This window comes from Synchiropus splendidus, chromosome 7, assembly GCF_027744825.2.
Source record: "Synchiropus splendidus isolate RoL2022-P1 chromosome 7, RoL_Sspl_1.0, whole genome shotgun sequence".
NCBI classification, from domain to species: domain Eukaryota; kingdom Metazoa; phylum Chordata; class Actinopteri; order Syngnathiformes; family Callionymidae; genus Synchiropus; species Synchiropus splendidus.
In genome coordinates, this window is record NC_071340.1 from 24250842 (window position 1) to 24499020 (window position 248179).

Below are 248179 nucleotides of genomic sequence, written 5' to 3' on the forward strand. Positions count from 1 at the left end.
GAAACCTCCTGATGCTACAGCAGCTAGTCCACAGGAGTACAGTATGGTGGCTGGGGAAGCTCACGAAAAATGCGAAACGCTGCAACAAATCCAGGCACCGAAACACACATCTGCAAAAGCTGCGACAAATTCAGACGCTACAACACAACCACATTAAGCTACAACACAATGGAGTCACGACAAGTGCGATGGTCGGCTATTGTAACTGGGTTGAACACTATATCAGCAAAAGATTTGAGCCCTTTATAAATAGTTTTTTGAGGAAGACAAGTGGCAAAGAACTGCAGCTAAGTACTTGAACCACATTGTGGTTGTCGGTTTTAATAAGCCTTGAGTGAACCTCAGCTCCCCCCTTTTCCCTCTGCAGTAAAATTTGGCTGGAACTGCTGGCCGGTCAAAGCACATGCACTTTCATGAATCACGCATTCTCAGAATTAGGTCGTATTAATGGTCTTACATTTGTAGTACAGTGGTCCATTTTCGGCGTTTACTTTGAGCCATGATTTTTCATGACATTTATGTTCAGAAATAACAAACAAAAAAAACAGTGACATTGGTAAATATGTTTTTATTCTTTAGAAAACACAAAAACAAGGTCACGCTGGGCCCATTCTTTTGTAGTCGGATTGTTTCCGATCTAATTTTTTAAGATTCATTTGCTGACTTCTTTGGAAATCCATGTTTTCTATGAGGAGTATTTCGTATCGTACACTTACTATTTTGTTAAACCTCAAATACTGAATACAGTTCCAGAACTGTCACAGACCGCATTTACAGTTACAGTGCTATTCAGACATCAACAATCGGGGCTGAAGCACAAGTTCAGCAGGAACTTCTCTGAAGGACATAATTGGAAATTACAGACACTCGAGGGGAGGAAAACTAAAGATGTGAGAAGAAGAAAAAAGCAGCTTTAATATAAAGTTCATTTCTCTCCGTCTGTAAGTGCTGGCCAGCGTAACAGTAGCGTTGTTAGCCTCTTAGCATGTATTTCCCTCCTATTTGTTTTTATATTTACTTTCAAAAGTCTGTATTTTTAGAGGGTGATTTATTTAGAGTTTCTAAGTTGCATTCTATTTGTATAAAATACACGTAAAACAGTAAGGCGTGTTTCTTCAGTTCTAAATCAAGCAATGAACTACGGAAAAAAGATGTTTTTTCTCACCCACGTTTCGTTTCTATTGTTCATTTTCTGATCAATGCTGTGCATGTGTTGTTTACTTACCACTAGGATGGAATTTGTCGATCCACTGAAGCTTGAAGAGACGTCGCTGGAGGGATCCACCCCCATGGGCTTCCTTATTAATAGCAGCTACGAAGGAGAAGCCAATATTACCAACATGACCTTCTCCCCCTATTACCAGCACACTGCGTTCGTGGCCGCCGGCTACATTCTGGCCTATACATTCATTTTCCTGCTGTGCATGGTGGGAAACATGCTGGTGTGTCTGATAATGCTGGAAAACCGTCGGATGCGCACAGTCACCAACCTCTTCATCCTGAATCTGGCTGTGAGCGACCTGTTGGTGGGAATCTTCTGCATCCCCACCACCCTTGTCGACGGCCTTATCACAGGTGAGAGCAGCTTTCGTGTGTGATGTTTATTTATATGCAGAAATATAGCTGTTCCTGTGATGTTGACCTGTGTCGGATTCATCAGCGATGAGGAAAATATCTTGTTCACAAGGCCTTTTTCCACGACGACAACCAACTGCGAGTTTCTGAGATGAGACGACACAGAAAAGTATGTAGATGGTCAGCCAGAAGTGCAAAAGACATTACCTTATTTTAACTTTTGAAACAATTTTACAAACTTTTGGAACAAACGTACAAACATTTCAAACAAACATCTTTACCAAATTGTTTTTTTCCTTAGTTTGTAAGTGTATTTCCAAGTTTGTAAATGAGACTTTTACAAACTGGGGGAAAAAAAAAGTTTGCTAAAGAAGTTCGTAAAAACTTTCTAGTTTTCTGAAATACATGAAAACTAGAAACGTGGACGGTTGTTTAATGTATTCACCTTCGTCTCCCTCACACACGTGGTCCGCATCACAAGTTCACAGGAACAGAAGGTGGCTATGATGATGCATATATGAGTGAAAAGGAAGCAGCAGTGGTGAACTTTGGATTCATTTTTCAAGCAAGAAACTGCAGGTGATGGGTCCAATGCTGCCCCAGCGGCGGAGGCAGGAGGATTCAGGCTGTTCACTAAACTGGTATTGAGAAAAATTCATGCCTGTAATTGTGATCTTTTGGGATCATTGACTGGTTTTTAAAAACACTGCAATTCAGCTTGATATTTTGAACAGGATGGTGGTAAAAAGCATTGATTTTAAGAACAACCACGCAAGAGTCGTACGACGCAAGCGAACCGACAATCTTGAGACTCGCAGGGCTGCGTTTTAACCACTACACGACAGCAAAGTCACGTCACTTGATACTCAGTAGAGCCTTGACTGCAACACCGCAGCGTTGAATAGACTCGGATCGGATCCTTCATGTAGAGCGAAATGACGTGACACTGAAACAGTCACTCAAATAAGGCACGTCTAATCTATCCAACTGGGTGGGGGGGAAGAGTAATTCAGCCGAGGTCCGCCGCTGCGTGTGTGTGTGTTTTTACAGCGCATCTCCATCAGTGCCCACTGTTCGAACAAAGGAGAAAAAATGGAATCCCCTCACTACCTGGATGAAAACTGAGGCTCACATTCCAGCACAAGAAAGGACTTGGACAGGCACTTCCACAGTCTCCAGTGCCGGTGTCACTTGTGGCTCGGGACAGAGGCCTGCATACTCACAAAGGCAGGTGTGAGTTGGACCCACTTAGAATGGCTCGCGTAGGTATTGTAACCAACGGCACAAAGAGAAGGGTAATTGTGCCCGTAAGAGACTGGTGGCAGGGACGAGGAGGAAAACACTTCTCCATAGCACTGAATCAGTCACTGGCTCCAGCTGCGGGCGACTCTTTCCAGTCCTGATGAGAGAAGACGACCACCAACATCAGCAGCAGCAGCAGCGGGAAGATCGGAATAGTGTGTAAAAGCCGCAGTAATGTCAGCCCCACTGAAGGCTCGTGCATTTCTATAGAAACCACGTCGCACAATGTAAAGTGCCAGGCCATCTTCTGTCTTACTGGCATCATCATCGTAATAAGTTCCAGCTGCATGTGTGAAGCAACTAAACGACAAGTGTTCCTGTGAAGTGCTCAGGCGGCTCGGAAGACTAATGGAAAGCACGACGTGCAGGGGACGGTCATTGCAATTGGAAGAAGTAGTGACCTGACTTCAAGGACCAGTCAGACAATCTCGCCTTTTGTACAAGAATATGCGAGACACAAGTCTGAAGAAAGGCATTTTCAATTTCAACCACAAGGAAAAGGAACAACAAGGCATTCAGGGAATGGAGCTAAATGTTTTTCAACTGGAACAACGTTGGCGTCACGACTTTTATCGGGCTTTCAATGGCAGAGCTTTCTCCTCCGCTGCAGCCTTGTTTGAGGCCTAACTATCGGGTGCTCAGTACCACTTTGTGTGAGAGTATTCAGGTTAGAACTGAATAAACCAGGACGGCACAGACAGGTCACATGCCTCCAGCACGGAGCTCGACTTCATGCCATGAAGTCGGCATCACAAACTCCATGGTTAGGAATCATGTTGGGCTCAGCGCAAAAACAAAGACGACGAATCAACTCGACACCAGTCATTCCTCTCCCACCTCTCATGACACCTGACGTCGCCTCAAATTTTTCACGCCAATCGTGAAAATGTCATGAAAAATTCACAGATTCACAGCTTTCAAATAAACACGCCACTGAAAATGTAAGAAACATACTGGAAATGCCAAATGACAGGAAAACCTTTGCTGCATGCAGAAGTCACACCAGGACCAGCGCTTTGATTCTCATCAATCCAATAAATGTCATGACTCGCCCCTTTGCCTCCTCGTTTCCTAGTCGAGTCATATCTTCGCTTCATTCCGTTCCGTTTTTTCCGGGTCGCCACTGTTCCAAAAAAACTGCGAACACGGGAACCATCCATGTTCATTCTCTTCCATGTGTTGGACACTACAGCCTCTCTTGAAACTGTTTTATGATGAAACTTATGAGTGGAGTTTGTCTCCAACATCATGATTTGTTGATGTCTCAATAGAACAGTGAACTAAGTGTGGAGATGAGAAACTCAATGTTTCACGTCTCAGGTAGAAGCCGCTGGTGTCTGACAGGCTGCTCTGCCAGCTTTACACCGCGTTCCAAATTATTATGCAAATGTTGTTTTTGTTTGATTTTCCAAAATACTTGATGCAAATAACGATCAACATAATTTTCAAGTCATTAACTGTCGAAATTTATTTCAAATGTTATTGAACAAAACTCCTAATGAAAACAGTATTTAAAAAAACATAAAAAAAACTCCAAATTATTATGCACTACATAGTTTCAAGACATTTTCTAGTTTGTAATGAACTGACAATAGTAATTTATTGAATTTACAGCAATATAAAGTCATGTTTACTAAAATAAAAAGCGATTACAATCCAAAACATCTTAACAGCTCAAGTTACATGTTAACATAGGACCCCTTGTTTGATAGCAGCTACGCAATTCTTGCATCCATAATGTAAAGGCAAAATAAGGAAGGTTTCTGCTAGACAAACACGCCGGATTAAGAGAGCAGCTGCTAAAATGCCATGACAAAGCAGCAAACCGGTATTTGAAGCTGCTGGTGTCCCTGGAGTCCCACAAACATCAAGGTGTAGGATCCTCCAGAGGGTGGCAGTTATGCATAAACCTTCTATTCGACCACCCCTAAACAACACTCACAAGCAGAAACGGCTGCAGTGGGCCCAGAGATACATGAAGACCAATTTTCAAACAGTCTTGTTCACTGATGAGTGCTGTGCAACCCTGGATGGTCCAGATGGATGGAGTAGTGGATGGTTGGTGTATGGCCACCATGTCCCAACAAGGCTGCGACGCCAGCAAGGAGGTGGCGGAGTCATGTTTTGGGCTGGAATCCTAGGGAAAGATCTGGTCGGGCCCTTTAGGGTCCCTGAAGGTGTGAAAATGACTTCTGCAAAGTATGTTGAGTTTCTGACTGACCACTTTCTTCCATGGTACAAAAGGAAAAATCGTGCTTTCCGAAACAAAATCATCTTCATGCACGACAATGCACCATCTCATGCTGCAAGGAACACCTCTGCTTCATTGGCAGCTATGGGCATAAAAGGGGAGAACCTCATGGTGTGGCCCCCATCCTCCCCTGACCTCAATCCTATTGAGAATCTCTGGAGGATCCTCAAGCAAAAGAGCTATGAGGGTGGGAGGCAGGTCACATCCAAACAGCAACTCTGGGAGGCTGTTCTGACATCCTGCAAAGACATTCAAGCAGGTTCAAGTTCTATGGATGCAAGAATTGTGAAGCTGCTATCAAACAACGGGTCCTATGTTAACATGTAACTTGACCTGTTAAGATGTTTTGGATTGTAATAGCTTTTTATTTGACATGACTTTATATTGCTGTAAATTCAACAAATTACTATTTTCAGTTGTTTACAAACTAGAAAATGTCTTGAAACTATGTTGTGCATAATCATTTGGAACAGTGTGTTTTAAGTTTTTTATTTATTTTTTAAATACTGTTTTCATTTGGAGTTTTGTTGAATAACATATGAAATAAATTTCGACAGTTAATGACTAGAAAATTATGTTGATCGTTATTTGCATCAAGTCTTTTGGAAAATCAAACAAAAACATCATTTGCATAATCATTTGGAACGCGGTGTATTTAGGGGTTAAACTGAGCCGTCTGTCTGCTGCATCTCATGTCTCTGAACAGTTGACTTGAACTATGGACCATTTCCTCGATGCTATTGAAGAAATATTAGAAATCATGTGGATAAATGATCATTTAGTCATATTCTATTCTCCAGATCATTATACAAACTGTCAGTCCTTTGTCTTGTGTGATGAAAAACCTTTTCACATTTCTCTCTACTAAAATGGTTGTTTTTCATTGCCTTATTGAAGATTTCACTCATACTTTGAGCATTTTACAATTTGTTGACGGTCCCTAATTGATGCCGGCTCGTAGCATTAGCGCTGCCTGTGAGAGTGTGTCTGTGATCAGTGAACCGCAATAGGGACGTGGAAGAGGACGCCGCCACCAATACCAGAGCGGAGCTCCGCTCAATATCCAACTGTTTTCACCTTGGCAGCAGGAGACCTGCATGTGTTGATGTGAACCAAGGCAGACGAGCGCATCAGAGAACCTATGAGGACCACTCCATCTCATAAAATAAACAGGGATGATCAAATGATCAAAGGTTCCCTGGATTAAAAATAAGTTTAAAACTACGAGTGTGAACCAAAGTCCACCACACTCTCCACAACTGTCACACAGCGGTGTCGGCTGTCAAATGCCGCGGAGCTGGAGCACGCGGCGCCGTCACGGTCTTGTCATGTTCACGTGTGCATATCTAATGCAACGCGTGTTTATTATCATGAGATGCAGAATTGTCATCGCGGAGATTGTGTTTGGCAGTATCTCGTGTACGGTATGTTATCGCGCATCCCTACTGCACTGTTATTGGTCATTTTTGAGAGAAGAAAAAGTTCCACATGTTCCATGATAACAAGTCCTCAACACAAATACGTCTGACTGAAGGAGCTAGTCGTGAATAGCAATATGTTGAAAATGGCACCCGATACACACACACATACACATGGCAGCGTTGAACATCTGCATCCACTCTTCCACAAGTTTGACGGAAGAGGAGACAGTAAGCAGACGAAGGCGAAGCTGATAAAAATGATTTATGCAAATGAGTTCTTCAGTCATCATATTGTGTTTGTTGTGGAAGAAAGGAGATTAATGGAGCGATGTTCAGGGTGTAAGCGTGTCGCTGTGATATGTAAATCACTCCGGTTCGTCAGGGTTTCAGAATACACGTTTTGTTGTGTGCTACCTTTCCTGCGTCAGTCTGTGTGACCTCGCACGCCTACATGCATATATCGTGTCACACAATTGTGCTGTTTGATGTTGCCCCGGTCATGTACATGCTAGTGTCCAAGTGCAGAAAAACGATTTTCTTCAGCTTCTGAAATTTTCTATTATTAAAAATTATCAACTTAAAAAGCCCTCAAAAATAGCATTATAGGGTCCCTTTCAAGTCACAGGGGTCTAAGGCAGAGGTGTCAAACTCCTTCAGCAGGACTTTTATGTGTTCTAGACGTGAGATTTTATCAATGAAAGAGTTCAGTTTGTGATGAATCACGAGTTGGCTGTGTTCTACAGTAGTATGGTTAATAAGGGTGTGATGAAATAGCAACCTCACAAAACGATACGGAAGACTATGGAAGAGGATTTGAGCCATTGAAGAAAAAAAAAATTGGCAGAATTCTGACTTTAAAGTGAGAATTCTGACTTTAATCTCAGAATTGTCACTTTAAAGTTCTGACTTCTGTGATTAAAGTGAGAATTCTGAGATAAAATTCTGAATTCTCACTTTAAAGTCAGAATTCTGAGAAAAAAGTCTGAATTTTCACTTTCAAGTCAGAATTTTATTATTTTTTTCTTCACTGGCCCAATCCTCTTCCGTAGAAGACAAACAGAGATTTAAAAGAAAATATCACCACATGATGATAAAGAAATGATAAAGAATTCAGAGGCGTGTGAGTCAGAGTGATGATGACAAAAAAGCTCATTGCAACAATAAAGGAAGGTATGTTTTAATGCGTGTGTCTTTGTGTTTTGGGTCATCTTTTGTTTTTTCGCGAAATATTGTGGCACAAAATTTGGTTAAACAAGATGGAAAAAAAAGTCCATCTCCTGACAGCCCTACTTAAAACACCATCCAAGACTCAAGAAACATTCATAACGGGACATTTTTATCCATACTGCCTCCACTTTAGTTATTGCAAATGAGTTTTAGCCCCAAAAAACCCTAAAGGAGATTCAACGAATGATCAAGCTTCACGTTGTTATCTTCATAGATGTGACATTGACATCTATGCGTAGAAAGCGAGTGTGTGGGTCACATGACATGATTTGACAGGCCGTATCAGGCCCCTGGGCCACGGGTTTGACATAATATAGAGCAGGTGGGGAAGGCAAACTCTGTAACATTAAATGTAACGTACAGCATAATGCAGACCAACGAAAAGCTTCATGGAAGCATTTCATTTTAGGCTGAACAAAAGGTGACTCTTCGACAGCCAGGCCAGTTGGTCTCAACTCTACACACGACCTCTTTGGATTGTCAACAATAACTCAGTGTTCTGCTATTGTTCTGAACATGTTTGCGTCCTTTCTAACGTGATGACCACCGGAGCGGTCCTTGGCTGTTCTGCGTAGTCACGTACAGTTTGAGCAAACCAATTTCCTCTGCGCTCACAGCCTCTGAGAATAGACGGCGGCTGAGTGACAGCAGAACTAATCACAGATAAATGGAATACATATTTCACTTAGGCGTTTCACTGTGGAATCACGGATGTGGACAAACATCTCATTGCTTTATTAGCTGCAAAAGAAACGACTGACAATAAGCCATTCGAGCTGTATTATTGTCGCAAGAGTGTGGCCTTGCCTTGTGGAGCATTGTTTGCTAGGGTCAGCACTCGGTTTCCTCTTCCTTCCTTCCTTGGGCTTCTCAAGTGTAGCCGTCGGCAATGTGGGAAATATCTCTCTGCAGCTCCCTGGAACGCTCACTGAAATCCTCCATCACGGGAGCCACCATCTTTCAATGAGAGTGCAGACCAAAGCTATTTCTGCTCAGAAATTCCCAGTGGATTTCCCACAGGATTTCCCAGTGGAAAAGTCAGAATCCTCACCCCCGGTGTATGCAATCCAAGACAGCCTCCACAATTATAAACGGGAAGTTTAGTAGAAAACAGGTTTTCCAGTTGCAAACGGCGCTCGCTTCATGGAAGACATCTGGTTTTCCAACGGCAGTAACTGGCATGGCTTGACTTGTTTCACATTCACATTAGCTTAACCACATTAACTTTGATGCATGTGTGACTTGTCTATTTTACTTTGTCACCATCTCCAGTCCTTAACAATGACCATCTAGTACAATGAAAAGAGTGGAATGGTGGTGAACAAATAATAATAAAACTGTACAGCACTAGACAGCAGCACATGCTTCTCACCGCACACCTTCTTCAGAAGGCTTTTCTTTATAGATACTTTTCAAGTTTTTTATTCTTACACTATTTCCCTGTGAAGCGCTTCATTTTTAATACATGAAAAGCCGTATAAAGACTACAAGTCGCTCATGTTTACGAGCACCTCGAGGCATGTGTCACTGTTGTCACTGTCACTCTTGCCACTGACATGTTGGACGGCGGATGTTGGCAGAGAAGCGGACGTGTATTTCATCCATGGGATGCAACAGCACGTCACACAGTGTCAATTGAACAACAGTGGCCTGGAATTGAAAAGGGAATTTCCAGCGTGAGTCCAGCCTGATGCAGGTCATCATTTCCTATTGGTGCCACAGTGATTCAGAGTCTAATCACAGTATCACTCACTCAAGTGTTCGCAGTGCAATTTTCAATCCTCTTCATCACTTGTATTCAAGAACGGATCAGGCTTTCGTTGATGATCTAACGTCCAAGCATTAGCATTGATCACGCTTCCATTGTGTTATGCATGTCTTTCTCCTATCAACCTTGTCATCTGACGAATGAAGGGACAAATACCAGCTTCTACTTTGGCTTCCTTCCTCTCCCAATAAGGGTTGCCACACCGAGTCAGCCTCTTCGACCTTGACTTGACTTGATCTTGTGCATCCTTCCGAGTGGTATGCCTCCGTGAAAACCAATGGTTGCCTTCATCTTTCTTTTTTAACCACCATTTCAGACATTCTGTGTCCAGCATTTTTCTCTGAAACATGTGCCTGTTGCCATTGTGTTCGACCACGTTGAAGAGCAGCTGCATACCACCACGAGCGCCTCCACTTTCCACATCCTTCAGCCACCTTCAGACGTAAGGCCACGTGGACTGGGTCAGGTCTTAGTGGCACATACCTTCCTTTTGATGTAGACCCACAGAGAAAAGTCAGTGTTCAGGGAAGTGCAAAGCCCATCCCAGGGCAGCCCTTCAGCCAACACACTCTCAACATCGAAATCCAATTTTGATCGGAAGTATAGGTTGACACCCTTTTAATTGGCTGCTTTTTTTACGAACAATGCACCTAGTCGCAACACCGGATGCTTGCACTGCAACGTGCTGTGAGTGCACACCGTGGTGAAAGAAAGGAAAAAATATCAAGGGACAGAAGTGGAGGATGAAGTACTATCATTTCCAGCTGATGGAGTGCACCAGAATATACAAGTTTATAAAAAGAAAGAAAATGAAAAACGGAGTGGAGCTTTAATGTCAGTAAAACACCAGCGATTTCATTGGACTGACGTGAGAGAACATGATGTGGCCACTAAAAATCCATGTATTAGCCGTGACGCTGTTCCAGCCGCAGGATTCAGAGCGCGAGAAAAAAAAAATAGTTGACTATAGGGTGCGACACAGACAGCAGACTTCTGCCTCAACACTGCACACAAGGGAATTGAGGTGAGAAGGTGTCGCTTTGGCCGCTACATCAAGTCTCTATTGGCAACATCATAGACACAATGTACAGAACATAACACTTACCTCGCTCCAATGGCTGTGCCAGTTTTCATCAGGGGTGGGTTTAGCAGGAATTCTGTTGAGGACTGAAAAGCCACACCGACATTTTTCAATGGTCTCCAAAGACAATCATCGGAAACGGAAAGGGAATTCTGATGATCGACCGTCTCACCTGATGGTGCCTGAAACATAACAGAAGAAAGAATGATAGTGACTTTTGGGAGCCCTTGTATGAGTGAAACTCATATTCTCCTAAAATGATCTCATTGTTTCAGGCAACCATCTGATCTCTTAGAATCAACGATGACTGACCCATCGGCAAGTGGAAACTTAAGTACATGTGTGAAACGAACTTGGTGCAGGCATGAAGAGAAAAATGCTGTGGTTGTAAACATCAGTAGGATGGGAACATTTCACACGAAATATGTCCAGCACATGGATAACAAGTCAAGCTAACACATAAAAAAAAACATCACTGGAGGACAAACCAAAAAGGAGCAACGTGCATCTAGCTAAAACCATGGACATGGTGATTTTTTTGAAGTCCTTGTACAATATATTCTTTTCAAATAGCAATGGCCATATCTTCATAACTAAAATCACTTACGATACTGGTTGTCTTTGGCCATGAAACATCATTAATAAAGTCAGATTGGTGGATTTGATGCCATCCCTTCATGAAAGATATTTTGCTCCACATTAAGCATCACCCATGACCATGGTTTTTTCAAGTACTTCTCCATGGTGCCTCTATAATGCGCGAGTCAGAGGGCGGCCCTTTATTCAGCTGCCTGTCATTTTTCATAGGGACTCCATGACGCTTCTGCAGTCCCGATGAAAAGTCGTTGTTAAAGAAGCAGGTTACTGCTGACACCTTTCTGCTTTCACTTGACTCAAATGTTCACCCCATTACATGTTCTGAAATGAAATATGACTTTTCTTCTACTCTCAGAACTGAAGCGGCAACAAAACATGCTTGCAGAGCAGGATTGTACAACCGGCCTTGACGCACTATTATTCTCATATCTCACACAAGAGCAGATATGCGCTGGCTGTTAACAAAGCCAGATTTACAACCAACGCCTTCCAACACTGAGCAATAGGCAACTGGCATGCGAACAGACCATTAGAGCTAATAAACTCTGGCCTGCTCATCCCCACTGAGGTACGGCTAATTGACATCCACTGACATCCTGCTAACTCAGAAGATAACTTGAACTGAAAGGCACAATGCATGATCCAAACAACACACTCTCTCCGAGGTGACACCACAACTGGGGGTCCTTCAATTCCTACCTGCAGACATCTTCTCTGGATCCACCGTTTTTCAACCAACTTCTGTATTTATTTCTTGCTCCATCAGGTTGGCCCTTCTCCAGCATGGTTTGCAAGATGAGCGGCTTCATACAAGGTGTTTCGGTGTCTGCGTCTGTCTTCACCCTGGTGGCAATTGCTGTAGAAAGGTATGTATATGACTCTTGTCCCCCTATAGTAAGTACTCAAATAAGACGTGTAGTGGATGCTGCCAAATAACAGGCCAGAGCAGCAAACACTTCAGGATGTAAGAAAACTGTCGAGACAAAGAAGCCAGCAAAACAAATGTTAAACTCCAAGGTTGTTTTGACATCACAATGGCAAATCGAAACATTTAATTTTCTCTCACTAATAAGAAACAAAGGTGAGATGCTTTTACCCATTAAAGCCCGACGTGGCACCGACTCTAGCCGTAAACTACAGAAGCTGATCCAAAACAACTGAGAGATTCTGCTACAAGAGATAGACGCCATCAAAAGGCACTTTATTGGAAACTTACCTTTAACCTCCTCCCTCTTGTCTTTCTGTGCGTGTGTGTATATATGGAGTGAATATCTGAATATATGAGGATGACAATTGTAACGTACAGGGTTGGAAGCCCCACTCACAAGGGAGGCGGGGCCCATAGCTTCACTGCTTCAGTGAGTTGTTAAGGCCAATAGTGTGGATCAAGTACTCAATAAAATCTTCACATGGCAGAGCACGTCTTCATCCTCAACAGCGGCCTTCGTTGATTTGTGTGTGTTTAATGTTTTGCCCCTCGGGAGATTTCTGCCGACCATGGCTTCTTTGCAGTTGCCATCATTGTCAACACCCAAGGGTATGCGTGATTTCTTCTTATTTCTTCTGAGTACAGAACGTTTTCACGCTGCAAGAGACTGTGGCGCGGTCTCAACTGTATACACAACAGAGCAATAATACAGGGAGAGTAACACAGCTTCAATGCATTTGAGGTGGTGGTATGTAAGTTCAGATCCAGGATGGGTCTATCGATCACGACTGGTCAATAACGTAACGGAGTGGGAGGCTAAGTAATCGAAATGGACAAACAGCCACCCGGCCTGTTACGATAGTCAATTGGATTGAATGAGATGAGTTTAGATGGCCTCTATTAGTCCCACAAGCAGAAAATGAGCTTATTCTTTTTCGATAAATTGCCACCTGCATGCACGTTTTCCTCGTCTCACGACGACAACAGCTGCTTGTGTGTGTGTCTGTGTGTTGCTATCGGCAAGACCAGTGTGAGGCGCATCCCTGGAGGCTTTCGTTTCATCATGGAATAGACTCTCTTGTCAGTTATCTGTGTGTCCGCGGGAGGGAAGAAGAACCCGAGGCAGAAATTGAGGAGATAAAAGATGAATTTAAAGCCAAATGCCAAAACCCAAGGTAACATTTAGGTTTCAAACCTAATAAGGAAGATGTCGCCAACAACCCAGGCGTTCGACAGTGGTGACATAAAACAAGGCAACACAATAAACTTGCATGCCCACTTGAAACACAACGCTTTTAGTCAGGTGATATTTCGGCAGAGACTTTGAGTCATTTAATTTCTATGGCATTATATGACATACTGTATTATTATTATTATTAAACTAGCGGATAATAAGGTCTCAACGTAATGTTGTCTCACAGTATCGTGGCAGGCCTTGTTCACTCACATCCCAGTACACAATCTTGCCAACAGTGTGGACTAGTCTGACCTGTGATTGTCTTGTGCTCTAGGTTTCGTTGCATCGTCTTTCCTCTGAAGCCCAAGCCCAGCATATCTGTTGCCAAGGCCTCCATTCTGCTAATTTGGATCCTGGCGATTGTGATCATGTGTCCGGCTGCGTCAGCTCTGACTGTGGAGGAGGTCCCGTTCCACCGGTTGCTGCTTAAGGACCGCAACCAGACGTTCCCTCTCTACACTTGCTACGAAGACTTTTCCAAACCAGCGATGCGAAGAGTCTACACCGCCGTTCTGTTCGCCAACATCTACATGGTGCCCCTGACCTTGATCACGGTGATGTACGGCAGCATCGGCGTCAAACTATACACATCGGTGGTCGGGAACAGAGTGCGTCAGCTGCCCGACAACAGAGACCAGGCGCGTGTCCGACAGGGTGGTCAGCCCCTGATACCCCAAAGGAAGATAAGGGTGATTAAGATGTTGATCCTGGTTACGCTACTGTTCATGATATCATGGCTACCCCTGTGGACCCTGATGATGATGACGGACTACGCAGGTTTGGACCGGGAACAAGTTGATCTTTTGATCACCTACTTCTTCCCATTCGCCCACTGGCTGGCGTTTTCAAACTCCAGCGTCAACCCCATTATCTACGGCTACTTCAACGAGAACTTCAAGAGGGGTTTCCAGGTGGCGTTTAAGGCCCGGAATCTGGACTGCGTGACGTGCTGTAATTTGTGGCAGAGGATTCGGAGGTTGGGCCGGAAAGGGAGAACAATACAAGTCCAGCAGGATGACACCAACGCGAGAGGGCCGTCCAATCATCGCGACATTCTTTTGCTAGGGATGCAAAGACAGGGTAATGATGAAACGGCGGAGCCACAAACGCCCAACCTTAATTTAGGGGCCAGACTGGGCCACGCAGCAATCCAGCCATGCCCCCATGACGCACCTGGTCAAGGGGTCAAAACAGTGATGCTGTCTCAGAAAACAAGTAGCGGGGAGGAGTCTGGAAGGGTTAGTCCACGTTTTCATGCCTGGAATAACTGACTCATGCACTGTAGATGGGATCAGGAAAGCTAGTCAATAGGGGGGAGTGTTTATCTACCGTTACAAGCACTACACAGAATACGGGAAGAAGAAATCAGAAGTGCGTTACTGAGTAGCCACTCGTGGACGATTCGAGAACTGACAGTTCGAAATATAGTTCTAAAACACTGTTTCACGAATACTTTTTGAAGCGGGTAAAAAGGTGTCTTACACTAACAGAACCTCAAAACACACAATCGTGATGCATTTGAAACAAGCCTTTAACTTGGGGAAAAAAAGTAGTGGTGGCCAAAACCTCTCTGGTTCACTAGAACATTGGACCTATTATCTTTAATAAATACTCATTCCATGTCTTTCGAGTGAAAGAGTGCACCAAAGCATCACCTGTAAAATGTTCATATTGGGGTGTTAACCATCAGCCACCAACAGCAGCTCAGCCAATCTGTTGACTGGGGGGCTATTTCTCCTTGTTCTGAGGACTGTAACAAAAGTGGCTTTAACGCTCCACTAAGTGACTTCTTCTGCATTGATAGCCATAATTATTTTTGTCAGCATTTTGACTTGAAAAACAGCACTTCTAATTGTATTAATAGCACAGAAGCAGGAAGCCTGAGGTTGCCCAGGGCTGGAAGCAAACCGACAACGTCTTGGCTGTGAGGTGGCAGCGCTAACCACCCCAGCGTGCGCCACTGCCCCCAATAAGGAAAGCCCTATTCCTTATGATTGGCATCTTAAATTTCACTCAAATTCATCATGTCAGACCTTCAAAACAGAGTAGATGATCATTCTGTCAAAGGCAGGGGACACAGCTCCAGTTTGGTTTAACTGTGCAAAAAATTGACCAGCGTGATAATCGATTTGAAGCCTTACTACGGTCACATGCTCTTCACCGAACATTGTGTCCGAGATGTATGAATATATGTATGAGAATTGGCAATGCCGAGCCTGGTTCTTTTTGAGTGGTATTAGTGTCTGCAACAAAGGAACCTCTTACGTCAGAACATTATGCATCAGCACTTTGTGAATGCTTTTTTTTTTTTTTTCCAGAGCAAGGTAATATATGAATACCCGGGTTTTGATGGCGGGTTTTGGGGTGGAAGACTTCCCACAGAGGATTTTGATGAGAATGATGAGGAGAACATAATCCCTTCACCGTTCACCTCAGTACAACCAACAGCAGATAACATGAAGTACCTTTCCTCCTATGACTTCAACCGAACATGTGGAACAAGAATTCAATCCCTTTATCTTCTTTATTCTGTCACTTCACAAGTGACATGACAAAACCCTCGAGATTCATGTTCACATTTCACCTTCTATGAGAGCGCTACCGAAATGTGTGCTACACAGCAGTACAACATACCTCGAAACATGGTTGCCCACTGAACATTTGATACACTATGTAAATATGCTGTTGTATTTCTTGTGGGTGTAGAAATGTGCCAAATGTGTGTTAACTTATTCAGGTTTGAAGCACAACACGCCAGTACCTCAGTGGACCTTGTTGGCATTCCTTTTGCATGCTAGTTTTGCGGTATAGATACAGACAATCAGAAACGGTCACAGTTGAATTGGTGACAACATATTTTAACATGGCGAGCCTTGTTCTTAGATATTCATAATTGTTATCACATCACTGACTCTGAGTGTCTTTAGCTTCTCCTTATACCTGGTACATCAATCCTTCATCCAACATGTCTCTCCTTCCCAAACGGTCCGTCCGGCCTCAAACTTTGTCTCCAAACATGAGACCTCCCTCTGACACATGCTTTTTAGTTGCTCCCAATGAAAACCTCTTCAACTCTCTCACCACTGTCCTATAGAGCTTCACCGTCACTCTAGCTGCTCCTCTTCTGTCAGAGATCCCATTTGACCTGTTTGTCGGAGCCTGCTCCACCTCTCCTCCACCGATCTTGATCAACGTCCATCAAACTGGATGACTGATTTCTCTACGTGATCTTCACTCATCCTTTCCTCCATAATGAAGTGCATGAGCCTGGTGAAAATAGAGGGCTTTTACAAAACACATTCAATCAAATCTGAAGGATACAAGGGCAGAAAACAAAGAAGGAAACTAATTTGAGTAGAGATCTCGCCCCTGACTGATGAACAAATCCAACAATGATGACCACAAACACCTATTCAGGGCTAAATAAGAGACAACCTGACCTCGGTCGAGACTGAGGAGAGATGCAGATGCTTAGACGTCAAGACAACAGAGGAGAATATGAGGACAAACTCTGGGCCAGAAAAATAGAATTGGACAATCTCAGTGGCTCTAAAACCGAATGAAAGTTGGATAAAAAGACAAACTAATCCACTCAGCACAGCGGGCTAGCCAGACACCCCAGATCCACCATGGCGAAATCCCAGGATGTGTGACACTCAAGGTTCTCTGGGCAGCTCGTAACGCCACTGTAAATGAGCAGAGCAGACCACGTTCGTCCACAATGACAAACTAAAAGCTTGGAAGAACTTCCTGCAAAAATATAGCTCATGAATTTAAGTATATAAGTATACGTAATTTTGGTTGCCTGAAAAGGACTCGGGGAAACAGAGTGGACAGTTCTGATTGAGAGACATCACGCCTTGCTACTTATTTTCCAGATTTTCGACAGCAAGAACCACCAATTAGTGTTGTAGAACCGTTTTGCTAAGGGTGTCTTGATGAGAGTCAGGAGATGTGAGCTGGAGTGGAGTCAGTCAGAGCACGAGAGTGAAGAAGAGAGAGCGCTTCACCCTTTAGTACACTCAGCAGAGGTTGCCGTCCTGTGCCTTCAAACAATTGCCCCCTCTTTCTAGTTATGTACTCGCATGTCAAGTGTGTATGTGGCAGTAGCACAACTACCTCAATCCCTAGCAAAAGGAAACTTTTCACCCTTGCACAGACGGCATAACAAGCACCGAAAGGAATGGAAAGAAACTTTTGGAAGAGTGTGTAGAAGACTCGTGATTCAGGCTGAAGACAGTAGATTTAATTGTTCTGCTTATTTTGTGTATCTCTATTTTATCTCAGTCATCACTGTGCATCCAAGTCTTGGAAGTGCGCACACATTGTATCTATGCCTTCTCTTTCTCAACCAAGCCGATATAGGAGCAGTGCCTTTTGTGAACTAGTAGTGCCAGTGTGTGTGTGCGTATGTGGAGTGTTTTGTTTGTGAAAATGTCCAGGCATTGTGCTTCATGTGCCGGATAAGCTACTATGTATGTATTTGTCAGGAGCTGGAGGAGCTTGTGGAGTATTTTCAAGATTGCATTATGTCTGCAATACAAAGGGTAAAATGAATACTCTCTGCCTCCATTAGTAGACATGCACAAATAACAAAGCTATTTGGTTGTATTTCTATAGGAGCTAGCTGCCTTTGGAGTGGAGCGTGAATGCAACCGGTTTTGTTTCATGTTTATATTGTAAATATCAGGATAATGTTCACTCACATTCTACCCCATCTTTGATTTAAAAAACCTAAAATGACATATTCGTCGATGATGCAGGACTGATCGATGAATTGAAGAGACAGGTTGAACCCCTCTACTGTCACTGCCAGCATCACCAACACCTGACCTCGCCGTCACAATCCGTCTCTCACAGCTCTCCCATGTCATTAAAAGCTCATCCGTGCAATTCTGTCACCTGTCACAGTTCAATGAAGGGCATGTACAGACAGCGACAGCTCACAAGCTACCAACTCAACGACTGTGTTTGAGATTGTACTTCAGCAGACAGATGATTTACCCATATGGCTGTGAATAACATCAGTAAGCTCAGTTAATGTTTACTGGAATTCACTCACCATGTCGTCACACGACTATTCACAGCCTCAAATGTTGATGTCAGGTGCATCCTGTTTCCACCGTTGGGATGATTCTGCTGCTGAGCTAGAGAGTGGTAAAACCTGTTGGCTGGACATCATTTACATTTACCCAGTCTACCCAGTCGTCCCCAGCAACATTTATTGTTGAATGTTGACGCACTGGGCTTTTAATTGAAGTGCATGTCTCGCCTTCCAAGGAGGGCAGCATTTGGCGTCAGCATTGAACCCAAAAGTCCATGAAAATTAAAGGACTACTTACCAACCGATCCACCTTGGTCGTTCATCTTGGAGTGGACATGGGTCGTAGATAACACTGAATCCAAGCTGCTTCTACTCAAATATACAAGTAACATCCGACTTACGATCCGCACGACTTACGTCCACGGCCAGCAGATGCTTTTTTAAATAAAATTAAATAAAATATTAAATAAAATAATAAAAACGTCTACCACTACAGTCGTACCTATAACCCTCGCGTGGCTATTTCTAATCCGACTTACGACCGATTGGTCGGAACCGATCCCGATTGTAAGTCGGCTGTTACTTGTAATTCATACTGGGCGACACCATTTCGTACATTCGAGCAGTCAATTCCACTACACTCAAAAACTGTCTCATCTGTGTCAACCCTCTGGTGTGGTGCACCATGTCACCGGTTGTGTTGATAACCTTGTTGAGCTATTTAAAAAGTGTTGCTGCTTAGTTCATGTGTCACGCGCTTTGTTGACATGTTTGGCACTTTGTTGTTGTTTTTAGTGTACGTCAATGTGCGTTGCAAATTGGAGGATTTAATGTTGTGATTCTGTCTCAGAATTTAAGACAAAAAAAAAAAAAAAAGATTTTACATCATTTGTGAATATTGTCAATGTTTGCTGAAGAGAGATCTGTTTCAAGCAGTTTGATGTCAATGAATAAAGTATCCAAACATACATTCAGTCTTTCTCCACAATATTATCATTTTTACCATGCAGTCCAGTTCTGTCGACAGCTTTGGGAGCCAAAGCTAATTGGTTTGTGTGACTGTTACATTTGTGTCGGTCGGCGTCCTCAATCGAGTGTGCATAATTATTTTAAAGTCTATTTGCATAAGCCAAGAAGAAAATTATCAAACTTGGAACAGTCGAAAGATATCAGGGATGCGGTGCCGAGGACCGCGCCAGGCGCCAGCCCGTGCCAGAGGCAGAGGCAGAGCTGGGGCAGCGGTTTTTCTAATCACGCAACCATGCCAGGCTGAAATTCACAGATCAAAGAAAAAGACAGTTGAAACCTCAGCCAACAGACAGGTTTTTCAGGCTTCTGTGGCGATTCAGATAAATAACTGCAGACTGGCGGCGAACGTGGTTGCGGTTTGAGGTAGCACCACGGCAGAGGTGGTTTCTGTCCATAGCGTAGTGAAACAAAGAATAAAAAGAGACCAATGACCTGGGAAATGGTTGCTTGACCAGTGCCACTTCTTTTGACCTTGTGTCCCATTCTTCTGCCAGTTTTTTTTTTTTTTTTTGGGAGGGGCATATACCATGGGCTAATATATTATAACATGCTTGAAATGTTTTTTTTTGTGACTTTGCTAACTGACTGAACCTGCCTTGTGGTCTATGCAGGTCAAGTATTGACACCACGGCTTGATGCCGGTTCCGTCGGCTCTGCCGTCATGTTGACGTTCCACGAGTAGAAAGTGGTTTAGAGTCTACACACAGTACTTTACTTTGAAAACTGGCTGCATGCTCTTTGCTTTTATAGAAAGGATTTCCTGCATAATTTATGCAGGAGCGGAGTTCTGAGTGACTTGCATCCGTGCCATTTTCCGAAAATAACACTGTGATACAAACAGGTTTTGGTGGGAGTCCAGGAAACTTAGACCGATTAGATGGGTGGAGGCTTGATCAGTAAACAAGCGAACAGCCAAGAGAAGATTTCATGAAGCATTCATACAGGAAAAAGTCTTCACCAAGACAGTGCTCTATGCTGTGTTTGGAATTACAGTTCTGGCAACACATTAACGGCCCTGAATAAAGATAACCATTCACATCACATGACCCTCTTCCTCACCTGCCCGAAACCCAAAATATTGCAATGTCATTCCTTCTTTTTCACAGTCAAATCTACAGCGATAAAGAACGTACCACTTTTTAGAGGTTAATCACTGACTATATGACTGTGACAACTGTGGACTTATTACAAAACACAGTGGAACTATACAAGAGTGTTAACAGTTTTCAGTCCCTTTAGCCTGAGATTTTAAGGCATGTACAGCATGAGGGCAGGTTTTTAACAGTCAGAACAGTTTTGGAAATGAGCAAGGAGTGAAAAACAGTACCACAAGGTACTAATGCTATCACGCAAGTATTTTTTTCTAATGGCCCATGAGGTACACAGCAAAAATATGTATCACACAAACTGATTGGTTTCTTCAAAGACAAAAAAAAAATCCAGATAAATATTGACCTTGCTAAAATCAGTAACAGTTGTTAAAAATGTTCAGTATTGCCCCTCATTGTTGACCCGACATGCTACAGCTGTGATCAATGCCGCTCCCTTGCCACTTCCGTCCTCAGACTTGTGGAACGTCACGGAGCACTGTGGGGCCAGATCCTGCAGTACCTCCTGCATCACCCTGGAGAAACTGGAGAGAAAGGATGACAAAAAGCAGGGTAAGTGACATGACACAGTAATGATAAATGACCATGTTTTAAAGACAAGACAGAGTTAAGCCAATGAAATACTTAGCAAGTGTTCAACAAGATGGATTCTATTGACTTGCGAGTTGAGACTCGGGGTGGATAAAAAATAAATAAATCGTTTCTGCAATATACTGCGACTGCCATGGCCCATTCATTGATTTAGCAAATCCCCTGAATCGATGCACCCTGTGGCCAGCAGGGGCACCATGCATGTGATTTGCTTTTTATGGAGGGAAGCGGCACACAACCAAAGACTACTAAAACAAAGGCTCTGATCTTTTATTCAATATCATGGTTGGAAGCGTATTTATAATTCCAGTGGAGGTTACTGAGGCTGGTTTGTTAGCTCGAGCCGTGCCGATGAGAGAATTCGTCGACGGATCTTATCAGCTATTGCATGACTGAAAGTTAATTGGTTCAGCTTTTCACATTGATATAATCTAAACTAGAACTGGCGCCTTGATTCAGCGTAGCGGAACCATCCATCCTTGCTTGCTTGTTATAATACCTGTACCTGTGTGTGTCTCAGAGATGTTGCCTTAATGTCAACAAAAATGTACATCTGCACACGACTCTGTACACAGGCCGAATTGAAGGGACCTGGTTCAGATGTGGTATTGTTCCAAAACGTTTTCAAAGCCTACCATTGTTTCTTGGACTTGCCTGCCAGTGAGCGCTCTGTTCTTATACTTACTGCGGGTGAGTCTTGTAAAGCGTCCCATCAACACCAACCGTGACCTCAAGCCTTTGCAGGTTGCGGTTCTGTCGGATCCTGTCGACGACGGCGGCCAAACCTGCACCGCAAAGCTGCGCAGCTCGTCGGGAAACAACGGCGCACACCTCCTTCACAAGAACACTGTCGTCGCAGGTTGAGAAGGTGAGGCCCAGATGCTGCAGGATGGAGCGAATCTGTCGCATGGCCAGACGATCACTTCAGAGACAGAAGTACTCGAGTCAGCAAGCATGTCAGTTACCACAGTATAATGACACATTTGGACTGTGGGCATTAAAAAGGAAATGAAAGACCTGTGTCATCAATTACCAAAACGGAGTCAGAAATATTCCATTTGAATTTGATTATCGGCAGGACACGAACATGAAAATAAACATTTAAATGTTTAAACGCACACCCAAAAGACCGTTATTTTAAATACCTCAGAACACAAATCCCAATTGCTCAGACTAGTGAACATGCAAAGCGATAAGAAAAATATTCAACAGCGAGAGAAAGAGAATTTGTGACCCAGATAAATGTAGTCATTTCATTCAATTGTCAGGATGAATCCATGTTCATTCTCTTCCATGTGTGGGACACTACAGTCTCTCTTGAAACTGTTTTATGATGAAACTTATAAGTGGAATTTGTCTCCAACATCATGATTTGTTTATGTTTCAATAGAACAGTGAACTATGTGTAGAGATGAGAAATTCAATGTTTAACGTCTCTGGTAGAAGCCGCTGGTGTCTGACAGGCTGCTCTGCCAGCTTTATTTAGGGGTTAAACTGAGCCGTCTGTCTGCTGTATCTCATGTCTCTGAACAGTTGACTTGAACTATGGAGCAGTCTGGACACATTTCCTAGATGCTACTGAAGAAACATTAGAAATCAGGTGAAGAAATGATCATTTAGTCATATTCTATTCTCCAAATCATGATACAAACTGTCAGTCCTTTGTCTTGTGTGATGAAAAACCTTTTCAAATTTCTCTCTACTAAAATGGTTGTTTTTCATTGCCTTATTGAAGATTTCACTCATACTTTGTGCATTTTACAATTTGTTGACGGTCCCTAATTGATGCCGGCTCGTAGCATTAGCGCTGCCTGTGAGAGTGTGTCCGCGGTCAGTGAACCCTAATGGGGACACGGAAGAGGACGCCGCCGCCAATACCAGAGCGGCGCTCCGCCCAATATCCAACTGTTTTCATCAGCGCAGCGGGAGACCTGCATGTGTTGATGCAAACCAAAGCAGACAACCACGTCAGAGAAGCTATAAAGACCACTCAAGTTAATAAAGCAAGCACGGATCCAAAGACTTCGAGTCAACCAGTGTCATTATCAAAGGTTCCCTGGATTAAAAATAAGTTTAAAATTACGATCGTGAACCAAAGTCCACCACACTCTCCACAACTGTCACACGCCGGTGTCGGTTGTCAAACACAGCACAGCTGGAGAGCGTGGCGCACTGTCACGGTCTTGTGATGTTCACGTGTGCAGGTCCAATGCAGGAAGTGTGTCACCTGTTTATCGAATTTATCATGAAATGCTGAATTGTCATCATGGAAATTGTGTTTAGCGGTATATTGCGTTGCGATAGGTTATCACCCATCCCTAGTTGAGAGCAATTAGACGCATAGATAGGTTAACGTTTTATTACGACATCTCAAATGTGAACGTGTGTAACCGTAAATGTGTGCCCATTGTTGTGATGAGAATATCAGCAAAAACACAACACGTATGTTTTCATGGCATGAGCACGTTGAAATTGCTGTCAAGTTAACTTGACTTCATCAATCAGACTTTGTTTTTCACGACTCAAGCACCATGATGAAAAGCCATGTGCTGCCAAAAATTTTAATTCGATTTTTTTTTTCAACTTCACCATCATCCATGAATTACATTTGTAGAATTCAATCCAACACTGTAATCCTTTTGGAACGCAACAAAATGATGACCTCGAACATTTGAACTTGACAGCGACTGACTACTGTACACTGCATTTGTTTGAAATAATGTCATCTCACCTTTCAATTCGGGCCAGGAACTTGGTTTCAAAGATGCCAAAAGTCTTCAGTCTTTCAGACACTTTTCCTCTGAACAACAATCCTTTAGCAGTGAAGTCCAGAAGCACATTTCGTACTATCTCCCCGAGATACAGTCCACCGATCATCTTCTCATACCTGAAAGTACATGCCCGAAATGTTTAACTCTCAATTACCTTTAACTGTCAGACATGCAGCGAGTTATCTTTCCATTATAGATCTTTATAGATATAGACTATATTATTAAAGATCTCATCATGCTGATGCAGAACTGCTTGTAAGCTGTTTCTATGAGTTTTCATTTTTCTGTTCTGCCTGGGGACAGCACAATAAGAGCAGGAAGGAAGGAGAGCAGTGGTACTCGAGACACCATCCTTGCATCCAATAGAGTCCTTGCGTCCAACAGAGTCATGTCTTTTGTTCTTATGACAAATGGCCATCTTCAGCTCTGTGTGTCTTTATGTCAACGCTATTGTCTGTAACCAAACATTGACTGACCCCATTGATTGACCCCATATTCTTCACTCATCTGTTTTTCATAATCTCAGCTTCCTTTACTTTTTCTTCTGCCTCCCAGTCATTCATTCACTTTCCTATTCTCTCCAGCTCCAACCTCCACCTCCTCACACGCACCACACACAGTATATCAGAGCGGTCGTAATCATTGTTACCTCTGTTTTCCAGGGTTATTGGAGCTCTCATCCACCAAACGATCGAAGCAGGTGAAGAAGTCATCAAGTTCCCCGTTGTCCCCAAATGCGCCCCATTCTATGTTGACACACATGCGACCTTCATTGCCTTCCAACACCTCAATGTTCTCCATTTCCTCCATGTAGCAGGCGTTTGTGCCGGTGCCTAGAATACAAACGAAAACGAGGGAAGAGAGGAGAGCAAAAAGGGGCTTGAATGCAACATTCAGGTGTTTAAATGAGGATGGATAGACAATAACATCTTACTACATTCTTACCAACAATGAGACCCACTTCACACTTGGGGTCCTCATAGGCGCAGGTCATCATGGTTCCTACAGTGTCGTTTACGACAGCCACAAAGTTCAAATGGAATTCCTGGGGGCAGCAATAGCATGTCGAAGTCACCATTTCACAAGCATTTTAAACTAAATCTCCATACATATATATGAAACATCACTCACTCCTCGGCGGCGGACGGCGTCTTTCAGTAATTTCACAACATCGTAGCCAACACAGCCGCTGGCGGCGAAGCACTTGGTCCAGTTCAGAAGAATACCCTAGAATAAAAACAATAATAAATTGGGCAACTCTTTGTTTAATTGCAACAGCCCCAAACAAATCTTTACCTCATCCAGTTTGCTTTGTTGACACGGAAAGGAGAAGGTGAACCCCAAAGGCAAGGAAGCTCCTGTCATGCCCATGTTTTCCAGGAAGTTAGCCATGCACTCCACAATATAGGTGAAAAGCTTGAGGAGAAAATACTCACAATGTAAAAATGATAAAACAAATGGAATATCTGCGAAACAAAAGAACAATTTGAAGAAGGTTGATAATTCTACTAAACATCTAAATACAACGTCATTGCCATTTTAACAGAACATTTTCATACCTCAGCTGCATTGCACATGCCTCTTAATACATATAGCATTTTTAGAATACAATTACAATTTTATAATATAATTCATCACTTTATTATTAATCACCCAGAAATAAATTTGATTCATGATCAATTGCTTCTATCCACAGACAGCCCACATGCTCAGACATTCTGTTCAAAACCAGACTGCAATTGTATGACGGACATGTAAGCTTGCAGGATATCACGCTTCCCCAGCAAATCTTAACTACTCAATGAGCTGAAATTCCTGGACTGGTGTAGTTAGTGTCGCCGTCATAAAGTGCTTTAATTGAACTCTGTTTCAAAATTCCGGCAGTAGCACTTTCATTCTTATTTTACAGGAGCCAAAGTTCCAAATTTTCGGGGGACTCATTACGACTGAATCTTACTGTAGCGTTAAAAGTTTAGGTTCATCAGTTCCCAACATTTATTCAGTACTTATTACATATAAATTTGAAAGACAAGACATATGACTGTAGAGAGAGAGGAAATAATAAACAAAGCAATCATTGTCTTAGATAATGCCATCACAAGTCTAATATTGGCTTTCGTGTGATTGAAAAGAATAAATTGTACACAAAACAGTCTGGAAAAAAATAGTCTGGAAAGGAAGTCTGACAAACAAGTGATGAAAAAAAGTGGCGAGAGGAGCAGAACTTAAAAAGTCATCGAAATTGACATTAAAGCTTTTATAAAAGGTCACATTTTAAAAAAGACGTGGTTCAGTTGTGAGGGTTTTCTCAACCTTCTCAGCTGCACTAATCATTCCCAGTGCGACAATGTCATTAACAAAGGGTGAGCAACAAGAATCCTAAACTGTTGGGTGTTGTGCCCAAGACCGGAGCGTACAGATACCAAGACCAAAGCAGTTATGGATAACACACATACCTGTACACAAATCTAGGAGTCATATTGACACAAAAATATATTAACAATTGAAATGCTTTCATTGGACACATTGGACACTACTCGGTTCACTCACTTTGAACCATGTGACTTAAACAACACTGCGGCAAATATCAGGATTTTTACAGGCAAACGTGCTCCTTGCCTAGTCACATCAGACCAATGAACTAAAAGGCGTTTTATTTCCAAAGGAACGTGTAAATAGCGCACAGCTCCGACCATGCGTACACACAAAATCTAGTGGTAGAGCAGAGCATCTACAAATTTCACTATTTTTGAACAGTGTGGTGCTTTATAGAGTTTGCATGAGGAAATAATCTCTACAAGAGTCAACATTTAAAAGTAAAGTTTTGCAATGTGCATGAAACAAATTGTTTCAGTTCTCATTTATTTTCAATGTAATTGCTATGTATATACTTTTATTCTTAATTTGTTTAATACATTTGGTTCATTGTACCACAATTTTTTTGGTTGCGATTCAGAACTATCCTCCATCACGTTGGTCCTTCAGCACGATTGCTGTCCACGTCAAAGTCAATTATAGGTGTCTCAGAATGTCTCCTTCCTAGTGACAGTTCAACCAGTGATCTCCTCAACTCATAAAAGGAGTCGCTAAACAATGTTGTCACCAAAGCGGCATGATGGCTTTGCGGCTGTGTGACTCACTCACTGCCAGGAGGTGCAGTGGAGCTGTATGCGTCGGTCTGTGACTGCAGAAATATCTGTGCTGTGACACTTCACTGAGTGAGTGACTGGCCCTTCTGAGTTCATCGACACAGGAGAGGGGCTCACGGCAGGAGCCACTGCCTGCTGAATATGGCAACAATGCATCCTTTTTTATGGAAACTGGCACTGTGACAAAGTTGCTAAATTAGGTGGGAGTTGAGTTTTCACAAATAAGGACAGAGGGTTTTGGAAATTTGCAAAATTTAGATCAACTATTGACTTGCGACATGACTGAAACATTCAGTTCACTCTCCACTGCATGTAAGCCAAGACATACCAGTGCATTTGGGCTCTGCGGCGTCATCATGCTATTATCTTAGTTGGACTACTTTCTGCATTAAAAACAAGGTCTGTGAATACTGTGATATATTCAATATATATTAAGTCCCAGAGATACAAAAGAATGGATATATTAGATATATTTTACCTCTTCTGCAGAGCCTTGCATTAGCTCGGGTGGAATACCATAAACCTTCTGGCGCATATCAACGTTGCGTTTATTTCCACTTCGAACTTGCACCATCAAGACTCTAAAGCTGGATCCCCCAAGGTCCAAGGCCAAGAAATCTCCCTGTTCTAATGAGAAAAAAAAGGTTAACACAAGTCAACTTTTGGCAAAATAGGAGGTTTAGGTTTCACCTGTTCCATCTGGTAGGGAACGGACAAACGATGGAAGCATCTTCACAGTGGCCACCTCATGTGTTTGTTTTGACAAACCCCTCATCATTTCGTAACTCATCCTCTCTTTCACTTCCAGCAGCTGCTCACGACTTAAGCGTAGGGTGTCTAGGATGCGTTGTCTTTCAGCGTTTTGAGCAGCAAGTCTGTACGCGACTGCCGTTACCATGGCTGCACCTTTTCCACTGCCGACTTCGGATTTCAAGAAGCGCACATCACAGTCAGGCACGAGGCGGGACACCATCTTATGAAGCCTCCTGGGGAACCTGTATAAGAAATCATGTTATTACTGAAAGCGTTTCACAATGAAATGCAATCTCAAGTCTGCTGAGAATAAAATGTCGACCATATATTTTTCATCTTGCTCTATTTCCCATCAGGGACTGCTACAGAAAGCCAACCTGCACCAGCCCAGCATATCTTGCGTATCCTCTAGTCAGAGCCATCCCCCTCAGGTCCTGTTCACTGCACATATACAGTATATGAAGTCATCTTCATTTTCTCCTTTTGCCTGGTTTCCCCGTAGGCGTTTTTATACCACAGCAAAAATACGAATTATTTTGTGTAGTACCATCGGGTTGTCCTGGTATTTGGACTTTCACCTGTAATGTCTGACGTATGTGTTGTTGTGTATGCTTGTGCTGTCCAGATATAGTCAGATCCAGTGTTTGATTGTCCAGTTATCAGACCGAAGTGTCAGACGGAAAAGGGACAGTCAAACTGAGTTAGCGAGAAGTAACTACGGCCAATTCGAAAGTGCCCACAGTTGTCCCCTCTCCCAGTAATTACAGCATGAAGGAAGTATATTTCTAACATTCTTTCTCAACAGGGATGGTTTCAGCCTCATCCTGCTCATAGAAGTATAGGTGCCGACTCATCTTTTAACTGTTTCTTTCAAAGCAATGTGACTCAATTACGTAGTATGTACGCTTGTCGAGTGTATTCTAGTGGATGAATAAAGGTAAATTAAGAAACGAAAGACTTAAAAAAAAGAGGATCAATGAGAGGGGGAGACTTACTCTGGATGATTTTTGTAAACAGAGCCATCCACACCGATAGTTGTTCGAAGCTTTTCAGCCGCCTTGTTGTCTCGAATCTGCCGAAGCACCGCCACCAAGGCGGCAGCACAAAGGTGCGCTGCACGCGTGGAAACAATCTGACAAATCCTCCGGGTTGCAAGGCAGTCATCAGCAGACGGTTGCAGGGCCAGGTTTTTGAGGACTTCCTCAGCCCTAGCAAGGCCTTCATCATCCCTGCGTGGAGTAGAATGTAAAGTGACTATCAAGGATCATGAAGTTATTGTTTTGGACTTGAATTCATTTCAACATCACATATGGACAGATAAGATCCTACAGCGGCCCACCACAAGATCATGCAGCACACTTCTACTCGCTCGATGAGACATTTCCATCTGATTCACATTATATGACTTATTTCAAATGACAATTTCCAACTAAAACCACAAAGGAAAAGGGGAAAGCTTATTCAAGATGTGAGTAGTAAAGGGGTTTAAGAGAAAATCTGAAGTATAATCATGGCAGAATAAATAAATGATACCCAGAATCCACCTGGAGAAGTCAGTTAAGTTAACTGAGTGAGAGTCATGAACAATTTATCTTCTCATCTTCAAAGGACATAACAACAACAATCTTTGTCAAGCGCAGCCAATGAAGTAGAATACATTTTTTTTTTATTAAACTCATACAAATCACTCAGTTTGAGATTAGTATAAGGAGGTCTAAGCGTCATTTGTTTATTTTGATATTCTTTCTTTAGTCAATGCATCTAAATGGATGAAATATTACATTAAAATAAAATAGATAAAAAATAATAATAAAATAAGTCATGCACTTACTTTTCGCTTTCAATTGCATAGATGAATTTGGTGTTGAAGCACCCTGTGGTGAGAAGCTGTTTGGAGGTCTGTCCATGGAACAGGAGCTTTTCTTTGGTCATCTTCACCATGATGAGACGTACAAGTTCACCCATGTACATTCCACTGATCATTTTCTCAAATCTGTCCAGGCAGAAAAAGGGAAGACCCCTGCGTTATGTTGTTGTTGTTCATGCATCCTGGACATAGGGCCTGGCTAGAATCTAACAAGGTGAAACCCAACAGGCACATGGGACTAGTGCAGGAGTTCAACATAGTACAAATAATTTGTTAATAAGTTGTTGCATTTCTGTTCATTACAATATTAGTTTTACCCCATAACATATGAAAGCAATGATCTCTACATCATACATGCCACATTTACAGTTATTCATCTATCCAACGCTTGAAAAATTAATAATTTTTAATAATGAACCATTGTCTTCAGGGAGAAAAGCTATTGGTGTGACAGCGACGACAGCAATGACACATAAGCCACAAATCTTGGCATATAAGTTGAACTCCAATTAATGTTTGAAGTGTAGATCGAACACCTCTTCAAGACCTCACGTTCAGAATCGTTGCCCTCACAGGCAATGAAAAACACATTCACACAATTGACTCCTTCATGCTAAATCCCTGCCACTCACGCCTCATCAGCCTCATCCCTGACTAGAGTATTCGAAGAATTCACCATCTCCAGACAGGCTGCTGAGAGTGAGGAAGCATGAACACATCAGTTCTACACTCAGCCTATTGACTCCCGGCCGGCTACAGAATCCATCTCAATACCTGCACTGAAATGCACACATAATGAGCTATTCATCAAAGAACATCGACAAGATTCTTCTACTCATTCTCTACAAACATCACCCGGAGGTCAAAGATGATTACCATGAGTGACCTCTGCTTGCTCTTGCCAAGTCCAATGTATTCATCACTTCCCACTTGAACTGTGATGTGGTACAGAATACATGCAAGAAGCCAGCCAACTGACAAACAAGGAAGCAAAGAGGGGAATTTTTCACATTTACTGCACTGAAGAAATACAGTAAAATACTAACTTTTAATCATGATAGCTAAATAAATCATCATCTGCAGCCATTCGCACCTGATCCCTTTATGTGCATGGGCTGCACACAAACTTAAAGCAGCCGTAATGCTCATGTCAGTCTGTTATGACGATGTTCCGCTCGGGACATTCCACTTAAAAACGCAAAAAAAAAAACCACCATAACTGCTTCCACTGCTATAATACATGTTGTTTACACTAGCGTGATCAGGCGACATTTCAGGCTTGGAGAACAACAGAATTAACATTATCAGGGCGCACCACAGCCGATATACACTGTTTAATCCTCACGATCGCACGGCAGCTGAGTTACCTCATTATTAATGGCATATTACTCCCACATTTTGCATCTATTCTAAATGTAACTTAAAGGACGATGCTTTCAACACAAGAGCGGCCAATAATGGATTCTTCAGATACTGCCAACAACACTGTTTAAAATAACCCCAGAGGCAATGAAAAGGTTCAAAAACAGGCATAACATTCTAAGCATTAAGGGTCCCTCACGTGTTGATTAAAATCTTCCTACAAGTTGAATATCATCACAGACAGAAACCAGTTAAATAAAGATGGTTGGTAGCTGCCCAGGTGAAATTTTAAAAGTGAAATGGTGAAACAATGTTCTAATTTTCAGAGCTCAACAGCTGGTGCCCTTTGTTTAAAATGATGAGAGGTTTCATTGAAATGGCCGTTTGTAGCCAAAGATTTCAGAGCAGAGAGTGCTGAAAATGAGGACACTGATTCGTGAAGCCTCACCAGACTATCACGATGGAAAAGATTCTCTATTCTGATAACTGAAATGGAGTACATTTATCAAAAGAAATTCAGGTGAATTCAGGTCTGCAGCTGTCTTCAGGAGTTGATTTATCATTAATATTACAAACACCTTCCACTTTGAAAATTTACAGGAATGTGTTTTTAAAATGTTGTAATACCATACATATATTTATGTGGTGATAATGACTGTAATGTAATATTACATAATGAAGGAGGCATGTGAGTGAGCATGGAAAGGAATCTACACTGAGGTGCAGAATGACTTTCTTCTGCGTCGGTCAATATTTACAGGGTATTTTACTGAAAGAAACAACTTGGTACAGTACTCCACAGGGAATTTAAAACATCAATTTAAAAAGATAAAAATAGCATAACAAGGGACTTTTCATCCAAGCAGAAAGGAAGAAGAGTATGGCTAATGAAGTAAACGCACGTGGGACCTGTGATTTGTTTGGAGATTAACTGCATATTTCCCTCAATTCCAGACTGCATTGCATTCTAAGTGGGCAATTTTCCAAACCAGCAGGACACAGAAAAGTGCTTTGCACTTTCATACATAACAAAATTAAGTGTGGAAATGCTACAGCAGCGTAGGAAACGACTCACAGTTGCTTTCCGGGGTTGAGAGAGCCTGCGTCAATTTCTCGATCAAAGTCATTGCGAACATCTTCCAACACCCCATCGTCTCCAAAGGCTCCCCACTCTGTGTTAACACACATTCTGCCTTCATCGCCATCCAGCACCTCCAGGTTCCTCATGTGCTCCATGTAGCAGGCGTTGGTTCCTGTACCTGAGTCGAGTCACAAAAGTTAAACCAGGAAACGTTGAGAAAAGCTGTGGTCCAGGGCAGAAACAGTTGAAGAAGGAGAACTTAAGGTATTCTCAATAAAAGATAGATATGAGCAAGCAACAGGTCTCACAGTACAAGAACTTGGGACGCGGTAAAAGAAATTGACTGAACTCACCAACAATTAGACCGACTTCACAGAGAGGGTCGTCATAGCCGCACGTCATCATGGCTCCCACTGTGTCATTAATCACGGCCATGATGTCTACTTCAAAGTCCTGCAAACAGGTTTGTTTTAGTGCTGAGGACACAGTTAGGGAGTGTGTGTGATTAAAGGTACTGAAAAACACCAAGATAGAAACCAACCCCTGTAAAAATTGACATTAATTTTGACAATATTGTTATTTGTCATTCAGCATGCAGTTATTTTATTTTCTGAGGGAGTTTTTCTGCATTAAGTAAAGTATGTACTTGAATCAAACCATAAGAATACAGACAAAACTCGTGGTGCACAACATACCATTTAGGACTGAAGCGCTACAGAATAGTTCATGAATGCTGAGAGAAATATGACATTAAATAGTTCAGTAGTAGAGTACCTTAAATTTAGAATTTTAAGCAAGACGTACCCCACGTTTTTTAATGGCTTGCTTCAGCAGTTTCACCACATCCTTTCCCTCAACGTCCCGTGTCCTGAATCTTTTGGTCCATGACACCAGAACAGCCTTAGAAAAAAAATCAGATTGAAACAGTTGTGATTCGAAAGTCAAATAATGACAAAACACCAAAAGTAAAATAAAATACATAGCATTGTACTAAAATATGTTTCGTACATTAATACATAAATATATTTTTGGTAGGATTATATTCTACAAATACAGCCTATTATACAAAAAACATTTTTTGCTTCCAAATAAAAATTGTTGTGAGAAGGACATAAGAAATTCTGTGAAGTATGTGACATGATTCATGCGCATGTGATTCGTTTTACAAAGCACTGTATCATCTGCGTTATTCACCTCATCCAACTTGTTTTGCTGACAGGGAAACGAGAATGTAAATCCCAAAGGAAGTTTTTGATCTTTTATTCCCAACTTCTCCATGAATTTAGCCAGACAATCTGCAACATGGTCAAATAACTAGAGGAAAGAAAAAGAAATCAAACAAACCCGTCACAAACAAATCATCAACACCCAAATCATCAAATAATGGGTGAGCAAATGTGGAGCCTCTTACCTCAAATGCACTTCCTCTCATGATGTGTTCAGGAATTTCAAAAATCTCATTTTCCATTTCGACCTGTTTCCCATTTGAGATGACTTTAACACGAAGCACACGGAAATTGGATCCTCCCAGATCCAGTGCCAGAAACTCTCCCTGCTCTGGGTAAACATTACATGACTAAAATGTTGAATCAGATAAATCACAGGCCTCAGGAGGACATCAAGTAACTCTCACAACACTGCTGTCAGATTTATGCAGAGGAAGGCATTGAGATTCACTAAAGTAGTGACTAAATTTACTAAATTTTTCTCTTACAAGTATTACAAACTATGTGAGGAACTTCTCAAATACAATAAACAGCCTGAAATCAGACTTGGATTACCTGCATACTGAAGTGGGGGCATATCAACATTCAGAGGTTTAAAACAAAATACATTTTCATTACTGTGACTGACTGTATAGCGTTACAATGCGCACAAATACTAGTGGTAGAACAATGAAAAAGGGTGACGAATGGTCAGGAGACATGGTGCCTCTCAATTCAAATGATCAATTGGTGCCCGCATGATTGAAAAATAGAGTTTTGGTTTTGAGGTTCTTCTTTTTTGTGCTTCCGCACATTCAAAAATTTATTTATACAACAACATTTAGAACCTTCTCTTTGCACGGTTGACAAATGTGGCCCCTAGAGTGTACGTTTTGCTGAAATTGCTAGAGCATTTAAGTGCACCTTCTTCACCAAGCCCAACTCTACAGGGGGCCTGCACCACGGTTCCTCACTCTCACGCCAGTAAAAATAGAAGCCCTCTGAATCCATTCAATGACTCATTCACCACTGCAAATGGGTTAAGTGTGAGTGGATGAATCTTGATGGCGGTGTAATCTGTGTAGCCACTTCATTTCGACATATACTAAACTGAATAAAAACCTATATGTTCACTTGTTGAAGACACACAATATGCGAGCAACCATGTAAGAGTTTCAAGACAATGCTAGCGAATAGCAAAATAAAAAATAAAAAAAAATCTCTTGCGTCATGAAGCCACCAACGAGAGACGTCAGGGTTATCAGCAGCAATTGTTTCACAGAAAGAGAAAGTAACTCCTCTGTCACAAAGCAAAAAGGCTGCATTGTGACACAATAGTTCATTCAACAGGCAAAAGGAGCACTCATTACCTGTTCCATCCGGCGTGGAGAGCACAAAGGTCGGCAGCATCTTCACTGCAGCTGTGGGGTTGGTGTCTCTGCACAGACCTTTGTCCATCTCTCGCCTGAATCTGAGCGATATGTCCATCAGCAGCTCATCGGAGAGCTGAAATCGATGAAGGTAATTGTCCACCTAAAATAATCACAAGACATTACTGTCATGACAGGAAGATGGACCACACAAACTCCTAGCAGGTTCCCACCAAGTTCCTCCATGTGTAGCCTCAGTATCACGAAACGTTTTGCATATCTTAAAGGTTTTATTGTGTAATTTTGACAAAACCAATGGAAAAGCAGGAGTCATCAAAACTCAATGCTCTTGATACTTTAAGAAACGAGTGTATTTCAGCAGAACATTGTGACGGTTTCGTCTGTGAAGGGCTGTGTACAAAACGTTGAGGTTATGAAATATATGTGACGCAGGCAATCAAAACACGAGAAGCAAGTTGTGGTGACGACCATTTTCTTTCAAGTTTAAGCTCAATACGGTCTCAAATTCCGAGCAATATCATGACAGGTTCTCAGCAAATACAGTATCGGCGAGACGATAAAGGCAAACTTATGTAGACTTGACCAACTTACTGTGTGTACACGCACTTACTTTGTCAGTTCCGTCATCATGGAGCTCGGCGAAGCAAGTTGCAAGAGGGGAAGCTAACATCCTCACTGTTTGTCTAATTCACGGGGTAAATCGACTAAACAAAGTCTATGTCAGCCACTCAATTCAAAACGGCTGAGAAGTAGCGCTAAAGTTTGGCGTCAAACACAACAATGATCAACAAACGGAGGACTAAAACATTACGGGCAAGTTACTTCCGCGACTTCGCTGGTTGATGACGGAGACGACAGCCAAGGAGTCGATTGGCTGAGAGAGGGACGCGCGGCGTGGCGTTTGTCAGCTGTTGACACTTGCAAGTTTCTCTCGAATTCGTTTTGTGAGAAAAGTGTTTTGGAATAACTGAAGAACAATGTGAAAACCATATGAACTATGAACTGATATAAATTATGTAGTACCTCCGAAGATGTATAAAAAATAAATATTGCGCAGGAAAAAAAAGAAAAAAAAGATATATATATATTTTTTTTCTTTCTTTGTTTTTTCTGCTTCTACCACCATTCTACTAGTGGCAGAACAATATACCACTAATATATATATATATATATATATATATATATATATATATATATATATATATATATATATATATATATATATAAACACTGGACTATTATTCCAATGACATTTAGTGGTTGGGCAGGTGAGGGAGGGCTAATTAGACAGGTCCGCCTCAGGTGTGAGCGTCGACTGTCAGCGAGACATCCTGACATGTTCTGCCCGCGTCTCTCGTTGAGATGAAGGTTCCCGAGAAGGAGTTGATGAGTGACATTTTGAAATGTTTGACAGGCGAGCCTGTGCTGCCGGTGTACAGAAACATTGAGAAGTTCAAACGTGGGAAAGACGGCTCGTACTTTGTTGCTGAAGACCTGAACAAAATCGCCCTGAAGCGAGAGCTGGTCAACGCCAAGGAGCGACTGAGGGTGAGCTGCCTTCGCTTACGAAATCCTTGGGGCGGCCTCTGTCAATAATAATGTACTGCAAATGTGCATGTTCTGCTTCAGTTCTGCGCTCTCCGCGGTTTGTAACAGAGGAGGTCAAAGGCGACTGACGCGCAGAAATGCAACTGAGCAATGGCCCTGAATGAAGCCAATATTCGTGAAAATGTGATTCGTTTTGGTGTTTCAATAGACGAATTTATACGGCCAAGCTTTGTTATAATATATGCCATTGTCATGACAACTGAGAAACATTTATCCAGCGCCAAACGAGTGGCATTAAGTGCGTTGTCTTATTGTCAGTTTAAACATGACGTGCTGACAAGCGGTTCAAAGCCTAATATTGAACTGCAGAGAGCGCCATCTAGTTTTTCATGTTCCGTGTTCTGGCTTGTGTGTCCAAGCAAGTCTCTGCGCCTGCTCCTCACCTGTGTTGGACACCCTCCACAGCAGTGACGCGGGGCCTCACCTGTCAATCTTGGAAAGAAAACGTGACAATATATTAAATGGTTATGTTTTTCCACTGATGTACACTATGAATGCTGTCTTTTAACTACACCAGTTTTAGGTTTTTTTTTCAAAATCGCTGAATTTTCGCATTCACTGTTCAAATACTGAGAAGCGACGTGAGGTGAGTCAGCCACCTGCTGAGCCTCACCATAGATGGCACAGTGACTCGACGAACCGTGCTGCCATTCTATGCAGTGAGAACGTATTGCTGTCTCTCTGTATGTCGCTATTAAAATGTTCAAACACTTTTGCTATTGTATAGCTGATGGATATCATGATATTTTGTGTCAAGAACTGTGTGCGGAGCGATCATAAAACAGTCGCACAAAGTGAGGCACTTCTCCTGCCTCATGGTAGGGGCCACTTGTGACTCCAGGGATTCTTCTTGCGACAACGACAACAGAATAATTGACAACAAACGACAGTCTGCAGTTAGTAAGTCAAGTGCAGCTGTCCGTTTATTTTTTCTTCTAATTTGGCCTTACTTTCAAAATGGAGGATTACATATCTAAACTCAAACAATTGTCTAAACTGGACTTTCAATCCATGCAGAAAGTAAGTTAAGACCATAATAACGTTTTTTGTTGTTGTTTTAATTAAATGTGCTTTTTTGTGCACTACAGTTTGTACGTCAAAAAGCTGATATGAATTTTAAACATAACCTGTGAACTGCTGCCAGTGAAATGGTGAATAGGCTGCTCTGTAGGGTTCATGCGTTTGTCAGATTGTTAGGAAGTCAGTACCTCACCAGCCATAAACCTCACCGCATGTCACTGCTCCCCAGTCACACCTGTCCTCCTCATGATCTCCTATACTGCATCTATGAACCTCATTGCTCTATCACTCTTTTCCTTCTTCTCATACTTGCTTTATGGAGAGCTTTGAAAGTAAAGTAAGCTGGAAGTATAGTTACGTAGGCTGGGAGTATCAGACATTATAAATGCGACCCATATCTTGGGTATTTCAAATACAGTGGTACCTTGGTTTTCAAACGTCTCAGACTTCGAACAAATCGAAGTTCGAACAAAAATTTAGAGATTTTTTTGCTTCTGATTTCGAACGAAAATCCAAAACTCGAACGGCCCCGAAAAAAGACGGAAAAAACATAACGTGCACGGACCGATCAGCTGACCCACTACGCGCTTTGTTATTGTGTATAACCCCGCCTCTGTATGAAGACGTGTCCCGTTAGCTACATTTACTGACTGTTTTTTCTTCATATTGAGGTGTAAAACCTTTCCTGTCTCCACACTGGACCGTGGTAGAGTGTCACAGGGGAGGTGCTGGAGCGCTCACTCCAGGGTTTGATGTCCTGTTGTGGGCTGGAGCTGGGACAGGGATGAGGCGAGTCTGGGACAGAGCGTGACTTGGTTTATGACTTTGTCACAGCCAAACTGCACAGAAGCGCACATTCAGAGCTGGACACGCACCGGGCACCTCTTCACTTCTGGAGAGACGTCACTCACTCGGGAACCCCTCCCACATGCAGCGGCCACACACATAGAGGAACAGCCACCTGCAGCAGACGCTCTACATTCACTCCTACAAAAGACTATTTTAAGGCTTGGAACGCATTGTTTCTTTTTCCATTCATTGTAATGGGAAAAATCCATTCAGATTTTGAACAATTCGCTTCTCGAACGGCTGTCTGGAACGGATTGTGGTCGAGAACCGTGGTACCACTATATGACTTTTCAAAACAACATTTAATACTATACAAGTGTTTCCAACACTAACTTTGTTTCTGTTCTTTTTACATTATAGTCTTGTTGGTGTCTTTGCTTACTCGTACACATCATCTGCCAACTAGTCGACTAACCGTTTAGGTAGTCTGCAATGAGTTGACGATCAAAGTAGTCGTTATTTCCAGACATCTTCAACACTGGATCCCACTTTTGGACCTGTGTAAGGAGTTGACCGGGACCTCAATGAAGGCATTGTGGTCTCGGTCAGCTAACTCTAACCCTGCTTAGGCTGATACAGGTGAATGTGGCTGGTGGTCCTTTGATCTAAGTTCATTCATCCAAGAGCCAAGATCAAAGCAGTTCTTCCGTAAACTTAAGGAGTGTGTCTTGGAAATTTAGCTTGTCAGTTTTTGGGATGACAGACAGGAATGGAAAATGTATAACAGAATTTAATGTAGAACAATCCTTACACATCATTGTAACTGTCATAATACGAATAATTATCATTGTAATATACAGTATGACTGGCATTATATGTTTCATGTAGATCAGGAACTTGAACTCCATGTTTTCCCGACTCAAGCGAATGGTTCCCATCATGCGACCGGATCGCAAGCCCAGTAAGGTTGACACTCTCAAAGCTGCCGCAGAGTACATCCGTCTGCTCCTGGCTGTTTTGCAAGACGCAGATGCTGTGAGTCGAGGAGCCATTCACAAATAACTGCCAATTTCTTTCAAACGTTGATTACTGTTATTTTCTTTGGAGCAGCAAAATGGCAACAGAACTGATTTCCTGAAGAACGCAATCACTTATGGCCAGGCAGAGATGAACAATGACCTGTGGAACGTCGATGATGTAAGTCAATGACAGTCTTGCCGCGTTTACGACTTGATGCGGGGCTCTTGTCAAGCATGTTTTGATCATCACGTCTGTCTTCACAGTTGCTGGAAATGTCAGAGGAGTACATCGATGATGAGTTCACCTTGCTGTCTGAGCCTGTGTCAGACGAGGGGGACATGTCCAGAATGATGATCCAACAATGTGTGATGCCTGGATACCAGTTCATCATACACTTGGCTCCTGATCAGACCACGGTAATTGTATTGATAAATCCATATATATATATATGTATATATATTTGTAAATATAAGGGGTGGGGGATCATTTATTTTCATTATTCTTATATTTTCTAATATTTTTCTAATAAATCTCTCTATTTTCACCTTTATTTGTTTGCTGGTACATACACACACTTTTAACCACTTCTAACAACATCAGTGTAAACAAGCAGTTGAGAAACAAAGGTTTGTTATAATGCGTCTTGTCGGCATTTCATTCCATGGCTCGTGAATGCTGAAAGACTCAACAGGGTTTTCTTCACTATAATGTCTTTGGAGGTGGTTCACGTAGTTGCCTAAATGATGGAACAGATTACAAACAGCACAGATTTTTGCAATTGCAATTATATTATACAAGACGAGATGCATACAAGACAAATTCAATTCAAACCACCTCACCTCCACTCCCTCATTTTCATGTCAAATTATCCACTGGTGTACATAGTGACATTGATCCTTGAAAAGAAAAGTTGCTCCTCCATTCATGTCCACGCACGCGCACACACACACACACACGCGCGTATATATATATATATATATATATATATATATATATATATATATATATATATATATATATATATATATATATATATATATATATATATATATATATATGCTTCTTTTCCTTTCAGCTTCTCCCTTCAGTGGTGGCCACAGCAGATCATCCTCCTCCATCTCTCCCTGTCCTCTGCTTCCTCTTCTCTCAAACCTACAAACCTCATGTCCTCCTTCACCACCTCCATCAATCTCCTCTTTGGCCTTCCTCTCCACCTTCTGCCTGGCAGTTCCACCCTCAACATCTTCTACTTCTCCTTCTTCTCCTCCACCTCCTTCTCCTTCTTGTCCTCCTCCTCCTTCTTCTTCGTTCTCTTTCAGCTTCTCCCTTCAGTGGTGGCCACAGCAGATCATCCTCCTCCATCTCCCCCTGTCCTCAGCTTCCTCTTCTCTCAAACCTACAAACCTCATGTCCTCCTCACCACCTCCATCAATCTCCTCTTTGGCCACACATCACACTTGACACTTTTCTCCAATGATTCCATCCTGCCTGCACCTGCTTCTTCACCTCTTTCTCACACTCTCCATGGCCCTGGACAGTTGAGCCTCAGTACTTCAAATCCCCTGCCTTTTTTTATCTCTGCATCCTGTAACTTCAGCTGTCCACTTGGCTTCCTCTCATTCACACACATGGATTCCGTCTTACTACGGCTAACCTTCATTCCTCTTCTTTCTAAGGCAGTCCTCCACCTCTCTAGCTTATCTTGTCATCTGCAAACATCATCGTGCAAGGGGCTTCTTGTCTAACCTCATCTGTCAACCTGTCCAAGCAAGAAGGGTCACCAAGAAGAGCTGAGCCTTCTTGATGCAGTCCCACCTCACAGCTGTCTTACACCTGTGACACCTATATATTTGAGACAATAAAATGAATGAAGAACAAAATCTGTCTCCTTTGCAGATGACTCAGCCTGGTTGAGAAGTATGAAAATTAGAAGCTAAAGAACAGAGTTTATGAAAGGTAGGTACTTTGGTTCACTCAGCGGCTGAACTCTCCAATGAATGGTGATCATGTCCCATTGTGTCCAGAACATGTCCTAGACTCTTTCTGTAAACACTCTAGAACTTTTAAAAGCACTTGAATATAAATACATCCAGCAAGGGGCTCCGCATTGTTTGTTTTTTTTTGAGTGTAGGTCATAATGGCTGTCAATTTTTTTATGGAGACAAATCATGCTGCCCAAAACAGAACAACAAACACAATGGGAAAAAAACACTTTGTCTGTTAGACCTTGATGACAAGAAAGAGGAAATAGAAAACTAGTGTTCTCCACGTCAATGGTACACTACAGTTTTTGGCTTGGAATAACTGGTACTCTGGTGTCAGGAGACACCAGAGTTCAGGAACACCACTGTGGGGAACTCTGTGACGCACTACCTGAATTCAGAAAGACGCTTCTCTTCAACTCAAGTCAACATTTCAATCGCATTGTTGCACTGCCCTCCTCTGGTCATCGGAATGGCTTTCCAATCACATCTTTTTTTTTTTTTCCCCAGATGTGCTGCTTGGAAAGGAAGAATTCTCACCCAAATTCTGTCATATTTGAATTGCTGTTTTCTTTTGTAATTTAATTTCTGGAACTAATGAATCTGTTTTTATTTTTGTCTTCGAAATGCATGTTTGGCAGCACATCAATAAAAGTGAGATGAGGCGAGTTGCCCATTTGTTTGATCGAACTGTTCAGGTGATTTTTCCATTTGCCCAAAGAAACATTATTTTTCAACATGCAAATTTTCAATACTGAATACTTCAACCCTGCTGAAGTATAAAGCACAGTCGAGAGCAGTGGTTCCCATGTGGTCACTGTGGGACCCAACATCACCCCTAACTTACCCAAATCTAGAAAAAAAACATCTCCATATTGATAAATGTGTACTTAAAAACTCACTGTGCCGTTTGAAACTCGCACATGGCATAACACATCACTTCAATGATAGTATAATTTACTTATTTATTTCGGCATAGAAAAGGCCTGAGACCCACCTGTGGATACCAGGTGAAAACCACTGGCCTAAAACATTGGTCAGAATCAGGTCTTTACATCACTATTGCTCACCGACTGCATAACACTACTAACCAGGATGCATTGTGGTACTTTTGAAACCTGCATTATTGGACAACTATGTTCTCGCCATGTGGAACCGTACTTCAGCATTTTAACATGTATATTTATTTGATTTATTTGAAGTTACAACCCTTAGTGTGTGTGTGTGTGTGTGTGTGTGTGTGTGTGTGTGTGTGTGTGTGTGTGTGTGTGTGTGTGTGTGTGTGTGTGCGCGCGCGTGCGGGTTATTCGCTGAGCGAAAGGCTTGTTGGAGGTTTTCTGTAGTCCCGCTTACGACCACACCGGGGCGCGCTAGTCCCAGTGCTGTGGTCGACAGAATAGAAACCGGGCCTCGCTTTATTATGGTCGGAGAAAAAAATAGAATAAAAAAATAAAATCCGCGGAGTCTGACTGACGAATCGCGAACACTGATCCACGGCGTTCCCTGGATCCTGCTTTTCGGTGCTTGCGCCACGAGGGGGAGTCACTGGCGACAGGCGTGGTCGGGGGCTGGTCGAACTCGACAATGAAATACATCCGAGTCTCTCGTTTTGGATTGAGCTGAGGCCGTGGGTGTCCACGTAGGGACCAAGGGCTAGCGACCGAGTGACAAAGGATCTGGAGTTTTGGACCGCCGGGCACTGCGTCCACCCGCGGAAGCCGCGCCAGAGGATGCGCTGAGGTACGTGATGCGTTTGTTTTCACCCCACCGTGTTTGGGCGTTGGACCTGTTTCACTGATCTATGATGGGTTTTCCAAGCTCACCTCGCTCCAGTTTATATTCCAATGGTCATTTTTGAATTCATCTAGCGAGATTTTAACGCCAGCCGACGGCTGTGGCGAGCTCTCGCCGCCCCGCTGTTGGCCGTTAGCGAGTCTGGTACTGATGCTGCGGAGCTCCAGTGTTGCTAGGCAGCCATGTCTGCCAGGCCCCGGCTCTGCCCATGCTACCATGCACAAACTTCCCATCACGCTCGTCAGTCATTTGTTGTGACACATGGAAGCCAATGCATCTTGATGTAGGAGTGACTGCAGTGGTCAACATTTGCTCCCTTACCATAACGTTTATTGTACAATAACATTGGTGATTTCACTGATATATAGTGTTTGATATGTTTTCATGGCGTCTGTTTTGAATGGAAGCCTGTGAAATTCCCTTACATATCAAGTCCCTTAATACAACGGCCGTAGCTCTGATTAAACGTGGACAGTTTGTTAAAATAATATGTTTATTTAGTTTGGCTGGAGATCTGAGCTGCTCTTTACTTTTACCAGCCTCTGTCATTCATTTTTTTCATGTCATTTATCAAGTGAAATTGTGACACTTCCCCCTTTAAACCGGACCCGATGCCGATGTTTGATTAGAGACTGTAGCCATGGTGTGTTTAACTTAACCGAAAAACACAGACAAACACAACCCTGCGAGTGTATTTAACAGTTGGGCTTGTGCCTATAAATGTATTTGGAAGTCTAAAATCCAGATTGTTTCATTGGGGCTCTTACTCCCCAAAACAATCGTACATTTAGCTTTAGTTAATTTAGATTTATTCATGCATGCCGTGTGGTTGTAGATGATGACAGACAGGAAATTACACCTTCAGTTTCACTGTTAAACGAAGTGGAAGAGGGTCCAAAACAGGGACCAAGTAGCGAGTCTGACAACATCATGCAGCTGATTTCTATCTCTTCCAATTTCCCAGTAACTTGTCTTAAACCCGTCATATTTGCAGAATCCTTTCTGCTTTTCTTCTATGAGGACGGAGCCAAAGAAAATCAATGAAGAGCTACTTAAGTAATTATGCTGCTCCACCGCTGGATCCACCGACCCCCTTAAACACTTCAATACTCAGAGTGTATGTGAGGATAATGCATTTCTTTAAAAGTAGCAGCACCAGCCTCTCAGATGTGACTGAGGAGGAAGACTAGAGTCGACATTCTCGCCTCCATGTCTCCCCTCAGTCATTACGACGCTCCCGGGGGACGTTTGCTATTTGGCTCCGTGCACGTCAGCAGCTGGGTCCCCTCTTCCCCCAGAGAGAGTCTCACCTCAACCCTCCTCCACTGCGAGACAAAATAACTCACGCTTTGCTTTGAGGACTTAAATAGCACCAGAGGTGGTCATTAAAGTGTGAGATCACATTGATCCTGGATGAAAGTCAAATTCTCCTGAGAACTACTTGATAAGACAAAGTGTCTCACTGGCCTGTTAGTCTTTCAAATGAATGTGAAATGATGATCCTTACCAAATAGCAACCTGCTTTACCTTCAATTTCTGCAGTAGGAAATGGAATTTATATTCATTTTCAGTAGAAATCCTTCATTCAGAACAATTCCTGTCAAGCCTTGTTTGTATCTCATGACACGTTCTTGGTGAAAATTGTATTGAGTGACACCATTCTACAAGGTGGCAGTCGGCAAAACCGTTTGTCTCACAAAAGGCTGTATCCTGAGCATCTGACTTCCTGCTGCACACTGACCTTGTTTTGTTATTTTGCTGACAAATTTTGTGTCAGCCACAGCACAGTCGCACACATCTGGAAGCAAAGATTCAGGGTCCATGTCCTAGTTTCCCGCTATATTCAGGCGCTCCTGTTCACTCCCCCTCCACAGTCACACTGGTCCATTAGGAGTCTCTTTTCTGAAGTTAAGGTTCTTTAAAACTGAGATAATGTGGATGGACTCATTCTGAATGATCCCCATCGCGTTTGACAGCTGAGCTGCTGTCACCATGGAGCGGAGTGTGGAGCCTCTGGTTTCTCTCCCTGCACCAAACTACCATAAATAAAGACAGTAAATCTTATGCTCAGCATGAGGACATGAAGCAGAGGAAGCTGCTTTATAGAGGAAACACAACTCCTTTTTTAATGTTACAAGTGGCTGATTTGAGTGACTTATTTGCTAATATAGAGAATCATCATCCATAGAAATGAGATTGGTCAGATAGGCCCCAAAATACCACATCAGTCGGCCCCTCATTAAATGCTAGAAGCGCGCAACTGTGAGAGGATGTTGTGATGTAACCGACCATGAAAGAGAATCCATTTGTCGGACAGCAGGCGCGGCGTGTTTGGGACCTTATCTCCCCCCTGCAGCACCGCGTGTGTGTGTGTGTCTGCGAGTGGGTTACAGTCGGGGAGTGGCTCTCGTCTCTTTTCTAAAGCAGCTTACCGTAACTCTGGACTCCTTTCTTCAGCCACCAGCCGTCTGAGTGCTGAGCTTCCTGCTCGACTCTCTGACTCTGCAGCCGCTAATGTTGCATTTTCTAGAGCGCTTCACTTCCACGGACTGACCCCGGCCCTGAGGAGAGCCGGTGTGGGGGTAGGTGGGCTCTTCTTTTCAGCGCGGATACTCTTACATACATTAAGTGCTGCAGCCGGAGTGTTTCAGAATACACAACTCGTTGACAGGACACGCGTGCAGCATGACCTCAGACTCAGAGCTTTATTGTTTTGGATGGTCATCCCATATTAATACAAAAAGCATAATTCACCCTTGGGAGTGACCACAGGAGCTGCTCATGTGGGGACGTTTTGAGACAAAGTTTGGGAGGACACACTCAGATGCTCCGTGAAGTGTTTGAACTGGAAGGTTGTGAAGGTGAGGAGGACAACCATGAGGGTTCATGAATGTAGTGAAGGAGGGCATGAAGTGGATGAGCGAGACTAGGGAGGGTGAACAAGTCACATTAAGATGGAGGAGGCCGACCTGCTGTGCTGAAAGAAGAAGACCATTACTGGCACCTCTCATCATATCAAGTGTTAATACAAGAAATTGGAACGGCGATATTCCCTGATGCTTCGACTGAATATAATATTGATATTTTATCTCTCAAAATATATACATGTACATTTCTAAAAATAATTCATGTTTTAGCTGTGTTGGATGTAAAATATGACTGTCACACCTCCACTGCAGTAGACGGACGAAGAGCAACGTAGCTTACTAGGTGTGCCTTCATAGTTAAAACATGGAGCACCAACAATGAGTTGGGATGCTTCCAGTATGTTATCGGAAATACATTAATTTTTTTAATTTTTTTATATTATTTCACCAAGGTAAACTCGATGCCCTTGATTTTTCCAATTGTAAGTGTTGGACTTTGAGTATTTTACTAAAAAAATTAACAGTTATTCTCAGTCAAATAGTTTTGATTTATTGTAATATATAATAACAATATCGCGACACCGTCCTTTCGTGATATGTAAGCGTATTGTGAGCCTCTTGCCAATACTCACCCCTAGTAAATGCCATGACTACAGTATATAGTTAGTATGCTATGCTTCTGAGTGCAAAGAAACACAGCAGTTGAAGCCAAAATAAGAAAATCATTTACAGCTCTCAACAGGGAAAAGTTGGACTTCAGTTTACTGTAAACTATATTATGTTAAATACTCCATGTTTGGTGTAACGTATACGGAATATAAAACATCAAATATTTACTGACAATTAGCTGAAACTAATTTAATAATGAGCCTTTAATATTCTGCAAGTGTTTCATGAGAAACTGCATTATTGCTTACATGAATGAATAACAGTGGACGCCATCAACCACCAGCATTTGTTTTGTTCATGTTTTAGTGGGACCAACTCCAGCTCAGACTGTCGGGATTCTTTTAAGCCGTTGAATTGTTTGAATGTTTTCTCACCATGAAGCAAATCCTAATCCTGGTTTTCTGAACTTTGAGTTCATAAAGTCGGCAATCTAGATTAACGGTTTCAACACTTCTTCTCACAGCCTTCTTGTTAGTCAGCCACTGCCAGAGTCAACATGAGCAAATCCCCCACTCCCAAAGGCACTCCGGTGCAACGCAGCCCCAGCGATGGCTTCCCTGAGGGGATGCCCTCGCCCCAGCATTCCACACCGGGATCCGGACCAAATAAGAAGCGCATTTCCACCCTGCTTCAAAGTCCGGTGAGCTTCTGTCCGTGCAGATGGAAGGTCACTGGATGTCATATGATTTGATGTGCCTGTGTTTTGTTGTCGCAGTCGTTCAAAGAAGAGCTGGATGTGCTGATCCAGGAACAGATGAAAAAAGGCGGCAGCTCCTCCAACCTGTGGGCTCTGAAACAACTGGCCGACTTCATGGCCACTCACGGGTCTCCTGCAGCGCTGCCTGTGTCTCCATCCAGTACGTCAACCTCATTGGTTCTCAAGCCTTTTCCACTTTAGGTCACTTGTTGAATTTGTCAATACATTTCCACTTTGGAAAAAAAAATCCATCAACATGGCTGTGGCACATCATTTTGACCTCTTCATGACCTCCCCATCAAGTTCTGAGAACTTTTATTTCAGTTGAACTGTTATTCTAAGGGATATGTTTGACTATTGGCCCATAACTCTGTGGCTTCATGTAGACATGATGATGGTAACGGCCATCAACGACCTTCACGGCTGGGAGCCTGGCTCCATGGTGAAGGGCGAGAGACTGATGCGCTGCAAGCTGGCCAGTGTCCACCGGCTGTTTGACCTCTTCGGCTGGGCCCAGATGAGCCACAGCTGCCTCACGGTAATCTGACATCAAGGCGGCATTTGCCTCTCCGGCCTGATCCTCATGTGGTGTCTGCTCCTTCAGCTGCGTGTGAGCAAAGAACAGGAACATTTCCTGGTTCTGCCGGACGGGCTCTCCTACAGCGAGGTCTCCGGGTCCAACCTGGTGAGTTCTCTTTACTCGCCAGTGTTTTCCTCCCACAACGTTTGAACCTGTGATATATTGAATCCATCTTTAAAATTTCAATGTCACTTAAATCTGTAAGAATAAAAAAGCTGCAATTGAGTTGACTTGGAAAATACACTGCACAGTGGCATTGATCCATCCATCCATCTATTTATCCATCTATCATCAATCTTTCCATCTATTCATCTATCCATCTATACATCCAACCATCCATCTATTTATCCATCTATCATTAATCTTTCCATCTATACATCCATCCATCCATCTATACATCTATACATCTATCCATCCATCTATACATCTATACATCCATCCATCTATCCATCTATCCATCTATACATCTAAACATCCATCTATCCATCTATCCATCCACCCATCCACCCATCCATCCATCTATCCATCTATCCATCTATCCATCTATCCATCCATACATCTATACATCTATACATCTATCCATCCATACATCCATACATCTATCCATCCATCCATCTATCCATCTATCCATCTATACATCCATCCATCCATCCATCTATACATCTATCCATCCATACATCCATACATCTATCCAGCCATCCATCCATCCATCTATCCATCTATACATCTATCATCCATCTATCCATCAATACGTCCATCCATCCATCCATCCATCCATCCATACATCTATCATCCATCTATCCATCTATACGTCCATCCATCCATCCATCCATACATCTATCATCCATCTATCCATCTATACGTCCATCCATCCATCCATCTATACATCTATCATCCATCTATCCATCTATACGTCCATCCATCCATCCATCTATACATCCATCCATCCATACATCTATACATCTATACATCTATACATCCATCCATCCATCCATCCATCCATCTATACATCTATACATCCATCCATCCATCCATCCATACATCTATACATCTATCCATCTATCCATCCATCCATATGGGGGACAACACTTCAGCAACCTTTACTCTGGAACAACCACACATCAGAACCACAGTCCTCTCTCTCTTACGCTTTAAACTGTTATCCAGACATTTTTTTTTTTGCATACCTCACAATGGTTTTATGATAGGATGGAAAAAACATTAGCACGCTAATGTACACACACACATAAGCTAGATTTGAATAGGATCCACCCACCCGGGGAACCAAGACCACAGCGGCTCTCTGTGAAACACAATATCAGTTCAGTGATGCTCACCAGTCCTCTGTCAGGGATGGACTTTCATCTGGTTCATGTGATATTGATCGCTCGCTGGAGAGAGCAGGGAGAGACCCGTCTACTCTGCTGCAGCACATAATGATGAAACCTCCACGGTCATAAAGTACTTTGAAGTATTCATTGTGAAGCCAAGAAAACTGCCTGCATTCAGGAGGTAAATTGCTGAGGTTGTGGATTCACGTGTACGAGGACTCTTGTGTTTTCAGGTGAAGGTGAACATACTGGGTGAAGTGGTCGAGAAGGGGAGCACCAACCTGCGTGTGGACACAGAAAAGTTCAGCCTCCATTCAGCCATCTATTCAGCTCGACCTGATGTCCGCTGCCTGTTCCATCTCCACACGCCGGCCACGGCTGCGGTGAGTTATACAGAGGTTACAGAGGTCACAGTCCTGAATTGTGGAGGGATTCGTAAGGTGGAGAGGCAAGGTTGTACACAAGATGAGAAATGTCACTTGTAAGGTTAGCACCATGTTTTGTGATTTGTTTTTATGCCTTACCTCTTTACTGTTTTAAGGGTTTTTTAATGCTACAAAAGGGTCCATAAATAACGTGCTATATGTATGATCATAGCCTGCATAACATGTTTTTTTTTTCTGGCATCGCATATTGAATAAGAGCAATAGTAATTGCTTCCGCTGCTGACACAACGGTTCAATGCTAACTAGTTACTCGATGCATTACATTTCAAGTAATTACATGAGTATTTCCTTATTTTATTAAACTTAAATAAATCTACGGATCTGAAACTTTTTTTATTTAAAAAATTCTTTTTGGAGACCTGCCTGCCCCATTGCGTAGCTATTGTCCACAAAAAACTACAAGTCGTATTTATGCATCATTAATTAATTGTAATTATTATTAATGATATTAGTGAGTATTTGAATCACAGATATTGAGCTCAACACTGGTATCCATAAATCCTTCACTCTAGTGTTAAAACCCATGTTTCTCATATAAATGTTGATGGGACCAAGATGAATCCTTTGGTGGTTAAACATCTTATCAATATCTCTTATATTTGTTTAGACTTTATTTAAAAATGTTTTAAACCCCTCAGGCTCCATAGTTTGAGCTCAGATTTGAAGCTTGTTTTGTGCATCACTTCCTTAAAACTGTAGGTCACAGGATGAGACACTTTTAATTCCTGTCTGCTGCCTGCTGGTGTGTGCAGGTATCATCAATGAAATGTGGCCTCCTGCCACTCTCCCATGAGGCTTTGCTGGTGGGCGACCAGGCTTATTACGACTACAATGGTGTGATGGAGGAGGAAGAGGACAGAGTGGAGCTGCAGAAGAAACTGGGGCCCACCTGCAAGGTGAGACCTTACTGTGACACTCTCTCATGAGGCCCAGAACAAAACTGGCACAGTTTAGACGCTCCTCAGATGAGTTACAGTTCGCCCTCTCAGCTCTTCCTTGGGATTCTGCTGTTGATATGCAGGTGCTGGTGCTGAGGAACCATGGCATCGTTGCTCTGGGCGAGTCGGTGGAGGAAGCCTTCTACACCATCTACCACATCCAGACCGCCTGTGAGATACAGGTGCGACACACTCGCTCCACACACACCAGTTAAAACAGTCTCTTGTGTCGCTTCGTTGTTGAACAGCTGTGTGTTTACTCTACACACCCACGCAATTACATCTCTGCGGCGGAGTTTCTTTGTCAATGTAAATCTGAGTAGAGCGCTGCACTGCTGCATTAGACTCAGCAGAAATATTCTCTGCTGTAACATGATTCCACCTTGTTTTATCGTGAATCTGCCACAGAAAACAACTGTACAGCTCCTAGTTTTGTCCAAAACAATGGCCTGCATTTTATTTTAGTGTTTGAAAGACAAGCTGTGTTAATTACACAATAAAATGCAGTGAATGTGAACTGTAACACAACCTTCAACTTCATTTGTATGACGATATATGTATATATTCCCAATCTGAACATCTCATTCTTTTATTGTGTACATGTCATCAAGCGAGGTCCAACCCAAACTGATTTATAGCCATGCATTAAATCCAAGAACCAACCTAAATCTGTAGTCAGACAGTTTTGTTCTCTGTTGTAACATGTATATTATAATATTATATATTATTAATATAATATATTAATATATCAACTTATCATTAGACAAATTATTTTTTGCACTGGTTAACTTGTGCATTTTTAACTTGTACCACGATGGTAGTGATGATTTAAGTGTTGGTGAATGTGTCTCTTCCCAGGTATCAGCTTTGTCCTGCGCTGGTGGGCAGCAAAACCTCATTCTACTGGACAGAACCACCCACAAACCCGCTCCTGCCGGCACCGTTGGCTGGGCCGGATCCACCTTCGGTCCTCTGACCAAAAGCCGTGTTGGGGAGCATGAGTTTGAAGCTCTAATGAGAACTCTGGATAATCTGGTGAGAAATCATTTTCTTGAGTTTATAATAAGCTCCAATATGTTGGATGGACTTTAAAGATGGGAAAGTATGGGTCTCCTCTGCGACGCAAGAGGTCAGGATTAAACTCATGCACTTCAGGGTTACCGTACGGGCTACGCCTACCGCTTCCCCGTCCTGACGGAGCGTTCCCGGCTGCGGCGGGACGTGGAGGTTCCCGCGACCGTCACGGCCTTCCATCAGTTTGATGAGGACGGAGTCCAGCTGGCCATGAAGCAGCACCCGTTCGCGCAGCGGCAGCAGGAGAGAACCCGGTGGCTCAACACTCCCAACACCTACCAAAAGGTCAACCAGGAGCAGGCCAGCCCCGGACACCAGCGCACCATGGTGAGTGCACGATGACACACGGGATAAGATAAGTCTTTTATTAACAACTTTGTTAATAAATAAGATTGTTTGAATCTTACAAATATATAGTGAGCATCATAGCTTTCCAAAACACTAGTTTAATACTCACTGTTTGCATCATTATTTTGCTTTAGAGTGTGAACAACATAGGATATCAATCGTGCTTCCTTATCTTGCTTCAACTGGTAGGATGTCATTTCATCCGTATGAAGAACGTAGATAAATAATTGATCCCCGGTGAGAGTAGCACAGATGATCTTAAGGGGAGGATGATGGATGGAAGGAGTAAAGACAAGAGAATGTTCCAGATTCCAGCCATGAGATGGAGGTAAGGATGGCTGCGTCTTTAAGATACCTACTCAAAGTTAGTTCATCAAAGTTGCTGTGTCAGAATGGTGAGACTCCATTTGTTTCAAGATCTGTGTTTGATAGCTAGAATCGTAGTCGGTAGACCCGGTAAGTGGGGATGACTTGGCTGTGACACTGACATCCAGTGAAACTGGATCCGTCTACATGCTGAACTTAGCTGCAAGTTGACTGCATTGTACTGACAAACATGGAACTGCCGAATGTCATCGTCAACATGCGACGTATTTTCCAGGTCGGGTTCAATCACATGGTTCATCTTGTTGTGCTCATTTAAAAAAAAATGCTTTTAAAAGGTGAATTTAAAGTCTCATTGAATAATAAAAACCCCATAAGCAGAACTGCATTGCAACATCATCAGAAAGGGAAACATGAAGACATGGAAGGTATGAGCTCTTCAGCGCTTTTACTGGACTATTCATTTGAAATAATACACATTAAATAAAATACACATTAGCTTTGGCTTACGTTTAGATTTAAGGATGAGAATATAATCTGGAATCCTGGTCCTAATGCCTGGTGATGAGAAACAGTGAGGCGAGTGTGATGATGCAGCTGTGATGGAAACAATACGATGAAGTGGGAGGAGCTTCTGTTTCTTCTCTTCACCTCCCCTCCCTCCCTCTGCTCGCTCTGATTTTCTGCATTGCAGGGGAAACCCACGAGTCAGTTCTCACCTCCACACAGCCAAGTCCCGACCCTCTGGCGGACAAACCATGTAATCTATTCACTCGGTGTCAATTCATGGCACTTATTCAAGCAAATTTTAGCATGGACCCGTTGCTACAATGTTACTTAGCGATTGTTATGCTACGTTTTTAGGGGGGGAAATGTAATTTTACATTTTTTTTTTTGCTCTGCGATGGCCTCATTTTCAGGACAGCGCTCAGAGAAAACATTATAAACACTGTTATTATTATTATTATTACTAAACATATCTTAAACATTATTATATTAAGTGGTAGAAAGAGCTTTTATACACAAAATGATACAAACATTATATTGTGTGGTTCATGATAGGTAGCAGTGAAATATAAATATGTTAGCTCCAAGATGGACGAAAAACAAGAGGTTTTGTCTTGATATCATTTGCAACTGACTTCAGTTGAAATGAGAGGATAAATTGCAAGATTATGTGATGGATGGACAGATGAATAAAATGATATTGAGAACAAAAGGGGAATTTTCACCATATGGAAAGGTTCCATGACTATCTTGACAACAGCTGCCAACAGCCATAAAGCAACTTTGAAGCATTTCTTTGCCATGCTGAAACAACATTCACTCAGTGGGTGAGAAAGCCTGATATAAGGTCTGAGCTGTCTATGCTTTTTCTCCTCAGTGGTTGAAGACCGAGGAGGTGACACAAGCTGGAAGTACGTCCATCAAGATCGAGAACCCGAACCAGTTTGTGCCTCTTTTTACGAATCCACGAGAGGTGATCGAGACACGAAACAAGGTAGACTTCCAAGCTTATTTTCCTTCCATTGCATATCATGGCACGCATCACATCGGTTACATGTTATAGGCTTTAGAATGTGTCACATGAATTAGCCTACTTGTATTTGGGAATTTATTTTGAAAGGAGTGTGAAAAGTACCTCATAGAAGGAACCACTCTGACTTGGCAATTTCATGTCGTACCACAGTCTGCCTGCAGTGGGCCAATCAGAATACATTAAGACTGCTGACCGCGACATTTCTTCCCCTCAGATCCGACAGCAGAATCGCCAGGACATGAAGACGGCAGGACCTCAATCCCAAGTCCTCGCCAGCGTCATAACGGACAACAGTCCTCCGGTACGCTGTCGCTCTCCTCTTCTGTTTCTGGTCCAGTTTCTGTTGTTCATCAGATGTTGCCCCTTTAGTCCCCAGTGAACCCACCACAAATCCCACCCGAACCAGAACCTCCAAACCCCTTTAATCAGCTCACCGACCAAGAGCTGGAGGAGTATCGCAAGGAAGTGCAGAAGAAACAGGACGGCGGAACCAACGGTAATGTCACAAGTGTAGTTTATGGTTTATACAGCAACCATAGAAAGGTTGTTGCTTCCTAGCATCTGTGCATTTAACATGTAAATACGTCGATTAAAGTGAGCATTTTTAAACCCAACTGTGTAATTGAGACATTTAATGGGTATTAAATATATTATCCTGGATGGACTCCCCATCTTCGTTTAATCCTTTAATCTGAAAAACAGTGCAAGACACAAGAATATTTAAATCTTTTTGCACAAACTAGAAAAAAATCCTTCTTATTATTCTTCTTTCTTTTAACCAGGTTGATGGGATTTAAGTGATAATATACTTGTACACAATAAACACAGTGAGGAACAAAGTGAAGAAATAAACATCCTACAATGCAGAAAGACAGAATCTTCTTTACAATGAATAATTTATAGCATGTAATTATCTCAAAAGCTGTGATTTCGGATTGAGTGAGTTTCATTTCTTTAAAATGAAACACTTTTCTTCTGATCATCACTAGTATTTTTTTAAATCGCTCACGCCAAAGTTCTTCTTTGCAGCTGTTTCACCAATATCTCTTGTTGTCATGACGACTAATATGAAGTCCTCACCACACGTGTGTCGCTGTCTGCATTGTAACAGCCACTCACAGTAGTAACCTCCTGCGCATCTGTGACTGTGTGTGTATGTGTGTTTAAGTAGGGGAGGAGGTGGTAAATGAGGAGGAGTCCCCTGCTACCTCTCCCATTAAGGGCCCCCCGTCCAGCCAACCTGTCTCAGGTGAGGCTGTCGACAGCCTGCACCCAAATGCTGCTGCTGCCCGTGGCTGCTTATGCTTTTGGATAAACATGCTGCCTATGCTTTCTTTTGCTCTCAGTACACCTGCATGTTCGCTCAAATTCTCCTGCTTCTGGCTCAGCAAGGATTATTGCAACTTTTTTTTCCACACAAATTTGGCTTCCCACAGTCAGGTGAATGTAGCCCACTTGATAAACCCCGCCCACAATCCTCAATAATGTGCAATGTAGGAAAAAATGGGGTGGAAGTATTAAGTATTTAGTATTAAGACTATTGTTACAAGATAAATAGAAATTACATTGAGTATAAGAATCACATAACAAAAAAAGCAAATTAAATATGGCATGTAGGTTTGTCTTTACCACCAAGATGCAATTCAAAAATATATACAAAGTAGATTATTAGACGAAAGATTAGAGGCCTAAAACTCCAAAATCCTCAAACGTGTTTTTGTGTTTTTGTTGTGAGGCTTTTTTGATGTCCCTTGCAGTGGCTTTATGATGAACACATCTCAGCTCATATCATCAGATGCCACTCCTATTGATCTTGAAACAGTTGCCTACTACTGTAGCAGTTTTTATTCTTAAAAAAATACATATTTTGTTGTGAGGTTGATATGTATTTGCTACCGCTGTTTAAACCCATTTGTCTCCATATCCACTGTCTTCTCTGTACCTGTGTCCGTCTGTCTGTCCATTTCTGTGTTGCTCGCCACTGTCTCACAGGCTCTGGTGCATTGGTCTTGTCTCACTAGTAAGTACAGAACATGTAAGAAAAAGACCCTTCTCATTACCTGTCTTGCTATTGCGACATGTCTAGCATGTAGCTCTGCAGCTCCTCCAGCCATGGTAAACGTTCCTTCTCTTCACAACGCCCACTCTTCTTCTCAAACCAGGTGATGAAAGGACAGACTCCCCGATCATACAGAACGGCGGCGAAGAGGAAAAGCAGACGACGGAGGAACTGGAGAAAGGGATGAAGGCTCTCACCACAAATGACACTTCCCCGGCTCCTGCTTCTCCACTGCCCAAGCTGCAGGGCGGAACACCTGACGGCTCGCCCTCCAAGTCCCCGTCAAAGAAGAAAAAGAAGTTCAAACCACCGTCCTTCCTGAAGAAGAGCAAAAAGCAGAAGGAGAAAGTAGAGACTTGAGTACATTAGCGGTGACCTCGGCAAAATACTACTGTGAAATGCTCCTCCGTGTACGACGCATTCAAGCACTGACAGCAATTTCCACGTATTATTTGACCCAGGTCGGATACTGAAACCCCACCACCACGTTTCACAAAACTCACTTATTTTTTAAAGCATTCCTTTCATCCACTTATTTATTAAAATGCTCCTCTCAGTTCATGCTGCATTCGTTTTTTTACTTGTCGATCAATTATGCACATCCATGTATAAGCACTTGACATGTGTACATTAACATTCTGGGTTCGTTCGTCATTATGAGCGCCGTCTAGTCATGAGTGGGTGTAGACTATCAGATCGATGTTTCAGGTACGCTTGGCGAGCACGGCTGCAGTACGTGTAGAAATGTCGCTCCTGTGTCTGCTGGCTTTGTGTGGAACAGTGAGTCGTAACTAAAGCAGACCCGAGAGGTAGGGAAGCAATGAACATGCGCTGGCTTGCAACCTAACACTGGCAAAATGTCACTCGCAAAAACATGTTAAAAATGATGTAAAGCACTCGATCTTGTTGCTTGTTGATGCAGTGTGAAACATGGGAACAGAAAACCCCTGAGGTACTAAACATTCCACTGAACCATTTACTTAGTTTACATGTATGTGTACAAAATACCTCCAGTCTTTTCTGTTTTGGTCGGTCGCTGAGAAGCCAGTGTGTCATGTTTGCTCATGATCTTTATTTTATATTAGAATGTACAAGTGATATTTCAAGGTCGCCATGTATCCGTCATTAAAGAAAAGCATAAACCGAACTCTTTCCTGTGTTATTGTTTGGAGCATACTGTCATGGTCGGTGGTTAAGTGGGAGCTGTTGAATGCGACCATTTGGTCAAGTGGCTGCGTGACCTTCGTTGGTCTATACCAACAATTTCCCTCCGTGTCGACGGGGGTCGCTGTTTCCAAGGAACAAAAGCGGAAGTCTCCAGCTCCTTCCGCCGTCACCACAACAAGCCAGTCCATGCTAGTAGCATCCGCCTGCTCTTTCTCGGACAATATAGCTTCCAATCCAACTAAAAGACAGTGAGACTCGCGCATAATAGTAGTACTTCAAAATGGGCAGAAGCAGGAGTCGAACTCCTCCAAGGCGTGGTAAGTAAATCATTGTAGCGTTATTGATAGCAACATGTAGCTTAGCCACGATGTTAATCGATTGTAAACAGGGCGATTTTTAAGTCATATTTGTGGTCGGAAATTAAGTGTGTAGCATTTGAAAACTAGGCCATAATAACGCGGACGACAGTGGTCTAAGGGGCGTTTAAGTGGTTTAACTTATTGCTGGTTTTGTTAAATGCCTTGTCAATGGGAAGTCTGTTTCAGTCGTGAATCGTTTTGGCAAGTTCTCAGTGTTTTGTTAACGAAACCGATTCGCGGTTCATATGGTTGATCTATCAAAGTTGTCGAATTACTTTCGGACTCTCCTGGGCGCAGGACAACTCGGTAACGGTGTTCGTGATAAAACCGCTTCATTGCAATCCGTGAATAAACAAGTAGTTGAGTCGATAAGTAACCTAATGGTGTTAGATTTCTGCTAGATTGCTCTCACAGTATTTCTAAGATATATAGACCCCACACAACGTTAAAATTGACTTTGTCTATGTTTTGTCTTGTTTGTGACATTCCACACAGAGCGAAGACGTTCCCGCTCCACTTCAAGGGAGCGAGACCGAAGGAGAAGAGACAGAGACCGGGACAGAGACAGAGATCGGGATAGGGATAGGGATCGAGACAGAAGGAGAAGTCGCTCACGATCTCCTCATAGGAGGCGTTCAAGGTAGTAGAAACCAACCCATGTACGACTATTTTAAATTAAATTGAATCACTGCCAATATGTTGACTAATACTGTCAATTGAAAATATCATACCGAGAGGCTGCGCAAGTTCACTGACACTTTCATGTTAACTCAGAATATGAAGGAGAGTGGCGAGCTTATGTCTTGGTCTCATCAGTCCGCCACACAATAAGATTCAGCATCTCAAACAAAACATTGGCATCATTAAATAAGTAGCTGGACCAAGTGCCTAGTTTTATAGTACTGTGAAACATTTGTTTTTCCTTGGCAGGACCCCTCCCCGGCGCCACCGCTCCTCCTCCCATTCACCCGGGAGGCAGAAGGACAGACGTGATGATGACCGCAAGGATGGGCGAGATAAGTCGGCGAAGCCCATTCAGATATCAGGTACAAGATAGCAAATCTCATCACCTCCTCTCAAAACCAGTCCTTCAGTGGACTGAGTGAAAGCCTGCTCCTCACTCATGTGATGATGTGATTCCCTCACAGCTGAAGACATGGAAGGTAAAACTGAAGAGGAAATCGAGATGATGAAGCTGATGGGATTTGGATCTTTTACCTCAACTAAGGTATGAACCAGGGTGTGAAGTGCTAGGCTGCCACAAGGAGGAGCTGTTCACTTCGTTCTCAATTTTATATGGAACTGAGTTGAAGTCTGGTGTGTGATACGGATTGATATAGAGATAAGCTTTAGGGGACTCAGTCTTTTTGTTGCTAATGTGTTGTTGCTGTGTATTGTCCAAATTTTGGGTAACAAAAGACGGCCACTGGAACATTTCTAGTCTGCTTGAGTGGCTCTTTGGTAACCATTCACATGATTTGTTGCCGTTGCAAGCTACTGCATGATGGCTGTTAAACATGGTTAAAATGTACTGTTATTAACATTTGGTACATAGTGTGAATGAGTTTGAAGTAGTCTGAGGAGTTGTGAAGACATTTGCTGGAGTAATGCAATTGTTGTTTAATGCAGCTACTGCATTTGTGTCTAGTAAAGGTTAATCTGTCGCACTTAGCTATAGATACACTTCTTTGACGAATATAAGTGAACAGATAAATATGTTGCACAAAAAACAGGCAACTTTGAAACGTGCTGGTGTCACTGGTTGGAATGCTACAGCATACTTAACAAGATGAGATGGAGGAAGATGATCTGTTGTGGTGACCCCTGAAGGGACAAGCCGAAAAAGAGAAAGAAGAAGAAGAAGATTAAATTATAGCTGGTGGCTGTGGTCATTTGATTATTAATCCAATGTCATTCTTTGGATTGATGCTTTGACATAGAAGTAAACTATGAACTGCGCCTTGCAAAATAACATTAACTCTAAAACATCCTTCAGACTGAGATGAACTTTGGCAATTACTATTACTATCAGGTTCATCATTTGAAAAAGAGTTAAATGAACTCACTCTTGCCACTAAAGTAAATCTGTCATTTCACCGAGCTATAACTTTCAGTGAAGCGTAAATAGAATTACCATCATGTGTTTCTGGATTAATATGAACCATGCTTTACTTACATTTATCGTCATAACACAACCGTATTCATTTGTTTTGGATTCTACATACAGTACATTATGAGCTGACTTTTGGGGAAAATAATGAATGGTGAACAGAATGCAGTTAAAAGTTATTCATTCAAAATGGTGGCCAGAGTCATCCAGGAAAGCCTGACGTGAGTTTCAAACAACCAAAGTGGTGCATTGTGGGAAAGATGTCTTGATGGACTGCATGTTGAGTATATTCTTTAAAGTGAAATTATCAGTATTTATTGTCAAAATGGCACCCAACAATGACACATTCTGTTTTGGAAGTTGATAAAAAATGGAAATCAAGGTAGAAAACATTTAACATTTCTTCAAATTTGGACTTAAAGATGATAGTATCCTGAAAAATGTTCACCTTGAATAAACATTCAGACATTTTCTGCAGTATCTAATGACTGTAATTTTGTTGTGTGTCAACAGGGAAAGAAAAAAGATGGCTCTGTAAATGCACATGCCATCAATGTGAGCATGAAGAGGAAATACAGGTGAGACAAAATGCTTGGAAATGTCAGTGCTTGTTTGCGTTGTTTGTGACGGTCTGTAAGTTGCTTCGCATAGTCTAGCGTGAGGTTATTCGGGGTCACACCTGTTCAAAACTTTGCAGCCCCGACACGAAAACACTCACACATCACCGGTGTTGTCGTAGCCAATCACCTTTGCAGGTGATTCTGTGCGGGGGCTCCGGCTCTCCCATTGGTGCTCGATGATGTAATCTGCAAGTGTTGCGAGGGTAACAATGATGTAATGTTTTCTTATCATTTTTTTTTCCAGGCAGTATATGAACCGGAAAGGGGGATTTAACAGACCGCTGGACTTCATCGCATGAAGCATTTTTCTACTTGTTGATTTGTTGTTTCCTCATCTTATTTTAATTGTGTATATGTGTGCGATATTAAAGCAGTGGCCCTTCTGTGTTTTCCAAATACTCATGCTGTTTTCTCTTTCCTTGAAATGCAGCTCAAAGCATCATTATAGAAAAACAAGATTATATACCTGTATGTAATGCTGAACATGGTAGATTGTTAAGGCACAGGCGCAAAAATGGTTGTCTCTCTTGGGGCCACAAGGTGAGAGGAATCATGGCCAACAAATGCAGTGCAGAAGCAGTTTGAATCTTCTTGGATAGAGAGAAAAACAACCTTTTTCATAACAATTATATTCTGATTTTGTGAATCTTGTTTTTTTGTTGTTAATATTTAGCCATTTTTATTTATATCGCTTAGCATACGCTGTCGCGCGTGCATTAACGCTGTTTAACTCGCTGCATTATGCTAATTTCTGAATCTTCGTGTTCTTTCAATATGAATGACGAAGAGGATCCACGAGCGTCATCGTGGTTCATGATCCATAGTCTAACGTTGCAGGCGCAGCAAGTCATTGCGTACTTGACATAATTATTTTCAATATAAAAATTCGTTAGCAGGCTATATGGGCATTTTGCATTTGTGGTGCGCCTGCGCGGTAGTCCACTCTGTGATTGGGTTAAAATGGGCCAATCGTATGTCGGCATGTGATTCTAGCCAATGGCTAATGGAAGAATAATAAAAACACGCCAACCAGAGCCAATCACTGACGTACACCGAAACAGCATGGCCTTTTACTCAAGCGGGCGTTGTCAGTGAGACTCGTGGTCCGTACAGCCAATCGCTGTTCACATGACTAGAAACTAACCAATGATGATGAAACGGATATGTCGCGGCGAAACTACCCTCAGAGTGGCTCTACTGCGCGTCATTGTTAATACAAATTTGAGCCAAAATGGCGGCGCACGACGACGAGTTGCAACCGACGGTGCGGCGCTCTTTGATTGACAGTTCGAGCCGCCTATAGGAATTTCAGACATTATTTCCAGAAGCCAATCACATCCCAGCACACGGGAGCTTTGTGGAGATGTACAGTAGTTAGCTGTCGTCCAGATCAACAAGCCTGTATTTTGGAAGCAGATTGATAAACACTCGCTGGTCCTCAGTCAGTTGCTATCGTTCTGCCTCAAGAGTCACCCGTGGCCAGCGGTAAACCAGCACCAAACTGTTAAACCACGTTAAGGTTTGAAGACATCGCTATTTGAACTTTTTTTGCAGGCAGTTCGCTTTTCAATTCATTTCACGTCATGCTTTAATATTTTGTATTTTTTACTATTTCAATATTAAGCCGAGGCAGCAGCAGCTTCCAGCCTTAACCAAAGCTCTTTTAACACGTTTTTTAACGTCAGGCATTCTCTATTTTGCTTTTGTCAACAAGCACCTTTTTTTGCCGAAGATTAACAAGAAGACCCACGACATTCAACTAGCATTTTTGTATCTGAAACCGGGTTGTTAGCATCAGTCTGAGCTAACCAGCTAACGACACCCCCTTACCTTGGTTTTGTCTACTACAATTTAACTGTGCGTCTATCACCAGATCCGAAACACCATCGTTGGATTCTTTTTTTTTTTACATTTTATTTGTTTGATAAAATGGCAGCTGTCGGAATGGTACAGATGTTGATCGAAGCGGCTGAGTTCCTTGATCGCCGGGAACGAGGTAAAATCTCTTTTTTTATATTGTGTTTGGTTTAATATATTTCACCGTGTTGCATTTTAAGGGTTTGCAAGTGCATTTATTGAAGAGATTTTAGTGCAATGTATATAAGGTCGTATCCTCAGTCCTTATTAATTTTTAAACGTGTATTTGATACATACAAAAACACGTTTAAATTATGCATTTGTGCGTTTGCAACATGCATGTGCTCCAAACAGTCGATCTAAATAACATTACAATAATTGGGATTTTTTTTTTTCCTGCTGGTTGATGGACTGTGCAGGAAGACGTTGTTTTCATGCTGGCCCCTCCTTTCCTGCTGTTGTGGTTTTCTAGGGGGTTTATTTCAGTTCAAGATGACATCATTGTCCGAACTGATGTGGGGAATACTGCCTGAAGCCCATGCATGATGCGAACCATATATCGCTCCTGTGCCTTCATTGAAAATGCTCTGTTTTCTGGTTTTGATCTCAGATGATTCCTTATACTGGTTTTAATGATTGTGGGTCCATGTTGCACAGTACATGTGACCACCGTGTTGTTATTTGCCTGCAGCAGCCGAACATGGCTATGCCTCCATGCCACCCTTCGTCAGCAGTCGAGAGAGGGAAAGCTTGAAAAGGAAAAGCAAAAGCAAGAAAAACATGAGTACCAGGTAACAGATACTCAGAGATAACACGCACTGCTGTTTAGTTATGCAGATATCCCCGTCTCAGGACACAATGTGGGATGACTTGGGTTCATTTCAACATGCTGCTCAACTGGATTTTCATTCTGCCCTTGTTTTCTTTCACTGATTGAAATAGAAGAAAGAGAATTAGTCGACAGTATCTCTCACCTTTGCACCTTATTGGGATGTATACTTGAGCTGTATTGACTACCCTTTATAGATATCAGTAAAGTCCAGCCACTGTGTTGACAAACATGTTGTGCAATGAAAATTAGAGATGTTTGTTGCAAGTGAAGCATGCACAGTGACCGATTTCATACTGGCCAGCTGCAAAGCAAAATTTTTGTTTGAACCATGGACCATCATTTAAAATTAAAAATGTGCCGTGTTGCTAGTATCAGTGAGGTGAAAATGATTCACAAAGGCTGAAGTTTAACCCATCCAGATCATTATTTGTGACTTCAAACTGAGCTGGATTCACTGTAGGATAGGACTGCTCCCCTGCTGTTGCTGAATTGGGCCAACAATTCTATCCAAGCTACATTAGAATCACTGGTAAAATAGCAAAATAGCCTTACTCACTAGTCCATGCTACATATAAGCAACGGTATAAGATCTATAGATCTATTCAAATGACTCAAGACGGCTGGTTGGTGACACAAATGTGACTTTTAACGGCGACTACATTGCCGACTTTCACCGTTATCGACTGGAGTGCAGATGGTGCACACTCATGCTGTTGACATTGTAATTGACATACTTATCTCTGTGGTCGGAGCCAACTTTGTGTCGTTTCTAAACTTGTCAAGGCATATCCTGACCACTGATCGCTGGTTATTGGCTGTCACATGGTCGGAGTCATGGAGGGTTTATTGCCTTGTTGGGATGTGATTTACCTGTGCACATAAGATAAAAAAACAGATTAGACGGCAAACAAAGTTAACAACCAAAGCAAAAGATTATGTCAAAAGTGAAGCAATATAACGTGATGCCTCAATGTGACGGAGGTGTGGCTGCTTTTCTCCTCCATCATAGCCACTCCCATGTAGCATTGTGCCTCAGTACTTCTCTGCCTTAGAAGTACCACCATCTAAGTCAGATTAAAATGGTGGAAAAGTAGCCGAAAAGAGATGGTTGGAGCTAAAGCTATTGGCCCCACTACAACCACAGTGGGACTGAAATACAATCTATAGGGGAGCTGGGTGCTATTCTGGATACCGAGTCACATGGACTGATAAATGTAAACTTCAGACACTGCTGCCAACTGGGCACTTGGTAGGTCCAAGTGGGTCGTACACGGTGTTGTCAGTAGATTGTAGACTCTGCATCTCGCCATCCTGTCACCTGATTAAAATGCCAAGTAGCGAGCTCCAGTGCATAGCATGTTCTCACACCTTGTAAATCAGTTATATCAAGGCAATGTGTGCTGCATTGGTACATTCCACTCCAGACATTTAAGAGGAGACAAGGTGAAGCCAAAACGCACAACCTGGATGCAGGATGTGGTCTGTATTGCTAGCAACCTTGATAGAACAAGCCTCTCGTGGCGGACTGCAGTGTAGATCAATCCTTACACAGGTTCTCAGAGAGGTTTTCTTTCTTGTCAATAACATGAGTAATAATAAATTCCCTAACTCATTGTTTGATGTCCTCACCATCCTGACATTGTCTGACATCTTCCCAGGGCAGACATGTTGAATAACAAGTTTATTTTGGTAAATTCCAGGAGGTTTGATTGCTGCAGGGTAAAAACCTCTATTCTTAACCAGTAATCATTGGTACTCTCCACCATGTAGAACAGACAAGTGCACTCATGTAGACGAAGACAGACGCTAACCTTGTCTGGAGTAAAGATGCACAATCAGTTGAATTTAAAGGGTGTGTTTCTCTTTAGCGGGGCGGGGTGCAGCCCCTTTGTTCCTGTGTTGGATGGCCGCATGACGTGGTGTAGTAGAGTGTCACTTTTGGTTGGATCAGTTTCATCATTTCCTCATGACATATTTTTGACCACCGCATCCTTATGAATGAAATGAAATACAATGGTAACTGCTGACAAAATAAATAAACATGAACAAACCTTACAACAAACTTGCTTCAATGGTCGCCAAACCTCAGGTATGTTCACACCAAACGCTACTTAGAAACACTTTTCGCTACTTGCACCCGAGTCAGCCACCAAAGTCACTTCCCTCTGCCTCTGACTTGCGTTAAAAACAGTTTGTCTGCTGGGGTGTGGGCCTGAAGTTAGTAGAACGCCAACATGGTGGGTTGGAGAGGCAGAACTGTAGGCGTTTACCTGCAGTGAAAGTCTGTTAAAAGGTTTGTAGGATGCCCTCTCCAGGTCTGTCAGAGCCTTCGGAGGAGGTATGTGCCATGATTCTGCTGTGGGCTTGGTTAGTGGCCTGGAATGATCCCGTTTACTGGCCTTTTTCTCCTTAAAAGTATTGTTTATTGATATAAAATAACCATCATACTCGTATTGGCCCATTCTGTGTAGCTGTGACCTATTTATGTATCGGTGAAATGACTCCCAACTAAACCCTCACCGTTTTTCATTCCCCCCTGAGCTGTTATTTACAAGCTTTACATCTCTTGTAAATTTGGGAAATGTTTGAACAACATGCTATCTCACACTGAGTCAATATAACCGACGGTTTTACTCGACACCTGCTTCAGGTGTGTCTATACGTAACTCAACGGGGATCATTTGAGGTGAAGAGCACCATTGCTCAATATGTAGGTCGCTCTCAGCCTGTTCTGGAATCTGGAACATTCATGGCCAACGTAAAGGGACCTTTTCACACACTTTTCAAGGCATCTCTTCCAACAAATCATAAGCACTCAAGGCTTCTTGCGAAGTCGACTTTTGTTTAGATTAATGGCTCGATTATAATTGCGTTCAAGCTGCTCTCTTTCACCTTTAAAAGCTCAAGGTGTTATCAATAACTCAAGTGCTACAGGAACGGTCAGTCTAGACGGCGTTGAGATAGTGCACTTGTTTCAGGTTTCGCTGATATTTGAGGGACTTATATTTAGGCTGTACCTTGTCATGACGCATGGATGCAGTGTGTGTCAATATCAGCAGACTGCATAGAGTGCACGGAGTCGAGTGCGGTCACATACATTCAGGCATGGATATAGCTGTCCCTGCCTGCAGTTACCCTGTTTAACCCTCATGAAGTCTGGCACATGCTCCATGATGTTATGTAAAGGCAGCGCGCTAAAAAGCCAGTTCTTGAATAACCACTTACTCTCACATGAAATATATAGTGTTTGCTCAAAGGTGTTGTTCTCAGTTGGATTAGAACAGCTTGTGTTTATGTTACAAAGATGCGTGAAACTGCAAAACCACTGCATTTGCTGTGGAATTTGGTTGTTGTGTGAGTGTTGCTTTCACAGCTGGTGAACATGTGAACTGCCTTCACTTGTTCTTTGTACTTGCACTTCATTTCTGATATTGAAATATACACGTAAGCGTCTTATTTGGTGGTTGTTTTCTGTGATGCAGAATTGAGAAGTATCTGGTGAATAGTAACCCTGATCAACCGCAGCAGCCCTACTGCATGAGTCATCTTCTTCAGCTCACTGCTGCCTGTCTTGGAAACACAAATTGTACACCACCTGCATCAGTTTGAAACACAGGACTCATCCACACGTGTTTTCTGGCGCTTATGAATGTATCAACGCTGAACCGAGAACCTGTGTCTTGGGCTACATCCACACAACGTCTGATCTTTCTGCTTGTCGGTAGCAAAAAGTGCTGTGTATATATGCAGAGTGTTTTCTGGCGTCCACACAAATCATCTTGAGACCAACTTAAAACGTTGTAGTACATATGCAAGGCCTGTCTTAGGCACTGTAATGCTCCAACAATGAACAAACTAGATGACACGCATGTGCGGATGAAGCTTATGTGCTGTATTAGCATAGTAGCGTAACAAACAGAGCGTGAAAGACACGTTTTGACAAAGCTAGCGGATGAACTTCAAGGTTGAGCTTTAATTTGAGTCATGTTTAACTACAATTGAAAAGGCCATGAGAGGGCAGCCAATGACAAGTGTTTCTCATGGTTTTTTTAAGTGTTTTTAGCAAATCTGTGCTTCATTGGCATGACTTTCAATACTGCAACACGTCTGTGTCCACAACGATCATTTGCTGCTCATTTTAGTGGAAAACAAAAGCTGCAGAAGATTTTGTGTTGATATTTGCAATAAGATGGACAGTTTTCTCGGAGAGAGCGGAGACAGATGGGGCAGTTATGTCGAATGTAAGCACTTAGGAACCCGTTTCCAGTAGCATCAGATGCAGTGACTGTGTGGATGAAAGGCTTTCCAACAATTGGACAGATAGAACTGACTCCGTCTCTGTGTGGACCAGACTGTACATTAATGACTTTGTCTTAACTAGTCTTTCTATTCTGATTTGATTCAACACTGAAGCCCTCAAGTGGTACCAAGAAGAACGAGAGCAACAGACTTCATCAAGATGGCAGATCAAGGCTTGGTGTATTTAGATGTCTTTTGTTGAATTGTCTTCTTTTCATGATGGTGGCGATCATTTCGCACCGTTTCTTCTGACGAACACCAGGTCGTTTTCTGCCACGAAAGTCAAAGTGGTGACGCTAAACGGAGGCTGTTCTGATCCGCCAAGTTGAGCGTGGGCGGGTGCATGTTTGTGCCGGAGCTGCATGTGTGTGGTGTGCCTGTGGATATATATGGTCAAGTGCAAGGTTATGTTAGGACCCTGCCCTGCGTGTTGCTCGTGTGCTCGTCTGTTATCACTGCTATTTCTGGCAGGGCAGTTATACAGGGAACATACAATTCTTCTCCAACCTTGAAAAACTAGCACATCACCCAGGGAGTCTGATCATACAGATGCCCGTTTTGAGTAAAAGGAAACCATGAGGTCAAGTGATTTATTGGTCTGGAGCTGTTCATTTAAGGCGAAGTGAATATGATTTCCTAGTCATTTCCTTCGGCCTGCACAAGCTCCTGTTGTTTTACCATGGTGTGAGCAGTGGGGGAGGGGAGTGTGTTCACGTGCAAGTGTGTCAGTAGTAGTGACTCTCCCCTCCTCCTTTCTCTCCCTGCCCTTCTATGCATTTTCTCGCTCCCCTCACCTCCTCACGGTTTGCTCCCAATCCTGACATGCAGTGCAGAACTCCACCATTTCATAGATGGAGTGTCCTCCCCCACCTTCCATAGAGCTGCACGACATGCAGCTGCAGTGCACTATGGGAACCATAAGCTGCTTTTACCCTCACAGAGGTGATTATTGGATGGGCAGTGTGAGAGACAGCAAATGTTCATCATGTCATGTCAAGTCAGAGGACTAAAGAGGCATTTACATTTCGTTACATTCTCTGGATAACAGCAGTGAACGGCTAGCTTACCCTATGGTTATAGCGCTAGTGTAGCATAGAAAAGATCGAAAGGAAAGAAGTGGACGAAGTATGTATGACAGGTGTTTTCATAAGTTCGATGATGTGCATGTAGCGACTCACTGATTCCAGACTGTTCTGCATGAAGTGCACTTGTCTGCAGTGAAAATGTTGATTTGACTTCAACCTACAGCCAGATAGAAACCAGATTGTGGTCACTAATACTGTACAATACTAATAGTAAATGCTCAACAGGTCCGAGCTGTAGCAAGTAGCGTTCCACTTCTGATTTAAAAAAAAAAAAACTTTTCAATTCCTGTGTTTTCAAATCCTGCATAAATACTGTATAAAGGTGTTTCATTACAGTTAGAATGTTAATGGCACAAATGATGTTGTCCTTTCACCTTTATTTACTCAGACATCAGTGTCTACGTTTATCTCAATCTTCTCTGTTGACATTTAGCTTCCATTGTCATTTACACTGAGCACACAATTGGCATAATCTGCAACATGGAGATTTATTTTATGGAGAGATCAAAGGTTGCAGAGTGAAGAGGAATTTTATTATTTCTGTCCCTCAATGTATTTTCCTTTTTGAAAACAGATGTTTGTATCATATCAAGTGGCATTGAAAGTTTAGATACATTGTTTTAAATAGGTTTTTTGTTTATGTTTATAGTGAGTACCACATTTCCCCATACATCGTTGGAGTGTCGATTTTTTTTCTCTGCGTAGTTCAAGTTTATTTCTCTTCCATATTCTTCATCATCAGATATATGTTCAAATAGTCATTGCAGTGTACCCAGCAGTAATCTATTTCTGCCTCTGTATATGTCCAAAGGCATTTTTCTCCGTATTAAATCAGGTAGCTGCGGCATTCCTGCTTCCACCATGGGTGATTTGTATGTACTGTTTTGTCTACTTTATATATTATTCATAGAGTCCTTTTCTGTTGGAGTAGCAGTGGCCTTGTCGTGCTTTTATTGGTGTTACCCTGAACAAGTGTGGTGGTCTTGGTGTAGGTGTTCTTAGTGCCCCTTCATTCATGTTACATTTTTTTTTTCTATTCATTTTTATCCCGTCGTTTGCTTTCCTGTTTCCATTTCAGTTGCTTGTTGTGAAACCTGGGAATTTCACCTCTGATCCCCCATCTAGCTTATTTCTACTTATCCCCTTACATTTTGGATTTTTTTTCTCTGTACAGTGAGTCATTTTCAGTCTTATCCAGCTACCTTAATGAAGTAATAAGCCATTTTGTTACTGTGTTATTGGAAACGATCAAACAAATAAGTTGCCTTTAAAATACATTTTTTTAAATGGTAAAGCGTCTTTGTGGCTACCCCTTATAATATTAACATTATGGGTCTCAGAACTGAGCCTTGTAGGACTCCACACTCTTTTTCAATTCTCCACTTTCACGTGCCGTTGTCGCCTTGCTAAACAGCTTTTTCACCCTGTGCTGGTCAATATGCAGCGTGAGCTCTGACAGTCACATTCATCAGTAAATTTTAGAGCAGAAACGTGATCTATTGAAACATTTATGAGCCACTGTGATGTATAGTTACTGCTGGTGCCTGGAGCTTGACTATCAATGGGATCCAACCTCGGCGTTATTCCACCGTGCCCACTGTGACATCATGAATCAGAGTAGCCTAACTGTATACCAACACCAGCATGCTTTATCACTGCCACGCTGGTGGGTGTTCTGGCCAGTGCAGGAGGGGTCAGGGAGCCTGAAATCCAGCCTCAAGAAAAGTAGTGTTATGTCACCGGTGGCTGTCTGCCCCGGACAAGAATGCCCACTGGCTGGAATGGGGGTATGAGAGATAGAGAACACCCAAAGGTGATATCCCCAGCGCTCTGCTCACACATGCCAGCCAGACACCGATCACTGTGACACTGCGCCACACAAGAAAATAGGTTCCACTTCACAGCCCTCTCTTCATCTTGTGTGGCAGAGTGGAGAGTGTCCTCAGAGAGTGCATCTGAGGATAGCCGATAGTTTAAGGTGTGTGCGCGCATGAGTCTGTGTTTCCCTCCGAAGCAAGATGGCAGTGAACGCCAATGCTAAGCTGAAGCAGCACAGGCTTTTTTCGGAGCAAGGATACGGGGGTTAAAAGGGCAGTTGGAAGCACCCGAGCCGAGGAATGCAGACTGGATCTTCTTCCCTGAGTTTATGTATTTGTAATGAGCAAAGATCCACCCACTTTTCCCTCATGTATGCTGTCATTTTAACCCAAGTCTCGATCCTGGTTACTGTGTCTGCCCTGTTCACCTTGGTCCATAAGTATGTACAGGCTTCAGCCTCACGCTGTGGAATATGTAGCAAGTGTTAATATGCCAACCATTTTCCCTGAAAACCTCTTTGTCAGGCTGCAGATGAACTCCCACACAACCTTTTCTCTGTCGCTCCCAGAGAGAGCAAAATGGCTTGTTCACGTTGCAGCGCTGCTCCCTCATTTGTTGTCTGAGACATGAACTACATTTGCTCATTTGTGTTCTCTTTCGTCTCTCCGCAGGTCTTCGCACAATGAAATGGAAAAGATCAGGTATGTTGCCTTCATAAGTGTAAACCAACAATGTGTAATTGTTCGATGAAATGGTTCATGCTTTTGTGCCGCAGACATTCCTGAAAATTACAGCCTGTCATTATTTTTTAATGCTATATTCACACTGAACATCTTCACTCGACATAATTGACCCTTTCACGTCGATCCAGTCTCTAAGATGCTTGTGGTTGCGGTCTTCATCTTTATGAACTTGTCTTGAGCTCTAGACCTCACTGCGCTCACACATCCACAACATGTCTTCAAATCTTGTCTCAGTATAATGCACATGTGCTACACAAAGAACCGACTTATGTCCAAATGGAATGAAAACTCACTTATGTTTGTTCCCATTCGATCTGCCACACTCTTGTCTGTGTTCAGCCGTAGGTGCTGCTACCTTTTCTTTCGGTCACCAGTTATTTAATCTGGCCTGAGCACCATCCAGGTTGTCCTCCAGCTCATATTCTTTAATGCCAAAAGCGCCAGTTCAGTGACCTGGTTCTGGTGATTTCTTCAGCTGTATGTTTCATGAAATGCCTTTATTTTAAAGGGAGCTATTTGTTTGGACGAACCAGGTTTGTGAACAGTTCAGTTGGAGTCACTCTTTATCTGGTAGTTTTGGGCAGCACATATTTTGCAACACCTTCGACAGATTTAGAAAAACTTCTAATTATTTGCTCCGTTTTAGGCCAAATTATAGATTTTTTAAGGACCTCAACACCTTCTGTAGTCCCAACTGTGCTCCTCTGCTAGGTGATCCAGACGAGCAGCCTGAATTATATATGGCCACGGTGGCTGACATGCATGTGGGTCAGATGAAGCTCCAAACTTTTATGAGTCCCGCACTCTCAACCAAAGTCTTCGAAACCAGCACTGGTACTTGGAGCTGATACTGCAGTAGTTGTAAATGATTAATGATCTGATCTCGTATAAGAGTATCCTGTGAGGTGTTTCTGTGGTTTAAGGGGGGTTTTAGAATGTATTTGTGCCGATTATCGGTTTGAAATGTGGTCAACCGTCTGGGCCGCCCTTTTACTCCGGGCAAATGGGATGACACATGATTTATGGCTTGGAGGACAGGCCTGAGTTGTCATGTCGCACCTCAGACTGTCCAATAAACGCCAGATATTTTATTACGTTTGAGGTCTCTGACAGATAAAGCAAATCAGCTAAGATTTAGAAAGTCCTTACGTGTGGACCCTGCTTAACACCCACCTCCCATAAGCATTCATGAACCTTCTACCTCCATCAGAACTCAAATTGGTTTCTCAAACATGCAACCAATGGTGCACCTTAACATGCTGCGACAGCTATTCCCGCAATTTTTATCTTTAGAAGCTTCACCTAGCGTTGGCCTACCATTTCAAGGCTTTACTATGAGGTGTCAAAGGGCAAGAGTGAAGACAGGAGTGTGATTTATGGAGCCAGGCGAAGTGTGGCAGGTTGACCTAGTTTTTTTTCTCCATGTGCTCTTACTCACCTAAGAGCAGGTTTAGTTAAAGGTGTGGGAAACACCTACACCAATCTCCAGGAGAGTATAGAAGCAGTTACCGACTCAATAGTTGTCGTTGTTTAATTGTTTCTTGTTCATCTCAAGCAGGCAGATACGATGCCGGAAAAATCACTTCTTCAAATCTGCTTGATTTATCATGATTCCATCTAGTTTTTGTTTAGGGGCTAAAAAGAAACTGTTTTATTTCTCGCCATGTGATGGTTTTTCAGACCCCTCATGAAGCTACATAATATTTAGAGACCATCGAAAACCAGCACCAACACAAGTGGATATGGACAGTACATGCTGTAAATAAGTGGTATTGTGGTTCAAGAGTTAGCTAAAGTGTTAGCAGGATATATTGTCACCTTGCAATGAGAATGAACAACAAGAAAACAAGCTTATTCAAAATGTTTTGCCATCACAAGTAGCATCACAAGTACTAGAATGTTTGCGCTACTCCAGGATAGGGTTTCCGCTACGTATAAACTAGAGTTGCGCAGACAAATAATATCTCTTTAAAGATGAAATCTCACGTGGTCCAATGTATTAAAACAAACGTTGAAAGAAATGGATGACACATAACACATCATGAACATGATGGTTTTGCTCTGTTATCTATAATAACTGAAGTACATTGCTGGCAGAACTCATGCATTCCTGCCGGACCGTGTGAGGACAGCTTGGACTGTAGGCAGATTAAAAACTTTTTTTTTCTGTCACCAGTTCAGTAAATCACAAAAACATTCCCCTCTGTTTCTATATCACCTCTCGATTGGCTGCATTCCATTACATTGGTTTTTTTTGTTTGCTTGTCTTTCCGCCACAGTTTATCAAAAAATACTGACGGACACCCTAAAAGATCATGGGACACATGACGCACCACTCCGGGGACACGAATGACTGACTTCATTAAAAGTTGGATTTTGGTTGCGAGGAAAAGGACATGTTTATGAAGGCTGAATGGATTATGTTTATTTTTCGGTAGCAGACTGCACAGTCCATTTTTAATCCACGTTTTTTCATGTGTCAGGTATTTCTAAATGCTTCTCATTGATAATGTTTTAATGTGAAGCTACACAAGGTTTTGAAAGAGTACACAATAGGCCTACTTGAAATAGAATATGGAGCATGGTGAGTAATAGATTTCTCTATCGACGTGCTGCTGAACTGTTGTGAATCCAAAGAAAGAATGTCTGTCAGTGAAAGCAGATTGTTGTGTGGAAAAGGCCTCCATTTTAACACGACCCTGCAAAATCACAGTCGTTACCTTTCGTGTGCTTTGGGCTTTTACAGTTGAACAAAGGCTTCCTTAAATAAGCCTCTGCAGTGGTGGTCTGAATGAACTTATTTGCTTGACAAAAGCTACGTTGCTCAGCAGTGGTTTTGAAACGATCAGTCGCCATCGATGTTTTCAGTGTTGCGACTTTTGTAGTGCAACATTTACACACAAGCTCCTGCCGCCGTCCAAGTGCACGTCTAAAAATACAGACATTGAAGCCAGGCGGGGATCAGGACAAGGACTTGCTGCTGCTGGTGTGCTATGCACTCTGGACACGCAGGTATTGGGTTTCTCAGTTGTACTTGGTCTGAGCAACTGGCTGGCCTCCGACATTGAGCCGTGTCTGCTCAGATATTTCCTAATGTTCTCCTAAGGTAAACGCTCTCTGCAATGCGTGTCCTCAGAAGTCCCTCACGCCATATATCTCGGCATATGTCCTCGTCACCTATTGACATAGTGCACTGACGCTGCACTGAACCAGAATAACCTGTTGCTGATACGGCGCCCGCGCGCCGCTGCCACACCCACTCTCGCCTTCTCACGGCTGTCTGCTGCTTGTCACTGTTGTTTATCAAACATTAGCTCGCCCTGCTGATCCCGTATTATGTCAGAACATTTCCATGTTATGCAATGTCGCTCTCTGTGCCCTTTGGATTTAGTCAGCTGAGAAACAGGCACTCGGTGTCAGACAGAAACCTGCTTTGTGTACCAGTACACAGACTTCCTGTGGAACTTTCAAAGCAGCACCGGTCTGTTTAGCATGGAGTCCAGTCTATCGCTGCACTCTCTGTCAACCTGCTCATCCATGTTCAGCTGCCCAAGTAAACCAGTTCCAAGAGTCTGGTGTGCACACCCCACTGGCTCGACACACACTAGCCCACAGACACGTCCGCTGGCTGCCAAGGCTGGAGGTGTGTGTTGTGTAACAGCAAGGTCAGGTGGTCGCCACTGTCCACCGCACCTCTGCCACTGTTCCTGCTGCAAGTTTAGAGCTCCTGCCAGTGATCCAGAGCGGTTGGTAATGCTGTGGCTGATTTGATCTGAATCACATTTGATTTATTTTACCGGTGTACCGAAGAGCTCTCCGATTTCCTCCCCTTTTTTAATTGTTTGCAAGCACGTGTTTGCCAGTTCGGGTTAGTCTGACCCTTCAGCTGCCTTGCGCCCACAGTGGATGAGTTAAATCCTTGTGGCATTAAACACGGGGAATCGAGAATTAGGGGATGGAACTTTATTTGAATAAGAGGATGGAACTTGAGACTCTTGAGGTCCTGGTTGACCTCCCACTGTGGGCAACACGTGGAAGGATGAATCAATGGCACAGAACTTTATGGAAATGTGAGGGAGTGGTCCGGGGGGATCAGCTGGGATATACTCTGTGACCAAATTGTAAATTGTTCAGTAGTGGTTATTTCTCTTCATTTGACAGTATGGTGAGCAAGGTATTACAATAAAAAGGACACACACACACAATACCTGAACACTTTCAATGATGTTCTCTGGACAACCGTGTTGGATCCTACAGTCATGTGACTGTAAAGTAATGATAAACAGCTAACCATCTCTTTCTGTCGTTCCTCTGTCTTCAGACGGGCGCATTTACGGCTGTGTTTAGAGCGCTTAAAACCCCTCGTTCCTCTGGGACCAGACACCAACAGGCACACCACACTGAGCCTGCTGATGAAGGCCAAAGATCACATCAAGGTGGGTCCTTGTCTCTTTAAAGTTTGACCAGGATTTTTGCATTTCCATCACTACACTGTGCTGGGGCTGATGGCAATGCGTCATTGCAGTGTTTTTAGAGTATCAACTATATAGTCTAGAGCGATTTTACACTGAAATATAGTTTCATTCAAACCTCATGTAGTTGTGTTGTGCAGCTTGTCTTTCAAATTTAGTCTGGATTTTGCATGAAAGCTTTACAAGTGTTCGGACACTCGCATGAGGAAGTTCACTTGTCTCTGGTTAAAAAAAGAAAGTTTTGAATCGGGAAGGTTTTACTAACATCTTCGCACCAGTTTGAATTCTCGAGTTGGTCGTGGGCTGAACACCTGAGTTAATCCTGGCATCACGGTGACAATTAGCATGAGAAGGACAAGTGCTTGAGACATTTGTGTAGCTCATTTGAATGCGGCAACAGCAGTCAAATCTGGCTCTTCTCTGCTCCTGCAGCGGCTGGAGGAGAGCGACCGAAAAGCTCAGCACACTTTAGAGCAGCTACAGCGAGAGCGGCGACACCTGAGGAGGCGTCTGGAGCAGCTGGGGGTGGAGCGGACCCGCATTGACAGCACCGGCTCCACCGTGTCTTCGGACAAGTCCGACTCTGACCAAGGTTCGCTGAGCAAGCTGACGTGACTCCACAAGGTCGCGGTGCTTGAGATAATGTCAGTTTCTAACGGCTCTGCCGTGTGTCTGGTGTCAACAGAGGACCTGGATGTGGACGTGGAGGGGACGGACTACTTGATGGGCGACCTGGAGTGGAGCACCAGCAGTGTGAGCGACTCAGGGGACGAGCGCGGCAGTCTGCGCAGCAGCTTCAGCGACGAGGGCTACTCCAGCGCCAGCCTGCTGCGCCTGCAGGACACTCAGGAGATGAGCAAGCAGCTGGGCTGCAGCCTATAAGCTCCACTGCTGATGGACTCGATGCTCTCCTGCCCCATGATTGTGTCCCAGCCTGGGCCCGTTCAGACCGACTGCCCTCTTCTCACCTCACCCAGAGGCTTCCCTGCAGCCGGGCCTCCAGCTCTCACTTTCATCCAGACTTCAGCACCGCCACCTCCGCCATCATCATCATCATGATCATCCTCATCATCAGCTGAGGCAGTCAGTCTGTACCAATCGGCAGAGAGGGCTGGTGAAGACCGACCATCCCCAGTGAAACCTCCGTCCAACAGAATCACAACTTTCAGCCAGAGAATGTTACCACACAATGTCCCACTGCCTCTTTTATCTGTGCCTCCAGAGCCATTACTGGAACGCACACACAAACACACATGCTAAACATTGGCGCGCACACACACACACACGTCTCCCTCGTCCCCTGAGGCTGATTCAAAGGTGGGCGCCATCTTAGTAAGCAGTCGACGCCCCTTCCCTCCGCACACTCCACCTGCAGCAGTAATGTCCCACTGACACTGTGTAAGGAGTCAGAGATCAAATGTGTCAAGGCGACGACGGCAATACGAGCCCCATGACACGCACACTTTGGTTGGCCGACGCGCTATCCATACCTGACACAGAAAACATGAGGAACGTTGCATGAGATTGTGAAGTGGCCGGGGTTTGGGAGGTTTTTTTTTTGCTTTTATTTTTGGGGGATGACATTTCTGCTTCTTTCTCACGCTCTCTCCGATGACTGTGGGGGTCAAACAGCAGCGTTTAACATCCAAATCTAGGGCCATGGGTTGTGTTGGAGTGGAGACTACCGAACCCAGGACTAGACTCCAGACAGCACTAGTCACTGGCGGTCGAGCGCTGGTGCTCCAATGCGAGCTGCTTCACCACACGACCGACGATGGCGGTGGGAATGTCCACCTACTGCGACCGGCTCAGACCGACCCCCGCACATTCCGCTACGTGATAGGACAGGAGGGCCTCGACCTTCGCCCCCGCCAGAGAGCTGAAGCAAGCCGAAATGTCCGCCTCCACTCAAACAACAGAAAAGCTCCTCAGTTTATGAGCGATCGCCCAAACGACACCAAAATGTTGACACATATTAATTTATTTCCTTTTGCCTTGCCTTCATAGCTCTATATTGTTTCTTCGGATATTAACAATGTTCACCTTGTAATGTAAATAGTTTTACAGAAAGATCTCTATGTCTATCAAAGTATTTATTAGATCTACTAAATATATAGATGAATATAAATATATATTTAATTAGTCATAGCTTTTGTTCTTCTTGTGAGTTTTAGTTTTACACGTGTAGTTTGTTTGCACAGCCTAGGCAATCCATGGAATATTTACAGTCGTCTCTTGTGCCTCGAGGCTTTGTGTCTGTTCGCAATTCAGCACGGTGCTCAGAGAATTGTTTTCCCTTTCATTTTCTGTGGTTGATGGTTATTTCTCCGACGCCAGCTGGCTCGTTCTGTCTCCCGCCAGAGACATTAGGATGGATTTATATGGGGAAAAAAATCGGAATAATTGTAAAAAATTAGGAAAAAAAAAGATAAAAAAAGAAGTGAAGTCGGTGGTTAACATGGCGGGGGGTTGTTTCCCTGACCTTTCCCGCCCCACGAGACTGGTGCTCTTGGTCGGGAAGGCAGGAGGTGGATTGTGGCTTATTTTGAATGTAGTTGCCAACACAAGCTCCCACTTTTGCGTTAACATTTTTGGAATCTCACCGCAAGCATGATGGAACACCCCGACCCCCCCACAAAAAAAATAGAACAAAGTAATATTGAAAAAAAAAAGGTCGTAAAAACAAGATTATTAATATTTTTGAGTGTGGAATGCTGCTCTTTTGTCCAATAATAGCGGGGAAATGTGTAGCCACGATTATAAAGTGAAATGTATAGTGAAATAGATGCGAGTGGTGGGCGTGTCCGCCGAGACACGCCGTCTGTGGACGTGTGCATGTGTGTACAGAGTGAGTGTGTGGGACTGTGCGTGTGGGTCACTGTCTCCAGAGAGAATTATCTATAGGGGGAGGGTAGTTGAAATATATTGGCTTCGAATTACGATGCAAAACTTGACATTGATCAATGTTTGGATCCATGTGAGAATGGATTTCACTTCTGTCCCACTTGTTGATTGTCAGCCAAATAAGTGCGGTGCACACGAGTCCTGCAGCGAAGGCGTCCATGGTGCAGGCGGGGCTCGTGGGGGGGCAGCTCTCAACCCTACAATCAAACAGATAAAGCCCCCCTCCACCCCTCGCCTCCTTCTGCAAACCTTGGTGCTTCAAGAGGCCGACGGGAAACTCAAAAGAACTTTGGTTTTGGATTCGTTTTGTTGGTTCGCACAGCTAATCCCGGAATCCAACATGGCTGAAAAGGCCTGAAGTGTGTTTTGAATAATCGGTCATTCCTCTTCATCGTGACGTCTCAGGCGTGGTGCTCTTCGGCAATACACACACACACACACTGTTTCCCATCATCGCTACATCCACGTGGTGGTCGCCTGCTGCCTTCTCTCTTCGGGAGGGTCACACTTGTCGGGTGAAGACGGACTTTTTGTGCACTTACAGAAATCACTTCCAATGTGGGAAAAGCCCCTTCGTAGGAGAATTGTTGGGGGCAGCGATTTATATTTGCCGGCGATATTGAAAGAATAAAACGTTTGAAACCCTTGTTTACCTACCTCACGTGTCACTGTCTTCATTCTCTTCAATCCTCACCTGGTGCTCCAGGGAGACGCGTCGCCCCTCCCCCGCTCATTACAATGTAATATCAGATGGTTTCATGGTGATATTTTCTACACAATAAAAGGAGATTCTCGGCAGCCTGACGCTCGGCAGTCTCTCCACGTGATTCCAAGTCATCGAGCCGCCAAATCCTGGGTTTGTGTGATCACAGCCATCTGACTGCTCCTCAACAACCAGCAGATGAAGACGGGGGGGATGGGCGTCCTCACAAGCATCCGGCATCCCTTCTGGAGCCCTGTGACAGTGGAGCGGGTGGGAGCTATTTTTCCATCTCAGGCTCGACATTTTTGCCGAAGCTCCTGCTCTTCAGTGATGACAGTGCGAGGTGGGCGGATGTCGGCCCGCGGCCTGTGTTCTCCACCAACGTTGGGACGTCACTGAAGCTCCTCAAATGCTCCCACTCATGGTACTATTTGGATCATACAGTACACTCAAAAATATTGACGCTTTTCCCTGTGCGTGAGAAACGGTCCAGTGCCTGCTGTTTCTCACTTCTGCTGCTTATTTTGTTTCTTTTACCATATTTTATGATCTCTTCCATTCAACTTTCACTCTCATAAGAAGAAATGTTTTTCACATTTCACGTTTTCTTTTGAAGATATATTGTAAAAAAAAAAAAAATGAATTGGTTCTGTTGTGTTTCATCCTTCTACAATTTGCTTTTAATTTTGTTTCCCAATATTCTATAATATTATTTAATCTGACAGTATTTTATATTCAATATTTGTCGCTCTTGTTATTCAATTCCTGTCTTTTGTTTTAACTTTTTCTTTTTCTTTATTCATATATTTATTTCCTGAAGTCAAATATAATAAATGAGATGAGGTTTTTTTTGTTTTTGTGCGCAACGCATAGTCATATTTTACATCCTTCATTAATATATAATTTGGTACAAATAAATTCACTGCAATACATTGTTTTCCTCCATTTTTCAAATAATTTCCAAAAAATAGAATTCCACAATTCCCAATTGAATCCCACCAACTCTCTTGTTATACCTTCGTGCTGAGTCATCACTGGAGTGCTAGCTTCCTTCGTGGAGCCGAGGGAAATCTCTTTCCTTCTCCAAAACAGAAAAACAAATCGCACCATTAATATCATTTTTATCTGAATCTATCTTTCCATTTAAAAGTCTTCATCTCTCCAGCGAACACAATGCTGAAAGACTAGCATTGCTAAAAAGCTATCGAAGACCTTCTAAATCTAATGTCGCTCAGTTGTGAATATGATAAAACTGCTTTTACTCTGTGAGTTTGCAGTTCCTATGATTCCATCTTAGTCCATTCCCTCCACCAGACTAGCCGTGAGTTGCCTGCCCAGCTGAGCGTGTTGACATTAGCGCGCTGCTGCTGTGTACAGAGTGTTTAGTGGCGCTGTTATGCGAGTATGTCTAGGGTGTGTGTGTGTTTGCACATGTGTGTGTAAAGGCTACTGAGGACTACTGACCCACACCTGCGGCTTAGCTCAGCTCAAACAATATCAGTGTCGGGGGGGGGGGCTCACGTGCCCACCTGGACCGCACCCACGACACACACCTCTCTGCTGTGCAACCGAGCAAGCAGCAGCTTTGCCGTGGCAACACACAACAACAACAACAACAACAACACGTACTCCAGGAAGCAGAGAAGGTTGCAGTTTGATGCCTCCAGTTGTGTTGCTTCCCTTTGCTGTTCACGTCGTGCATCAGTTGTTTCACCGCAGCTTGGATGCTGCTCCTCAAATGGGCGGAGCTTGTTGGGAATGGATACGCCTAGCTCCTTTCATCAGCAGATGGAGGAGATGGTCCACGTGTCAGAGACGATGAACCTCAGGGGAGCTCACTGACGACAGCACCTCAGATGAGAGGTGAAGATCTAAGACAGGACAAGTACAGCAGCTGGTCACAGAGAGAAGGGGTGAACAGAAACTGGTGCACAGTCACAGGGTGTCCATCAAGTCTGCTCTCCATCCAACACATGCGTCACGTGTGCTTCTGTATCGGACCAGGAGCTGATGGAGGGGGTGGGTGATGTTGTCCAGGATGCTCCTTAGTTTCATAAATAACCAAAATAATAATAAATAACCAACAAGAATACAGTTCCCTCTGTAATCTTTAACGCAACACTGCTACATAAACAAAGTTAGGAGAACCATTTCAGCACAGTTATTGTCAGAGTACAGTGGAACCATAGACCTTTGTCACACCTTTTTTTAAATAGCATGCACCCTGTAACAGTTAGCCTCAGCATGCACATGAATAACAAATTACATATTTAAGTCACAATAAAAGTCTCAGAGAACCGGTTGCAGGGACCAGATTATTTATCTTTCCTCAGGGATTTCAACCTCACTGCCTCTCTCATCCTATAACTGTTCCTATAGCTTCTCCCTTCAGTGGTGGCCACAGCGGATGCTCCTCCTCCATCTCACCCTGTCCTCTGCTTCCTCTCCTCTCAAACCTACAAACCTCATGTCCTCCTTCACCACCTCCATCAATTTTCTCTTTGGCCTTCCTCTCCACCTTCTGCCTGGCACTTCCAGCATCTTCTTCTTCTCCTCCTTCTCCTCCTTCTTCTTCAACTTTTCCTCCTTCTCCTCCTCCTCATTCTTTGTCTTCTTCTCCTTCTTCTTCTTCTTCTTCTTCTTCTTCTCCTTCTCCTTCTTGTCCTCCTCCTCCTTCTTCTTTGTTCTCTTTTGGCTTTTGCCTCTTCTCTCAAACCTACAAACCTCATGTCCTCCTTCACCACCTCTATCAATCTCCTCTTTGGCCTTCCCCTCCACCTTCTGCCTGGCAGTTCCAACCTCAACATCTTCTACTTCTCCTTCTCCTTCTCCTCCTTCTTCTTCGTTCTCTTCCAGCTTCTCCCTTCAGGGGTGGCCACAGCGGATCATCTTCCTCCATCTCACCCTGTCCTCTGCTTCCTCTTCTCTCAAACCTCCAAACCTCATGTCCTCCTTCACCACCTCCATCAATCTCCTCTTTGGCCTTCCTCTCCACCTTCTGCCTGGCAGTTCCAACCTCGACATCTTCCTACCAATGGACTATTTTTTATTATACTTATTGTATCAAAAAAACTCACTCGCGACTGAAGAGGAAGGACTAGGAATGGCTCTAAAACACTTGGAAAAACTCAATTGTTGCCCACGAGTGAAAGACACTTCATGAGTCATGAGTTTTTAACCGCTCGCTCTGTGTGGCAGTACAGGATGTTAAAGGCTCCTATTACCATACTGCACTGCAACCATTGAAGCTCTGGCGACCGTTACAAGAGCTTGCAGTTTAAATGAGAAACACACATTGATCATTTTAATCCTGTTTGTAGTTTTACGACTGTCCTGTCGTAAACAGCGACTTGAGGGAAGGTCAACAAAAAAGGCCTCAAAATAATGACATTTTCACAGAGAACCACTGCTGAAATGAGTCCACAAAGTTCTCGGCATTTCAGTTCAGTGAAGCTTGGGACTTGTGTTACAAATGCAACACAACAAACGGCAGTGAGAGGACAAACAGCCGCTGACCTTCATGTGTGGACCATGTGTTTGCTTCACTGAGCTACACTGTAAGTGTTGCAGTTAGAAAAAGAGATTGTCAAGCTCACTGTGTTCCGATCCGTCCACTGCCACTTGAGTGTAGAAGGTTGTTCACTAGACACTCAACATGGCTGTCACATGTCCAACAACAAGCCTCTGAACTCTAACGTCATGAGCTTCTCTACAGTCCAGATTCGGTTCTGAGCCACAAATAGTGGCAAAACATCAAGGACGCGTCCAACATGTCCGCGGCTTCGGTCCAAACCTCCGGGTGGGATTTCTGACCACAACAGATCGGGACAGTGTCCCGGGTGAGCTGGCTCATGCTTCACATCAGATTTGTTTCGCTCCTCTGAATTCTCGATGATTCTCCTCCCCACATTTTGAGTGCAGGGTGATCACTCCCGGCAACAACCAGGAAGGAGTCTAAAAATATAAACAGCTACATAGGTGGGTGCTGAAGCAGCTTGAACAGGTACAGGTTTTTATTCCATTATGCGCCACCTTCCGTCTGACTGATGCTCCATTACAGCTCACAGGCGTTCACACACACACACACATGGCGTGTTGGTTTATCCTGTCTTTTATTCTGATTAAAATGATATTTCATCACAGCCTGACCTGTTTCTCCTGCTGCAAGGGCTCTACTGAGAGACTAGCGCCCTCTTCTGGTGGTAATCAGGAGAACAGCCTTGAGGTTTTCTCGTTTCCAGTGATGGGCCCTTTCTCAGGCAGATTATTAAGGGATGTGTTTGGAGGTGACCGTCAGCTGTCAGGGGCTGCTGCAGCAGAGCGCCACACAGTGATGCAGAGTCAGCTTTATGCCAAGGTCGGTGAGGATCCCACCAACGAGGAAAGTGCTTCGGTACAAAGTACAAAATAAAATAAAATAAAGGCAGTGAAGAACACACCTTTATGGCGTCACATGGTCAGACGGGGAGCTTCATGATATCACATTCAGTAGGTTGTTGGACAACTAAACTACAACTCTTGCCCTGTTTCTACTCTACTAAATTCTTCTGCCTGGGCTTGTGGCGCTCCAGTTTCCTCTCATACAAATAAAAATTAAAATAAATAAATAAAATACTGTCCACTACAGCAGGAGTCACTTTTGGCGTCACGAATATAACTAGTGAAATCATCATTGTGGCAAAATTAAATTCGTTTTCAAAACGTCACTTAAAAAAAATCAGAATCAGCATCAGAATCAGAATAGAATTTATTGCCATGGTCAGTGGGGGTCCCACCAACTAGGAAAGTGCTTCGAAATATAGTGCTGTTATAATAAAATACAATAAAATAAAATAAGAGCACACCTTTATGGCGTCACGTGGTCATAGGGGGCGCTTCATAATATCACATACAGTAGGTTGTTGGAAAACTCAACTCTTGCCCTGTTTCTACTCTAAATTCTTCTGCCTGGGCTTGCATTTGTGGCGCTCCAGTTTCCTCTCATAGAAATAAAAATTAAAATAAATAAATAAAATACTATCCACTACAGCAGGGTGTACTGACGTCACGAATATAACTAGTATATATATATATATATATATATATATATATATATATATATACTGTATAACTCGTAAAATCATCATTGCGGCAAAATTAAATTAGTTTTCAAGCCGTCACTTAAAAAAAATGCAAATAAAACCACTAAAACGGGAGGGGAGAAAAACAATTTTCTGGATAAAGTCCATTAAAATATAGAACTTATAATGGAGGGCGCCATTACGTGACGGGGTCACGTGATTGCTCCACGCTCGTTCAGGATCGTCTCTGTTGGACGTCTGCAGTTGCAGGACTCTGCAGTGAGTCTTGGGCGCCCCCTAGTGGTTCAAACCCTGTGGTGATTCTCGTTCTCACTGAGTCAGCATTATTGGTAACAGATCAAGTGAACACTGGAATGTAGTTTATTGATAGAGAATGTTCGGTAGTTTAAGGGAGTGTTGCTTTCATGTCCACGCCGCTGACTTTATGATAAGAAACCTTGTGAACATAGATGGTTCTGGGGTGTAGTCACCGTCCAGTGTCCCGACTGAGCGAGTGAAGTGTGTGCGGTCGCGCTTCTGCTTCCAGGCGGCGGTGAGCGGGGCTGCAGTGGCGCGGCCGATCTCGATTTTAGGAGGGGTGCGGTCCCCCCTCCCTCCCTCCCTGCTGCCTGGATCAGCACCAAGGCCAGCGACCGCGGCGCGCACCGCATGTCTGCTGCTGAGAAGTTCAGTTTCCAGCGACTTGTCTTCATGCGATGAGACAGAAAAACTGGCCATGGATTGTGTTTCACAGTCAGCGTGTGTAAATCTGTGTGTAGAAACTTCCACCGAAGCGGAGGAGCTGAGTTTCCGCCCGAGAAAGGGCAGCGGGTGGGGGGCGGAGGGGCGGGTGAGTGACTCGGTCTCTCCCCAGAGAGCAGCGTCTTTCTGCAAAAGCTTGCAGGTTCCCCCTCATCGCGCGCTCCCTGCGTCAAATGACGCGCGGCCGCCGGCGCTATAAAGGCACCTGTCCCGGCCACACTGCGCTCGCATCCCGCGTCTCACTCGCTCTCTCTCACACACACACTTGTGGCACACACGCACTCGCTCTCAGGCGCGCGCCAGGAACCATGAGTTACTCCAGCGAGGTCTACAGCAGCAGCAGCTCCTACAGGAAGATCTTTGGAGACGCGCCGCGCTCCGGGAGAGTGGCTCTGGGCAGCAGCCCGTCCCGTCCGCGCTCCTCTGCGGGCTACCGCAGCAGCCACCGCGCCTACGCCTCCCCCGCCATGGTCGTCTCCTCCAGCGGCTACCGGCGGAGCGCGGCGCCCGGCCGCGTCTTCTCCGCGCAGGAGCCCATGCTGGACCTGAGCCAGTCCACCGCGGTCACCAACGAACTCAAGATCATCCGCACGAACGAGAAGGAGCAGCTGCAGGGGCTCAATGACCGCTTCGTCTCCTTCATCGAGAAGGTCCACAACTTGGAGCAGCAGAATCGCGTCCTGGAGGCGGAGGTGACGCTGCTGCGGCAGCGCCACAGCGAGCCGTCGCGCCTGCACGAGCTCTACGAGCAGGAGATCCGCGAGCTGCGCGCGCGCGTGGAGGAGCTGAGCCACGAGAAGAGCCAGATGCACGTGGACTGCGTGCAGATGCGCGAGGCGCTGGAGCGCGTGCGGGAGAGGCTGGAGGAGGAGGCCCGGCTGCGGGAGGAGGCGGAGAACGCGCTCAAGGGCTACAGGAAGGACGTGGACGACGCCACTCTGGCGCGCCTGGAGCTGGAGAAGAAAGTGGAGTCGCTGCTGGACGAGATCGCCTTCCTCAGGAAAGTTCATGAGGAGGAGCTGCAGGAGCTGCAGGCCTCCCTGCAGGCCACGCAGGTACGCGCTCCTCAAGTTCGCCCCCTAAACACACCGTTCAAAGTCATGTTCTGCCGTCCAACTCTGAGGGACGTCGCACAACTTTTTCTTCACAGCTCACTCAGAACACATCTGGACTCCGAGGATCCGCAGTTTCTACCCCGCAACTAACTGCGCAGTGTGAAATTGATGGCACTGCAGTTCCGGTTGGGCCAGTCACGCCCCCCCCCCCCCCCCCCCCCCCCCCCCCCCAGAAACTTAAAAAAAAATCCAATCACAAAGTCTCTAATCTGTAGAAATAAGGGAAAATTCCACTGGGATTAAAGGAGTTTTCATCGCTCAGAAGCGGGGGAGGGAGAAAATGCGGAGAATGGGCGCATAATTCAGGGGTGTGGTCGTCTTGGCGGGGGGGGGGCAACGACCCGGGCACGTCCATTCTGTCTCAGTCTTGTTTACCGGCAACATTAGTACGTCAGAATTAAAACAGAGAAACGACGTATAAAGAGCAGAATCTTTAAAGATCGGGCACCGGACATGTTTATGAACTGTTTTAAAGTCTCCTGTAAATTATTTATCTGCAGATTATTGAAAATTGATTTGCATTTCTACAAATAATTCCGTAATTGGTTAATATGGAATAAAATCTCACAAAATTAAGGAAGACAATTGAACTGAATATAGAAAACCAGGTCGTAAATGCAGGAAGCAAACACAGGCAAGCAATTTAAATTATTTCAATGATAAATTATTCACTTGTGGAGGTTCAAAAGAGCAACTAATATAGGCAGAAGAGATGAGAAGATAGATAAAAGCCAAAGATACAAAAGACAAAATCTTTGTTTTCAATACAAACTGAAATCATCAACAGAATAAAAATTTAAACCTTGGTATCGGCATCTGCTACAGATGGTCTTCACGACTTAATTTCTAAACCCTAAGAAAGGGTCCTTTTTCAGCTGATTTTGACTTTATCTCATGCTTTTTGTGAATTCGAGCTTCAGTGAAGTGAAACTCTGAGCAGGAATCAATTCATTGAATGGTTGAACTGTTGAATAAGTTATGCAGGGACGGAGTGATGGTTGCTGGGTAGATTTCTCTGGGGTCTGTGCTCCTCACCTCTGGGACTGTTATACTGCCATATTGACAGCGCAGCACAGCCCTGAGTCAGCAGTCCGTTCATCAGTGCTGCGGCACTTCACGCCTGCAAGTCAGCTCATACATACATGTATGTGCTGGGCGACGAACACGCCTCTTTATTTGGAAGAGAAATAAACATGGTCGGTTTGAATGATGCAGTTATATGGAGGGTTTCCTCAAGTTGCCGTGGTTAAGAAGAGGCACTGCATTGGGTTTTTTTTTATTTTGTTTTTCAATTACATTTTGTTGCCAGTTCATGAGGTTTTTACGAGCGACGGTCCAGGTGCCCAAACCACGGCTCACCTGCAGTTTAGAGGGTTAAAGAAAGAGGGAGGTGCTGAGGAATGGCAGTGTCTGTTCTTGAGCTTTTACCCAGAGAACATGGACCTTAGAAGTCACCCTCAGTTCGCGGGACAGTCATTGAATACCGGCACAATAAACCCTCGCTCAAGATGAAATGCTCCTCTTGTCAATCACCCAGGTATCAGTGGAGATGGACATGAGCAAACCGGATCTGGCCGCCGCTCTGAAGGACATCCGGGCCCAGTATGAAAACCTGTCCTGCAGGAACCAGGCCCAGGCAGAGGAGTGGTACCGCTCCAAGTTTGCGACGGTGACCGAGGCTGCTGCACGCAACCAGGACGCCATCAAGCATTCCAAGGAGGAGCTGAGCGAGTACCGCCGACAGGTGCAGGCCCGCACCTTGGAAATCGAGGCCCTCAGGGGCCACAACGAAGCTCTGGAGCGGCAGATCGCTGAGATGGAAGATCGTCATAACAATGAGATTGGAGACATGCAGGTAAGAGAGACAGAGGCATCTCTCAAGCTTTTGAAGAGCCTCAAAAATGTATCAAATATTTGACCTACCACTTGCTCAAAGTTTGACAGAAACTGCACCTTAAAGATGCAATTCGTTCTCACAGCATGTCCTAAAACACGAGTCACTGTTATTGGCCATCAGCTATCCAAAATTAAACCACTCTCTGTGACAGAAGAAGAAGAAATTCAACCGCCTGCAGGGCCTTCAGTTGATGCCTTGAAGAGCTTAACTGCCACCAACAGCAACCGGTTCATTCGCTGTTTTCTATTCCAAAGCACTTACTGCAACTTTAATGCTTCATTTCGCATTGAAACATTGAAACATTGGGTCTGTTGCCTGTGCTGAAAAAAGACTTCATGTGACTCTAGGACACGATCCAGGAGCTGGAGGCTGCGCTGCGGAGCACCAAAGGGGAAATGTCCCGTCACCTGCGTGAATACCAGGATCTCCTGAATGTCAAGATGGCGCTGGACATAGAGATCGCTGCCTACAGGTTTGTTCCGTTCCTCAACTCAGATCACCAAAACTAGCTCTGCTTAAAGGCGGTATAGGTGATTTTTCCATTGCCCTCTTCACACCTAGTTCACAACCAGTCAATGAACGCGGACATTTGAGTCACCAGTGTGTAACCGTACGGTTCTGTAAAAACATATCCCACCAGGTTCGACCAGCCTGTTATTTAAAATTGAAATGAAATTATTGCACAATGGTACGTATGAAAAACATTCCGCAGTGACTGAACCACTGAGAGAGAGAGTGAGGGAGCCAAGTTACGGTGGTATGAGAGGCCTGCACTGGTGAAGTGGAGATGGCGTATGAATGAGCCAAGGCTGGCCAGTGAGGACGGACTATCCCACTGATGACCGAAGTTCAAAGTCCAAGACAAAAATCTGTCTTAGCTGGTTCAACATCAAAGGACTGTCACTTCAGCTGTGTGCCACCAATTGGTCGGGTCAAAGCAGGGAAACCCCCCACTATTCTTCTTGATCGATCAGACACCGATCCTCTAAAGACACTCAGGAGACACAGGGAGCTAATAATAGAAGACTGAAAGGTCAGTGTCTCCCTGCAGGAAGCTGCTGGAAGGTGAGGAGTGCCGTCTCAGCTCCGTCGGAGGCGCCATGGTCCAGTCGGGTTACCCCGGCTTCTCCTACATGTCGGCTCGCTCCTACACCGTGGGAGCCTACAGGAAGTCCAGCGCCAAGCCAGAGGAGGAAGAGGACGAGGAGGCAGAGGAAGAGGAGAAGGAAGAAGAGGAGGACGGAGAGGAGAACGAGGAGGAGGAAGGAGAAGAGGGAGAAGGAGGAGAGAACGGAGAAGGTGAAGGTGAGGAGGAGGAGGAGGAGGAAGAGGAGGAGGAGGAGAAGCCAAAGGAGAAGGAGGAGAAGAAAAAGGAAAGTCCCACCGGCAAGCCCAGCAAGAGTTAAACAGCCGGCGTGTCACGTACATGATCCTCCTCTTCGGTCACACACACAGAGAACGCACACACATACACCAGCATGATGCCACAAAGTTTCGCTTTGAGTTTTCCTTAGAAGAGCAACAACAAACGTGCCATTAATAACCACGACTTGTTAGCACACTGACTCTGAGAAGAAGAAGAAATGCACAGTTCTGGGGAGAACAGCCAGGCCAACTTTTACGGTGCTATATGATTTTTACATTTAAAAGTTGGGGAGTTGAAAGACCTCATCACAGCACTTTCCACCCGTCTCTCCTTCACCCACTCTGCCTTCCATCCATCCGTCATCCCACCGCAACGAAATGAAATGTACGCTGCTTCTCCTTCTGTCGTCGCTGTGCAGCAATAAGAAGCTCTGAGAAACTGTATATAAATATATGATTGTAGAGTTGTCTGAGGTTTTTTTTCTTTCGGAATGATAGAGGAGTTTATTCTGCACCTTTCTTTCCATTCAGGAATGGATTTGTGTTTCGCTACTATTCTTTAATGTCACTTATCTCCCTTCGATAGGTTCATTTGTCAAACGTTTAACCAGCCTGTTTACCTACAGCCGTTCCAACAAACAATCCAGCCACAATAAAAACTGACTTCAATTCAAGTAGAGATGGGGAACAAGAGCGTGTTCTGAGGAGGAGTGGCCAGCTGAGCTTGACACTGATGGCTGGCTGTAACTGGCAGATGCTTTCCTGGGTCATGGTTGTCCATCGAAGGGCTATCTGCCCCATAACCTCCCTGCGACCTCCCACCCTGACCTTTAAAGCGTCACGATGCATCGCCTCACGTCCTTCAGCCTCTCTCCTGTTTGACAAATGAACCGATCGACGGAGTGACCGCATGGCCTGACCTTCAGAGCTTGACTATCTGTGAATGGATTCTGTTCTGCTTGTCGTGTGATTTGAAAATGCCTTAACCATCGCTGAAGTAATAAAGTTTGACGGCAACGACACGTGTTCACCTGCATCTCACTGGTTCCTGTTGAGGCGGAGGAGAGTTGCACCTTCCAAAACGGATCTGCTAAACTACTACTGTGACTGCTGCTCTCTCATGCAGTGATGTTCCTCTCAAAGCCAAATAAAGACATTTATGAACCAATAACTGTCTCTAGCGTCATCACTTTCAGCACATTTGTCGCTGGTTCAGTGTTTTTCAACCTTTTTCTCGCCACGTCACCCTTGGTTCATTGAAAAAACTACCAAAGGACCCTGGGCCAAAGCACACTTGTGCTTAAAGTCCTGTAGAAAATCCCTATTCATTTGTGAAAAACTGTAGCTACTGACAGTCGGTTGTTATTTTGCCACTTTATTTGCTGAAACAAAGTGCAGAAAATGTATTTGTTTCAAACGTGTCCAGAAAAGGGTGAGCAATATGGCAAAATATATTACGAAGATTATGATTTATGTTTTTACTTATTTTAAATAACTGTTTTGACTTTATCACTTCTCTTTTGCATGACTTTATTGTAGTTTTGAGTTTCCAGACAAATCCTTAGCATTCTTTGCCTCAACTTGCTTCATAAAAACCATTAGTATTTCTCTCTTCACATTTTGGAGTGCATTTATTTAGTTGTGCATTTAGTCTTTCACCAACTTTTAAAGCACAGAGCAACCTTTGACAGTCCATGAGCATCAATAAAGTTTGGAAGTGAGACACGTCAGGTTAGCTCTGCGGTGCAGACAGTCTTTGGCCTGGTGGTGGTGGCGGCTCCGACAAGGATCCCTCCCTCCCTTCTACCCTCCACGATTCTGTGGTGAAAGTGTGTGGTCCAGTTAGAGGCGCATCAGCTTTAAAAACAGCAGGAAGTTGCGCACGTGAGCGGCTTCTTGGCTGTGAGTGTATTGGAAGAGGAGCGCAGCGCACCACAGCTTTGACTGAGGGACGGATGAGCGCATCAACACACTGGAGCTCTACAGTCGAGTGGAGAGAAAGATGTTGGTTACTTCAGCATGGCCACAAATATAACGTTGCAGCACCTGCTATTCCGGACGATCGCAACTCGTCTCTTTGAAAGTCACGCGTTCCATGATGCCATAGAAGGGAGAGTAGCTCGCTTCTCACCACTGCGACTTATGCCACCAGAAACCAGGAAACGTAACTATAATAATGTAACACTACACAATTCTGCTGCGCTTTATAAAGTCATTTAAATGAGCTGCTTGGCAGAAGAATGTACAGCCTCTGGATCTCGTGGATCTCACAATGAATGTCGTCCTGTTGTGTTATTTTTAGATTGTGAAATCAAGGACGGGTCGGGGTGGACTATCCGAACCACGTTCCAGTCTCATAACCACAGGAAACCATACAGACACTGCTTGGGCTGTATTAGTTACTTCTACGATGATTGTTTTTTTAATTCATTTTTTTTTAAATTTTATAAAATTTTATTTATTTTTGGTTTATTATTATCTTTTTTTATGCTTACTTTTATTTATTCATTATCGCAGGATGTACCGAAGCACTTTCCTCCTTAGTGAGATCCTCAATGAAGCTGATTCTGATTCTGAAATAGAGAGCTAAAGAGTCAGAGCGTCTAGTCAGTGACCACAAATGTTTATGATTAAAAATAAGGCCGTAAATCATTTCAATTTGGAGAGTAATACCATAGCTTCGGCCTTCACTAACAGAAGCATTAAGATGCCTAGCTCCAAATGCTGAGCGACTAAATTTACAGAGTAGGATTTCTTGAGTTCAGCCACACTGAGAGCCTCGTAAACGCAGTTGAAATATCCAGCGATGATATTGGGAGGCTCTCACCGAAGGCATGTCAGAGGCATTCATCACGGCCACACAGCATCCGTGCCTCTGACGCCCTGCGGCAGGATTAAAAGCGTCTTAGTTTACGGTCGCGGCAGCATAATGGCTGCTGTTGGCTGTAAGAATCACCTCATCTCAGCGCGGGCCCCGGGGTGACAGATGTGGCTGTCAGAGATGGATGTCGCTGCCAAGTCTTGCCCACCAGCACCGCTGTCAGCAGCAGGGACTTAATCACAGTGAGTGTCTCAGCACAGCCGCTCCGCTGGGTGGACGTGTGTGCACAGGACAGGCACGTCCATGAAGCTTGCTGGGGAAGACCTGCTCAGTTTGAACTCTTGAGTTGAATACTGGGTTCAGAAAACAGGCTGGTATTTGGACGGAAGAGGATTAGGTCCAGTGAAGAAAAAATAGGAAGAATTCTGGCAGATTAAATTGAGAAAAGTCAGAATTCTCACTTTAAAGTCAAAATTCTCAATTTGATCACTGAATATAAATCGGAATTAAAGTCAGAATTCTCACTTTACAGTCAGAATTCTGAGATTAAAGTCTCAGTTTAATCTCAGAATTAACGCCAGAATTCTCAATTTAATCTCTCTCTGTATGCAGACGTGTCCCGTTAGCTCCATTTACTGACGGTTTTTTCTTCATATTGAGGTGTCAAACCTTTCCTGTCTCCGCACTGGACCGTGGTAGAGTGTCACAGGGGAGGTGCTGGAGCGCTCACTCCAGGGTTTGATGTCCTGTTGTGGGCTGGAGCTGGGACAGGGATGAGGCCAGTCTGGGACAGAGCGTGACTTGGTTTATGACTTTGTCACAGCCAAACTGCACAGAAGCGCACATTCAGAGCTGGACACGCACCGGGCACCTCTTCACTTCTGGAGAGACCTCACTCACTCGGCAACCCCTCCCACATGCAGCGGCCACACACATAGAGGAACAGCCACCTGCAGCAGACACTCTACATTCACTCCTACAAAAGACTATTTTAAGGCTTGGAACGCATTATTGCTTTTTCCATTAATTGTGGTGGGAAATATCAATTCAGATTTGGAACAAATTACTTCTTGAACGGCCTTCTGGAACGGATTGTGGTCGAGAACCGAGGCACCACTGTATTTATTTTGACATTTCCCCCCACACATAATCCATAATTTGTATTTCAGTTTTGTCACCTGAAGATCAAAGTGTGTGCCAGCAATCCATGCACCTATTGCCAAAGCCGAGAAATGCAGGAGAAAAAAATGAGAAGATGATTTTCAGCAACCTGATACTTGAATGGCAAAGAGCCTGAAATTCCTCTGGATGTTCCCGGGACGATCAATGAGGAGCGAGCATTAGGATGTCAACGGCGTCCAAGTATTGAGTAAGAGATCAGGATATAGATTCTCACCGTGGCTCTGTGTCGGCACCGATACACTCCGACATCTTGCAGTCTCTCGTGTCGAACAAGCAAGCAGTGCTCTTCCTGAGTCTGCTGGCTCGCACGAGGACGGATCCGTTTACTGCAGGTTTGGTAAAAACCTTTGCTGACAACACACGCCGAGAGGCAATTTTCAAACATGAACGATGGTAAACTCGCTGTTAAAGTGAAACAATATTCAGTATTTCTCTAAATAGCCTGGTATCTTTAACAGTACTCTGGAATTTACTTTGAATACTTTCACCCCATGTTGCTGTATCATGAATTTGCAAAGCATTTTCACCTCCACCAATCACTGAGTGGTGATACATTAGTGCAGTGTTTGTTTGTAAAGAGAATAACTCGATCATGGATGGACATCTTTTCATGAGACTTTCAGGGCTGGTGGGAAACGGGCAAACAGAATTGTTCTGTCTGCTGCGTACAGATTCTTCAAAAGAGACTAAAGGAGCATCCGGTCACGTGACCAGCTCCAGTTGAATCGATGTTTTGTCTAAATATAACACGACATACAATCCAATGACTGTTACAAACCCAGTGTCAAGTGACAAAAAAGCGGATACGCCTACGTTCGGAAGGTTTTCTTTGTCATTTCCTGTGTGCAGCCTCTTCTTCGAGTCTCCTTTGTGCCTCTGTGATAGAAGCTCTGTGACACTACTGCCACCTTCAGTCCTATTGACCTCATTGCGCTCATAACATTATGATCAGACTATATGTGAAATTATATTGTAGTGGGCAATAATACTGCTGACGACTAGATTTGATCGCAGTGTGTTAGGAAATGAGAGGTTTTCGTGTTTTTTTGAGAAAGCAAATCTTATTTCTAAAGTAGTATTGTCTCGCCTTATAAGAACAATAATATTCCCAGTAAATACCTAAAACAATTCCCTCAGAAAGAATTCGCCTGTTGCCTTTACATATGTTGCAGTGCATTCTGGTGGCAGATATGGCGCCACATTTGACGCGCGTGTCAGAGCCACGTCGACGCCGCGTCCGACCCCGTGAAAGATGACAAGTTTGATGAAGAACACGCCTGCCCACGTGCCATGTCTCTGAACCGCCGCCCTTGAGTCGCCCTGCTGCGCTCGTGTTGAGCTCTGCCGTCAGCACATTTGTGGTGCTGAATGTGTCATTGAGCTCCTTCCCCTCCATCTTTGCAGCCCCCCAGGACCATTCAAGACGAGTCAATAAATACCCGGCATCAGCATTTAACAACCGTCCTCTGTCCATGTCAGAGGCCTGCAAGTGCGCTTCCTTTGTGAAGCAGGTTGATTGTCGGACACACTGGCTGCAGTGACCTTCTCCCTGCAGGTGCTGGGACCCAACACCAAAGGGACAGTCTTCAAGATGAAAAAAGTTTCTGTTGAGAAGAAACTAGACCGAGTCGCAGGGTTTGATCAGGCTGATCAGCCACAACAGACTTGGACCTGCCCCCCTCCGCCCCCCACCCTGCCTTCATCCTTCTGTCTCCACTGTCTGTCTGTCCGCCCCACCTCTCTCCCTCTATCTCCACTGCTATATATAGACTTCTGCATTGCAGATGTCCCAGAGCCCTGCAGTTCTGGAGGAGAATTTGAAGAGTCCCAGCCAAAATATGAGCCGCACCATTCACCGTATCGGTGAAGTTAGCAGAGCAATGATAGCAAAGCAGAGGTGTCTGCCAGTCCTGGCTGCAGTGCTGATGAAGTTCCCCTCCGAATCACAGCACTGCAGCAGCGCCAGCGTGACATGTTGATCTAGTCCCTGGCTCCCACCGACGACAACACATTTCAACAGCTGAAACCACTAAACTCATTTCAGTCCTTTTGAATTTTAAGACGTTGCTGCAGTCAGGTGTGCTGATCCAGCGCCATGTTTGATCCAGCGGAACTGCATAAATATGAAACAATACAGCTATATTTGGGGCTTCGCATCTGTGATCCTGATGACTTTGTAGAGTATTCATTCATACCTGGGTCCAAAAGTGGCGACTCTGTATTGCAGCCGAATAAAAGCACATTTCATGAAGAGTTGAGGGTATTTGCGATAAAAGCTATTGAGAAAAGCTTCTTTTTGTGGCTTCATTTCTCACAGTTTCCCTGGGTAAACCACAGGTTGGCCCCTGATGCTCTAATAAGAGAAATGGATGGGTCTGTATCACCTGAAAAAGAGAGTGAGGCGGGTCGCCTGGGCTGGGTTAGGTGTCGTCCGGGCCTGGATGACAGACGCCGATGTGTCAGCAGCCAGGGGGACGACAGACATCTGAGGGGGAAATGCTCTCCACTTACTGATCCAGTCTATGAAACTGGGTCAGGAACACACCAGATCTGGACTCATGAGTCAGAGATGGAGAGACTTCAGAGGAAGATATCACCGAAACATGGAGCCAGGGTGTCAGAGCAGGTGGCTTTAGAGTCCTGGAGGACACCACTAACACCTGCCAGTCAATACATGAGGAATGCTGATGAAGGTCTTTTGAATGGTCCTCCATCTCAGGTCAGCAACAAACACATGTTCAACCATTCAAGTGCTTTGTACTGATGGGCTGGTGAGGCTTCATGGTCCTCATTTTCAGAGCTCAGTAGGTGGCGTTCTTGGTTTAAAAATGATGTCATGGAAATGGTTGTTCACAGCCAGAGATTTTAGAGCAGAGAGCGCCATCTAGTGGGCTCTGAAAATGAGGGCAGCGTTTCATGAAGCCTCACCAGCCCATCACTAGTTTAGAAGGGATTTATTGCTGTGAATATTTGACAATTCTAAAAGAGATGTTCCAATAAAGGTGTGTTTTTTTGCAGGAAAAAAAGGCTCTTGATAAGTTTCTCCAAAATGTCAGGTTAAAATAAAGACATAAAACTGCTCACACCGCTGGGAAGCAGGCTCGACTGGTGCACTGGTGCTTTTTACGTGGACGCAGACTCAGTGCACAGCTCCCCCAGATGGTAACTTACCGAGCTGTTGTGTTTACACTGCATTGTACCCTCTTTTATTACAATGCGGCAACAACAAGCAGCGATGAAATATTGATAACCGCTGTCTGCTGTCACTCGCTCGTCTCTCTCACTTCCACCCACTGCCGTCTATGAACTTGTTCTTAACAAAAACCCGAGTGTTGATCACTGTTATTCTAGTAGTAATGTGATGGAATAATGCGACTCGCCTCGCTTTTATCCAAAAGTGCAGTAAGAAGGAACGATGTTTGGCTTATGCTGCCACCCAGCGGTGTAGTTAAGAACTACATGTCATTGAAAATATATATAACACTGTATATGACAAGAACAACTGGAAGTAATCCATTAAAACCTACCTAACGCTAAAGGCGTATTTTAAATAATGATTAATGGACGCTTCCGTCATAGTAATGGAGTGAATTTTTACTTTCAACTACTTTGCTGTTATTTCTAAGAAAAAGCAACGGAGCGTTTATTGATAAATTGAACTCGTTCAGGAGATGTAAATATCTGCGATATCACATATAAAAACACATTGACAGATAACAATTTGTAAATATTTTTTAAGTATGTGACGCGCGATAATTGAACGGTTAAACGCCACACGAAGTGACACGGCCGACATAAAGATAGCGATTAAAATAAAGCATAAAATAATAAATTAATTTCTAAAAACTCGATTTGAGTGGACAAGCCCACGCCAGAGATATGACGTTTGGATGACGGCAGCTTTATTTTGAAAAGCGAAAGCTGTCTTCCTGAAGAAACACATTGTGACTTTACACCAACTGATTCCAGTGAAACGTGAGACCGAGCGGTATCGATCCAGCAGCCGAGCGTTTTTGGATCGAAACGACACAGAATTGAGCAGCCGTTGGCGTGTCCCGAACCGTCGCTGTCTTGGGCCGGTGTCGAGTGTTGACGATGACGGAGCTCAGGCACCGGAGGGAGACCGAACTGCAGGAGCAGCCGTCAGAGGACAAGGTAACGTCCTGCCATGTTCGGAGGCGATGCTAACGCTGGCGACGGAACCGAGCATCCAAGCGTACAGTTAGTCAGAAGAGATGCACCGTTCACCACCTGGTTCTGTTGTGGGTTTCGCGTGGAACACGACCGACAGCTGGGAATCGAATTCACAATCGGTTATGGAAGCGATACATTCGGTGTTCACTCGCTGTTTGTGTTTAGTAAAGCTTGCTTTGACTACCCACCTCATGAAGCTTAAACGAAGATTCCACTGAACTACATTCAATTTCATTGGAGTTTGCGGTGTTGTGTCCCGAAAACATTGACACGAATGAACATGAAAACAGGACGTGGCTTTTTTTTAAAGCGTGTTTGCGTTACTCCAGTTTCCCAACATGCCAAGTACTCGTTTTCACTGATATTTATCCAGAAACGTCGAGGAATCGTTCGCGTGAAGACCGTCGCTGGCAGCGTTAGCTTAGCCGCATCAACAACATCCGCCTCCGTCTCTGCTGCTGGACCTGACGGGAGACGTCAGGTTTGCCAATATGGAGGTCGCGGAGCCAAAAATAGCGGCGAGGAAGTGCGCTTCCGCATTTCACTCGCTCTCCGTTTTATTAAAGCCAGTTAAGTCATCGTCTAGCAAATTTAGATTCCGACATGAACACTGACGTCATCCACTCGCTTTGAATGGATGAATATCAATGGAATGAATACACTCATCTAGTCAATATATTGGCTTTAATTCAGGTTTTATTCATTTGCAGAATACTTTATGGTTTACTAAATAGCCTCAAAATACTTAAAATACTTGGATGGTCAAAGTGGAATCATCAGTAGGTGTGAAAAAGATGAGGAAACAAAGGTGCTTGTTTGTTTACTCCATAAAAGCACAATAAAAACATTGTGAATATAATTTTTATCATGAAACTAGAGAGCATCATGACACAGATGGTTGTGATGCTCTGAGTGAACTTTGTTTTGATTAGATTGATACTGAAAGTTAATTTCCAATATTAATTTGACATGACTTTATGAATGTGAGACTGGGATTCATGTCTAATATAAACCCAGATACTCCATTACAGTTGGCATCATTACGTCTTCACTTGTTGTAGATTCCTAATCATATCAGAGGTTTGTGTGGTCTTTAATGATGCGGTCAATGATCCAGGTTGTTTCCCCTGGCTGCTCTCAGTCAGACACATGGGCCACTCAGAGTTCACTTTGTGGTTACCTGTGGCCCTTGAGCCACCATTTGAATAGAACGTTAACCATCATTTCCATTAGGGCTCGTGGAAATGAGAAACCGTTGATGTCCCAAGTGAGTTCATGTCATCAGAATGGCTTGTCGTCAGAATGGCAAAGGTTTTGTTGTTTGATAAAACGTATTAATCTAGAGCTGGAAAATGTCACGTCATCGCTGGCTGTTGTGTGTGTGTGTGTGTAGCTGCTAAGCTCCTCAGGAACCTCTGTGGTTGCATCTGAAGTCTCACTTCCTGTAGTTGATGAAGAGCTTTGCATTTGAGTCGTACGTTTCAAAAACAGCTGCCTGGAGCCCACCAGCAGGGCAGAACTGGGGGTGGGAGGGGTCATGTGACACAAAGATCTATTTTTAACTCGAGCATCCTGAATGACGGATATTGTCTCCATAGGAACCAGACGTGAAGTAACGGTCCGCTCTGACTTTAGGTTCATTCTTTCAGCTGCCTTTCTAACAAGATTCACTTTGATCTCATTTTCCTTATGGGGTTTAGGCCTCCTCTTAACCTTTTACCATTCCGGAGAAGCACTTTATTTAAAAGGATTATGATTTAGATAATGTTTGACGGCAATAACAAGTCACACAGCTGACTGAGGGTTTGCAAAATATGACGTGAGCAACATACTTCAACAGCTTCTAGAAACAACTGACAGCAGACGACATGAGCAGGAAGTACAAACATAACACAGTATTAACATCCTTCAACCACAACACTGCATCAGCAAGGACAGATCACAGGGGCAAACAAAGCAAGGGAGTAGCATACAGAGACAGAAACAACATTCAGATTTGACTGTAGGACAAGGCTCCGAAAACGATGCGTTTTCTGAGCTGATGTTTGGCTCAGCAGCGCAGACAACAGGTCACAAAACAAATGCAAGGCATCGGCTCTGGAGCCTGGACTGTGTGTTTGTTTGAGTCCAACTTTATCTAGAGTGTACTGGTGCTCAGACACCAACACTGCCACCGACCTGTTGAGTCAGAGTAGAGCTGAGGGGTCCAGGGGTCGGCCCAGTCCCTGATGATAGAAGTCTAGTCCCCAGTTGCTCCCTGAGAGTATTGTATTATAGCTTTGAACACTCATGAAGGGCGGGATGTGCGGCCATGTTCTCTGAACAGAGCCTGTGAGCATCACACAGGAGTCAGGAGGCCATCTGCTGCTTGGCTCAGACAGTATCTAACCTAATTTGGTCACCAGCAGCCAAGAAGTCAGTGGGCGAACATGCCTCTGTGCTGGGATGAATCGAGTGCGTCCCAGAAAATGGGCCCAAGAGAACAGATGCTCGGGAGAGATCAACAGTGTAGTGAAGAATCACTCTCACTGTTTATCCTCCCACTCTCTCTGTCCACTGGCAGCATGTTGCGCTTTGTTTACACGTCCATTCGTCCATTCTTCATGGGCCAGTGGTTGTAATGATTAAAATAGTATGACTATTGTGTCTGTGGTTTTTTTTCTGACTGACTAATGTTTGAAGGATTGAACTCAGTCCCTTACACTCAACTGCACAAGTTCTTGCTGTTGTTTATTTAATATAATGACTGCCACCAGCTTTCGCCCCAGCAGAGTGGTAATGTCCAGCTGGGAACTGTTCTGAATCACTGCTCAGTGGGTATTTCAACGTAGATGTATCTGCTACTTTAGTGTCTACTTTAGGGCCTAACTCTACATGCAATCCCATCCTGTGGTCGCAATTGTTTTTCACATGTCTGTCATTCTTTCTGTCTTTCTTCAGGGCTCTGACAGCGAACTAAAGGCGGAGAAAGAAGGTGCAGCTGATGGTGAAGCCAAGGCAGACACCGGGGTTCCAGAGGTGCCGGTCCCTCCTGACGACACGCCAGAGGTTCTGAACAAAGCTCTGTCGGGACTCTCCTCGAGGTGCAGCTCAATTCTTTAATGGACCATTTCACTCACAAAGAGAGGCAGTTCTTGAGGAACAGAGGAGCATTTACGTCCCATTTGTTACCTCTTGCTCCTGTAACAACCCTCTCTGCTGATAGTGTATTAACTGCTCTGTGTGTTTGTGTCTGGGCAAAAAAAGATAGAGAATAGATAGATGAGTTTAGCAGTTAAACATATGTTTATAATAAAATAATAAAGACAGTTTCCTTCAGATGGAAGAACTGGTGGGTGCGCGGGATCCTCACTCTGGCCATGATCTCCTTCTTCTTCATCATCATCTACATGGGCCCCATGGTGCTCATGATGATTGTAAGTCGAACCTCAAACTGAAGCCTAGAAACTTTCCTCCACTCTTTCAAAGGTCACTCCTCTGTTTGTTCCCATCCTGGTGGGACAGTGTTTGAATGCACACAGCAGAGAGTGGATTTGTGTAAACCTGTGTCCCTCCCTCCACAGGTCCTGTGCGTTCAGATAAAATGCTTCCATGAAATCATCACCATCGGCTACAGCGTGTACCATTCGTACCACCTGCCGTGGTTCAGGACGTTGAGCTGGTGAGTTTGCTCACATCCCTCTCTTCTTGTCCTCCATATTTAGTTCTATAAACACTTTCTTACTTTCAGTTCCAGGTGCCCTGAGGTTTGTTTTTTTTCCTCAACTACAATCAGACTTAGATAGTAAATTAAAACCACTAAATGGTTGGTGATTGTTGTAGAACTGCATCAGCGTCTAGTCGAGTGCTTTAGAACTCGCCACACTCATTATGCCGGGAGCGAACAAAGAGCTAAGAAGCGCAGCATGGGCTCAAAACGGATGCCATTCGTTCTCAGCTCCGGTTCTCTGTCGGCAGACTGAGTGTGCGTTGTTAGCCGTCACGTACAGAACCGTCTGCTCCTCTTCCTGAACCCCTGCAGGTACTTTCTCCTGTGTGTCAACTACTTCTTCTACGGCGAGACGGTGACGGATTACTTCTTCACTCTGGTGCAGAGGGAGGAGCCACTCCGGATCCTCAGCAAATACCACCGCTTCATCTCGTTCGCCCTCTACCTCACAGGTAAACTCCGGCCCAATTCATGGTTGAGCTCAGTCCAAAAGGTGTCACTAAATCATTTGAAGTTGAACATCAAATGTGTCAATCGGAAGTGACATTTTTCTCCAGTTTTTGTTTAGAAAAGTCCTGTAAAAATACAAGAGAAGTTCAAATACCTTGATGCAGGTTGAGTAAAGACACTGTGTCTGTAGTTTGAGTTAAAGTTACTTCTTGTCGAATGTTTGTGGTGTTGTGTGTTCAGGAAGGAAGCTGTTGTCACTGCTTTCACGTCATCTGACTTGAGGTGGAAGCTGTACGCAGAGTGACAACACGACTGATTTCATTCTCATTCTCTGAGACGCCATGTTAATCCATCAATGAAAAAAACTGGGTGTTAGTGTTAAACACCAGATTTGTGTCGGGTGAGTCGGCACCTCGTCTCCCAGCTCCGCTCTCTGAACTCCATCGCCAGGATTTTTCCCTGAAGTGGGTCAGGATATGAATAGTCTTGTATTAACCCCCAACAGCCTGGAGTCTTTGCTGAAGCAAATATGTCACGCGTCCTCCTTGTTTCAGGCTTCTGCATGTTCGTGCTGAGTCTGGTGAAGAAGCACTACCGCCTCCAGTTCTACATGGTGAGTTCTCTGGCGTGGCCCGCTCGGTTCCGCCTCAGGGGCTGTTGACTTATTAATGAGGTCTGATACAACTCCGCCGTCACGTTAATGGGTCAGCGATTGATCGAGAAACAGTGCAACACAAGACAGCTGCGCCTCACCTGCTTCAGCTTCCTCTGCTTGTTTGTTAGTCAACAGAAGAACTAAGTATGAGATGACCAGCTGTAGTTAAAACGTGACGTTTCTAAAGCACCTTTGATTGAATCACTATTAAACCAATGAATGTGGATTTACCTGTGTGTGGAAGGTTTTCTGTTCCTTTCCTGAGCCTCGTCTTCGCTAACTCTGTGACACCAGTGCCACCTGCTGTCTGACTGAGCTCATGGCATTCTGAGTATTAAAAACACAAATATGCAGACAAAATATTCTCTCGCTGAAACGATGGGAAACGTTCTTTGAATGAGAGCTTTTGATCCTAATCTCAGAAATTCAGCATGTTTCTCATAAACACCATTAAACTCAGTATACTAAACTCCAATTTCTTCTCAATCCTTGCATGAGTTGCCAAAGAGGTGATCCAGCCCCCTGTGGCCTTTGTCTCAGTCCAACTTGTCTGGTTGATGTGAAGTGAAATGATTGTGTTTGTGGCCTGTTGACGTGTGCAAATACTAAAAATGTTGATGCCTCTGTGTAAACAAACTTTGCATCTCTATCTATGTGCTAGTTCGGATGGACCCATGTGACCCTGCTGATAGTGGTGACCCAGTCTCACCTCATCATTCACAACCTGTTCGAGGGGATGATCTGGTGAGTAAACATTCATTCCTCACTGAGGTGTTAAGTCCAGCGTGTGAGGTCAACATTTCCTCTCCCGACAGGTTCATCGTGCCAATTTCCTGCGTGATCTGCAATGACATCATGGCCTACATGTTTGGCTTCTTTTTTGGCCGCACTCCTCTGATAAAGGTCATTTATCTGAACTGGGAAATGTGGCTCCATTTATCCGATGAAGTTGATCTGATCTCCGTTTCTGTCTGCAGCTGTCACCTAAGAAGACCTGGGAGGGCTTCATCGGGGGGTTCTTCTCCACTGTTGTGTTTGGAATCATGGTGAGTTCTCAAGATGACAAACCGATCTGGTGCTTCAGCACGATGCCACACGTGACGGTGTGTCCTTGCTTCAGCTCTCCTATGTGATGGCCGGCTACCGCTACTTCGTTTGTCCTGTGGAGTTCAACAACGACTCCAACAGCTTCCAGGTGGACTGTGAGCCTTCAGATCTGTTCCAGCTCCAGGACTACGCCCTGCCCACTGTGCTGGAGTCCCTCACTGGATGGGTGAGGAATCCTGAACCTTCACTTTGCTCTGAATTTTAACATGATACAGATGAATTGATACAAGCAACTGGAGTGAGTTTTCTCCCACTGGTGTCAGGCGTCTCCCTTAGAGATAGGGTGAGAAGTTCAGTCACTCAGGAGAGACTCGGTGTAGAGACGCTGCTTCTTCAGGGTGGTTCAGGCATCTCAAGAGGACGCCCCCTGGAGGCCTCCCTTTGGAGGTGTTTCAGGCACGGCCAGCTGGGAAGATGAGTGGATGGATGATGGATGATGATAGACTTTTTCATCTTATGTTTGTGTTTTAAATTTCCTGCATCGAAGCATTTACTATAGCTGTGATGGTGATGTTCCTTGGACATCACTAGTGAACCACAGCAGGTCCATATACTGTATTATCTCTGTACATCTTTTGATTGCTGTAAACAAACATGGTGATCATACTGTGCTCGGGAAAGAAGCACGTGCTCAGTGTCGCCTCTCGTCCCCGCAGACCACGGTACGTCTCTACCCCTTCCAGATCCACAGCATCGCTCTCTCCGCCTTCGCCTCCATCATGGGGCCGTTCGGAGGCTTCTTTGCCAGCGGCTTCAAGAGAGCCTTCAAGATCAAGGTGGGTTCATAAGAACTGTTGTGGACACTGAAAACCTCGAGTCCTAAAGTGTGTAATCGGTGGCCAGTGGGAGGCATCTGGAGTAATGAACCTCTGTGTGTGTGTCTGCTCTGACCAGGACTTCGCCAACACAATCCCCGGTCACGGTGGCATCATGGATCGCTTCGACTGCCAGTACCTCATGGCCACGTTTGTCAACGTTTACATTGCCAGTTTCATCAGGTGAACTTTTATTACGAAATACACACTGTATGTACTTGCAGAGGATTTTAAAACGCATCACCACGGATGGTCTCTGTTCTACACCATCCTTGATTCTTTGTTAGCTGTTTTTGAACCCATGCTAGTTTTAGCAAAAGGTAGAATGTTGACATCTCCTTCATGGTCATGTGGCCGTAGAAACCATGTGCCAAACCACCGTAACTCCTCAAAGGTTTGGTAGAGAAGAGGGCTTTGCATGTGTTGTCAAAACTGTGCTGAGTAAGAGAGAGACCACTAGGCTGCTCAGTCCTCCCCACACACACACACTTGCTAAAGAGAACTGGAGATTGCGCTCGTAGATTGGCAGGAAAACAAAATAATAAAAGTCAAGGCGTGAGGTCTTGTTGCTGTAGATATATGTAGAATATTTCCAGGCTTTGATTTACCTGTTCAGTTTGCTTGTCAACATCAGTTCTCATCATGTTATAGTTTTTTTTGTTTGTTTTTTCCCATTGAAACTGTTAACAGTCAAAACTTACAGTAATGTAACTTGTATTTAACAGAAGCACTTTTTGAACAAGTCCATAGACAAAAATCAAAATAATTCCAGGCGACTTTCCCAACGGTTGGAAGCAGCTCGTGGAATACTGCTGCAAATGTCACATTCCTAAGGGCAGAACTCATGACTGTTGAACATATAACTGAACGTCATTATACTATACATCAGGAGGATTCAAATTCACTGTAATAGTCTGCTGATTCACCTGCCTGGTCTTTTTTAAAAGTGAGACCGTGCCAGGTGAAATACTGACCTTCAGCTCTTTGCAAAACAGATCCACCACAAGCCTCTTCGTCTGCATGGCGCCTCTTTCCCGGGTGTTTGCTCACACAAACAACACAAAGAAACTCTGTTCTGTTTCAGGGGCCCAAACCCCAGCAAGGTGATCCAGCAGCTGCTGGCGCTGCGTCCAGACCAGCAGCTCCACATCTTCAACTCCCTGAAGGCTCACCTGACAGAGAAGGGGCTGCTGCCGGCGTTGGAGGAGGTCGCCGCCTAGAGGAGACCCCCCTCGACCTCACCAGCCCCCCGGGGGTCCAGCACGAGCAGGGACGCGCACGGAAGCTTCGGGTGACTCCGGGCTTTTCTGTGAGCACGATCACACAAAGAAAACTAATGTTAAAAACCGGGTCATTCCATCTCATTTCAGTTGTGCGCCATCCAGTGTTTAGATTGTGTTACTGCAGACTAAGTGGTGATCGCATTTCCATAGTCGCCATTTTGGAACGCCGTCGGCTGCACCAACACAGATGCTCCTCTATATACTATTGTTATGATTTTATGTGAATATTTTACTGTATATTTCCTTTCATGCACTGCTCAGATCCACCCCTCACTGGTCGTCACTCTTTTGCACCCATTTACTTTTTATTTCTATGTTGTGGTTGTTTGTATTTATACTGGGAGGCGTTTTATATTTGCTATTATATCTTAATGTTTTCTCTTTTACTCGTGAAGAATTCACTGTTGCCATCTTAGTTGTGTTTTCTGTGGTCACTCGTGCTCATCATCACAGCTCAAGTGCTTCTAAACGCCTCAGTCGCGAGGAGGAGGCAAGTCACAGTTCAGGAGAGGATGGATGTTTGAGGATGCTTCAACACTGCCCTTTTGCTTCTGGAGCAGGATGTCCAGAGCAGAAGTAAACTTTTACCAAGTCTAATCATGTGGAGGGAAGAGTCGTAGCTTTTGTTCAGTCGCGCTCCACCGGTCGCTTTGATAAAACTGCCTCTCTTTGATAAAAAGCAAAAGTCCTTCACTGAAATACACTTCAATTGAGGCTTCTCCAAGTGCCAAGTGAGACAGAAGCTGAACAAAGTTGGATCGTTTTAGCTTTTTTCCCTCTTTACATAAGGGACTGAGGCGCCACACAAGTCAAAAGCAGACAATCCTTATCACGAGTCTGAAGCCGTTTACATGACAGTGAAAAGACAAACACTTGCTCTCCTTAAAACATGTACGTGGACAGTTTGGACAGCCGCTGTTTTTAGTATCGTTTTCCTTTATTGTTCATGGCGGAATCGACAGCAATATACACACCGTCGTGTGGCTTTAATCGTGGACTCATCGACACCATTCCACCACACACGCTCATTGGACTCGTCTTTCAGTCGGAGTCCTCAGTGTCTTCATCCTCAAAAGTATTTATTTAATGTAATTACCTGACTATAATGTACATTCAAGCAGATGTTTAGACGTATTTTTGTTTAGAGGATTATTTAACGTCACTGTAAAGGAAAGAGTAAATAAGCAGAAACTAATACTTTTGTTTTCTCCTCAGTGGATATTGTCTTTGTTTGAATGGAGATGATTCAGTTTCATAAAGTGGTGATATAGCTGTGTACTGCCACTAGAGGGGGCCAGAGTGAAGCATTTCGGTACTTCTGGTTGTTGCTCGCCACGGCTGAACGTCAGCACTGCGTGGAACGAGTTGGTGATGAGGAAGGTTTATTGTTGTTTTTGGGAAGGTTTGGCTCCTGATCTCCCCCCTCCCCTCACACCCCTGCCATATACAGTACACTGAACAGTGGCTGTCATCGAGAGGACCTACAGAGGAATGTAATGGAAGATGAGTGTTACAAATGGTCTTTTGTGGCTTTAGATTCTTTGCAGCTCAAGTTTGTGTCGACTTGTCTCTTTGACTCTGACAATAAAAGAATGAAAAAGAAACGCGTGAGATGTTTGTGACACGACTTGTTTGTTGAGATTTAAAAGACATGTCAAAATAAAACATGTCATTATGGTGGAAGATATAATTTATTTTTGTCTGCTTTTGGTTTGATATTGTTTTGTGTTTTGACTGCAATGTGAAGTTAGCATTTTGCATATACGGGCCAAAGGTCGCGCTTGAGACGGAGTCCACCTGCGGAAGTTTCACTTCTCAACTGTTGGGCCGTGGATGAAGAAGACACCACGTGAACTCAGTGCTGATGTGGCTGAAGTGGGAGAGATGCTCTGCTCACATCACAGTATTGACAGTGAGCTTCAGTCAGTGCAACAGGCAGCTCACGCCGCTGTGACATGGAAGTGACGGTAGCACGAGGCCTGACACGAAGGTCTATCAACATATTCAGGAAGTAGGAAGTGTGATCTGCCACATCGCCCTGTGAGTGCATGTAGCGTCTGCTGGTGCGTGTGTGTGTGTGTGTGTGTGCGCGCCGCTGAGGCGTCTGCGTCATATCAGCCACTGACCCATGCGATGAGGGGGCGACCATGTCTTTGAAACTACCTCGCAATTGGGACTTCAGCACCTTCAAGGCAGAGACCGCTCGGATAGGTGAGCTGCTGACCCCCGTGCCTTCGCTGACCTTTGAGCCGAGAGGAAACTTTGACTCAGACACCTCATGTTTTTGGACAAAAAGTGACGGGGTATTCAACAAATTATGCTTTAAGTGAGTCGTCTGCTCCGATAATCTGTTGCTGTTTGATATAGAGTTGAGGCGTGATGAGGATGAGGATGATGATGATGGTCAGGTTTCTTCACGACCAGGCTGCTGATGGTCAGCGTGTTGAAAACTTGGTCTTCTAAACAAACGCGTTCTTCTGAACAGTGCAGCAGCAGCGGCGACTGGCTTCCTGTCAGAAGGAACAAAAGTTGCACCATAGTTAGAATTGTTATTTACTCTGGCGGCACAGGAAGTGAGGATCGAATGTTTAATGTCTTATGATATGTTTTATATTTTGTGTGTTTTGTGACTCATTCTGATGGTGTCACACTTCCCAAAAATCCCACATGTCCCCGACGTGTGTGAGTCATCACTTCTTTGGTACTGGAGTTCTGGAGTTTCATGGTGACAGAACACCAGAAAAAGGCTGCCATTTTGGCATGACATTGGCCTCAGAAACATCACACATTCACACACTCTCTCAGACACACACACACAGCACTACACGTCTGAGCCAGGACACACACCCATGGCACCAGGTCCAGACCCACTGTGAGCATCACAGGGCTGTCAGTAGATTAAAATTTCAATCTCAATGAATCGCACTAAAGATGAGTTAACTCGCGATTAATCGCATATTAATCGCACATTTTGTATCTGTTCTAAATGTAACATCAATGTGTTATCAACTCCAGAGTGGCCAACAATGTGTTCCTCATGCAAACAAGTGTTTACTCCAACAAGCCAACACAACAGACACTGTCTAGAACATTCTATACAATCACCCCAGAGGCTCTGCGAATACATGGTAAAAGCATAACAAATTATTGGCCACGCTGGGGTTGACATCTTCCTTCACATTACATTTAGAACAGATGTAAAATGTATGTGAAGTTTGGAATTAATCCTGAGTTGCAATTAATTGAGATTAAACTTTTAACCTACTGACTGCGCTAAAAAGAGCAGAAACATCTACACAAAGTGATGGAGAATAGGCCAAACAGGGAAGCTTTTTAAGATCCAGAGTGTCTTCCACAGACACGGGCCGTGATAGCTAACACCAGCTTCTCCAACAAGCCAGCTGTTGTTTAAAAACTGGTGAAAGACCAGATTCGTGAGACTATTAGTAAGATGACTAAGAGCTTTATAAAGTAATATAAGGATATAATATAATAATAAAAGATAATAAAATCCTTTACAGGGTGAAGAATTGGTCACAATGGGCTCCAACTTAGCACTTTGGATCGCTCTTAGTGATTAAAACTGCTGACTCATGCTACCGCCTGTTTATTTGTTATTTTCATTTTGAATGAATGCAGATTGACAGTCGGACCGCAAATGTTTTTGAGCTTTGAAATGGCTCTGGTTTGAGGTTTGTGCAGGTCAAACCACCGACTCTTGTGTCCAATAGAAAACAGCAACACACTTCAGGTCAACAAGACTAGGAACTGTAGCTGCAAGGTGAGAGGCCCTCAGGTCGCTCCGTGGCTCCTCACTTGTTCATGGTCAAGGATTGAAGGTGACACTGGAGCAGCTCCCTCTGGTGTGTGGTCCCCTCCAAGCTCCTCTGCACCACACACTTATCTAAATGAAACCCAGAGGCTGCAGTGGATCCTCTAGGTGGAGACCAGTTCTAACGTGGCAGCTTCCTGTTTACGCAGAACTTTGTTCTTCTGCCGCCTTATCGTGGAGACACGCACAATTTCACAACAAGCGAGTGAGCTCTGTTCCTGCTGTCCGGCCGCCCCGGACCACGTAGACCGCCACAGAAGGAAGAACCTTCTCGGGACAGTTTCCATTCGAGCGCAGATGAGCCGCAAGTGTGCCGGCTGTCACAACCTGGAGAGGATGTTTGAAAACAGGAAGTTCGCTCACGATGCGCCGCTCACTTCTTCTTCTCTGAACCCATGTCTGATGTGACAGTCCGATCCAGGAGTGTGCTGTCAGGGGAGGGAGGCTCCTGCAGGTCCATGGAGCGGCCGCTGAAGGCCGGCTGGCTGAAGAAGCAGCAGAGGTCCCTGGTCAAGAACTGGCAGCAGCGCTACTTCGTCCTGAGAGGCAGCACGCTGACCTACCACAAGGACGACAAGGAGACCACCATACAGGTCCTCACTCCAACTCTCTCAGAAATGTTTAGGTCCTCATTGCACTTCCTGTTGTGGCCAGGAAGTGAGAACTCTGACTCTGATTCAGTCATTCTGGCTACAAGATAAGAGCTACTGTGAGGCAGGGGTCGACCTCTGGACCACCACACTTTACTGACACTTACAGCCACAATGTTTGTTCAGGTCCTACTGCCTGGCAGTACTGGAGACACATCTTACTGTAGCTTGTCCACCTCCGCAGGGCTTCATCCAGCTCCAGTTCAGCAAGGTCAATGAGCTTCCTCCCAACTCGGACGACCCTGGAAAGTACCTGTTCGAGATCGTACCGCGTGAGTGGTTCACTCTTCCGGAGGTTGACTCCATCGCGCTCTGACCCCTCCACTCTGCTGCAGGTGCCAATGGCGAGCGCGAGCGCTGCCCGTACGTCTTCATGGCCAACTCCCAGAGCGACATGGAGGAGTGGGTGCGCTCTCTGCGCAGGGTCATCGGGGCGCCCAGCAGCGGAGGTGCAGTACAGCCACGTGTCCGAGCATGAAACATGCTGCCGTGCTCAGTTCACAGCGTCTCCCCTCGTGTCTCACTCGGGCGCTGCCTCCGATTAAGATGAAAGTTATATTACGTGTTTTTCTGCGGAACATAATCTTACAGAGAAACGGTCTGGCTCTCACCGTCACCGCATGATCCCTGGAGGACATTTCCTCTTCACACAGTCAGAGCAAGAGCACACCAATAACACTCACAGCTGCTGCTCTGTCACGGTCCAAAACCACAGCTTTACCAAACATTTTTTGGTCAGTGAACTGCCTTTGCTAACAGACGTAATGCCAGGATTCAAGTGACCTTCTGCTGTGGCAAAGACTGAGTTGTGCTCCTAAAACTGCGGAGCCCTGGAAATGACATGCATGTGTTTATTTTTTTATCTTGAGATAACCGATTTTTTATCTCAAGCTACAATCGTAAATGTCAGCGCAGGTGTAACTGACTCTCTGGCAAAGCATTTCATATACATCCTCCGGTAACCACTGGTCTCCCATGGCTTCGTAACTGTTCGTCAACATTGTCATTCACTGTCTGCAAGTCAGAATATTGCCGACAGCAAAGTCTGTGCGCTTTTAACACTCTGATAAAGTGCCTTCTACTCAAAATAATACCACATGTGGCTGAGCTATACGTATTGGAATTTACATGCATGTCACTTCCTGAGCTCCAGACAAACTATTCCATGTAGCGCTAAAGACGCTGTGCTCTGAATTAGCGATGAGCAGGTGAGGCTTCATGAAACAGTGTCCTCATTTTTAGATGGTAGTCTCAAATCTTTGGCTACCGACAACCGTTCCAATGGAAGCCACACATCATTTTAAATCAAGAGTGCCACCTTTGGAGCTCTGACAACAAGGACACTGTTTCATGAAGCCTCACCAGCCCATCACTTCTCTAAAATAGTGCGAAGAGTTCTGTGTCCTCTGGTTTATAAAAGAAAACCCAAACAATTCTCCTCAGTTTTCGGGAAGAGCCTGGAGGACACGGTGACCTACGAGCAGCGCTCCGGTCCTCACATGGTGCCCCTGCTGGTGCAGAAGTGTGTGGAGTTCATCAGGGAACACGGCCTGGACGAGGAGGGTATCTTCCGCCTCCCTGGTCAAGAGAACGCTGTCAAACACTTCCGGGATGCTTTTGACGCCGGAGAGAGGCCCTCCTTCCCCAGGTGAGTCTCTGCCTCCACTGCTGACCCATTGCTCCGAACAGGATTATCGAAGGGTTGTAGATAAAAAAAAAAGAAATCGTATGAGCTGTAGCAGCTTATCTGGAGTACGTGGATGAGACAGGAGGAGTCACTATGTGTCTATGTGAAGTCTGGGGAGGGTGAAAAACAATTAGAATAAACAGTTTTTTTTTCATCTGATTTTGGACCAGCAAGGACTGTAACAGCACATTTTGGTAGTGGCACATTCAGGTCCAAGCAGAAATACTTGGTAGAGGCACGAAAAACGTCATCCTGTTCGAGCTAAAAGGATGATTTCTCTGAAAACCACAGGCAGAACCACATCCTGTCTGAGACGAAAGAAGCACAGTAAGACGTTTCTTCAACATGCAAGTCAAATCTTTTCCATTGTTTGGCTGCCAGACCATCCGACATTTCCACTGAGACTCAGTGAGCTGTGCGAACACAGTGAATGATGCTGGTACACCTTCATGGCGACACTTTCTTCTTCATGTTTATGGGCAAAATTCACTCCGTGTGAGAGAATAATCTGCATTAAGACAAAAGTGGTTTCACTAAAAATGAGTATGCTTAATATACTAACACAAAGTTTAACTGTTTAAATTGAGGAAAAAGTCGGATTATTAAAGAAAATAATTCAGGAGAAATTTCATGAATTTTACGGGTTTTTTTTTTCTATTTAGAGAAGTTGTGTAACTCAACAGCAGCAAGACAATTTCAGACCACACATGCGCACTAACTTTTGACGCTGTTATTGTTGCAGTGACACCGATGTCCACACGGTGGCGTCCCTACTCAAACTCTACCTGCGCGAGCTGCCCGAGCCTGTGGTGCCCTGGACGCAGTACCAGGACTTCCTGGACTGCACCAACAAGCTGGACCTCAGGGAAGATGAGGTGCGTTTATGAAGTGTTGTGTTATGTGTTATGATGTGTTGACTCCGGTGTCTGAGCTCTGCGTCTGGTTTGACCTCAGGGTCGAAGGAACCTGGAGAAGCAGATCTCCCTCCTGCCCCGGGTCAACTACAACCTCCTCAGTTACGTGTGCCGGTGAGCAGACTCCCTGATGGACCACACCACAGCTGGAGAACACTGCATGACGCTGCTTGTGTCCCGCAGGTTCTTGTTCGAGGTCCAGCTCCACTCTGCCGTCAACAAGATGAACGTGGAGAACCTGGCCACGGTGATGGGCATCAACCTGCTCAAGCCCCAGATAGAAGACCCCTTCTCAGTGATGAAGGGTGAGGACTTGTCAGGAGGCATCACCACACCGTGGCACACTGAAGTTGCTTTGCAGGGCCGAGGCTCATGTTCCTCTTTTACTCTTCAAACACTGAAAAACAAATGCATCAGACAAGTGTTAAAACCACACAGACTCTATCATGACGGGACATGTTAGAGAAGGGAGGAGGAAGAGGAAGAACCAAGGTGAAAACAAGAGCCGTCTTCTCTGCTCGAGCTTCTCAGATGCTCACTCTACAGGGGGAAAGTCACCATGACTCATGCACTGCTCCGCAACACTTAGCATAACTGCGATATAAGGTCATGTTCATGGCTTTAGGATGATACTGTCATGTTCACTGCACCATTATGCAACTCATCTGAGGGATGTACGACACATTCCTGTGACACAAAATGTGTTGAGCCGCGCCGTCGGAGGCAAAACAAAGTGACTCACTGCTCATGCCTCTGTCGTCTGCAGCGACTCCTCAGATCCAGAGTCTGATGACGGTGATGATCAGGCAGCATGAGACTCTGTTCCCTCTCTCCAAAGACCAGGCCCCCTCCCCGCAGCCCAACGCCACCGAGAGCCAGAAGAACACGCCCCGCAGCTTCGTGGGCTGGGGGTCCACAGAGGTACCAAACACCAGATCAGCACATGTAATAAGGAAACGACACTGAAGCCACTGTTCTGCAGAAGAACTGAGGGAAGTTCGCCTGTATAACCTTTAAATGTCAAGCAACACTTGCAACATCGCGCAGATCATGACATGTGAGCACATTCCTCACAACTGCAGCGACTGCGAGGGATTATCATTTGGATTTGCATCTTTAAATGAAGCCAGTGTTTCGGTATGAAGCGTTTGGTGTGGACAGTAAACTATACAATGAAAAGGGGAGGGGAGTTGGGGTGCGGCCGAGACTCATCCCCAAAACATGAACTCAGCATCAGCTGCACTAGTTTAGCACAGAGCAGTTCAAGTCTTAGCGTGTTTAGTGAAAAACTCTTTATTTCTATGGAGCCCTTCAGAGCTGCCTCACGTTGGTGAATGCCATCTCCATGACGACTCAACCAAGTGCCGTTTCATTTCCTGATGGTGAGAAGAATCAGAATTGCAAACTGAATTTTTTTATATTTTTCTGTTACCAGAGCTTCCACTGTTGTAGTGCATTGTGGGATTGATGTGGTGAGAGTTTTACTGGAAGGTAGCGACAGGCGGATGAAGCCACTAGATGGCGCTCTAGATGGCAAAATTGAGGCTAAAATTGTAGCTGGCTCATAGAAGACTCCAAACACTACAAGGTTAAGTTTAACAACATTTAATACACAACAAACAGGAAAATATTATTTTCCTGTTTGGAGGAAAAACCTGAAAGCGAAAAGAAGTGAATTACAATCAAGCCTAAATAACGGGGGCAACCAAAAAACGCACTAGGATAAACTCACGAGCCCAAACAATGAAAAACGCTTGGTGGTGGAAGACTCAAACACACACGCGAGGAGGAAAAAGCCAACAAGAGAACACAAGATGTGAGTCCAAAAACTCTCATACAAAGCACAAACGCTGATAGGAAAGGACAGAAAATAAACTAGGAAGAAACCAAGGAAGCGGCAGCACGGAAATCTAGAGTTATCTTTCCTGGTGGATGCAGATCAACCATCTGGCAGCGCAGACTGGAACCAAGGCGTAGAAATCAGCTGAGCTTGAGCAGCGGAAATTGCCCAGCTGCGCTGCTGTGAAGCTGGAGGGAACAAAAGAAACGGAAACAACAGACAGAAAACAGGAAATAAGAAAATAAAATACACAATAACCAGAACACGACAGACGTGACTGTCCCGCGGACATTTGGTGATGTTGCCATCAGAATAATCCATTCATTTTGCTGCGCAGATTGTCGACACGTCTCCGACAGATTATTCCAAGGAGGACAGTAAGAGTGCAGCTCTACAGAGAGAGAACAGCAGCACATCTGATGGTCCTAAACACCAGAGCTGTTCTTCTCCTGAGGAAAACTTCCAAAGTCCCCGCAAGCGCACACAGACCCTCCCGGTCTTCAACTGCCCTCTGACAGGGATGGCAGCGAAGACCGACGCGATCAGCCGCTGGAGCCGCTTCCACGACAGCGTGGAGGAGAAAAGCGGGACGCTGTCAGAGGACATCTTTCGGATTTTGGATCTCAAGACTTCTGGCTTGTTCCTCAGTGGCCCTCAGACAAGCAGCTGTGAGGCACAAACAAAAGCCCCGGCACAAAGTGGGAGTGATAAGACAGGCCTCAATGGAGCAGAAATCATTACAACTGGCTCCCACACAAAGATCCAAGAAGGCGCCGAAACAGGGTCAAGTCCACAGGTCAAAGACGTGTCGCCACAAGAGGAACGTGAGCAAGCAGTTGGCAGGTGAGTCAAGTTGAGTACAGAGGCATGAATGTTCATGAGTCACGCCAAGTAGGTGAGTAGTGACAGTGGGCAGTCGAGACATTTCTGGGAGAATGAAGAGAAAAATGTGCTGACTCACCGCTCAGGTGCTTTGGTATTGTCTACTCATGTAATGCCAACTCAGCCGTGATGTAAGCCCAAAGAGCCGCGGGGAACTTTGAGTCGCCATTTGTCCTGTCAGTGTTGGTGCCAACAGTCCTGACAGTAGCGTGAACCTCTTTTCTCTCCTGCTACTGGGTTGTTTGAGTGAGCTCCGGAACACTGCTGCCACCTGCTGTGCCACCAAGCTTATGTGAATTATCATAACGGTTAAAAAGGTACATATTTAAATGAATGAAATAAATACAAATGAAAGTGAAACACTTCCAGCATCATCGCCTCCACACGGAAATCACACAGTTTCACCAGAAATTGTGTCATGATGCATTCACTAGCTATGACTCTTGCAACATTTCCCTTTCCAAAGTCTTCTTTTTTTTCCCGTCTGGGTCCGATAGCTGTACATTTGTGTAGTGACTCACAAGCGTCTTGTGTTTGGTTACAGTCTGGAGCAGCAGAATAAGGAATTGAGAGCGACGGTCGCGGAGCTGCGGACGGCTCTGGAGGCGGAGCGCAGCCGTGCGGCCACGCTGGAGGTTTCCCTGAGGAACGCGGAGAGTAGCAGGGATGAGGCGCTAAGACGAAACCTCCAGCTGCAGAGTGACATTCAGCAGTTCCTCAGTCAAAGGCCCCAGGCTCCCACATAACGTGCGGACGGACGGATGAAAATGTCAAATATCCAGCAGAGCCTGGGGCTCGATGAAATGGATATTTTAGTGGACTTTATTGATGGTATTTAAATAAAAAACTCTCAAAGACATGTTTTTCATTTCAGTCTACTTCTAGTGCAAATCATGATCAGTTATTACTAAGGTATTACTGTTACACAGGTGGGGGCTCTTCATTTGTGCTCATCTTTTTGGTTTGTTTTGTGTTTCTTTTAGCAATGTTTTTTTAGTATTTAACTTTGTCTGTACTGGATATTGGTCTTGTTTTTGTCGGCATTTTACTGTCCGTTAGCTAATTTAAACAACTAAATCAATGCGATTATGATGTGAGGAAAAAAGGAGGATTCCATTTTTGACGAAAATAATCCTTAGTTGCAGCACGAGACATGCTGCATCATGGTGGTAACAGTGGCTCCATTGTAAAAACACTTGTTCTCCATTCATTCAGGATTCATTGCAAGAGTAACCTGTAGCTTTTAAAGAGTCTGTTATTGATCAGTGTGTTGCTGTGTTGAGTGTAGTTGTATGTGTAACTGATGCTAACTTTTCACTCACCATGTGGACTGGGCTCAGAATGCACTGTACGAGTGAGTCACAGTCCGCAGCAACAGATAATGTGAAAGTGAAAACAGTGTGGGAATATCCTGTTGTTCAAACAGGAGGAGATAAAATATCCGACATCAAACGTCCAGCTTTGGAAGTGCGTTACAACGTGGCATGTTTTCCTGATGATCTCATGAAATAACAGTAAAGCAGCACGGTAAGTTCAGGAGTGAAACCCCGTCAGACGTTGGATTCCAGTCAGAGAGAGGCTTGTAGGAGCTGGCACCCGTCCAGTGGCAGAGAGCGCTGTCCTCGTGACACTTTCTTGAATCCCACTCAACACTTTCTAAGCACTTAAAATGATTTAATGACTCATAAGATAAGCGGCGACTGACTGTGAAATAAACATGAAATCCACAGTGCTATGAAAGTGCCCCAGTAAAAGCCTCTCCTTCGATGCTGGTGTTGTGAATGGCTTCAGATGACAGGATTATTTAGCACCAACGTCTGTGTCGGACAGTCAAAACGTAACAAGGCTGTCAAATATAACCATAAAATATTATCTGATAGAGACCATTTGTCCAAAACGAGCCAACCTGACTCCCCAAAAATCCCTCTGCGTTTCACCCCTGGAGCGGGTAATAGATACCAGATGGATGGAAGTGCGCGTGTGTGTGTGAATGTGTGCAGCGGGACGTTCCCATTATCAGGCCGCTGCACTGCCGTCAGGAAGAAGTGGTAGCCTGTTGTTGTGGCAGAAGTCTCACAGCGGCAGAGATAACAGCCCGTCTGTCAAGTGTCAGCCTGGCAGATGAGCATCAACACGGTCAGGGGGGTATCGGCGGGTCACACAAAGAAGCTGTGGAATGAGCCGCAGTTTTGCTGAGGGATAACAGGCAGGTTATCGAGCACTCCTTCAATTATTCCATCAGTGATGGCCACACTGCCTCTCTTCCCTGCTGCACCAGGGACTTGAGGAGTCAAAGCCCTACTTTCCTTCAAGTGCAGAGTGGTAACATTTCAAATGGTGCTCACCAGAGATGTGATGGTGGTGATCGCATCAAGCCTTCTGAACGATAAGAACCGACTCCTGTCGCAGAGGCAGGAATCCTACCTCAAAATGAAAAAAGAATGAAAACAGACATGAAACCATTTTCCCTCCCAAGGATCACATGTTAACTAGATTATTTACAGTCAATACTCAGTAATAATGGTGTTGTTTGGCGTGAACTTCTGTAGACTGTTCCATGGTAAAATCTAGAAAGTCTAAACAAGACACAAGACAAGACACAAAATACACGTATGAAAAAGTAGTTTAAGTGTAGATAGATAGATAGATAGATGGACGGACGGACAGACAGACAGACAGACAGACAGAAAGATAGATAGATAGATAGATAGATGGACGGACGGACGGACAGACAGACAGACAGACAGAAGATAGATAGATAGATAGATAGATAGACAGATAGATAGATAGATGGACGGACGGACGGACGGACAGACAGACAGACAGACAGACAGACAGACAGAAAGATAGATAGATAGATAGATAGATAGATAGAGAGATAGATAGAATTTTTGTCCTTCAAATTCAGTTAGTTGTTTTTAGAGAGGGTTGGCAACTTTTAATGACTTTCAGTTTTGTTTTTCTTTCCTTCAGTGTGGGATACTGGAACAAGGTTGAAGATTGACACAAAATAGTCAGTAATAAAAACTCAACGAAAGACACCATGTAAAAATAATGCATTAAGCTTGGAAAGATGATGCTTTTGTGTCCGGTCAGACCTGGCCGACAGCCAGAATAAAGAGCTTTTAAATGGTCCCAAAATGCTTCTTTATGAAGTAAATAAAAATGAGGACAAAGACAATTTCGCTATAATTTCAGTTTGTTTTGATGGGTTTTGTAAACAGTATCAGTCAGTTATTGTTTTATGAAAAACTTAGACGTAATACAAACACTATTTTTTTTTTGTTAGCAGACGCAGGGTCTGTGAAAGGAGCTGTGTTCAGAAGCAGCAGAGCAGCAAGCGAATGCAAGCAGAAGACCATTTGTTCTGCATTTTCTGGCTGAACCATAACACGGCCAGGTAACCAGAGAAGGTGCTTGGTGAGCTGCGGAGGGTGTCGAGCTAACCATGCAGGCGGAAGTGTCAAAGTGCAGAACCTGGCTGCGGATTCTAGGCTAATGTTTTGGAACAGCAGATAAGGAAAGAAAAGTCGGTGCTTGTCTAAACGACTGAGATTAAATGTCATGACCCTGAGTTCTTGTTCTAGAGAGTTCAGAACAAGTTGTTTTCGTCCAGTACCTCACAGTTGCCTGGAGCCAGGATTGCTGCAGATAAACATCCGGATTTGGATAAAAATATTTGCCGTAATATAACAAAACAGTCCTGAGAGAAGAGAGTGATGTAATGTTGAAGAAATGAAATCATAATTATCATTCTCTTTGTCAGGGCAGGATAAAGAAGGGCATATGGTTTGGATAGCTCGTGTTGCCAAAGGGGCCATGGGCTGCTTTGTATTCATCACCAACACCAGCGTGACTCAACACTAACTTCGCATTTATTTAGCGCAGGACTGAAGAGAGCCATCGGTCACATGCACGTTACATCATTGAGAGCTCCTCGCCGATAAATCCCCAGTGACTAAGGCTGCAGTTGACGTGTGACTGGCTGTTATTTCAGAGGCAAAGACTTTGCTTTTTTTGTTCGCTGCACAAGGAGCAATATCTGGAGCAATATCTGAATACAAGGCCAATCTCTGCCAGTGAAACGGTTCACAGAAAAGAACTGGTCGATGGACTTCATTTCAGTCCAAGCTACAAATACGAGAATTGCTTTGTCGGGTCAAATCATATCAACCGGCAGCGTTTTGTCAGTCCCAAACGCTGAATGGGTCTGAGAGCCGCTCACTGAAGCCCACTATTTACCAAGCAAATAAACAAATACGGAGTATCAAGTCCAGAGCACCCACCCAAACAAAGTGGCGTTTCCACTAGGAAGAGGCTACAGAACACTGTTTACAAGATCCTCATTAAGGAAGTGGTAAGATAACGCACGCTCATGTGCATCACACAAAGTGGAGGACACGTACGCACACACCAGCTTGAAGACCATAAGTAGCTAGAAATGCAGAGCCCACCATATCATAGATAAGAGACAGAGAAGCTGGGAACAGAGAGGAAAGCTCAGAGCAAGACTGGACCCGGCTGCACACCGACAAAGGCAAATCTCTGCGGCGATAAACGCGGACCTGCCACGGCGCGGCTGCAGACGTCAGGCACTGTTGATGGAATACACTCTGGAAGACTTTAGACAAGGAGCCAGGAAGGATCGGCTGCCACCGTTTTGAGTCCCTCCACTTGGAAAGACGTCTTATCAGTTGGAGCTGCAACAACAAACCGTTCACTTCGAGGTGCCAGACTGCAGATTGGCTTTCTCATGGCAGGTCCTTGGGACGATCAAGTGGAAACCATTTGCAGCCCCCGGACTCTCATCTCACTGACTTGCACCTTCTTGCTGTTCACCGCGGGCCCTCTCTGCGGGGAGAGCAGCCCTATCTCCAGCCCACACCAGAGGAACAGGCCCGCTCCCGGGCTGGGGGACGGGCGCGGCGGCGTGGTGGACCCCTCGCTTCTGGAGCAGGACAATGACGTGCAAACTGTGCCGGAGAGTTTGAAGGACCAGTTTTTGCAGACGTTTAACCTGTCTGGCGTGGGCCCCCCGCCGCTGCCTCCTGGAGGCAAACGAGAGGAGCCGCCCGAGTACATGATGGAACTGTACAACCGCTTTGCCAACGACCGGACATCCATGCCGACTGCCAACATAATTCGTAGCTTTAAAAACGAAGGTACGGTCTTCACAATTCTTCTTCATTCCAGTGCAGCAAATGTGGGCTAAACGGTGGGCTTAAGTGTTTAAAGCTGTATCTTCTCCCTGATAGAACCGTCCCCAGGTGCTCTGACCGCTGCGGGGGTGAGGCGCCACCCACTCCTCTTCAACGTATCTGTCCCACATCACGAGCACATCACTTCTGCTGAGCTGCGCCTCTACACTTTGGTGCAGACTGACCGTCACCTGTACGCCGGCGTGGACCGCAAGGTCACCGTGTTTGAGTTGAAATCCCAAGCGGGGGACAACAGCACCGCCGACAAGCCAGAAGGCAGAGAAGGTGTGGGAGCAGTAGAGCTGCTGGAGCTGTCTTCACGTCAGGTCTACGGCACCGATAACGGCTGGGAGGCGTTCGATCTGACGGCCGCGGTCCAGCGCTGGCAGAAATCCGACATCGTCACCACACACCGCCTGGAGGTCCACATCATGAGCATGGTGGACGAGGACGGCGTCAGGGACCAGGCTCGGGACCCGCTGCAGGGGGACATGAAGATCGACACCAGCACCGCCGAGAAACACAAACCGCTTTTGATCGTCTTTTCCGATGATCAAAGCAGCGACCACCGCGACGACAAGCGAGAGCTGAACGAGATGATCGACCACGAAACTCTAAACACGATTCTGCCAAATGAGCTGGATAACGGACTGAATGGACTGTGGACGGATCTTGGCAGAGACTCAGAGGGTGAGACTGCGGAACCAGATGAAGAAGACCTGCTGCAAATGCGATCGAATTTGATCTATGACTCCACGTCACGTATTCGCCGAAACGCCAAGGGAAACCACTGTAAGAAACAATCTTTGTATGTGGAGTTTAAAGACATTGGGTGGGACAGTTGGATTCTAGCGCCCACCGGTTACGACGCGTTCGAGTGCAGCGGGATATGCACCTACCCTCTCACAAAGCACGTCACCCCCACGAAACACGCCATCGTGCAGACATTGGTGAGCCTCAACAGCCCTCAGAAAGCAGCACGGGCGTGTTGTGTTCCGACCAAACTGGATCCCATTTCCCTCCTCTACCTGGACGACACAGGGGTGGTGACCTACAAGTACAAGTTTGAGGGCATGGTGGTGGCTGAGTGTGGTTGCAGATAGTGTCGGGAAGTGTCAAGTTGGAATTGGTTCGCAAAGGAGCAACAGTTCTCACGGGCAAGAATCACAGAGCTGTTGCAAGTCCACAGAGAAGACAGACTTCCAGAGAGTTCCACAGAGAACAGTCCACTGTGTCAAGTGTGGTGGGAACCTCCCTCCCTCTCCTTCCCCCTGACATCAGTCTTCCTCTCTTCTTATCTCTGGCTTCCCCACTTGATGCAAACACTAATCAGCACTTCATGTGTCCTACCGCTGTGAAATGACCTCCCACAGACATGAACTTTCCAGGCCCACCCCCCGGCTCCGGCAGGCCCCTGGTATGTCGTGTAACTACGGGTTATCTAACCCGGACCAGCTTCCCAAACCAAATGCCTCTTTTCCACTCCCTCAAACTGCTGCGATAGTGAGGTGTTGGGGTGGAAAAACATGTTTGGCAGCACTCGAACCAACCTGGCGGGGAGGGGACAGGACCGGGGACCAGCAAACCGACCCAGCATTGAGCGTGTCGAACTTTTCCGATGAGTTCCACAGCTTGTGAAGAATCCGTGGACCAAAGGGTGAGAGAGGGTACCTCGTTCTATCCCTCCTTCAGAGAAATACATCTTGTGTTGTTGTTACCTCTGCTGCTTGTGTCAAATGAAAACTATTTATTGTTTTAATTTATTAATAAAACAGATATGATTATACAGTGTATGTCTGTGTTGCATAATTCTGAGGGCTGCAAACGTTTCTCACAGAGATTAACAAACCTGTTCGTCCTGAACAAAGGCCTTGTGACTTAAGCAGCGTTGGTCAAGACGGTTCCACTTGAAATTTCAGATGTGCAGAGTGTTGTTTGCTGTGCGGGTCGACACACGCTTCAGTTGAGAAATAACTGATGATTCGAAAGTTAGATGCTTGCCATGAAGAGGTCACGTAACGGTTCCGGAACAGACAGCGGGGGTGAGCAATGGACGGCGTTGGGAAAGTGGCTTTCAATTGCAAGGCATTAAACTGCTTTCACCTTACTTTTGCAGTACTTTTGCCAAAACAAAAAAATAGCAGGCTTGTTGATACTGAATTTTTGGATGGTAAATACTTGAATACTGGATTTTGGATATAGATTTTTATTTGTATTTTTAATTTATTGTTTTTTCCTTCAATTTTATTTTTACTTTCAATTTTATTTCTATACTCAGTTGGAGGTTGCTTAAAATTGACAGCTATTTAAAATTCTAAATCTGATGCTGAAAATAATGAAAGGAATATTCATCATCATATTCAGTATCCAATGGTACAGATACACTTCCACAGAACACTGCTCTAGGATGTCGCAATCAATGCAGTATTAACACGCTGTAGGTGACACCTTTAAGTAGAGTGTAACCATTATTTTTATTACTGGTCAGAATTTCAGAGGTAGAAAGAAGCTTTTGCTCAGAGAGTGTCCAGATCTTTCCTGCTTTTCTTTGATGGAGGTGGTGAGTGTGGCCTTTTAGCACCATGCAGCTCAGCAAATGAGTATGAAAAAAAACCCAACTTTATTTAAAAGGATTTTAATGCACATTACTGAGAGTTGTACTGAGTAAAATATTACTATGTTTTTGTTGTTTTTGCCTCAGAATAATGCCTTAGACTAGGCCAACTAAAGCAAAAGGTAATGCAGTACTACTTGACCAACACAGTTTTTGAGCATTACTTTGAGTATTTTTTGAGTACTTTCATTGAGGTATATTTCTCAGAAGCGTTTCATCACATAAAGACAGTGATTCAAAATAGTGAATCATAATCATAATCCTTGTCACATGTTGGTTGCATATCAAGTGCATAAACAGTTATATATTATACACTGCTCGACTGATACTGTGCTTTTATTTTTGAAAAAGACCCTGTCTGGAGCTCAGGTCCTTCAACTCAAACTCAAAAGCTCTGGGGGCACTTTTCCTCTCCCCAGACTCAGTTTATCTCACTTTATTATTCCCTTCCCTTGAAGGAGTGTGGATCTAAAACAAGAGGGGAAACATCAGGGGTTCAATTGTTTTACAGTGAGTTCTGCGTTGTCTCTGAATCAGAGCACATGTGGACAGGATTGTGAAATCAGGGGATGTTTGATTTGCACATCAGACGCTGTTGTTCAGTTGGCTCCTTCTTCAGAAGTTCAGATTTCCTGCCTGTGTTTACCATGTGACCGCATGCCTCCAGCTCAGTCGCAGTTTCAAGTCTGTGCTGGAGAAGTTGGACTCTGCCTCCGTCTCTTTCAATGCTGGATCTGTTGGTCAAAATGAAAGAAAGACCATTTCAAAGTCTGATCTGTGGTGAAGGTCAGTCATCTGTCCTAGACTTGGAGCGAAGCCATTTACATGTGGGTCACATTAACATCAGATGCACCTTTCTTATTGATGCTTCTCCACCTTGTCCAGAGGGAGTTCAGGAGGCAGAAGAGGAGGAAGAAGAGGAGGAGAAGAAGAAGAAGGAAGAGCAGATATTAAAAAAAGAAACAGCAAATAGATGATTTGCCAAGAGACAGGCATTTTGATGCTGTCAAATTAGGCAGTGACTCAGCCAAAATATGTTGTTGATGGAGCTATTCTTGTTAAACGAATAAGTTTCCTGTCGGTTTGGCTTGACCTTTGATTGAGAGAACATCTTGCAAAACGGTCTGGGAAAATGTGGCTGGAACCCAGCGGGATTCATGTTCCTTTTCACTCAAATCTGGCTAAATCAGGTTTGTATATTTTGCTAGAGAACGGCTTCAGGTCTTTTTAATAAGGAAGATTTTTGCCCGGTGACGCAACACCAGAGGGACCGTGGGAACTGGATTCAGAAAGAAGAAACAATGAATGACCGGCTACATTCGCAGGCAGCCGACGGCCACGAGACAAACACGTGAATATGAACCGAAGATGGAGGCGCTGGATCACGCACACATGGGGACATGGTGATTTAAGGAGGAAAACCAAGTTTGAAAAAGCGAGGACGTCTCATTACTCCTGCGGTGGAATTGCTAACAGATGTGAGGGGTGGGTCAACAGTCTCACAAAAACCCGTCCTGTGGGGTTGTTCAGCTCCACACCACACGCAGGAGGATCGCCGCTGGCTAAAGCCCAACGATTCATCACACTTTAGTGGCACTAACTTGTCAGTTTGGGGTCGACTTTCCTCCAGCATGAGGAAGTGATCAGCAGGCCTCGGTGACACGCTGAGCGACTTCAATCCTGCGCATTTATTTAAAACAGCAGATCTACACTTTAGATTACGTAAAAAAAAAACACTGCAGCAGCTCACCACAAAATGAATCCATCTTTAAAGAGAGACAGTACACGTGTATCACTTAGTTTCACTTGGCAATGTTAGCGTTTGACTGCTGTGAAAGATGGTGATGGAGGAGGTTTCAGTCTCTGTGTATTGGTGTGTGAGAATGAAGCAAAGAGAGAAGAGGCGGGTCAGATCACAGCCCATCTGCTACTCCAGTTCACCAGTCGGACGGAGCAAAGATGTGTTTTTGGAATACAAATGTGCCGATTCAGCAAAATAAAGTTGGCTGCTAGCGGCAATTACATTTTAATGAAAACAAGCTGTGAGTCATGATCTCCGAGCCACAGGATTCAAGCTGAAGAGATGAAGACCTGTGCTTCAGTGAAGTCCTCTTTACACTCTTCCACACGACAGTAAACACAGTACGACTCTCCCACACAGCTCCGCTATTCTTTTTCATTTGACAAATAAATTGCCCCCAAAAAAGTCTCATTGCAAACAATATTTAAAGCAATATCAGATACAATATCGCGAAATGCTAATTGCTAAGCTAAAGGCTAATTGCTAAGGCTAAGGCAGTCACTGCCCGATCTGCTCCGCCTGCCCGACATGGTCCGGACATGCCGATGCTGGAACCGGAAGTCAGTCACTCAACTTGGACTGAACCCGAAGCTAACTACGAAGCTACGACTGTTCACTGTGACGTTGTCTTGTGCGTGCCAAGTGTTTCTCACGTCATGATGTCGTCACGTTGCCACAGTTCAGTCCATGGCTGCATCTTGTTCAGCAAAAGTGAATCAGAATCAGAATTTATTGCCATGGTCAGTGGGGGTTCCACTAACTAGGAAAGTGCTTCAAAATAAGGTGCTGTTAATAAAATAAAATAAAATAAAATAATAAAGGCTGATGACAAATGTAACAGTCTGATGGGACGGTTCTGGTCTGGACGGATCATATAATGTATGTAATATATAATCTTATAACCTGTATGATATATCAACATATAATCTGGATGGATGGTATAAGAGAAGAGCTCGTGAGGAGAAATGTTTCCCATACACTCTGTAATGTATCGGAAGAAATGTAATCCACATGTCAAATATATTGGAGGAGCTTGAAATGATCATTGACTCTATAATGCAGGAGTAAAAAATATAGAATATCAGATAAAAACATATAATTTATTGATTAAAATGTTAAATGTAGACTATTTTAATAATAATAATTACAAAACAGTTCCCAAACTTAGGTGATATAACCGCGTGCACATGCGCTCACCAGACAGTTGGTAGTTACCCACTTCTGGATCCTGCACCGGAACTTCTGGACCACATCAGCCAAGGCTAATCGCTAAGGCTAAGGCTAAGGCCAAGGCTAATCCCTAGGGCTAAGGCTAAGGCTAAGGCCAAGGCTAATCCCTAAGGCTAAGGCTAAGGCTAAGGCTAAGGCCAAGGCCAAGGCTAATCCCTAAGGCTAAGGCTAAGGCTAAGGCTATGGCTAAGGCTAAGGCCAAGGCTAATCACTAAGGCTAAGGCTAAGGCTAATCGCTAAGGCTAATCGCGAAGGCCAAGGCTAAGGCTAAGGCTAATCCCTAAGGCTAAGCTCAAGGTCAAGGCTAATCCCTACGGCTAAGGCTAAGGCTAATCGCTAAAGCTAACTTCACTTTATCAGGGAAATTAAATACTTTGACATCATGTATCTCATGTAGTCACCATGGCAATAACTTCTGAGTATTACATTTAAAAAGAGAGTTATTTAAGGAGGCCAGATGGACACACGGGACTGGGCACGGCCCGAGAGAGTAATCATTGGACCATTGGTCAGCAGACCTTATTTCCATCCGAGGCCTGGGACATGTAGTCAGGAAGCGTCCTCGACGTCAGCGTGTCTCAGTGGTTCTGGGAAGACCTCAGCATTTCCCTCAGAGTTTCTGGGAAGAGGTAGGAGGCATGGCATTGCTACTTTGCCTTTCACTCCACACATCATCAAACTATAAAATAATAAAACAATAAAACAATCAGTCGCGTACAAACATGTTGTTTATATTCCAAACTTCCTGTGATTCACATGTTCAACTTTATCTTAAATGATATTAGTTCTTTTTTTAAATTTGCATACAAAATGTGTTTCCATCATTGTTTTTTTTATATTGTTAATAAGTAATAAGTATTTTTCATTGACTAATTTTGTGATTTTACTTTCACATTCTCCATATTTATTTTTTTCATTTTCATGGATTCCTCTACCTCAAAAACATTCCTCACCTTGTACTTACGCAGCATATAAACACAATAATATCAAAGCTGTCACTCATATTGGTATTACAATCCAATTTATTTGTTATTATTAAATTCCATTGAGTATCCCGCCAGATCAGACGTGATCCCAGGGGTCACATGCGGCCCTTTGCCTCCAGTGCATTATATATTGTTTTTTCTTTCTGTTTAAAATAGATATTTGAAATCTCCTTTTAACCTGTCGACCACTCCGTGTTTGTGTAGATGTTTAATCCACCGTTCTATTACCAAGATATTCCCAATTAAAAAAATAAACTTTATTATATAATATTAGAGTAAGAATCTTTGAATAAAACATATATGAAATCCAATATAAATACAGTCAAATAATGTTTTGTTTTTTTTGTAGATAAAGTCAAAATTTCTTTTTTTCTGACCTGAAGTTTGAAGTGGTGGCCCCTGAAATATGATGGAGAGCATCGATATTTAAGGCAGCAGATTTCAGAAACACTTTATCTAAATTCTTCTATCTCCACGGAGCGATGGCGTTGTGCCTGTCGACCTCATCGTCCCAGCGATAGCGTTGTTTGACAGAAGTCATTACAGCAGCAGCACAAATAGGCTGCGATAGTTGACACTGACCTCTGCTGCGAGGATGTTTAAAAATGGAAGCAGGGCTGAGGTGAACAACCTCGCGCTGACACTTTGAACCAAGTCAAGCCGGCTAATTGAATATTTACTGAGGAGAGGAAGAAACTCGAGCCTGGCCTGTGTCAACACACACAGCAGAAAAGCCAGTCCTGGGTGCCGCCGGCCACGATAAGAGACGCGGGCTGATCCTCTTTCTTGTTCCGCTGACTTGTTTTGACGTGACTTTTGACACACCCATGTCCCCAAGAAGCCGACGGGCCCGGACGCTGACGTCAGCCGCGGGGAGTCGACGCGAGGAGTGACGCTGAGCACGTGCGACCATATGTGGGGCCGCACTCTGACGCCGGGGCTCGCCCTTCCGTTGTGAGCGACACGTTTATCGTTTGATCGCGGGAACACCACCACCACCCAGATCGTCTCCCGCTGGATCCTCACTTTCCCACAGTACAGACTGAGAAGCAGCAGCCAAAATGAAAGAGTCGTGTTGGCGCGGGCGACGCTCAAATGTGCTGCTCTCCAGGCAACAAAGTGAAGCCATGGCTCTTCAACAGCTTCATAAATCACCAGCAAGTGCTCTCTAGAGATCTCAGCTGTAACTCCAAGCCCCGTGGCTGCAGGCCATGCGATTGCTGGGGAAAACAAACGGCTATTCCTGAGTTTCGCAGTCAATGACACTAAAAGAGGAAGGAAAAAAAGGATTGAATCAACACGTGGTTGTGATTTCTCAGAATGGAGAGTCAAACACCGCTGAGTCCTTTTTAGTGTTTGGACTTTATTGTCAAACAAAATACAACTCTGGAGTCCACAGCGTGTCACAAATACAAAATATACATTCAACAACTTCACTATAAATATCTATCGTCTCACATTAAAGAGGAAATGTTGACCACTAACTGAAGACCACTTGGAATGCAAAGGTGCAACACAGTGCAGGAGTCACTCTTCACAAAGGTTTTACAGCTATTTTGTTAATAAAAAACACTTTTTGTGCGGGACGTGGCGTTTTTTTTTAGGTCATGTATCAAATATATTTGTTCGAGTGCAGCTCATGCACGGACAGTAAAGTGCGAGGAAGGAGGTTTTCCAGGATCTAAGTTTGGTTTCACTTCTAGCTTCATAAGTACCACAGGAGTGAACTCGTTGACCTGATGTGTGTTGAGCTGAAGCATGTGGAAACGACAGCTGGTCGACGGTCCAGTCACAGATCCTGAGTCTTACATAAAAGGCGGAGAGGATCTGGACTAAGTTACATGTGACCACCTGTGGCTTTTGTTTCCATTTGTAGTTCCAGTTAAATTTAGGAATACTGGCACCTGAGTGCGTCACTCAGCAGTCGGCATCATGCAGTCACAGACTGGTGCAGGACAGGAAGAGGAGAAACAAAAATGTCTGCACCAGAAAACAACTACTTCATGAAGAGCGATGCAGTTTGAAAGGCAAGACGACCTGGATTCCACATTCTATGCTTCTATTTGGACGACGAGAAGAAGCAGATAAAGCTACAGCGCCCCCTGTCTATAGGAGGGAGGAGAAACAGCTCGTATATTGAGTCCTCTGTTGGAAAATGTACAGCGGTGGAAAAACGTTTTCTCACACTCCATGCATCCTACTTTGTGCTAACTACTAAATACTGATTCGGTTTACATTTAGTTTTTTCACTTTTGAACACATTCTCTGTTGACTTTGATACGGACAACGTTGAAAACTGACAAACCGTCAAGTGCTGTTCGTTCTTGTAAACAATAACCAAAACAAATGTATTTTGTTTGTGCCAGCATAAGGCAGCCACACCCTTTAAAACACAAAATATATATTTCATGATCATATTTCTAGTGGTGGGACTTTAATGAGTTCATTGCGATTAATTAATTTATCGTAATTAATGTGTTAAAAATATTTTAATCGCATTTAAAATACGTGGCAGCTAGGATGAGAACAACAACAACAAACATGGAGGAATCATCCCTGAACAAAAGCAAACAAAAGCAGCTGTTTGCTTTGGTTCAGGGATGTTTTTCGCTACACAATGTCCAGGGTTTCCACCACTCTGAATGGACTTGAAATTCTTATACAATTGAAGTTCCTATACAAATATTTTCAAGACATTAAAAGAGCTTTAGTTTAAATAAGGTGATATAAAACATGAATATAGCCACCCTCGTGATTTATTGTGCTACTGTCTGACAATATTTTATTGTTTAAATGTATATATGGCTCCATCATTTGAGTCACTAATATACCAAATTCATTGAAATTGAAAGATGTGTCTTCTTGTGTCTAATATTCTGATACGATTAAACTGCGATTAATTGAGATTAATTAATCGCAAATTCTAGATGAATTTTTTTTAATCCAATCCCACCCCTAAATATTTCATATTGTGTCTACTGTAATTTTGAGGGAGTCAGAAAAGCGGTTTTCCCGCCACTGTCATGGTGGCAAGTGACGCACAGCGACTCAGACATCAGCGACAGGAGCCAATTCTACAACATAAATAAACATACAGGAAGCACGACCACGTGAAGTCAAGTGCTTTTCAGATGCCGCAAGCATCAATGTGCATTTTCCTTCCATAAAAGTCTCTCTGTTTCTTGGAAGAGTGTGTGACTTGTGCTTCTTTCAAGTCGACTTCCCAGAATGTCGCAGAGAGCCCGAGGCGCCGGGGGATTTAGGGGACTTCTCTTCTGCGGTGTGGAGGGGGACATGATGAGTCAGCAGTCCTCCGAGGAATATCCAGTTGGTTGAAACACCCATGTGTTCTTCAGAAGGATGCAGGCTCCTGACCAGCAGGACGCCTGCGAGCAGCGACCACTGAAGCTTCCCGGGCACACGGGACTATTTGGAGCGCAGGCGGCCTGCTGCTCTGCGATAGGTGCCGAAGATGTGGTCCCAGTGAGTGAAGTAGGGGGCGTAGTTGGCCCTGTGGAGGACGTGGTGGGCCTGGTGGTAGGGGGCGCCCCCTAGGCCGGGCAGCAGTCTGTGGAGGCCCCAGGGAAAGTCGTAGCCGCAGTGGTCCTCCACCGCCAGCCAGCTGTTGAGGACGTGGAAGACGGTCTCGCTCAGGGGGTGGCAGCCCACCAACCAGGCGCTGCTGAGGGCCAGCAGCAGCAGGGACAGCAGCTCGGCACAGCTGGCGTCCTGCGCCGCCAGGGCAAAGTTGACCTTGTGCAGGTGGTGCTGCTGGTGGACGTTCCGGTAAAGCCACGGAACCCTGAGGGAGGCAGAGAAGGAAGCCGCTTTCAGGAATGTCTGGATAAGAAGCAACAGCGGGGCATGAAATATGAGCATAAATGAACAGAGACAACAGGCGGTGTGAGGAATGTGTTGAAGAAAGCAGCCAGTCTTTTGACAAGGAGCCAAGAAACTGCTGCAATAACACTTACATTTACTGTCAAATGAAGCAACAGAAAGTTTGTGGTAGATCGACACATATGACTAAACACATCGAGTTGCCTTGCTGTTCGTTTTAAAAAGTTGTTTATATGAATTTAAAAGAATTATAACCTCGAACATTTGTGTTTCAGCAAAGTAGCAATAAACCTGAAATTCCTATTTTAAAATGATAAGAATATACGTTAAGCAACTCTAATAACACCCACACGCTTGGTGGTTTCTAAACAGAATATGAAATTCGAAAGCTTCAATTTACAGTGAACAAACCTGCAGAATTGAATCTGGCAACTTCAGTTCAAGCTTCTTTCACTAGTGCATTTAAAGGTTGTGCGAGGCAGGAGCCGTCCCAGCTACACGGGGCGAAAGGCAGGGACACTCTCCACAGGCTGCCAGTGGATTCCAGGGCTCAGACAGACAACCACCTTCTGGCAATTTAGCATCCTCAGTGAACCTCTCTGGAGAGGAGACTGCATCTTGGACTTGAAGCTGTGAGCTTCCTGCTGCAGCACTAACCACCCATCGCTCCTGCAGCATGCAACATCATCTCAAAGCGTGTGTATGATGCACTCCATTCCTCATCAGAAGCCTTAGTTCTTGAAGGGAACGCTGCTCATTTTGACCTTTAAATAACAGTTTTCAGGCGCCAAATAAGCTCCTGAAGACAGTTCATCTTGGAGTCCAGCAGCGTGATGATGGGACATGATGTCATCCTCAGCGCCGTTATTATTCTCTCCAGACTGTTATTACAGTTCCTGTCGCCTCCTCCACAAGTGGACATGACATAAACTGCTGTCATTAGAAGTCTCTAACTCTTAAAGTGGCATGGCGACTTTCAGAATTTGAGATTCCGTAGCTTCTTAGCTCGACCACTGACATCGCCGTCCACTAGCACTGGCACTGAATACATGAGTTTATGTCTGCTGTTTCCTGAATATTGTTTTCCATCTCGATTTATTCTCCATCAGCCCGAGGAAAAAAAATCCTTCGGGCTCTGAAGTCAGATCGTTCTCCAACTCAGGGGGTTACTTTCACTTTCTGTCACGCGTTCTACAGGAGCAGGCTGAACCTGTGAGGACTTACTTGTGCAGGCAGAAGTGCCAGACGAAGAAGAGGAAGTCGAAGACCAGCAGACAAGCCAGGACCTCCAGGCAGAGGCGGCAGCAGGACGGGGCCAGCTCGGGAAGCGCGCCCCTCCTCAGGCTCTGGAAGAGCGCGGTGGCGGGAAACACGGCCGCCGCGTACTTGAACACGACCCTCCAGAAACAGTCCAGCCACTGACGCAGAGGCGGCGGGGGTCCTGAGCTGGCGGCCACCCTCCAGGACAGCACCCGGGGACAGCGGCCGGCCAGCGCGTCCAGGAGGAGGAAGGGCAGGCAGAAGAAGAGGTGCGTGAGCAGGGCGCAGGTGGCGGGCAGGTACGGGGACAGCAGCACCTCCTCATGCCCGAGCCTCACCACGCGCCACACATCCTGGAGCAGGGGCTCGCCTTGACCCAGGGACCGCGCGAAAGCCACACTCATCACCTCAGCATCCGATCGTGCGCTGCGGGTTCTGTCGTCCTCCTCACCGAGAAGATCCGCTCAGTCTTGAGAACAGGCTGCTTCTTCTTCTTCTCAGCCTCAGCACTGAGTGACTGGGCTCTCAGAAGTGAGGGAGCAGCGGGAGTGACGACATCATTTATACACACGAGATCGCGAGTCTGGGCCGGCGCGCCCACGCGGAGGTAGGGAAAGAGCTGGTGTTCAAACAAACTACTGCGGTTAAAAAAAGAAAAAAACACTACAAAAAAAGAGAACGACGTAGTTGTTGCGTGGTCACCGAACAAGGTGTGGCCAGGTGACTCCGCCAATAGTTTCATCTGAAACAGATGTGACGACTGCTTTTATGGTGTCCAAGTCATGACGCCCTCCACAAGGATTTACTGGGACGTATGGAGACTCACATGGGGCCCATTATTATTGTTTTGAAGGTTAAACATGGAACGTTAGTTGGAAATTGAAATCTGAAATTGTCGCTACAAACTCTTGAATATCCGCTCCGATGGTGATGGTAACGCTCAGTGTTCGACTTTCCGGAGCACCGCGGCCATCTTTAATAGTGAAAGGAGTGTTCGACTGAAGGAAAATGAAAGTAAGGCCTGATTCGAGTTGAATGTATCTGACTAGAAGTACAAGTCAAAGTAAAACTTCATGGACAGGATAGCTACTCTTGGAGGTACGAATAAAAATTAAAATATATAATATAAATATAATAAGAATTAAAATAAGATCTTGAGTAACTTTTTATTAAAATATAATCTCACGCTAAAGTAGAGTTAACTACCGATTATTGCACATTTAAACTCTTAGAAAAATAAAATCTTCCTCTGAGCTATATTTAGAACAGATAAAACTGTGTGATTCCTTTTGCGATTCATCCCAAATTAACGCCACAGTGAGATTAAATGGAATAAAAAAAGTTTAATTTATTGACAGCCCCAATTGAAAAAGTTACTCAACTACTGGGAATAGAAACACAGTAACTATTATGGGCTGGTGAGGCTTCATGAAACAGTGTCTTCATTTTCAGAGCTCAGTCGTTGGCGCTCACAGTTTAAAATAATGTGTTCAAACGGTTGTTCTGGCTTTAGTGTGGAGGGTGGCCAATGAGTGAGCTCTAAAGTGACGACACTGTTTCATGAAGCCTCGCCAGCTCATCTAGATACGACCCACCTGTGAACTGATATCATCATCATCATCAAATGATTTGAAATGTTGCCAGAATGAGTCAGGTGACGCCCCTGTCACCTGACTCATGCCTGTTTACACATAATGGCAGGGGAAGTACCAGGAAGCATGTGATCTATTCAGATGGCGAGTTCTTCTGTTTCAAAAGTGGAAGTGTCTGTGGAGTAAAGTGATACACAACATTGTGAGGAGCTCCTGAACTAACCTCGACGTCATAGCAGCAGGGACTGGGTTCGCTCCAACGCTCCGGTGATCGACGGGGCTCAGATAGCTCAAGGATTTCTATCGTTCTTCATAAGTAAAAAAAAAGACTTCATTTAGCATCAGCACAAGTGCATTATGCACTTCCCTGCGCTTCATCCATCAGTGCAGAGAGACCGGCCACTCTTCTTTGTTCACCTGAAACGACTTGCCAGGAGGCGAAATATTAAGCTGTTTAAATATTAAGACATCACGGCTCCGTCGCCTGTATTCCTCCCGTTTTTGGAGGCGCTTTCATTAATATGCGAATGGGAATCCGAGTTTTGCTTTTAGCCTGGGACCTGGATCACAAATCGGAGGTCGATACAAGGCGCTGGTTGAGATGCAGAATATTGGGAAGTCAACCTGGAAGTCTTGGGAGAAGACTGTGCCCAGGAATAGGAAGGAGGCCCTCATATTGAGCCTAGGGTCGCGCCATCATGGACAGAGAAGGGGAGGTCACATTGCATATATATCGTCACTAGAGCAACTCACCTCCGCCTGTGAAGAGTCCAGCTCATGTGTTGTCACCAACAAAGTCACACGTCCACTTGTCGGTGAGGTTGTCACTTGTGTTTTGGAGGTGGAAAGTCTGCCGGCAACACAGTCACCATCTGTAGCATTTCACCTGACACACATCAGTAGCATGGACAGCGTGATCCATGTGCCAAGTGGACCTTGCTTTTCATGGTGGTGACAAGTGACCAGATAGTAGAGACGGAGTTTAAAAAACGTTTTTACTGTCATTTTAGCTAAATTGGTCACCATTAACTAGAGTTAGGAGTAAGTCACACATGCGCAAGTCTCATGCAAGTCGAGTCATTTTTTTGTGTGGGTCGAATCCTGAAATTATAACAAGATGCTTGAACGACAGACTACAAACATTTGTCCTTTCTTGTCTGTCCTTTAGTCTTTAATGCCAAATGTCATGCTCAAACCTCCATTGCTCAGTTCTCCTGTGGTTGCCACGCCGGAAGCGCAAGCTTGATGCATGCATCACATGATCATATATACAAGATACCAGGTTTGCTAACATGCGTATATAATCAAAATAATATCAATGCAGAATATATTTTCAATAATTCTCTCAATAACGAAGAAACGCATGTTCAACACATGTTTGCATGTGCTAGCTTCTCCTATAGATTTAAGTCATTCAGTGACGTCAACACTGTGTTTGAGAAGCTGAAACATATGTCTGGAGTCTGTGTTGCAGCAGAAGAGCTAGCTTCTCCTATAGATCTAACTCATTCAGTGACGTCAACACTGTGTTTGAGAAGCTGAAACATGTCTGGAGTCTGTGTTGCAGCAGAAGAGCTAGCTTCTCCTATAGATCTAACTCATTCAGTGACGTCAACACTGTGTTTGAGAAGCTGAAACATATGTCTGGAGTCTGTGTTGCAGCAGAAGAGCTAGCTTCTCCTATAGATCTAACTCATTCAGTGACGTCAACACTGTGTTTGAGAAGCTGAAACATATGTCTGGAGTCTGTGTTGCAGCAGAAGAGCTAGCTGCTCCTATAGATTTAACTCATTCAATGACGTCCACACTGTGTTTGAGAAGCTGAAATATATGTTTAGAGTCTGTGTTGAAGCAGAAGAGCTAGCTTCTCCTACAGCTCGACTATGACGTGAAAACACTTAATCTACATGTATCTCCAGCTGACTCAACACTGGCTGCATCACCTCACTCACCAGTGTGTTGGTGGTGGAGTCCAAATCTCAAGTGCTTATACTCTACACACTGAGTAGCTCAAGTCCACGTCATCAACCGATGAGTCGACGAATTGTAACTGCTGACAACTGTTGGAGTCCAGGTCATGTGGAGCTACGAAAGGCGGCTCCTAGCCATCCGTTCGGTCCACACCGTGTGGTCCGTGTCTCAGCTAAAGATGACGGGTCACACACTTTGGGAGAGCAACAATGTGTTGCTGCGCAATAGCTAAGCCAAACACATTTTTGGTGGTTTGATAGTTGTTGGTACAATACGTGTTTAGTGACTAACTTGACGCGGTGATTCGATGATACATTCGATGGTAACAAAGGTTCCGTCACAACAGCATTGATGCTGAATACCTATAAGGCTACTGTGAATACCGTGTCGCCGGCACAACCTTCTTTGGACTGAGACGGAGGGCGCTTCTTTACGGCTTTCAGAGCAAGTGAAAAGCGACAACAGGGGAAGGTGCGTGCAGAGATAAAAGCATCTCACCTCAGCTTCTTAAAACATTGAATACTTTACTGCGAGACGCCTCCACGATGAAAATGAAGCAACCCGAGACAAGAGAGGTGACGCATTAGACCTGCTCCGGCTCTGCGGGGCCAACGATATACTTTTAATGAGCGTTATGCAACACAGGTGGAAAAAAGAAAGGAAGCTTTATTTAAACACACCTTCATCAAACGGTGAACACAGCACACAGACTTGGAGAAACAACACGTCGATTCCTTCGAGGACAGTGTTTTTTAAATGTGAAAAAACATTCATTTACGAAGACGCTGGACGTGTCCACACCGACAGCAACAGTCGGCTGCAGTCTGATAAAATATCTGAGCAAGACTGTACATGACAATTAAAGATATAAATCACACTGAATGGTGAGATTCGCACCCTCACCTACTGACTGACAGTCGGGAATGTGGCCAGCTGTCACCTCCAATAGAGCAGGAAAACAACCACTTGAATTATTGGATTGATCCGGTCTACGCTGTGCTTTACTTTAACAGGTTTTTGCTTACGAGATGCCGAAACAGAAGCAACAGGCCTCTAAAGACCGTGAGTCTACTGTGAGTCTACCCAACGGATTCGGACCATGGGGGCAGCGTTGCTGTTACTACCTGATACATGGCTCTAATGAGAGACAAAGCAGACAAAAAGGTGGAAACTCTGCGTCCTCCAGTGGCGATATATTCAACAGCCTCACTGACCACCGCCTCCTACAACGCTGCCTCACTTTCCTCTTTTGTGCAAGAGCTACATGATCAATGCTTCTTCCACAGTCGCCATGTTGGTTTTGGAGCTTGACTGTGGGCTGCTCCCCCTGGTGGCTATATTGATGAACAGCAATACCAATGTAAAGAACACATGGAGCCATGTGATCCGTGACAATCGTTTGAACGAGACAGGTACAATTTTGAACGTACAGGGAGCATGAATGGGTCTTATAGGCACCCATTCCTCCCGCTTGTATTGTTACTCTTCTTTTGAGTGGGGTGTCATGTTTGCTAACCAGTGGTTTCCACCAAACCCGTAGTTCTATTTTGCCACTTTTCACAGTCAATCTTGACTACAGTGTATCGTTCAGGCAGGAAGGCAGTCAATGACACTTCGCATTACATTCTCCTCTAATGTCTTGGGCCCAGCAGCACCGGGCACCTCACACACTCACTCACTCACACATGTGTAATTCTATCCTTGTGGGGACATTATGAGGCTTATCATTGCCATAACCCTTTCCCTAGACCTTCACTCTCAACCTAACCATCCAAAACACATGGCCACATGGCTAAACTGAACCAGGAGTCTGCCAGCCACATGTCCCCACAGAATCGTGCGGCCCTCACAAGGACGACATTTTGTCAAGAATTGGTCCCCACAAAGTAGGATGAACGACCCACACACACATGCACGCCTCATCTATAGGACATTCTATACTTAGCGCAGTATTCTGACCAGCTGGTTTATAGAACCATTTACAGTCAAGGTTATAAGAAATATGCGCATGCATCTTGGCAACGGACCTGGCTCCTCGCTCCCTCGACATACACATGTCAGTGAAGAATTTCTGCCAAGTTTTCAGTGCTAAATGTGTCTGGTAGTTGTACGGTGGGTTGTTGGTGTTTATTCCGTGGACTTAACTTCAGTATAGTAAAAAGAAAAGGAACACTCACTAATGTTGTAAGAGTCTGGGCTTTTTCCATCTGTCAGTTTTTGTGGATAAAATTAGCCATCTTTCGTAGGTAGCTCTCTCATGTAACAAAAAAACGGTACTTACAACATGACCCTTGTGTGAAATGGAGAACTTGTGGTACCTCTGAGGTCAGTGGGAAGCAGAGGTGAAGGTGAGGCTGACCTGGCTCACCATTTTACTTCCTTCTAGTTCTGAGGCACTGAAACAGGTTTGTATGGAGAGGATCTCTAATCTTCTTTCGACATATAGATGAGCAGGAACACGGTAGTAGAGGAGACGGTGGGCATCACCTGTTTAAGGTGTCCCCAACTCAGAGCCCTCTTTGACCAACAATATCATCCAGAATCTCAGGACAAACCAGGGCAGTCCGCCAAGTGGATCACCTCTTTTACAGCTGGCAAGGTACGTGCAAAGCCATGACTCGCTGTTGAAGAAATGTGTGGGTTTGAAGTGTCTTTACTAACTCCCGACCACAGCACCATGCTGGTCTGATGAGGAGACCAAAAAGCTCCATCTTGAGACCGTGCATATTAAACATGGTCCCAGTTTTGTGTGGATTTACGGGGTTAATATTTTGACAGTCCTCGTGAGGACGGACCAACCGTCTGCTGAAGCTAGGACCCAACAACCCCCCGCCTTTAGCAGCTATGCATCAGCCATGTCTCGTGCCTCTTTGCTGAACACAAGCTCGGGGAAAGTTCATGCTGAGCGGGATGTAGACATGCAAGTCAAGTCATACACTGGAAAAGGGGCAATAAAAGTCTAATAAAGTCGATTTATTTAACTTCCGTTCCATCCCTGCTTGAGGGCAGGACAGCCATTTTGAAGATTAAACAGAGATATTACTTTTGTATCAGCTGAGTCACGGAATGCGCAAGTGGAATGCGCAAGCCATACTGAACTGACAGACTCACAAGTGACTTGTCAAAGCAAGTAAACATCCCCCTAACTGCTGACAAAACAAACTCAAAATGTTTAAGGATGATTTGCTGCATATTGACAATTAATAATGGAGTACAAACCATGGCATGAAAATGAATGAATGCAAATTTGGTTCATAATGATGAAATCATTATCTGTGAATCAATAATTTATATTTGTAAAAGTAGAAAAGGTCAACAACTAATGAACAGCCCGATGTGATGTTCCTGTTTCCTCTAGAAAAGACAAAAACAAATGAAATAATTTATGAATTCAGGACAAAATGAGTGCTGAAGTTCTTGTTAACAACAAATCTGCAACACTGAGTTTCTGGAATTGCAGTCATAAGCAGACAACAGCTGGAGTTGGAGCCTACGAGCAGAGAAAAGATCATTTGGTTGGCTAAGATCAAATTTTTTCAGTGTCATATACATAATGTAGGGGAGCACATCTGGTGCTCGCGCTGTGTAGTTTAGCAAGTGTAACCTTTATGAGGGCCTGACCTTGAGACTGCAACATGAATGTTTCAATGAAAAGAGATGTAGCTTGTAGTCGCGCTTATATTATTACATAAAAACAGCTTCACATCATGAACTGCCGCTCACTGAAAGACAGGCGCCTGGGTCTCATTGATTGGCAGGTCTCAGTCAGGCGACGGGCTGTTTGGTTTTGGAGAACTGAACGTTCCCGATCAGCTGTGTGCGAAGTCTGATATTTATTCTCATTTTGAAAGAAAGAACAGCAAGCACTCGGTGGCAGTCTGAAGCCCTCGGAACGGCTGTACTGCAGACGACCACTGGGGTTTCATCTTGTTCCTCAAGCATGTATTTGTTTTTTTGTTTTTTTACATGAAAAATATCGACTCAATAATATAGAAATGTTAATACAAAAAGTGAAAGAAAGGTCCTCATGAATAAATAGACTACATACAATTAATAAAATGACACCTACAGTGCGATCTCTTGTTTTCGTTATAGCTTGTTCTGACATACGAACACATTCATTACACTAAATCACAAATATTCCCTTCAATTAAACAAAAACTGCATGTGGGAAGAGTGCTTGTTTTGGTTCACCTAGCTGTAAGAAAAACACACTAAAGAAGTAAAAAGCAGCTGGAGCTAAAACAAAAGTTGTCCTCACCAGGTGTGAGATAACAAGTGTCCGGTTGCTAGGAATCACAAACAAATAGACGAAGATTGAAAGATCCACAATTGCTGCTTTTTATCTTTACACTGTGTTGAGTCACTGTCTTCAATCTCACCGAGATACAACAGCGACGTGAGTCCCAACAAGCTCCAGCTGATGATTCAACTCGAGTGTGTGCAAACCTGAGACAAAAGTTTTGCATGACATCATTTAGAAAGCGATACCATTTACGTTGTATTTTGGGAAACAATGGCGAAACATGAATTTGACTGACGCATCCATTGTTCTTATTTCATTTACTTGTTCATCAATTGATCCACGTCTCCTTTAACCCCAACTGTTGCTTCAGCTGTTGCAGTGCATTATGGGCGTAGGAGAATAAGCAGAGACTTTTCACTAGTAAGATACAATTTTAAATGACATGTTCCACATATTATTATCGCGTGGATCAGCTATGCCCAGCATGACTGATCTAATCGCTCTAAAGTACTTCTTCAACACGTACAGACTTCAGTTATCAAAAGCTCAAAAAACTTCTACAATTCAAGCATTAATCCAGTGGCACAACTGCTGCCGCACTCCTGAGTTGTCAAGTTGCTCCCATTCCTACCTGTCAACCCAAAAACAATGTCAATATAATATATAATAATATAGTTTTGTCAGCAGTCACATGGATGGAAGTTGATTCATTTAAACCTTTCAAATGTACGATGGGATTCAGTGAGTCAAGGCTTCAGTAGAAGCCATACAAGTGAAAGATGATTCGTTCAAAACCTTCCTGGTGCTAGATGGAACTACAGGACAATATTCAAAGGAAATATGTTTGGAAATGTTCATCATACAGACAGACAATCTCACAGCCCCCTTGGATGTAATAAATTCAGTCTAGTCATTCCCCTTATGATGGACGCAACCTTATGAATTGTGAGCATGAGTTCTGGAATGTTTCTGGCATGTCTCCATAATCATGAGAATTTTGAGACATTTTTTTTGCTTTTCAGCTCCCTCCCATGCTGATGCCTCTCAATACCTCTAAAAATGCTACGAACCACATGACCGATGCCTTCACCCTTCTGTTCTTTCAAGTCAACTAGTTTCGGCAAACCAATTAGGCTAACTTTTTATAGCAGCGGCAGCAGCACGCCCTGGACAAGCACCAAAGGAGCTACTTCATCTACTCCACTATTAAGTGTGTCTGCGCACCGGCGGCGCAGCGTCACTGGCATGACTCACTGATATGTTGGGGATTTCCAAACGCTGCTGATAACAATCTCTGAGTGACAAAAGTGATTCATACCATGATTATGTGCAGAATAATTCACACATCTAAAAGATGTGACCATGAGACAGTGGTCCTGGCTTCAGTTCAGTCAGTGAGTGAGTTGGCAGGTTCTGATAACCTTGGTATCTCCCTGAGATCTGTCGGTGGTGTTTCTGCTTGGAGTCGCAGGCTGTGGCGTGACCAGACAGGAGCTCTCAGATGAACACGCTGCCTCAAAACAAATCATGAGAATTATCATTAAATACCATTTAGACAAAATATCTCCTCTCTTGTACGCAGCTTCCTCAACAATAAAACTATAAAATCAATGCTACACACTCTTCTTCAGTCCAAGACGATCAGATGACCCAGAAAAAGGAAAGTGAATCCAGGCGAATTGATTCCCGCAGCGAGAGGCTGAGAACTGCAGGCTCTGGTCCAAAGAGTCTGACGCCCAGCCAACCTGTAGGTGGCTGCCTTTTCATTGTTCTCCTCCCCGGTTGGTCCCGTGCATCCTGCCCACTTCTCTTACTTGCTAATCCAGATCCAGAAGCTGATCGGCCACAATGTCCATGGCTGCAGAGGTTTTGGCCGAGCTGCTGGGAGAGTCCACAAACATCTGTGGGATGTCGTTCCCAAAGTAGATTTTGCTGTTGGCTGCGATGGCCTTGTACTTCATCAGCTGCAGATACTCTGGGGTCAGTTTCATCTACAAAGGGTCAAGCACAGACTTCAAAAGCTAATTCAGACAAAACCTCGAATTAGAATTACTCTAAATCAAAATGAAAAAACTATCTTTTATTCCTCATACTTGTAGGGCCCAATTTCTTTCTTCCATTTCGTGTCATTTAAGTCAAAAAGGTTTTATCTCAACACTGCAATTAGAATACAGTTTTCAAAAAGACTTGTTTTTTCTCCACAAAAAAAAAAAAACTTAACTGGACTTTGTGTACTGGTCTATCTGCCAATAGTGAGTAACAGTGAGACGGGTAAGTTATCCTGGTCGGGGATGTTGTCTGGGAAAGCTGGAGACACCATCGCAGCGTGCGATCCTCATCCTTACCTTCTGAAGACAGAAAGTCTCCTAATGGGCTCAAGCACAATCATAATTGTTCTAATAATAAAAAAACAGAGCAGTTGAGAAGCAATGGTGTCCAGACTAAAGGCGAGACACAACCCAGTTCAGTTGAGCCACTACGGAAATCACTGACACAAGCCTGTGTGTATGAGTGTCAGTCTTATCAATGCCTCGATTTATGGACATTCCGTTGTGGTTACAGGATTTATTTATTTCAACGTAACAACATCCACGCCTGCCACGCCTTGCCCCACCTCATCCACGGCTATCAATGTGTCACCAGCTCTAACGAGAGTGAAATGTTACTGATCATGCCGCTCAATATTTACACATCATTTCCTTCAGATACAAGTAAAATAAGAAGCTGACGGTGCCTTTTCCCAGGCTGCTTCTACTCTCTTCAACAATCAATCCCATGTAAATAAACATCTCAAAGTCAGGTTTGAGGAGAAGCTTTCGGTCATCAAAGTTGTCTTCACACATCTACGTACAAGTAACCCAAACTGACAGTGATTTTCACCAGATTTATGACCATTTTTGAACCATCCAAACTCTCACGACTCAGCTGAAGCGTTCTCTCGAGGCTACTGCGCCAACGAAAACAACACAGCTTTTAAGAGCTGATGAATAAATCTCTCTCTATTGTTTGGAAACAAATCTCCTCCTTCTGGCACAGCCCTTTGCTGAAGAAGATTGGACCCGCTTGGAATAAAGTCTGTAACATATTTAGCAGCTGGAAATAATCCAGGGCTCTGCAGTTCCTGCTTTATACAGATTTAATCAATCGCGTAATGTCCATGAACTCCACATGTCTTAGTACATGTCAAGTGACAAATAAACATCTAAGGAAAATATTAAAGAAATGTGGGTATTTTGCTGAGTAGCATTTTTTCTGCAGGTTACAGCCGCAGAAAATAGACCTCTGTGTGAGTTCACACTGGAATAGCTGCATCATAAATGCACTACAATAATGAGACATTAATAATAGTGTAATTAAAATCTTTCAACTCCATCTGCTTCACTGGAACTTTCAAATTAGATAAACAGAAACTACAGTACATTTAGCAACTGTCTCTCTGCTGCTCACATGTCCATCCAGTCCACATCACCAGAGTATCATCAGCTCCTTATTGTAGAAATATCACACATTCCAAACACTGGCCTTGAGCAACCCCGAGATAACAGAGGATGCATTCAGAGGATAAAAAAATTGTACCTTGTTGGCCTCTGCTGCTCTTTGAGCTGTGTAGAACTCGGCATCTGCTCTGGCTTTCTGGCGGGCCAAGAAGGCGTTATCTAACAGAGAGACGCCAACAAGAGAATGATGTCAACAGAGAAAGCATTACATGGTGTAAACACAGATTCCAAATCATCAAAGTCAACACAAAACACAATTTTCTGACCGAAACATTTAGTAAAAGCACCTTAAGCAATAAATGAATAAATAATTGACAGTGATGAGGAGTTGACAAGGTGCAGTGAAGATTATTAAGGGATTTACAGCTTGAATTCCTCTCATCTTGGCAGTCTGTGCATTGTCTTGTCTAAACAAGTCACATTCAACATGAAACCTACAATGAAGAATTAGGACCACTTCAAAGAAGAGATAATTCACATAAATGGGAAAAAAACAAAAGTAATACAAAGATGAAATGCAACAAAAGTTTCATTTAAAGAAAAAAACAAATATGGAAAACCTCAAGAGTTTGTTTACCGATCTAAGCCAAACAAAATGATCTGACTACAATGGGTCTGTTGTTCCAACTACATGCTCATGTTACTACTAATTTGATTCAGAGGTTTCGTGCACCTTTACTGACTCTGCTTCAATCATGAAGACTTCCAAGATACAAACAAACCAGTGACAAGATCACTGCCAGACGCCTGAACTACAAACACTACTGCCAACCTTCGGTTTCTCAACCTCAGTTGGACCCTGAAGGAGTGACTCGATAATTATGTCTTCATTCAACCACGAAAGTGAAGTGAAGCAGAACAAAAATAAAAAAAGAAAACCACAGTACAACCTTGCACCTCACCTTTTTGCAGGGTGTGTATGTGGAATATTTGTCGACAGAAACCAAATAACTGCGTTGATTGTCAAGCCAGGACATGTCGAAGCAGAAGCAGCTGGAGTCTGCCGACAAACCTCTCAACTGTACTGAAAGGGACAAAGCTCTCAATACACACCTTCAATCTCAGAGATCTTTTTTTCAGTTTCCTTCTCCATGACCTTTTGCCCAAACTTGATCTCAGACACTTGAGCAACTTTTTCTGCCTCTGGAAAAAGACGAAATGCATACTTCAGGCATGTAATGCAGTAAACTGTGTTGTGAAAAGAAAAAAAAAAGGAAAAAAAACGTCCACATCTTAAAAGCGGTTGAATGAGGGAGTTTGTGATGCTGTTTTTGAACGATGTTGTCCGGCCAGACAGCGATCAGACCCTTTACTGCTCCGCATTCATCATGTTAGTGAGGACTCGCGCTGTACAGACAGTTTCTGGCATCTGTCACAGAGTCGCCTGTGGCGAGAAGCTCACACTCCCACGAGAGCGTCCCTGGAGGAGGTGCAGCTCTCCAGGTGGGATCAAGTCTGTGGCTGAAACCCGGTTCGCTTGTGTTCACGTCAGACATTTGAGCCCAACGGTCTTTGGAGACAGGGTTATGTTCGTCACTAAGGCCTGCCCGGGAAAACGGAGAGACAAAAGTACTTCTCCCCAGAACCGTTGAGTCATAACTTAAATCACACTTTTTTTGTTTTAAAGACATTTAAAAGGCTCATGGCCGGATTTGTAGTTGTTTGATTCATATTTCAATTCTGTTTGCTCTTCACTCGAAACACACTGTGCTCCATTCAGAAATGGACAATATCATAAAAGATGCACTGGAGCTTTCTCACCGATCACAGCTTTGATTCTTTCAGTCTCTGCCTCTTTCTCCACGACCTTCTGCGTCTGTTGGGATATGAGCAGCTTGGTTTTCTCGCTCTCCCTGCATGGAGACACAGAAACCAACATATGGAATCTTCAACACAGTGAAATGGTTTTCATATAAATTCACATGTAAAATACAGTCTGATGTTCGTCACGCAAATCTAATCCTTCTAAAAGTACTGTCATTTTTGGATTAATTTAATCAAGAAGCGGCCTGCTTTCTGCAGGCAGGTTCATCTTCATTCAGTGTGTGTGCAAACTGAACAATGGCATAATGAAAAACATGTGGTCAGTTTTTTAAGTGACCACGTGGCTGCTAGAGAGGAAATAAGGTGATGAGCAGTAACAAAATCCCTCAGAGACTTCATTACTGAGGTATCCTAAAGGTACAGGAAAAAACATCTGAAAAAATATTACCAGTTTATTATAATCGTAGCATATTTTGTGACCAAAAAATGAAATAGATAAAAATACATCTGAGACGATATCTGAGAATTTTCTCAAGTGTGTGACACCCGACTAAAAAACTGGAAATATGTGATATTGTGCTCGAAAAACACATCCATGTAGAAGCTATCGATAAATGAAGAATTGCAGTTGGAGCATCAAACGTGGGATTCAACGCTGAACAGCATTACTTCTGTCTGTTAGACAGCTGCTTTAAGTGTTCTACAGACGACAAAGATCACATGGAGCTGTCATCACTGACACCACGATTCCTTCAGTAGATCGCTGGATTAAACTAACAACTTTATGAATTACAAATAATTATTCCGGAGACTAATGTAACGCTTTCTGGTCCGTTATGTACCCGCAGTGATGACAGGGATTACAACAAAATCCAGGCACCTGTTCGGGTGAATCAGGACACAAACAGAACAAGAACACAAAACCCCAACTGCTATTGGACAGACCCATATCAACGCACGAGATTTCAATGTCAAGACTCATTGTGATTTGTCCTACAGTCCAGTGTGACTCAGAAATGTGAAATAATATGTGTAGTCACTCAAAGATTTCAGTCCAAATTATCTTCAACTAAATGAATCAGATGCCGACAGATGGTATCAAAGGAACGTGGGGTTAAGTCAGGAAAAGGTTCCTGAGACTTGACAGTGAAACTGCAGGTCGCCAGTGTTTGTAATAAACAGTTTTGCATCCATGTGGAGTCAATTGAAACCTGTGGGACCAATCAGGAGGATTTAACAGGATTCTTGCTTTTAAGTACAACAGCTTAAAGCATTCTAAGTTCCCTCAGCAATTGTGGTGCAGATCCGGAAGGTGCACCAGATGCAGCAATTGTTTGCTCTCAATCACTGTGCAGTTCAAAACAGCTTTGTTTGCTTTGGAAATCCTGCTGTGCTTCACTCTATAATGTAAATAGACAAAGAAAAGCAAGGGCTAGTGGATTAGATCGAGCAAACATTGCAGCATTACTGTAGCAGAGTCCGGGAATCAAGAAACCAAAGTTGCATAACACTGTCTTCACTCACTGAATTTGGGCTTTGCCAATCACAGAATTGGGAGGAGGGCATGTGCAGAACCCTGCTGTGTTTGTGATATCGCAGATGTTCAGTCCGTTTTAATTAGGGTTTAAATCGTTTCTGCTCCAAGCTAACCAGAGAACATATGATCTCAGCATTTGAGTCAACCATCAGGTAGCCTTGACAAGAAAGCTAGGGTTACCTAATTGTTGGTGTGGGTTGGTTTGTAAACGGAAATCACTCAGATGAACATAAAACTATCAGGTTTGTCTAGTGGCCCGGGCCTGCTCCTGTGGGCTTTTATTTATTTATTTTCAGTGACCATCCTGGCCGTGGTCCTGCTCATGACCTCCCTACAGCAGTCATGCACCAAACAGCTCCTTTTTTCCCCTAACAAAGACGTAACAATAATAATTACAATAAATCCTATTTATTGCTTCCACTATATATTAAAATCAAAGTAAAATAAATGACAACACTCTTTCATCTTTACTTTCGGCTATGAAACGACAGGAGCCGTACATTCTGTTAGACCTGTGGCGAAGGTCCGTCATCAGTTAATATCGGAGTTGATGATATGAATATGGTGGTGAAGCCTATGGTGGTAAATAGGTCCAGGCTCACAACCCTGGAATCGCCCATCTGATGACGACATCCTTGAGACGTGCTTCGTTGTGAGCCACAAACCAGTTATTTTGCATTGCCTGAGGTGGGGAGGTGCGAGGCTGAACAGCAGGGGGCGGACCGGACTCAGGTACCGAGACAAAATCTGTGTGAAAAGCCCCTAAGGGACAACCAATAGAGACCCGTCTGATCTGAGGGTCCTGGCTGGCTTGTATTTCAATGATGTAGTCACGGTCAGGCCAAAACTGGCGTTAAAAGGTATTAATACAAACTTAAAAGTTGAATTTAAAGTGGGGAGGGAGCCAGTGCTGAGAATCACTGTTGCTGCCGTTTTCTGATCCAGCTGGAGGCAGCTGTTCACGCTAGTGAGGAGGAAACAGGACTGATTTTGTATTTTTTTTACGTGAAGACTAACAGACAGCGACAAATAGTACATAGAGATTTCGCGTTATAGGAGTGATGTTTTTGGGCTCTGGTCCAAGGCTGCAATCTGGGAAGCTGGGAGAGTTTGGTGAGGAAAAGACCTATATTTCTGCTATTTTGTGCCACTTAATGACATCATCAAGACATGCCAGGACAGCAGCCACACCTTCAGAATAAAATTTCATGATCAACAGTGTCAAAAGCTGCAGTGAGACCTCACAGAATTAAAATGGAGCCTTCACCTTTGTCTACTTTTTGAAGCGTTGTTTTGATCCCTTGAAAACTTGAAGTCTCACTTGTGAGGTGAGATGAACCTCTGAATCTTTCATGTCATGCGTCTGTCGTGACCAGTGTGGCTCTAAAATAGGAAGGCTTCTTTTATTTTTACCACAATGTGCCTTACCCAAGTCCTTATCTGTCCTCCTCAATTTCATCATCCAATCAGGTTGCCCAAGAGTGAGCAGAGTGCTGACTACTGGCGGAGTGAGTCAAAGCATTTCTTGGTGCTTTATCATTGCACATGAAGTTGTGTCACTACTCCATAACTGATCCAAATATTCAGGGACTTTATTCAGATTACACACTACAATATCCAGGTTATAAATTCCTGTTTCCTTGGACGACAATATCCTGGCTCCAATGATCCTGGCTTCTTTGTTGTGAGGCTCAGTCTAACATGCAGACACTCCAGATCACTTCAGGAGACACAACTGTTCGGCTGCTTGGTAACAAATTGTAGCTCAGCTAATCACATTACATACAAACATAATGAATGAATAATGAAGGATCTAGACGTGGTGAAGACAACTTGTTGGGGTTGAAAGCCAGCGTCAGAAAGCGGGAGAAGGAGATTTAAGAGACTCTGAACGCAGCACTGTTATTAGTGCAAGACGGGCTGAAAACTACATGGATTTTCACGCACAAATAAACAAAGAATTCAGGGGAGCAGTTGTGGATGAGAAAGTCTCGTTGAGGTAGTCACAAAGAAGTGAGGCTGTTCTGAAGGCCAAAGACAGCCCAAACCCAGCATCTAATAAAGTGGCCTGTGATGGTTAAAGCATAAACACAGGCCTCTCTGTGCAATGCCACATTGACTTCAGGGTTTATGACAGCACACAAACAGTCTGAAGGCTTTCTGAGTGGTGCAAAAAACGCTGAGCCCTCTGTAAATGCGGAACTCAACACACAGTGCTCCCTCGCGTTCTTCACGATCAGTCAGGTCATCATAGTAGACTTTGACCACTATCACAACTCAGGAATTTTATATGGAGTTTCACTCCGTCAGTGTGCTGTTACTCAAAGATAACTAGGTAAACACAAGATGTCAGCAAAAAACCTCTTCCGCCTCCATCTGCCTTTGATTCACTTTGAACTTCATTCTTGCTGTCAGCAGGTTGCTGAACACTACTGCCACCTGCTGTCCAGTTCAGCTTATTGCTATCAATATCATTTAAAAATAGAAAAGGTATTCAGTAAACTCAATCAAATAAATGTGAGGCGATAATCTGTTTTTCTAGCTACACATTTATAGTGTTTTACTACGCAACCTGTCAACAAATGATTTTAACTGGCTGTAAACTATTGCACTTGCTGCGGCTGGTTTTACGAGGAGCAGCAAGTTTAATTATTCTTGAAGCTTCCCAGTGTTGTGGGTTGGAACTCAGTCTAACTTGACAGGCACCCAGCTTACATCACCCACACAAAACAAGCCCTCCACTTCTACTGCTTGTTTATGCTCTTCAATGACTTGACTAAAAGGAGTTGGTTGGACTCCCAGCCTAGTCATTAGGGGAGCACAAAGAACAGAGAACAGTTTTGGCAAGAAGTCAAACTTACATGAGCTCGTAATTCCTGCGAATGCTCTCTGGGATGTTTGGTTTGGTGACTCGAACCGCCTGTGAACAGACAGAGAGGGTCGGTGGGAAGCCTGAGACAAACAAAAGCCCAATCCCCACCCGCAGAGGCAAAAAAAAAAACTGCGCTCCTTTGGCATCTCCTTTGTTATGTCAACTGGTTCTGGTCATTTACAGGAAATTTGAGGACACAGTATTAAAGTCAAGTGAAGCATGGAGCAATGCACTGAAAAAAGGCCGGACATTCTCTACTGCAGCTATTTAACTCATCAGTCTTGGTCTTATTTTAGCGCGTTAACAACTGTGATTTAGCAGGTACTAAAGGAACGATTTATTTTATAGATGACCATGTGACCGGAGCCTTGCTGATCGAGTTACAACCAAACAACAATAAAGGGAGGAGATCACAGAGAGTGGAGCCAACTGCAGCGCTTCATGTGAGTGTAGACGATTCATATGACGGCCATGTTTCATGCTAGACACACAGGGAACTGAAATGTATTGTCAAACTCGACTCCCGTTATCATCCGCATTCATGTGTATCATTTCCTATCATTTCACTTAAATTAAATACATATTGTTAAAAAGAAGATGCAGTCACTTCCTACTTGAACCTTTACAATCTTTATTCAAGTCTGTTTGAAACTGACAATAAATAATTAAGAATCAAGAAATAAAAAAGAATTAAATAAGATTAATGTAATCATCAACACAACGTTTGCTAACATTGGTAAGCAGCACTGACAATGTGAAACAATGATGGAGCTTGATGCAGCTGCTTGCCACACTGCTGCCCCCTGCTGCATAAACCGAATATAGTCGTTTTAATTCGGCTGTAGAAAAAACTTCACCAGCGTGACGCACGGACTTGAGTTTGTTGCGGTACCTGTATGATGAGACCAGGAGCCATTTTGGTGAGATCCTCCTGCAGAGTTAGCTTCAGGTTTTCGTCAATTTGATCTGCAGAGGACATTTTAACTGCAGTTGTTGTCAACTTTACCCAACTGGAATCATGCACACACAAAATGGAAATGATCCAGGGTTAGAGGAATCAACTCCAGCCACGGAATTTTACTCTTAAGAGTGGTTGATGCTGAGTTCTTGGAGAGTGCAGGTCTAATTCTACATGGATGCCAGTTACAGTTGCAAAATTACTGAGATAAAACAGGAACGTCTATAAAACATTTGACAAACTTAGCAGTACTTCTGTTTTGAAAATGACATGGAGAAAAACAGGGTTGTTTTATTAAAGGAAGGTGGCATATACTATAAAGAACAAACCAGTGGCCAAAACCGAATAACTTTCCAGATAATAATTTGTATTTTTACATAAACAATGGATTTAACTCACAAGCACACTTGTCTTGAATCTGTCTTGAAAAATGCTTGTGGAGTAAGATGTTGCTGGCCAAAATGACAGTAACTCTAACATGATTTCAACAGACAATGAAAGATGAGAAAAGGAGTTGGCCTTGGATATCCGGTATGGATCACTCGTGTGAAACAGCTTCAGCTATTTAAAGTCATTATTTCTCTAATAATAAGTTTACAGTGGTCTGGTGCCAGCCCATTGATTCAGATGGACTGTAATAAATCAGCCTGCAGCACAAACCCCACACCTACTCAACCTTGTAGTGATTAAGGTGCTGACTCACTCATGTTCCGGGTGCCGTAAGGGAACACTAAATTACAGGTGGCATTTTGGTGAAAGCAGCTGCGTGGGAGAGGTCTTACCAAACAGGCCGATATAAACCTCCTGCAGGGAGTGAACGCTGCAGAACTGGTTCAGCTCGTGATGGACCTTGTTGAAGATCAGCGCTTTGTCGTAGTCGGCAGTGAAGTTTCTTACGATGTCGTAGACTGCAGAGACGTGAACAAGCAGGCAAGAGTGAAGTCATGGAGATTAAAGCATCTGGAGTCGGGTAAATCAAATTGGTTAAGAACGATCACTTGGGAAGGAAGTGATTGTTAAATTCCCTAAATGTTGTTTCATGCATAGCAACAGAAGAAGGGTCAATAAAGTGCATCTCATCCTGTTCTATGTGTGAATAGTGGCTGTTGCGGTTGAGACAGTGAGTGTGTTCCCAACAAAGATGACCTGGCTTCCACATGAAAATTACAGTGAGCAACAAGAGGCTTACCGGCAGATGGAATGAGGTAGTTCACCACTTCGATGCGGTCAAAGTAAATCATCACTCCACCACTAAAGGAAAAAAACAGTTTAAATCATATGACACACAAAGCTGAATTTTAACTCATAATTTGTTAAACATGCTGTTTCCGGACAGACATACTGCTCACATATTACGGTGGAATCTAGAACAGCGTTCAGTTTTGCTGCATAGTTAATGTTACACCAGATTTTTGCTACAACTGACGTTGATTTAAAAACAAACAAACAACATACAAGGATGCTATGTGGGGGAAACATGGACTACAGTGAATATATTTTTAACTGTGCATACTTAGATTTCATGATTAAATTGTTTCAAGACTCCAATGAGCACACAAGAAAAAAACATTTATGATCTTCATTCATGATCCAAAGAGAATGATGGGAGTAGCATGTTTCGAAGAATAACTTTCACAAAAATATTTCCTGAAACTCTGTATGGTCACTTTCATCCTTCATCGGCAACACAACATTCAAACATTACAGATCAAAAGCTATTAATCACCAGTACATTACATGCTCGATATTCAGAGCCTACCTGGTACCGCAAGGCACATTCTTCACTTCATCTGTTTGCAGTGTCGTCTGAAAGTAACAAAGCTAAATTAAACTCATTCAGGTGGAAATTACAAAAATTTGAATGATTCAGTTTGCTATTTTACACAGGGACCAGTAAAACAATTGAAAAAATAAATAAATAAATTGAAATTGTACTCCAAATAGGCTAGTCTTGTAGCAGAGGTACGGAGAAAGGTGAACAGAGAGAGCTACATTGCAGCTAGGCATGTGTGAATGATGTGAAAACAAGTTTAGCGGGAAGGGAGGAAAAATATTATCTTGACTCACCTGCACTGACTTGTATGTGGTGATGAAAGGAAGCATGAGATGGAAACCAGGTCCACTGGTGGACGTCAGCAAAGCTCCCCCCCTGAGAGGAGAAGATTAAAGGACCAGGAATGATTCAGATTCAAGCAAGTGGACAATTTCTGAACCATTTAAATTATGCTTGCAGCCCCGTGAGAAAGATGAAACAATCTCTATATTTGTTTCTATATTATAGCAGTTACACAACAATAAGCAATAGCTTTATTCCAGCTAAAATCACAGTGATTTCAGATCTCTTGTTGATTCAGGTTTTTGACGGCACACATTTACAGTGATACTTAACTTAGTGAATGAAAAATTTTAATATGCAGAGTCACCATACTGGAGGATACCAATCTCGTCAACACAACAAGCTTCAAAAGGCCGACATGAACTTGCTACCACTATGTCTACTGACCAGATTACTCACACTAACCTCAAAGGTCAGGACGGAGCCAGTCCCTGGTGAGTGCATTGGCCAAGATCTAGTATAATACTTTAAATGAATGGTGAGTGAAAAGTTCTTCAATAATGCTTGTCAAGTTTCTCAGGAAGGTTTGTGTGCACCATTTAGTGTCATCTAAATGAGGCAGGGTGTTCTGTCAATAATTACAACTTTTTCTAGTTGCTTTTAGTTTTCTAGTTTAGCACGCAAATGGAAGAGCAAATATATTTTGGAACTCAGGTATTTATACCGGCGCCTGCTGCTTTATAGGAAAAGAGCTTCTGGCTGCAACCTGTGCAGCAGATGTGCTACAGATGTGTAACTCAAAATAAAAAAGCCGTATAATCTGCACCTGTAGTATACTCCTGTGTGTCCCTCTTCAATTTTGTGCACAGACGCCAGCAGCGCTGCCCCCCCAATGGCAACAATAATGGAGAAGATGGCACCCCACTGCGCCATCCTGGAAACAAGACAGACAGGAAAATGTGTAAGAATGAGTAACAGCTCTGATTAAAATGAGCAACATGGACCCGCTCAGGAGCCTGTGCAGCACTGCAACATGTGGTCTTGTGTTTATCTGCTCTAAGGCTTAACCAGCTGGACCACACTGACCTACTCACACTTAAAGAGGATTGCGACTGAAGTGTGAAAATGTCTGTCGGCTCATAATGTGTCGACACAATTCACACAAGTTCAGAAATAAGGGAACTACTACTTATCTACTCACACGTCTGAAATGCTAGAAATCGACGTGGTTGAAAATGAACACATGTCCATGTTAAAAGTGACGAATATTTTAGATGAAACTACTGATAGTAGCACATGCGACGGCCGGCTGCGGAAGTCTCCATCCAGCCGTCACTTTGGCTTGAACCAACTGAAGCTGAGATTTGTAAACTTGCAGAAACTCGAAAAAGCCTTCTACTCATGAATTGAATTTACGTCACTGAGATAACTGCAGACACTATGAATGGAAGAGAAACACATTTCATTGTCAGTATCAAATTATAAACATCTCAAATTAACTGTGCTTATTGTCAACGGAGATTAGCGATATATTATACATATTTATGATTATAAATGACTTAAAAAGGGCATTTATTCGGCGGTAAAGGCCATACGTTACATTTGTCAGTTAATTATGGGTCAAAAAGCTAAGGCCAAGGCCAAACACTGACAAACCTGTGTCAACGTGAAGTTAGCAAATGAGTCTGAACCCACGTTAAAACACGTCTTAAAAAGAACAAAAACAAGATTGCTGGAACAATGTCCCTTTGCTCAAAGATGTGTCATTATCTTTCCTATTGTAAAATGATCCTTACCTGAGATACAATGCAAAAATCTCTCAATAACAAACAGAAGCCGCACCTGCTAGCTTCTGCTTCTTCCTCTGCGGTGTAATCGAAGGTTTGATTGTTAGACTGGTACGTCAGCCCCCTCTTCTGGAGGGTGTGTGCACCGCTTCTTTAGCGTGTGTTTTCTTTTAGTATTTTATTCATTACTATAATTGTGTGAGTTAGATAATTAATAATAGTTTAAAAATAATCATTTTTGTTATTTTAATATTAGATATTATACAATATCTTAATATTATCTTTAATGAGAAGAATGTGATTGCATAAGTGTGAAGACATTATAGTGACTTTTGTTAATTCAAGACTAAAAGATGCCTATTGCTTTCAGGTTGCATAATAGTAAACTTTGATGGGATTTTTTTTGTTTCGTTTACATATTATTGACATTAGTTTATTTTTTGTTGTTCTACTCTGATCTAAAAAAATGAATACATAAAATATAAAATACTAAAAATGGCTCATGTTCTGTTGAAATATAGGAAGTACAGTAAGAAAATAAAAATAACTGAAAAATCTTCGAGTAAATATGCAACACATGATTAAAAATATGAAACATTAAAAGACAAATGCATGAAACATACATACATGCAGCATAAAACAACAAATTTAATTTAATGTCTTTCTTTACTGATGCATTTTGAAACAGTCAATACAAATTCCAATAGAAGTGAACTATCATGCACCCAGGAAGGACGTGTATTCATTACACTGTCATTCATATCAAGGCACAGTGCTCCCTGCGAGACCTTTTATTCAAATATATTAAGAAGTGTACAGCAGATCCAGATGGATCCAACGGTATAAATAAATCCCTCAAAACATGGTTCAAAAGCCTGATTCCAGTGGTGTAAATACAACAACAATTTACTTTAAACAACACTGCAAACAAAAGTAAGGGCATCGTCTTTGTTACACTCCTGGATGATACTCCCACACCGTTGGAAACCAGAAAAGCAACATCCTGCTTGGACCACAAGATGGTGGTATTGACCCATAGACTTGGATGAATTGTTAGAAAAAAGGCTCCCTCTCATTTACAATCTGAGATTGTTTTTCTACTCAGCAGTGTGAGAGGTTTCAACTACTGCCCAAGGCCATACTCTTTTTCCTGCTCCCCATGCCTGATCCTGCGAACAAAAAACTGCACAGATTGGTCATCATGTTTCAGATGACTATGACAGATTTTTGGCTCAGTTACTTGCATTTAATCTCTCACCCCAATACGCCTCCAGGGTACTGTATAGCAGGAGGCGGGCGATATTGATATTTTTAGATTTTTCCCTGCTGCATGCAGAAGCAGCGGCGCTGACCCCTGGGTGCTGCAGTGGCAGATCTGTGCCCTGCATTTTAAACAGGGTGGCAGGGGGGAGCGGCGAGGGTAGCGGGAACAACAGAGCAAGGGAAAAGAAGTTTGTCAGAGTTCATTAAGTATCAAGGGAACATGGCTGGAACTGGCAGTGTAAGCCACGCCGGAGCCCTGGTGCCATTAATCACCACTGACAAGAAGCTAGGGGCCGGGGGGAGGCAGGGGGGGTGGAAGGGTGGTGGTGGGGGTGGCTGCCTCACTGGAGACTCTCCGAGTCATTATAGAGCAGCCTGGGCCTGGGGTGGTCAAGGTAAAACAGCTCCGTCACAGAATGGCATAACCATATCCTGACTGACAAGCCAGTCACGTGACTTCATCTGTGTCCACCCCCACCCCCCCCACCACCCTCTTCAGGGCCCAGCCGCACCAGCGCAGAGTGCTGTGCTGACATATGTGGTGACCATGCATCTCTGTCCGACCGCCTCATTTTCTCTCCCAAATCTGCCACCCTGCTGGAGAGAAGAAATAAATGGAAGGGAGAGGCAGAGAAAAGGCTGGTGACTGGTGAAGATGGAGGCCTCTGTTAAGTGCTGTGCTTGAAAGCCCGTCCGGCCTCATTAGCTGTCAGTTGTAACAATACAGCGCTGGCAGCGAGGACTGCTCCCAGTCTCAGCGCCATAAATCACCGGCTGACAGCGGCCTGACAGGGCTGGGAACCTGCACACATGCAAGGCTTGTTCGCTTTTCTCTCTCTGCCCTCTGTTTTCCACCGATCCTTCTATTTTCTTCATCTCATAACTCACGTTTCCCATTATAATCTCAGCCTTTTCAACTCCAGGACACACAATGGAGGATGTTAAATATCGAGTCAAGCAGAAAGAAGTGTGTGTGAGTGAGTGTCACTGCAGAGGTGAGATGTGCTGAGACAAATGGGAATTTATCTGGGCTGGTGTGGCGCGCACATAATGGCAGGGTTAGTCAGCATTCCTCATTGTTAATAACAGTACAGGCAAATACTCTTTCAACTGAGTCATTATTGTTGCCTCTCCTGTCTAAAAGACACAGTCATTGGGGTGAGATGAATCTTGACTTGACATACATGTCTCGGGTTGTGACACATTTTCCGAGGCTATTATTATTAAATGCATGAGGCAGCATCGGAACTGGATTTAAAATTGTGAATCAGGTTGAGTTTGGACAAAAATATCAAGCCACTTTCCATCTATTCTCGGATGTAAAAAGAAAAAAACTAAAACAGCTCAGCATCAACAACAATAAGAATATTCAGTTCACATTCGTAAGTCTAAATAAATCTATTGAGACTTAACTGCACAAACTGTAAATATAATTCATAACTTGTAAGTAACATATTTTATATTTTCATATTTTAAAGTGCACTTATAACCTTGCTATTCTATTTACTATGTATTCTATTCTATTTTAATGATTTTGAGTTAGAAATATATGTATATCACGGAGTGGATGCAAATGAGAGGTCAGCCGGGGGTATGCACTGCTACAGTGCCTTTTTAGTTATTTATCTGATGCTTTTTTCTTGGATATGTTTTAGGTATGATTTCCGCGACTGACTTGAATGTTCTTTCTGTGTTGTCTGTTAAGTCACAATGTGTGTCGTTCTGCTGCTCCTCATCATTCTGATCTTTAAGTATTTACTGTTCTGGAAGGTTTTGTGTATGAAAAACATACAGGGGCTGGACAAAATAATGGAAACACCTTAAATCTTTTTAGTGTTTTAAGGTGTTTCTATTATTTTGTCCAACCCCTGTACCTGACAAAAGTGGACAAAGATGACTGAAAATTAATTCTGTTTATTCGTCTGGTGAAGTCTTTATTATGGTTCCAGAGAATAAAAATTAAATAAAGCATCATGGACACGTGAAGGTAACACAGCTAATGTCTTGTGAGATATTCCTCATTCCTTTTGTCCAAATCTAAATAACAAAATGTCCAAACGTCCAAGTTGTTGTCTGACTTCAGATCATTCTTCTGACCGCCTGGTGCCACAATACTCAATGTGTTTCAGTGATATAAACAATGGCCTGAATGTGCGACACCATCTTGGAGAGACATTATCCCCTCTCAAGTTTAACTTTTGAATCAAATCTCTCTGTTAAAAGAAAAATTGAAACTCTCATCTAACTATCATAATATCATAATATTACGCACATTTCACAGCTGTTTTCTCCCTATAATACACTTTCCATTCACATGAAAGACAATGGAAGAGACAATTGACATCATGCGCCTTAAAAAAAAAGAAAAGAAAAGCAGAAACATTCATGAACAACTCTGTTTTGTCAATAATAAGATCCATAACATCATTTTTAGAAGGCTCACCGGTGAGTGAGTGACATATATTGACATGTCCGCGAGAGTGGCAGCCACCTCGGCTCTGGGTTTACAGGCGTCCCACTGCCATGCAAAGTCCCTCTGTGGAGATGTAGATGTAAATGTGTGCGCACATTTGCAAGTGAGGGAAGTTGTGGTGTGTTTGTGTTCACGAGGCCACGCAGGAGCACCTAAATTTGTCTGCCAGCCTCCATTACCGTGACACGACGTGACGTGTGTGACACAAGTGGACCTGAAAGGAAGGAAGTGGAAGAAAGCAGGGCTGCAGGTCATTAATCATTGCTCTCTGACACATGAACACACACACATATTAACTTGACACATGCTGCCTTGAAGCTGCAGCTGGAGCCTCGGCGTGTTCACCACCATGAATGCGTACATTTACCACACATTTGCAGAGAATGAGTTCACAGTTGGGCCGCATGCCGAAGATTTCTGTTGACTCCCCGATTCCTCCTCCGCCTGCTCTTTGCTTCCAGCTCTACATATTTGTACGCCGACCCAGCAGAAACCATCTGGATCCAAGGGCCTGGGTCAGCCCGGGTTAGACGCTGCCCTTAATTGCTCCTCGGGATCAAGCACCCGAGTGTCAGACGCGGCTATTATCGCCTTTGACAGCAATGATATTAACCATTTTCCATTTCACTTGTGTTTAAGTTCAATAACGGCGGACTCAAACTTGGCTGGAGAATTTCCTGGAAGGAGGACTGTGAAGGAGCTGCCAGCGCCGCTGCCCGCGCCATTAACTCCAGTGGAGGTCTTTAAAACTGAAAAATCACCTGAAATATAAACAACTTTCACATCATTCTGTCCTCTTTAATGCGCCCGGACAGCAATAAACACCGGCCCAATTTGAGCTGGAGGGCAAAAGTTTGGGTTTTTAATAAATTCCTGAACAGCTGCAGAAGCAGCTCCAAAAACAAAATGCACACTTATTCCTCAATTCACCTCGAGTAGCTTTCTGAGGGAGGAGTCATGTTTCCGTCACCTGGTTTATATAAGTCCACCGTGCTCTCCGTTTTTAGCTCCGGGCTTGTCGCCATCGACTGTGAAAGGAACATCTGGCTTTTCCACTTCGGTCCACTAGATCACTTGCTTTGTTTGCAATTTGTCGCCGGGAAGGACAGCGCGCCTTGTGCTGCCAAAAATCCTTATTAAGACATTTATATCCACATTTATTTCTTTGACAGGGATATCGATATTCAGCATGCTAAAACTGAAACTGGCCCAAGTAAAGCTGCCATGTTTCACGGTCGACTCTAACCCTGCCTTGAATTTGTAATTGGACTCCAAATGCCAGTCTATACAGTAATATTTCTTTCATTTAATGCACACAAATCTATGCCAAAAAAGCATAAAACATTATAGAGCTTTTATGCAGTGTGTTTGTTTTTATCCTTGAACAGAATTTAGAAACAACCAGGACTCATAGGTCAGAACTGATGTCATACCCTGCCTGTTAACTTAGTTGTGCATTCCAGCTGTGGTGCACCATTATGTCAGAACAAACTGCCACACTTGATATTAGTGTTGCAGTTAAGACCACTGAACCTGAGACTGAGACCGGTGAGACCATACTGAGACCAGGCACTGAGGACCTGCAGCCAAGTCCAGACCTAGAACAATGGCCTGATTTATTTGGAAACAATGACTTCCCTTGCAGAGCGGAATAAATGCGTGTCTTTGTGACTCATAGCTTCGATCGTCTCCCTCATTGTTCGTGTTCGGTGGTCTGGACTATAACACCAGTCATCAGAACACACAACAAAGATGAATTGAAGGTCAAAATCAAGGTCACAAATTCCACTTTTAAGGAGAAGTGGAACGCACCTGTCACAATAGCAGGAGTGCAGGCTTGAGTCTTGACTTGGTCGCGAGCTTATGTTGGAAGCTAAAGGTAAATGGAGATCCAGATTGTCCGGAACTGTCAGTGTGACAAGTCAGGAAGGTCAGGCATGTCAGTAATGATAGTATCCCGCCAGAGGTTAGCGCAGCAAGCCAGCCTCCTCTACCGCACCTATCTTGATCATCCTCCCAATAGTCCCACCTATCCTCTTCATGTCCTCCTTTCCCAGTGCTCCCATCTCAAACGTTTCCTGCCCAAACTCACTCATGTGTAAAAGCCAATCCACAGCTGTATAGTGTAGAAGAGTAGATATCAGTGCATGTGTGCAAGTCACACGACTCACAATGTCAAGACACTGCAGGCTGTAGCTTCTGTAGTCAGTCGCGTCTCGAGATGAGCAGGTGAGGCTTCATGAAACAGTGTCCTTCCTTTCGGAGCCCACTAGGTGGCACTCTGCCCTGTTTGTTGAAGCCTCAGCAGCCCATCACTACTTACAGGTAATTGGATTGAGGTAAACATCCCATCAGGTTCGTGATGAACCAATTTTTCGGACCGAAACACATGACTCGTGCATCCGATCGGCTGCTGTAAGTTAGTGAAAGTACACTGCTGCAACACTCTGAATCAACTGAATCTCTGCGCTGCAGCTTGTCACGACGTTCGAGAGTTACGACGCCGGGTTGAGAGCCCAAAGTTACAAAGTGTTCTCCCTCCTGGAGCTTTATTAATCCTCTTGTTAGTAAATCAGCCCTTATCACAGCACTGGCGGGTGTTTCATCCGGCTTTCTCTCCTTTGTGAAACCGAATCGAGTATGTGTGAGGCGTGATTATGAGCATGTGTGTGCATGACGGTGTGGGTGGACAGTGTAATCTTGAAACAAAGCCACGATCTGGTACAGTGCAGCGCGAGCGAGGCCGTGGGGGTGTGGGAAAGCCGTCGCCCTGGACTTCAGAGAGAAGCGAGGGAGAATGAGGAAATAGTAGACAGAGAGGACGAATGCTCGGCTGAAGGAGGGGGTTTGTGAGGCGAGCAGCTGCTCGCCATCCATTTGGACCAGCCAGGAGAGCTGGACCGTACTGATAGAATCACCTCCTGGGGACTTTCCCTTAGATTTAATACGCGTGTGCAGTGCATTCGCGGAGTTTGTTCACTCTCTCCCAGGCCCACTTTGCTTCGACAGAATGATGAAACGCAAATGACTGAACCGTGTTGTAGCTGTGAATAACAGGATGAGAAGAGATTCCAACCGCCGTCATGTTTAAAATCATTTCTGGGGCTAAATATAGCTGGGATAAAAGGCACCTGGCACACCGACCTGACAGTCCCCTTCTGCTGTCCTCGGTCCATACATGTGGATAGAAAATAAACATATGAACAACAGAGCATAAGTACAAATACTAATGGACAAGGCAGGATAAAAAAACAAATAAATTTATTTTTTAAAAATGAAAATAAAACACACAAATTTTATTCTTATAAATTTTTACAATACATCATTTTTTTGGTTTTTGAGTTTTATCCAGATTGTGAGTTGTTGCGTATTTTATGTTATTTTATGTTTTTTGGTCAATATTTTTGTGAGTTGATGCACTGGAGCAGGATAAAAATAAAAGAAATTGCTATGTTTAGTACTGTTAGTTCATCATGCCGGTAAAAATAAATGTATTGTAGTGATTGGTAGTTCTGCCATGGATATCATGTGATTTTTGGCATCTGACTGTCTGCAACTCATTTAACTAAAGATTTCAGGAAATGCTTTTAATATGGCAAGGCGACACGTCAAGCAAGCCGATATATCGGTGTTGTTCCGGACCACCATCTGAATACATAAATCTTTCTGGCACTATCTGTAGAGCTCCTCATCACGGCAGGTAAGTAGGTAATGCAAGGGACTTCTGGAACGCTAGGGCCACCTGCTGCTCCCTTGAACTCATTGCTATTAAAGTTATTTCAACTGCTAAAAAGGGTATTGGCAAAAAAACACAAAGCAATAACAGATAATACAGATAATAATAGTTGCGGATGGTTTGGTCTGTGAGTGATTGATATTGTTATTATTATCATTTATAAAGTCCGTCTTCTATTTTTTTGGAATTAAGTGGATTTAAACCTTATTTGGTCAATCAATGCAACATTTTTTTTTGACAGTCCATTCCACAGACAACCACCCGAACATCGCATCTCTTTTACCGCAGTGACAGTTGTGTTTCCACTGCGTGTGACTTCTGTCTGTCGCTGAACTTTTTGGCTGTCAACTGGAGAACAACTGTGGTTCTCGTTCTAGTCTCTTAATCTGAGCTTCACAGAAGTCGACTTGAAAGAGGAGAGACTGTCTGTCCTCAGACAGAGGCTCTCTGAGTGGCGAAGAGTCGCGTCGCAGGCCTCTCACGGCAGATGTTTTGAACTTTGATATTCAAACTGAAACAGTTAATAGGTCGTGTGATGTTGCTTAAATGAAGCTGCACGGCCAAGCAAACAGAAATCACTGCTAATGATGGAAGAAGATATCTTTGATTTAGCTGTTATTTATTGTTCTTTAACTGATTATCGCATTACGACTGTATCAGATCACATTACGTCAGATTTCTCAACGAAGTCATGAGGTCATTTACACAAACGGAAATGAGTTTTCCAAAAAAACGTGCGATAAACATCCATAACTGTCAGGTTCGGAGGAAGTTTCTCTTGTAATCCCGCGGCTGTATCGATGACAGACAGATGTGAACCGCTGGACAGGATCGGATTCATACTAGAACCAACAGTGATCCCTTTGTTGATGTTCCATCACGGAGCCATAAAAGTCTCAGATCTGGTTTACGTTGCTGGTTTGTCAGAACTGTAGGGGATAATTCTCTGCTCTTGATCTGCTCTGGTCAGGTGGAGCAACGCGCTGCTGCTGCGAGCCCCACATGTACACACGTGTGTACAATCAAAGACACACACTAACCTCAGTGTGGTGTCACACAGCAGGCCTGCCATAAATCAATGGGCAGGATCATGTCCGCCAGTTAGACTAAACAAGAGCATTTGTGCGGATTTGCTCTCGCTCATTAATCATCCTGACAGCTCCAAAAACACATTTCCCCTTTAATGACTGTATTTGGATAATCAGCTCTGTTTCCCCTCACGCCCTCTCGCTGGCGCTCCCTCCTATATCCCCTCCCCGATTGGACTCCTTTTTCAGTGGTGTTGGTATCATGCTATGAGCATGTGGGTAAGGCAGCATTACGGGATCAAGGGGAGGTTGGGGGCCGCGCCACCCTCCGAAGGCTGAAGTTAAAATAATCACGGCGGCTGTGGAAAATATGTGGCCGTTTTCGCCCGAACCCTGCAAACCACGGGGGCCTCGGCGAATGTTGGGCTGTGTACGCGAGTGACCACTGGCTGAGGTCCGGCTAAAATGAAACACTGACCACTGAAGAGGACCCCCGACGGCCCTGACACGAAACATGGCTTCAGAAAACCGTAGCACTTGAGTCGCCTTTACAGGCAAATTACGGAAAAACTTTTGGGGGTCAGATCCGGCGCCCTGTTTTTTTTACGTGGTCCTTTAGAGCTTGAAATTTGTAGTGTGTTGAGGAGAACAAGGGTCCACATGTGGAGACTTTGAAGGAGGGGTCTCAAACGTGAAACTGTGGGATGATGTTCTATAGCCGGTCACATGGTGTCTAAATATAGCATGGGCACGGCCACACCCTCATTTTGTACAAAAGGCAAAACGGCTAGGAAACACTACATAGTTGAACCCACGGAACACGGTGTGGAGTGGAATTTTTTTCTCATTTGTACAATATTTGACGTGATCGCTATTGAATGTTTTACTTCACAAACCCCCTCTGCATCATTTAGTTTGATGCCCCTCAACACAACTACAACACAACCGAAGACAACTTTAAGGTTAGGAAGATGGAGCCTTTTGGCTTTAGTTGTGAACCAGCATTTTTGGTTCCGTATGCTTTCTGAATCCATACTTTGTTTTAAGTTCGGATGCAAGTGGACCTTCAAACCGAGGGGTTAGGTTAGCAGTAAAAATCAGGTCCTGGGATTTAAAAAAAAAAAAAAAAGCATGGTAAGGCATCCCAAAAACAGAGGTGGTCTAGATCTGGTTGAGCTCAGATATGCCAGAAGCGGAGATGAATGAATCTGAAGGGATTTCGGTTCATTACCGAAGTCAATGGAGACAGGGATCAAGTCATTTCCTTCACTCAGTAGAAGCTCGGTAAGAAGTCAAGCACAAATAGAGGCAGGAAAAACTGCTGACTTCACACTGTCCCTCCCTCCCCCTTCAACTCTTATCATAATTATATTATTATACTTTTTGTGGCTCATTGCCTTGCGAGGACATGTAATGAAGCTGAACCTTCTACTCTGTGGCTTGGCTTTAGAAGACAGTGACTCATATAGTATTCAGTGGTCGTCCAAAAGTTAAATCAATTTCACATGTCTTAACACGCTATTAAACATTAAGAAGAGTTGCATTTTACATGTCAAGGACAGACGGCTTTTAGATGTGTAAAGTCACTTTATAGGAGGAGTAGATTAGCGTTTTAGGATAAGATTTTTGTCCATGTTTTGTGGTGTTTTTCAGTCTACCTTCTTCCCGGTCTGATCAAATGATAGTAGGGCTCAAATGAGAGAGGGATACAAGGTCAAAACTACATAAAACTACCTCTGACATTTGCATTAAAAAGTTCAGATTAGGTTTTGCTCTTTACAATACTCCACAGCATTATGACGTCTTACCTTCTACCATTTAGAACAAGCTGGGTTGGTGTTGCTAACTTTGTCACAGAATCCCAGACTCCCCCTCCACTGGACCAGGACTACGTTGAGAGGTGCATCGTCCAGGGTTCCCCCCATGGTCCACTACCTGAATATCATATAGGAGCTGGTTCCACTGTTAATTCTGTCTACCTGACGCTCAACCAGTCAGGAGGATATGGGGACCACATTCATTCATCCCTGCCACAGAAGGGATCCATTTTATGACTCACGTTTTGAAATTTACTACAGTGAGCTTGAGTCAAACAGAAACAGCTCCGGAAAATGACTGTTGGATCAGAAACGCCTCAGAAAACCAAATTATTGCATTAGTCCAGCTAAGTTCGGACTTTTAAAATGCATGTAAACAGCATAGAGAGAAACTAGAATTTCTCTTAGCCGGACTACATGACTTAGATAATGTGGTTAACAGCGGGACTAAACCTGCATGTAGCTAGTATCCTCAAGCTATGATCTATTAAAAAATGATCTATTAAGCAATGTACATAACAGATTTTACGTTAAGGACTCACCAAAATGCATTATTAGACATCGCAATGCATTTATCAGGCTTCAGAAAACCTGGTATGAAGGCTCATGCAAATGTATGGCAATGTTTACAAAGCATCATGTATTGTGGATTTAACTTAATCTGGTTCTAAAGTTATGTTTTTAGTTGTCGTACGTGATTATGTTCAATCATAACATCTTCTATAAAGCATTGTTGTGATGTCTCATGAATGTACTCATGACGCTTTATAGATGGGAGAATTATTAAAAGTGTAACCAAGATTTCCATTCTGTTCATTGGACTGACATGTTGTTTTGATTTTCATTTATTCTCCTTGGAAAGATACTCGAGGGTTAAGTTACAGATCGAGTAACTCATCTACTGCTACAGAACTGCGACATGCTGGATTTTCACAGACACTGCTCGCTACTTTGAGGTCCTCAACCCCAGATGAGGAGGTTTAGCCAGAGTGAAGTCAGCAAACCAGGTACTACTTCCACTCTGACAACAGAACGATGCATCGGCCAAATGTACAATTCAGTTTACACTGCGTTTTTGTTTTGAAATTCGCCAATAACAAAGCCAAATACACTTCACGTTTAATAAGGAGAAGGGGAACATTTTCACGTCTCCTCCCCCTCATGTTGAGGGGAACCAAGTTTTTGTAAAGTGAGTTCAGCAGACCAAAAGAGTGTAATCATCATCGCAACAGCAGACAGTGAGTCGGGTGTGTAGTTGGAAAGAAGTGAAACAGACATAATACTTAAAGTGAGCCTATTATGACCACAGAGCTTAACAGAGGGGGGAACCATTTTGTTGTCAATAAGAGCATGAATCAGGGCACTCAGAGCTTCCCCTCATATCCTGCCAAGGCACGTTCATTTCCGAAAACTCGTGACATCTTCGCCGCAATCTCCCAGTGTGGCAGTAAATGGAACCCATCTGGGAGCTTGGTCGCAGTGTTATTAGCCGTCAGCGAGCCTTTATTGAAGGACTGGCTTCTTCTCCGAAGGTTGGGGAGGCAAGACCGTTCGCCGCAGCACATATGACGATACAGGGTTTTTTTTTCGAGACCTGGGCAGATCTGGGCGCCATTGCACGTTGAAGCTAATTTCGGCCAAAGTCAAGGCCCCCTCTATCAAAACCCTTATTTCATTCTGGGTGAAATATCTGCTCTGACCTCTGTAATGATCCTTTTCAGTCTGTTCTGTTTTTGTCTATCTATAAAACAGGATAATAAGAAGAAAATGAAATTTGTCATTTCACTTTTAATTTAGACAATTGGCACAAAGTTTTGTAGTTGGGGAATTCATCACTATCAGGACCTATTGTTCCCTTTATTAATTTACTTTTATAACCACAATTTTTGGTTGGCATCAAAACATCCACTTCTTTCTTTTATTTCTGGGGCAGGGTAAGTTTTGCAAGGAATAATAATGGATACTGGAGAATTTCTAAGTACATAAATCACAAATTCATATGCTTTGGTTCTACGTTTTCTTTTTGAATTTCTTCAGAAAAATTGTCTTCTGAAACCAGTCCATTGATTGGCTGTTTCATGTAAACTCCAAAAATATTTAGTCCCTCAAACCTTTTTCATCTCTCCATAGCCAAGACATTTGGCTCAGTGTTGGGAACTTCTCTCCTTCCTTGAAACTCCTCTTAGTCAAGCAAGGTTTTCCATGGACATGTGACAGGCACAACTTATGAATGTACCATAGAAAACGTCCCGAAAATCAACTAATAACATCCATATCAAGTGCCACATAAGAAAGATGGCTTGTATGAAGGAGCTACTTTTCTATTTCCAGAGATGAACAGAAATTAATTTCTGCCTGACATGCCTTTTGATCCACTGCTTTTCTCCACTTCCATTGCTCTCGGTTATTGTGGTTGCCTTTGGAGTCGAAGAATTCACATCCAACTTTCAAACTGAGAAACAACAATACTAGATGTGACCACAAATTGAACTCAAACATGATGGTGGTTTAATAATTTGTTATGAAAATGTCTCCACCATTTTAGGAATTTGGATTTACAGTATATGTTCTCCTCAACAGAGTAAGTACTGACGCGTGTATTTTAGCGACAAGATAGTGTAGTGGAAAACAGCAGCACCCCCAAATGAAAACTAAGCCCCCAGTCCTCTTCCATGAGGACCTCCATTAAAAGTGCGGATGCTTCCGTTACCTACATATTCTTTAGCATGTAGCATCTTAGCTTGACAGTGAAACAATAGTTTTGTCCCTCACAGAGTTTGGTTTGAGTATAAATAGGTTCCAGAGGATTATTTGAACATAGACAATGAGGATATTGTACACAAACATGCCATTTATAGTGAAGACGATTAGCTCTATTAGCCTCATGCTAGTCGGCAGCCAACATTTAGGACTTGACATGTAGTTTGCCTGCTGTTTTTCACCGATCCTTGTGTGTTTTCTCTGACTGTTGACTGTTTTCCTCTCCTTCAGGATGACTGTACATGGAACTGAGGGACGCGCTCCAACCAGCTAAACGACATGGAAGTCATTAATGTGTCTGTTATTGTTTCCATAACTAGCAGCGCGGCGTGCCTGAGTGAAGGAGAGCGAGCGGAGGCAGACGTGCAGAAGAGTCCTGCTAAGGTGGAGAAATAAAGCAGATCTTGTATGACAGGCCCTGATGAGCGATGTCTTCACGCCATCTGGGTTGCTTTAACACTGCGGTCACTGTTGGACGCCCAGGCCTCTGTATTGTGTCCCCATGTTCAACACAGAGGTGGTAGTCATGGAGCCGAGGTTCATGTTTTGTTTCAGCGATGAGGAGAGGGAAACTCATCCCTCTCTCGGTCTGTCGCGGCTGTCAGCGGAGCTTGAGAAGAGTTGGCGTCTAATTGAAGAGCAGCTCCACACCCTGTCGTCATTAATCACCCGGACTGTCAGCCGGCGGTTCAGGACCCCACGGTGGCACCGTGACACGCCGAGGAGACCATTTTTGTCCCCTTCATCACCGTCGACGGCAAGCCCCGCTTTGATAAGTGCCATCCTGGACGCCCTGGTCACTGATGATTTATGTTGGGTATTAGACGGCCACGTGATGCCGGCGGTCACATGACTAAGGTTGGAGCTGTTTGAAGGACTGGTTGACCAAACGTTAACTTGTTTGTCCTCCTACTTTCTTTGTTCTGTCTGTGATGAATATTCATGGTCTACTGGATAAAATCCTTAAATAACTAAAACTATATAGGAGTGAAGAATGTTACCCCTGTTCCCACTTCACCTTTTCATTAAGTGCTTCATTTCCACTCAAAAACATCCCCTTTTTCACTATTGCTGCCGCTGTTTCTATTGCCCGCATGTGTGTCACACTAATAATTGAAAGTATAAAAGGTGACAATGGTAAAATGGATCCGTTTGTTAGGAGCCTTCTGCTAATGTTGCTACTTTAACCTTGTGTGTGAAACCCACTCATACCGTTCTTATCTTTGATAGACCGCATTACCAAACATGAGAGCAATAAAATAATAAAAAATAAATTAACCAGCTCGCAAAATTATGCATCAACAATTATGTGTTACGTAATAACATTCAGAAAAGTGATGCTGATCTGTTATATCAAACTATATGTCAACAGTGTTCAAGAATGGCTTATTGTTACTAAAATTCTAAGTAAATTTGGTTTTACGAGACACGAGAAAGAAAAACAAACATATTTTTATGATATTATTTAGGTGCCTATTTCATTAAAACAATAATATTTAAAGTATTTTCAGAATCAGATCAGAATCAAATTTATTGCCATGGTCAGTGGGGATCCCACCAACTAGAAAAGTGCTTTTCAATGAAGTGCTGTCAATAAAATAAAATAAAATAAATCAAATAAAATAATCTATTTATTGAAATATTTAATGTCTGTACTGATTTCTCACTTGCAGCATAAATATAACTGTAGTTGGACTGCGAACGCGGTGATGATTCAAAGCATTCCAACGCGCTGCATTTATTTGCTGCGACACAAATGTGTCAGCAGTTGCTGGTTGTGAAACCTCTTAACTAATGTTTAACTGTCTGACTTCAAGACAGAGATGGCTCTGTTGCTTCAGCCACCGAGGACAAAGGATGAAATACTCACACTCGCTTCACACTGGCGACAGAAACAGAGTGAAGTGGGTGTTGACTCAGCTGCAAGTGTGTGTGTGCGCATAGACGGAGGAGATTGATGAGAGGGGGAATAGGGAGAATAGTGAGGCATTTGATGAACGAGTGCAAACTGGCAAGGGTGAAATTAATTCCACCTTCCCAACAAGATTGAAAGTTCTCCCCTCTGCGTGACCTCCGATGTGAATCATTCTCAGGCAACGCTACAACTCTATCAGCAGGATGTGAACTGCTCACTGAAAGGCAAGATAGCAAGTATTTGTCAGCCGCATGCTCCGTCTTGGACAGAGGCATGTCTGGCTTTGAAACGCTCAGCTGCACTTCCCCCAACGAGACGATAGGGGGCAACACGACCCACAAGATTCTACTGCGGAAGTCGCGCCACAACACCAGCCACTCTCCTTGACCCATTTAGTTTAAGGTAAATAGCAAAGTGCGGGTGCAGATTCTCTGCAGTAAGGCCTCGGAAGAAAAAGTGCGGCGAGCAGGGCGCCGCGACCTTGCTGGTGCGGCAGGAACTGGATGTGGTTTGGGAGGGTCATCCATTTTGTTAATGGTCCTGTCAAGTGACACCTGTGCTCGCCTTTCCCCTGTCTGGAGTGTTAATGAAGCGCAAGAGTGGTGGAGTCTGGGAGTCCAGGTCAATAGTCGCCAGCGAGACTGCGCCACCTACACCCCGTCAGCCCCGCAGACGCATTATCAGAGGTGAAACACTAATAGCACGGGGCCGCTTTTAAGATAGACCCTCTCCTTTCCATTCAATTAGCAGCGCTTAGCCGATAGTGCTGACTTAACAATAGAAAGTAGCCAGAAAATGGCTTTTCACTTGAGGGCCGATGTTGCTGTAAGAGGCCGCGCTCCTCAGGGGAGGTGTCAGGACTTTGATGAATATTTCTCTATTAACTGCCTCCCATTGTCAGCGCTGGCCTTTGTGTTGCAGGCCTATCCGTCAGAGCGTGAGGAGATCCTGGGCCGACACCTCCCTAAGGTCATTATTGAAGTCCCAGTGACCCACTCCAGTCTGCTGAGGAGGCTGTTTTCAGGCTTCACAAACAAGAATCAGCAATTAAACGCAGCACTCTCAACAACAAAAGCAGTGCGGATGATGGAGGGAAGCAGCAGGACGGAGGTCCGCTGAGAGCGGCTAACAGGACTAATGTGACCCGCCATGCCCTCTTTGGGACGGAGCTGTCAACTGATACCAGCCATGAAATATTACACATAGCCACACAGAGTGCAGCTATAACAGCCGTGGTGATGGATGGTCCTGGATAAGTGCAGCGCAGATGAGTGACTTCCAGCTCTGATCCACGATCGAATTAAATATAGATAGGCGATTAAAGACCAGGATAAAACAAGAATTGCAATCACGTATCATTTATTTTCTTATCAAAATAAGACTTTTCCCGGTTGGATAGCACAGCCATCATTAATAACTCTGTTCATCTTTGTACCATTTGTGTGGGTGACCCCCAACTATAGACCCCAGGTAAGCTTGAAAAAATATTAAATCTTTGCATATTTACAAATAAAAATAATAGCAAGACAATTCCAAAGAACATGCATTTCTTGAGTCTTGAAAAAGCAGATAATGGTGAGAAGTCAACCGGGGGTCCCAGAATAAAGCCTCGTAGTCCGTCTTCATGATGGTGGTTTAGTAGGCAAAATGGTACATATATCATTCTCTTTTCTGTTATAAATGGAGAGTCGACTTCCCCACACGGCTGTAAAGCAAGAGCTTCAGTAAAAAATAAATACACGCTTTCATTCTGGGAGACAAATGTAGCGAAAGAAAACAAATCAGGACTGATGAAAATTCAGCTTTAAAAAAAATCTGCTCTAAGACATGGATCATTGCGAGAGTCTCTCGGTTGCAGCACACAATCCTTTAGAGTCTGAAGCCTTTGCTGGTCACAATCCTGAGGCTGAAAGGTGGCATCTCTGTCAGGCTGGCCAGTAGGCATGATGGTGGTGACCCCACTGAGGGGAGTCAATCACCATAGCGGCTCTGAGGAGTCCAAGCTGTGAGTGTCACCACGACTTGTGTTATCACTGGTATCCAAGAGCGGATGCTGAGCCCATTCTCTGACTGTAGAGAGCGTAGGGGGAGTAATACGGCGAGGAGGATGGAAGGGACGGCATGGGAAGTCCTGGGGCTCCGGGCAGATGGGATTTGCTGTAGGGGTGGTAGCGGGCCAGGCCTAAACCTGGAGAACCGCGAAGAGAGAAAGAGCTGGGTAAGGTACCGGGGCTGCTGGGGGGCGGAAGGTGTAGGTGGCAGGACGCAGAAGACGATACAGAAGAAGGATAGGCTGACAGCAGCTTACTGTCCACCATGCCGGGCAGGGCTGTGTGAGTACGCAAGTGGGCCAGAAGCTCCTCAGAAGTGGCGAAGCGTTTGTCACAGGGGCCCCCAACGGACACCCAGTTACAGGCATGTGGCAGCGGTTCGTTGGGCAGCATGAATCCATAGGTGTAGAGGGGGTGGGAGAGGGACGGGGTCGTGCTGGAGGACAGGGCACTGGAGTGCAGAGAGTGGAGGTGGTGTGAAGGGTAAACCAGAGGAAAGCCAGACTTAAGACTTGACGGGTCGTGGACGCATGTGGTGCAGTTACTTCCACCGAGGTGTGGGGCATTAGGGTAGGTCAGACAGTACGGGTCCCGGCACAAGCCCTGCATTAGCGAAGGAGGAGAAGCTCCTGTCAGTGGGCTGGAGCTCGGATGCTTTCCAGGAAGTCCTAACCCCAGACTTGATTTGGTGTGATCCAAGCCATGCACAAACTGGGAGGGGTAGCCTGCGTAGGCCCCCACGATGGAGCCGTGATAGCCCATTGAAGCTGGAGGCAAAGGGAAGACGGAATGTCCCGGTTTGAAGGGTGACACCGGAGCAATGTGGCCGGAGCTCAGGGTTGGTTGCGAGGAGGCCTGCGAGTCAGTCTTGCTCTCCGGCCTCGGGCTGCTTGAAGAACTAGCGTTGCTTGAGTTGGCGCTAGCTCTTACATGGCTGGAGTTGGCCAACTGAGCGCCGTCCATCCCGGGCTTTGCTGAGTCTGAGTCTTTTTTCGCAGAGTTGCTACTGTCCAAACTAGACGGCTCTGTGCTTGCAGGCTTGCTGTCCACGTGCAGGGCCTGAGAGTGGGCTGGTGGCTGGCTGGAGGGTGACTGGCTTTGTCTGTGGGTCTGACTCTGGGGATGCAGGGGAGGGGAGCTGGAGCTCGGTGGTGACCGCGAGTGAGGTGGAAAAGATGGACACGATGCGCTGGTTCCGCCGTTGGTCACTCGGAATGCTTTCTCTGAAGGCCCCTTGGTCACTAGAACATCCTTGCGTGTGTCACTCGATGACTTGGAGTATGGCTTGAAGCTGGACTTGTCATCCTGGTGCTGCTCTCCAGATTTGGAAGAACGACTGGATGACTCCTTGTCTCCTAAACCACCCGAGGAGAGGGAGGCCAGCTTGGACGAGGAAGGTGGGTCCGGTTTACCAATTTGTGAGCAGGTCTGGGCCAGTAGAGCCAAAGGACTCTTCTTGGCATCCAGCTAGACGGGAGAAAAACATGAAGAACCGTCAGGAACATTTCATCTGAAAATACTATTGTCAAATACCTAATTATATGTACAAATATGTTCAAGTTTTGATCCATTATTGTTGCTCTGTCTTGGGTTTAAAAGCACGTTAAAATAAATCAATCTAATCTAAAAAGAGAAGCCTTGAATACGCGCAGAGAAGCACATTAACTGCGCACCAGATTGCTCACAATAAAGTGATAATATAAGTGAAGAGAGCAGTCTATTGTGTCACTTTTTAAAAACAGTTAAAATGGTTTCCTTACTTCTATGCTGACTGGAGCGGACTGGAGCGGCTGGAGATATTCCGGGTGCAGCAAGTGGCCGCTGTGCGCCGTCAACATCTTTACAATCCGGATCGGGAGCCTCTTTGCCTGCCGAGAAGGATCCGAGGGAGACGGACGAGGCGCGTTCGTGGAAGTCAAGCGCGTCTCAGCTAATGATCTGCGTGGATCGCCGCTGCGCTCCGGGGACTGTCTGCGTAAAAGCGCGTCAGCTCCGCCGGGGATATCTCTCATCTGGATGAGGTCGTACGCTGAGAAAATCGTGCGTGACGACAGGCCAAGTTAGGAAACTATGTTGCCAGAACTGTTCATGATGACGAGAGAACAGCAAGAAGAAGTGTAATCCAAAACTGGCATGTGCGCAATGCGCGTTCTTCAAACCAGACCGCGACAGTGTCTAAAGAGCAACCAATCGTCCCAGTGTCATCCTTTATCGGTCTCTTCAGTCAGAGAAGCTGATATTCCTGGATGGTCCGTGATCCAATGTGGTGAAAGGAGTAAAAAAAAAACCGTCAAGTGTCGGGATATCTCCGGGTAGGACGTCCTCCTCTGTGCGCACTTGTGTCTCTGCAGCAGCTCCAGTTCATCACTTCTCCCACATACAAGAGGGGAGGGGAGGAGCTTCAAAGAGCAGGACCGCCGTCCAATCCGGCGACAGTATTCTCGGTAAGGGCGTATTAAAGGCACGGGGGTGGGGTCTACCTCCACATGCCAGATTTATGACAGTGACCTCCACCCACACCAATATGATCAGTTCCAAAACATTTCAGAAAACATGGCCTCAGTGGAATTAATGTGGAAGAGACAAATGGTGCTTTTCAGCCGCAGATACTTGAAATGAACTGAAATTAAGTGACACAAAGTGCCAGTGTTACTGAGAGCTAATATGTTTAATTTGAGTATCGTGAATTTGCATGATTGAATTTCAATCGTTTCGTGTTTTGCAAAAGTCTCCAAACAGTGAGCATGGGTTTAAAAGCACAAATCGATGTATTTTAACAACAGAGCCCCTTTTATTACAAAAAAAAATGTTGATTTGAACTTCAATATGCCATATTTAAACATTGGTACACTGCTTTATTTAACAGAGTCAATGAACAGAGAAAACAAAATGATAACACACTAGATTTGAAAATGTAAACTCGCCCTTCCTGCTCAGTATTCTTCAGCACTTGACATCTCAGTGTTGACTGCCTGAAACACAAACATATATGCACCATTCTCCTTCACAAACGTGGCTGCTGTTTGTCAGCAAGTGCCAGGAAAGTCGGTGCGAGCGGATGAAATCACTCCAGCGTCTGTCACCGGCGTCACTGTTTGACCTGTCATCATTAGGCCCAGCCGTCACTCGCCACCCACACATTGCCACTCGCGCTTCACTGACCTACAGAGAGGAGCCAAGAATACGCGCACACAAAAAATGCACTAAGTGTGGCACAATCATCTCTTGAATCAGCGTGTTTGTTTAAAAATGTCTTTCGTCGCCTCGGGGCCCAGACACATAAACAGGTGACGCACAACAACTGCCTGCTCACTGTAAGGCTTGAAGGTATCTCCGAGGGCTTTAAAAGGGAATTTCAAACATGTTATTTTTTAACAACTGACAGTTAATACGTGAGCTTTCCGACTCATGCAGTCACCCACTTGTTAAAAAGGGTGAGTGGGTGCAGTGTGGGTGGGGTTGCATAAGGGAAGGAGGGGGGGGGCGCTTAAAAGTAGACTAAAGAGGAGGGGATTGGGAAAACCAGACAAAGGCAGCGAGAGAATGAAACAAGGGAGGGCTCAAACAACAGGGAGCAGCTCCTTTCATGTGTCCCCTTGATGTCGGCTGGTAACAGCTGTTTTGGCGTGTTGATGACTGATGGCTGTTTCCTGTTGTGTATATTTTAGGGAGGGGGGGCAGCTTTTCTGTTAAAGAGGATTCCCAGCATGTCAAGGTCTGGCCGGCCCTCGGGCCATTTCCATGTCTTTTCCATGCTAGTATCAAAGCAGGAGCAGTAGCATAAACAAAAAAAAAACACCTCTGGGATGAGGCAGGGGAGAGGAGGGTCGGACCCCACATGGCCCCTGTGATCATGAGATTTATAGAGCCGCTGGGACCTGTGATGGACGCCTGAGCTCTGTGGTGGGGCTGATTCATGGCTGTGTTGAAAGGCTGGTGTTCGCCTGACTTCAGAGTAAATATGTGACACTGATGTTGAGCAGAAGCCTGGCTTCCCAAAATCCTCATCGGATCACTTGTCTTCGCTGAGAGATTTAAGACATTAGGAAGATGTTTAATGACGGTCCGATGTGATATTGGCCCATTTTGGGGTGGTATTTTTTCAAGCACTTACTTCACCTCTGGTGTCTGGCAGAGTCAGAGTCCTGGCTGCGTCTGTTACTGTACAAAAAAAGAAGGAGCGAGGAATGATAAAAGTGCCAGAGAGACATGGAAGGGGAATAAAAAAGCGGTGTAAATAACTCCTATTTAATTATCTGTGACTGACTTATGGGGTGTGAGGAATGGGAATAGAGGCCTGGGGCCGGGGTTCTGCTCCATCCCCGGTCTTTTCTCCAGCGGCAATAAAACCAAGGGGGGAAAAAGTGGATTAAGACAGTTTCATGGGGTGTAGCAGACATGGCATTTAGACCCAAACACCTCACAGGCAACATTCCAGCTGGGACAGAATGTTGAAACAAGGATTTCCTTGAGCTGAAAGGTCCACAAACAATATCCACACAGTGTGCTTAATGTATTCACACATCCCAGTTTATCTTTCTGCGGTCACCTCTGGTTCAGTCTTTGACACAGTAATCCTCCACGCTCTCCTCACAAGGAAGGAAGTGGCTGCTGCTCGGAAAAGAGCATGAGCCGAAAAGTTGGTACATTCTTCGGAATCAGAGTATCGGAATGGCATATTTGTGTGTGTGTGTATCAAAGTCAGACCTCAGCTGACAGCCTTATCTCTTTGGGAGATTGTGTCTCTTGTCAGTTTGTCAGGTCTCGCGGGCTAACGCTCTTATCCACTCTGCCTACCTGTCGTCTATCTGTCTGCATTATAATCACACCCGGATAATAGGTTTTCCTCTGAGCTCGCAGAATGGTACTCTCATTCCTGAATCCTACGCGGTGCAAGGTTCTGCCTTGTCACACTCGCTACACCTGAAATGCATCTGCAGACAAGCACGTAGGCCACATGCAGCCCACATCCGTGCCAATCTCGAGCCCTCTCAACAATGTGAAACAAAAGCCGCTATTGTGCGGTTATCAAGGAGAGATGGGGATACAAGAGGTGAACCGGCCCGTTCTCCCAGACGTCTGCCTCCAATCAGATTGTTTCACATTGTTGTGTGAAATTTCAGATGACATCAAAAGAGTTCTGATGATGTGATGGCGGTTCGGTTTACTACCTTCACACGACTGCTCCCCTTCTTTGGCTTGTCATTTTATTTCCACGGAACTTATTCGGGTGAACCAAATCTTGTCTGTATGTTGTTTGCGTTTTGCACTCGAGTTTTGCACTCGCAATATGGCGGAGCGCGGCTAGAAAAGATCGTAAATTTTGTCCTCAAAAAAGGACCTAGACAACATCAGCCCCAAGACCACAGTCCCGTGTGAGAATACTGGTTCTGACAACCAAACACACAACTCATTCTCTCTCAGATGGAGCTGATGGTCATGTTAATGGTGCACATATTTGTTGACTGTTATTGAGTCTATTGGTTATCCAAAGCAACATTCTCACCCAGCTGGTCAGTGGCATCAAGCCAAGACTGCATCTTAGCGTTCTCGCCAGTGACAGAAGAAATCAATGTTGCCGCTCTAGCTCCGCCCTCAGACTCTGCTGGATGGAGCACCGACAGATGACACGTCTGTTAAACTGATGGCTTGAACGCTTGACTCTAATAAAATGACCAACGACGGCAATATTTTGACCTCTGATTGATTTTTACAAGATTTTGCAATAATCCATTTTTAATTTTCACTTCATTTGATGCCGCAGTAATTCAATCTTTTTTTTTTTTTCATTATCGCGATGAGAAAAGCCACACATGAACCCAGAAGCATGACTTTCAAGTTGTGATAAGATTGACAACTTTACAGGAAGCGATAGACAAAAAAATATTTCTTGCACCAACAACTTGTTTCCCATCAATAGCTCAAATCCATTGTGCTTCCTGGTGCGGCAGAACAGCTGTTATATTTTTAGACTTTGATTTGACGATTTATCAGATTTTAAAAGAAGTTGCGATGCAAAACAATGCAATCATGTGATCAACATGTTTTCACCGTGCAGTACATTTTCCCATGACTTCTCTCCCGCATCTAACTTGGGTGTAAAGAGAGAAAAACATGGCGGCCGCTCCCAACAAAGAATGGTGAGATCGCCTCCCTGTTTCATGCCAGATACTGGCATTGGTCCAGTTGCAACCTTATTTCGGTAATGTCATCAGATGTGCCAGACGTGCAGTTCGGGCATAAATCTTTAGCTTTGAAATGACGATATCGTCCAGAAGGAAAATGCAAATGTAACCGGAATATTAGCCGCACCCACTAAATTCAAGAAGGAAAATAGATCCAGCTCATCCATGAGCCGCAGAGGTCTATAAGCCGTGGGTGCAGTGGTGCTGTCTGCGACGTACAAAGGTCAGTGGTGCACCCAGCGTCAAAATGCATGAGGGTCACTTTTAACTAGTTTGGAAAACGGGCTCCAGCATGGAGACTGATTCGCGAAACAAACTGGGCAATGTTCTGAACTGGAATCATCAACTCCTCACATCTTTTATTGACATTAATGCCATGTTGTCACCATGTTGTCACATCGCATATATCCCATTTGTAATTTTTTTTATTTGCATTTCCAACAAGTTAATTCTTAACAACTCTTTTATCAACTCCTCTTTTTCCTCCTCACGCATTTCAATTTTAATTTATTTATTTAATTTTTTTATTTTTCCACATTTATTTTCCATTTTTCCAAGGCTAATAGATAACTATATTTATGCCAATTTTTACGTATTTCGAAATATATTTCCGATTTGCTTCCAGTTAATGTCTCCATTTCCAATCCCTTTTTTTATCATTTAATTCTGGCACTCCTGGCATTCCACACACACGAGGAGTAAATTGAGAGAAAACTACAGGTGAGTTACACAAAACACTCACACAGTATTGTAAGGAGAAGCAAGATAAACAGAAAACAAAGCGAGGAGAAGAACAGAGAAGGCAGTTGAAAAAAGAACAAGCACGCACGCACAAAGAACAATCGAACAGAACGGGAGGTCTGAATCACGAAAGGAAGAAGTTTACTGTTGGAACACGAAGTAACCATCTGGCAACACTAACTGGCACCGAGGTGTAGATATGCAGTTAAATCGGTGCCAGCAGGAGACAAAACGGGAAACGGAAACACACAAGAAACGGAAATACACAGCCGGCAAAACGACAAAATAAAAGCACCCGAAAACGAACATAACAAAGCGTTAAAATGGGCTCTTTTCACCTGTCCTGAGTTCTAACACCACAGCGTCTCCGCTTCTCCAGGGGAGCAGTTCTGTGGGCATATTTTGAGGTAAATAAAACGCCTGCGATGTCATCGGTTTGATGTGACAAGGCTCAGTATTTTGGCAGCATGACGCTCTTTAGCTCCACATACTAGCCGCGTATTGTATAAGCCACAGAGTTCAGAACACGAGAAAAAAGGGGTGGATTTTAGTTTCCTAAACAGTCCATTGCGTCAAACTGGTCACAGAACGTGAGAAAAGTAGTTCATGCATTTTTGTAATTTAGAAGGTCTGGTTTAGTATTTCTGGGCCCAAATGCAGAAACACAACCCGACTTTTCCTCTTAACCAATTCTACTGTATGTAGCATAATCTTCAAACCACAACACATTTCCTTGTCAATAAAAGAACATTGGACTCTACTGAAGACTCCAGAATTCCTGACCTGCTGATGGGCAGAAGCGATTGGACGTGGCAGCCGCCACAGACTTCCTGCCAAACACAACCGGCGATGATGATACATGGCGGCGAGGGCGGGGTTCAGCAGTGCTTGTCAGTCACCAATGGCCTGCAGGGAGAGAGTAGGTCATGTCAGCTGCCGCTTCTTTAATGTGACGACGGATGGCATTACTCAATTAAAAAGCTATCAATGTGTAAGTAAATCAGCGCCTTTCAAACTTGACACATCAAACACGCGGTTATTGAAGCGGCCCGCCCAAACCATTAATCTCTCTGCAGGAGCTCGCCAACCCCAGGTCAACGCCGCGGCAGAAAAAAAAAAAAGAAAAATCCGCCACGCTCGCTTTTAAACACGGCCAATCTGACAAAGGCAATATACAAGGCCATTTAAGAGCGAATGGAAAACATCTCATGAGGTGGATTTTTAAATCCATCCGGTTTTATTGAGTTGAACTAAATGTGGTAAAGCATAAGTTGGGCTTCACTTTTATGAATTCTCCGTCCATAAAAAAAACACAGGAGTTATAGAGAGCTGGCGGTAATGGAAAACACATTCCAGACATAGACCTCATGCGGCCAAAATATTTTCCCCCGCTCGCTCCTTGTGGTGACAAAGCACCACGCTCGACTCTGGCAGTAATTCACCGGCTCAGATGAATACATGAAAGTCAGGCACGGCCATATATCAAGCCGCCCCGCGACGTCACACGCAGCCATTTGTTTTGCAACTGCGCATTCTCATTTCCAACTCGGCGTTGAACGCCAAAGTGACACTTATGAAATATTTCCCCTGCTGACCGTAGCTACTGCCTCAGCTGTGGAGATTAATCCTCCTCCGACAAACACACACACACACACACACTAACAAACACAGGGCCAAACACAGCAGCAACAACTCTGTTCTGGTTGTAATAATTGCACCTTCTCTTGATTTATTTCACCTCTCGTGTAACAGTGTGCCAGTAACAGGTTGGGTGGGATGATAGTGTGCAAACACACACACACAAATAAAAGTGCAGACAGGCTTTTAATATAGCAGCAGCCAATAAAATACGACTGAAAGATGTAAAGAGACGTTATCACCAGGTACACTATATACATATATATATGTATGTATGTGCTGGTGCTCTCAGGGGCGCTATGGTGATGGCCTTATGACAAAAGGGCAAACCACTGTTTGTCTGATGCTTCTGCTCTTCTAGCGTGATATTTTTGGGACTGGATGTTATTAAAAAGTAGCGCATGGTCTCACAGTTCCTGTGAAGAACATCAAACCAATAGGCAAGTTCATTATAAATAAGTTATATTGTTATTTACTTTGTATGTTTCCTTTTCTTTTCCTTCACCTTCTTCCGAACTGTCTTTGTGCTTTTGAGTTTGCTTTTGTTGTTGTTTTGGCTGTGGAGGCTTTTGTTGTCTTGTTTTTCAGGAACCTTTTTCCTTTACTTTTGCAAGATTTTTCTTAGCCTTGAAATGCATCAACGTGACAGAATTTTTTTGGACTCATTTATGTTTTATTGAATGGAACTGGAATTTTTTAAATTATTTTATTTGAACAAGTCTTATAGCAGAGGTCTGCTCTGTCTCAGTACTTTCCGAGTTGTGTTGCTCATTTGATGTGAAATACTGCTTTGTGCCATATGTGTTTTGCTTTGGACAAACTTAGCTTAACATGATTTATGTCTTTTTTGGCTCCTGGATTTCAGTACGAGGTATTTTTTTTCCTTAGGATTTGTCATGGTCTGTCTCCTTTGATCTCTTGAACTTTTTATCTTATTTTGATGTCAACACATGGTTAAATCAGCTCATTTTCGTGGTCGATTTTTCTGTAAACCATTTGTGTTTTTCTCATCTAAACGTTGTGTGATATATTTTTTATCGCCGTGGCAACATGTTTTTTTGGTTTAGGTGTCACGCAGCGTGATTTGTGTTTTGTTTTCTGCAGTTAGTCTTCTGCTTTTGGCCTTGAGTGTTGTGTTTATGGATTTAATGATTCATTGTTTAGCCCTTCAGGGCCACATTTCATAACTCACTTCAAGACATGAAAACTTTAAGTGCAGTCCCGTGGTTGAAGTGGATTGTTGCGTTTTTCCTCTTCCTGATGTTTCGAGTTTGTAAAGATCTTTTGTTTGGTAATGTACAGCAGCAGCTGACTCGGCCAAATTTAGTCTTTTCCAAAAGGTTGCCAGGAGAGAGAGAGAGAGAGCGGGCTGCTCTTGCAGTTCCTTCCAGAGGGTTGCACTCCCGGCGTGTCGTAAATTACTAAAGACAGTGTACAAGGAGAGGGAGGGGGGGGGAGGGTGATGGGGTGAAGAGGTGAGGGGGTGAAGGTGCAGCCTGTAGAAGAAGAAGAGGTGAAAGAGTAAGTGTGGTTTTTCTTCTTGGACACTGCTGATGAATAGCTTTGTGAACACGGAAAGAAAATACATCATATCACCTTTAATGGGTACACATCCTTACAGCCGTAACTCAGTGTTTAAAAATAGGGAGGGGAGGCTGAAATACGACGTCGTATATTCCTCCCAATGACACTTTTACGAGCCCTCCTTGCAGTATAAAGGCATTGATTGCTATTTCAAAGCTCCGCGTAAGAGTCGCAGCTGAGTATCTCCAGCTGCCACAGAAACTCACATGCTAATGTGAGATCCGAGCAGGTACACCGCTGAGCTGCGGTTTTCCCCGCTCCGTTCCCCAGTAGAAAAGGATCGCGCTTCAAAATGTGATCTCCAGTGACTGGGTTTGTGAATTGTTAACAAGTCAAGAGTTAATAATGAAGAGGAATGGAGAGGCCCCAAAAAGAACATGGTGAACTGGACTTTAGAATGGGTCGAGCCTCTAGCACATGTTGTTCATCGCGGTTTTCAAAGGTACAAAACATTCTGAACAATATTTAAGACTGCAGTTGTTTGTATGCCTGAGAGGATGTTACTGGAGCGCAGCTCATGATTGAAATGAAAACTATTTATTACTGCTACTTGCTGAGAGTATATAAATAAATGGAGACCAAACTTCTTTTTTTTTTGGGCTGACTTTTTGACAGCGGGTTTGAAGCTAGCACAGGCGCTGAGCTATAAAAGAAGTTCTTGAGAGAGTATAAAAAAAGGCTGTAAAGCAAAGTATTTGATAAAGTGAGAGACAAAACTGAAAACAAAGAAAGGCTATGTGTGCTTGGAAGATGCAAAAGAACAGACTTAGTTTGTGATTTTTTTTCTGCCCAAATCTGTTTTGAGTTGCAAAGAAACACAATAGAATAAAATGGCACCATCCAAGAAATCAGCACGCATTGAAAAGTGAGATCTAAAATGACCCGGGTTATGCTATGCTATCTTAAACCAACACAGATTATTGACACGGGAAACAAGTGGAATACCAGATTGCATCCACTGACAAGTGACGCTCATAAACATTGTCCACAAATCAATATTGGGGGGAAAAAATGGACCAACAGATGGAAACTTGTTGTTTATTCGACTCCAACTCCCCGCAGTGAAATCTGCGATATATTAAGGCTGAATGTTTCAGTGAGCGGTGGAGAGACAAAGCGCTCTAATAAGAAGTGTGAGAAAACAGAACTCTGAACCGACTCTGTCCAGGCAGATTTAACGTTTGTTTCATTTATCCGTTTACTGCTGTAAATTTACAGTGTTTGTGGGAGAAGCCATAAAAACCGAACGTGAAACCTTGTGCATGGAGAAGCTGCCTCCGTAGTGAGCGGAAGAATGTGATATTGGTGTGTTTTTGTTGCAACAAGAAAGTCTCCTGGCCAAAGCAACTAGTTTAGACTCTTTGGTACTGAAATAGACAGTCAACACACCTGCGGCGCTTCATGTGATCCCACCTGTGATGACATGTTTTAAAAATGTGAATCATCTGCTTTGCTCTGTTGAGACGACTGAGAAGCAAGAAAAACTGAATAGTTAAAACATATGTCGACAATTACAAAAAAAAAGGGAAAAACGAAATAAAAAGAACAGTACATGCACATGAAAACCATTTCATTGACGTGTTATTTATTTACCAGTGTCAGCAGTGTCAGGAAACGACATAATGTGTGCTGCATGACATTACATATAAATGTAATAAAGTCATTATGACAGTGCACGAACATGTTTAATCAGCAGAAAATCAGTGATCGGACGACTTCAAGGGAATTTACTTTGAATGTTTTACACAAGAGGAAAAATGTGATCTATTTCCTTATGATCCAATAACGTAAAACTAAAATAAAACAAAAGAATAAATACATTAAAAAAAAAATCATGATGATTTTGAGTGATAGACATCTAAATGAATGAATGAGTGGCTGAATGTTGTGGTTGTTTTGTACATCCCTAACTAACCCGTACAGTTAACCAGTGCTTCATGTTCGCGGGGAGTGCTGGAACCTATCCCAGCGGTCACTGGGCGAGAGGCAGGAATACACCCTGGACAGGGTGTTTTCGTCCATGACAGGGCACACACACCATTCACACGCACCTCAGGGCAATTTCAGAGTCTCCAGTTCACCTAGTGAGCATTCTTTGGGCTGTGGGAGGAAACCGGAGTACCTGGAGAAAACCCATACAGGCACATAGAGTTCGCTGGAATTTTTGACTCACCCAGGTGCTGAAGGATCTGTTGGACCCCAGAAACGGTGGCATCCAAGTGCACAATAAGAGAATGAGTTAGAGTCGAACATGCCGACTTTCCACTTCCTTTAGACCCGCCCCCAGCAGATTGACCAACATTTTTAACGCAACTTTAAAGTCAAGAGGGGAAGTCAGTGTTGGTTGCAATCCAACAACTTGACAAGTCGCTAGCAGTCCACTGACGCCAATTCCAGGCTGGACTTCCTGGTCCATTCTGTTTCAGGTTTTCGTTATATACGCTGTAGTCTATTCTTTACAGGGAAGAAAGCAAACGCGTTTCACTTCAATATTTCTTCAATATTTTCTTATGAATTTGTTAAAAATATTGAAGTGACTTCATTACAGCAACTGCCTCGCACACTTCACACGAAGCAGAACTTTCAGGTTTGACACCCTCCTTCCTTTGTCTTAAACACAGTGACGTGAAGCGGCTCTTTCTCTGAAGTGGAGTTACAGTGATCGGTGATGTGAGCGGAACATATGTGTGGTGTAACGTGAACGTTTGATTTTGATCTACGGAAAAAAAAAGTCACAAAATGCAAAGAAATGTGCCCAGTGTTCCACGTTAAGGCCCATTTATGCTCTTCGTTACATATGTATTCCGGTACGAAGGGAGACTTCTGCGTTCATTTCACGTTTCCACAAAGCTTACAGATACGGACCAAACGGAGCAGTAGCGGCTGAAATGTACCGTTAAACCCACTTTTTCTGAACTGTTTTCGAGCTGTTTGTAAAGCAGAGTCAGCCCTTCAAGAGCAGAACACAAGGTCAAGCCCTGAGGACGACCAACATATGCTATGCTGAAGTGTCCACGAGCAAAAGGTCTGTACTGGCCGCGGGGCTGCTTGTCTTTTAACTGCGAATGACCTCTGACCGCTAAACAAGCAAACAGAACAGAACAGATGTCTCTTCACTCGACATGGAATATTGGACTTTTAAAAACACGCTTGCGTGAACACTATCACGGCACCAATAACGGATCACAACCAGCTTCCAGAAAATATTAGATTTATGGAGGGAAATATCTACAGGATTTTATTCATGTGCTTGTGGCGGTGGTATATTTTTAGACGGTCTGCCCAAAAAAAAAAAACGTAGCAACAGATGGTCAGTTTTTTTCCCCTTCATGAGAGCAGAATCAATATTCCATGAGTCGGTAGCAAAACTGCTGAAAAATGTATTAGGAGTTTCAATCTCTCTGCCCTCGGGAGAGGCGCGGCTGCACTTCTGGCCCATGTTTTCACAAGTAACATGATCTCATAACATCTCACCTTTGGGATTAGCTCTCATGAAATCTGTGAAAATGTCAAGTGGAGTCGCAGCCTCCCCTTCAACCCCACCCGCCGCTTCATTCTCCGCCCAGCACTGTCCAACATCAGTCTATTAAAGCCTTGGCTGGACAGCCGCCACGGGCACATCATTTATTTCGGCTGAGGCCAAGGAGAATTATTGTTGTATAAAATCCCAGAGCCTTTTAAAAGATCAAAGTTCCACAACATAAATCACATTCCGCTGTAAATCCCACTCTCTTTCTTCCATTCTTTCTCTTGCCCACACCCTGACGTCGGGTTCACCGAAACACACTTGTGTGTACAGTCACATCGTGGCTAAACGCTCACACAGATCAAACAGCCCTTCCACCGCTATTAAAGCTCAACACCTCTGTGAAGTGGAGAGCGAAGTATGTGCCGCAGCGATAATTGTTTTAGATCGCATCTCTTTTATCAAAAGTCATTTGCATATTGCTCTACCTTTGACATCCAACGCTGCCAAGATTGTGGTCACTGTTGGTGCTTGTTTCCCTCACAGCAAATATTGAAGTGGATATTTGGCTGGAGATAAACAGCCCTGTTTGACCCGGAGGGAGAACTGTGGTGGATGAATTATGTCTGGTGCTCACTCCTCCTTAGCCTTGAATGAATGACTCGCAGGATTTAACTCTTCATCAGATAGGGATTTTAACATTCAAGGGTAAATGTTCTGTACAGTGAAGAAGAATGGAGGCTCTTCAGGCTCTTTCTTTCTCTGCGTCTGCCGGATCACAGTCATCCCTCAGGCCGGCCCATTATTGGAGGCAGGGCTTTCCGGAGTTAATTCCTCTTCTTACTTTTCACCGCCCGTATTTGTCATCGGGCTAACGTTGAAGCAGCGTTCCCTTTGATGCGCGGCCCAGGCGGACGTGTCACGCTCTTGACTGACAGCAGTGAATAATCACGCCGTAGCATGCGATCTGCCATTAAGAAGAGTCGGCTAGTTTTTCGTTTTTAATGGGGATAATTGAGGAGTAATGGGAAAATGATAGATGCAGGACACAAACAGATGACGATTGGAACGGTTTGTCATCTTCGGCTTCTGCCGTGTGACTCACGTCTTGGCAATGTGAGCACAAATGATCTGACCTTTACGTGCACTTTTGACTTAATAACAGCAGCTGCCTCACACACTTCACACGAAGCAGAACTTTCAGGTTTGACACCCTCCTTCCTTTGTCTTAAACACAGTGACGTGAAGCGGCTCTTTCTCTGAAGTGGAGTTACAGTGATCGTTGATGTCAGCGGAACATATGTACGGACTAAAGTGAACGTTTGATTTATTTATGGGAAACAAAAGTTACTGAATGCGAAGAAATGGGCCCAGTGTTCTAACTAAAGGCCCATTGATGCTCTTCCTTACTTATGGATGTACAAACAGAGACTTCTGCGTTCATTTCGCACGTTTCCACAAAGCTTACATATACGGACCAAACGGAGCAGTACCACAGGAAACCATGGGGGGCAGTGTTGCTGTTACTCCCCGATACCTAGCTCTAATGAGACAGGAAGAAGACATAACAATGGTGGAAACTCTCCGTCCTCCAGTCGCGATATATTTAATGTCCTTACCGACCACCGCCTCCTACAACGCTGTCTCTGTTTCCACTTTTGTGCAAAGCTACATGATCCATGCTTCTTCCACAGTCGCCATGTTGGGTTTGGAGTTTGTTGATGTCATAAACCTTTGACTGTGGGCTGCTCCCCCTGGTGGATATATTGGTGAACAGCAATCCAAACGAAATGACTACATGGAAGCATGTGATCAGTGATGGTAGCAATGTCTGAAAAGGACGGGTACATTTTCGTACATCAAAGGAGCATAAACAGACCTTTAGGTCAACCACAGTCCTTTCTCTGTGGAGTTCTGCGTATGTTTTCCCCTTGCTTGCTCCGGTTTCCTCCCACAGTCCAAAAACATATGAAGGTTAATGGAGGACTCTAAATTGCCCAGAGGTGTGAGAGTGAATGGTTGATTGTCACGGTGTGCCCCATGAAATGCTAGCGACCTGTCCAGAGTGTCCCCCGTCTTTCACCCAAAATACCTGGGATCCAGCCTAGTTCAATCCTTATTAGGGAACAAGCATTAGAGGACGAATGAGTGAATGAATTCGAAGAAAAAAACATTGTTACCAATAACCTAGAAAAAATGTATTGTTGTTTGTGACAGCTTCAAACACTGGAAACTAAACTTGTATAGTTTCTACCATTAGACTATAGCTTTGATCCCTCCGGGACTGTATTCTCCACAAGCATGTGTCCGTTTTGTCGTTTGTTCTTTCTCTTCCATGATCTCTATATAATTCTCTGTTGCAGGTAGGGTTAGGGTTGCCTCTGGTTCGCTCATGCCCCCGGGCTTTCCTTCCTCTATTCCACTCGTTTTATCGTGTTTCAAAACTTGTCGAACCAGACGTGGATGACCCTTTACCTGCACTTACGCAGCCCTCATGAGCAAAACTAAAAAAGACGAGCGTTTTTCTTTATTCATTACTTTGCACATTCAGTTTTGGTTTATAAGTCAGACTCTTTTCATGGGTTAAACTTATTTTATTATTCATTGACCTTTGCCTTTATATTGAAAAGGGCTGTCATTAGATTAAAATGTAATCGTACATTTCTGGCCTTCCTCTAAATGTAACTCAAAATAAGTTACTTACTATTACTTACTGTTTCTCCTCATGCAAACAGTTGTTTACTCCAGCAGCCCAACACGGTAGATACTGTCAAGAACATTCTCTAGAATGACCTCAGAGGTGCTGAAGAGGCTCAACAACACAGTCAATGCACAACACTGTATATATATATATATATATATATATATATATATAATATTGGCCACTATTTTGTGGGAACGAATTTGTCTCATTTAACTCATCTGCAGTGCGATTAATTGAGATTAAAATTTTAATCTAGTTTTAGCATGCAATTTAATGGCATGCCTGTATCATACCTATATAGATACATTGAACTTTTTTTTTCATCTTTTCCCAGCTAAACAACACCCTTATTGTCCAAGTCGTTCTGCTAACCGCATGCTACAAGCAATTCCAGTTCCACCCCGTACAGTTATTCTCCAGACATCAGAAAGTTGGTATCAGGTCGACTCAGTTGTCTGTGGATAGACTGAGCGTATCCAGGGATTGCGCTTATATTTCTTAGCGTAACAAAATCATCATTGTCATGTCAGGCATCAATCCTTTGACGCATTTTTGGCATCTCAGTGATGGATGTGATGGCAGGAGCTGGAGGTGGAATACATTAGGCTGTTTAAATTTTGGACATGTATGAGCATAATATCATCTGAATAATAAATATAGAATATTATTATGATAAATGGCTGGCGCGTCCTCCATCCTTGTGTGCGATCTGCCGCGACTGGCATGGACTGGCAGATCGTATCAGCAAACAGCGGCTGAACGCACTGTACACGCTGCGAGACAAAATAGCAAGCGGAGGGTTTAGTGATAAAACTGTGAAGGATTATCTGTCATTTGGCAGGCCCGTGGTGATTTGCTATCAAAACGGATTTCGCTTAAAAAAGAGGGAATGACAGGAATGTAAAGATGATGGAAAGGAGGAAGAGAAGTGGAGGCGGGGGATTGGAGATGGCAGAGGGAGAAGGGAGTTGTCATGCTGCGAAGGATTTTGTTTTCGGTGTAATTTCTTGCCCGCTTCCCCTCCCCTCCTGACGCCACCCCCCCAGCCAATGAGCTGAGTGTCAGTCACATTCTGAACTTGCCAAGCAAACACAGTGGAATGATTGGAGCTGTCGCTCAAAGTAATGTGTTGTTTGTCACTGGAGATGAGTGACGAGAAGAGAGAGACGTCGCTGTGAAGAATACTTTCAGCATCTCGCTTGGAAAATTCAGGCCCCACGATCGTAGTTGGGGGAAACTTAAAAGACTGCGAGGCAGATGCACAGCGGATCTGACATCACACACAAGCTGCGGAGTGAGGAGCTGCGCTGTCGTACCGACAAGCGCTCGACAAAGATTCTAGATCCAAGGTTCATGGCGAGCTTTAAACCTGAGAGCGATGTAGCACCCGAGGCTTAACAGCAACGTTGGCAAATGCTAATGATTTTTTGCTGTTTACATAAAGGTATGGACAGAAAAAATGAGGAACCGATGACATGTTGTTTTTTTTTTGGTCAAACATAGAAAAAAGCTCTCACAAAAGAGTGGATGTGATGTGGCTCGCTGCTCTTCCACATGCTTATGGTCTAGACTGGCTGGGATAATAAGCAATGCTCTCGTTCATTACTTCACTCAATACCTATTGAAATACTCCGCCATCATTGTGCGGTACTCTGCTGCAACTGCCTTGCAGCAGCCCTCCTCAGCTTCTCAAAGACAATGAAGGCATGACATTTTCATGTCACTGTGACCCTTTTACTGTCTCTACGAGTGCTTCTGCTGTTTCATTTCACTGTCTTTCAGGAGCTACTATTCAAGTCTGACTATACGTTTGACAAAGCTTCCCAGGCTGCAATTTTGAGGGCAATAACAGGCTTTGAACTTGAGTTCAACTGCCTCCTAATATCAGTCCTTGTCGATCAGAGGTGGCCACTTTGGAAACATTAACAAAGTATTACTTGACAAATACAGACATTTAAAGCATTATTTAAATGACAATTTTTGACTGAAGAAACACAATAAATGATGAGTCCCATCTCATCTTCAGAAAACTGTTCCACAATATGGGCATTTATTGTTGTTTTCTCAATTGTATTTCTTTTATGAAGATATGGTAGACAATCCTTCAAAGAAATGTCTGGTTCCAGATGGTGGCTCACCAAAAATACCTTCAAACGTTTGTTTTACCTCCACATGACCTTGTTTTCTGGTGGAGCTGGAGTGACAAAGCCCATTCAAGATTCATCGCTAAATATGACGGAAAGAATCAGAACAATTGGATCACTTTGATTTTCAGAATTTCACCAGGCCGGACACATATTGACAATTCAATAAAGATTTGTTCTGTATTCAGGACTGGAACAAGTTGTTCTGCGAGCTTGCCTTAGTTGCTGAGTCAGCAGTCGCAGGTCTGTGCAGTGGCCGCGGTTCCCAAAGAATCAAGCTGGTTTGGCCTCGGATGCATCTCTGAATACTTTTTGTACTTTTGACAAAATGTGGGTCTCAGAAAGACGGAAAGGAAGAAGGAAACAAGCGAGCGAAAGAGAGAAGCAAAGAAAGGAGGTAAGAAAGAAAGATTGCAGGTTGTTATCAAAGAATTCCACTTGTCAGTCTCCACTTGTTATTTTTGCATGACCTGACAGCAATTACTGTCACAGCTTGGGATTCCTCCTCCAAGGTTCCTGCCTGGTCCTGCTCACCGTCCAGAAATCAATCACTTGTGAGTGTAATAAGTTTGGGTTGTGTAGAAGGCGTGGTAATACAGTTGCACTCTGTCACTGGCCTCCTTTGTCTCCTGACAGGAGATTGGCATCATTAAATCATGCCGTGGAAATAAATCTAGAAAAGAGATCCAGCCTTGTTGTTGACAGAGATCTTTGGTGAAGACAGCGTCAAGAGGAGGGTGTTTTGGAGGGGATTATTTCCAAGAAAGGGACTCCCACTTGACCATTAACATGACTCGGTTTAAAATAGAAGTTCAAATATCAACTATCACAGAGGCGGCATCTGGAGTCCTCACCGAGGAGAGTATCGCGATCCACTTCCTTCATTCCACTTGTTCTCAGACGCTGAAACTCTGGGGGGTGTATTCAAATCTGGCTGAATAAAAGAAACACAAATGTACAAAATAACAAGAATGTCCAGCAACAACGTCCACCTTTTAATGTTTTGGACAGCAACGTTGGCAAATGCTAATGATTTTTTTGCTGTTTACATAAAGGTATGGACAGAGAGGAAAAAATGGGCCCGATGACATGTGGGGTTTTTTTTGGTCAAACATAAACTTTTTTTTTAATGTAGCCATCTTGCAGCTTCACTGGACACTTTCTTGATGCTGTCTTGCATTTAAGCAAAGAACGTACTGTCTGTTGTTTTTAGATCATGACTAACAAAAGATGTATTTTTCAGCTGATATTATTGAAGATAAATCGCTAGAATACCATCAATTCCAGACTATAGAGCACACTGGAAAATTAGCCCACACGCCCACTAAATTTAAGAAGGAAAACAGAGCTTGTTCATCCATAAGCTGCAGGTTCTGTGGTGCTGTCTCACCGTAGAAAGGGTTAAAAATGCATGAGTATCACAGGCTCCAGTCTGGAGACTGACTCATGAAACAAACTGGGCAATGTTCTCAACTGGAATCATCAACTCCTCACATCTTTTATTGACATTAAAGCGCTCAAAATGCATTGTGTACACCCGCGTGTTCCAAGTTCTGACACCACAGCTGGTCTCAGCTGCAGCTTCTTGTTCCCGGAGATCAGCTCTGTGGGTGGAGCTGTGGAGACGCAGGCGAAAACAGCGCATTTAAAGGTGAATAAAACGCCTGGGATTTCATCGGTTTGATGTGTCGAGGCTCAAAACGCTCTTTAGCCTGTAAAAATCCATATATTAGTTGCACCGTTGTATAAACTAAGCTAAGAAAAAAAGTACCAGAGATCATCTCTGTTGTTGGTTGTGACAGTGTGACCTCGGTGAGCAGGGGTAAAGCAATATACGCAAATAAAACATGTCGTTTAAAACTCTCACAGCAAAAGTAAACCTCCATGCTTTTTTGCTCTTGACAAATAAACTTCTGTCATCTTCAAATGGAGCGTAAGCGGGTGCGAGACTGTGACGGGAACAGGACCATTTACAATTGGCCTTGGCACCAGTTGGTCTTGGCAGAATGAAGCTTGAAAATCTTAAGAGGTGTGCGACTGTCAAATTTCACACAGACGGCTGTGTGAAACGCCCGTGTTCATCGCACGTATCGCCGTCTCACCAGGGCCAGGCGGCTCTCACTGTGCCTCCTAGTAAGTACAGATCACTACGGCACGCGCCATGTTTTCTCTTTCTCCATAACTTTATTTAAACAGCAAAACATTTGCCATGCTGTTTTTATTTCTCACTGAATTCATAACACCCCAATGGTGCTGACTATAAAGGCGATGCTGTCCCTCCAGGTAGGGGCCTGAGCTTTTGGCTAACCAGCCCATCCCAGCTAAAAAAGATACTCAAAACAGAGTGAAATAGACCTTCTCTCTAAGTCACATCAGCTAGCAGAAAAGTTTTCCACTTTGACCACCGACAACTGGACCAACCAGGAGGCACACGAGGAGTCATGAATGGGCGATATGTACCATGAAAATGAGCGATAACAGCCACACTGGGAGTCAGCGGGAAGCGTGGAATCTTCCGTTTCTATCAGGAAGTGAGACGTGCTCAGTTGAAGGAAAAGCTCATCATGAGTCTTCCACTTGCCTGCAACTGCCTGCACCAGAACAAATGAAGCCATTCACCTGCTCTGAGCTACCCCGGCGCTCCTCAAATAAAGACGGATAGGCAGGGAGCGGGGTGGCAGAGGGGAGGGGAAAGGTGTAATTAATGTTTGGCAAACACGATCCTTTCCCTCAAGGCGAGCTCACTCCCTGTCATCTTTCCCTCTGAACACGTAATGATACTTCTCTTGTCCTCCTCTTTGCTCTCGCCTCACTGTCACCCAGGTGTCTTTGTGTGAACTGCGAGGGCTTAGGCTTGCGAGGGCTGGCTGGAAGTCATGGCTGCAGGCAGGACTCCTAAGGTTTCACTCAGGGCCGCTTGTCTCCCGCGGGCGACAGCGGGATGTCAGCGTCTGTCAGCCCGTGTCTGTCATCTAAGCCTCGCCGGTGCCAGCGCTCCATCACGGCTCTGTCGCTCCGAGTTTCCTCCTGGCTTATGATCTGACACACACAGACAGGGCAACTGGCTTTTCGGCTCCTCTCGACGCCCCTCCCTCCCTGCAGCGCTCATATCTTCTGTGACACCACAAACACAAGGTCAAGGTGTCTGTCATGTTGCAGAGTGTGGGATTGAGCGCCAGTGTGTTACGTTGTTGCTGGCAGTGGCTCATAAATGTCAGGCGTGTCGCCATGCCTGTTCCTACGTGTGTGTGTGTGTGTGTGTGCGGGTTTTGAGTGACAGTGTGAGTGAGGTGCAGCCAGGCGGCAGCTCTTTGTAAAAGTGCACCTACCTTGCCTTCCCACAAGTCCCTCCTGGCAACAAACTGTCATGGCTGACAGCTCTCACAAAAGAAAGAGAGGAGAAGGGAGGCAGGGGGTACGGGGATTAAAAAAAGTTTAAGAGATGAAATTAAAGCAAAGAAGGGAACCTGACAGCACCTTGAGAAGAGGCATTGTCTGGGAGGGGAAATATATCTGTGCGAGCGCGCTTTGATCAGTGGAGGATGAGAGTGAAGAGGAGCTTGTAAAGCTCCTCAAGCTCATTGAAAGAAGTCGAGGAGAGGAGAAGGAGAAAATCAGGCCCGCAATTACTCCTCACTGAGGTTTCTGACGCAGCGGCTGCCCTCGCCGCTTTTGTGACCCGCTTCCTGATGGTTCTCAACGCGTCAAGGTCGAAGGACAAGGCTTCCTCTGGAGCGGTTTGAGGCTGCAAAAGGCGGAGGATGTTTTGAGAGAAGAAGCTTTGAAGGAGAAGACTGTGAATGAGGAGCTGGAGGGGAGAAAGAAGAAGTGGAAGCACTGGTGGGGTGGGAGGAGATAATCACCTTTATTTTGTGATTCAGAGTCGGGAGGCGGGGGGGGGAGGAGGGAGTGAAGTGGCAGAGTGCTGCTCCAGTGCCCTCTCAATGCGTGTGAGGCCTTTGATAGACAAAGCAGCGAGCTGAAGGGGAACCTCCTGCTGGCAGGATCTGAGGAGGCTGTTTACAGAGGAGCTTGTCTCATCTGAAGTCCCGCTTGCCCTCTTGTATGGAAAACACTTGGCCTTTGATGTCTTTCTCCCTCGCGCTCCAAATTTCTTTCTTACGCTCATTCTCTCCCACCGCTGCCACTTCCTCTCCGCGCTTGTTGACACACATCGCCATCTGAATCTCAATATTCAGTTTGAAGTCAGGGACACATCATGTATTCAGTTACACGGCGAAGGAAACGTTGCAAAACATGACTTGAGAATGCTGAGGGGAAACTCTGGCTATGGGGAACATGAGTGTGCGTGTGTGTGGAGTGGACTCCAACAGGGTCACACAGGACTTGTCAACAGGCGGTCCACTTTAATGTGACATATTAATGTAGCCTGCCAATGCCAATAACCCGACACAAGCAGCACATGTGTGCGTATTTATTACAGTCTATAACTTTTGCTTCCCTGTAAAATATTAAAACGCTGCCTGTACTGCTGAGGTTTTTTCTTTTTTTCAAAGACCGGAGAACATGTTTTTTTCCAGTTCAGTTCTGAGGCTCTGGAGAAAAATGTGGGTGTCTAAGAGATGAATGCTGTGCCTTCCTTTAGAGTTCAGAAAACCCTTTTCACCAATCACAGGAGTTTTATTTTTCCCATAATAATTGACAAAAACAGTTACAAAAATATTTAAAACAATTTTTTTAAAAATAGCAGTGGAACCTCACAGCGTTACATTAAAATAAATTGGGGGAAAAAAGACAAAAAAATAAAAATATAAATATAAATACAATAAATAATAAACAATAGTAACAGTAATACAGCCCAGTAAATACAGCTTTTTGTATTGTAATGAAATTATTTTCAATGGTAAAGAGGACTTCAAGCACATCCCGTATTTACAAGTCATGAATTCAAGAATGAAAAATGCAAATCATGCGGTGAAGGAAAGTAGGTGAACAAAGAGCGGCTAATGAGAAAACCTGTGTATATCACTTTTGCCCTGCAGAACCAGATCTACTTTGGCAAAACACAGCTTTCAATCATGAAGTCTACGTGGAAATGAGGGCATAGTAGCAGGTAAATAACCTATTCAGTGCGGCGGCTCTGTTTGCTAACTTAACAACTGTGCGTGTGTTCGTTGTAGAGAAGTAGTGGAGCTGGATTGACTGTGTTCGGCACATCGGGATGTGACCTTGATGTGGAGGAACTTCATCCTGCCCTTGTTTACCATTCAGTGTTAGGTAAATTGGGAATTTCCCACTCAGTTATAGACGGCAGTTGAAGGTGTTCTGAGGTGTATCTATCTGTCTGTCGGTCGGTCGGTCGGTCCGTCCGTCTTTTTATCTATCTATCTATCTGTCTGTCTGTCTGTCTGTCTGTCTCTCTATCTGTCTGTCTGTCTGTCTGTCTGTCTCTCTATCTGTCTGTCTGTCTGTCTGTCTGTCTGTCTGTCTGTCTATCTGTCTGTCTGTCTGTCTGTCTGTCTGTCTATCTATCTATCTATCTATCTGGCTTGCTAGATAGATAGATAGATAGATAGTTTTCATTTATGCCTTTAAAAGCTTATTGTTTTAATAATAAGCCGTTGTGCAACCACTTGTTGTGAGACAAGTAGAAGGTGCTGGATCAGTGTAGACAGATCAGCAGGCTGCAGTATCATGATGTGAAAGAGTGGAATGACCTTCATGACAATACAGTGCACTTATTCAAGTTGAATAAAACTGTCATCACCCAGCGCTCTGTTCTTAATGTCAGAGATCTTGTGACATATTTTTGCTCCCATTCATTACAACTCCAAGAAACTTCCAAGCGTTTTCACATGACGTTTTCGTTTCTACACACTTCATTTTGTGGCCAAACGTCTACTCAAGCATGTTGACAAAAACACTTGGATGTGCTTTAACATTTTTTAACCCCATAAAGCTGTCACGTTATGGCATTAACACATCGGCTCGGTCCGGTCCAATTAGCCATGATCCCTGAGCAACACAGTTTCCCGGCCTGCGTGTGCGGCGTGGAAAACTCGCTGAAGTCCTGCAGGCTCTGTTCCTGTGGTCTGAGCACACACAAGGCGTGAATCGCCATGAAACTGTTGGCAATCCACCCTGAAGGTGTAGAGCCCCATAAACCAGTGGACGTAGTGCAAGCGGTTGGCAGCTGACAGAGCACATAGGTGGAAGCTGACGTTACTGGTCCGACTATAGGAGCAATGTGGTGTTGCAGAAAATGAATGTGAACACGTCTGTGTGTCAAAAATCCGTCTGAAACTAATGTTGCACATTACTGGAACAACAGCTCACTCTGCTCCGGAGTGATTCATGTGGCCTGTTATTTCACTTTAATCTAAAGACATTATCTCTGGCAGTCTTTAAGGCCCATTAGCTCGATGAGGAGCAGGAATGTAAATGAGGCCTAATAAATCAAGTCAGATGAAACAGTGAAAGCATGACAACTGCATTTGGGTAATCTTGTCCTGGTGCGGTGATGTTTTGTCATTTGGCCCACATGGCACCGGAAATACACATGAAAAATGTCGCTGACGTCGCTTTTCTAAGGAGCAGAATTCAATCAGCTACAAAGTCAAACTGATCTGATTGGCATCAAGATGCCGGACAGGTGAAGAGATAAGACAACAGTAAGTAGTATTTGAATACAATGTGGGCAACTGGAGAAGAAACCATTTTGTAATACGTAGGTTTAATCTGTTGCTTTCTCTTTAGGCGTAAGTGTGTCTTCTTTGGCTCTTGCATTTCCAGTCCAGGGATGCCTCAGCAAGTCACCTGAACCCCCTGGTGAACCCTCCTTACTCACACCAATCCTCTTCATGTCTTCACTCGCATAACACTAAATGGTTGTCTTCCTCTCCTTCTACTGCCCAGGTCTTCCATTGGTAACATTCTGTCTCCCCTCTGCATGTGTCCAAACCATCTGGCATCTCTGTCTCCAAACCTTCCTACTGTGCATGAGCTGTTCCTCTGATAAACGTGTAGTAAAGTGCAGCCATCAAACTTTGGTGGTGCAAAGTTTTATGAGTTCTCGAAGCTAGTCCTTGGTACTCTGAGTCAAAGGGGCCACACACATAAGGATTTTTTTAATTATTCGCGATTTTCTCAAAATCTGTCATCGACTCTGCACATGAAGATAAGAAGGTTTGTTGTCACTGTCATGTCTGTGGGGCGCAACAACAGTCCTATTGCAACACACAGAATGGCTGAGGACAGCTGCACATTGGAATGAGATTTACCGTGATTTCCAGAAAATAAGCCACTATTTTTTCTTGCAGCCTGAACCCTGTGGCTTATGCAAAGACGCAGCTAATAGAGTGTCATGCTGAAAAAATATTGAGCAACATCACATCAAACTGATCACTGGGATTTTATTTACTGTTTTCGTCCGCGTGTTTCCGCAGCTCCGGGAACAGAGCCGATGTCCTGGAGGACCGGTGACAAGAAGCAGCAGCTGAAACCGGCTGTGGTGTCGGAACATTGCTCAGTTTGTTTCCATGCTGGAGCCCGTTTTCAAAACTAGTTTGGCAGTGATCCTCACACATTTTTAAGCTGAGTGCACCACTGACCTTTCTACGGCGCAGACAGCACCACTGCACCTGCGGCTTATATACCGCGGCAGCTTATGGATGAAGAAGATCTATTTTCCTTCTTAAATTTAGTGGGTGCAGCTAATATTCCGGTGCACCAAGGCCATGAATTCAATAAATGTCAAACCCCTTTAATTCCTTCTTTCTCTGTCTGGTCTTTTCATGATTGGTGACATTTTTTTCCATGTCGGTGGCAACTGGCTCTCACCGCACACACAAATATTATATATTGTATATATTATATTATTACAAACAATATTATTGTACTGTAAATATTGAACATGTTTAACATTTACAATTATCTGCCGACTGTTTTCAGAGCCGATTATCGGGACAAATTCATTGTTAATACGGTTTGATGTATGCAGCGCAAAGTGACTGGAACTAAGAGTAGTGTCGCCTCCATGGGTCCAACCTGTCACTGAGAGCCAACACAGTCTCACTCTGAAGGCGTAGCATGAAAGTATTGGGGACGTCTTTCAAGTCAAAGTTCCAAACCTAGGTATGCACATGAGCGCCTTGTGAGCAGACCTGCCGGTCCATGACTCATCGTGTGACCAGCGCGCACAGAACACCAGTGACATTGAGGAAATAATAGCAGCTACAACTGTTCAATCCAACAGTTTTCTCTCTTACCTTCCTTCTTCTCTCTGCTTTTTGTCTCTGTTGACGACAAGAGAAACAGCAGCTCCAAGGCCCCGGCCTTGACAGGTCTCTGGGCTTTATCCCTGGATGATGTATTGGATGGAGACAGATGGAGAGATATTGAGAGAGATGGATAAAAGGAGTGAGGAAAAGGGGGGAGACAAAGGGAGGACATTGATTGCTCAGGGGAGGCAGGATTTGAATAGCTACAAAAACAGACACCGCGGTGTAAGAATAGAGGGGGATTTCAACTCAATCGCTCAAATGTTTCAGTGACTTTCATACAAAAGAGCCAACTTCCACCAATTCCTGGGAGTCACTCTGCACAATTGGCAGTGACTGCGCTCACACCCCGCTCCTCCCCATTCTATACTCTCACTACCCACTTTGTGACTCTTGTCAGTCACTTTCTCCTCAGTTCACCCGGCTCCGAGGCTTGAGAGACCACAGCCTTCCCTCCCCCATCGCCTCTCGCCATGGTTTCCACGTCATCCGCTGTGACAGATCGGCTGATGAGACACATGACATCAGTTCAAATGGAAGACAAGAATGAGATTAGACATGTGATTCAGTGTGAGGAGGTCAGCGGGAACGATTATCCCAGCCCCCCCCCGCCTCACTCACACCGACCCGCAGCCCAACACTAATTGTAAACATATGATCAGGTCCACTTTTGGAAGCTGTGGAAAAGCATTTCTAACTGGGAACTGTGCGCTCCCAGCTGCAGCCTAGCTACTATCCAGGCCAAATCAAAACACAAATATGAATAAAAGCCAGGGCCTGTCAGTGCAGACTGGTGGCTCAAATTGAAAGTGACAGCTTGACACATAATATTGCACCCGTAATGTGATTAGGCCAGCGTGTCGCTCTCTTCTTAAACTCCCACATCCCGAAGAGCGGGCCCAGCCGTCCAACTCCAGCAGACACACTCTGGCTCTCCTCGACCGAGAAGGGGGTTGAAGCGGCCGTCTCTTCTCCCACTTCAGTCTGTGTTGCCATGCTTTATGCTTTGAGACGAATTGAGATGATGCTGCTGTTGAATCATAGCCCCCGGAGGGAAATTGCAAACACATGTAGGGGGTGAGAGAGAGAGAGAGGCTTTTTTGGGTTTTCAAGACATTCATGCCAACAAGAGCGGAGCTGAGTGGGAGAGAGCGCACGGCAATATGGATTAGATCAGCCATTATCAGCAGCGGAGTTGGCTCAGGTGCTGTTGTCAATCTCAGAGATGTAGATGTGAAGTGACATGACACTGACATCACCCGCACATGCTTTGACGGCGAGAGGAAGGGGGGATGTGAAGGGAAAGTGTGTCGTCTGAGAGAGAGAACTTTTCCAAAATTGTTGTTAGATCGTCCGTAAATGACTTTGTTATCCTCGTTGACCTTTTTCAACTGATTCAACACTTTATCACTCCCTTTCTGTCGAGACGTTCCTACACCATAATTTGGGGATTTCACCTCAGAAGACATCCCCCACAATGGCCTTAAAAAGCCTTCTGACCTAACAGCATTGTGTAGCTTCAATTCAAAGGGCCTCTCACGACAGCAGTTTGGATGTCGAGCGTCATTCTTATTAATCGTATTAATCGGTCGACCTACCACCACAAAGAACATAGTGTTGAAAGATGCATGGCCCCTCTCCAGGCGTCACCTGAGGTGCTTTGACCTCCGTCATTTTGGAAAAGCCCTTTCACCTCCAGTCAGCAGCTTGCACAACCTTGTACTTTCAGTCAATGCCTGGAGATCAGCAGCAAGACCCAACAATCTTGGAAGGATCTGTCCTCCAACTTGCACGTGACTGTTCTCTGACTGAAAACAATGGATTCACAGGAGATTTTAAGACCTAGGTGTGACTGAGCCAACAGGACCGTCACCTTGAGAAATATTGACCACCAAACCAAAGATCCTCTCCAATCACGTGGAAAACATTGTTTTCAGTCAGAGAACAGTCACGTGCAAGTTGGAGGACAGATCCTTCCAAGATTGTTGGGTCTTGCTGCTGATCTCCAGGCATTGACTGAAAGTACAAGGTTGTGCAAGCTGCTGACTGGAGGTGAAAGGGCTTTCCCAAAATGATGAAATTTGATTCTGATTCTGAAAATGTTGTCCATAAAAGTTCTGAAGAGAAGCCATTGTGTAAAACACTGAATGACTATTCATTCGTAGAAGGTTTGTTTTGTATAATGAGAAAAATGTGGTGCATTATCTATGCATTATCTCTGTGGTAAACTTAAACCACCTGTAGTGCACTAGTGCATATAGTGCAATTGGATTACGGGAAGGGAAAATGTGCTCCCATTCTTCTAGGCCCATTTCAGTTTTGGTGAAAAGCTATTTGAAATGTTCGGTGAATACCAGCACGTAATAGAAGCCCATTCTAGGCAGGTGATGATAAATGTCGGTTCAGTGCCAACGTGGCGTCAGTGGAGGACGATATTGTTGAAAACTCATTGGGGTGATTTTGCCAGACACTCCTCACGGTATGATATTTTGTATAAAAACAAGAGTATCTTTGACATTCCTGCTTGTACTCTGCTTTATTTCAAACTGTAATTCTACTTTTTTGTTGGCTCCCATTCATCCAGGACATTCTGTGCTAATTATGTGACTGCACTTTGGCTTGTTCCCTTCAAGAATTCCTTTTAAACTCTCGTAAGAATTGGGGAACTCCTCTGCAGTAATAGTAAGTGCAGTTGCCATATGGAGTCCTAAAGTCCACAGATTCTCTGAAAATGGAAATAACATTGTGAGGAACATTGGTACAAAGCGGTTTCATGAGAAAAAAAGAAACAACAAAAACATTTGTTTAGTCAATGTTTTGCCAAAGACAGAGAGGTTGAACTGCAGCTCGCCAGAAGGAACGCACAATGTATAATTCTTTGAAAAATTGAGGCCGAAGAGGAAATTCAATCCAAAATGGCAAAGACAGTGAGTGACACTAAAGAAATCACAAACTTATAAAACGGAGCAAAAGAAATGAGAAAGAATTATTGTACTTGGCAGGACACGAGGAAACCAGAGCCGAGAGCAACATTTCCAAATGAGCTGTCACAGGTTGAGACTTCTTGGCTCTCTTCCGCTTTTAAATGCGGAATGAAAGCTGGTCGAGGCCACAAGCCTTTTCCCAAGTGAAGCTTCCAGCTCTCCCGGGGAATTCGCCTATCATGTTAGCGATGACAGAATGAAAGATGTAGCCGAGGCCTTGGTGGGGACACAACTTGGGAAATGAATGGACATAGACCCGGCAGTTGACAGGCAATTGGGATTCCAAGTGAGCTGCGTGCGTTTGCCAAGCACAGTAAAATTGAATGGCCTTAGGTTTCCAGAAATGAGGGTCATTTCTCAACTGTGTTTAAAAATGTGTCAACAACCAGCAAGATGGACTACGGCTGCCAGCTTGCCGTGCCTCTCAAAGCATTTGTGTACCGCTTCATCCGAGTGAAATGAATTTTTGTGAGACTGAAGCAGATGCCAGGTCACCTCAGCGGGAAGACAGGTCTGACCGTGGCGTGAGCAAAGCCATTTGCCAGTGCTGAGTCATCCATACATTCCCCAAATCCCTTTTCACATCTCACGTCTGAAATGTCTTCTCATAATTCTCTGCCTCCCTGCATCTCTCCAACTCCCTTCCCCTGCGTTTTACTTTAAGAAAAGCCTGTCAGAGAAAATCAAGTCGAGCTGAAGACGTAGTTGAGCGGCTGTGACAGGCTGAAAGCCGCTCAAATAGGTCCATAATGAGGCTAATAACGGCGTGTGTGAGCGTAACTGGCCGGGGCCAGGGCCCCGGAGACGAGCGCAGCCCAGGCGAAGAGAGCTGCGCTGGCTGGATGGCAGGTGATGATGAGTCTTCATTCCCAATGATATGACAAGGCCGGGGCAGAAGGTGGACAAGCTCCAAGCCTGTCAGTCTCTCAGTGGTTCTGACCCTGGGGGCTGAGCCTCGGCCAGACCTGCTCATCACTGTGTGCTGGGCTGGAAAATCATACATGACTGCTTGCTTCCAGAGGGCCCTGACTAGCTGAGCGCCGACCCTGTCTCCTTTGAAATAGAGCACGCGGTGACCTCACTTTGCCCAAGGAGAATATATTAACCACAACTATCCGTCCTGGAGTGTGCGGTATGTGCGTGCTTCAACTTGGAGTTTGGGAATGACAAGTGGTAGCCACAAGTCAACACTCCTCAGGGAGGGAAGGTGAAAATCTATCTGGCCCAATAGGTGAGCTCTATAAACACAGTGACAAAAGAGATGACTTAATTGGCCTCATCTGCACTCCCGACTACTTCCCTGTTCCTCTCCCAGCAGCGACTGCCTCACCCGGCACATTCTTTCCCACGAGGTCTCAGCAAAACCCAACAGCAGCTGGTTGACCTCCATTCTCCTTCAGCTATTTACTCACCAACATAAATGTCAACAGCTACAGATGCTTAAATGTCTGAGAAATACGTAGTGAATAGCTGCAAGACGTGCACATTTCACTTCTACGGAGGAGTTTTATTAAAAAAGCTGCGGAAAAGTCTTGACCGGGAAACTGTGCTAGCAAGGCAGACATTTTTCCGTAGATCAGCACGGCAATGTGTTCCAAGGACTGGAACAAATCTTATCATTGCGAGTGTCTTTTGTCTTCACTTCAATTGCTGGTCAATTCCTGGCAATAAAAAAAAACAATTTTGACCCTGATGCCGAGGGTAGGAGAACAAAGATTCATTATAAATGCAACAAACGCCTGGGCTCTCTTGGTCTCTGCTATGCCTGTCATCAAGCCAAATTCTGCTGTTGGTGTTTCTCCTCAAACGCCAAGCTGATTAGCTGGGCTGCGTGACAAGAGGCGGCGTGGACCCTGCGGTGGGTGGCAGGGGAGCAGTGTATCTGTTGCTGCTGTGGGATGGCATTCAAGGCTGGAGCGTGCGTGTTCAGCACCGGGCCGATGGCAGACAGGCAGCGAGCCTCCAGCCGAGCAGGTAGCGCTGCCTGCTTGGCCCAACGCCACCTCATCAATGTCACTTATACAAAGTTGAAGTGACGTCGGGAGCCCCGAGCCCCTCGGTTTTTATTACACTGCTGGAGAAAGGGATAATGGCCTGCGTTTGACTTTTTTGTTTAGGGGAAGGATCAGCCAGAGCTGCGAGGGTAGAGCCGGACTTAACCTCTTTCATTTGTGAAATTGCGTAATTGCCCGGCGAGTTTAACTCCCTCGAACGCTGTGTTTTGCCTCCAATTTCCTCTGGTTTAAATCTCAGATTCCCCGGCGCTTCTGTCTCCGTCAACCTGTTTTCCCAGCCGCACACGTGAGCACACACACACACACACAGAGACACACACCTTCCTGCCTGGCTGACATCTCCCTCTGTCTTCCCTCCTCACCGAGGACAAGCCTGTCCCAGTGTGCTTGGCACTCTGACTGTGTCTGATGGCTAAACTGAGGAGACAGGCTGCTGACAGGCCGTGTGCCAGACCCCAACATGCCAACAGGGGAGATTTGTGAAAATATGCCCTCTGTCATTTCCTCTTCATTTCTCTGACAAGCTCCCTCCGTCAAAAAGCCTTAGCGTGAGCAACAGATAGGTAGGTTGAGAGGACTGGGGACCTGCGAGTGGATACGTATGTATCTGATGGTGGGTGAATGGAAACATGAGGCAGTCATAGGAGCATAAGCAATAGAGCCCACCTCAGCCGGTGAAAGCTTTAACTGGCGTTTTATGGTTCAACACCAACTTCACCAGAGTGTTTAAGCTTAAAAACGTTATGGCGACACCAAGGTTTCGACTATCGTCAAGTCGATATTCGCGTCCAATGTTGACGCAGAAGTCAGCCTATCGCATTGCATGTTGTTGCCTAAGCCTTTCAGCTGGATTGAATGTGAACTGAAAGGTTGTGTCCCATTTCTCAACCTAACACTGGGGTTTGTGCGTCGCTTGTAAGTGTAGTGTGTCCTAATACCTAATCCTAATCTGAAAGACTGAGTGCACTCACCGTTCACCACTTGAAATGATCAAAACCCAGGGAGCTCCGGAGCTGACTTGAAACCATATATAATATATAAAATAAAGTGTTGATAGACTTCCAGGAGACCAAAGTACTTTATTTCAAAACAATGTTGGACAGGACAACAGGGACATTTTAGTAGCCAGGACTACTCTTCCGTTTGTTGACTTTCTCTGGTATCACACGTTAGCGAGCCAAATGCTCCACCGTGTCCGACAACATGAACAGTACATGTATGTACAACAGTATGTTTTTATTTCTTCTTAACAAACAACAGTGGGCTAGCATCCAGGCTAACGTTAGCATCCTCATACCTCTAACAGATCTATCGCCACAACATAGGCTCCGCCCATTTCTTCACCAAACCAAGTGAGATGATCAGCGTCGATACAAGAGGTTGCGAAAACGTTGCTGGCATTTCCAAAACGTCTGGATATGCAGGAAACAAACTGGTGTCTCATTGGTTAGTAGACACTTTGTTTTTGCAATGAGCCAACACAATTCTTGTATTTTTGATTTTGTAGTCAGCTTTTTCTTGACTATTGAGTAGTTTAAACTCCAGTTCCTGCTTTTGAACTCGTATATAGGACAAATACTGAGGGCTGACAACTAAAGCTTGCTGGATTGTGGTTTTATTCTGAAGGTTTTTAAACCTATCTTGACGCATAGTGTGAGCAGAATAAGATTAAGTCTCTAATAAGCAAGTGAACAACAAGTCATCCAGCCAACGCAGATTTGAGAAGAAGCAAAAGAGTCATTTTTGATTCGCTCCTCGACGACAAGCTTGTCCCCGACTGGTGTCAGGCATTTCCTGTTTTGGTTGCACCCTACATTCACGCTGCACCTCAAACTCACCTTAACTGGAATCTCTTCTCCCTCCTCCCGAAATGCGTCGAGATAACGTTTCATCTGAGGCACAGTGGAATGAAACAGCTGCGGAAAGCCGCGGCGTTGAACACGCTGACTGTCAGCTTCTTCCCTTTAATTTGAAGCCTGTGTCTGGAACGCTGCTGGTTGAGTCTAATCTTGTTGAACACTAGAAATGAACGTTGGTGACAGGGATGTCAACAGTGGTTTGTTTCCAGCTCCGCAGGAGAACAGTACCTGCCTGTGTGTCTCTGTTACACCGCTCCCCACAGCACTCTCCCCCTCGTGTGCCCCAGTCACTTGGCATTACTGTCAATTCCACTGGCTGACACTGACCTGCTTCACCACCTCGGTCCGTGCTACCTGTAGAAGAGCCGCCTTCCCGCGACGCACCTGACAACTACCCACTCATAGTGAGCATAACTTAGCAAACTTCTGCTTTCCATTTTCAGCTCTGTTCCAAACGCTGAAGCGGCCATGGTTGCTCATGCAACAAGGTTCAGTCAGCTGTCGTCCAGTCCTGCCTGCAGCACTTTTAATTGAACTCTGATGAATTGGTTTAATGAAAAGAAAGTTTTGCGGTCAAGTGATGTCACATCAGTCGCCACCTGCAGCACATCATTTCTTAACCTTTGCCAGATCGCTCGCAGTGCCAAGCGAGACTGCGAGGTTTTTTTTCCCCTATAAGAACATGCTGATCTGTCGACCTTTTTAATCGCGGTGAAAAGTGCTCAGAAGAGGCTGAAATACTGAGTTTGGTTGAGAGGAGCGTGTGACTGTGTTACTGTTGTGAAACCCTACCGGTCTGCTTTCACTTTCAGATCATAACTTGGGGATAAATATGGACTGGGTTTCTCTGTGTAACCGTAACAGCTTTAAATGACCCATTGAAAAGATGAATGTTTTGCTGCATAGCTTCAATACAAGCCATGTTCTCTACTGGCCCGACACCATTCACACGACACGTCAATGTCCCACACGTAAACTCAATTGTGTCTGGACTGCCTGGTAATACAGTCTCCTGATTGGTCCACGGTGTCCCTGGTTATTTCAGGCCTCCATCTCTCTCTCACTAGCGACACATGCTGTTGATGTTATCAAATTTCTTCTCAGCTTTCACTTCCTCCAGGGTTTGGTTGATCTTGCAACGTTTATTTTTGAGGCCAAGCAGATGAAAAATGGGTGCCCATTAACATTAGCTGCCATGAAGGGTCGATGGAACTAGTGTTCCTGTTTCATGGAGTCAACTTTATTTTTTAACTCCTGAGCGTAATGACCGAGGTGAACCAAAACACACTGTGATGCTGAGAGTCATCAGAAGCGTGCCTGACAGCTGGAGCGGCAGCAGCAGGTTCTGAGGATGATCCGAGCCGAGACACGGACTTGTGATCAAAGGCTGACGTCGGTGACAAAGGAGCGCTTGTTTCGTGGAAGCATGACACGTTTCTCTGAGCCTTCAATGAGGTTTTGCTGTACGTCATGCTTGTGTGCTCGCTTGGCTGAAGAACACACACCGCGTGACACTGACCGCACACAAAACCGAGAAGTGGTTGGAGCCTTGCACAAGCACGACTGAGAGATAAGATGGGAATATGTTGAAACTTGCATCTCACCACGGCGACGCCAACTGGTGCTCTTTTAATCTCTCCACTGAACTCTTGGTCTAACATCATCTGTGCTTTGGAAATGGACCTGAACACTACTACTATTTGGCAACACATTTATCATATCATGTGCTTGGACAAATACTGGTATCATTGTTGCATGCTTAAAATGAAAATCGCAGCTAAGGTCATTTAGTTTTGAAGTGGCTACATGATACCATGGAAGGTATTTTGACTATAAAACCGATCCTCTCTTGAAGGTCACAAATGAAGACATTCAATATTTATCATGGTTCAATTTGAGACTCCAGCTTTCATGGAATGCAAAAGTAAAACACCTTTGAACTAAGAATTTTGAAACCATAATATATGTCATATCCCATCTGGCCTGCTGTAACACAGAGTAGTATGGGATCAGTCCAACCCACCAGCAACTGGTCCGGAATGTTGCTCCCTATCTTAGTTTAGGGCCTCACTCCCTATTTTCAATTGTTTTCCTTTTCAGTCCGACATTAAGCATCAGTCGCTTTTGAACGTTCTCACATATTACCTCTATCTATCTATCTATCTATCTATCTATCTATCTATCTATCTATCTATCTATATATATCTATATATATATATATATATATATATATATATATATCTCCTAATGTCCTAATTTTTTTTTTTTGCTTGTTTACTATTAACAATAATAATTGATAGTGATAACTAGGCTAATATGTTTGTAATAAATGTTCCATAATTTAAGGTTTTATTTATTTATTTAAACCAAACATAACTCTTCAAATCGCATGACGCCATCACATTGTTTTTCATATTAATTTCATTTCATATTAAGATTTTAATTGGCATTAGCATGTCAATAGCGTGGCATTAGTTTAGTGGCATTTAGCCATAATAATGCGACAGGATTTTATTCAAAATAAAGTTAGAAATAATGAACGTAAAACGACATTTAGCTTATAGCATTAGCGCAATGCTTTCACCGGAGCAACTATAGTTAAGACAAGGCAAACAGAACTGGTTTGGAAGTGCTTCACCAGTGGCATCCCTGGGTCTCAAGCAAGCTAGGCATCCGTACTTGGTGGGACTTATGGGCACAAGCTTACCGTTACCCTCTCTTTAGCACATTTCCTTCCCCTCCTTTCTTCATCTGTCCACTTCCTCTTCCTCTCTAAACTCCTTCAGGAGATAGAAACGTATTATTGCACTGGAAATCCTGCGCAGCAAATGGACTCTTGTGCGTCTGAAGCGTGTTTTCCTGTCTCGCTTCCCGGCCTGAATGTGTTTGACAAAACCTCCCAGCCAAAGTAATCATGTGATCCCTCTGTACTGGCGTGTTTGGCAAAACTTGTCGTCGGTAATTATCCCAGCGCAGCAAAACAAATCAACAAAAACAGTTGTTGAGTCGATGAGCCATGAATGTTGATCTGATGCCTGGAGGTTCTTCACAGCTCAATTCCTTGACAGCACCTCATGGAGATAAATTATATTTGGGCAGGAATTAATTCAAGCCTATTTCTGTTTATGGAAATGGATGGATGTTTGTTGCGGCACGCTGGATATACAGTCAGACCCATTCAGGCTCCGGAATAATCTGTTTAGAGCTCTGCTCTCGGTACTGGGAAACCTATCAGGAAGGCCAGTGGAAAAAAATGTAATGAATTTAAGTGGTGGAAAAAAAACAAGGCTGCGACTTGACAAATGGGTTTGAACACTTTCAACTGTCAAGAAGTTAATTTATGACTGAGCAAACTTCCAAGTGTTTGCTTTGGACTCTTAACACAGAGGCCCGCAGCCCTCAGAGGTGACTGTTGTATGAAATATGGAGGCGGCTCGGCTATTTATTTACCTCCTTTATCGCCTGGTGCTATCGCAGCGCTATTTGTTCAAGTCCTCGCGAGTGTTGTAGGAGAAACCGATTCCTGTTCACATTAATAAAAATAATATTTTGCAGAGCACGGTCTAATGGTCAGAATGTCACATCCATGACTCTCTGTTTCTCTAAGCCGCGGCCGTAACTCAACAAGGCGCTCCTTTATTTCTGCTGCCAAAGATGGTTTTCTTGCTTGTGACTGCGCAGACTGAGGTCCTGATGAGGTTTTACAGCGCTTACATGACAATCCTGATACGTGTTTGGCCCATTCATGTCACAGTTGAAGCAAACATTTGCTCTGTAATTAGACGATGCCTCTTACCGAAGTGCGCGGCGCTAATTGACTGCCACGTCTTGCCTCTCTGCTTTCACTTTGTCAACTTGAAACTCAAACTTCATCTTTATGTTGCGTTCATTTTTTTCCATCGCTGCCTCACCAAAATAAAACGGTCCCTCTTATTATAATTTACGAGCGTGTTATTGCTTCCGAGGCTTTAACAACAATGTGAGAGGAACAAATCTTCCGTCTCACGTCACGGCCAACAGCTGCGAAGGCCCATGACAGACCCGCTCAAAACAAATCCACCCCCAAGATAAACATAAATACAAGTTCATGACAACAGTTAGAGCTGGAAATTTACGGTTAAAATCAGCACTTACAATAAGTTACGGCTCCATCTTATTGAAGTGACACATGCTGGCGCCGGGGTTGATCATGACCACTTCGGACCATTATTTTGATTCCACCACAGTCCAAGTGTTCCCCGGAAAAATCCCAGAAACTGCTCGGAGCGCCGCTAACGCTAAAAATATGTCCTGTCTATTTTCGAAGAAAGCTGTGTCAAGCTGTGCCGAGTGGACGGGACAGGCAGGAAATGAGAGACAGGAGTAGGGTTCAAATCCAAACACACTTCTTCCACTCATATCGTGTCAGAGTGACGGCTCGTGGCAGCGGGCCAGACGTCACTGAGCTGCCAAATATCCAGAGGAATGGTCCAATACCACTTGCTAAACTGAGGGATAAATTCGATCCTGCAGTTATGTAATCATCCATCTACATATTAAGCGTGACTCTTTCGACATCTGGTATAAAAATTGTGATCAGATCCGGACTCCATTATCATTTATGAAATCGCACTGAAATGAGAGCTGCTATGGAAACGGCTCACTGTTCTAGTGTTGTGCTCGAGACCAAGACCCAGGCCAAACTGAACACAGAATACAGACGCATTAGTCCATGAGTCATAGGGACACTTTTGTTTCTCGCCGCATCTCAAAATAAACTGAAATGCTAACATTGTAACAAACTAGTTGTTGGTTCCACATGTGGTTTCTCGCCCTCCTCATTGGTCTTGGTTGCTGTATGCCCTGGTCTTAACAGGGTCTTAACTGCAACACTTGGACCCTCATTTGGAGTCACATGTGTTGGATAAGACATTCATCGTGTAGAGTCACATGGCATTATCAGCAAGGTTCGCATGTGTTCCCAGAATAACTGAATGAGCCTTTGACAAACATAATTTCCAGTCAGACCTGTTCATTGAAAAAAAAAGTCAAGGTGTTAAATACTGAAGCACCTCCAAGTGGAATAGCTCAGTGAGTAATTACATTGGGACTTATGATTGGGAGCGTGGCTGGGAGCGATGAGATGCGAGAGAAACCCAGAAGGCTGAGAGGCATCTCTGTAGCCCTGTTACTGAGATTCAAATACAAGTGTATACGGCCTCTTCTGAGGGCTCTAAAGAGCAGTTTATCATAGGGTTGGCACTGGATAGGTTGCGCATTACACTTACGTTATACATGACATTGACAGTGATGTCTCACAAACTTGATAGACTTCTGACTCGCGTGGTCATGACGCCGAATCCTTGATGCTTCAGTTGGAGACATTACCAAGGTTATGGCTGCTAGCCATGGCTAAAGTCTAATAACAATAGCAACCAACATTCATTGAATCGAAAGGCAAACGCAGCTAGCGCAAGTGTAGCACCTCAGCCACAGCTAATAACCAAATAAGCAACATTAATGCAGGCTAATGGCCAGACGAATGTCAGTAATCGCTTATAATACAGTAACTACATGTAGTAATCGAGATACGGAATCCAGCTGAGCAAAACACCCCGTGATGTCAGTTGTTCCACTTTTGGTGTAAATCCATCCAGCTCAGTCCCAGAAAGATGCGATGACAACACTGTTTGTGTCGAGTCAATCCTTGTTGACTATACTCTAGTGTCCGCTACAATCATGTGTCGTGTGATGTCATCAACAAGCGACAGCCAAGGTAGGTTTTGTGGATATAAACTATTAAAAACTGCTTTTAAGACTTTCATTTGACGTGCCATTTAATAACTAAAATGTAAATAATTGTGTGAAACAGCTTAGTGACCTCATCAAAAGGTGACAGATGCTGCGCGTCTGCTTCATGCTTTGATGATGAAAAATAATGTGGAGCACTTTTGTTGTTTGAATTTAAAGCATCGTAGATTTGATGAAGCTTTACAATGTTAAGACTGAAAAATGCAATGCAAGTGAGGAGGACTTGAAAACTCGGGTCACGTAATCTGGCAGCGCCCATCCCTGCCGCCCCTCCCCTCGGAGAGCTTGACTGAAAACACGTTTGAAAATCACTGGGGTGACAGCCGATGCCCGAGATTCAGCCTCTGCCCCGCTGCAACCTTAATAAAAGCCGGGTCACGCTCGGTGTCAGTTCCAGGCGCGATGCTGAGGCGCGGGAGGAAGGGTAGGAAGAAGAAGTGTTATCAACTCGGCTGGACCTCACGATCCCTGTTATTCTCAATGAAAGGATGAAGCACATAAATAGATGTGAAGCGCCTATTCCTGCCTGTGTGTGGGTGAAGGTAGCGAGTGTGTGTTTGTTTGACTGCGATAGTGTGTGAGTGTGGCCATCCAGGGCAGCAGGGGAATCACTGGATCCCATGACCTTCTGACCTCTGGGACCTGAGCTTCTGTTTGTCTGCCTGATTGACAAATGAAGGGGCAGGCAGCAGGGGGGGTTAGTGTCGGTGTGTGTGTGTGTATGTCTTTGAATTATTAACCACGTTCTGAGTCAGCATTAGCATCAAGTGTTGCCAGTATTTGGGATACTTTCAGTTCTCACTTCACACAGGTGTGACGTTTTATCTTCTGAAGTTAAGGCTTGCTTGTGTGTCTGCCTGCTGCCCTGCGTGTGTGTGTGTGTACAAGGCTAGCTTGTGTGTGTTTGTCTCTGAATTCTTCTGGAGTTCACGGTGAGGCCAGGCCTCGCGGCGCAGCGCCCGGAGAGCCCATTAATTACAGAGCAGTGACACCGGGACAGCCGGCCTTGTAATTGATGCCTCCTTTGCGGCAGGAGAGGTGCTCAGTCACGCAGCCAGAGGAAAGGGTCACCCTGCAGTCAGGTCAGGGTGGACGGACGAGGTGAAGGACAACACTCTCGCACCACCAACCTTTGTTGTCCTTACTCCCACAAACGACGCCACACTGGTCTCAACTGTGTCTGCGTCTGAATTGGCTGAAAATGGCCAACAATATAAATCAAAAACACTAAATTGAATTTTCGCCTTCAACTGTTGCGGTGCATTTTGGTACTTCTTCTTCCCCCATTGGTCTGTTTTAAGCCTCACAGTGTGTCATTTCGGCAACTGTTAGGAAAATATTTTCAGTCCAGTCGAGAGAACACAATTCTAGAAGTTGTTTTATTGATGGGACTATTTATGGCGGAGGTATGCACTGTCTCAGTGCCTTTCTACAGTGTAATACAAAGCTATTGGTCGCAGCAGGCAGCTCTTCTCAGCACCATGATCCTTTCCTTAATCCACTCAGATGAATCCTGACAACTGGTGCGGACCGTGGCTTTTGTTCGACCTGAATTTGGCTGTTGCCTGGTCACACAGACAATGAGGCAAGAAGAGGGAAGCACATTTGCTCTCAACAGAATGCAGCTGAGCAAAGCCTCATATTCTAGATTTTAGAAGTCGTTGCTTATAATATACGATTGTTGTCATGAAATACGTTCCTGCTTGGATAAATACACCGTTGAGACACACTTTTTTTTAACTGACAGAGACCATTCACACTGAAGGACTGTCCATGAATGATCACTCTTTATTTATTTATTTATTTTCCCAACTGCAGATTAAATTCCTGTATTAAAAGAAAGCATTGCGGACCAGCTAAACTCCCATCACAGGCTTTTAAAACTTCATTTGTATTACTCAACTTTGCTCACCACCTTTTGAAGGCAACTAAAGGGTGAAGAGAATCGACCGTTTTGGCTGCGTTCACTCTGGAGTTCAGTCACTAACACGTGCGTGGACGTCAGCACCTTCCTCATGCGTGGGTGGAGAAGAACTTCATTCAAAACTAAAGCTTTTCCAATAGATTCTGAATGGTTCTTTCAATGTCCTGTGGTAGATTAAAGCTGCAGCTTAAAAGAAATGAGTGTGAGATCTGAGACAGCAACTCCACTCACCAGCCACGAGTGTCAAGCCACCACAGGTCCAAAACATTTGCTGTACTCGAGTCTCCTCGAGTCTTCACATCTCTGCCCCGTCTTTGGATGCCTGCTTCTGTTAACCATTCAGTTTCAACTACGGAGCTGTTACATAGTGTCACGACATTAAGTTGCAAGTCTTCACTTCACTTCAGTTTTTCTCCAGTGGGGTCCCCCCGAATTGGGTCTTTTCCCTGAATAGCTTTGGGTTTTTACAGAATGGAAGCGTTGTTCTGTGTGTGCTGCTGCAGCAAGACTAACTGATGACAGAGAGAGATCCAAACAAATGCTCCTCCGCCTGGAGCGGAAGCAGCAGTCAGATGGAGAGCGTGTCCAACTGTCAGCTGAGGATGAGCGATGGCCTGCCAGACACTCGGGGCCCCCGCTCCCCTGTCAGGGTCCTTTCACTTCCTGCGGTCATTCTTTGATCTGCCTGATGACTAATGACTGGCCTGTGAGGAGGCAGGCAGGCGGACACGGGATCCCCATGTATGTGTTTGTGTATGTATGAGAGTGGGCTTTTACATGCTGCACAGGGGGGCCCTTTGAGGGGCCAGGGAAAGCAAACCCCTCCCCCTCAGCTATTCTTGGTTGGCTCTCCTGTCGCGGCAGTAAAAGAGAAGAGAAGGAGGAGATGAGGTGTGCGAGGAGACAGGGGTGATTGAGAGAAGACAGAGAGGGAGGTCAGACGCAGGGCAGTGGCAGGACACAGTGATACACTGCTGACCCCTGAGATGTCTCCAAAATCCACAAAGGATTTCAGATCTGTACTTGCTTATTATCCTGAGTGAGCGGGGCATGTACCGTACTACGCTCCGACAAATTGGAAGATAAATCATTATTCAGGAAAGTGTAGGAAGGTTGGGTCACAGCACTTATGTGTGGGGTTTTTATCCATCCATTCATGCTGCTTATCTGGCTCTTATCACTCTCCTCTCCCCAGCATCTCCTCCAGGGGCATGTCCTGGGTCCCTCTCCAGGGAGACCTCCTTGCCAGATGCCCAAACCACCTGATCTGGAGCCTTCCATCGGCTATTCACCAGTGCTTGTGATCATAGATGGGGGTTGGATGGTAGAGTGAGCCTTGCCCTCTGGCTCAGCTCTACAATAGATCAGGAGAGGATTTGCATCATCACTCTTGACCCCTAGATACTTCCACTTGGGGTAAACCTAAGCTAGAGTGGGTATTCTTCCCCGTCTCAGATCCATGGCCTCGTGCTGGGAGGGGCTGATATGCACAGGTTGATTGTGCAGTTCCATGTACTACAAGTTAGACGGAATTCTGTGTGATGCCAAGAGAGAGGATTCACGAGGATCACGCGCTTCAGACAAGCTTAGATCTTCATTGTTTGTGTATGGATGTTTCCTGTCCCTCTGGTTTTCCTACAAAATGTAGTAGCTCTAGTGCATGAGTCAAGGCTCCAGTCTGTTAAATTAAACCTGAGGTTTACACTGAAGCAGAAACAATAGTATCTGCCACTGTTTATTGTTTTACTTTCAGACAGTATTTATACAACACATTCTAAATGAATTATCATGTATTAAAATCTATTTTAGGCCAAATAAATCACAGGTCCTGGGTTGCCTTCCAGCTTGAGGAGACCTTGGGTATCATCCGGGCCGTCCTTCCACACCCAAAAAACACACCAAATTCCCGTCCTGGAGTAGCTAGTATGGGGTCCTGCCCTCGGTGATCCTGGCTTACCAGGTAACATCGTCAGACAATGAATGAAAAAAACAAAAATCTATGTTTTAAGAAGCAGATCGATCGATTCTCTCCAGTGTGACTGAACTGATGCAACAGTGAGCGCCACTAGCCGCCCCCCCCCGCGTCCAGCTGCTGGTAAAAAGAAGGCAGATAAGCGTCTCCTGCAGCTCTGATGGAAAGTGAAACGTTAGAAATGAGAACCAGGTGTGTGAGGTTCGCTGGTAAGGCCGTGCAGACATGAGGTGGGTCGAGGGAGGGTGAGCAGAGGGCTAGCAGGTCAGCCGGGGGTCAGGGTGGAGAGAGTGGAGGTGAGAAGGTGAAGTCAGGGGCGGGCGGGGGGGGGGGCGTGGTGTTGGTTTAAACAGGTCACCTCTCAGCCGGCCGTCAGGGGAAGTGACCCCCGACTCGGCCCTGCGATTGGTGGGCCGCACTTTCCCTCTGGTTAACTGCTGCGGCGTGTTTCATGTGGATTCATGGCTCTGGGAGCAAGTGAGTGACGGTGCTGTATTGGCGGGATGTCTTTATCTTGCCAATTACTGTAGCCAGCCCTTTTGTTGCCCCCCTGCCAGCCCTTGGGAGAGATCACACGGCCTGTCAGTCAGAGGCGGCGCCCCACCGAGGCGCGGGGTGATTGACAAGGCCGCGGATTGACAGATTGCTGCTGTGGCTGCGGTTGTAGTGTAAATGACTGCTGCTGTTTCAGCATGGGGCTAATGAACAAAGATATTTCTAGTGTTGCTCTATTATGGGATATGACGGATGGAAAACAGCGTCGATGGGATCCAAGCCTCTTGAATTAACAGAGGACAACCTGATCTGTCCACCACTACAATGGTCTGCGAGCAAGCTTTAACGCCTCCACGTGTGACTGGAGCAACTTTCCGAGGTTAAACGTAACCTGTTCACCAGAGCCAAGCGTTTCAGTGATAAAGCCGGGCAACCTCTGGGCTGTCAATGAGTGATCGCGTTTCACCGGGAGGGTCCTGACCTCACACAAAAGCCACACCTTTTGACATTTAAATCTTTCTGCTCAGGCTGCTTCTTGTCCCCGGGACTCTGGTGAACTTTTAACACCGACTCTTGACGCTTTGAAGAATGCAAATATGATCCTCCCCTCTTGAAACGTTTACAGGAAAATCACAGCGACAGCAAAGTATCCAAACACTGGCGGATGATTTATCACCGACAGGATGCACCGGCTCAGGTTGAAAGCAGATGAGGAGCAAACCAGCACGGATCAAAGATAAACAGGAATAAATCCAATAGCGGGAGGGGGCGGTGGGGGGCCTGGAAGGATGTGGAAATAGGAGGAGGTGGCAAAAAAGGGAGGGGTGGGGAGTTGATTTATGGGCCTTTTGGTATTTAAATAATTCCCTTCTTGTGAAATTGCGTGTGTGTTTCCCACCTTTCAGCTGAGTTAACTTGTAAATGGCAACTGTCAGATGATGAGTTTGGAAGCCAGGGCAGCCAGGGATCATTTCATTTCATCACCTCGGTGTCACGTGACAATTGGAGCACTTTTTTGTTTCTTTTATTGAAAAAAAAACTCGGCTAACGGTTAAAAGAATTCAAGTCAAGCGAGTAAGTGTTTAAGTGTCAGTCTGTTTTTGTATTGGAGGAGAACATGAATAAGGATTATGACCTTACAAAAGTCCAACTATGTACTTTCTAATGCATTTATTTAGTTGCCCATCCAGTTAAATTTGTAATATAAAGCAAAACGTAGCAGTATTCTAAAGCAGTGATGAAACTAGCAACCACTAAATGGAACTGTGGGCACTAAGTGCAAAGCGTTGAAATGGAATTGAACTCCAGCGACTCTGACTGGAATGTCAGTAAAGTAAAAGGTGACAGGCATCTGTTCCCAAAACCTCTTCCTTCCTGGACAAAAGTCTGTCATCAACGCTGCTCAACGACCATCCAAATATAGGTAGGACAGACTCCTGTCTTTGACCTGGGGTCAGAAACTGACCCTAAAATGGGCCACAGAGGGTGCCACCAGACTGTCAAGCACCTGATGACAGTCTCCATACACCTGACTGCTCTTGACTGGTGACACTTGCCTCAAAACATCCACCTGCTTTTGTTTTCCCTTTATGAACATTTTTGGTAATTTCCAGATGAGATTTTGACATCAACTTTTGACCTCTTCAATGCAGGCAATTCAACTGAGAAGTTTGAAAGACTTTGATCTTCACGGACAACCCACCCTCACACTCCCATGGTGGAATATATTGACGTTAAGAAAGGTGACTTTTGCGTCCTATGCTGACGCTGAAGGCAGCCCACAGCGTTGCAAGTTGACGCATAGGTGTTTCAATGGATTAAAAACATGTGGCTCTCCTCTTTAGTGATGGTACCAAAAGTCACATGAGCAAAACACACGGCCGCTGAAAACCTGATGCGTCAACACGTAACATGGATGGCTGCCTTTGTCGTCAGTGTAGGACGCAAAAGTCACCTTTCCCAACATCGATATACTACACCGTGGGAGTGAGGATGGGCTGGATGAGGGACCCTTGGATGGGATCTAGTAATTGGGGCACTTCAAATGATTTCTTCTGAATAATTTAAAGCGCTTCCTGGCCACACAAATAAATGACTCGGGCCCTTGGACCTCGAGTCTTGCACGTGTGTGTCAGACTCTATCCTCTCACACAACATTCCATTCCATAGTGAAAAAACTCAAACAAAAACAAACGTATTAACACCTGAACAACAAGACGACTTGAATGGACCCGATGGCCCACGTTTTCGACATCTTATGTAGAACAGTGTGTGAGTCCAGTATCCCTCTGAACCTCTAGTTATAGCACACATCATTTCCCACTGACATCAGAACTGGCTCTCATGTTCAACACCTGCCTATTCAACAGGTTCCCCACGCAATATCACTGTTCAGGGAAACATGAAGCTGAGCTTTAGCAAGCCATCTTGACTCAGTGAAACGGTTATTCCTAACCCCAATCTGACACATTCTTTCTCATCTTAGTGTATTTCTTGGATGAGCAAGAGAGATGGCAGAGAAACTCAAGCGTCAACTCCTGAAATCTCCATACAGTGAGTTTATCAAGTCCAGTGAACTGGGTGACCTCTTCAGCACAGCAACTGTATTACTTGAGGGTAGTTTTTTTTTTTTTTTTTGGTTGCTTGTGCAGTATCTTAGCCTGACACGGCTATTTCTAGTTTCCAATACAACTAAATAATTCAGAGTTTGTTTTGCTGCAAAGCTTCTCAGCTTAATACATCTGAAAAAAAGGTTGGACCTCAAACTTTCTACTGCATTTCCACAGTTTGCAAAGCAGGATCAAATGTGTGATGTGGAGGCGAGGGGGGGGGTTTACAGGGTGTCAAAGTGATGTAATGACGGTCGCAAAGCCATGAAAGGGGGCCTATGTTTCATTTTCCAAGCAGTGAGAAAGAACAGGAGGAAGGAAAAGAGAGACGTCTGGAAGGGAGGCAGCGGGAGGGAGGAGGTGAATGAGCAATATGTGAGTGTTGAGAGAGCGGAGGGGAAAAAAAGAAGGAACGCCAAGACTTCAGGTTTGATGTGGGCGCTTTTCTGACAGCTATAATTCTCCAGCCTACAGAATTTCATCAACACAAGTTGTGTTAAAGCTGTGCCGCGGGGCTGCGGCCCTTTCAAGTCCCAAGCTCTGACAGGTAGATTTATTAGTCCTGAAATTTGTACAGATCAGACGTCACTCATGGCAAACTGTCAAAGTGTCAGCGCTGCTATGTTCCTGCAGGGGCCCTTTGCTTTCGCTCGACAGTTCTGCAGGGACAGAAGCTTTCTCACTGGAAACATTATCGCTGTGTGAGCCAGAATAACCAAGAACAGAATTCATAACCGCCGCCATCCCGACATTTTTGACATCGGGCGGAAATCAAGAGTGACACAAATCATTACGGATTTGTTTGAGATTAGCCGAGAGAGGAAAGTGTATGAAGTTTGGTCGACTAACTTGGGCTCTGGTTACAGTTTCTGAGCTTCAGGAAAAAAGGAAGAAATGTGCTTGAAAAGTGAGCCAGGTGGTCAGGAGGGGAGGAGGATGGATGAGGTGGAGGTGCTGAGTGACAGGAGGGGGAGGTAAACACAGGGCATGTGCAGGTTAACTTCACGCCGCCAGATTTATGACCTGGTGCGACGACGTGTTGGTTCACAGCAGGACGTTTCAAACTTCTAAAGAAGGTGTGTGTGTGTGTGTTTCCAAAAAAAAAAAAACTTGGTGGAGCAGCCTGGTGTTGTTGGAGGAGAGACAGAAGAGGAGGAGCAAGAGGAGTAGGAGTTGCTCCATTGGCTGCCGCTTCACTTCCCTCTGCTCCACATCTGGAGCTGATATTTCAGAGTCAATTAGTCATATTGAGCAGCTCTGAAGATAAATGTATCATCCGGCAAAGAAAAACACTTTGATAAATGAAAGGAAGTCAAGTGACACGCTGTCCCACATTTAAATAAATCACTTCAGCGTGATTAAAAAGCTGCCGCTGATGGGAGCGAGCGGGGAACATGGGTCCGGCGAAGTCTGTTCATGGCCGCACGTGTGGTTTTCTAATTTCCTTTGTTTAATACAAGGGGTTATTCATTTGGAGACGGGAGAAAAGTCTTTGTTTTGTTCTCTGCAGACCAGATCTGGGTGGAAAAAAATGGACATTTGACCTTGCTGTGTGTTTACACGTCTGATGGTGACCAGTGGAGGGCGCCCCCTGCCTCCTGCCCTGTGTAGCTTGGATAGGCTCTAGCCCCTTGAAAAAGTGTGAATATAGAAGTCATATTTTTGTACATGTATATACACTAGGGATGAGTCATTTGGACAAAAAGTCATCGCAATAACAATCATTATTACGATAATTCCAATGTCATTCCATTCCATGTGTGGGACACTACAGTCTCTCTTGAAACTGTTTTATGATGAAACTTACTAGTGGAGTTTGTCTCCAACATTATGATTTGTTGATGTTTCAATAGAACAGTGAACTAAGTGTAGAGATGAGAAACTCAATGTTTCAGGTCTCTGGTAGAAGCCGCTGGTGTCTGACAGGCTGCTCTGCCAGCTTTATTTAGGGGTTAAATGGAGCCGTCTGTCTGCTGTGTCTCATGTCTCTGAACAGTTGACTTGAACTTTGGACCATTTCCTAGATGCCATTGAAGAAATAATAGAAATCATGTGAATAAATGGTCATTTAGTCATATTCTATTCTCCAAATCATGATACAAACTGTCAGTCCTTTGTCTCGCGTGATGAAAAACCTTTTCACATTTCTCTCTCCTAAAATGCTTGTTTTCCATGGCCTTATTGAAGATTTCACTCATACTTTGAGGCTTTAGAATTTGTTGATGGTCCCTAACTGATGCTGGGTCGTAGCATTAGCGCTGCCTGTGAGAGTGTGTCTGCGATCAGTGAACCCTAATAGGGACACGGAAGAGGACGCCACTGCCAATACCTGCAGTGGGAGACCTGCATGCGTTGATGAGAACCTATGAGGACCACTCCATCTAATAAAATAAACAGGGATCCAGAGACTCAGAGTCGACCAGTGCCATGATTAAAGGTTCCCTGGATTAAACATAAGTTTAAAACTACGACCGTGAACCAAAGTCCACCACACTCTCCACAACAGTCACACGGCGGTGTCGGCTGTCAAACAAACACTGTGGAGCTGGAGAGCGCGGCACACTGTCACGGTGTTGTCATGTTCATGTGTGCAAGTCCAATGCAGCGAGTATTTCACGTGTTTGTCAAATTTATCATGAGATGCTGAATTGTCTTAGTGGAGATTGTGTTTGGCGGTATATTGTGTAAGTTATCTCCCATCCCTAATGTACACATTTAAAATATGAGTGACTCGAGGAAGCCGGAAATGTTACTGCCTTCAGAAAAAATATATTGTGTCATGGTCATAATGTTTTGATGGAGTAAAATAGGGAAACTAAAACTAAAAACAAAAACTTCATGTTTACATGTCCGTCACATGTTTGGATCATTTTATTCGCATTCTCAAGTGGCCCAAATCAATGGAACTTTGGGTCGAGGATGAGCAGCGTTTCATCCGAGTCTCGACATGTTTTAGTGCATCCCAACCATGTGAACAAACTTATTTCCTCTACAACAAGTGGGGCATTTGATGTGCTGATCTGACAGTTTGGGTGTCAAACACAGACTAATTTCGGCGTCGACACACACTCACTCACTCACTCACACAAGCCCATAAAACTGTGGATTAAGCCGAAGAGTAGGTGAGGAAAGGAGGGAAGAAAACAATGACTGGCAAGCCGAATGGCGTCTGTCAGGCAGAGAAAAAGCCGAGATGAAAGAACTTGTCAAGGTGGAGATGATATCTGTGCTGTGCCTGCGGCTGATGTACACACACACACACAGAAAAATGTTTAATAAAACCTGTCCGACGCCCTCTCCTTGGGTAAAGTGTGAGTGATGACCTGGACAGACTCCAGGCTGTCAGTGAAGTAACTGTAGAAAACGTTGCCCATAACTCCCTCTGTGTGTGTGTGTGTGTGTGTGTGTGTGTGTGTGTGTGTGTGTGTGTGTGTCAGTACCAGCAAAACACTTAGGATTTTTTTTTCAGCTCAGTTGCTCTTGAATTGCAGTGGGCAGACGCTTTATCAATATTTGTGGAGTCAGGAGGGTGAGTTTGTGTTTGATGGAAGGCCGCCAGCCTCTAATGACCTGCAGGACAGCGTGTGCGAAGGAGACCAGACCTCCATAGAAGAGGCCTGTCTGTTTGATCTGATCCTGCCCGGCCAGCCAACCAGCAGCTCCGCACGTCCAACTGACACCACCAAAGAGCTCGGCGATTTCTGTCACCGGCGCGAGCGTGTGCGGTCAATAAAGGTGGAACAACCAGACCGGCGGGATGAAAGCCACGTGAATGGAGGAGGCTGACTGGCCTGTCATCATCATGGAAATTTGAAAGTGTGTGTCTGTTTGACTTTGTTTAAACAAATTGAGCTGTTGGCTGATAAAAGACATCAATAGCTTGAGAGCGTTGAGTGACTGGTGAGCACAACGCTGGTGGTAGTGGTGACAAAAACAACAAAACTGTTGCGTTGGTTCTGACTTTTAAAAACCGCTAAGTCCGACTAACATGACGCTCAGAAAGCCGAATTGTTGTGTTAGTCCGGTAAGTTCGGACTTTTAAAATGCATGTAAACAGCTTAGTCCTACGACAAAATTTGAATTTCTCTTAGTCGGACGACACAACTCCGTAATGCGGTTGATAGCAGGGCTAAGCTAGCATGTAGCTAGCTATGACTGGACTGATGTGACTTTAGCGAGGCAGCAGAAGTAAACAAACTCGGAGACGACTCACGGTCTAATGATGTTTAGTAACCTTCTATACAATGGAGAAGTCGTGTTCCTCTGTCTGAGCCGATCAGTGATCACATGACAAAGCCGATGTCAGCTGGGTTCTGTAGCTCACAATGACCATGATCTGCAGATTTGTCTTCAACTTCCTTTACTCAACTTGTTTTGATGGTCAGTTATCACATTTGAACTTCAGAGGTCCAGAATCAGCACGTGTCAAAGCGATGGTTACCGTCACGCCGCTGACGTCCACACGCGTCCTTCGGCAGGTTTTGTATTTAGATTACTAGCCGATGGCTTGGACGTCTTGTTTTCATAAAGTAATGTTGAAAACGACATATTTTTGTCACAACAGACACTTTAAAGTTCATTATTTCACTGACTTGATTACATTTTCCAGCTTTTCCTTTGTTAAGCCGCAGATGATCACAAAACCAAAGTTCATGTAAATGAATGGGGACATCTTTAGAACATTTGGAAATCCAAATGAACCGCCCCAACAACAACAACATTTTGTTCTGGCTGGAGAATCCTCCCGTCAAAATGTCTGTGACGTTCCTGTGGTGAAGGTTGAAGTCTCAAAAGCGTATTGTTCTTGAGGTATTTCCGTTTATGTAATGCATTACGTCGATCCAGGCCATCATTACTCTAAGGGTCTACTGACCCTATGACAGCATTTCTCACCGAGTGTAGACGTCTTTCTTTTCTCATTTGGTGATGACCTCACTCCGGCCAGATTCTTAGCATCTTGAAGTGGCGGTTCTGCTCAGTGTCAGAGCTCTGTTTAGCCCCCATTAAAACCAGAGTCCTTCTATTAACGTCCAGCGACAAGTCGCCATCAGACCCTGCCACATTCCCTGATTTAAACTCGTTTTTCACGATCAGTGTCACCGCTGAGGCGCCTGTCACTCAAGACCAAGACTCGATGAAAGAAGCCCATTCCTCCAGACGCCCCCTCCTCCTCCTCCTCCTCCCTCAGCGGCCGTCACCTCCTGTGTTTCCATTCGCTCCTGACAGAAGTGCTGACCCCTCTCGCCCTGTCAGCACCCAGGTATAATGTGACCTGTCACCAGCCGGGGGCTCCTCGCCGACAACTGCCCACTCGCTCAGGTGGTCTGACTCAGGTGAGAGTTCACTACTGCGGCCACGAAATACCTCAGAGGGTCGGAGGGCAACATGCTGGGATGCAGAAGTTGTTGTGAGCGTTTGGTGCTCGGGTGTTAGTGAGAGAAGCCTAACACACTTGGTTAGGCCAAGAGGATGAACTGAGGTGTCACAGACAGGTCAAGAACATCTTCTCCTTTTTCTTTGGGCTTCTCCCTTCAGGGGTGGCCACAGTGGATCATCTTCCTCCATCTCACCCTGTCCTCTGCTTCCTCTTCTCTCCTCATTCTCCTCCTTCACCACCTCCATCAATCTCCTCTTTGGCCTTCCTCTCCACCTTCTGCCTGGCACTTCCAACATCTCAACATCTTCCTAAGAAAATATGAACATGATACACGAGACCAATTTGACACTTGGGAACCTCCCACCAGCTCCAGAAGAATCCCAGCAGACGACCATGAGGATGAATTGTCTCAAGAGAAAAGGGAGCGAAGTGGTTACAGTGTGTCTGATTTCTGCTGCGGGGCTTTTTGTTGTCAACCGCCAACAAGGAGGGAGCACATTTCTATAGGCGCTCAGGGCGAGACTGTGACTGTCACGCAGGAATAACAAGCTTCACCTGGTGGGAACACGGCGCTGCTGACACTTTAGCCCTAATGATTTACGTGTGCGCACTTAGCATTTAGCCGCGCCATGGGGCAATGTCCCGGCCCGTTTGATGGCTTTCCAGCTGCTCGCAACGCTTGTGTCATGTGAACTGAATTTGACCCGACATTCTGCCCATGTCTCTTCAGTTACGCCCTCCAGCCTCACGGAATGAAACACGTCAGAGAGCAGTGCCAAGTCACAAGAGAAAGCCTGCTGCTGTTTATTACAGCGCACGTCTTTGTTTGACTCGTTCAGAAGATGCGTTCAAGGACTTGTTTCCAGGTGTTTGACTCCTCCAATTCGGAGACACACAAACACAGATCTGTGGCGTATACACACACGCACACTGATGCCATTGTGTGTTTGGTACAGGGTGTGTTATTCATTGCAGCGAGGGCTGCTGATGGGCCGACCCCATTAGACGTGAGGGGGGTGTTGGCTGCGCTGTGGCCTGCACTGCTCGCCGGATAATTTACGGCCCCTTCATCCTGGCGGAATGTGTTTGTAGCCGGGCGTAATGGAGGCCATCCATTCTGCCTGTCAGGTTTGGGAAACACTTTTTTAGGCTGCTGTGAGAGGAAATGTTTGACAAAGAGAGGGCAAAGCAGTTTCTGGGCACCGTTGCTGGCAGGTATGGAATGGATGATGGTGATTTTGAAAGATGCCGTTTGCTTTTATGTCCGTCACCCCAGCTTTCTCTGGAAGATGGCTACGTCTGGTCCAGTATTTATAGAACAAGCTTACCTGAGGGATTCTCTGTGCTTATGTCTGAGTTTCGACTTCTATTACAGAAGCAGCGTCACAGTCTTTGGAGCAGAGAATACAGTTTTGAGCAGTGTCTTAAACATGCTGTTTGCAATCTGAGTTGGCTTATATATTAATATGCAATTCATTTTCAAAGTGATTCATAAGAGAGAGTCTTTTAGGGGCTTTTCACACTGTGGACTGACTAGAAACCAAGTGCGTTCGGCTCCAAAGTCCGACGTGAACATAAGCAAGTCGGGTTTTAGCCATGGACTTGATCCCGCCTGGAGAGCTGCACCTCATGTGGGGAAACTCTGAGGGATGAGCTTCTTGCTTCAGGCGACTCGAGATGCCGGAAACTATGTGTACAGCATTGTTAGGAAGTGACAGAGAACTAACATGGTCAACCAATGGTGGTAAATACTGTAGGTTTGGGCCAGTGTCGTGTGGCTACTGACGACTTCCTTCAGACCTGCTTCGTCGTGGGTCACAAACCAGCTATTTTGCGCAGAGCACCCCCAGCTGAGGAGAAAAAAGGAGGTGCAGAGGTGTGAGGCTCCGCAGCAGGGGGCACATCAAACTCAGACCACCCGAGACAGAATCTGCAGTGTGAAAAGCCCCTTATTTCAAATGTTTTTAAATCTCCAAACACAAGCTTGAAGCACATCAGAATCTGGAATCCTCCAACATTACTGTCGCAGCTCTGGCTCTGAACGTGTGCGCACACCACAGATCGACAAGTGTCATCGCAAAAAGAAAACATGTATTTTCTGCTCTCATGGTAGAAGCCTCCAGTCCAGTATTTTTAAGAAAAATGAACGTCATGGAAAAGTATCTTGAACAAGTTAGACACAGTCAAAGAATTCTGCTTGATTCTGTTTTGTATTAAGGTCAATATATCCATGATAATGCACCATGCATTTAAGAGATTTCACAGGAAGGGCAGGTGGGGAAGTAGATCTTGAAAAACGGTTTGAGCAGGCCGCAATGCTAAAATTCCAACCCCGTCTTCAGGGCATCCGTTCCTTGTGAGCAGGTCAGTAGCAAGTATTGGACAGTGTTCGCTTGAATATTGGGTGCCTGAATTTAGTTTGAGCATTTTATTGTTAGTTTGTGAAGGGGGTGTTAAGACATATCGTAGAACTGCTCTTACCTTACAGTAAGAACTAATAAAAGAGGCATATATCAATGAAAATATTCATTTCAAACTTGTTTTCCAGTAAAGGCAGTTGTTAATGTAACTCACAAAACCTATGGAAAAGCGCATGGTGACAAGTATGAATGCACCGAAACCAGGCCCAGACTCATAAAATGGCCACCGATACCACAGTACACCAATGTGTGTTTGTACTGCATAGAAACTTCTTCCTCCGTCACCCATGTATAAGAAAAACATGCTGAGGAATGGGGTTAAAATAATTATATGTATGGGAAAAACATTATGACGTTATGTGTACTGGTGTAAGTACTCAAATGCAAGCACTAAAACTGTGTCGGCATCTCTCTCCTGACAAGGTTGGGGAGTTGCTTTGGACACGTAATGAGGAGAAACCGGGAAAATGGGAAAATCAAAACAAAGACAAGTACGTTTTTTTTCTCTTCTTTACTGTATATGGAGTCTAATGGACCTGTAAACAGGTCACAAGATCCCAAAACAGAAGGCTTATTTGGTTTAAATCTAACCCACATTACATCTATGTTCTTCTGTTCCCATAGATACTTGATGGTGCTGCTGCTCCATGGAGCCAAGCGAACCTGACTGGATGCTTGCTGAGGAAGCAGCGTGTGAATGGCATCGACAGATCGCTAACAGGCTTTGCTAGCTTTATTGTAGGTTTGAGCTCGAATCGGTTTAAAAACCGACACGTCTCCGAATGGTGTTTGTTGCTCCGTCAGCGAGGACATGGTCGTTGGTGAAAGCCAAAGCGACTTGTTGTCATCAGCGTATCGCTTTATCTCCACCACATTTCACGAGAAGTCACTACGTTTTACGGAGAAGAGCCGAGCAGAATAACACGGCAGATCTAATTGATTTCTTTCCCAGCCGCAAAAATTCAGAGAAGATAAAACAGCTGGGGACTGACAAAGCCTTTGGAATCAACCTGACAAGAGCCAGCTGCATGGAGAGACAGCAGGAGCGTCGTGGAGAGGGAGTGTGTGACGAGAGGACGCAGACCGCTGAGATTAACACTGAAATCTTTAGTCCTTGGCTGCTTTTTTCCCCCCCAGATTCATCGCTGAGGGAAGTTCTAATGAGAGAGGAGGCGCTGGAGCAAACTTCATATTTGCCGTTCTCACCATCTGGCGGGTCCGTCGGCTGCTAGCCGGGTTATCGCGCTGACCTTCCCTGACCCATGAGTGAGGAGGCCCCATGAGTCTGATCCATACATGCAGATGTGTTTATCGTCGCTCTAATGAATTCCCTGGTCTCCTCCCACAGCAGCCGCTCCTCTGTCTCAGCCTTGGCAGGTTACTCTTGTTAGCCGCACCAGGAACGGGGAAGTGACTGCGGCTGACAATATAATTTACATCGTCTGCAGAGAGCGATTGGAGCGCGGGCGCCTTATTTACGCCACATTAGGGGATTTGCCTGCGCTGCCGTCCAATCTATCAGATGGCTGTTTTCCATTGCCGCTTTATTGGAACGTGCCCTTGAGAGAAAGCTGAGTGGAAGCAGCTTGTTTATTGGCCTGTGTTGCAGTGTGCGACTGCGCCATGTCGGCATGTGCAGCCAAATAACCACTTCCTATATATTTGTGCGCTAATATGTCCCCGTGTTGATCCGGTCCACTGGCTCACAACGTGCGACAGATTGGTCCAATTTCCTCACCGCCCAATATTAGAGCCGTAACTTGTAGACTGTACATTATTGATGCAGTCTTGTCTGCTGACAGGGCGACACGGTGTAGGTCTGTCGCAGGAGTTGACTCCACCTACAGGACAGGAACGGAAATCAATGGACGTCCTGTGGGTGATATGAAACTACCTACTGGATTGACACAGCTGGTTGCTAATACAATTTGCTGACTCAGTCAAATGGAATATGATAGGCAAAACACATTTCCCACAGAAAACAAAGATCTAATTATGGTTTTAAAAAAGAGTCGCGTCCCACTTCCTCAGACGTTGGAAGTCCATGCTGGGGAAGACGTCAACAGCACGTCAACGAAAGCTGTTCTCAAGGGTGCGTTGCCCCAATGTTAGCAACTTCTTGATAAATATCTGTTCTGTGTACGACAAGAAAAGCCGCAAGAGGAGGAGAAAATACACATTTATTACTTCTGGTGTATTTCATGTATTCTAAACTTCCTGTTTAAGTTCCGGGAAGCCATCTTGGATTGTGAACTGCTGAGAATAGTCCCGCCTTCCGACAGGAAAAATTACATTTTGGGTGAATTTCCCAGTTCCGAGGACAACTGGAACGCAGCATTACATTTGTTGGTAAATCAGATGACAAACCTAATGGCGTGCTGATTTGCAGAGAGGATCCAAACCCAGGTGCATCCTGGGTATCAGCCCTCCCGTCTCTCATGTCATCACCAACTGTGTGGATTACCTTAGCCATGATGAGGCAACCATGAATGGAATGTACAAACATGAAAGTCACCCACCGACATGAACAAAAATCAGTGCTCCTGAAGACGAGTATCTGAAGTACGACATGCTTTGGTGTAATGAAGTACAATAACAAAGATATACACAACCAAAAGAGCCATTAAAGCTGTGAAACCCTCATGTCTGAAGTCCAGCCAGGGGTCAGATTTCCTCCACTTTTGAGCACTAAATATACATCTCTATAGCAGCGACTTCAAACAAGACATACTTTAGCATGTTGTAATAATACCGCCAAATTGTTCAACTTATTGTCGAAAAAAACAAGCAATACTGACTCCAGAGTCAGATACCTCTTGAAAGAATGTTCCTGTCCACATGTTTTAAACGTAAACTGCAGTTATTTTACACGCTAGGAGCCAAGTCGGCTGGAGCAGTTGGCCCCCATCCATTCAGTCCTTCAGTGGAGAAGGTTTGGCCGCACCTGCCTCAGTCGTCTCAGCCTGTAATTCAGGGGCATCATGTTATTCTATGCACAAGTATGTGTAGCATGTGAAGCTAAAGCGTCTGTTGAACAGGCGTGTCAGTAACATAACCTCCTCCTGGTGCGTCATCATCTCAGTCTATGCTGTTTATTTCTTTGCTTAAGATACACACCATAAGGCTCCAATCCTTAAGGCTCCTGGCTCCACTGCAACTATAAAAGCCACGCTGAGAGAGCGTTTTGCTCCGTGCATTCTGGAGCGAGGCGTCACATTTGAAATGACGTCTGCTGTATGGTCTGAACAGGGGAACATCAGGACCAGGTTCTGCTCTATTGAGGTGTCACACACAGTCAAATACCAACAATTCCGTTATTTCTATGCCTTTCTTTCACCGTGCTAATAGGCGCGCTGCGTGTGTAGTGACACGAACACCCACGTGGAGCTGGAGCATGGCACGAGGCTTTGGTTTTCCCAATCTGCATGGGGGAGCTCTGGCAGTAAAACAGTGCAATGATAACAAGGAGGAGCTCATTTTTCAGGCAGAGAACAAAATGTCGGGCCCAGAAATACATGTCAGCGCTCGCAGGCAGCAACACATGCGTCTCCAAGTGCTGCTCATTAATCTTGAAGAAGGAAGTGCCGACTAAATGACCCGTTATCCATCTGCAGCACACTTAGCATCGTGTTATAAACTCTGGGAGCAGCTGCCGGACAGACAGACCGGGGGCCTGCTACAGCACCTGTCTGAAAACACTGGGGTCAACGAGCCTGTGTCGCCATTATTTCAAGAGGTCTACTGCTTGAAAATGAGCCCACTGAAGTCAAAGTAAAAACATTATACCTGGCAGGTAGCCCGACTGAAGAGTCTGCAGCAGAGGAGCCACAGCTGTTGGCTCCCACCAGCTGAGGCCGCCATAGTCACCAGCAGAGAGAAGCAGTCAGGAAGAAGATCTTCTAACTCTCACGCTGTGGTTTCCCAGGGAGGAGGAGCCCGACTCAGGCAATCGATCGATTCAGCTGCCGAGTCCGATCGCGTCATGTTCGAGTCAGATAGCAGAGTTGTGCACCTCCGTAACAAGGGGTGGCGCCGGGAGTTCTTCAGTTCTTACGGTTCTGCTCTCAGCAGAAGAAGAACAGTGGAAAACAGACAGGTAGCGAGGAGCTTCTGACTGTTATACTGTTATGTGTACAGAGTGATCGCGCTGACTGATCAACTAGTTTAACTTAAGTGTGGAGTAACAACAGCACAGAGTCGCACCACGTCAACGAAAGCTGTTCTCCAGGGTGCATTGCCCCAATATTATCAATTTGTTGATAAATATCTGTTCTGTTTACGACAAGAAAAGCCGCAGGATGAGGAGAAAATACACATTTATTTCCTTTGGTGCATTTCATGCATTCTAAACATCTACTATCTGTTTAGGTTCCGGGAACTAACACTCAAAACGCCCCAAGTCAAGGAAGTTGGAGACAAATCTGCGGATCATCATCATCGCAAGTGACAAAAAAAACAGCTGATATCAGGTGTGTGATGTGTTCACCGCAGACTGAGAGCGGACTAAGCTGTTTACATGCATTTTCAAAGTCCGAACTAAGTCAGATGAACCAAATGATTCGGTTTTCTCAGGTGTCATGTACAACACTCCTCACAGGGCAGCTGGAACCTAAGGATTCCTCCATCATGAGAGACGGTGGTGAGAGATCATGTCTCGCAGTAGACCCAGGACTGCCTGGAGGATGCTTCTGAGGAGAAGGAAGTCCGGGACGCTTGACCTTAAGTGCTCCACCTAGACCACACCTGAGATGAAAAAGCAAGGAGGATTTCCATCCTGAGTCAGTTTCACCTCCGTGGTCTGTTTCTGAATGTCTTTGTTGTGAGGCATAAACTTACAATATCTTGGATAAAAACATCATCTCCAGAATAACGTTTGTGAGAGTGCTCAGTTATCCGGTCATCACGCAGCAAAGGTTTGAATGAGGTCAGTTACAATGACCATCACACCTCCAGAATAGACTGAAGGGTTTCAGTTTGAGTCACAGAATTTAGCCACATATAGTCATGTGATTCTTTCTGGGAATAAACAGTGAGCTTGGAGGGAAGCAGCAGTGGCGCCTCGGGCACATTTTCTTTTCCCTTTTTTTAATATTATATTTCCCTTTATGGTGATAATCACGAAACCACTTTTAAAACCCAAATCAAAAACCACACCTGACCTGTGTATCTGGAAAGAGGAGGGAATTTGGCGTGAATTCTTCAGCTGCCTCTCCTCTTTCAAGACAATGAATGAGGGTTGGATGACGACTGTACAGGACAGTGGTGGAAAGGGGATGATAAATTAGGCCGAACTGAACTTTACCCTTTCCTCACCACTGGGACAGAAAGGGGCGGGGGGCGGAGGCTGCAGGAGTGAGAGGGGGGGATGACAGGTCCTATCACGGTGATGGAGTGGCTGTGCTACTCTTGGCTGCACACTGCTGTTTGCTCTCATTGTCATTCTCCGCCTGTGCAGACACAGACTCTCCAAACACAACAGTTAACAACACGTCTGACTCTGCCCACTGTTGCACGAGAGCAAATCCAGGAATCGAACACCCGACTCGCCTTGGAGGTGGCTCTCTGCTGGTCACCGTGCTAATTGCTACAGACAACTCCAAAATGGAAAGGAGCATCAACGTCGTAGAAACCTCACTTGACCAGATGAAGCGGCGTGTGAGTCAAAGATAAGGCCCGGGGCCCAGATCCTGCCCGCCAGTCGTTTCATGTGGCCCAGAAAAGGCACAAAATTCCTGATGCTTTTGGTACCAGACCTATGGAGGTTACTGTCTGTACTGTTGACGCTCCATAAAGCTCCTGAATGAGACCAGAAAAGTATGATATAAAGCTAATGGTGTCATGCGACAAACGTAACTATTTCCCCTGGGTGCTCTTTTATTCTTCTTTCTCTTGTCGTTACTGATCCATTTGTCTGCTCATATTAACAATTCACTACCTTCAAAACACATCCCATCCGAGGCAACAAAAACCTCTCCAGAACCCGACCAAGGGGGAAGTTGATGGCAGGAGAAATTCTCCGTAAATGATTCAGAGGGAGAGCAAAAGTGAGAACGAACAATGAAAAGGTGTTTGTTTTATCATGTGCTGAGGTGTTTCTTCCAAATCCCACACTGTGCCCCCCTCACAGGAGCCTCGTCTGGGAGTTGCCTCCTCCCTGGTGTTTTCTTTTAGCACCTTATCTATGAACGCGACCTCCTGTATTTCATGTCTGTCTACCTGGACGGGAGTGAAGACATTTCGTTGTAACTACCTGTGGTATATAATGACAATAAAGCGAATCCTGATGTCCATTAACAGCTTCTCGACTTCTGTCAGGAGTATAAATGCACATCTCAGAGAAACACAGCATTAAAACAGGGTTAACTCCATTTGCAGACTTCCACCTATAGTTTTATATGAGTTTTGAAAGAAGGACTTGTTGACCTCCAGCAACATTACATTACATTTAGGTCATCTAATACCATTGTTGTCTGAGAGCAGATTTTGCCTCCGACAACTATGGCAGAGGAAAATAATCTCTCGAGTCAAGAAGGTGAATCTACCAGCATCAATGACGGCAACATATGAGAGGGAGGAAGAAATACTGACCATTGTTTCCACAATTTCTCTCCCACTGTACATCATCTTATGCAAAACTGCATTAATATTTTCTTTGACATGATATTTTCCCTGGTTTACTGGAGGTTCATATTGATATCCGGGGCATCAACGCGATGCACTTTTCAAAGTTACAGTGAATTCCAGCAGCAGTTTCCGGCTTTTGTCTCTCTGCCTGCTGAGGTGATAAGTGAGCTAACAGGGGGCGTCTGGACTCTCGCTCCGAGCCCTGATGAATGAAAACCTCACCGGATATAAAAATTAATGAGGAGCGTGTCATGTTTTTAAAAATATTGCCCTAGTGTGCGACTCTAGAGGACAAAGCAGGGCTCATCTCTGCCGGCGAGACACTCACAGCCACTCGCTCACTCTTACCCTTTTACTCCCCCCCCTCTCCACTCCTCCCCCGCAGCATCGCAGGGTCGTCACAGCAGCTAATTTAGGGGGACAGAGATGAGGGTCGCGCGGGGCGTCCAAACAGAGATGGTGGCGAGATGGTGATGGCGCTCAGAGGGGGGCACCTGTGGAGAAAAGGGCACACGCAGCTGGTGTGTCCTGTGGAAGTGTCCAGATTCTGCAGGCGCATTTGTCCATGCGGCCTTCGCTGCTGGCCGTCCCAAACCCCCGACTAGCATGTGGGGCTCCGTCCACCTTATCATTGCTATTAGCACGACTTTCAGTGAAATGAGCAGCAAACAGCCCTTGTGAACGCAGTTGAAGCACAGAGAGGCTACTAACAAACACAAGTTTAACATGTCAAATGACATCTATTCATGGAAATAAAGCAACAACTTAAGCCAAAATGAAACCAATACAGGCTACACCCTTCGATGTCGATGTAGCAGCTGAGCTGCGAAAAACATTCCTTGTCCCAGTTGGCTCATTTTACGTTGGATTTTTTGATGCTCCTGTGCTAATATAGCACACAAGCTCCATATGTACCAAGCCGTCTTCCTGTGTTGGTGGAGCATCACAGCGCCCAGTACAGGCCAGGCAGATGTACTGCATGGTGTGGACGCCTCAACCGGCTCAGCTTTTACAGAGCTGTGTTTTTTTGAAACCTGCACGGAAAAAAATCACTTCGGAAAATGGGTGTTCCACATAGCAAAAAGGCATTGAATCCACGCTACAATAACATCAGGATGAACTGTACCCAACGTTAAAACCTCAACCAATTTGGACCCCAAATGAATGTAAGTCAACATCAACCAAACCAAAACCAAACGTTGAATCAATGTCTTTTGCTCTCTGGGGTCCACTGTTAGACAGTGCTGCTTTCAGTCTCAGATCTACCAGTGCAGATGAAGAGTTGATCCTTGGAATGTTGTGAGGACCAGAACAATGGCACACTGACTCCAGGGCTTCAAAAGTGGCAACATGAGAGGTAGAACGGAAGTCTGCGAGAGGAATTTTCAGTTTGTGGAAAATTCACAATGTCAACACGTCAACACTCTGAACACTCACAAAATGGCCCTGTGGGGCCCCTGAGAGAAGCCCAGGGGCCTGTGGAAACTATTTGTTCTGTTTTTCTCATGTAAAATTGTGTTTCCCACGATGTTACAATGATTGTTTCTGAATGTACATAACCACAGACTGTGTCTTATGTGAACATCATTTGTCATTCTGTATCATTTGATATGAATATCTATACCCATGAAGCATCTTTCATATTTAAATTAGGGCCGTCAATAGATGACAATTTTCAGTCTCATTTAACTTCCGATGAATCACAAATTCTCTCAACTCTTGCTTGGATAAACTTTTCATTTAAGTACCGATTGAAAATTCTCTGATTCACTTGCATTTACTAGCAAATCGACCTGGCTGTGAGACGGACCGTGCTCTATTCAGTGGACCCTCCGCGGTCTTACACAATGCTGCTCCTCAGATAGTGTTTGATTCAGTACAAGATTGAGGATGCAGCATGGAAACAGGTGGAAGTTGGAGACACACCAAGGTAGCGTGTTTCATGGTCAGTGCTGACCGGGTCCTGACAGCTGAACAGGTTTGACGTTGCTCCTGTCTTCAAAACAGCAGAAGCTAAACACAACACAAATGAAGAAGAGGAGTCACGACTCCTGCACACACAGTTACACACAGCATTTGCTGAACAATCCACTCAATAAAGACAATAAAGTGTCGTGTGCAAACCTCATTTGCACTTCTCTTGGCTGGTAGTTATAAGTTAATGACGGTCGTGTCCGTCAAGCTGCTGTCATAAATGGACATCCTGAAGTGGAAAACCCAGCCTGCAGACATTATTAAAACAATTGGACCCGCTGTGACGCCTGGCTTCCCCTCCACATTAAAGGCGGCTTCCATGACGCCTCCAGCCAAACAGATCCGGCTTAAGTGAAACAGAGGTTTGAAGTGATCGTGGAGAAGCTTTCATTTATGATGATTATAAAAGTGTCAGTGACAGTTCGCCTCAGTCTTTCCTTGTCTGGTCCTGGAAAAGCTGTGAAGAAGCGGCAGCTCTGGTTTTCTCTTGCCGCTTCAAACCCAGAACGTTTTCTAATGGCAGGAAGCGAATATGGCGCAGAGTTTCTCGTGATTTATGACTGGAGTCCTTATAATAAGCCACCTCATTATAGGAGCTATTAAAACTACATGTAGCCAAACCAATTACGTTGTCTGGAGTGTGTTTCCTGTGGGGGGCGTTCAGGGTTCATCAGCTTTTAAGAAGCACCGGCAGTTTAGTCGCATACACCCAAGATGATGGTCGTCCAACCGTGGCTTTCAAGTGTAAATACCCTGCTGTATGTTTACGAGGCATTCGCCGTCACATGTTTCCGCGGCGGCAGCGTAAGACACGGAGCAGCCGCGGCTCAGGAGCGCTGGAAATACTGGCCTTCTTCAACCCTGCGTCGATCGTGTGACAGTAAACGGTCGCCCTTTGTGAGCCTGCTCTTTTCACTGATAAAGTATTAGCAGGATAACAGCAACACTGTACACCAACTCTGGGTTTCTGCTGAAAAACAAGAACATAAATCATCCATGGCTTTTCTAATTTAAATCAAAGTTCAGTGGAGTAATTGGAGGTTTGACCTTCATCGTTTCTGTGATTTATGAGGAACATGCTGAAGTGTATTTGTATTTGGCCTCAGCGAACTTTTGACTGAAGAATTAGCATTTTACTTTTTTTTTTCCGTCGGTGGTGTGGTGGTCCAGTAAAAAAAAACCCACACACCACACAAAATAAGGACCCAAGTTTGGATTCTCCCTGTGAAGCTGTGGAGCACAGCAAGTGTGTTGTTCACCAACCATACGAAGCGATCGGTTAAAGCCTGTCCAACTTGTGTGTCACACACCATCCACATAATTGGTCCATATCGTGAAACTAACGCTCTTAATGTACATTTACAGCCTCATTAGCTCATGCATAGGTCCTCCATAGGTTGTTGAACACAAGTACACACGCTTGTCTCCTGTACTCTGACATTTCACAGTGGGTAGTTACCAACTGCATCCAGTGCAAATCCACCAGTTAAGATTATGTGGGTCACGGTGCAGCAGATGCTGCCTAACACAGGCCCCACATCACGGCAGAACGGTCTGAAGATATAGATGTGTCATGATACATACATCGTAGCCATGTGACTGTATGTTCGTCTTATGAGATGGTTTCACACGATACAGACGGGATGAGAATTTCTACCACTTTAACAGCACAAATGAGTCACAAAACTTCATTTTCTACCGCCGAAAACTTTATAATACAGAGGCATCGGATGCATTTTAGAGGTGTAATAGTACGTTAAAACTTTGGTTCTCAGTTTTAACGCAACATTCTTTGTATGTAGCTTGAACGAACAAAATGATTCTTCACTGACTTCGGAGACGGATTCTAGTGATGTAGAGAGCATTGGAGCCGGTGCCTCCTCGCTCACTATTATAAGTTTGTAGGGCGTCACAGCGTTCCTGTAATGTGGCGATGAGGTTGCTCTGTTGTCTGAGTGACACATGCTCTCACAAGGACCTCCATTTTGTATCATTAAACAATGTCATCGCTGCATGTTTCGGTGCACACTTTACAGATTTACCTTGCGGATTACTCGCATCGGAGTCTCGAAACCTAACCTGCACATGACCAGGATCTTCTAGCTCCAGTTGATTTGTTGTGGCTGCCATGCCCCGTGCAGTCTGCTGTGTGCATCAGCTTTGTGAGGGAGCACAGGCAAAGTACAGGTAGTTCCACATGTTACTTGGGTTGGTCCGCAAGCTGACTGAATGAAGGCTCTGTACTGAAATAGTGTGTGTACCGTTACACCCCTAATGAATTTGTTGCTGCATTATGCGGAAGAAAACAGAGCTAAAGATAAACAACTTCATTTGCACGTACTTGAGTGGCAGACATTTGACAGGCTATGTGAGAAGCTATTTTTGGGTCATCAGTTGTCTTTTGTCACGAGTGTTTCTCTTTATTGCCTTATCATTATATCAAAGGAACTAGGTCAAATATCCAGTTTGGAACTAACACATACTTCTGTTCACTCTGACCAGAGTCGCAGCTCAGTGCACAGATTAGCGCACAAATTCTATCCCATTTTTATCTTACACAAAGGTGCGGCGTAAAGTCCCACGAGACAGGTTTTACTTCTACAAAAAATATTTTCACCGTTAAATATGGCAAGATCGAAATTTACTCACCAGGCCCCTGGTGCACACCTCATTACATAGAGTATACACTTGTTGATTCATAGATCTGAGTATGTCATGTATCTATAGCTGTATCCTGGTGTTAGCAAAATTATTCATGGGTCGTGACTTACAAAAATATTTCACGCTGTAGTTACAATATTAATATCGTGAGTAAAATCACTCACTCCCGCGTAACATAGCGGAGTCGGGAAACTACGCTGACACAGGCATTTTGGTAAAGGAAAAGGGTTAGGCGTCTTGTGTGGGGGGAAGAGTGAGGAGCAGGGAGACGCACGGAAGCTCTCTTCACTGAATTACATTGGATGTCAGTTGCTACTTGTAAACCCTTACGTGGCTCTTGTCCTTAGTGACGTGGCAGTGCAAGACACCGTTTCAGGGGCTTTAAATAGAAATAGCACAAAAAGAGCGCCATCCCATGTCTAACATAACCCCCATCTTTTTTTACCTAGTGTGTCAAAATGCAACGCTGAAGGCTGCCTTCGGCATCAGTAGACGACGCACAAGTCCACTTTCCCAACGTCAATGTATTACGCCCGGGGAGTGCAGAACTTTTCAAACTGGGCTCCAGTGTTGAAAACAAAAAGATACCACTAAAATTTGAAGAAAAAAAGTTTCTCTTTTTTTCTACTTCCTTGTTTAAGCGGACTCCATTGACCGCAATGGCGGTATTTCCCAGGATAAACTGATTTAATTATTATGATTATTATTTATATAAGAAGCAAAGATGCGTCTGGAGCAGACGTGAACTTAATTGAACACCTGGGAGACAACTTCAGTCATGTTTGGGATTGCACACTTGTTGTTTTTTGAACTGCACCCCTTCTTATTCCGCCGTCTCCAGTCCCTTGCGTCTGTATTCTTTGTTTGAGACAGTGAGAGTCTGAAAGAAGTGCCCCGTAAAGATAAAGCTATTTGGATCTGTCACAAGTCTCCCGGCGAGCGGAGGCAGCGACGGGAGCAACAGAGGAGGGGATCGATCCATCCATCACGGCTGCGCGGGACTGACACAACAAAAGATGGAGTGCAGGGAGAGGCCTCTCGGCAGCGCGGGGCTCGGGAGCTCGCAACAATATTTTTAGCTGCCTGTCAGGCTGTCCAATAAAAGAGGCGGATATATGAACTATCTAGCACTGATGTAATGCGCCTCATAAATCTGCTTTAATTACTCGGCGTGGGGACAGCCAGGGGGAGCCCTCGCCGGGATTTATGGCGGCTCCGCTTGGCATCTTAACGACTCTGTGCTTTTAATATCATTACCCTGTAATTTATTATGCTGCCAGGGTGCACACCCAAACCTTCAGCATAACTCTTGTTTATTTATGCCTGTTTAAAGGCCACTTCAGTGACACAGGCATTTAGCACATTTCACTTGGGCTTTCATCATTGCTTCTAATGAGACTCTCATGCGGCAGTGTCCTCTGGCTGCCTCCGACTGTGGCCTGACGCTTTGGGCCAAACCCTTGAAGGTGGCGTGGCGAACTTTGGTGGGGTCCTACACGTGTTCCGGAGTCACCAAACAAAAAGAAAAAATTCTCCGATCGACTCACTTGAGACCAGAAACTGTCTCCTCTCGTTCTCTGACTGGGCTTCCACGAAAAGTCCCGCCATTCCTCTTTGTTGTCGCCTCCATTTCCTACAGTTCACCTCTCATTACCCCCAATGTCTCCTTTATTCTATTCATCCAGTTTGCACTCTTCCTTTCCCCAATTTATCCTCCTCAGCCCTCACTTGTCTTCCCGCTGAGGAGAATGAACAGAGGGAGCAGGAGGAGAGAGACAAGTGTGAAATAGGGAGGGTGGGGGGTGGGGGGGGGGGGGGCAGGAGGGTTTCTCCTGCCATGTCACGCTAAATGGCTTCCAGATCAGGCTCCATATTACACCCGGCCGATCGCCCGTCTCGCCCGTCCCCCCGGCTGCTAAATGCCTGCACAAGCAGCAGTGACAGTGACATATTAGTTTTGCGTCCCTTCGCGATCTGATACCGCAGAGTTTGCCGCCGTACTAAAGATTTGATTAATGTTGCTCCATTTGAACCCTGTAATTGGCTGCGAGAGGAGCTCTGAATAATCAGGCGTTTCTATACAGAGCAGCCAGCAGAAAGACAGAGAGGCAAAGAAAGGAGGGCAGCCATGCTAACAACCCAGCTAGTTAATGAAGCCCGCAGCACAGCGACAGATACTGATGACTTCCACCACAAACCACCTGAAACTTCCCGCCGGTTCTGCTCCTGTTTTGCCACGGTGTGTGATGTACGGAGCCCCTAAGAGGACAAAAAAAGTTTTGAAGTTTTGCGAGATCTCATAAAAGTATTGTGAGATATCGCAAATCGCGATACTTTTGCGAGATCTCGCAATACTAGTTTGAAGCGACGTCGTAACTACTTCCTGATCAAACCACCATTCCGATGGCGAGTCAGCATCCGTGGGAAAGTTTCATTGAATTTCAAAATTGGACTAAACTATGAGGACATACAGTTCGTACTTCGTCGCACGCATGGTTTTGAAATCAGTGTCGGGACTCCTCTACGTCTCGCAGAAGAATCAATACATTTGAACGGCGTGAGATCTGGCAAAAGTATTGTAGCGACTGCTTAGGGGCCCCGTAGTAATGCTATGAACTTCATCCAACACAGATCTAAATTTCGACTTCACCCAACTATTTTGACTCAAAATGTTTCGTTGTGCGACTTGAACTAGTCGGTCTCCACCCCGTCCGTTTTGGCCGCACCCTCTTATACTTTATTTATTGCATGTAAAGCTAATGAAAACATGATTCATGAACCAACCAGAATGCTTTGAAGCCACCTTGCGAGTCTCAACTCTGGTACACAACCACTGGCGGATTCTCTTTGTTTCGCCTTGTAATTAGCTTTCGATACTTTTATTCTGTTGGTGACAGCTTATTTCGCTGACGGCTGTCACTGAAGTTCAAAACTGCAATTAACTGAGGCTGGTATAATTCCTGTTCTTGTCATCGCTTTGTCTGCTCCGTCTCACACACTGCTGAAGCTTCTTTCGCAATCTCACGTTTGTCACTGAGGTGTAGCATCAGTTGCTAGCAACATGTAGCGTGTTGACATGTTCCTCCGACACGAGAGCTTCATTTACCATCACCAAATATTCTGACCTGGTTTCAGCCACAGACTTGGCACCGATAGTTTGACCCACTCAGCAATTTGCCTCAAAATAACAGGAAATTCTCAAATAGCTTCACCTTTTGAAGTCATAATGTGGTGTATAAATCTGTTGCACCGGTTTTGTCATGGTGAACATGTCAGGAGAACCAGTTGACAGAGACCTGTTCTGTTAAACTCAGGTCTTCATCAGTCCATGTCAGCAATTTAAAACATCAATGTACATGTATGTACATCATGGATATACCGGCTTGTCCTACTTAAATAGTCCTGTATGAATAACAATATAAACATCTGAAAACATCTGTGTTCAGTATCTGGTTATTATCATCGGTGCAGGACAACCACACCTGCTTCCAGAGGAGACTGACATCACAGTAAAAACAAGCGCGGTAGCAGCACAGGTCTGACATATGTAACATCATTAAAAACGAATCCATTTCCTCCGATAAAAACAACAGTTAGCGCCATGCTAACCATCAAACCAAAACCTTGTGAAATGACATCAAACCATGTGATAACACAAAGTCATTAGAAAGTCCAACCAGCAGCAGAAGCAGGTGCAAGTCATATTCATCAAATTTACTAAAGAAAAAAAAAAAGAAAAATACACTTGATGCAAACTGTGGAGAAAATTGGAAAAACTGAATAAAAGAAATATAATTAAACCATGTCTAAATATCATAAAATGAAAATAATATATTTTAAGTGAAGTGTAAATGAAAGTATCGCCATAAAATTAATAACTAATTAATTTTCAAAACTGCTTCAACAGGTGCTTTCATGAACAGTTTTTACTGTTGGGGGCGGCATCACTTTCTTTATCATTTTTTCTTCTCAGTAACTTCTCCATAGTCGGTAACTGTCACAGATGTGCAGCTGTCAAGTCAATTCAGTGACACACTACTGCCACCATATGTGGCTCATGTATTCAAACTGAAAGGTGTAAAACAAAAAAACTTCTAGCGGCCCTCTAGGAGGCGCTGGCGGCCCAACCATGGAAACCTCTAGGAAACAAGACAAAATATTTTGAGACTTGACGTTTTTTTCTCCATCTTATCTGAGATAAGAAGGAACCAACGGCTGCCAGAACAAAATCTAATCTCTGACAAGAAAGTAGTTTTTGCCAAAACAAAAAAGAAATATTGTTATTTCATAGTTATTACTGTGATTATTACTACGATGGCCTTCATTAAAGCGTTGTTTTTAATGTCTCATGAAATTGGAGACTTCGCTGTGCTGACAGGTTTATTTCTTACTACTTGGATTGGAAGCTCAAGGTTAGGTTCTTGTTGACAGGAGCAAAAATATAATGTCCTTGTATGAGAACACAAGGTCTCAGGAGGTTAAAGTAGAGAAGAAAAAAGAACCTGTTGCCACTAAATACAAAACTAGTGATGCTTCATTTAAGTCCTTCCAAGGAACCGGCGCTTGTGTTTGTCCTCCAACTCCAGAGACAGAACAATAAAGGTTGCACCTAACACTGTCCAGTTTGTGTGCGTGGGAATCGTGAGCCTCCTCCGTGCGTCGGAAACCTCCCGACAGTCACGACAGAGCTGAGCAGCAGGCCAGCAAGTGAATGTGTGTGAGCCTGCGTGCGTCAGCCTGTGAGAGACTGATGACAACAAGCAGAGAAGAAACAGCATGTGCAGCCCGGGGCGGCCTGCTGGAGGAAGACAGGGGGAGGAGAGAGGTGATTCATGTGACGGGAGGAGGGGGCGGATGAGGGGGGGGGCGGACTCAGCAACTTCTTGAACTGACGCTGACCTCGCCGTGACCCATCTGATCTGCCGCTGACCCCATATCCTTCAGCGGGGTCCTGAAGAGCGCCCATGTTTGACACCTTTATTTAAAAAGAGGGTCAAACAGATGTCAGCATGCCATTTTTAAGAAGATATATTTATGCGAATTCCTCAGACAGACGTCCTCCATTTATGGCCATATACATGTCAAAATTTGAAACGTGAGGCTCTCCAGCCGTTTGTGCCGGTTCACCTTCATGTGGTGATCATGTGACACAACGCCGTGTGGAAGTAGCTCCAGAAGCAGCGAAAGTTCCACAAGGGGTGATTCTCTCCAACCCCACTGAGTGAAAAGGGGCCCCCTCTTCTTGAAAAGCCTTGGACAAATTAGCAGCGGTTCAAAAGATTGCGCCAGTCCCATCCATTACCCAGGGACTGATTTATTGTCCGTGTGCTCCCTCTTCACGCCACAGACGCCATCGCAAACATTGACATAAATCACCAGGGATTTTCCAAATTAGGGCTCTGGGACTTCAGCTCTCACAGTCGCACTTTTATCTGTCATTCAAGAAGCAAGTCCAGAAAACAACGGTGAGTGTTTGAGCTCCAAGTCGTCCTCGTCCAGCTCCCATCACGTTTTGTCTTTGATTTTAGCTCAAACTTTCCTCCAGGATGTTCAGTCTCGTACTTATTTTTTTATTGAATAGAATGAGTATTTTTTTTACAGTTTTTGTTTGATCTTATTTAAGTAATATGATTATTCAGGATCATATTTATCAAAACATATTTTCTTGATGATGTTTTTTAAATGATGTATACAATTTTTTAACATTATTTGTTCTGTTCTACATGAAATTACTTAAACACAAATGCATTATTTATATATTTAATATCAACTGCTTATGTGTTGAACTGCTTATTTTAAATGTTTAGTTTGTTTCTGTGACTTTGCTGTTCCATATATTTCTTAGTTTTTTTCTAACTTGTGTTTTCTTTTTCATCATTTTACACAATATTTGACCAAAAACATTGATATAGCTCATCCATATCTGACCATATTTTGATTTTCTCTACGTCTCGGTCAGATGCTGCGCCACACACATTCAGAGTGATCACACACATTCGTCACTAGCAAAGTCAAGTGTAGTGTGACAACAAACTTCACAACACAACAGCAGTTTTCTGCATCATCATGGCCACAGAAAACCTGCTGTAGCCAGTTACTCAACACAACAATCGGTATAAACAGGTCACAGCGGACACAAAATGGCAGCATGGAAAGCCACTTCACCAACACAACAAGAGTCGGAAAGTTACTCTGCCTTCATGAGCTTTGGAGTGATGAAGAATTGGCAGCATCATGACTAGCAAAACAGCTGTGTAAAAGACCCGTGGGAACATGAGGACGCACACTGGATTCTGGATTGGAAGAATTCTCTCAACGTCCAACCAGAGAAACTGAAAAGCTGATGGAAGGAATGCAGCATTTGAAGTTGGTGGACACGCTGGGGTTTCCCTCACAAATAACAAGCAGGTCGTGCGCTGCTCCCTGTTGGACCCATCCTGCGTTCAGCACATCATTCTGCAGACTTCTTCATCATTCAAAGCTACACACATCAAACGGCAGTCATCAAGCAAATACGTTTTACATGGTCTAATAGCATAAAGTAGAATGTGTCTGCCACGATCCTGTGAGCTCAACAGATCATCTCCATTGCTGCTTATGTCCTGTGGTTCAACAGGGAAGTGACCAAAACATGTTTTTTTGAAATCAGATTTTGTTCTTGCAAAGTTCGCACAGAGAGACGCAACCAACAATAATTCCATCGATAGTTATGATTTCTGCAACAGCAGCATTTTTATTTATAAACACGGACGCACAGAGAGACACACGTATGGAGCAATATTTTCTGAGATTGTTTCATCTGAGCAGTATAAAACAGTCCCTTCAGGAGTTCTGCGAGGCACTGCACCAATCGCTGCCCTCTACACGGCATGTGCATCATCATATTTCCTCCCTCCTTGTTGAGATGAAGTCATGGGCAAGGATTCTGAATTCATTCCTAAATGTCCAAATTCCCATGATTGAAATGTAGAATAGACAGAAGTAAAAAGCAGCATCACCCGAACAATATACAGGGCGGATGTAAACAAACATGGCTGACCGCCAGATCCATGTCTCTCCACGCTATTTCATGTTCACAAAATGTATTGAAAATGTTTCCTCTGCAGGATTCAGAAGAATGTTGAAAAAGGCACTTATTCATCTTTCGTCCAGGAGTATAAATGCTGTGGAAAAGTCTCTCCACAAAGTCTGTCAGCACAGTGGTAGAGTTGTGTATCATCAATCATCCCATCATCCTTCACGTGAGTTGTGTGAACATGCTGGGGACTAGTGATGGGTAGATGAGGCTTCATGAAACAGTACTGCAGGGTTGATGAAACAGAGTCCTGATTTTCAGAGGCCACTAGATGGCGCTCTGGGATTAGAAACGATGCGAGACTTCATTGAATCAGTTGTTCAAGTCCAAACATTTTACACCAGACAGCGCCATCCGGTGGCCTCTGAAAATCAGGGCACTGTGTCATGAAACCTCATCTACCCACTCAGAGCTGTTGACCACGAGATGAGCTCCATATTGTGGTGGGCTGGTGAGGCTTCACGAAACAGTGTCGTCATTCTTAGGGCCCATTAGATGGCGCTCTCTGCTCTAAACCATTTCAATGGAACCCACACATCATTATTAAACCAAGAGCGCCACCTTTGGAGCTCTGACAATGAGGACACTGTTTCATGAAGCCTCACCAGTCCATCGCTACATATTTGTGACAACACGGTTCTCACAACCCCCTTAAAAGGAGCACAGATTAACAACACATACGGTCCGGTCTGGATTTCTCTCTGGGTCCTCTTCCATTTAGAGTGAGCAAACATTTTCAGTCGGTAACATTTGAACTGGCGAGGCCTTCCTGCGGCGAACCAATCCATCATCTTTATTTAGAAATGCCTTTTGCCAACAGATGTGGAACATCCTGCTCTGGTTTTAATAGACTGTGGTCACTCACTCAACACCTCCATTCACTGTTCCACTCAGTTTCAGGCCACTCAGCTGTTCTCACACTGGACGTGTGTGCTGCTTGATTTATGGGTCTGTGAAGAGACAGACAGCGGAAGGCATGAAGGGGACAAAGACAGACGGCGTGAATGAACAGACCTTCATCGCTCCTCTTCCTGCCAGTCTAAACCCCCCCACCCCTGCTGTAATTACACTTTACGACTTGCTCCACAGTAAATGTTACATAAATCTTCTGACGCCCCCCGATTACATCCCCCCCTCCCGGCGGTGACACACACCCCTTATCATGCAAACATCGTAATCCCTGCCTGCAATTTCCTCCCTTTATTGGCAGTCACTTCTGATTTAATGGTACTTTGATGATTGCTCAGTAAAATGCTACATGGGGTGAGACGGGTCCAGAGAGGCGGAGAGAGCGAGGGTGTCTGCTGCGCGGCTGCGTGTCTGCTGACAGACTCCAGGCCTGGCTAGTTTGGGTTGGTATTCCTCTGTTTTTCTGTTTCACATCACAGTAAACACCCGGCCCCCGTTGCTTCTCTGGCTCCAGAGGAACTTCAAGGAATCTCTGCTCAAACAGCCACAGACAGACAGACAGCGCCTGACGGGCTGCTTTTCGCCGCCGCCTTCTCATGTGTTTAATACAACATGAGGTTAGACAAGGTGAAGGAATGTCCCGTGAAGTCCACAATTACAGTCCCTCTAGTTAAATACAGAAAAAGTGGTGCAGAAACTCTAGAGAAAATGACTTGTGTTAAGTTCTTGCTTGAAGGTGCAGTGTAGGATTTAGAAGAATGATAATCACCCGCAACATTCCCGTCCACTGAGATCAAACTGTTGCTGTTCATCTGAGACTCACTGAACTAAGTCTTCTTTTCCTTCGCTGCTGTAATCATGTTATTACTCTTTATTACAGATGGACCTGTTGCTTGTGTACTTCACACAGGCCTTGTCCACACGGAGAGGAAATTGGTCGTATCTGCACAGGTTCTGTGTCAATTCGTCCACACGACTAATTTTCACCCACTGTATTCGATCCTTTTTGAAACCGTGAGGCACAGTCAATAATGCTATTTGGATACGCTTCTCAGTGTAGACAGTGGATCTGAATACTTTTGAAAACGATGACATCACGACCCGGTCTGCTTTGGTTCTTTCCCTGAAAGTCACCACTTCACAGCAATACCAGTGATCGAGAGTGTAGGAAACATTAGGCAACAACGGTTCAGGTTATTGTGGACATGGACAAGAAATCTTCTTCAACGACTGTGTCAATGTAAAGAGCAGCAGCCGATCATCTACAGAGAAGACAGTCACAAACTCAACATTTATTTACTTTAGAGCTGCAACAATGAGTTGACGTCATCGATAACGTCGACAACAAACATTTGTTCATGTCAAAATCTGTGCGTCATGTTACTGTTGGTATAACACACACGCGCCACAGGATGGGCATCCAGAACTGGCTGTTATTGAGAAGCAGTGAGAAATGATCACCTTCTCTGGAATCATTCAAATGTGTTCATTTCTGTTCCTTTCATTGGTTCCTGACTGAGGTCCAACTCTGCACGTCACCACCTCCGACTGACCGCCTCAGTCACAGTCACGGAGGAGTTTGAGTGGCGACGGCTCGTGCTGTTCAAAAGTGTGGCTTGGTTTTGTTTGTGAAGATAACAAGTCTTAAGGACGAAAACCCCCTTCGACACCATGGTAGAATGATGGAAGAGTGTTCCGTGTTTGGTCTGCGACACCACACACCCTCCAGCTAACAGCTAGCATCTGGGTTAGCACGGAGCTAACTTGTCGTCAGTTGTAGATGTAGTGGTGTGTCCTCAGTGTCTCTCCTCCTCCTAAGAATAACCAGAACTGAACTAGGGAGCTACACTGAACACATTGTTTTAGATTATTATTCAAATAAGATGTGTTATCCAGTGCTAATATAGTAGCACACCAGCTTCATTGGCACATGTGCCATGTTGTGATCTAACTTGTTGCTCGAGCATTACAGCGCCTCTACAGTCCTGGCATGTGTACTACATCGTCCAGAACTCTTTGAGCGAATCCGTGTGAACGGCTGCGTTTTTTTTTTTACCACACACTTTTCTGAAACTGGCATGAAACGTTTTCCAACAGGAAATTGTGCAGCTCCTTGTGGATGTAGCTTAAGTACCGTCTCCCTGCAGGTGCCTACAGTGGTGGTGTGGAAGCTTTTGTAATTTCACATGATTTTCTTTCCTCACAACCCTAAAGATCGGCTGGTATCACAGCTGTAATGCTGCAGTAACACCACAGGATTGTTTTATAGGCCAGAGGTGGGCAATTACATTTCCTAAAGGGCCACATGAGAATCTGTAACAGATGTGAGGGGCCATCACGCCAAAAGAAAGACAGCGATGACTACAAAATATGATGGAAAATATCAATAATATGAAACCTACTGAAATATTTCCATGAAACCTACTGAAAAATTCAATTTTATATGCACTTAATTTAAATATAAATCAGCTATGGACCAGACATTCAAGATAAAAAGGCAATTTACTTCAAAATATATTTTCAATATTCCTTCAATGTATTTTGAGGAACAAGAAAAACACAAAAATGGCCAATGAAAAGAAGAATTTAATGTTGAAATAAGAACATGCTACATTTACTACTGAAGTGAGGAACAAAAAAGGCAGAAACAATAGGAAATATTAGTTATAGTTTTAGTCTGACGTCAAAAGGGCCATGAAAATACAGGCAAGGGGCCGCATATGGCCCCTGAGCCACACTTTAATCTTCCAAGAGACAAGCCAATCCCGGCGGTTATGGTTGAACCCGTCTCTGCTAAATCACTCAGTAACACATGCAGATTCAATATTTCTCACCTACTTGAATCGCGCATTCAAGTTCTCTGATAGGTAGCAAAGACCAGGATGAAAGAGTATCTACACCTGACTCCCCTGAAGTTTTGCTGGGAGTATTTATTCACCAACTGATATTAACCAGCGTGTGCTACAAATGTGCGGCTGCTGTGTTATTAAATACACTTTTATATCAGTGAGAGAAGGCATGAGTGGAAATAAACATGGATCTGACAAATGAAAGCGTGGTGTGAGTCAGAGTGTTTGGCAAAGTGCGTGTTCATTTAGAGAACTCACAAGATGGAGGAGACTGGGAAAGCAAACCATAAATCAAACACAAGAGGCAATTTTCTAATGTACTGCTTATAAAATGTGGTCACTGTGATGGATGGAAGCTAAAATAGAAGAGAGTGCCGCGAACACCAGAGCAAAAATAACACCGCGATAAATTCAACGGAGGAAAATGACGATAAAATCACAACTTTATCGATTCACTTATGGAGACGGAGAGGCTGAGTGGGAAATCACTTTTTTAAAAGCACCCAGTTTATGGACGGCGCAAAACAACTCCAGGAAACTGGGAATGTTTCTGCGATGACCCAGGGATGAGAGTGAAATGATGTGCCGAGGACAAACCGGCAAAACCACAGAGGGACAGCAGGGAGCGCGAGGCGGCGATTTGTCCGCACTTTATTGTCTATAAAAAAGAGGCG

The 248179-nt window shown here is 44.4% G+C and overlaps 13 protein-coding genes across 20 annotated transcripts; 9 read left to right on the plus strand and 4 right to left on the minus strand.

Moving 5' to 3' along the window:
* The first annotated feature begins 1232 nt into the window (after positions 1-1232).
* On the plus strand, positions 1233-14770 carry npffr1l2 (neuropeptide FF receptor 1 like 2). The gene is made up of 3 exons (XM_053869997.1): positions 1233-1575; positions 11989-12088; positions 13662-14770. The coding sequence occupies exons 1-3, from the start codon at positions 1233-1235 to the stop codon at positions 14656-14658; spliced, it is 1440 nt and encodes a 479-aa protein (XP_053725972.1). The 3' UTR covers positions 14659-14770.
* Positions 14771-19423: 4653 nt separating this feature from the next.
* On the minus strand, positions 19424-35586 carry hk2 (hexokinase 2). Its single transcript, XM_053869996.1, has 18 exons — positions 35350-35586; positions 34719-34881; positions 33555-33700; positions 33338-33457; positions 32948-33043; positions 32497-32596; positions 32138-32321; positions 29665-29826; positions 28829-29062; positions 27771-28075; positions 27559-27707; positions 25228-25347; positions 25063-25158; positions 24877-24976; positions 24581-24764; positions 23892-24047; positions 21846-22082; positions 19424-21093 (listed from the first exon to the last, which is right to left on the minus strand). The coding sequence occupies exons 1-18, from the start codon at positions 35407-35409 to the stop codon at positions 20949-20951; spliced, it is 2757 nt and encodes a 918-aa protein (XP_053725971.1). The 5' UTR covers positions 35410-35586; the 3' UTR covers positions 19424-20948.
* A 492-nt stretch (positions 35587-36078) lies between these two features.
* Positions 36079-41799, plus strand: figla (folliculogenesis specific bHLH transcription factor). Of its 2 annotated transcripts, none has more exons than XM_053871309.1 (6): positions 36079-36287; positions 39045-39191; positions 39267-39353; positions 39440-39592; positions 41073-41132; positions 41669-41799. In XM_053871309.1, exons 1-5 carry the CDS (start codon positions 36102-36104, stop codon positions 41088-41090), a joined length of 591 nt encoding a protein of 196 aa, XP_053727284.1. In that variant the 5' UTR covers positions 36079-36101; the 3' UTR covers positions 41091-41132; positions 41669-41799. The 2 variants fall into 2 exon arrangements, with proteins under 2 accessions (XP_053727284.1, XP_053727285.1); XM_053871310.1 differs by having other exon boundaries at positions 39081-39191.
* A 734-nt stretch (positions 41800-42533) lies between these two features.
* On the plus strand, positions 42534-56966 carry add2 (adducin 2 (beta)). Of its 5 annotated transcripts, XM_053871386.1 has the most exons (16): positions 42534-42898; positions 46952-47128; positions 47204-47345; positions 47572-47723; positions 47790-47870; positions 49330-49479; positions 50295-50438; positions 50564-50662; positions 51339-51515; positions 51636-51881; positions 53611-53727; positions 53981-54067; positions 54136-54262; positions 54938-55015; positions 55759-55786; positions 55929-56000. In XM_053871386.1, coding segments are annotated over exons 2-16 (1773 nt in total). In that variant the 5' UTR covers positions 42534-42898; positions 46952-46984; the 3' UTR covers positions 55930-56000. The 5 variants fall into 5 exon arrangements, with proteins under 5 accessions (XP_053727361.1, XP_053727358.1, XP_053727362.1 ...); XM_053871383.1 differs by lacking the exon at positions 55759-55786 and having other exon boundaries at positions 55929-56966; XM_053871387.1 differs by lacking the exon at positions 54938-55015 and having other exon boundaries at positions 55929-56053.
* A 164-nt stretch (positions 56967-57130) lies between these two features.
* Positions 57131-60485, plus strand: snrnp27 (small nuclear ribonucleoprotein 27 (U4/U6.U5)). Its single transcript, XM_053871388.1, has 6 exons — positions 57131-57309; positions 57847-57991; positions 58282-58397; positions 58500-58579; positions 59975-60039; positions 60326-60485. Exons 1-6 carry the CDS (start codon positions 57273-57275, stop codon positions 60378-60380), a joined length of 498 nt encoding a protein of 165 aa, XP_053727363.1. The 5' UTR covers positions 57131-57272; the 3' UTR covers positions 60381-60485.
* A 967-nt stretch (positions 60486-61452) lies between these two features.
* Positions 61453-78837, plus strand: mxd1 (MAX dimerization protein 1). Of its 2 annotated transcripts, none has more exons than XM_053871344.1 (6): positions 61453-62077; positions 62630-62729; positions 70644-70673; positions 75037-75151; positions 75620-75779; positions 75873-78837. In XM_053871344.1, exons 1-6 carry the CDS (start codon positions 62011-62013, stop codon positions 76067-76069), a joined length of 669 nt encoding a protein of 222 aa, XP_053727319.1. In that variant the 5' UTR covers positions 61453-62010; the 3' UTR covers positions 76070-78837. The 2 variants fall into 2 exon arrangements, with proteins under 2 accessions (XP_053727319.1, XP_053727320.1); XM_053871345.1 differs by having other exon boundaries at positions 62633-62729.
* A 6011-nt stretch (positions 78838-84848) lies between these two features.
* zgc:65851 (uncharacterized protein LOC321113 homolog) lies at positions 84849-90152 on the plus strand. The gene is made up of 4 exons (XM_053871426.1): positions 84849-85671; positions 87269-87586; positions 87976-88100; positions 88680-90152. Exons 1-4 carry the CDS (start codon positions 84925-84927, stop codon positions 89032-89034), a joined length of 1545 nt encoding a protein of 514 aa, XP_053727401.1. The 5' UTR covers positions 84849-84924; the 3' UTR covers positions 89035-90152.
* Positions 90153-96921: 6769 nt separating this feature from the next.
* On the plus strand, positions 96922-105873 carry cds2 (CDP-diacylglycerol synthase (phosphatidate cytidylyltransferase) 2). The gene is made up of 13 exons (XM_053870239.1): positions 96922-97151; positions 100131-100273; positions 100510-100606; positions 100754-100851; positions 101212-101351; positions 101904-101962; positions 102666-102748; positions 102820-102907; positions 102982-103050; positions 103125-103277; positions 103768-103887; positions 104006-104109; positions 105011-105873. Exons 1-13 carry the CDS (start codon positions 97092-97094, stop codon positions 105144-105146), a joined length of 1350 nt encoding a protein of 449 aa, XP_053726214.1. The 5' UTR covers positions 96922-97091; the 3' UTR covers positions 105147-105873.
* Positions 105874-107123: 1250 nt separating this feature from the next.
* Positions 107124-115839, plus strand: arhgap25 (Rho GTPase activating protein 25). Its single transcript, XM_053870880.1, has 11 exons — positions 107124-107420; positions 109453-109634; positions 109876-109963; positions 110027-110140; positions 111135-111339; positions 112121-112253; positions 112333-112406; positions 112476-112597; positions 113059-113213; positions 114470-114975; positions 115559-115839. The coding sequence occupies exons 1-11, from the start codon at positions 107357-107359 to the stop codon at positions 115758-115760; spliced, it is 1845 nt and encodes a 614-aa protein (XP_053726855.1). The 5' UTR covers positions 107124-107356; the 3' UTR covers positions 115761-115839.
* Positions 115840-119500: 3661 nt separating this feature from the next.
* bmp10 (bone morphogenetic protein 10) lies at positions 119501-121788 on the plus strand. Its single transcript, XM_053871195.1, has 2 exons — positions 119501-120176; positions 120270-121788. The coding sequence occupies exons 1-2, from the start codon at positions 119768-119770 to the stop codon at positions 121313-121315; spliced, it is 1455 nt and encodes a 484-aa protein (XP_053727170.1). The 5' UTR covers positions 119501-119767; the 3' UTR covers positions 121316-121788.
* Positions 121789-128196: 6408 nt separating this feature from the next.
* ch25hl3 (cholesterol 25-hydroxylase like 3) lies at positions 128197-132905 on the minus strand. Its single transcript, XM_053869987.1, has 2 exons — positions 131908-132905; positions 128197-130645 (listed from the first exon to the last, which is right to left on the minus strand). The coding sequence occupies exons 1-2, from the start codon at positions 132345-132347 to the stop codon at positions 130270-130272; spliced, it is 816 nt and encodes a 271-aa protein (XP_053725962.1). The 5' UTR covers positions 132348-132905; the 3' UTR covers positions 128197-130269.
* A 137-nt stretch (positions 132906-133042) lies between these two features.
* Positions 133043-154336, minus strand: erlin2 (ER lipid raft associated 2). Of its 2 annotated transcripts, XM_053869986.1 has the most exons (13): positions 154233-154336; positions 153263-153370; positions 152448-152529; positions 152140-152186; positions 151570-151631; positions 151163-151288; positions 150315-150388; positions 149412-149470; positions 145011-145102; positions 144303-144392; positions 143329-143408; positions 141567-141743; positions 133043-133843 (listed from the first exon to the last, which is right to left on the minus strand). In XM_053869986.1, the coding sequence occupies exons 2-12, from the start codon at positions 153367-153369 to the stop codon at positions 141570-141572; spliced, it is 993 nt and encodes a 330-aa protein (XP_053725961.1). In that variant the 5' UTR covers position 153370; positions 154233-154336; the 3' UTR covers positions 133043-133843; positions 141567-141569. The 2 variants fall into 2 exon arrangements, with proteins under 2 accessions (XP_053725961.1, XP_053725960.1); XM_053869985.1 differs by lacking the exon at positions 133043-133843 and having other exon boundaries at positions 136060-141743.
* Positions 154337-170557: 16221 nt separating this feature from the next.
* On the minus strand, positions 170558-173621 carry znf703 (zinc finger protein 703). Its single transcript, XM_053869984.1, has 2 exons — positions 173027-173621; positions 170558-172733 (listed from the first exon to the last, which is right to left on the minus strand). Exons 1-2 carry the CDS (start codon positions 173276-173278, stop codon positions 171246-171248), a joined length of 1740 nt encoding a protein of 579 aa, XP_053725959.1. The 5' UTR covers positions 173279-173621; the 3' UTR covers positions 170558-171245.
* Positions 173622-248179: the final 74558 nt, after the last annotated feature.

Bases quoted from the DNA above. Each gene is read 5' to 3' on its own strand.
- bmp10 (XM_053871195.1), top strand. From the start codon at position 119,768: ATGGCAGGTCCTTGGGACGATCAAGTGGAAACCATTTGCAGCCCCCGG. The intron at 120,177-120,269 runs GTACGGTCTTCA...TCTCCCTGATAG, and splicing joins TCGTAGCTTTAAAAACGAAG to AACCGTCCCCAGGTGCTCTG.
- ch25hl3 (XM_053869987.1), bottom strand. From the start codon at position 132,347: ATGAGTGTGGCTTTCGCGCGGTCCCTGGGTCAAGGCGAGCCCCTGCTC. The intron at 130,646-131,907 runs GTAAGTCCTCAC...TGCCTCCCTCAG, and splicing joins TGGCACTTCTGCCTGCACAA to GGTTCCGTGGCTTTACCGGA.
- zgc:65851 (XM_053871426.1), top strand. From the start codon at position 84,925: ATGAGTTACTCCAGCGAGGTCTACAGCAGCAGCAGCTCCTACAGGAAG. The intron at 85,672-87,268 runs GTACGCGCTCCT...TCAATCACCCAG, and splicing joins CCTCCCTGCAGGCCACGCAG to GTATCAGTGGAGATGGACAT. The intron at 88,101-88,679 runs GTTTGTTCCGTT...GTCTCCCTGCAG, and splicing joins ATAGAGATCGCTGCCTACAG to GAAGCTGCTGGAAGGTGAGG.
- add2 (XM_053871383.1), top strand. From the start codon at position 46,985: ATGAGCAAATCCCCCACTCCCAAAGGCACTCCGGTGCAACGCAGCCCC. The intron at 53,728-53,980 runs GTAGACTTCCAA...TCTTCCCCTCAG, and splicing joins TGATCGAGACACGAAACAAG to ATCCGACAGCAGAATCGCCA. The intron at 54,263-54,937 runs GTAATGTCACAA...GTGTTTAAGTAG, and splicing joins ACAGGACGGCGGAACCAACG to GGGAGGAGGTGGTAAATGAG.
- arhgap25 (XM_053870880.1), top strand. From the start codon at position 107,357: ATGTCTTTGAAACTACCTCGCAATTGGGACTTCAGCACCTTCAAGGCA. The intron at 109,635-109,875 runs GTCCTCACTCCA...CCACCTCCGCAG, and splicing joins ACAAGGAGACCACCATACAG to GGCTTCATCCAGCTCCAGTT. The intron at 110,141-111,134 runs GTGCAGTACAGC...AATTCTCCTCAG, and splicing joins CGGGGCGCCCAGCAGCGGAG to TTTTCGGGAAGAGCCTGGAG.
- hk2 (XM_053869996.1), bottom strand. From the start codon at position 35,409: ATGTTAGCTTCCCCTCTTGCAACTTGCTTCGCCGAGCTCCATGATGAC. The intron at 32,597-32,947 runs GTACGTCTTGCT...ACCTGTTTGCAG, and splicing joins AAGCCATTAAAAAACGTGGG to GACTTTGAAGTAGACATCAT. The intron at 28,076-28,828 runs GTAAGTCTCCCC...TTTCTTATACAG, and splicing joins GTTTACAAAAATCATCCAGA to GTTCCCCAGGAGGCTTCATA.
- snrnp27 (XM_053871388.1), top strand. From the start codon at position 57,273: ATGGGCAGAAGCAGGAGTCGAACTCCTCCAAGGCGTG. The intron at 57,310-57,846 runs GTAAGTAAATCA...CATTCCACACAG, and splicing joins TCGAACTCCTCCAAGGCGTG to AGCGAAGACGTTCCCGCTCC. The intron at 58,580-59,974 runs GTATGAACCAGG...GTGTGTCAACAG, and splicing joins GATCTTTTACCTCAACTAAG to GGAAAGAAAAAAGATGGCTC.
- npffr1l2 (XM_053869997.1), top strand. From the start codon at position 1,233: ATGGAATTTGTCGATCCACTGAAGCTTGAAGAGACGTCGCTGGAGGGA. The intron at 1,576-11,988 runs GTGAGAGCAGCT...TTGCTCCATCAG, and splicing joins TGTCGACGGCCTTATCACAG to GTTGGCCCTTCTCCAGCATG. The intron at 12,089-13,661 runs GTATGTATATGA...CTTGTGCTCTAG, and splicing joins GTGGCAATTGCTGTAGAAAG to GTTTCGTTGCATCGTCTTTC.
- cds2 (XM_053870239.1), top strand. From the start codon at position 97,092: ATGACGGAGCTCAGGCACCGGAGGGAGACCGAACTGCAGGAGCAGCCG. The intron at 102,749-102,819 runs GTGAGTAAACAT...CTCTCCCGACAG, and splicing joins CTGTTCGAGGGGATGATCTG to GTTCATCGTGCCAATTTCCT. The intron at 103,278-103,767 runs GTGAGGAATCCT...TCGTCCCCGCAG, and splicing joins TGGAGTCCCTCACTGGATGG to ACCACGGTACGTCTCTACCC.
- mxd1 (XM_053871344.1), top strand. From the start codon at position 62,011: ATGGCAGCTGTCGGAATGGTACAGATGTTGATCGAAGCGGCTGAGTTC. The intron at 62,078-62,629 runs GTAAAATCTCTT...ATTTGCCTGCAG, and splicing joins CCTTGATCGCCGGGAACGAG to CAGCCGAACATGGCTATGCC. The intron at 75,780-75,872 runs GTTCGCTGAGCA...TGGTGTCAACAG, and splicing joins CAAGTCCGACTCTGACCAAG to AGGACCTGGATGTGGACGTG.
- znf703 (XM_053869984.1), bottom strand. From the start codon at position 173,278: ATGAGAGATATCCCCGGCGGAGCTGACGCGCTTTTACGCAGACAGTCC. The intron at 172,734-173,026 runs GTAAGGAAACCA...TCTCCCGTCTAG, and splicing joins CCGCTCCAGTCAGCATAGAA to CTGGATGCCAAGAAGAGTCC.
- erlin2 (XM_053869986.1), bottom strand. From the start codon at position 153,369: ATGGCGCAGTGGGGTGCCATCTTCTCCATTATTGTTGCCATTGGGGGG. The intron at 150,389-151,162 runs GTAAGACCTCTC...TGTCCTCTGCAG, and splicing joins GGTTTATATCGGCCTGTTTG to ATCAAATTGACGAAAACCTG. The intron at 149,471-150,314 runs GTACCGCAACAA...GTCTGTTCACAG, and splicing joins CTCCTGGTCTCATCATACAG to GCGGTTCGAGTCACCAAACC.
- figla (XM_053871309.1), top strand. From the start codon at position 36,102: ATGAAGGTTCCCGAGAAGGAGTTGATGAGTGACATTTTGAAATGTTTG. The intron at 39,192-39,266 runs GTGAGTCGAGGA...TCTTTGGAGCAG, and splicing joins TTTTGCAAGACGCAGATGCT to CAAAATGGCAACAGAACTGA. The intron at 39,354-39,439 runs GTAAGTCAATGA...CTGTCTTCACAG, and splicing joins ACCTGTGGAACGTCGATGAT to TTGCTGGAAATGTCAGAGGA.